Genomic DNA, 286540 nt, shown 5'->3' on the forward strand with positions numbered 1-286540 from the left:
GGCTCAGTGTACAATGGAGTGGTTTCACACTGTCACTTAATCTGATCTTAAACAATTTCTCTATTCATTAAAGCCAGACTCTTCAAGGCCATGATGTACCATCCCATGGGCTTTATCAGGGATCCCAGAAAGGTCCATTGTTTGAACACTTTTAGCTGAAACTGCGCTTTCTCACACAGACGCAGAAAGTTACAGTATTTAAATTTAATAAGCTTTAAATGAAAACCCATTATTTCTAGAAAGATTATTGATTCATTAATTATAACTCAATCAAGGTTCATTACTTTTACAAGTACCTGTTTCATGATGGGTAACTACTTATTTGTTAATACAGGATACAAAAGTTGGAACTGAATACAAAATGGCTTCTTTGGTCACGTTGGTATTAAAATGGCTTCCTCGACCTTGCTAGTCATTACAGTGGATACAGTGTAGAAATGGTCAAGTTAAACTAGAATCTAACTATTCAATCTACCTACAACATGAAATATAGGCTCTTGTGTAAGGTACTGGAGTGGTCTGTATGCCAGCAAAGAGGATGGGAGAAAACTGACTCAGAAAAAATAGTCTTCTAATGAGATCCAATGATGCAGTTTGGGTTAAAATGCTTCAATGTGTTTCAAAAAATATGATTTTACAATAACAAAGACATTCAAGATATAGCCCTCCCCATTGATCAAGATAATACTTGCTATTTCACAATTTCCAGAAAAGTAGAACCTTAGGATATGGCCTGCACTTGAAGAGAGTATATTCAAAACTAATCTGTGGATACAATATTTTAGTGAGCGGATGATAAATCTATGGAAGACTCCCTAGGGATATGGTGGAAATATTTAGTAGCAATTTATTCAAATGCAAATGAGATAGATTTAATTCAGAAAATAACATTTTGTAATACGGTATATGAGCAACTTGAAACATGACATGGTAAGCGGATCATGCTTGGGAGGAAAATAAGTGACTTTGGACCAATGATGGTTCCCAAAGCTCTCCACCACTGGGATATTTTTGTCTCATTTCTCGGTTTGTTGTAGATTAATAGATAGAGATTGATTGCTATGATTAGTCAACAATTCCCATTATCATTATATTATGTGATTAACAGGATGGTAAAAGGCAAACTAGGTGAACCTTGGTCTTTTTTTATCTAGCAATTCCTATATTTATACTTTTTTTTTAAAAAGGCCTAAATTCTCCACACTGTGGGCTGAATTTTATCAGCCCTCTAGAGATGGGCAAGAAGGCGGGGGAGTTTGGGGGGGACCATAAAATGGCGAGGGAAGGCGTGGGGTGGAGTGGGGTAGAGTCAGAGGTGGGGAAGGTCGAAGATGGCCTTCCCACTCAGAGGCCAATTTTACCAGAGGCTGGTGAGACCCCCGCCAAGTGACAAGACTGCCCAGTAAAGCCAGGCGGCCTCCCTGCAGACTATTGAGGGGGAGGATACTCCCTGCTTGGGCAATCTGTGACCCATGGAGGGCCCCCCCAATGGCAAAAGACACCCCATGCCAAAATTCCCCCACCGATACCCACATCAACCACCTCCCCACCCACTCTTCACCAGGGCCTGCCTGACTGGCACTAGCAAACCCACCCCCACTTACCGCCTTCCAAGGCCAGCCTCCGCCTCTTCTAGCTGGATGCAGTCCCAGCAGTGGCCACCACTCCCAGTGGTGCTGTAAGATTTAGGTTCGGGAGTCATAGATACCTAAAGAAGTGGGTCGAGCTCATAATGTGATTTAAATATGATGGTGCATAAGTTAAATAGACAGGAAACGTATATGACCTGTGACAGGTGAGAATGGTATACCGATCCTGGAGAACGAGCCAGCAAATGTAGCCGATCTCCGCGGCTAGAAGTGATATCCTCTCTGTAACCAATCCAGCGGCTGGAAGTGGCAGCCTCCTGTCTGTTTATTAACAGCTGTCTTTTTTTCTCTCTTAGTCTTCTGCCTCCACGTGTCGACCAAGGTGTTGGTGGTCCCTTCGGTCCTCGGGGTCCTCAGTCTTCTTGAACTAACCAAAGTGTTAGGCTGCAGCCAGCATAGATCCACCTTGAGAAGCTCTTTTCCATTTGAAGAAGACTGAGCACTTCCCTTCTGAGCACCTGTTTATATACTTTATTTCTGGTGGCGGGTGAGTGTATCAAGTCAATCATATTCAAAGTAATCCCTTCCATTTCCATCCGGGGCCCATGAAGTCATCTAGTGGCTCATCACTTGCTCGGACATACTATTTAACCTTTGCTCATGAGATCCCATCTTATCAGCTTTAGGAATGTCTTGTTTCAGGGCCTGTGCGAGGATCATGTCCTTGGCAGAGATAACAGGTCTACACTGTTCTGGCTGCCTGCTATCAAATCTTTCCTAACAAAGACAGAAGAACAGCTTCCATCCAAGCAATCACAATAGTAGGCCTACTATTTCCATAAGAATTCTATTTTATTCTGAGAAGTATCATTGATTAAAGGTCCCATTGCTTACAGCGCTGCTGAGCTGCCAGCCTCTGATTGGCCGGAAGCTCTTGGAGAAAGGACCCCCAGCCTTAAAGGCTACCCCCTGCATTTCTGGCTCGGTGTTGGCGCCCCCACTGCCTACATAAAATGTACCTCTGTGAGTTGGTGATCTTGTCTGGCCCATCAACATGGGAACTGGACAAAGGGAAGATGAAAAGGAAAGAAAGAAAATAATTGAATTTATGTAGCACCTCATCACATCCACTGGATGCTTCACACCCAATGGATTACTTGGGAAGGAAGTGATGGGGGAGTTACCCAAACTGCTCCTCTTACCAGTTGGCTGAAAATGATATATGAAGAAGCCTGGGATTGATTAACTGCCCATTCTTTTAGCCAGTAAATGACGTAGAACTTGGTAATAATAAAAAGGCATATAAACCTGTCTAGCAAACTTGGCTAGGCTGTGTGGTAAGTTTTTTCAGTCGCAAAGTACACACATAAAATTGAAGATTTGTAGCTGACGAGGCGGGGTACAAGGTGTAACCAAGTCTCGTGTTTTTATGCCATATTAAAGACATTACTGAAACCCCACAAATGTATTAAATTACCCGATAATAACTCCCTGCTCCATGTGTTACTATTTAAAGCTCACTTTATGCAATCAATTAATTGTTTTAAAAAACCACTTATCTTCACCTTGGAATTAAGGATTGAATTAAATCCACTGTGCACTATAATCTACTACTTATGGATTTAATACTCATAATTAAATCGTATGTCACCAAGATGATTTACTTCACTGCAAATTAAGTTTCATTGTCTGCACAGCTGCAGTTTTGACTCATTTTTAGAAATATTTTACAACACTTCCATTTTGAGAGCCCTTGTTTTCTCAAGCATGATTTTATGTTATGTAATCCCAAACCCCTCCCCCCCCCCACACACACACATATACACACATTCCTCCCTTACGTTTTAAACCAAATTTTCTATTTCTATCCAAACGCAACCAAGAGTAGCCAGCCATTCTTAAAAAAAAACGGTGCAATGGATTATCCTTTAATCTCTCTGTGTGGAAACATCTTCTTTTTAATGACCCAGATAGATATAAAATCATTCAACACGCATGTGACTGTGACATAATGATTTGGTAGACCAACAACCTCCTACCTCACTATGCCATATAGAAGTTTAGTAGCTTCCAACTCTCAGTGTTGTGCTACTCCGGTCGTGATTTCCAGCATAATGTTATCAGGACGAACAGGGTCCTGGAATATAAGACCTTTATCTCACTCTTTATCTCTGAGTAAAAGAAGGCCATTTAGTGTGACTCCCCTGATTAGTGTGTTTGTATATGGCCATACTGTTCTGCTCAGTGCTGGCAGGTACAAGATCTGATTAGTTCATATTGATTTCTGCTTTCAACTTGCACAAAGTAACATTTTGTGCAGGCCTTTAAATTATGTATTTCAATGCTTTCTTTTATTCCTAATATTTTAAAGTGATATTCTGTTTTGTATTCTATTTTCTAGCTAATAGCCTTGGAGGAACTCTGAACACAGGTTCTAGATCACTCCAGTATTCATTAATCATACAAATAAATACAAAAAAAAGCACTTAACTGTTCGGAGATGGAAGCAGCTTACCGACATCATCTTCTCTGTTCTCTATGTTGGGGGTCAGTTCATATTTAGGCATGACCATTCTGTGAGGTCGTCATGCCTGCAGCTGCACACTTTCACCATTAGATGGAGTTTCATAAGCTTCAGACCCATGTTCATATACAGTATTAGGTTTCCCATAGAGAAATTCCATCAGCAATGCCTCTGCCACATCTTTCGGATTCAAAGGGGGGGGGGGACCATCAAACAAACGCTAGTGTCCTACTTGAAGCCAGCTCCACAAGTTTCAGGCAAAACTCCTGAAAAATCAACTTTGATGGACTGGACACTATGTCCGGATGGCCGAAAACCATCTCCCCCACCAGATCCTGTTTTTTCAACTCTCAAATGGCCAGCGTTCTGGAGAGGACAAAGAAAACACTTCAAAGACACTCTAAAGCTCTCTTTGAAGTGCAGCAGCATTGACATTGATGACTGGGAGCAGCTTACTACCAATCCTTCAAAATGGCGACAACCTGTCCATCAAGCTGCATCATGCTTCGAGTCCAAACACCTTAATGATGCGGCAGAGAAGGAAACAAAAGGAAGCAAATCCTGCACTCCAAATCCCACTACCTCGTGGGACGTCCTGTCCCATGTGCCAAAAGATCTGTGGGTTGAAAATCGGCCTGATCAGTCACATGAAGACCCATGGCAGAAATTCGCGACCCTGAGTAGACATCAACCTCGAATGGAGGGACAGCTGCCACCAACAACACATACAGTTTTCAGATTACCATAAATATACAGTATTCAGACCCTGCACATGTTGGTACCACAGAGTGATAGGGCAGGTGGTATACCTGCCATTGTATTAACAGTTCAATTTCCAGGGACCTGACGATAAACTATAAATCGCTTTTCCACCAGTGCTGTTTTCATTCAGATTCTAGAATCCATGAGCTGACTCCTGTTGTTTACACTGTTAAATAGGTTTGCCTACTCTAGTTGGACATATTCCTCAAGGTGTCATTATAAGACCTCCAACTGCCCCGCTCCTGCACTCCTGCCATTGGTTGCCCAACCCGCCCATTCTCATTGCACATCACCCTCGCACTCCTACTATTGGTCCCAACATTCCCATCTTCTCCATTGGGGAAGTGGAAAGGCTCTTCATTATCTGATTGAATGATTTTTGCCTGGCAGTAAAACAGCCTTTTTTTATCCCCATACCCAATACTTGTTTAATAAACAAAAGTAGTCAAAGACATTTTTTAAAATTACATTTTCTCATGCCCTAATGATTTTTCTCCAGGGTTGCTCACAGCAGAATTCTGAAGACTCCAGGGCAATCCTGGAGGGTTGGCAACACTGCTGCTACCTCCACCTCCCTTTACCCCAGCTGCAGAATTGTCAGCCCACTTATTTGTTTGTAAGTCCATGAGTCTGCCACTGAAATAAAGGAGCTGAATTTAGGCATGTAAAATGTTCGGATGCAGATCTCCTGCAATTGGAATTGAAATAGGCCAAATGAAAAAGCAGTTCTATTTTCATGGCTTTCAAGAACTCTTAATGGGGGTCTCCAATTCAATCTAAAAACAAGGAGCCAGAGGCTGTACCTTTTAGCGAATTTCCCATCTTGATTGTGAGCAACAGCGAAAAGAAAGACAAAAGGGGAGTGCAAGATCTGGGCGGTTGCAGCACTGCTCCCTCAGGACAGTTTCTATAATGTAAAAATGCCATATGATGCCTCTGTTAATGCATGAGCCTGAATACTCAGAGTTACTGACTGAGGGGGAAAATGACAGGATACAGGCATATGAAACAAATCACCCAAGACTGAACACTGTGCTGACACTGAGTTGGTCCTTGCGTGAAACCTACCCTTATAAACATTAGCTGCGAATGACTGACATCTGTTGACAACTGGCAGCTGCTTATGCAAGTGGCCTTTGGGCCAACCTATCGCATCTCTTGTTGATGTTGCAGTACTTGATAATGCTGACATGTTAGCAATCTGTGAATCCTATAATGAAGCAGATAGTATTACATGCTTAAATAAAAAGAGAGAATGCTGGAAATACTCAGCAGGTCAGGCGGCATCTGTGGAGAGAGAAACAGCGCTAATTTTGCATCAGAACTGGAAGAAGTTAGAGATGTAACAGGTTTTAAGTAAATACAGAGGCAGGAAAGTGGGGGAAGAGGAGAAAGAACAAAAGGGAAGGTCTGTGATAGGGTGAAAGGCAGAAATGATTAAATGACAAAGGGATGATGGTGCAAGGTAAAAGGGAGTAGTAATGGAAGAAGTAAAGAAACAAAAAATGGTGACAACAGAATCACCAGAATCACAGAATGCGCTGTCCAAATAAATTGGAGCAGAGAAATAAATCAGGTTCTTGTCTATTATTTGCTGATGCTTATTTTTTCCATCTTGTCGGATATTATCAAAAGAATTTTGACCATCCATCCCATCGTAGTTGTACTAGATTCTCCTCCAAAGCCACTAATGGCATCTTCCAGTTGACCCCCTCTATCTAGAAATAATGAATAAAGTACTGAACAATTACCTGAAAGCACTCAAAGAGACATTAGTTCACCGGGAACACTCCTTCGTATCTTATTCCCTTAGCTGTGATGGGCCTGCTGCAATGTAGGCTCAGCTCTGCCAGGTCAGAAACCCCCATTTCACTGTCAAGGGAACAAAGACCTCTTTCACCCCTTTTTCATGACCTGCAGGTCATGTTAAGTACCAACATGAAAATAATCTGTTTCCATTAGTTTCATTATGTGATGTGCGATCTCTTCAGTATCAGCTTGAGCTGTAGAGTTTTCAGACAAGGCCTAAGGACTGAAGATAATTAGTTAAGTCTACCTCATAGAACAGCTCCAAGTCCATTACTACTCTAGAGAAGGGCAGAGTCACGTGTTGGACAAGGTGGAGTTAGCTGAAATGTAAAATCAACCCAATGACATGAATCAAAATTAGGAGACAAGAAAAATTGACTGCCTTGACAGCATAGGTATTCACACCGGAAAAGCCCGACTTGGTTCTCAGCTCCTATACTTGAACTGAAAGTAGTTGCTGTCCCCTCTAAGTGCAACAAGGCACACATACATAAGTATTTCACACTGAGATCAGCATTTGTAAGACTGTATCTGCTTGTTTGCACTAGCTGGCTGAAAGAGGCATCAGAGTGAACTTCCTGTGAGGTCAGCACGGAATGCTTTTGAAATGTCATCTGTACATCCATGAGACACATCTGTATGGGCAATCAGTGACTACCATATTGGCTCTGGCCAGGTCAGCACCTCCTTCAAGTATAATGTGATAGCTTCAGACAGCTCAAAGGAGAATTGCAAAGGTATTGACTGGAAGATATGAGGTTCATCTGATTTTTTGGCAGGGGAAAGGAATAGCATGAAAAAGAAGTAGAAGAGAGAGCTAAGGATAGATCCTTGGGAACACCAATGGGCTGCAAGAGAAGTGATTGCTGGAGATGCACTGGCTATAATCAGATAGGTAAGAGTGGAACCAAGCAAGGCCAATCCCACTGAGCTGGATAATGGAGGTGGGCTTTGGAGGAGAATGATTTGATTGGCCATGTCAAAGGCTGCAGAGAGGTCAAGCATGATGAAGAGGGATAATGCACCACAGTCACAGGGAATATCATTTGTGGCTTTGGTTAAGGCTGTCTCAGGGCTGTGGAATATGTGGAAACCTGACTACAATGTTTCAAATAGGGAGTTGTGAGAGAGATGGACATGGATTTGGGATGTGACAACATGTTCAAGAAAAGGGATTTTGTAAATTGGCCCATAGTTTGCAAGGATAGAGGGGCAGTGGTATGCGTTTTGAGGAAGGTGGCAAGCACAGTAGTTTTTGAAAGGAATGGGGACAGTATCCGAGGAGACAGAACAATTTACTGTGTCAACTAGCATGGGAGTCAGGAAGGGAAACTGGGTGATCAGCAGTTTAGTGAGAATGGGGCCAAAGGAGCAAGAAGTGATTTCCATGGACGTGATGATGTTGGAAAGGGTACAGGAAGATGAGAGAGAAATCAGAGAGAGAGATTCAGGAAAATAGTGGTTGGAAGTTTGGCTTGGTGACCAAGGGAAAGCAGGGAGAAGCAGCAGAGACAATTAAACGGATGGATGGTCCATAACTTGGTGGCAAAGAAGGCCATGAGCTCCTCACTGTTGTTAAAAAAGATAGAGGAGGCAGGTGAAGAGGCATTTAAGAACATGGTTGTTAATGGAGAAAAGAAAAGACATACTAACTGAGTCATCAGGTGAACACAAAGGTGAGTTTTGCTCGAGTTATATGCAATTGAACAATACTGATTCAGTTCCTGTTTGCTGCTGTCTGTAAGGAGCAATTTTAAGTGTTGAGCTGGGATTGCCATTAAATGTTATTGCTACTCTTGTCCACCAGAGGATGCTAATGTAAAACACACAATCCATCAAATGCTGTTTCGAATTATAGTTTATTTACTGTCATTTGTAAGTATTTAATTTTCACTTGTTTGTTCATAACCTTATTATTTCTCTGTAAAAATGTTATTTTATCCCTGTGAAAAGAAGTACTTGAGGACTTGCCATTTTAAACCCAATTGCCAAGGATATCCAGACCATTATTTCATCACTAATTATGCTGATGCGTGATTTCAGGGCAATTCCAATCCTCTTCACTTGTGCTGCAGCTATTTTATACATCAGATAGAATGTAACCAGCTCCCAGAGCTTCCAATTCTGAGATGCAGGAGGCAATTTAGACCCTCGCGACAATTATATTGGTGTGGTTTTCAGGGCAAAGGGGGTGAAAATCATCACCCATCTTAATTTCTTTGACCCCGGTCTGCTTGAGTTTGCAATAGTTATATTGCAAACCGACATGTGGGTTTCTAATGTGCTCTGATAGCTAATGTGCACTAATAGATACAAAGGCTGGATATCTACAACAGATTGATCAGCATTGATGAGCGCAGAAAGGGCATGGCGTTGGTGTGGGGTGGGGGGTGGTGGCAGTCAGCACTGGGCAGGGTGGAGATATAAGAGATTCTAGAGAAAGAAATAGGATCAGGATTTAGCCAAGACAAAGAAGTTTGTGATCTCTTTGAACTTGTTAGAAGTTAGAGGGAAGGGGCATGTGAAAGAGAGATTTAAGGAGACTGGGTAGAGAAGAAAAGAAGCCAGAGATTATCTTTGCTCTCTGGGAAGCTCCTTGGGTACATAGGAACAGGAGGAGGTCATTTAGTCCCTCGAACCTGTTCCACTATTCGATGAGATCATGGCTGACATGCGACCTAACTCCATATATCCGCAGTATTTTGTTTTTATTTATTCCATATACCCCCCCCTCCCCCCACCCCCCGGCTTTGCCCATATCCTTTACTACCTTTGGATAACAAAAATCTATCTAGAATCAAGTAGTGGGTGGTTTTGTCCGTGGAGAGTGAGGCCCAATATTGCTTGATGTGGTCAAGACAGATGTGATGATGGATTGCTAAACATGTTCTGTGTTAGATACACTTAAGTTTATGTCCTTTGGACTTGCCAGAGCAAGCATGGGTGAAATACTAGAAGGAACAACAAGGATGGGAGAGAGTAAAAGGTTTACTGGGGAAAAAGGCTTAAAAGGTGGAGAATGACTGAGCAAATCAATAGTTGCAGAAGTATTGCAGAAGATCAAAGGCAAAGGGAGAGGCAGTTGGCAGAAAGAAGCCTAATTGGCCATTTCCAAGATAGTGAAGAGATGCATGTTTGCTGCAATCTTTACTGATACTGGATTAAACAAGTGAACTTTCCATGTCAAAGTTGACAATATCCAGCCATTTGATGGTGCCGTTATATGTAGCATATGCAGCTGTAAACTTCAGTTACTGTATCTGTATTTACAATTATCTTTTAAAATTGGTATTTTGGCAAGATGAACATTTAACAACCTTGTACTCTCAGGGTAAGGGGAAAGTATCTCTGTCTAAAGGTAACATTGTATAATTTATTGCAGTGTTAAATGGAGAGAAGCTAAATTCTCAGAAGGATAATGCAGAGATTTCATGAAATAAACAGAATAACACTCTTGCTGAAAGTAAATTGAGATACTTTCCTGTCATTAGCTTATCTGTGGACATGACAGATTAAGTAATCATTTACAACTCCTTCAGCCGTGAACTTATTTCTTCCCTGTCTCCCATTAATTCTTTTTTGTCATAGAATCATAGAAGTCCCATTGTTCCTATGCTGCCTCTTAGAAAGAGTTCGCCAATTGGACCCACTCTTCTGCTCTTTCCCTTTAGCCCTGCAATGTTTTTCTGTTCAAGTATTTTTGTTATTCGTTCGTTCGTGGGATATGGGCGTCACTGGCTAGGCCAGCATTTATTGCCCACCCCTAATTGCCCATGAGAAGGTGGTGGTGAGCTGCCTTCTTGAACCGCTGCAGTCCATGTGGGGTAGGTACAGTAAGGGAGTTCCAGGATTTTGACCCAGCAACAGTGAAGGAACCGCGATATAGTTCCAAGTCAGGATGGTGAATGGCTTGGAGGGGAACTTGCAGGTGGTGGTGTTCCCATGCATCTGCTGCCCTTGTCCTTCTAGATGGCAGAGGTCGTGGGTTTGTAAGGTGCTGTCGAAGGAGCCTTGGTGTTTATCCAATTCCCTTTTGAAAGTAAATAGTGAATCTGTTTCCACCACCCTTTCAGGCAGCTGCATTCCAGATCATAACAACTCATTGTGTAAAAATAAAAGTCGCCTCATCTCCCCAATCCTCTTGGATAATATTTTACCAGTTAGCTTAAATGCAAATTGGGCCATTGGAATCCAGAATTCCTCTTCAAAACCTGCCCTGATGTCACAATTGAACTCAGGAATGGATTTTCTACATTGTGTTCTGCACTACCTGTTCTTTCATTATTAAATCATTTACCCAGCAATGTTACTCGAAGAGAACCAATGTTGTAGCAAACTATATGGCTGAATGACTGGGGAATGAGTTTCCAAAGTTTGAAATTCAAGAGTGTAGAGGATCGATATGCAAACATGTGCGTTGAGCAGATTATAACCCTTTCCCCGGACGCCAGAGAAATCCATTCCTTTTTGGACACAAACCAGCCGCTGGATAGATCAAATATAACAATGCGGACACACAGCAACACGAAATTAAACAAACAATCCGAGATAACGGCGCAAAACCAATCCGGCGCCCAGACTTCTACCCTTATACAGAATGAAGCCAACCCAGTAAAATCCAACTGCAAAATGCACAGTAGAATTATCTTAAATAAATGCCTCTGAATCTTGCAGGGTCCGATTTCAGAACTTAATTCACTTCCTTTCATGTGACCAGAGGGAAACGAATCTTTAAGTAACAGGTACACCGATTAAAAGGAGAGTAGTGTAAGTTACAACCTCCTATCCTCTGCCGAGAGTTTCAGTTCCTGCCTAACCCAAGGACAACTAATGATCATTGAATTCTGCACTGTGACCTCGACTTTGGAATTTATATTATATATAATCTAACCTCTGAACAAGTAGATTTTGGTAAGTAAAAGTGTCCTTGGTTTAAAACCACTGAAGATTTATTCAGAAGTTTATTTAGAAGTGTACAGCACAGGAGACCATTCGGTCCATTCTGCCCGTGGGGGCTCTTTAAAAGAGCTATCCAAACTAAAATCGCACTCTCCTGCGCTTTCCATTGGCCCATGTAATTGTTCATTTCCCCTTTGCAGTTAGATAACCAATTCCCTTTTTGAAAGTTACTATTGAATCTGTTTCCGCCACCCTACCAGGCAGTGCTGTAATCTACACTACCCTGGAATAAGGTATCTGCTTACAGGTTGTGAAATGGTTAATAAAGCTGTGGGGATAAGTGACACAATTTAGTGTAAGCTTCCCCCACACGTGATAAAGCGCAGCCTGTGTTGGGAGGAGAGAGCCGAGCCCAGTGTGTGAGAGAGACTGAGGCTCTATACAAACCTCTGTATGTTGTCTACCTGCTTTTAATACTATTTGCCGTCACTTTATATTGGATCTTGCGGGCAGAGCCTGTGGAATAACTTGTCCCATCATTGGGCGATAGCCGCAAATCCACTCCTGGGGAGGAGAGAGTGAGAAAGAGAGAAGGTAAAGTTCTTTGTTACCAGTATCGATTTCAGGAACCAGTTGCACTTTGCTATTGCCTTGCGCTTACATTTTGAAGCCGCCATCCTGCAGCGAGTGGAGTGAAGAGGAGAGGAACTCAGTGCTTGTGTGTGGAAGGGCTTTGGTGCAGTTTGTAGGGACACATCAGAGAAGAGGACGCAAGGTGGACTTCATCCCGTCCATGTTCTACAGGATTTCCCTTCTTTTCCGGGAGGAATGCGCTTCTTGCCTCTTGTTTTAAAAAAAATACAAACCAATTGACATCACCGTGTCATTTTGTTAAAGCAACCAACCACAAGCAGCCCGGAAATCTTAGGATTGCACGGCCGGCCAGGAAAGCCTCTTTAAAAACCGAGACTGCGATTAAGACGGAGAATTGAAACCATTTAGTGAAGTCTTTTTTTTTGCCAATTCGGATCCGTTTCCAGCCACTGGGAGAATTTTTTTGCAAAGACAGTTGGTGAGAGCTACCCCCTGGAGGGGGAAAAAAAGCCATTGGGACGGGAGATCCAAGGCAATTCCTCATGGGTCAACATGAGTTGGTCCTGCTCCAATATTAAAGCGAGAGGGGATTTGTAGGGAAGATTATTTTTAAATAGATTTGGATTTTGTTTCCTTTTTTAAAAAGAGGACATGGCTAAAAATTCCCCAGATGGATCTCGAGAAGATCTGAACAAGATCCCAGATGAGGAGTTGGTGAAATGGGGTAAAGCTGAACTGGTCAAGAGGCTCCGGAAGACCGAGAATGAGAGGATGACCCTGATGCTGGAACATGGGAACCTGATAAAGGACGTGAACCGCCGGCTCCAGCTTCACCTCCATGAGATCAGGGGCTTGAAGGACATCAACCAGCGGCTGCAGGACGACAACCACGAGCTGCGGGAACTCTGCTGCTTCCTGGACGATGACCGGCAGAAGGGCAAGAAGCTGTCCCGGGAGTGGCAGCGCTTCGGCCGCTTCACCGCCAGCGTGATGTGGAAGGAAGTCGCTAGTTACCAGCAAAAGCTGCGAGAGCTGGAGGCCAAGCAGGAGGCACTGCTCAAGGAGAACCTGGAGCTCAAGGAGATCGCCCTGATGCTGGACGAGGAGCGGAACGACGCCGGTAGCAGGAGCTCCATCGACAGCCAGACCAGCCTGTCCAATTTAAACGGGGGGTCGGGGGCCAGGGACGTGGGGGATGGCAGTAGCACCTCCAGCACTGGCAGTGCGGGCAGCCCTGACCACCACAACCACCACCACCACCACCACAAAGCTGTAGACAAGGGGGCTCCCAGCAAACGATCCACCGATGACCTTTCAGGACCCCCTCATCACAGGAGCATTGCCAACGGGCTGAATGGTGAGTACAGCGTCCTGCCTTTGCTTTAACACATTGGGATTTGTGTGCTCAGGGTGGGTCAGTATTGCTAGATATTAACACTCAGCCCTTACATTTTCTTTTTGTAAAAGGTTGAAAAGGCTCAAAAGCTGCGACCAAAAAGTTCAGTGCTTGATTCTGGAATGTAGTAATAGTACCACAGAGCGTGGATGATAAAGGCTGAATTGCCTGGTAACACTGGAAAACTGAAACTTTCCTATTTCTGAACATTCTGTCAGCATTCCACCTGTGAAATTGAAGTGTAGATATTAAAGGTGCCAGTTAGGGTTTGTGCTTCACACCGAAGTTGATGGAGTGGTTTCCTTAACGTTTATATGTTGGTGAGATGAAACACCGTACACATGATCGTTAGAATTTGCACTCAAAATGTAATTATGCAGTGGTGTGAGTTAAGCAACTCATTGTATTCCCATTCTCCCTCTTGAAGAAGCTGTTCCCAGATTCACTCTTGATTTCTGTATAAACAAGGATTTCCTTGTAACTCTCTTGATCACTTTCCAATGTCTTTTTCTCGTATGTGCTTATAAACAGACCAGGGAAAATATGACAAAGAATACAGTGGGATTTTTCTAAATAAACCCCTGGGTTCACCTTTTTAAACAATTTTGAACGTTATTAACTATCCACCAGCAAAGTTGCATTCCCCGTAATGGCATGTCTGAAATCCACATTCTGCCATTCATTAACATAGGAAAACGTAAACATTCCCCCATTTTGTGTTCAGAGTAATTTTGGGCTCAAGTTCAGTTATTTCCGAGCACTCTGCGTGTGCTGCACGTTCAGGCAGCTGCTCAAAAAAGTGCTGTCACTTCAGATTCTGGAAACACTAAACAGATATTTTGGCATCTGGAGTCAAACAGGAGTCCAAACCACCTTTTATTGGATGACTTTGCCATTTCCTCCCATATCAAAACAGCCAAATTGTCCTTGTAAAATACAGGATTCCTAATCCTTCTCTAATGCTGAATAGATCCCTTAAGTGTGCCTATGCTCATTAAATAGCACCCAATGTAAGAACTTTTTTTTTTACAAGTTGTTTCAGAAACTGCTTTTGTGACTTCAACTCTTAAGAATCAGGACAGTTCTGTATTTAAAATGAAAACACAAAATGCTGGTAAAACTCAGCAGGTCAGGCAGCATCTGTAGAGAGAGAAACAGTGTTAACATTTCAGGTCGATGTCCTCCCATCAGAACAGGAAATGTTACCTCTCTTCTTCTCTCTCTCCACAGATGCTGTCTGACCTGCTGAGTTTTCCCAGCATGTTCTGTTTTTATTTGATTTCCAGCATCCACAGCATTTTGCTTTTGTAAAAATCTATTTGCTTCTGTTAAAGGCATTTTTTAAAATCTTGAGTAACTTGTCTACAACTGGTAACTGAATCTTCTATACCATGCTATTTGCTTCAAAACTTCTCTACATGATTCAGAATCATTCACACTGCTAAAACATAATGTCCATGTAAAAGTTATTTACTCCAGAAACAACAGGATTTTAATATAATCTAGGGATTCATAACCTTACAGATTCCTAATTAGTGTATGCCTTTGGTACTGGAATGGTTGCAAAGTTGAGTGAATTACATTCAAAATGCCCACTATGCCATAACTGGCGAGTGCAGTACGCTGGTTTGGTTCCTGTTTTGGAGATAGCTGGCTGCAATACAGATACAAACTATCACAGTTTTGCAATTATAGACCACGGACTGCACAGCGCACTGATGCATGCCATGTTATTCCAACAGTACAAGAATAGTTCGCCGGATCTGCTCTTGGAGGATAGAGGAAAAAAAGAAAGACTTGCATTTTTATGGTGCCTTTCAGGACCATTGGATATCTTTACAGCCAATGAAGTACTTTTTGTAATGTAGGAAACATGGCAGTCAATTTGCACGCAGCAAACGCCCACAAACAGCAATGTGATAATGACCGGATAATCTGTTATTGTGTGATGTTGATTGAGGGATAAATATTGGCCAGGACGCCAGGAATAACTCCCCTGCTCTTCTTCAAAATAGTGCTGTGGGATCTTTTATGTTCACCGGCGAGGTCAGATGGGGCCTCTGTTTAACGTCTCATCCAAAAGATGGTACCTCTGGCAGTGCAGCGCTCCTGTAGTACTGCACTGGAGTGTTAGCCTTAGTTTTTGTGCTCAACTCCTGGAGTGGAACTTGAACCCAGAACCACCTTACTCAGAGGCAAGATTGCTATCAACTGAGCCACAGCTGACACAGAAAGGAATTAGAAGTGAATCCTAGGCCCCAGAAATATTTTCTTTTAAACTGGCGTCCTGATAGCTTAGTGAATAAATGCATTGCCTGGCGTGATACTAATTGATACAAACCAGCAATATACCAGTTTTGATCTTTGATCTGTGCCCGTGTCAGAGGCTGGGCAATAGTAAACTATATTTGACCTCTGTGACCCTGCACTGGGAAAAGGAAAAATTAGTCACGTTTCCTATTTTTGTATTTCTAAACCTTGGACGAGGACTGAATTGAAGTCTACTGTAATTTTCTGCTGTCTTTTTTTCCATCCCCACAAAGTCAAAAGTCTGGGAGGACTGACGGTTAGCATTCTTCTCATGTGCATTGTGCAAAAACTTGCATTTAACATAGTAAAATGCCCCAAGGTGCTTCACAGGAGCATTAATGAAATTTGTCACTGAGCCACATAAAAGAGATATTAGGGCAAGTGACCAAAAGCTTAGTCAAAGAGTTAAGTTATAAAGAGTGTCTTAAAGGAGGAGGGAGAGACTTGGGGAGGGAATACGGAGGCCAAGGCAGTTGAAGACACGACCACCTGTGAAGTGATTAACATGGGGGATGCGCAACAGGCCGGAACTGGAGGAGCGTAGAACTGTTGTAGGGCTGGAGGAGTTTACAGAGATAGAGAGGGACGAGACCATGGAGTGGTTTGAAAATGAGGATGAGAATTTTTTTAAATCGAGGCATTGCTGAACTGGGAGCCATTGTAGGTCAACGAGCACAGGGGTGATGGGCGAAATGGATTTGGTGCAAGTTAAGATATTGAAAATGATTTACTGCCTTGAAGAGAAATGGGGACAAAATTGTATGGATGGGGTTCTGAGTGCTGCCTCTTTCATTTCATATTATAAATATTGTTGTGGAAGAGGGAGGAAAAAATTCAATAACCATTAGTGCTGATGCCTACCTGGACAAATCAGAAGGGTTAAATATCATAATGTTCCACAATATATCTAATGTCCCTATTTTGAACAAGCAGCAAGAATACATGAGCTTGCTGTAGATTGATTGTAGTATTTGTTTTTGTAAGCATAGAATTTGTCTACTTTAATGTTGAATCAAATTTGAGTATGGTGGCCTATTTACTTAAAACTGATTCTAATGTCTATTGATTTTTTACTTACATGATAGCTGAAAGCAAGGATAAAGCAACATGATTATTTATTCATTTTCTGATGATCTGATAACTGTCAGATATGTAGTATGGGCCTTTAGCTATATTTGGCATTTTATTCTTGCAACTGTCATCCAAGCAAAAAGGCTTCCCTATGATCTTATCAGCCAGTTTCCTCTAATCTATCCTGCTTATCCCAGGATTACATTTGGCATAGTCAAGTACCAGTGTATTGGGAAAAGAAACATATCTAGTTTTTACAGCTATGATCCTCCACAGAAATGATAGGTCCTTTCCAATTTCTAATGCTTGATGTAACATCATTGATGCGTTTGCCTCATTAACCTGTTGAGTTGTAGCTACTGTTTTTTTTTTGTATCCTGGTAGATCTGTACAGCATTTTCTGGACTGCAGATTTAAAAGGGTGCTGTACTTGGGTTTACAGTGTTGCGTTGAAACCAACAAAACTGCTGGCATCACAACAAAGCTTAGTGGAGGTGGCATGTGATATATTTATGCTGTTGACTCAACATCTAGAATCCACTGGATGTTGCGATTTGCATCAATACAGAAGTTACATTTACTTATTGCGTTAGTCCCACACAGGTTGATAGGTAATTCACATTCTACAATGTCTTATTGATCTGGTGGTGGCAGCTGGATTCACAGGCGACCTCCTGAATCATTGTGCTGTTAGGTGTCATTTGAAATTGAGGAGGAGGCGGAAGTATGGCTGGTAAAATCTGACAAGCTGCGTTGACACATTAACCTGTGCAGTAAAGGCCTGCTCGGGTATGAAATTGAAACCCGACCCGGGCCCGACCCAACCACATCCACCTGACCCGGACCCGAGGCCTTGATTTTTTTTTTTACCGCACCCGACCCAACTCGACTTGACCCGACTACCATAATAAAGTTAATTATATCAAACAGGTTATTGTGCTCTACCTTGTTCAAATGTTGTGATCCTCCATTCCAGCAGCACGTTTCCTGCCTTGACGCCCAGCTGAATGTTCAAATATTGTAGATTACTTCCCTCCCTGAGCAAGGCAGCACTGTGTCCACGTTCAACCCGACCCATGTCATCGGGTCTGGTTGGGTTTGGGTCAGGTAGCCATACTTTACTGTGCAGTTGGGAATCAGGCTGTAAGTGGCTATGGGAGATGACTTGGAGGACTGGAAAAGGACTGGGATTTTGCATCAATCAGGAATTGTCCTTTACCAGTTCTACAGGCCTGAGGGAGATGAAACTTTTGCTTTTTCATTTGTTCATGGGATGTGTTCATTCTTAGGATGTGGGTGTTGCTGGCAAGGCCAGAATTTATGCCTACCTAATTGCCCATAAGAAGGTGGTGTTGAGCCGCCTTCTTGAACTGCTGCAGTCCATGTGGTGTAGGTGCACACACAGTGCTGCAAGGAAGGGACTTCCAGGATTTTGACCCAGCTACAGTCAAGGAAATGCATCGCCGTTCAAAGTCATGATGGTGTGTGATTTGGAGGGGAACTTACAGGTGGTGATGTTCCCTTGTCCTTCTAGGTGGTAGAGGTCGTGGGTTTGGAAGGTGCTGTCGAAGGAGCCTTGGCAAGTTTCAACAGATAGCCAGGGTGGAGTGGCAAGGTGGTGGTGGGAAGAGGAAGGGATAAAATGGGATGGATGGAGGAAAGATAGGAAAAATGAGAATTTTTAAATTTTTCCTTTTGGAAATGATCACATTCATGTATTATCCTAAAAAGCTTTTTTGTGAATTTAGTCAATTGCACAGGTTTTAAGAAATTGAAGTTGATTTCAATCAATCCCTTGCTTTGGAAACAAGATCCTGAAACTGGGAAAGGTAAGGGGGAACCAGTGACAAAAATCGGACTGCAATTTATTTTCACTTTCGGTAACTGGTATGTTTTACAGATGACATCATATATTAACTGGAATTGTGTAGAAGGAATGTGGTCAGTCTGGTTTGGAGCAGGAATTTAGATGATAAGCAAGTGGAATGTAAAAAAAGTTTATCTATTCCCCTGTTTTGTATCTCTTGGCACCTGGTGACCTCAATGCACCTGTAGCAGGTATGCAGAAAGTCTGCTAACCCTGTCACTGCTAAACCAGCGTTTATTGACTCATTTGCTTATCTCAGCAATGTGATATTTGATATTGCGTCTAACTATTGTATACTGAGTTATGGATGTAGAAAGTTTTGATGTGTTCTATACATTTTGAAATTTGAAGACACTGAAGTGTAAATCCCCTGCAAAACGTTATCTTCCTGAATTCCCGTTATGTGGATCTGGGGAAAACTCCATGCCAGGAGCACGAACAGAATTCACCATCTAAGGTGTCAAATAATTATTACACAATATTTCTAAATTTAAATTTGTCATAATTGGGCAAAAGACCAGGTCATGCACCACAATCAACAGGTCCCTCCCTCAGCTGGGCTATTACAATTGGCTTCAGGACCCAAGGAGTGAGAGTGAAGGAGAAAAGCAAAAATCAGCTTGGGTTTCTGTTCCTGGTATCTAGCTGGTAATGTGCCTAAAACATCATAAAACCTTCAAAGGCACTTCATGTAGGAAGAAAAAACAAAGCAATAGTAGAAGAGTTAGGAGAGTTGACCAAAAGAACAGTCAAAAAGATTGTTTATTTTTTAAGGAGGCTGCTGCAGGTCGAGAGAGAAATAACAAGACAAAGAAGTTTAGGGAGGGAGTACCAGACAGATTTTTTTAAAAAAAGAAAAACTGCATTTACCACGTGCCTTTACAATTGCAAATTACATTTTGAGGTGCAACCATTGTTAGGCTAATAATGGTAGACAATTTGCACATAGCAAGGTTCTACAAATAGCAAATGAATGGATGGCCAGGTAACCTCTTTCTGGTAGTGTTGGTTGAGGGGGGAATACTAGACAGAGGAATAATGGACAAGAGCATAGGGATTTGTAAATAAAGAATAATTTTTAATTTCATGCAGTTGGAAAACAGGGAGAAGGTGAAGACAGCAAAGACAAGGGTAATGAATGAGATGGACCTAGTGTGGGACTTTTTTCATTCATGGGATGTGAGCGTTGCTGGCTAGGCCAGAATTTATTGCCCATCCCTAATTGTCCTTGAGAAGGTGGTGGTGAGATGCCTGCTTAAACCACTGCAATCCTTGGGATGTAGGTACACCAACAGTGCTGTTAGGAAAGGAGTTCCAGGATTTTGACCCAGTAACAGTGAAGGAACGGCAATATAGTTCCAAGTCAGGATGGTGAGTGGCTTGGAGGCGAAATTGCAGGTGGTGGGGTTCCCATGCATCTGCTGCCCCTGTCCTTCTAGATGGTAGAGGTCATGGGTTTGAAAGGTGCTGTCTAAGGAGGCTTGGTGAGTTGCTACAGTCCATTTTGTAGATGGTACACACTGTTGCCGCTATGCGTCAGTGGTGGAGGGAGTGAATGTTGAAGGTGGTGTATCAGCTGTCAATCAAGCAGGTTGCTTTGTCCTGGATGGTGTCAAGCTTCTTGAGTGTTGTTGGAGCTGCATACGTCCAGGCAAGTGAAGAGTATTCCATCACATTCCTGAGTTGTGCCTTGTAGATGGTGGACAGGCATTGGGGAGACAGGAAGTGAGTTACCCGCCACAGAATTCCCAGCTTCAGACCTCCTCTTGTAATAACAGTATTTATGTGGATGGTCCAGTTCAGTTTCTGGTCAATGGTAGCCCCCAGGATGTTGATAATGGGGGATTCAGCAATTTGTAATGCCATTGAACATCAAGGAGAAATGGTTAAATTCTCTCTTGTTTGAGATGTTCGTTGCCTGGCACTTGTGTGGCGTGAATGTAACTTGCCCACTTACCAGCCTAAGCCTGGCTATTGTCCAACTCATGCTGCATCTGGACACGGGCTGCTTCAGTATCTGAGGAGTCACAAATCATGCTGAACATTGTGCGATCATCACCGAACATCCACACTTTGGACCTTATGATGGAGGGGAGGTCATTGAAGCAGCTGAAATGATTGGGCCTAGGACTGGAGGAGTACAAATGAGTTTTGGATGAGTTGAGTTTGTGTTGGGTGTAACCTGGGAGGCTAGTGAGTAAGTAATAGGAAAGTCCTGTATCAAGGTAACTAATGCTTGAATAATGTTTCACATCAGGAGGAGAGAGGCATGCAATTTAGTAGAAGTAAGTGACCTCGCCACTGGATAGTGAATGGGTTTGAAGCTCAGATCTGGAGTGAACAGGATACCAAGGTTGTGGACTAGTCTGGTTTAACCTGAGTGAGGAACCAGAAAAGGGGATTTTTTTTTCTTAATTCATGTGGGCACTGCTGGTAAGACCAGCATTTATTGCCCTTGAGAAGGTGTTAGTGAGCTGCCTTCTTAAATTCAACTGAATGTCTTGCTCTGCCATTTCAGAGGGGGTTAAGAGTCACCCACAATGGTGGGTCTGGATTACATATAGGCCAGCACTGGGGAAGGAAATCTGCTGTCCTTAGCTAAAGGACATTAGTGAACCACTTGGGTTTTTATGACCATCCAGTAGTTTCATGGTCACTATTAGTGATGCTAGCTTTTTATTCTGGATTTACTTAGTTGAATTTAAATTCCTCAGCTGCCATGGTGGGATTTGAACTCATGTCTCCAGATCATTTAGTCCAGATCTCTGGAGTCCTAGTCTACTACTATGCTACCGTACTCAATGGATGAAACTGGGAGCAAGGGTATGGACTTCAGGACTGAGATAGTCTGGCTTCAATTTTCCCAATGATAAGTTGGAGAAAGTTCTGCTTGGCCCAGGACTTGCTCTTACATAGTTAGTCTGGCAACATAGATGACCTTCTCCTCCCACTCTGGGCTTGCTGCACACTCTGCTCTGAGGTCCCTTTCAGAGCTGACCTTGTATCAGAAACTAGTACTCTGTTTATTTTTGAAGTTTCTCTCCTTCCCCGAGGTGTGGACTGTTGTTGGGTCCGTCCCATTGGTTCCAGCCATTGCTCAGTTTGTTTATTTGTGCAACTAGACAGTGAATATCAGCAAACTACTAATCACTCTGGCCACTTTTGTGTATATTTTCTTGGAAATAATGATTATAAGTCTTAATTTTATAAACTGATAGAGAATATCATAGCAGCCACAACTGAACTTCAACCTGGTGATGTTTGGTGCAGCACTATGGAAACTGTAGCTAGGGCTTTCTGAAATAACTTTTTATTATATTGTACTTTACACTTGGTGTGCAGATGATAGCACACATGTTACACTCGGCTTGGGCTGGGTTAGTAAACCATTTAATTGTATATCCTTAACCATGTAAACATACACTGTTGTGGCATGGAACATGATAACTGATATGGTCAAGAAAAGAGCTGCATTTAATGACTTGTACACATGCCTGTTCCAATTATAATTGTGAGAATGAAGACGTTCATAGGCAAATTTTCAGAATCTTTTTTTTTACATGATTGACATTGATAACATTTTGTGAAGTTTCTTAATCTAGAAGTGCTGGGATGATCCGAGGCTTATGTACTACTAGACTGGCTATTGGCAGGCTTTAAACAGACTCAAATGGAAATGTGCCAAGTTCATCCATTGCTACAGGTGTCATTTGGGAGAGCTATGTAATTGAAATTTAAAGGGATGGGGACAATTAAAGGGGAGCATCATTATAGGGGAACTCTTTACCAGCCTTTGCCAAAGCTGAAAGAGCAGAAAAGACCTAGAAGAAGCAGGCAAAATTGAATTGACAACAGCATCCAAGGTGCAGGCATGAGTGTTCAGGTCAGTGCTTGGAGATGTGTTGCAGGAAGTAATTGTAGGCAGGATGGTCCTCTATGCCACTCTACACATCAACTCAATTGATTAGCATGCCTGCAAAGAGGTAGAGCCAAGTTTGAGGTCACAGCCATCAATATCACTAGAAGCACTAGCCTATGCGGCATGATTGCTGCATGTAAATGGCACAGCACTGATTCTCCTTCCTGCTGACCCAGACACTGAGGAGATATTCCCCATGCTCATCAGGTAGGTATGCCAGGTCCTGCATAAATGGTGGCAGCTTGACAGTGGTTAGTCGGGCAATGTCATCTTTTGAGCACCCTGGCCTGGCCTCTTGCATGCGGTGCTCTGAAGGCATGATTTTTTTTTATTATTCGTTCCTGGGATGTGGACATTGCTGGCTAGGCCGGCATTTATTGCCCATCCCTAATTGCCCTTGAGAAGGTGGTGGTGATCTGCCTTCTTGAACCGCTGCAGTCCATGGTGTAACATGACTGGAGTCCTTTTGAGGAAGCGTTAAACATTAAGGCTAGTCAGGCATTCACATATCTCCGTGTCTGTTGTCTCTGCTTCCAGCACTAATCATTTATCAAAGTGAATTATGTTCACCTCTATGATATTGGTAGATTGGCAAGGAGCATCATTTGGCACCTGACCTGCCTGGCAGGAGATCCAGATTCTTGAGCAATGCCATGAATGAATCTCATAGGCATTCTTTAGAAGTATGCTCATTTCTTTGCACACCAAGAGAATAGGAATTTTAGGGAAGGTGTGGTTAACAATTTCACAAAGGAGGATTGTTGCACTCCCCTACCGACTCTGCATTTATTCAGTAATTGGCTGAGTTACACAGACCGAGTGTCCCAGGCTAGATTCTCAATCTGTTCTAAGTTAGGTTATCACATTCACAAAATGTTACATTACATTTAGCTTCCATGTTATTGAATTAAGGAGAAAGTTTCTCTGGGTTGCAGCTTCCTATCACTATTCAGTGATCTCGCCCCTTTATCCCCACGCCCCAAATTTAACAGATTGGGGAGGATCGTGAAATTTTAAACTATGCAAGGTAGGAATAGACTGGATGTGAAGCAGTTCTTTTCCAAAGAGTAGTGAGCCTCTGGAATACATTGCCAGCTGGTGTCATGGGTGCTGACTTTCTGCATGCCTAGAAGAGGGAGCTGGACCAGTTCTTGACTGGGTCAGAGATTATATCATACTGAGAGTAAATGTCTTTACAGTAACACTTGACCCATGTGATCTCCTGGACTCGTTTCAATTGCCTGAAGGGGTGAAGTGAGGCGGTGATGTGGGGGTGGTGGGAAGTATCTCATCATGATTCTTTTCAGTATGCCCCTGGGGTACAGGCTGTTCTTGTAGCTGAGGACCTCACACAGCTCCTATCCTAAGAGCTGAAATACCATTTACTGTAAGTGTGGTGTCACGCTGGAAGGATAGGACACTGCCTCTATTCTAATCCCCGCATGTCCTATTCTCCTCGGTACTCAAGTGTCAGAAGACTATTGCTTTAAGAAAAACTGAAATTATAATTATAGTAAGCAAAGGTTGATGGTTGCCGCTTCCTATTCCAAGGATTGGCTTAGGCTTAAATTCAAGGTGTGTGATTATGAAATTCAATCTAGATGTAACACACCTTGTTGATGAAAACCTGAATACAGTCTTGTGCTGTTGATCAATAGCCACTGATATACAGTACAAGTCTGTACTAGAATTTCTTTTGCCTGGAGGAGAAATCTAATAATTGAATTTGTGGAGTCGTCTATATTCCCATGTGCACAACGGCTGTTCATTTTGACCTGATTTGCTTTAAAGGGTTAGTGTAAATGTGTAGAGCAGATTTAGTTGCTGGGGATTATAGAATATAGCACTGCAATAGCAGTTAATGGGCAGTGTGCTTTAGGGCTGCTGGTAGATCAAATCCAGTCAACACAGCCAATTATGCATTAGAGAGTCTAATCAAAATTTCTGAATTACAAGTTCTGTGTTAACCTACTCAAAGGAGAAAATGAAGGATAGGGAGTCTGATTATGGTAACTGTTGGAACAACCTGTTTATGACTCTAATCGTATCAACTTGCTCTTGCCAAAGGAGGAGGAATCTGGAATAAAAACAGACAGTGTTGGAAGTACTCAGCAGGTCTGACAGCATTTGTGGAAAGAGACAGAATTAACATTTCAGGTTGATGACCTTTCATCAGAACTCTGATTCTTGTCTCATTATAGGAATGCACACAACAAGAAATTATAGTGCCTTTTAGCCTAGAAAAAAAAAAGTCCTGAGATACTTGATTTTTTCCCCCAAAAATATGCTTTATTTATAAAAATCTGTATATTAAAAAAAAAAAATGCATTACAAAACAGTTCAAAACAGCACCAAGTTGACATTCCAAAAAGTGTAAAGGAAATCAGTTTTCTTCGATACAGGAGTGAGTTGCCTCACAACCCTTCCATTCTATATGCCATGTACATTTTACAGCAAACCCATATTTGGTGTATACAGCCCGAGGGGTTTCCCATGGGTCCAACCCCTCAGTTCACTTTGGGAGGACCTTACACAGTGGTCTTTCCCCATTGACCCTGTGCAGCAGTTGCCCCAAGCTTTAGTGCGTCCCTCAGCACGTAGTCCTGGACCTTGAAATGTGCCAGCCTGCAACACTCAGTCGTGGACAACCCTTGTGCTGGAAGACCAGCAAGTTTCAGGCACACTAATGAGCGTCTTTCACTGAATTGATGGTCCTCCAGCAGCAGTTGATGTTTATCTCGGTGTGCATCCCTGGGAACAGCCTGTAGAGCACAGATCACAGAGCTGCTTGGGATGAAGCTCGACAAAAACCACTGCATCTCTTTCCACACCTGCTTTGCAAAGACACATTCCAGAAGGAGGTGGGCAACTGTCTCTTCCCCACCACAGCCACCTCAAGGGTAACATGTGGAGGGGTGAGATTCCGGGCATGCAGGAAGGATCTGACGGGGAGGGCCCTTCTCACCACCAGCCAAGCTACATCTTGGTGCTTGTTTGAAAGTTTCTGATAATGAGGCATTCTGCCAAATGACTTTGGCAGTCTGCTCGGGGAAGCTGAGATACTTGACATTGACATAATCGTAAAAATGGATGCTGAGCCTAAGAAAGAGAGATTGGGATGGGTGACCCATTGGTCAATTAGGTGCATTTTAAGGTGAAAGGGAGAGGAAGAGGGACTTTCATAGAGTGGGCTTTATATGACTGAAGGAATAGCCGCCAATGGTGTGAAAAGGAGAAGTAGAGGCTGCAGTCAGAGCAAGTCAAAAGAAGATGGGGGTTATCTTTGCAGCATGTTTCTGGAGTAGTGTGATCTTTTGGGCCAAAGGGCGGAAGCATTGAATAAGAGGCTGGAGTCAGAGCAATACAGTTTGGGGGTTGGTGTCGAGCTGGAGGAGGTTGCGGAGATTGGTGCAGGTGATGCAATGAAGGGATTTAAACACATGGATGAGAATTTTTAAAATTCCGGCACTGTGGGGACTGGTGTCAAAGTATATTAGTAAGGATAGGAGTGATGGGTCAGTGGAACTTAGTGGCAGAAAGGATATGGGCAGCAGGGTTTTGGATAAGCTGAAGTTTGCAGGGGGTTGGGGTTGGAGGGAGCAACTTGGAAAGCATTGAAAGAAAGAACTTGCATTTATATAGAGCCTTTCACAACTTCGGGACATCACAAAGCATTTTACAGCTAATGAACCACTTTCAAGTTTGTTGTAGAGTAGGAAATTGGGCAGCTAATTTGCACACAGCAAGGTCTCACAAAAGTGATGTTATTTATAATGATCTGTTTTAGTGATGTTGGTCAAGGGTTAAATATTGGCCAGGATGCCAGAGGGATCGCCGTGCTCTTCACAAATAGTGCCGTGGGATATTTTACATGCCGCTGAGAGGGCAGATGGAGCCTCAGTTTAACGTTCCAGCTGAAATGTGGCACCTCTGACAGTGCAGCGCTCCCTCAGTACTGCACTAGAGTGCCAGCTTGGATTGTCTGCTGACGTGTCTTGAAGCCACAGCCTTCGAGAGTGCCACTGAGCCATGGCTGATCCCTAAATTGGAGTAAGGAAATCTGGATGTGATTGAGGTATGGATTGGGTCTGCACTTACCATGCCAGTAAGGAATTGACTCCAATGGGTAACATTTATAAAAGGAATACGTGAAGATGAAATGCTTTCTCTTGCAGAATTTGGAAGGAATGATGGGCCCAAGTTATCCTTATCAACCTCTTCTTACAGCTCCAGGCCAATGAAAATGTTTTCCTGCACACACTTTGCACGCTGCTTCACATTTTCAAAGTGTTCTTCCTGCTAAATTACAGATTCTGGTGATTTGTCACAAACTGCTGCTAGAATACAATGTTTCTCCACTGCGAGATAATGATCTCTCTACCTGTGCAGGTAAAACTCTAATGGAATGCCTACCCATGAATCATGACATTTGTATTCCTGCATTGTGTTGTCTTTTGTCTTCTGGAACACAATAACCTTTGAGGGAGAAGGAAGGAATTGGGCCGTGCGGTGGTGCGGATTTGCGGAAAACACAATTTCTAATTGAGAAACCAATTGCAAGGAAGGGCGATGTTCAATTTTTGCTGTGACAAACTGTTCCAAGTTAAAAGTGCAGTTCCAGAAACGAGGATACCTTTCTATTGTCAGCTGCCTTTCCCCCTTTTTATGCCTCTGTAACCTCATTCATAAGGGTCGTGAATGCGTCTCCTTTTGTTCGCTCTGCATACTTTCAAAGCAATGCAAACAAAAGGCATTGAAAAGAGTGTGACAGTTGTTTTGAAATCTCGGGGGTAGGAAGGGTCAGCTCGGGGAAAGGGTCTGCTTCTCAAATCGCCCCTTTTGTCTTGGTAATTGGATTCCAGCTGATTGGGGGCCCTGGAGCCTGGTGGGTGAACGGTGTGAAGCAGAGAATCTGTGGGCAGGCACAGAGAGCGGGAATGATTGCTGCAAACGCGTCTTGTGTGTTATCTCCAGTAGTAAACGCTATCTTTATTGCCATTGGCTGTTGCATAGCAGCTGCAACGCAGTGACTTACAAAATACTCCAACCTGAGACATCCAAGTAGCAAAAGTCTACCAACAGCAACCTACCTATGTGTACACAGCAGTGAGGCATCTCCATTGAACAATACACTGGAGATTGGAGTAGGGTACAAATGGTCACCTGGCAATATCTGTGATCTACAGCACTGAAACAGGCCCTTCAGCCCACCGAGTCTGTGCAACAACTACCCATTTATATTAATCCTACATTAATCCCATATTCCCTACCACATCCCCACCTTCCCTCAGTTCTCCTACCTACCTACACTAGGGGCAATTTACAATGGCCAATTTACCTATCAACCTGCAAGTCTTTGGCTGTGGGAGGAAACTAGAGCACTCGGCGGAAACCCACGCGGTCACAGGGAGAACTTGCAAACTCTGCACAGGCAGTACCCAGAACCGAACCCGGATTGCTGGAGCTGTGAGGCTGCGGTGCTAACCGCTGTGCCATTGTGCTGCCCTGTGCCAATCATTGCGGGATTGTTTAAATGTAATCCGATATAGTGCTGCTAAAGAAGTTCTGTATAACAGATCATTTTTAAAATCCAGTTTCTCCCCGCACACTTGTTCTCTCCTCTCAAGGCGCTGCTTGATGCTGAGGAACAGTTAGTACCATAAGCAACAGCAACCCAAGTGACCCCAGACAATGTTGGCAGCTTGTTTGGCTTGTGACTGTGTTCCAGCTGAGCCTGATCTCTTTCTAATTTCACCTCCCCAAAATTCTGTATTGAATCTTGTCCAATTTACCACAAAGTGGCACATTGTCAGGAATGATGCTAGTTGTGCAAAAGGCAATGATGGGAGCATAGTTCAAACTTGAATATGGGTTTGTGTTAGTGAAAAGGCTTGAGCTTCAGATGCCTGTCTGCTTAACATATCAATTGGTTGATTTGTAAAACGATTTTAACGACTGATACTGGATAGCTGACATTAACTGCTGTCCTTTTTTGGGGGAAGTTAGGCAGAGTCCTTTGCATATTTGTTTATACTGGCTCTCATGCTTTGATATAGGTTTGAGGGTCCAGCCTTTCAGAAGTAACAATGAAAGATTGGGTCCCTGCTGGATGCTTAAGCGGGAGATTGAGCTCAACAGATCAACACATATCCATCTGGGAGCAAGATTAAGGTTGCTTTGTTGGATAATATAATCTGGGTAATGGATTTAACTGGTGCTGATATTTTTGTTCATCTTTGTGACGAGAATGAAAGCACAAGGACAGGAAAAGAAAACTATAATTAACAAATTACCTATCCCCAGATTAGGAACGGGAAAATTGGCAGAGGTTCCGACTCTTAGATGTTATTCAATGATCTTTTTCTACTGCAGATGCACAGGTATTGGGTGAGAGCAAGATTTAGATTTGCCTCTAATGGCCCTCCTGCAGTTGAACAGCATGCTGGTACTCATTGTTGAGGTTCACATATGAATAACAACCACTTGGGCGAGGCATGGGAAGTGAGTGGTGACTGTGAAACTGCACCTAGCAAAGAATCAACAGATTCAGGAGGTGGAATTGGCAAGTAGCAAGTGGGGTGGGAGGGGGAAGCGATGTTCAGTAACAGTGCAGAAACATTGCTGAGCTTTAATATAATGGTAGATGTAAATGATGTATCATTCAGTTTGCTGAGCAGGGCAGATGTAAATGGAGAAACTTTCCTGCTTGAATCTGGATAATACATTTGAGTGTTAGGCAAGGGTCAGAGAATCTGTATAATGGGAGGAGGAATGGGAAGTGATCAGGCACATTGTAATTCTATGCTTGGATTAGGCACGCATTCACTCAGTCGGCGGGACAGAATTTCAAGACCCCGACTCTGCTGTCTCATGTTAAAAGTGCTTCCATCTCAGCAGGTGCTCGGATGCTTTCATGGTTGTCAGGCTTACTGACTGACTGAATTGGAGAAGCCAGAATGCAGCCTTGCAACGGCTAAACTGGAATTGTTAAACTTCAGCTAGTTTGGTAGTAAACCTTACACACTGGAAACCTTAGCTCATAAAGCTTAATAAGACGCCACAAAAGACTCACTGACAGCCTTTCATATGATAGCAAGATGCAGGTAATAAAGACCCTCGACTGATGAATTTCCTTAGTGAAGAAGCTTTGTAAGGAACATTCAATTATAATGTGTGTGTGATTTGGGAGGGGGTGCACTTCAGAGAGTATGCTAATGCAGAAACATTTTTCAGCAGGGTATTCTAATGTGTGTGGTACCTCTCACATTCCCTTCTCTCTCTCGCTCCCCACCCCCGCCCTTTCAGGTCACTTGAGATTTCATTGTGTGGATTGATGAACCGCTTCCCATAATGAGTTTGGCAAGCTATACAGTGGATGTTTTGAGATGCAGATTCTAATAAACAGCCTGCATTAGGAGTGTCCAAGCTTTTTTCTGTCTTTATGTGGGCCATCAAAGTGGGCACTGGAGTTTTGGTATATAAAATCTAAATCAATCTTCCGTTTAGTCTGCATATATTTCAAGTTGCTGATACAAACAGAGCTATATGTTCAGATTTTGGATTTGTCCACTAAAGTTCCAAAGAAAAAAGTTCTTTCATAAGAACATTAGAAATAGGAGCAGGAGTAGGCCAGTTGGCCTCTCGAGCCTGCTCCACCACTCAGTAAGAACATGGTTGATCTGATCTTGGCCTCAACTCCACTTTCCTGCCTGTTCCCCTTTGACTCCCCTATCGTTCAAGAATCTGTCTATCTCTACCTTGATTATATTCAATGACTCTGACTCCATAGCTCTCTGGGGTACAGAATTGCAAAGATTCATGACCATCTGAGAGAAGAAATTCCTTGTCAGTGTGTGAACCAGGGCTCAGTCGGTAGCATTCTTGCCTTTTGAGTCAGAAGGTTGAGGGTTTAAGTCCCACTCCAAGAGTCGAACATAAAAATCTAGGCTGAGACTCCATTGCAGTGCTGAGAGAGTGCTGCATTGTCACAGGTGCTGTCTTTTGGATGAGCCATTAAACCAAGGCTCAGTCTGCTCTCTTAGGTGAATGTCAAAGTTCCCATGGCACCATTGTGAAGAACAGGGAAGTTATTCCTGGCGTCCTGGCCAATATATATAGCGCTCAATCAACATTACAAACCACAGATTATCTGGTCATTATCACATTGCTATTTCTGAGAGCTTGCTGTGGGCAAATTGGCTGTCACGTTTTGTGCTTTATAACAGGGACTGCATTCGAAAGTACTTCATTGGCTGTAAAGCACTTTGGGACATCCTGTGATTATGAAAGGTGCGCTATGAATGAAAGACGTGTCTTTTTTTTATGTGTTTCTCAAACTGGATTGCAATGTTCAGGGGCCATATGTGGTCAGACAACAATCTGAACATCCCTGGCTTACACACTGCAAATAATTGGGATATATTGGGATAATTGGCAAATAAATGGGAAATTGTTTGTTTTATGAGATACCCAACGACAACCGTTTTAAGACCTCTGCACTTACATTTGAACTTGTTTATGGAAGTGATAAATTAGTTGCTCATTCTTTACCATGGTCCTTTTTCATAGTTAAATCAACAAGAGGGAAAAATATACTTGACCTCGTCCTCCCCAATCTGCCTTCCACAGATGCATCAGTCCATGACAGTATTGGTAGGAGTGACCACCGCACAGCCCTTGTGGAGACGAAGTCCCGCCTTCACAATGAGGATACCCTACATCATGTTATGTGGTACTACCAGTGTGCTAAATAGGATAGATTTTGAACAGGTCTAGCAATGCAAAACTGGGCATCAATGAGGCGCTGTGGGCCATCAGCAGCAGCAGAATTGTAAGCAACCACAATCTGTAACCTCATGGCCCGGCATATCCCCCACTCGACCATTACCATCAAGCCAGGAGACCAACCCTGGATCAATGAAGAGTGCGGGAAGGCATGCCAAGAGCAGCACCAGGCAAACCTCAAAATGAGGTGTCAACCTGGTAAAGCTACAACACAGGACGATCTGCGTGCCAAACTGCATAAGCAGCATGCGATCGACAGCTAAGCGATCCCATAACCAATGGATCAGATCTAAGCTCTGCAGTCCTGCCACATCCAGCCATGAATGGTGGTGGACAATTAAACAACTAACTGGAGGACGTGATTCCACAAATATCCCCATCCTCAATGATGGGGGATCCCAATACATCAGTGCGAAAGATAAGGCTGAAACATTTGCAACAATCTTCAGCCAGAAGTGCCAATTTGATGATCCATCTCGACTTCTTCCTGAAGTCCTTAGCATCACAGATGCCAGTCTTCAGCAAATTTGATTCACTCCGTGTGATATCAAGAAATAACTGAAGGCACTGGATACTGCAAAGGCTATGGGCCCTGACAATGTTCCGGCAATAGTGCTGAAGACCTGTGCTCCAGAACTTGCTGCGCCCCTAGCCAAGCTGTTCCAGTACAGCTACAACACTGGCATTTACCCTGCAATGTGGAAAATTGCCCAGGTATGTTCTGTACACACAAAGCAGGACAAGTCCAACCCGGCCAATTACTGCCCCATCAGCCTACTCTCAATCATCAGTAAAGTGATGGAAGGTGTTATCGACAGTGCCATCAAGCGGCACTTGCTTAGTAATATCCTGCTCAGTGATGCTCAATTTGGGCTCCGCCAGGGCCACTCACTCATAATTACAGATGTTCCTTTATTGCATGTATCTTTAATTTCCTGTTTAATGCCATTCCCAGCATCACCACTACAGTTTGGGAGTCTATATACAACCCCCATTAAAGTTTTTTGCCCCTTTAGTGTTTCTCAGCTCTACCCATACAGATTCCACATTGTCAGAGCTAAAATCTTGCCTCACTATTGCGCTAATTTCCTCTTTAACCAGCAATGCAACTCCACCGCCTTTTTTGCTTTTTGTCTGTCCTTCCTAAATACTGAATATCCCTGGATGTTCATTTTTCATCCCTGGTCACCTTGCAGCCATGTCTCCGTAATCCCAATTATGTCATATCTGTTTACATAATGTTGTTTTGCCTCTAAATATTTGGTGTAGGATTTGACAATAACACTGCCCTCTCAGGATAGAACCAGAAAATGCTGGAAATACTCAGCAAATGCTCTGCACTAAAGGGACTGTTTAGCTATCAAAACTCACACATGTCAGAAGCATTGACAAGTTTGGGTTCGTTTGTGCATCTAAAATCTCTGCAGTGTACACAGTCCTATTGAGCTGTTTCTACCATCTTCCAAGCAGTAAAAACTGGATTGACATATGGGTGATGGTGATGAATTTCATTGAATAACACAAGGTGAAGAGAGCTTGAGAATTGCATCGCAACATCTTTTTTTAGAAATGGAATGACCTATAATTACATTTTATATATTAATTGCAAATTGTTGATTTTGGATGTAGATATATCTACTATGTTAAAGGTGTTTATATGCAGGTGATTAAGTGTAGTGGGCTCCTGAGACAGTTCCCCATGCAGTGAGTTAACTGGTCTTCCTGGGAGAGGGTCTGAACAAAAGCAAAGATAGAAAAATACAATGACATAATGTGCAACACTGGACTGGATCTTGCGTTGGGCGGACGAGAGCTGGCCACCGGCGCTAAATCGGTGGCGAGCCCGCTTCCGCCTAGCCTGGGGATCCGTCCCGTATTTTATGGGTCCCCAGGCTTTAATTGTTCCGAGGCGGGACTTCTACCCACTTGAGAGAGGAAGTCCCACCTCACTGAGCTGCCGGCCAATCATCAGGCTAGCAGCGCCACTGGGAGCGGTGGCCACTGCTGGGACTGCAGCCCAGCTGAGAACATGGAGCCAGAACTGCAGGTAAGTTTGGATTGCCTCGCCGGGGGTAATTGGTCGTGCCCCAGCGAGGCAAGGGGGGGGCGTCTTGGCTCCTGGGGGTGGTTGGGGAAGCGGGGGTGTCAACTTAAGGGCCTTGATTTGGCCTGGGGCGGGCGGCCTCAGTAGAATATGGGGACTCTGAGTACAAATATTCTGGACCAGCTACCCATGTTGACTTTACTGAAACTGACAACAGCACATTCATACCCCCCAGAGCTTTAACCTAACAGTTTCACAATATAGTGACACTTTGATGGGTTTACAATATTTTAAAGGTGTTGGCTTTTGCTCTGTGGTACCACACTCTGCCTCTGAGTCAGAAGGTTGTGGGTTCAAATTCCACCTCAGAGGCTTGAGCACAAAATATACGCTGTCGTTCAAATGCTGTACCATCTTTCAGAGGAGATGTTGAAATGAGCTCCTGTTTGCCCTCTCAGGTGAACATTAAGGATCCCACTATTTGGAAGAACCGGGGAGTTCTCCCTGGTGTCCTGGCCAATATTTATCCCTCAACCAATGCCACTAAAACGGATTATTTGGCCATTATCACATTGCTGTTTGTGGGACTTTGCTGTGCTCAAACAGGCTGCTGCATTTTGTTTCTACATCACAATATTGACTACAATTCAAAAGCACTGGTTGGGAGGTGAGACAAAATGCAAGTGTGTTTTTTTTTCTCTTTGTTGGTTCCCAAACATTAAGTCCTATAGTGCAGGAAGAATTGTGTGTCTGTACCATGGGCTGCATGTCTTTAGGGTCAATGTATCGTCACGTTTACCACTCTTAGTGTTGTTATACAGCAGAATGAACACAGGCTTGTGAAGTCGTTGTCTTTCCATTGGGTTGGGGAATAGTGAGGGACATTTTACTACGTTAAAGGCACTATATAAATGCGAGTTTTTGTTGATGAGATGAGGGAAAAGATTTGCTTTCCACCTGAAAGGTGATGACTGAGCCCGCATGCGATTGGTAGCTCGTTGCAGAATAATTTATTAACTGCTTCCAGTAAAGACAGTGAACACCAAGTAGAACGATCAAAGATCTTTGTGTGTGACGGACTTGGCATGCTATTTAAATACCACTCAGATTACCACACTCTAAACAAGATCCTGATTCATCCTGGGGACAAACAAAGAACCTGACCCAGAGACTGTAAGGTCAGTATTTGTACAAATAAAATGTTCAGTGGCTGGAGGTTGGGTGCAAGCATGCAGCTGTCCCAGTCTCTCTCTGGCCCAGTCTCTCTCTGGCCTGGTCTGTTTCTATATGGGAGAGGCTGAATTTAAAGGGGCACTGTTTCCATGAAGCAAAGTATTGCCAAAATGTTCTGTTTTATTCCTTCTCTCTTCTCTCCCTGCCCACAAAGGAAGTTAAAGGTTTGCCAAAGACTTTTCATGTAGTTTTCCCATTAAGGGCAAGTGAATGTCCCTGATCTGTATAATATCAGATCCCAGTACTGTGCAGATTTACAGTAATCGTCATTCTCCAATAAGACCACTACTAGTTTTATGGTTTGCGGAGAGGCAAGAGAATGACTCACCTGCAGTTGGACTTCCGGGACTCCATTTAACTGATGCAGATTGGTATGTGCATTTTTTTTGACAGTGCATATTTTGCTTTATTTTGTAATGTTTCAATAAGATACATTGGATGCTCCTAAGGTAATTAAATTATGCTATTTGTCAAATTATTCCTGTTCAGTAAAATCCATCTATACTCATTTAAATACCGTGGCAAACTTCCAGAAGAGATCAGCAAAAGTAGGCTGTGTTAAGCAACTTAACTGTGCTTTTCTAATAGTGAGGGACATTTTATTACTTTAAAGGCACCATATAAATGCAAGTTTTTTGTGGATCACACAATCCTGGAACATGCCTATGGAGTTTATTGCAGAGGGGTTAGAGATGCTGGATTGAGCAGTGAGAAATGGTATGGGCTCGTTCTAAATTAGCAGTTGAGTGGTGTAGGGGAGGGGCGGTTTGGATTTATTGTTCATTCTTGTGAAGTGGCAGCAAAATTGCAGGTACAGATGAAGTAAGTGGGGTGTCAGTAACCACTAAGTTTGGAATATCCACCATTGTTCACTTGCCATCCTCTGTCTCTCTTGCTTGCCCTGCCCTCCAAAATTAAAAATCATATCTTCTTCTTTAGCTGCAAGGTTAAAAAGTGCAGGAATTAGTGGGAATGTACAAACCCAATTTGAGGCTGTCTTTTGGATTACTTTTCAATTCACATATGTGTCTGCACACTGCATTAGGATAAAGAAAGCACAAGGAAGTCTGCTGACGCATCAGCACAGAGCCTTGGCAATGGTGACGCACTGGATTGAGACCGCGCCCTCTGCTAAACACACACTCACTTGGGAATTCCCAGTCGTTAGCCATGCTGCTGTGGAGAGCAGATTCCCTTTGGGCAGACAGTTGAGTTATCCTTGGATTGAAAGTGGCATTCATGGAAGCAACAGATAAAACCGACGTGTGGCCCAGGGAGAATGGAATGATTTCAGTCCCTTGCATATATCATAGAATCATACAGCACAGAAAGCAGCCATTCGGCCCATTGTGCCTGTGCCAGCTTTTTGAAAGAGCTATCCAATTAGCCACTCTCCCCTGGTCTTTCCCCATAGTCCAGCATTTTTTTCCCTTCAAGTATTTATCCAAATCCTTTTTGAGTAAGGCACTTGCAAATGTTCTAATTCAGTTTATAAAAAAAAAAAGTTGCTGGCAAAGTTCAGCCGCAGTGAGAAGTTAACAGTGGAGTGACAGTGAGCATGCATGCGTGGAAGTTTAATACTGCTACCCACCAGTGCGTATGGCCTAGATCTCTGAGGAGACGTAAAAGATTGGTGTGAATGAAATCCGAGTCTATAGCGAGAATGAAGTGAGAATTGTAAATTAACAGCAGCATTAGAGTGGGCTGAAGTCCAGTGGATGGCTTTCTTTTAAATTGCAATTTGCTATATGGTTTCACAAGCAGGCCACTGTCGCTATGTGCTAGATTTCCACAAGGAGATTTCATAACCTTGCAATAATCATTGCAACAAAAGAACATTCAATAATCTGTGCAGACAGTGATGTATTTACAGGATAATAGTTGGCCAGCAGGGAGTTTCCCAGCATTAAAATAGAGCAGTTATGATGGGTACAGTGGGAGCAAAGCATGAGCAACTTCTGCATGTCAGAAGCCTGAGAGAGAATTACTGTCAGATATCTGTTCCTACTTTTATGGGTTGATTACATTCACATTGAGATCTGATAGACATAGGTGAAAGGATCATGTAGGCATCATGTAGGATATATTAATACGGTTAGATGAAGTCAAATGGGAGGAGGCTCATGTCGAGCATAAACACTAGCATGGATCAGTTGGGCCACATGACATGTTTCTGTGCTGTACAGTCTATCTATTACTGTTGTAAATAACATTACTCTATTTATAATCAATTCTGCAATCCTGCACTGTTCACTTCAACCCTTCCCCTCGTGGAACCTTCTTAATCTATTTAACGTTGGCAGGCAGTGAATAGTGGGATGCCGCAAGCATCAGTGGTGGGGCCTCAACTATTTACAATCTATATTAATGACTTAGCTGAAGAGATAGAGAGTAATGTGTCTAAGTTTGCTGATAAAAAGGAGGTGCAAAAGTAAGCTGTGGGGAGGACACAGAGGCTGCAAAGAGATATAGACAGGTTAAGTGAGTGGTCAACAAGATGGCAGATGGAGTATAATATAGGGAAGTGTGAAGTTGTTCACTTTGGTCACAAGAATAGAAAAGCAGAATATTTTTTAAAAGGTGTGAAACTTGTAAGTGTCGATGTTCAGAGAAACTTGGGTGTGCTTGTACAGGGAACGGAGAAAGTTAACGTGCAGGTACAACAAGCAATTAGGAAGGCAAATGGCATGTTGGCCTTTATTGCAAGGGGATTGGATTACAGGAATAAGGAAGTATTGCTGAAATTGTACAGGGCTTTGGTGAAACCACTTCTGGAATACTGTGTGCAGTTTTGGTCTCCACATTTAAGAATGGATATACTTGCATTGGAGGCAGTACAGCAAGGGTTTGTTAAATTGGTCCCTGGGATAAGGGGGTTGTCCTATGATGAGACGCTGAGTAATATATATTCTCTGGAGTTTAGAAGAATGAGAGGCAATCTCATTGAAACATACAAGATTCTGAAAGGGCTTGATAGGGTAGAAGCTGAGAGATTGTTTCTGCTGGTCGGCGAATCTAAAACACAGAGGCACAGTCTCAGGATTTAGGACTGAGATGAGGAGAAATTACTTCACTCGAAGGATTGCAAATCTTTGGAATTCTGTGCCCCAGAGGCTCCATCATTGAATATATTTAAGGCTGGGATAGATAGATTTTTAGTCTCTCAGGGAATCGAGGGATATGGCAAGTGGGCAGGAAAGTGGAGTTGAAGCCTAAGACCAGCATTGATTGTACTGAATGGCGGAGGGGACGGTTGTGCCCAGACACGCTCCGGGTTGGCTGTGGGAGCAGTTGGACCGAACCAGATATGACAGCAGGCGTCACCAGGCAAGCTTGCACATTTTTTCTCCCAGGCTACTCTCGGGTGCCTGGGAGATAAATCCTCAATTCTGCGAGACTCACGGGGGTTGCTAACCCTAATGAATATTGTCACTGAGAGTAAAGAGGGTGATTGGGAGAAACTTTATAGTAATGCATGTAATGCTTTGGCACAAGAAATAGTTGAGGAAAAGTCAATTAGTGGAAATTTGATCAGCATTTAAAGCAAGATAAGGCTTTTGGGAAAGTGGTAAACAGTGGGATTGGTTTTGGATTGCTATATAAAAAAAAAAAGACCACAGCCAGCCCGGAGTGTGTATGGGCACAACCGGCCCCTCTGCTCACACACAATGGAGCTGTTTCAGAGGCGCTGAGCATTGTGGAAGTCTGGTGCCACCACTGCGGCCTCGCAGTTGGTTATCAGATATCACATGATCACAAGACAAGAAATAGGAGCAGGAGTAGACCATATGGCCCATCGAGCCTGCTCCGCCATTCAGTACAATCAATGCTGGTCTCAGACATGTAGCCCAAACAGTCTCCAATTCTATAGTTCTATGATTATCAATTGCTCTTTCCTGATGACTTGAGTTTGGAGTATAACCATGTATTTTGCACATTGTGTTGTGTCATGACCTCAATAAATGGGTCATTATTCTGCATTTGAACAAATGCAGATCAAATTGCCAAGAAATGTTCTGCAAGGAATCACAAGCTCGGGGAGTGCCTTTCTTAAAAAAAAATTTAAAAATTATACTCTTGGAAGCAACTCTGCAAATCGTTGAGCTGAAATAAAAACAGAACGTGCTGGAAATACAAGTATTTTCTTTATTCGTTTTAGCATTTCAAGGAAGAATGATGTTTCAGATGTCGACCAGAATAATTCTCTTTTGGTCTTTTGCAAGACATTGTTAACATGCAAAAGAAGATGGCAGTGTGCTGCCTTGGCAACGGTCAATGCACTGTCTGCTGAGAAAGGGAAATGTGACTAATTGGACACCATTTTATGCCTTGGTGAATTCTGTGTAATGGGAGTAAATAGGGATTGATTTGGTCCTTCCCAGTTTTCTCTACACTGAAATTGGGTATTGATCTGGAGTTAACCATGTTTTATGTCTGCTGTTGAGGACCTGAGCTCTCACTTCATCTATGTGGAGTATATGAATGAAGGCTAGAAGTTCAGCAAGCAAGGGCTCTTTCAGATACAGAAGCTACTATGGGGAGAAAATGACACATCTCTTTCTCTCATGAAATAATTTCCACAAACATAACGAGATCTGCAAAGAAATGTTTAATGTGCCTTTAGCCTAACCATGAGCATTCAAACTGTTTCCAAAGATGGAGTAATATCCATTGTGGTTGTAGCAGCAAAGAGATGTTGTAATTAGGCTTCTGCCATTACTCTGATATTGATATCTCTGGAATGTTTCCATTGCTGGTGTCCATTTAGTCACTTGCTTACAAACAACGAACAGAATTCATGATTCACATCCTCAATACTAGCCTCTACATCCTCATTAGTACTGAGTGCTGATATTACATTTCCTTCTCTGTATGTAGCTCAAGCATGCCCATGTGGTTGTAACTTTTTTTTTCTTGTTTAAAAAAAAAAAGAGTATTTGGAGTTGGACCACCATGTTGTATTGTTACAATCATTAGATTTCCCTCACTGGTGCTCCTTTCATATTTCAATCGCATGCTGCACAGGAACCAAAGGAAGGGGCCTGTGAATGTTTATGCCTTCACTGTATATTGGTCACCTTGAGGGATTGGTCCACTTTACAACATAAACCTGTCAAAAAGCTAGATGGTAGTGCCCACCTTGAGTTATTTGCAATTTCCCAGGGGCTGCAAAACACTACAATAACTTGCATCGATATAGTGGCAGCAAAAGGGGCAGCAAAACATCCCAAGGCACCTCACTGGATCATAATAAGGGGAAAATTGACACCGAGCCAAAAAAGGAGATATTAGGACAGGTGACCAAAGGCAGAGAGGTAGGGTTTAAGCAGCGTCATAAATGAGGTGAAGAGGTTTCGCGAGGGAATCCAGATCTTAGTGTCTAGACAGCTGAAGGTATGCTCATCAATGGCAGGGCAAAGGGAGTGGGGCATGCCCAAGATTTGGAACACAGAGTTCTTTGAGGGTTGTAGGGCTGGAGGGGTGTTAGAGATAGGAATGGGTGAGGCCATAGAGGGAATTAGTGGACTGCGAGTCAGTGTAGGTTAGCGAGCCTAGCTTGAAAAGTATCCACCTGAAAGAGGCTGGGGTTTCACTTAAGAGGCTCAAAGGTATTAGAAATGCCACACACAACCACTGAGAGCCTTCCCTATCTATCAGGGAAATCCAACATGGCTTCCAGAAACCAGGATTGCATCTTATGAGTTGGATAGAATTGTTTTGAAGCAGTCACTAGTGGTAACTTGGTAGACATTGTTTACCTTGGCTTTCTGAAAGCTTTAATATGGTACCTCACAAGGCTTCTGAGGTAATCTGCTGCAATGAATTGTGAATTGGCTGAATGGTCATGGTAGAAAATTGTCAATGAATTTGGATCTGCTTGGAGACATATTTATCAATAAAATCCTGCCGGGATTGGTGTTGTGACTTTTTTGCTGCTTACTGTTTTCCCTAATGATCTAGATACAGGGGAATTATCTGCAATTTGCTGATGATAACACGATATATGCAAGAGTTGGGGGGTGTAGAAGATGCTCAGTGTGTTGGGGGAATGGGCCTGTGTCTGGCAAATGATAACTTTGAAAAATGTGTTGTTATGCACATGGACAGTTCTCACCCTAAATATACATATGCATAAGAGCTAGGTTCTGTGCTGTAACCATTCTCTGATTCGTACCCTGTAATATAAATTGTAGTCAATGGGATCTCCAAAACTAGTTTTGATTTGCCTAAAGGGGTTGGAGAGGAAGAGTCCAGATTTTCCCCTGTAATTAATGTTGGTTTTTATTATTTGATTTTTTTTTTCTTTTTATTTATTTGCTTTTTCGCCTTTCCTGGGAGATTACATGACTCCGAGTGGGATGGGAACTGTCTTTGTCATGATGCATAGGACATCACAAGTAGATGGGACAGACTAGATGGACCAGTGTCTTTTCCCCTTTTTCAGTTTTCGTATAGTTACATTTTACTCATTAATTTCGGAGTGGAGAGACACACTTGGACATTCCGGATGGAAACAGACCAGTGGTGTTCAGCTAAGTGAATTTCAGCTACATCAAGGTGACAGTATTCAAAAATATTCAGTCTCAGAAAATGAGCCTCATTAAAATGCACATTTCACAATTTTCCCCTTCCTGTTTTTTTTGGGCTTGTCTGTTTTGCTGGCTTCTGGATTACTGTATATCATTGCATCTTGCCCATCGGGATTACTGTTTGGGAAAATTACTTTCTCTCTTTCAATAATATTAGTTAGTTTATCCAGTGAGGTTAATTTCCCACTGTGACAGCCGTCTGTGTCTTGTCTGTCATGCTTTGCCTCCCGGGGAACAGTGAAGTTAAAGAAAGGTTTCCTTTTGATATGGAAATTTAAGGCAGAGATAACGGCCATAGTGTGCACAAGCGCCTTTGCACTGGAAGAGAAAGCAGGAGAGTGACTGCTGCCTGCACAGACAGTGGAGTCTGGTTGCAATATATTCTTCATTGATAACTCAATTGGACATCTATCACACCAAATGGCCTGTAGTCAGAGTGTAGCTGCAATAAATGTCATGCCAGCTGTTTAACTCTTCTGAGAGCTCAATTAGAAGGATGAGCTATCTGCGCCTGACAGTGAGTTTTCTTGCACTTATTCCTTTGTACCTGTGTGGAATGATTATCAAGCCTAGTAACAAGTTTTTGGATGAGTTCCATTGGAATTGAACAGTTAAGGGCGTCAACTCTGATGTTTAAGGTAGCAATCTTGGTGTAGCAGCAGTTTCCCTCTCCTCCCCACGGTGATAATGATGATCCCTGTTTCCTCAATGTTGAGGGTGACATTGCATATTGTATTACACTTGAGCTAATGCAATATTATTCGATTGCAGCACCTAGCTTGTACAGGAGTTGAGCTTGGTGTGAATTTGGCAGCTAAATATCATTAAACCAGATTATGTAGTTATTATCACATTGCTGTTTGTGGGAGCTATCAACATCCTAGGGGCTACCATTGACCAGAAACTGAACTGGAGTAGCCATATAAATACCGTGGCTACAAGAGCAGGTCAGAGGCTAGGAATCCTGAGGCAAGTAACTCACCTCCTGACTCCCCAAAGCCTGTCCACCATCTACAAGGCACAAGTCAGGAGTGTGATGGAATACTCTCCACTTGCCTGGATGGGTGCAGCTCCAACAACACTCAAGAAGCTCGACACCATCCAGGACAAAGCAGCCCGCTTGATTGGCACTCCATCTACAAACATTCACTCCCTCCACCACCGATGCACAGTGGCAGCAGTGTGTACCATCTACAAGATGCACTGCAGCAATGCACCAAGGCTCCTTAGACAGCACCTTCCAAACCCGCGACCTCTACCAACTAGAAGGACAAGGTCAGCAAATGCATGGGAACACCACCACCTGCAAGTTCCCCTCCAAGTCACACACCATCCTGACTTGGAACTATATCGCCGTTCCTTCACTGTCGCTGGGTCAAAATCCTGGAACTCCCTTCCTAACAGCACGGTGAGTGTACCTATCCCACATGGACTGCAGCGGTTCAAGGCAGCTCACCACCACCTTCTCAAGGGCAATTAGGGATGGGCAATAAATGCTGGCCTGGCCAGCGTCGCCCACATCCCATGAATGAATTTTTTTTTAAAAAGCTTGCTGTGTGAAAATTGGCTGCTGTGTTTGCTACATGACAGTCAAAAGTACTTCATTGGTTGTAAAGTGCTTTGGGTCATTAAAGGCTCTGTATAAATGCAGCAATCTCCATGTTTTCTTTACAGTTGTGTCCAGGATAAATGAATTGTGTAAACCCTTGTACAGGAATGGTGTAGCTCTCACACTCATGCCTGTGCAGTCTTGCTTAGTTCTGCCTTATAATTATCAAGGTCAAACCCATTAACGTCAGTGAAGTTTTATAAGGATAATGCTGAGGCTAATTGCAAACCTATTAAAATGAATAGAGCCATGTACCTAAATTGGGCTCTGCATTCAAATCATTTTATTTGAAAGAAAGTATTTGTTGCAAAAGACAATAAAGAAGTCCTCTCAAGTGACAAATTCTCTTGTGGTAAGTTTAAGAAGTCAGGAGATGCAAGGGACCCAGTGTAAACTTTTTAACCATCTTTGACACTGAGCTGAAGTTATACTCTAGGCATTGTCAAAAATCAATTGGTCATGTAAGTCAGCTGCCTTCAGGGGATCTCTGGGGTCAGGTTGGGCCTGCTCCATGGATAGAATTGGAGTGTAAATGCAACCAGGATTCCTTCTTTGGGGCACAGAAGTCCGAATGAAAAAAGAAAAATCTTAGCAAAAGGGGGGTTTATTTCAGCTGGGCCACACTTCAAAGTCCAGAGTTGAAAGGTTGGTTTTTTTTTCAAAAATACCAGTTGAACTTCTGTGACATTACTCACAAGAGGTGTAAGTTCTGGGATACTTACGTTGAAATGCAAACGTAGCCTGTTGTCCTGTGCAGCACTGCTCAGGTACATTGTGTGGAGAAGTAGTATAAGTAGGTCTGGAGGTAAATTAGTGTTTAACTATTTGAGTGGGAAGTTTACAGGCTGCCATCATGCTTATCTTCCTCATTTTTTAAAGGTATTTTTGACTTAAGAAGTGTAATAACAAAGTTGCATTTATATAGCATCTTTCACAATCTCAGGATGCCCCAATGCATTTCACGCCTATTATGTACTTGTGTTTGAAGTGTTATAATGTGGGGAAACACTTGCGCACAGCAAGGTCCCACAAACAGCAATGAGATAATAGGCGTAAATTGGCTGCTGCGTTTCCTACATCACAACAGTGATTACACTTCAAAAAGTACTTAATTGGCTGTAAAGTGCTTTGGGACATCCTGAGATTGTGAAATGTGCTATATAAATGCAAGACTTTCTTTATCAACTGTGCCGGTTGGAACCCAGTGTGCAATCATGACCACTTTAGCTTAATATCTTGAAGTTGTTTTGTTTTTGTATCTTTTCTGATTCCTGGACATCTGTGGTTTCTCCCACCCGATGCCAATGTTGCTTTTAAATTTGGCAGTGAGGAAATTGGCAAGAGTAGCCAAAGTTGATGGAAAAGAGAATACAATGTTAAAATAGCTTGTTGGTGCAATAGATTGCAGCATGTCTTTCTGTGTAGCATGCATTATTCTACAATTTGTGGGTCCCAGTTTCATTGTGAGCCAGTGTGAGATAAAGCTTCCATATATTTACTAAAGTTAATTATCAAGGAAAGGGGGGGATGGGGGTGGAAACAGCAAGTGTATTTACTTGTATCAGTAAACTGATAGAGAATTCGGTCTGGAAATGCTTTTATAGAAACTACAAATTCTGACTGTAAAACGTTGGCTGATGCGGTTTGTTGTAGACCATTCAGTGGGGAAAACAGAGCCAGGAATGTGAAAGAAAGAATTTGCATTCATATAGCGTCTTTCATGACCTCAGGGCACCCCAAAGCGCTGTACAGCCAATTAAGTACTTTGTGAACTGTAGTCACTGTTGTACTGTAGGAAATGTGGCAGCCAGTTTGCACACAGCAAGGCAATTGTTTTTAAAGTGAAGCTCTTATGAAACATGCATACTACTTCACCAGGTGGCAGGGTGCACCTTTATCTTAATGTCTCCTTTTAAATGGTGGGAGCTTTCCTAGTGAGGGGCAATATCTGGGACTGATTCAGTGTGCATTGTTATTGCACAGTGCCTTCCAAGCAGATCAAGAGAAATATTGAGCAAGTCCTTTAGAACAGATAATTCTTTTGCATTTGTTGCATAGGCATGTGTGTCTGTGGATTGGTGTGTCTGTACATTGCCCTCTTCCCCCACCCCAGTTGGCCTGTTTGTACTTGTATACTTGCATGGTGCCCTTACAGAATGCTCCCACCTCATTGAAATTTGGTGTGTCTGTGCGGTGCCACGTAAAAGCCACAAACCTGCAGCATGTGGTTTATTTGACGCCTTGGAAATTATACCACCGCCCAACAGGGGAATTTTTTCAAGTAAACCAGGTATGAACACTCTGGTATGTTGACTCTTGTCAGTGTGAGCATGTAGGTCAGTAGAAATTCAGTCCAGTGCAGCACAAGGCTCTGCAGGGGTCCATGCACTTTTTGAGGCACAGCTGTTTAACTTTCAGTTACCTGATATCAACTCGATTTGATACATTCTCCTAGAATATTAAAATATTTAAATGACTCGAATAGTATGTTCTAGTGGAGTCTATATCATTATTAGACCTCTTGCGTGACTGCAGAAAAGATTTACAAGAATGGTTCCGGGGACGAGGGACTTCAGTTACGTGGATAGATTGGAGAAGCTGAGGATGATCTCCTTTAGAGAAGAGATTTGATAGAGGTGTTCAAAATCATGAGGGGTCTGGATGGAGTACATGTGGATTGGCAGAAGGATCGAGAGCCAGAGGACACCAATATAAGGTTGCAAAAGAAGCAATGATGACATGAGGAATAACTTTTTACATGGTGAGTGGTTCAGATCTGCAATGTACTGCCTGAGAGTGTGGTGAAGACAGATTCAATCGCGACTATCAAAAGGGAATTGGATAATTATCTGAAGAGAAGATTTGCAGGCTTCTGTGGAAAAGGCGGGAGAGGGGGACTAGCTGAGTAGCTCTTGCAGAGGGCCGGCACAGACACTGTGGGCCGAATGGCCTCCTTCTGTGCTGTAACCATTCTATGATTCTATGAAATGACGTTTACAATGATGTTGCTTTGCTTTGCGTTACTTGCACGGTTCTGGGTTTTTCCGAAAGGATGCCAGCAAAGGTATCAAAAGGCTGAGGGAGCTTTGTGCTACCTGATCCCCCAACTTGATGGACCTGGTTTTTGAATTCAGGTGCGTCCGAGAATAATTGGAAGTTCTTTCATCAGCTACTGTCGGAAAATACAAAGATCATTGCCGGAACAGACCTGTTGATCACGAAGGAGACCAACAGTAAACAAGCTGGCCGCCCCAACTTTTTAAGCAGCATTGTGTTAGAGACACCCGGGAGCTTCACAATTGTCTTTCCAAAGCTTTGCCTGCAAGCATCTCGCCATTGGGAGAATAGTGAATATTTGAGGCTGGTTGGAGCAAATGACTGTGTCTCCAGTTGAAATTTGGTTAAAATGATGATTAGCAAGTTCAGGACAGCTCAACTAATGCAAAGGTTTTTATCATGCAGCATCTGACTGCACAAGTGAATTATACTATTGTTTGTAAGAAGTTGGCTGCTGATGCTGAACAATTTAATTGCCTCTTGATCCACAAGAACATGTGGCAGGAGTACAATAGTGGCAGCTGTGTGTGGACAATGAAGTCAGAGGTCATGTCGGTCAGCCTGCAGATCACTGTTAAAGGGATGGAAGGAAAAAGTGCCCATTCATTAACCTAACCTGGTGCCAAGACCATAAAAATTGTTTGGTCCACTTGCTCATCATTTCTAGTGCACTATTCCCCCCCTCATTAGAATGGGTAGTTTTTGGTAATTTTTTAAAATGATGAATTGATGACAGTTTGTGACTGTTGGAAAGCCAAATGTAGCGTTTTATATAATGATGATGGAGGTTGAAAGTTTTTAATGCATTGTGCTCAAACATTTTGGCTCCAGTCAGAGGTAGGTTGTTTGAAACTTCAAAGTGCATTGCCTTAACAGTTTGTGGAAACAGATCTAAGCATGGATGTGCTGCAGTAGAGTTGGCAAAGCAACTACTGAAAGGTCAGCAAATAGGCTACCACTTTAGTAACGATTTTACGGCATCACTAAGAGAGGTGAATGCACGTTTGTGCATGTGTGCAAACATGTGTATGTGCAGGGGGGTGATGTATGTGTGTGGCGGGGGTGTAATGTGTGCCTGCGTGCAGGTATTTCTCCACCCCCCCCCCTTGCTTTTTAGCCCCCAGATAATGGGGGCAAATTGGAAGAGGATTCTTTAAGCTTCTTCCTGGGATATCTAATTTTTGTTGAGCCAGTCAATAGCTGTGGGAGGTCGACTGAGCACGTTTGACAGTTTGGCTTTACGGACACTAATGCATCAAAGTCTGCTGGTTCCAATTTTCTCCCGTTTTATTTGTACCTTTTTTTTTTGAACAGCTTCTCCCCTGTTATCTCTGAATCTGATCGTGCTGAGTTTGAATGAACATAATGATGTGTGTACCGTTAAAAGAATAAGCTGAAGAGTGGTAGCTAATGGATGGTGTCAGGAAGAGGAGCTCTATCTCCAAGATGAGAAGTAGAAAGGTGAAGAGGTTTAGGGGGGATCTCCAGAGCTTAGGGCCTGGACAGCTGAAGGCATGGCTGCCTATTTTAGCAATTAAAAATTGGATCTGCAAGAGGCCAGAATTGGAGGACTGCAGAGATCTCGGACGGTTGTAGGACTGGTGGAGGTTACAGAGGTAGGGAGAGGTGAGGTCACGAAGGCACTTGTGCTCAAGCATGAGACTTCTAAATTGACCAGACATGGAATTTGATTGTGAATGACCCACTCTCCAATACTAATTGACCTGAATTGCAGATTTCTGCTTCAAACTGAGATGAAATAAACCAGCCTCAAGCTACTCTGATCATTAAGTTGGTGAAGGCAGTGAGTACCTGAGCCCTGAAAACCGGGAATGTTAACAATTTAATCCTCCTGGTCATGGCTGATTTCAGCAAAGGTCATATTAGAGATACAATTGGTTACAGTGCCTGTGGGTTAGAGAGGAGATCATTGGCCAGGGTTCCCACTCCTGATCTACAACTCCAGTGCAGTACTAAGGGAGTGCTGCACAGTTGAGGTACCCGATTCAGATGAGAGATTAAACCACTGTTCCATCTGCCCTCCCGGGTGAATGTTTAGTTTAGTTTAGAGATACAGCACTGAAACAGGCCCTTCGGCCCACCGAGTCTGTGCCGACCATCAACCACCCATTTATACTAATCCTACACTAATCCCATATTCCTACCACATCCCCACCTGTCCCTATATTTCCCTACCACCTACCTAGACTAGGGGCAATTTATAACGGCCAATTTACCTATCAACCTGCAAGTCTTTGGCATGTGGGAGGAAACCGGAGCACCCGGAGGAAACCCACGCAGACACAGGGAGAACTTGCAAACTCCACACAGGCAGTACCCAGTATTGAACCCGGGTCGCTGGAGCTGTGAGGCTGCAGTGCTAACCACTGCGCCACTGTGCCGCCCCGCACAGTGTAGAATATCCCATGGCACTATTTGAACAGCAGGGGAGATCGCCCCAATGTCCTGGCTGACACTCATCCCTCAATCAACAGCACTAAAAATAGTTTAATTGGTCATTTATCTCATTGCTGCATGTGGGATCCTGCTGTGCGCAAATTGGCTGCGGTGTTTACCTACTTTATGACCGTGACAAAATTTCAAAAAGTGCTTAATTAGCTGTAGCGTACTTTAAGAACTCCTGAGATAAAGGAAGACAATCCTTTAAACATTATGTGTATTCATCAGAGGGTTGACCTATGAGGAGAAATTGAGTAGAATGGGTTTATACTTTGAGAAAAAGAGCTGGTCTCATTATAATATGTATAATTCTGAGAGGGATTGACAGGTAAATGCTGAGAAACTATTTCCCTGGCTGGACAGTCTGGAACTGGGGGCATAGTTCCAGGATAAGGGGTTGGCCATTTTGGGCTGAGATGAGAAATTTTCACTTTTGAACCTTTGGAATTCTCTACCCCAGAGGGGTATATATTCAAGGCTGCAATCAATGGATTTTTGGACTCTTAACAGAATCGTGGGATCTGGTGGGAAAGTGAAGTTTGAGGTAGATGATCAGTCATGATCTGAATGGAGGGGCAGGCTCCAGGAGCCATGTGGCCTACTCCTCCTATTTCTTGCGTTGATTCAAATGTTGTGAAAGGCACTATATGAAGCCAAATTCTCCCTTAACTTTCTTGCAACTCATGCTGGATGTGATCACGTGGAGACAGCAGGTAAGGACAAATTGGTCTAGATTGTGAGGTCAAATAGCTTGCCAGCGCACACTTTTCCATTTCTACTAGGCAGGGATAAAAGACATTAATGGTGAGTGAACGACACGCTGGCACTTGTGCTGTGGTTAGATCAGTTCAATCGTGACTCATCCGCCCTCCAACATAATAGACCTGAATTGCAAAATTCAAATTGGAAACCCATTCCTACATGACTACTACCTAATTGGGCGAGGTATTGCAGGATGTCTGAAACGTATGAGCCATTCCCCAACGAGGAATCAACATGTTCAGGAAAGGTGGAGTGAAAATTAATGAAACAAAATTATGATTTAAAACAAAACTTCCAGCACTGATTTTTTTCCGATCCACTGGCAGAAGACCAGGTGCTGAAGTTTGCCCCCTCTCAATTTTCTCTCACTCATCTCACCTGTTGACGTCAATTCTCCATTACCCATCACCCCTCTCTGTCCAACTCCTGTCTCCCCCACCAGAGCCTCCATCCCTGCCTAACATAGCCATGGGCAGAGGTGGAACCAGGGCCTGGACCACTGAGGTGTGCGGCTGTGAGTCGATGTCCCATCGTACTGCAAGCTGAAGGAGTTCTTACCACATTGCCTAATTTTATGTGTGCACGCGCATGTGTTTGTGTCCCTTTCCCCTCTACCCCAACCAAATTCCAAGATAAACACTATCCTGAGAATTTTCATTTCTTCTTGATGACAAGTTGATTGATCAGTGTGCTTCTTGATGCCATTAGTTTGTTAAGGGCCCAGACAGTACGCTGTGATGGCATTAATTAGAGACCAGATTGTTAATGATGGCTGTGTAGCATTGTGCCTGCTTTCCTCAGCAATGCAAAATGTTAAATGCCTGTGCAAATCAGAACTGTTTGTCTGGATAAGAGGAAGAGTGAGCTTTTGAAACAACACCCCCAAATTATTATTGTGAAATTTGTGTAATTAGATTTTTTAATTCTGAATTGCTCACATTTTTGAGGATTTGGGCCCTTTGAAGTGTGTGCAAAACTTTTTGGTTGACAGCCTTTTTACCTTTCATTGTACTTTTCAAAGAAAGAAAACAAAAGATGATGGTGTTTCCTGATTTTGGAAACCAGTCTTTTGTTCCAACTTTGGTACTCCATTCGCTTAGGGCCCAGTGACACTATGGGTTCCCACCTGCCTGCTGCAATTGAAAAATTCACCTTGTCGCCTTGAGCGAGGTATTTACCCAGGTTGTCCCTCACCCCACCCCCGTCCACTCTCCAGCCACCGCTACAAATTCTTCATGTAGGGCCCACATCTAACCATCTAGAGACTGATATACCTCATTCTAGCACCCTTCAGTCCTATCTGAGCCAGGGACATAGGAACTCCCCATGACTATCCTCCACGTCATTCACTTTGTAAGATTGCTCTGAAATCTACGACACGGTGCGAGGGCAGCCCTCCCATTAATGAATGGTTGGTAGCTGGAATTGTTTTTTCACCTCTGTTATTCCAGTACTATACCCACTGCACTACTCTTCCCGAATGCTGATCTTGCTCAAGTTGACTTTTACCGAAGGTGTGAAGAAATGAAGCGTTCCTGCCTCCTCACTTCAGAGGGCAAAGCTGCTTGGCTGAAACTCTGGCACCACCATTTCAAAAATCTCCTCTGCCCTTTGCTTGAAAATAGTGCTGTGGCGTCTTTTACGCCCACCTGAGCGGACAGGTGAGCTCTTGGTTTAACGTCTCATCTGAAAGACAGCACCTCCAACAGACCAGCACTCCCTCGGTACTGCACTGGAGTGTCAGCTTTGCTTTTGTGCTTGAGTCTCTGGAGTGGGACTTGAACCCATAACCTTTTTGACTTGAGGCGAGAGTGCTATCAACTGGGCAAAGGCTTGTAGACCCTGCTTGTCGATGGACTCTGAGTGCATTTTTTAATTTTAATCCCTCTGTCTCCCAGAGGGGGGTGGTTCTGTCTGTATATTGATAAACACACCACCTTGTCTGCACCAAACTATCTCCAGCTGTAAACAACACAAAGGCTGACGCTCTGACACCGTACTGAGGGCCTGCTGCATTGCAGGAACAGTGGTGATGTTTAAAGCAAGGCCCCACCGGCCTGCTTCATAGGTTTGGAGTCACATTTTTGTCATTCATCCATGGAATGAGAGCATCACTGGCAAGGTCGCCCATCCCTAAGTTGCCCTCGATAAGGTGGTGGTGAGCTGCAGCCCTGATCCGCTACAGTCCATGTGCTTGTAGGTACACTCAGAGCACTGTAAATATATGATCCCCTTTGGCACCATTCAAAGAAAGGCAGCTTGATCTCTCTGTTCTGGCCAACATTTCTTCCTCAACCAACACCACCACTAGAAGAAAATGGCTAAAGTGATCTTTCACCTCTTGGTCGTGTGTGTGATTTTTGTTTCAAACAAAATAGCCGTCTGGTTTGCAGGCACATCAAAAGGCAAAGCACATGCAGCTAAGTGCAGTGCTTGGAAATCTTAGAGAGATGTGAAAGGGTGGTATTTGTAAATGCATGTTTTCTTTTCTGCTATTGGATTAGGCCTAGTTAATCTAACAGTTATGACTGATTGATTTACCCACCCCCCCCCCCCCCTCAATCCCATGTTCACCCCTTTCCCTGCCCTAGCATGTCCTTCTCTCTTGATCAATGTGCAGTGACTTCTACTGGAAGGCATGTTTGAGAATGATGACTAGACTGAGGTTGGCTTCCATGGTTCTTTAAACCACAGAGACGCATAGTCTAGGCTCATACCCGAACAGCGCCACTTGTGCAATATACTGGAGACTGCTGTCTGTATGATATTTTTCATTGAGTTGATGCTTTCAGAAGAGAGATCATATCATAAAGACATGCAGTACAGAAGGAGGCTATTTGGCCCATCGTACCTGTGCTGGCTCTTTGAAAGAGCTATCCAATTAATCCCACTACTATGCTCTTTCCCCGTAGCTCTGCAATGTTTTCCTTTTCAAGTATTTATCTACTTCCTTTTGAAAGTTACTATTGAATTTGCTTCCACCAGTGCATTCCCGATCGTAACAACTCTGATTTTAAAAAAAATCTCATCTTCCTTCTAGTTCTTTTGCCATTTCCCTAAATCTCTGTCCTTGAGTTACCGACTCTCCCAGTGAAAAAGGTTTGTCCTTTATTTACTGTATCAGAAGCTCTTCATAATTTTGAACATCGCTATTAAACTCCCCTAATCTCCTTTGTCCTAAGGAGAACAAACTCAGCTTCTGTAGTTTCTCTAGCCCAATTTCTGGACAAATTTATCAAAAAAACCAACGGTGAACTGTTTTCAGAAGAAGCTGTCTGGGGAACTGATCAGGAAACTAGACCCGTTAAATTTAATCAACCAAATGAACATTTGCTTGCCCTCTTTTTGTGCATGCGTGCATTTTAGACAAACTGTCCCTTTGTTCCAATATGTCGTCACAGCTGGTGGCAGGCAAGTGGCTGTCATTTCATAGCTGAAGCCTTCGAGGCAAGTTTTGTTATGTGTGGAGGAGAGAGAGGAAAAGAGAATTGGCCAGCTCATTCTTTTAGAAGGGAGGAAGCGATCTAATTCCCATTGAGAGGAAGAGTTTCAAATGCTTATCTCCTTTGCCTTAGGCCTGCAAAAGGATAGTGAAGAGTCAAGAATCTATTCCCTGACTCTAAGATTTTGATGGCTTCAAGATCCATTTCGGATATTGACATGAATATTTGTCCTTTGCTGCAGAGCTTCTTTTTAAAACATACTTTCTTTGTCCTCCCTTCACCACATCCCCTCTAATTCCCAGACTTACTCATGCCTTTCAAATCTAGCTGCTATCACATTTGGAGTGACCTTAGCTGTGTTAAAAGCTCCGTGTCCTGTAATGTAAAAGAAGAATCATTGGCAAACCTTACTTGACCGCACGGGCACATTATGCCAAGCCTGCCCTAGTTATTGACATTGCATTGGTCTTGTGAATGTGCCTGTTTCAAGGCGATTTAAACTGGCAGCAGATGTCAAAGGGATGCTTGGCTGTTTCAAGCTGTTGCTTGATTATTGTGGAACATAGGAATAGGAGTAGGCTGTTCAGCCTCTCGAACCTGTGCACAGACAGTGCAGTCCAGACAGATGACATAGAGCCACGTGTGAATGAAAACAGTGAATGTAGACATATATTGAATCATGGTTATCACCATTGAATCTGGATACCCTCTCCACCCAAAGGCTAAACATGCACTTTTCAGCCAGATCGCTGGATAGTGAGCAGGACTAGAAACTTTGACTGGTTTTTCTAAGCCCCCCTCCTCCTAATTTCCTGATTAATGTCAGTTAAATTGGAATACACCAGAGATTGGACCTGGGTCAGTCCTAGTCTCAGTGCTTGGTCTGACATCAGATGGTGCACTTGCTCACTCAGCCAGAGGGAGTCTATTTAGAATTTGTACTGAGCACAGCACAACCTTCTGCTGCTGCAAGGTGCCATTCCTGGGCATCGAGATGGGACTTGATCAGCAATGCTGCCTGAACCCCTGCTTTAAAAACTGATCCAGGCTTAGAGAAGAGTTTCTGAGCAACGGTCAACAGTGTGGTGCTGGTGAATAGCTTGACCTGGCTGCCATTCACCAGATCACAGGTCTGTTCACAGCTCTGTCAAGCTGGCTACTGCTAATTGTTGAGATGATTTAGTAAAAGATCTGAGACCACAGAACGGATTGTGGCATGAGTGGGAAAGGCTTAATTTCTTGTTGATTGGATCTTGCTGCATTGCAGATAAGGATCCATTTGATCTTCCGTCACGATCATCACCCACAGTGGAATTATCAGTTTTCACCCGACGACAATTTCTTTTTGAAAAAGGAGTTCTAAAACCAAGATGAATGGTCCTGAATTGTAATTCTACAATAACTCCTTTTTTTATCCCTGGACCTGGTCTGAGCATTCTGAGTACCACCTCCTGTTCGTGAAACCACTGCATCTAACACAACTTACAATAATATCGCAACATTTAACCTAGCAAAATGTCCCAAGGCACTTTGCAGAAATGTCAACAGACACAATTTAACACTGAGCCACCTAAGGAGATATTAGGACAGGCGACCAAAAAAGAGAGGTTTTAAGGAACATCATAAAGGCGGAAAGAGAGTTGGAGAGTTTTGGGGAGGAAATGCCAGAGTTTAGGGCCTAGAAAGCTTTAATCACTGCCTTCAATAGTGAGATGAAGGTGCCTTTATATTGCCCTCAAACTCTGGCCAATAACCTTGTTGAATTGGAACATTTATCTTTTAGGTTACAGTTGGCTGCATGAGACCTGCACCACCAGGAGCCAGGATTGCTTGCACAGGATCTTGGAACTTAGAAACAGGAGCAGGCCATTCAGCCTTCCAGCCTGTTCTGTCATTCAATTAAACCATGGCTGATTTGTATCTCAACCTCATTTACTCTCCCTTGCTCCATACCCAATAGAAAGTAATGGACTAGTGACTGCACATTATTGGCATACCTGAGGTCTTGATCTTTTATCCATTCCCTTGGATAGTACAGGCACTCGCACATCAATTAAATCAGTTTTTAAATGAGATTATTACAGGAAATTCTGTGCTTGAGTTGACCACTTGGAAACATACAGGAATTCTTGCCAGATTGCGGAATGATGCGAAGCTCGGAGGGGGCCCTATGACAAGTAAGTGGCAGCAAAGTCTGACTATTGTCCTCAATGGAAAGGTTATCCCTTGATAAGTCTGATTATAGTCATCAATCCCTAACAAATATCATGCAATTTCAGTTGGATTTTAGAAATGTCATTTTTGTTGTGTGTCTATTATAGCACCGGAGTTATATTACAGGACTAGCGATCTAGGGCTTGTAAGTGCGTGAACAAAGCACCAAGGAAAAATGACCGTGAAAGCTGTCATTTTTGATATTAAAACCCAACTGGTTCCCTAATGTCTTTCAGGGAAAGAAACTTGCCACACCTTACCAGGTCCAGCCAATAACATGACTCCAGTCCTGCATTATGTGTTTGATCTTCTGAAATGGACCAGCAAACCACTCAGTTGTACAAAATAATTGCTTTGAAGATGAAGGCCCACCACTACTTGCCCAGGGTTAGTAAGAATAGGCAATAAATTCAGCATCACCATACCCTGAAAACAAATAATCTCATCTATCACCTCTGATATTGCAAGGAAATCCTCGATTTGCAAGTTGTGAAATGCAAACATTGTTGGTTGATCTTTCTCCCTATTGTCTTCAGCCTAATCAGCAAAATCCTCCTTCAGGTTGGCCTTGTTGTAGCAGTAGTGTAAATGGGGCAATTCTGATCTTCAGTCTTGGCAGTACCCAGAACGATCTCTTCTCGGAATGACCTGAGTTTTAAGTGCAGCTAAAGTTACTGACCTAAAGAACTTAAGAGCATGGAAATTCTCAAGTCAATGAATTAAAGGAACATAAAAATGGTCAGTGTGCAAACGATGGTGCTGTTTTTAGATGGTGTCTCTTGACTGTGTTCTTTATGTTCTCTTCTATTTGTGAATTATTGAATTATATTCAGTTATTTGCGGTGGATTACAGTTTGAATTAAAACTGAGGCGAGGAAGCCTTATTGTGGAGTCCATGCTGTTGGAGGGGTCACTAAGCAGCACTACCAGATGCCTCAGAGGAGGTTGTGCTATGTTTGGTGTCTGAAATGGAAGTGGGAAGGGAGCGGTAGAGGAGTGAACAAAAATACTTATCCAGTAGTAATTCTTTTTGCAGGGGTGGATGTGTGTCGATCTCTGGAGTTCCAAAACCTATTCTCATTAGATACATGGAAACCGTTAATAACATGATGTTTTTGCACTTTTTAATAATGACATCCTTTCATTTAAAGGATTCCGAAGGACACAATCTGCAACCTTGTTGGGTACTGTTATACAGTGAGAAGAGTGGGTGGGTTCAGTGCTGTGGGTTTACAGCCCATTTCAGTTCTTGCTCTTGCTGAAAACTATTGATCCTTGGAGTTAAAAGGCATTGTGACATTTGTCCCTTAGCCTAGCCCTTTTTACAATCTGGGCTTCCTGCCACATCATGGTGCTTTTCAAGTTAGCAGAAAACCTTGGCTTTGAACTTTTTCTGCCTGCAAGGTTTGAGAATTATATATTTGCTGACTAAAAAGTCAGGCTAATTCAAAACTGGCTCTAGCACAGCAGAGAGTGAGGTTTCTGAAAACACCACACAATGTTCTCAAAGTCTATTGAGAGGCTGAATCGTTAAGGTACAGTGAAGTGAATTGTTATAGTCTAGCAAAAGACTAGCAGCATAGTGCATGGAGTTTCAAAAGGTCTGAATAAATGTAGCAGTCCCTTCCAACGAGTTTCACTGCCTCAGTGAAATGCTTCAAACTGAAAAATCAAATTGAGTTTTCGCACTGTGAAGGAGCAGACTTAATTAGGACTTGAGAAAGATTGTAGAATGGAAGGTATGTTAAAACTATGGGTCCTAATTTCCCATAATAGTTGTCGTCTTTTGCTGTGGGGTTACATATGGTTGTGCCTCATGCCAAGAAACCGTCTCGGGCCACTGTACAAAGGATTACTTCTGCAGGCTGCCAGGACGAACAATTGGTTTACGCTCAGTGATTCCTGACCGCCAGCCATCTGCACGCTCCGATTGCTTCATGAACAAAAGCTTGTGGTGGGTTTTTAAGAGTTTATTTTTAAAGGAATTTGAAAGATGGCAGCCACCAGCCTCGGGAAGTGTGCAGGGATTGGGGACGGGAGTGGGACATCTGTTTTGCTGGTTAGTGGAAAAGAAGGGAGAAAAAAAGTAAAGTCGAGGATTGGGGTTGAATGTAGAGCAGGTCCAGTACCATCTGTGAAGGGAAAAGACTCAAATTGACTTGTAATTAGAGAATTAATGTTTATTGATCTTAAAATCCAAAGTCTCATTTTACTACAGCTTGTCATTTTAACTAACTGAACTGCCATGGCCGTGCTCACAAAGGGTTCCATTTCCGTCCTGAGATGGAGGCGGGAGTGCCAGCAATTTCTTGCTACCAGCTGGCGTGCTGCTCTGCCGGCAGGTTCCTGCCTCTGGCCTGTTTTCAGGGAGGCAGCTTCTGAGTGGGTGACAGCTACTTGCCCATCAACTCAAGTCCTAATTGTGGGCATTCTTCACACGTCGTTTGGATTTTCCGGACATTCCAGACAGCGGATGCCTCCTCCCCCACCACCCCCCTGATGTGGCAGGAGCCCATAGATGGCATGGTGGCGGTTTCCCATTGTGAGGTGGGGGAGGGGTGGGTAAATGGCCAGAAGCTCATCCTGCAAAGCAGCCCAGCACTGATCCACTGGTCTGCAAGGGCAACAGCTGCAGCCACAGGCCATCCTGTGGAGGGTTTCCCCCTCCTCAGTGGTGGCTTGGCAGCTGTTGCCACAGTATATTTTGTATCATTTACAAGTCTTCAGAGGGCACCCCCATCTTGATGCCTTCTCAATCACCCACTTACAGCAGCAGTGCCCATCTCTCCTGGTGCGGCTGCCGGCTGTAATTCAGTGGGCCTGATGGTGCATTGACTGTTACAAAGAATAAAACCACTATTTGTTTTAAAACATGGCATTCGCTGACCTATTGGGTCGAATTTTAGCTCCAGGGTCCCAATCCCTAGGCTGGATTGAACTTCGGGATTGGAACCTGGAGGTGTCCGTGGCGGGACCCTGGAAGAGATTTTTGAGCAGACAGCCAATTAAGCGTGTGCCTCTGGGAGACCAGTCCAATTAAGGATGGTGGGCGGACTACACAGCTGGTGGGGGGGGGAGGGTAATGGGAGTGATCCATGGACAGTCTGTGTAACATACTTTAGTCTGTGGTGCAAATTTACTGTGACAACCAATGTATTTGAAATAACTTTTTTCAGATTAGCCAGTAGTTGGTTTTTCCATTGGAGGAGGGGTTCAATCTTCTTGCAGTGTCCCAGTACAGTGCAGACACACATGTATGCACACTTACTTCCCCGATGTCAGTAACTCCATTGGGAAGGGCATTAATCGGACAGGTGATTCCTCCTGGGAGAACATTACAGATGTTGAGTGAGGTCAGGAGGATGGAGTAGAATGATGTGACTTTTTTTAACGCAATGAATTATGATCTTGTTTAATGCAGTGGTTAGCACCGCAGCCTCACAGCTCCAGCGACCCGGGTTCAGTTCTGGGTACTGCCTGTGCGGAGTTTGCAAGTTCTCCCTGTGTTTGCGTGGGTTTTCGCCGGGTGCTCCGGTTTCCTCCCACCTCCAAAAGACTTGCAGGTTGATAGGTAAATTGGCCATTATAAATTGCCCCTGGTGTAGGTGAGTGGTAGGAGAGTGATGGGGATGTGGTAGAGAATATGGGATTAATGTAGGATTAGTATAAATGGGTGGTTGTTGGTCGGCACAGACTCAGTGGGCCGAAGGGCCTGTTTCAGTGCTGTATCTCTAAATAAAATAAAAATAAAATCTGGAATGCACCCCCTGAAAGAAATGAAAGATTTGTAGTGTCATGCAGGCCCCCACCTGCCAAGAATGAGGCATATTCATTTTGTCATTTGAACATTGATTTTGAACTGTTGCTGGGAAGAAGAGAAGGTCTGTTACAAGGGCTGCCAGACACTTAACTGAAAAACATTTGCATACTAACAGTGCATGAGGAGACAAAGGACCATTTCCTGACACATTCATTCCACAATGGATTTTGATCACCAGACATTGAAGGTGTAAGGAAGAGCATTCCAGAGACTGCTAAGGTGATACAATCCACAAAAGCCAGGACTGGTTAAACCAGCTGGTCACATGACTAACTGGTCCAGGGTTTTTTGAACCAGCCACGGAGTTTTTGAACTCAAAGACTATTTGCTCCTGGAGTGAGAAGACCTCTCCTGTCTGCTCCCATCTCTTTCTCACAAGCCTGTGGACCCACTGAGGATGCATGAACTTCAAGAGAAAAGTCTCCTACATTAAACAAGGTTCAAGAAGAATACTGGGCCCCAATGAAAAGCAAGACCTACCTACAATCAAGGACTTTACAGTGAGCTCGAAGAACAGTAGCCAAAACCACCTTCAGATATTGCCTCAAACTTTTCCACTTTATTTCTTCTGCTCTTTTTCTGTCTCTATCTGCATGTGTGTATCACGTATGCATGCTAGCGTGGGCGCGTCAAATATCCATAGGTGTTAACCAAGTTGGAGTTAAAGTTTAATAAAGTTCAACATTTTTTCTTTAAACCTAAGAAAACCTGTTTGGCTACTTTCTTTGCCTTGTAATTGGAAGTTAGTGAACTAAGATTCACTAAGTTTAGAGATACAGCACTGAAACAGGCCCTTCGGCCCACCGAGTCTGTGCCGACCATCAACCACCCATTTATACTAATCCTACACTAATCCCATATTCCTACCACATCCCCACCTGTCCCTATATTTCCCTACCACCTTCCTATACTAGGGGCAATTTATAATGGCCAATTTACCTATCAACCTGCAAGTCTTTTGGCTGTGGGAGGAAACCGGAGCACCCGGAGAAAACCCACGCAGACACAGGGAGAACTTGCAAACTCCACACAGGCAGTACCCAGAATTGAACCCGGGTCACTGGAGCTGTGAGGCTGCGGTGCTAACCACTGTGCCACTGTGGGGAGCTTAAAAGAAAATGGTGTGTTTAAAATTAAACCCTCTTAAGGTAAGACCAGGTGAATGCTGAGAGGGATCCCAAGACTCCTTTCTCACTGGGTCTTAACAGTAGTAACTTTCAAAAGGGAAATTGGATAAATGGGAGTATTTTACAGGGCTATGGGTAAAGAGCAGGGGAGTGGGACTAATTGGAAAATTGCCTGGTTCTTTCAAAGAGCTGGCACAGGCACGATGGGCAGAATGGCCTCCTTCAATTCTATGAATTGGGAAATGTGTGATTGTCTCCATGGTTGAAAAGCCAACTAGTCCTCAATATGTCCAGCCTGGCATATGAAACACAATCTGTTTAGATGGGGAATTTCCTTCCAGAATTCCATGTCATTGTTCTTGTGTCTGACCTAGCTCAGTTGATATACTCTCACCTTTGACTCGGAAGGTTGTGGGTTTACAGGACTTGAGCATGACAATCTGGGCTGATACTCCAGTGCAGTACTGAGGGAGTGCTGCACTGTCAGCAGTGTTGTCTTTTGGTTGTGATGTTAAACTGAGGCCCAGTCTGCCCCCTCAGCTGGATGTAAAAGATCCCATGGCACTACTTTGAAGAAGAGCAGGGGAGTTATCCCCGATGTCCTGGTCAATATTTATCCCTCAACCAATATTACAAAAGCAGAATATCTGGTCAATATCGCATTGCTTTTGTGAGAGCTTGCTGTGTGCAAGTTAACTGCCACGTTTCCTACATTGTAACAGTGACAAACACTGCAAAAGTATTTCATTGGCTGTAAGCGCTTTGGGACATCCAGTGGTTGTGAAAGGTGCTATATAAATGCACGTCTTTCTTTCTAATACTAGCCCTATCTTCTTCCGACCACAGCATCTAGCTGTTTCTTAAAATCAGCCTAGCATTTTCAGGTCATGACCCTTCATTGCAGCCCATTACAGCGAGGTGTAAAGATATGCTTTCTGATGTCTGCCCTGAATTTGTTCTTTAAACTTTAAACCCTATTCTGCCTTCTCCTACTGATGTGGTGCGTCTGAAGGAACATTCTGCAATCACTTTCACCATCAGGGAGAGGAGCGAAGAAAATTCAGGAACAGGAAAATGTTTTTACGTTAGTGACAGCTACAAACCAGTTCAAGACTTGAGGGTGTAGAACTTCAAAAAAAAAGGTTAAAGAAAGGTTATCGGACAAAATGTTCTATTAAGGCAATTCAGTTTAACAAGGTCATAGATTATCCATGGTATTTTTAATGAGAAACGGAAGCTTCATTTGTTTCCAAATTTTAAACATCGATGGGGTGCCTCAGTGAGCAATGTGTGCTGGACCTCAATAAGCCTAACAATCTTCTAATTAATTACAGCCTATTATTGCCACTGTTTGTTTAGTAAATGTTGACCTATATATTAAAAGGAGAGATTTGTTAAGGGTGGCTAATTTGTTGGCTGCTTTTTATTTATTCAGGTCAATTGCAACGATCAGACAGCTGAATCCCATTGTAGATTTGAGAAGATTCACATTTCACTAAGTTGTCCAGTGAAGAAGAGGCTAGTCAAGCAACAGCCTGACATAGTCATACTCACGGAATCATACCTGACAGCCAATGTCCTAGACACTGCCGTCGCCATCCCCGGGTATATCCTGTCCCACCGGCAGGACAGACCCAGCAGAGGTGGTGGCACAGTGGTATACAGTCGGCAGGGAGTTTCCCTGGGAGTCCTCAACATCAACTCCGGACCCCATGAAGTCTTATGGCATCAGGTCAAACATGGGCAAGGTAACCTCCTACTGATTACCACCTACTGCCCTCCCTCAGCTGATGACTCAGTACTCCTCCATGTTGAACACCACTTGGAGGAAGCACTGAGGGTGGCAAGGGCACAAAATGTACTCTGGGTGGGGGACTTCAATGTCCATCACCAAGAGTGGCTCGGTAGCACCACAACTGACCGAGCTGGCAGAGTCCTAAAGGACATAGCTGCTAGTCTGGGTCTGCAGCAGGTGGTGGGGGAACCAACACAAGGAAGAACATACTTGACCTCGTCCTCACCAATCTGCCTGCCGCAGATGCTTCTGTCCATGACTGTATTGGTAGGAGTGACCACCGCACAGCCCTTGTGGAGACGAAGTCCCGCCTTCCCATTTGAGGATACCGTCCATCGTGTTGTGTGGCACATGCACCATGTTAAATGGGATAGATTTCGAACAGATCTAGCAATGCAAAACTGGGCATCCATGAGGCGCTGTGGGCCATCAGCAGCAGCAGAATTGTACTCAACCACAATCTGTAACCTCATGGCTCGGCATATCCCCCACTCTACCATTACCATCAAGCCAGGAGACCAACCCTGGTTCAATGAAGAGTGCGGGAGGGCATGAGGTGTCAACCTGGTGAAGCTACAACCCAAGACTACTTGCATGCCAAACTGCGTAAGCAGCATGCGATTGACAGAGCTAAGCGATCCCATAACCAACGGATCAGATCTAAGCTCTGCAGTCCTGCCACATCCAGCCGTGAATGGTGGTGGACAATGAAACAACTAACTGGAGGAGGTGGCTCCACAAATATCCTCATCCTCAATGATGGGGGAGCCCAGCACATCAGTGCGAAAGATAAGGCTGATGTATTTGCAACAATCTTCAGCCAGAAGTGCCGAGTTGATGATCCATTGCTGCCTTCTCCTGAAGTCCCCAGCATCACAGATGCCAGACTTCAGCCCATTCGATTCACCCCGCGTGATATCAAGAAACGACTGAAAGCACTGGATACTGCAAAAGCTATGGGCCCTGACAATATTCCGGCAATAGTACTGAAGACTTGTGCTCCAGAACTTGCCGCGCCTCCAGCCAAGCTGTTCCAGTACAGCTACAACACTGGCATTTACCCTGCAATGTGGAAAATTGCCCAGGTATGTCCTGCACACAAAAAGCAGGACAAGTCCAACCCGGCCAATTACCGCCCCATCAGCCTACTCTCAATCATTAGTAAAGTGATAGTGTCATCAACAGTGCCATCAAGCGGCACTTGCTTAGCAATAACCTGCTCAGTGATGCTCAGTTTGGGTTCCACCAGGGCCACTCAGCTCCTGACCTCATTACAGCCTTGGTTCAAACATGGACAAAAGGGCTGAACTCAAAAGGTGAGGTGAGAGTGACTGCCCTTGACATCAAGGCAGCATTTGACCAAGTATGGCATCAAGGAGCCCTAGCAAAACTGAGGTCAATGGGAGTCGGGGGAGAAAACCCTCGCTGGCTGGAGTCATACCTAGCACAAAGGAAGATGGTTGTGGTTGTTGGAGGTCAATCATCTGAGCTCCAGGACATCACTGCAGGAGTTCCTCAGGGTAGTGTCCTAGGCCCAACCATCTTCAGCTGCTTCATCAATGACCTTCCTTCAATCATAAGGTCAGAAGTGGGGATGTTCACTGATGATTACACAATGTTCAGCACCATTCGTGACTCCTCAGATACTGAAGCAGTCAGTGTAGAAATGCAGCAAGACTTGGACAATATCCAGGCTTGGGCTGATAAGTGGCAAGTAACATTCACCCCACACAAGTGCCAGGCAATGACCATCTCCAACAAGAGAGAATCTAACCATCTCCCCTTGACATTCAATGGCATTACCATTGCTGAATCCCCCACTATTAACATCCTAGGGGCTACCATTGACCAGAAACTGAACTGGAGTAGCCATATAAATACTGTGGCTACAAGAGCAGGTCAGAGACTAAGAATCCTGAGGCGAGTAACTCACCTCCTGACTCCCCAAAGCCTGTCCACCATCTACAAGGCACAAGTCGGGAGTGTGATGGAATACTCTCCACTTGCCTGGATGGGTGCAGCTCCAACAACACTCAAGAACCTTGACACCATCCAGGACAAGGCAGCCCGCTTGATTGGCACCCCATCTACAAACATTCACTCCCTCCACCACCGATGCACAGTGGCATCAGTGTGTTCCGTCTACAAGATGCACTGCAGCAATGCACCAAGGCTCCTTAGATAGCATCTTCCAAACCCGTGACCTCTACCAACTAGAAGGACAAGGGCAGCAAATACATGGGAACACCACCACCTGCAAGTTCCCCTCCAAGTCACACACCATCCTGACATGGAACTATATTGCCATTCCTTCACTGCCGCTGGGTCAAAATCCTGGAACTCCCTTCCGAAGAGCACTGTGGGTATACCTACCCCAAATGGACGGCAGCGGTTCAAGAAGGCAGCTCACCACCACCTTCTCAAGGGCAATTAGGGATGGGCAATAAATGCTGGCCTGGCCAGCGATGCCTACATCCCATGTATGAATAAAAAAATGTTTGCAATGCAGGTTAACCAGGTTTTTCCTTTTTTTCTTCGAACTATTTGAATAGCTTTGAAAGTGACAGAAACTACATTTTGAATAGATCTGTTTTAGTAAAATGGCACTAACATGGAAATTATGGGATATGCCTTTGTGTTCAACACTAAGTAGGAGACCATTTATGAAGCTTTGAGTATCAGGAGACTTTTTAAGCACTTCATTTTAAAAGATAAATACCCAGCAAGTAGGCATCCCCATGGAGGAAATTTTCAGGGTTTGACTCCCACTTGTGATGAATGGGATTACCTCTCAACGTGTCATTTTCCTACAAGTCACCAAATACATATGAATAAGGTGGGTGGTGAGAATTGTGTTGGGGGGCGGAGGGGGAGAGGGAAGAAAGGATAACCCCTTCAGTGTGCTATGTACCACAGAATACTCAGACTGTTGGCCTCCTATGCCTTACTCAACCATGATCGTGGAATCATAGAATGGTTACGGCACAGAAGAAGGCCATTCATTCCATCCTCGCTGCCTCCGGAGAATCCTTGCTATCAGGTGGCAGGGCCGTATCTCCAACACGAGGTCCTCGAGATGGTCAAAATCCCAGCATATACACCCTCCTGAGCCAGCGGTGCTTGAGATGGCTTGGCCATGTGACCCGCATGAAAGATGGCAGGATCCCCAAGGACATATTGTACAGCGATCTCGCCACTGGTATCAGACCCACCGGCCGTCCATGTCTCTGCTTTAAAGACGTCTGCAAACGCGACGTGAAGTCCTGTGACATTGATCACAAGTCAAAGGAGTCAAAGAACAAGAACAAAGAACAGTACAGCCCAGGAACAGGCCATTCGGCCCTCCAAGCCTGCGCCAATCCTGATGCCTGCCTAAACTAAAACCTTCTGCACTTCTGGGGACTGTATCCATCCTATTCATGTATTTGTCAAGATGCCTCTATTGGCATCTAAACATCGCTATTGCACCTGCTTCCACCACCTCCCCCGGCAGCAAGTTCCAGGCACTCACCACCCTCTGTGTAAAGATCTTGCCTCGCACATCCCCTCTAAACTTTGCCCCTCTCACCTTAAACCTATGTCCCCTAGTAACTGACTCTTCCACCCTGGGAAAAAGCTTCTGACTATCCACTCTGTCCATGCCGCTTATAACTTTGTAAACCTCTATCATGTCGCCACTCCACCTCCGTCGTTCCAGTGAAAACAATCCGAGTTTATCCAACCTCTCCTCATAGCTAATGCCCTCCAGACCAGGCAACATCCTGGTAAACCTCTTCTGTACCCTCTGCAAAGCCTCCACGTACTTCTGGTAGTGTGGTGACCAGAATTGCACGCAATATTCTAAGTGTGGCCTAACTAAAGTTCTGTACAGCTGCAGCTTGACTTGCCAATTTTTATACTCTATGCCCCGACCGATGAAGGCAAGCATGCCGTATGCCTTCTTGACTACCTTATCCACCTGCGTTGCCACTTTCAGTGACCTGTGGACCTGTACGCCCAGATCTCTCTGCCTGTCAATACTCCTAAGGGTTCTGCCATTTACTGTATACTTCCCACCTGCATTAGACCTTCCAAAATGCATTACCTCACATTTTGTCCGGATTAAACAACATCTGCCATTTCTCCACCCAAGTCTCCAACCGATCTTTATCCTGCTGAATCCTCTGACAATCCTCAACATTATCCACAACTCCACCACCCTTTGTGTCGTCCGCAAACTTACTAATCAGACCAGCTACATTTTCCTCCAAGGATCCCTGTGGAACACCACTAGTCACATCCCTCCATTCAGAAAAGCACCCTTCCACTGCTACCCTCTGTCTTCTATGACTAAGCCAGTTCTGTAGCCATCTTTCCAGCTCACCTCTGATCCCGTGTGACTTCACCTTTTGTACCAGTCTGCCATGAGGGACCTTGTCAAAGGCTTTACTGAAGTCCATTTGGACACCATCCACTGCCCTTCCTTCATCAATCATCTTTGTCACTTCCTCAAAAAACTCAATCAAATTAGTGAGACATGACCTCCCCTTCACAAAACCACGCTGCCTCTCGCTAATAAGCTCGTTTGTTTCCAAATGAGAGTAAATCCTGTCCCGAAGAATCCTCTCTAATAATTTCCCTACCACTGATGTAAGGCTCACCGGCCTATAATTTCCTGGATTATCCTTGCTACCCTTCTTAAACAAAGGAACAACATTGGCTATTCTCCAGTCCTCTGGGACCTCACCTGTAGCCAATGAGGATGCAAAGATTTCTGTCAAGGCCCCAGCAATTTCTTCCCTTGCCTCCCTCAGTATTCTGGGGTAGATCCCATCAGGCCCTGGGGACTTATCTACCTTAATGCTTTGCAAGACACCCAACACCACCTCCTTTTTGATAATGAGATGACTGAGACTATCTACACTCCCTTCCCTAGGCTCGTCATCCACCAAGTCCTTCTCTTTTGTAAATACTGATGCAAAGTACTCATTTAGTACCTCGCCCATTTCCTCTGGCTCCACACGTAGATTCACTTCTCTGTCCTTGAGTGGGCCAACCCTTTCCCTAGTTACTCTCTTGCTCTTTATATACGTATAAGAAGCCTTGGGATTTTCCTTAATCCTGTTTGCCAATGACTTTTCATGACCCCTTTTAGCCCTCCTGACTACTTGCTTAAGTTCCTTCCTACTGTCTTTATATTCCTCAAGGGATTAGTCTGTGCCTCGCCTTCCAGCCCTTACGAATGCTTCCTTTTTCTTTTTGACTAGGCTCACAATATCCCACGTTATCCAAGGTTGCCAAACTTATCCTTCTTCCTCATAGGAACATGCTGGTCCTGGATTCTAATCAACTGACGTTTGAAAGACTCTCACATGTCAGATGTTGATTTACCCTCAAACAGCCGCCCTCAATCTAAATTCTTCAGTTCCTGCCTAATATTCTTATAATTTGCCTTCCCCCAGTTTAGCACCTTCACCTGAGGACTACTCTTATCCTTATCCACAAGTACCTTAAAACTTATGGAATTATGGTCACTGTTCCCAAAATGCTCCCCTACTGAAACTTCAACCACCTGGCCGGGCTCATTCCCCAATACCAGGTCCAGTACAGCCCCATCCCTAGTTAGACTATCTACATATTGTTTCAAGAAGCCCTCCTGGATGTTCCTTACAAATTTTGCCCTATCCAAGCCCCAGCACTAAGCAAGTCCCAGTCAATATAAGGGAAGTTTAAATGACCCATCACTACAACCCTGTTGCCTTTTACATCTTTCCAAACTCTGTCTACATATCTGCTCCTCTACCTCCTGCTGGCTGTTGGGAGGCCTGTAGTAAACCCCCAACATCATGACTGCACACTTCCTATTCCTGAGCTCCACCCATATTGCCTCACTGCACGACCCCTCCGAGGTGTCCTCCCGCAGTACAGCTGTGATATTCTCCTTAACAAGTAATGCAACACCCCCACCCCTTTTACATCCCCCTCTATCCCGCCTGAAGCTTCTAAATCCTGGAATATTTAGCTGCCAATCCTGTCCTTCCCTCAACCAAGTCTCTGTAATAGCAACAACATCATCGTTCCAAGTACTAATCCAAGCTCTAAATTCATCTGCCTTACCTGTTATACTTCTCTCATTGAAACAAATGCACTTCAGACCACCAGTCCCGCTGTGCTCCGCAACATCTCCCTGCCTGCTCTTCCTCTTAGTCTTACTGGCCTTATTTACTAGTTCCCCCTCATTTATTTCACTTGCTGTCCTTCTGCTCTGGTTCCCACCCTCCTGCCACACTAGTTTAAACCCTCTCGAGTGACGCTAGTAAATCTCGCAGCCAGAATATTTGTGCCCCTCCAGTTTAGATGCAACCTGTCCTTCTTGTACAGGTCCCATCTGTCCCTGAAGAGATCCCAATGATCCAGATATCTGAAACCCTCCCTTCTACACCAGCTGCTCAGCCACGTGTTTAGCTGCACTATCCTCCTGTTTCTAGCCTCACTGGCACGTGGCACAGGGAGTAATCCCGAGATTAGAACCCTAGAGGTCCTGTCTTTTAACTTTCTACTGAACTCCCTAAACTCCCCCTGCAGGACCTCGTCACTCTTCCTGCCTATGTCATTGGTACCGATGTGTACACAACCTCTGGCTGTTCATCCTCCCCCTTCAGAATGCCCCCTGTCCGTTCAGTGACATCCTTGACCCTGGCACCAGGGAGGCAACATACCATCCTGGAGTCTCTTTCACGTCCACAGAAGCGCCTATCTGTGCCCCTGACCACAGAGTCCCCTATAACTATTCTGCGCTTTGTCCCCCGCAACAGTATCTAAAACGGTATACTTGTTAGAGAGGGGGATAGCCACAGGTGATTCCTGCACTGACTGCCTGCCCCTTCTAATGGTTACCCATCTATCTACCTGCACCTTGGGTGTAACCACTTCTCTAAAACTCCTGTCTATAACACTTTCTGCCACCTGCATACTCCTAAGTGCATCCAGTTGCCGCTCCAACCGATCCATGCGGTCTGTGAGGAGCTCAACTGGGTACACTTCCTGCTGACGTAGTCGTCCGGAACGCTGGAAGCGTCACAGATCTCCCACATCTCTCAGGTGAAGCACTTCACCCCTCTAACTGACATTTCTAGCACTAATTAATAAATTAATTTAAAATAAATAAATACTTATTAAATCTGTACTAAATTGTTGTAATCAACTATATGGTCCCTGGAGCTAGATTCCTACTATAAATATTAAATGTGAAGTAAATACAGTAATCTCCTCCCTCTGGTTTAGTTACTCTACTTTATTAGTTAGTTAATTAGGGTTTTAATCAATTTTTATCAGTTTTATTTTCAAATTCAGTAAAAAAAAAAATTCCCTACCAGCCAATCAGGTCACAGCTTTCCTGTGACGTCACTTTCAGTTTTTTTTTTACCAGAGGTAAGTTTTTTTTTTTTTTTTTTTTTAATACTTACCGGTCTGGAACGCCGCCCTCCGAGTCTTCTCCCAGTCAGCTGTGCTCTTTGGAAGCTCTCGGCTCTCCTCACTCTGAGGACAGGTAGGAAATAAAGGAGCTCCTCGCTCCCTCCTTACCGAACTTCCTCAGTTACCAAACTTCCACTCTAGCGCACTCATGCAACCCAAGTCAGCACTCTAGTGCAAACAAAGTCAGCACTGTAAAATGGCTCACTTTTATACTGACTGACTCTAGCCCCCTGAAAACTGGTTTAAGCCAGTTATCTAATTAACAAGGTGCAGCTGCAGTTGCCAGCGATCGCCAGAGCTGGCGGGCAGCCATAAAAACGGGGCTAAAGTGTGGCGAGTCGAAGAGACTTAGTAGTTGACAGGAAAAAAGACAGAGCGCAAGGGGAGAGCCAACTGTGTAACAGCCCCGACAAACAAATTTCTCTGCAGCACCTGTGGAAGAGTCTGCCACTCTAGAATCGGTCTTTATAGCCACTCCAGGCGCTGCTTCACAAACTACTGACCACCTCCAGGCGCTTACCCATTGTCTCTCAAGACAAGGAGGTCTTTGGCCTCCTTATCTCGAGAGACAATGGATAAGCACCTGGAGGTGGTCAGTGGTTTGTGAAGCAGCGCCTGGAGTGGCTGTAAAGGCCAATTCTGGAGTGACAGGCTCTTCCACATGTGCTGCAGAGAAATTTGTTTGTCGGGGCTGTTACACAGTTGGCTCTCCCCTTGCGCTCTGTCATTTTTCCTGCCAACTACTAAGTCTCTTCGACTCGCCACACTTTAGCCCCATCTTTATGGCTGCCCGCCAGCTCTGACGAATGCTGGCAACTGACTCCCACGACTTGTGATCAATGTCACAGGATTTCATGTCGCGTTTGCAGACGTCTTTATAGCGGAGACATGGATGGCCGATGGGTCTGATACCAGTGGCGAGCTCGCTGTACAATGTGGCTTTGGGGATCCTGCCATCTTCCATGCGGCTCACGTGGCCAAGCCATCTCAAGCGCCGCTGACTCAGTAGTGTGTATAAGCTGGGGATGTTGGCCGCCTCGAGGACTTCTGTGTTGGAGATACGGTCCTGCCACCTGATGCCAAGGATTTTCCGGAGGCAGCGCAGATGGAATGAATTGAGACGTCGCTCTTGGCTGACCTATGTTGTCCAGGCCTCGCTGCCATAGAGCAAGGTACTGAGGACACAGGCCTGATGCACTCGGACTTTTGTGTTCCGTGTCAGTGCGCCATTTTCCCACACTCTCTTGGCCAGTCTGGACATAACAGTGGAAGCCTTTCCCATGCGCTTGTTGATTTCTGCATCTGGAGACAGGTTACTGGTGATAGTTGAGCCTAGGTAGGTGAACTCTTGAACCACTTCCAGAGCGTGGTCGCCAATATTGATGGATGGAGCATTTCTGACGTCCTGCCCCATGATCTTCGTTTTCTTGAGGCTGATGGTTAGGCCAAATTCATTGCAGGCAGCCGCAAACCTGTCGATGAGACTCTGCAGGCACTCTTCAATGTGAGATGTTAAAACAGCATCGTCAGCAAAGAGGAGTTCCCTGATGAGGACTTTCCGTACTTTGGACTTCGCTCTTAGACGGGCAAGGTTGAACAACCTGCCTCCTGATCTTGTGTGGAGGAAAATTCCTTCTTCTGAAGGAGGTCAAAGAAGAAGATATCAAATTTCTTTTCAACTTTCTCTTCTCTAAGGAGAACAGCCCCAGCTTCTCCCTCATCCCTGGAACAATTTTCGTAAATCTTTACTGCACCATTTCTAAAGCCTTCACATCCTTCCTAAAGGGTGGTGCCTGGAATTGAACACAATACTCCAGTTGAGACCAAATCAGTGTTTTATGAAGAATCATCATACCTTCCTTGCTTTTGTACTCTTATGCCTCTATTTCTAAAGCCCAGGATCCCAGATGCCTTTTGCAATGTGCTCTGCCACCTTCAATAATTTGTGCACATGTATACCGTCGTCCCTCTGCTCCTGCACCCCCTTAAGCTTGTGCATCAGGTTTGAGGGGCTGAATGGCCTACTCCAATTCCAGATGTTTTCACCTGAGTTGGGCTGTCCTGGATGGAGAGGGAAGCAATGTTGAGCAGAAATATGGAGTTTTCTTGCAAGAGTGAAAGCCGATTTATGCCCCTTACTGGCACCTCCTGGCAGCCCCCAGCATTGCCAGATCTGTGAATGAGCTGCCTACCCTCAAGTTCATAAAAGATGGTTAAACATATGTACCCAAGGGTTACCAGAGCTATATTGGTCCTGGTCCTTACTGGCCTCTTGTACCTTAAGTAAATGGCAGTCTTCATGGAGCTGTTAGATTGCAGTGGCATCATAGCTGAACCCAATCCTTCCCTGATCTGATCTCCATATGCACACTGTGGCAAGGGTCACTCAACAGTGACCTGATTCTTTCCTTCCCTTAGCACAGGATGTTGAGGCTAATTATAGCGGTCTAAGTACTATCCTAGCTGGGACTCATTAATCCAACAGAAATCAGGGATCAGTTTGGGGCTTTTCCAATTTCAATGATTCTGTGCCGCACCGTGCAGTGTAAGTGCACATGGAACCCAGGAGTAGAGCTGAACGTGCTTTTAAAAGATTTCTTCTCTCTGAATCTTGCACAGGTCCCTGGGGCTCCCTGTGGCCTGCTGTTTATCCTATTTCCCCTCTTGCACTCGCATCTCTTCCTCTTCCTCCTGCATCTGCAGAAGCATTCAGTTGCTGCTGGTCGGCTCCACAGACTGAGGTCAAGAGCTTGTGTGTGTGTGTGTGTGCCTGTGTCTGTGTCTGTGTGCATGCCAGCCCACTGCATTACCAAGAACAGAAAATTTGGACATTTATTAGCAGCAGTTCAAAATTATGAAGGGTTTTTGATAGGTTAAATAGGGATAAGCTGTTCCCACTGGCAGAAGGGTTGCTAAGCAGAGAAGATGAGAAATATTTTTGTGTAGTGAGTTGTTAGGTCTGCACTGTATTGCCGAAAAAAGGGTGATGGAAGCAGATTCAATAGTAACTATCTAAAGGGAATTGTATATATACTTGAAAAGGAAAAAAAAATGCAGGGCTATGGGAAAAAGGCAGGGGTGGGGAATAATTGGATAGCCCTTTCAATGACACGATCAAGTGAATGGCCACCTCCTGTGCTGTATAATGCTATGATTCTTGTATGTCTGATCAGGGCTGACACTATAGTATATTTGCAGGAGTCAGAATCCATTAGATGGTTAAACGGTTACTGGTTAGCACTCGCAAATGCTTCAAATTAATTACAATGATCAATTATGGAGCAGGCACCCACTGATATGAATAGGCGATTGTGTCGGCTACTAGTTGAAGGCAGAGCTGTATGCTGACACCCGAGAATGTGATGATTTTTGAGTCCGGAACCAAGAGCACCTCCCAAAGAGCCTGCGCTAAAGGGGTTTGATTATCACTGATGTGAAATTTCAGCCTTGTGCAGCATTGTGAATGTTTAGCCTCCATTGTCAATAAACTGCTGCAAGTGGCTTCTTTCCATTGGGGTTTATCGGACTTGACGTATAGCTGTCTGTGTGAAAATGGCTCTCTGCAAAATTATTCTGAAGGGCCATTAAATAAAAAGTGCAGTCCTGTGGGATTTCAAATTTAGCTGTACTAATTAAATCTAATTGATGCTCCTGAAAAGTACTGACCTTCATTGGAAATCATTGAATGCTGTTCAGTGTATCTAATATGCACATGTGTCCCAAGGCTGCTAGTTCTGGAAACTGTTGCTGACTCAGGACCAGAAGATCTGCCTTTAAATATTGCAACATACCTCAAACACCCTGGACTGGAGGAAGACCAGAACTAGTGGATTGGAACTCCTGCAAACTTCCTGTAATGAGTTCTTTATGTTGTCTGACACAACATAAATGAAATGCGTAGAGTCCAGTTGATTGAAGATCTCAAATGCTTTTTTTTTTTACAGACAACTATTATATACAGTACAGAGGAAACGGTTTACAGAATCTTACTCTGGGTGTTACAGTTGCAGAGTGACGCTGGTAGTTGGCTCATAAACATAATATCTTAAAGGGACATCACTCTTAAAAGCAATCATACAACACCTCCAAGCCATATCTTGCAGCAACCATCGAGTGAACACAATTGTCAACAGCCCCTTAGCCATTATCAATCTAACCAACTCTTCAGTATATGGCATTACAACAAGTACACAGAAGCTTTCTGTCAGCAGTACCCCACCATTGCTAGTCAGCCAAATGAATTATTACTCATGGCTGCCGAGGCCCTGTCACTTATCCAACGTGATTTGATGCACAGTGATATGTGATCTCCTCCATGGAATATTAAACTAGCAAAAATCTGATAACATCACACTGTAAGGATGAGAATAAAATTGTAGTTCAGTGTAGTATTATAAGATTTAGATTAGCTAGTTATAGAAAAGGACAAGAAGTAATCTGGAGTAAATTCTTAATTGGAGGAGGGTCATTTTCTGTGGAGTGAGAACAGATCTGTCCTCGGTAAATTGGAATCAAAGATAGGCAGGCAAAACTGTAACGGAACAATGCGCTTCCATTAAAGAGGAGATGATTCAGGTACAATTGAGGTACATTCGCACAAGGGAGAAAGATAAAGGAAGCAAAGCCAGAGCTCCCTGGATGACGAAAAGAGAGAGGGAGAGTAAGATGAAGCAAAAAAGGGTGTGTATGACAGATGCTTATAATACAAGCTAGAACCAGGTTGAATATAGAAAGTTGAGAGTGAAAAAGGAAATATGAGGGCCAAAGGGATAGCAGAACACTTGGAAAGCATAAACGGGATTGGATAAAGTCAGCATGGGTTTACAAAAGGGAAATCATGCTTAACAAATCTACTGGAATTTTTTGAGGATGTAACTCGTAAAATAGATGAGGGAGAACCAGTGGATGTAGTGTATTTGGATTTTCAGAATGATTTTGATGAGGTCCCACATAAGAGGTTAATGTGCAAAATTAAAGCACATGGGATTGGGGGTAATATACTGGCATGGATTGAGAATTGGTTGACAGACAGGAAACAGAATTTAGGAATAAACGGGTCTTTTTCTGGGTGGCAGGCAGTGACTAGTGGGGTACCACAGGGATCAGTGCTTGGGCGCCAGCTATTCACAATATATATCAATGACTTGGGTGAGGGAACTAAATGTAACATTTCCAAATTTGCAGACAACACAAAGCTGGGGGGTTGGAGGGGGTGGGGGGGAGTTGGTGGTGGTGACTGTGAGCTGTGAGGAGGATACAAAGAGGCTCCAATGTGATTTGGACAAGTTGAGTGAATGGGCAAATGCATGGCAGATACAGTATAACATGGATATAAGTGAGGTTATCCATTTTGGTTCTAAAAACAGAAAGGCAGATTATTATCTGGTGATATGTGGGAAAGGGGGAGGTGCAACGAGACCTGGGTGTCCTTGTACACGCGTCGCTGAAAGGAAGCAATTAGGTGCAGCAAGCAATTAGGAAGGCGAATGGTTTGTTGGCCTTCATTGCAAGAAGATTTGAGTACAGGAGCAAGGATGTCTTACTGCAGTTATACAGGGCCTTGGTGAGCTCACATCTGGAGTATTGTGTGCACTTTTGGTCCCCTTATCTGAGGAAGGACATTCTTGCCATGGAGGGAGTGCAAAGAAGATTTACTAGGCTGATTCCTGGGATGGCAGGATTGACGTATGAGGAGAGAATGGGTCAACTAGGCCTATATTCACTAGAGTTTAGAAGAATGAGAGGGGATCTCATGGAAACCTATAATATTCTAACAGGAATAGATAGGCTAGATGCAGGGAGGATGTTCCCGATGGCTGGGGAGTCCAAAACCAGGGGTCACAGTCTCAGGATATGGGGTATGCCATTTAGAACTGAGATGAGGAGAAATTTCTTCACTCAGAGGTTGGTGAACCTGTGGATTTCACTACCGCAGACGGCAGTGGAGGCCAAGTCATTAATATATCTATCTCCTTCTTGAATATATTTAATGTCAAAGGGGTCAAGGAATATGGGGAGAAAGCGGGAACAGGGTACTGAATTAGGCGATCAGTCATCTTTTTTGAATGGTGGAGCAGGCCCGAAGGGCTAAATGGCTTGCTCCTGCTCCTATTTTCTATGTTTCTACATAAAAAGGAGTCCAAAAGTCTTCTATAGGCATATAAATAGTAAAAAGGTAGTAAAAGGAGGAGTGGTGTCTATTAGGGACTAAAGAAAGGGGATCTATGCATGAAGGCAGAGGGCATGGCTGAGGTACGAAATGAATATTTTGCATCTGTCTTTACCAACGAAAAAGATGTCATAGTGAAAGAAGAGGTAGTTGAGATACTGAATGTGCTTAAAAATTGATGAAGAGGAGGTGTTAAAAATGCTGGCTGTACTGAAAGTTGATAAGTCACCAGGACCAGATGGGATGCATCCTAGGATGCTGAGGAAAGTAAGGGTGGAATTTGCGGAGGTACTGACCATAATCTTCCAATCCTCCTTAGATACAGGGGTGGTGTCAGAGCACTGGAGAATTGCAAATGTTACACCCTTGTTCAGAAAAGGCTGTAAGGATAAACCCAGCAACTACAGACCAGTCAGTTTAACCTCGGTGGTGGGAAAACATTTAGAAACGATAATCCAGGGCAAAATTAACAGACCCTTAGACAAGTGTGGCTTAATTGAGGAAACCCAGCATGGATTTGTTAAAGGCAAATCGTGTTTAACTAACTTGATTGAAATTTTTAATGAGGTACCAGAGAGGATTGTTGAGAGTAATGCAGTTGATGTGGTGTATCTGAACTTCCAAAAGACATTTGATAAAGTGCCACATATTAGACTTGCCAGCAAAGTTGAAGCCCATGGAATAAAAGTTGTAGCATGGATGAGAAGTTGACAGAATGACAGAGAGTGATGAAGTTTTTCAGACTGGAGGAAGGTATACAGTGGGGTTCCCAGGGATTTGTATAAGGACCACTGCTTTTCTTGATTTTTTATATATATGTATATATCTTGCAAATGTCTTAGGCTTGGGTGTACAGGGTACAATTTCAAAATTTGCAGATGGCACAAAACTAGTAAGTATTGTAAACTGTGAGGAGGCTAGTAATAGACTTCAAGAGGATATAGACAGGCTGGTGGAATGGGTAGACATGGTAGATGAAATTTAATATAGAGAAGTGTGACATAATATATTTTAGTAGGAAGCACAAGGAGAGGCAATAAGAAATGCAGGATGCAATATTACAGGGGGTTCAGGAGTAGAGGGACCTGGGGGTATGTGCACAAATCATTGAAAGTGGCAGTTCCGAAGTGGAAAGTTCCGAAGAAGGGTCACTGACCCGAAACGTTAACTCTGCTTCTCTTTCCACAGATGCTGCCAGACCTGCTGAGTGAATCCAGCATTTCTTGTTTTTGTTTCAGATTTCCAGCATCCGCAGTATTTTGCTTTTATTGAAAGTGGCAGGGCTGATTGAGAAAGTAGTTGAAAAGGCATACAGGATCCTGGGTTTTATATATGGAGGCAAAGAGTACAAAAACAAGGAAGTTATGATGAATATTTATAAAGTACTGGACGCAGCCTCAACTGGAGTACTGCGTCCAATTCTGGGCACCATACTCTAGTTACGACGTGAAGGCATAGGAGAGGGTGCAGTAAAGATTTATGAGAATGATTCCCGGGATGAGGGATTTCAGTTACATGGCTAGATTGGAGGAGCTGGGGTTGTTCTGCTCTCAACCTTCTCTTTTTAAGGAGATTTGTTGGAGGTGTTCAAAGTTATGAGTCTAAACAGTGCAGATAAAAAGAAATCATTCCCATTGGCACAAGGGTCAAGAACCACAGGACACAGATTTAAGGTGATTGCTGAAAGAACCAATGGCAGCATGAGGAAAAACGTTTTCATGCAGTGAGTGATTAACATCTGGAACGCATGTCCTGAGTGTATGGTGGAGGCAGATTCAGTCATGGGATTCAAAAGTGTATTGCATAATTATCTGAAGAGAGAGAATTTGCAGGGCTATGGGGAAAAGGTGGGCAGTGTAACTAACTGAGTTGCTCTTGCAGAGAGCTGGCACGGACAGGATGGGCCAAATGGCAGTTTCCTGTGCTATAACCGTTCTATGATATTGTTTTCCAATAATTTTCCCACCACCAGGGTTAGGCTTGTAATTACTCGGCCTATCCTTTCCTCCCTTTTTAAACAATGGAACAGCGTTAGCAGTCTGCAAGTCCTCTGGCACCGCACCTCAGTGGCCAGGGAAGTTCAATGGCTTCAAGTGGAAGCTGAGTATATCCCTCTCTGTATAGAGCTCTGACTAATTAAACATGGGTTATGAAATAGGGTAAACATAGCAATCATTTTATATTTTAAATAAGTGAACTTTAATGAAGCAAGATTAAGGAGCCAGAGGTCCCTGGTGTGTAATAAACACTGAAAGTACATTAAAGTTAGCTCACTAAATCACAGTTAATGATGCATGTAAAATCTAACACAGCCCTAATAAACAAATCTTGACTCAGCTAATAACCACACGAGCAAACCACAATCATAAGCAAGGAAGGCCATTCAGAGACCGTGCTGCCCCGAGACTGGAGGATGTGCCCAAACAAGGTTAGTCTGGACCTGATTTTAACTGTGTAAGGTGAATGGGTTTTAAGTGAATTAAAATCCGGCCCTGTGAGTCTCGGGTCCAGAATTCTGTCCCCCAAAAAAGACTTCAGATGCCGGGTCAATTGAAATTTTCAGTAATGAGATAGATTTTTGTTCAGGGGTATCAAGGGAAATGGAGCAAAGGCAAGTAAATGGATTTGAGGTACAGATCAGCCATGATTTCAGTGAATGACTGAGCAGGCTGGAGTGGTTGAGTATTCCTATGACGGCCAAAATCTCACAGATCAAAATCCACTTGAAAGCCTCTGGATAAAGTGGTGGGTTTTTTGCCTTGGTAGGTAGGAGGGTGTTTTGCTACTGAGCCAGAGACCAGAGCATTCCAGGTTCAAACATGTCTATGCTCGGATGGCTGATTTTAACCAAGGCAGTGCTACGATTGAGCTTTGTGTGTCTCAACAAAGAAAGGGTGAAAAATAAATCTGGCAGGTTTGGAATGAGGTCATAGACATGGTTCTGTGATTGGTATAACTGCAGTAAAATAAAAGGTTGAAAGTCTACTAAGGGCATGCATGGGTGCAATACAAGTTTTAAATAGTGTAATTTTCACGAGACCATTGTGATCCCACACTGAATAATAAAATCATAGAATGGCTACCACGCAGAAGGAGGCCATTAAGTCAGCTGTGTCCGCGCTGTCTCTCTGCAAGAGCAACTCAGTTAGCCCCACTCCCCCGATTCTGTCCAGACCCCTCATGATTTTGAACATCTCTATCAAATCTCTTCTCAACCTTCTCTAAGGAGAACAACCCCAGCTTCTCCATTCTATCCTTGTAACTGAAGTCCCTTATCCTTGGAACCATTTTAGTAAATCTTTTCTGCACCCTCTCTGAAGCATTAACATCCTTCCTAAAATGTGGTGCCCAGAATTGGACACAATACTCCAGTTGAAGCTGAAAATCATCATTTAGAAAGACACTAATTAGTAAAGGACAGTTATCATTGATTTGCTAAGGGAAGGTCATGTCTGACTAACTTGATTGAATTTTTTTGAGGAGGTAACAGGGGGGTGGGGATCGACGAGACTAACATGTTTGATGTAGTCTGCACGGATTTTAGCAAGGCTTTTGACAAAGCCCCTCATGGCAGACTGTTCAGTAAGTTAAAAGCTCCCAGGATCCGAGAAAGTGGCAAGCTGGATCCAAAATTGGCTCCAGTGGTAGGAAGCAAAGGGTTATTATGATCAATGGGTGTTTTTACAACTGGAAGACTCTGTTTTCATTCGGGTTCCGCAGGGCTCAGTGCTGGGTTCCTTGCTGTTCATGCTATACATCAATAATTTAGACTTCAGTGTAGAGAACATTAAGGGGTTTGCAAATGATATGAAAATTAGCCATGTGGTTGATCGTGAGGAAGAAAGCAGGAAGATAACAAGGAACTGGTCAGGTGGGCAGAAAAGTGGCAAAATGGAATTTAATCCACAGAAATGTGAGATATTGCATTTGGGGAAGGCTTTCAAGGGAAGGGAATACACAATAAATCGTAGGATACTGAGAAGCGTAGAGGAACGGAGGGCTCTCGGATTGCATGCCCACAGATCCCAGAAGGTGGCAAGACAGGGCAGCTAAGGCAGTTAAGTAAGCATACGGGCTACTTCCCTTTATTAGCTGAATCCTAGAGTATAAGAGCAGGGAGGATATACTGGAACTGTGTAAAACACTAGTTAAACTGCAGCTAAATTACTGCATACAGCTATGGTCACAGCATTACACAAAGGATGTGATCACACTTGAGAAGGTACAGAGGAGATTTACGAGACTTTTGCCAGGACTGGAAAAGATTGAATAGGATGGAGTTGTTTTCTTTGGAACAGAGGAGGCTGAGGTGAGATTTAATTGAGGTGTATAAAATTAAGAGGCCTAAACAGAGTGGCTAGGTAGGACCTATTGCACTTAGCAGAGGGATCAATAACCAGGGAGCACAGACGCAAAGTAATTGGTAGGAGGATCAGAAGGCAGTTGAGAATTATTTTTTACCCAAAGGTTGTTGGGGGTCTGAATCTCTACCTACAGGGGTGGTAGAGGCAAGTAACCTTATCACATTTAAAAAGCACTTGGATATGCACTTGAAGTGTTGTAACCTACAAGGCTATGGACTAAGAGCTGGAAAGTGAGATTAGGCTGGATAACTCTTTTTCGACCAGCACAAAGATGATGGGTCCAATGGCCTCCTTCTATGCTGTACGTTTCTATGATTCTATGAAAATGCTGCTGTGCACCACTATGGCAACATGTAGTTTTTTGTCAATTTAGTTCCCTGTCCAAAGCTGTTCTACATTGAATGGTAGAGTGACGTAACTTAATGCATCACTTTATTATCTGCAAATTCTACTTCCCTTGGTGAAAGGGCAAGATGAGTGAAAACCTAGAATGAAAGGTTAACTGCCTGATTGTACAGTGCTAAAGTCTCAAACAGATACTTGCCAAGACCACTATCATCTCCAGCAGCTGGTGGCAGGAAAGCCATATTTATGGCCTGTGAAGGGTAGTTGTGGGAACTTCAGACACGGGCGACCTGTGAGGGCAAGAGGCTTTGGATTTGCTTTGGTGTTGGAGGAAGTGCTGGTGTCAGCGACGCATTGTCCTGGTAATGCACATGGCCTTGTTTATGTTGTTAATTGATTGCTGATTTTGGAGCTATGCCTTGGCTGCAATCCAGCAATGTACATGCATTCAATGGGCCAATGACCCTAGATTTATATACAGAAGTATTTTACTCATTGCAAGTATTGAGTTAGCAATGACCATAACTCCTTCAAAGGCATGATTCCACAGGTGGGATGAGAATGGGTTGAGATGTGAATTGCTGTCTTTTAGTCATTTTGCAGGTGTAACAAAAACCTTTTCTGATCTTTGGCATGGTGAATACTCTTGCCAATATCCTCCCATTTTCTTCCCTCCTTAAGCACCAGCACCCCCGGTCATCGTATTCCACCCTCCTTTCTTCATGTGTGAGACCAGATGCTGTGTGTTACCAGGTAATGCCTCCATTTGAAGCATCATAGCTGAACCCAGTCCTGCTCACACAGTAGGGAGGGTCCTGGATAGTGATCAGGAGCTAGTGTGTTGGCTGATTCTGTCCTCCCTAGTCCCCTGGGCCATTGATGCTAACTGTAGAATTTCCATTGAGACAAAGGAATTCATCAGGAATTGAACCTGGACTTTTTGTTCTGCATGTATCATAGAATGGTTACAGCACAGATGGAGGCCATTCTGCCTGTTGAGTCCATGCCAGCTCTCTGCAAGAGCAACTCAGCTAGTTGCCGTCCCCCGGCCTTTTCCCCATAGCTCTGCAGATTTTTTCTGTTCAGCTGCTTATCCAATTCTCTTTTGAAAGTCACAATTGAGTCTGCCCCCACCACACTCTCTCAGGCAATGCATTCCAGATCCTATTATACCAGTTGCACACTACCTTTACTAAATGAGTGTTAATGAAAGAAAGACTTGCATTTGTATAGCACCGCTCATGACCTCAAACCGTTTTATAGACAGTGAAGTACTTTTGAAGTGTAGTCACTGTTTTAATGTAGGAAATATGGCAGCCAATTTGCATACAGCAAAATCACACAAACAGCGATGTGATACTGACCCGATGATCTGTTTTAGTAATAGTTGGGAGATAATTATTCGCCAGGCAATGGGATCTTTTATGTCCATATGAGAGGGCAGACTGGGCAAGACAGTACCTCTGACAGTGCAGTGCTCTCCTCATTATGCCACAGGGGGTTTTTAAGCTCAAGTCCCTGGAGCTACACAGACAGCACTGTACATGATGGGCTATGAGCAGATAAATTGGCAAACTCTGCTTTTCCTCTGCAATTTTTCCATCTTTGTTGATGAAGCTTGTAGGCATGTGAGCTGTAAGTCTTCCATTAGCATATAAATAGTAAAAGGGTAGTAAGAGGAGGGGTGGAGCTGATTAGGGACCAAAAAGGTGATCTACACATGGAGGCAGAGGGCATGGCTGAGGTACTAAATGAGAATTTTGCATCTGTCTTTATCCAGGAAAAAGATGCTGCCAAAGTCATAGTGAAAGAAGCCGTAGTTGAGATACTGGACGGGCTGAAAATTGATAGAGGAGGTATTAGAAAAGCTGGTTGTACTTAAAATTGATAAGCCATCCAAGACTGGATGGGATACATCCGAGAATGCTGAGGGAAGTAAGGGCGGAAATTGCGGAAGCACTGGCCATAATCTGGCCAGTCCTCCTTTTAGACACAGGTGTAGTGCCAGAGGACTGGAAAATTGCAAATATATTGTTCAAAAAAGTGGGTGAGGATAAAACCAGCAACTGCATGCCAGTCAGTTTAACCTCGATGGGAAAGCTTTGAGGGACAATAATCTGGAACAAAATTAACAGTCACTCTGACAAATATGGATTAATTAGGAAACCTAAAAGACTTCAGTAATGTCAATAGATTGAAGAAGTTGGGCTGTGTTAGAGAAGAAAAGGTTGAGAAGAGATTTGATAAAGGTGCTCAAAATCATGAGGGGTCTAAACAGAATTGATGGTGAGAAAATTGGTGTCTAGAACAAGACGACACCCATTTAAAGTGATTGGCAAAAGATCCAACAGCGACATGAGGAAAAACACTTTTACACAGCAAATGGTTCGGATCTGGGATGCATTTCCTGAAAGTGTGGTGGATGGAAATTCAATCAGGGATTTCAAAAGGGAATTGGATAAGCACTGAAGAGAGAAAATTTGCAAGGCTATGGGGAAAGGGCGGGGTACTGGAACTAACTGAGTTACTCTTACAAAGAACTAGCATGCACAGGATGGGCTGAGTGGCCTCCGTCTACTGTAACCATCGTATAATGAAGTTCTGAGACAAACAGTTCAGAAGGATGTCAGTCCTGGGAATATCTGAACAACTCGATAGTTAAGTCTGAGGCACTTGTTACACTGAACTTCTAAGTTATTCCTGTCTAGGAGAATGGCCTTTGCACTCTCCTCTCCCCTTTTTTATTGCGCTTTAATTGTATGCTAATCTCTTGGTTCCACTGTGTGATAAAAATCATAGAATGATGAGCAAAGGAGGCCTTCAGTCCATTGGGCCTGTGCTGACTCTTAAAAAGAACTATCCAATTAGTCACTCCATCGCCCTGCAACTTTTTCACCTTCAAGTATTTATCCAGTTCCCCTTTTAAAAGTTGCTATTGTATCTGCTTCCGCCACCCTTTCATACAGTGCATTCCAGATCACAACAGCTCGTTGCGTTAAAAAAAAATCTCGTCATGTTGCCTCTGGTTCTTTTGCCAATCTCATTTTTAAATGTGTCTTTTGGTTACTGACCCTCCTGCCACTGGAAACAGTTTCTGCTTATTTACTCTATCCATATCCTTCATGACTTTGAACGTCTCTATTAAATCTCCCCTTAACCATTCTGTTTTAAGGAAAATGACCACAAAAACACCATTTTACTGGGTGCAAATACAAGGAACCAGATCCCGAGGTTTACTTCACATGAACAGGTGACATTAGCCTGAAAGTAAATTCATTGAGTGCACAGATACAGGTTCGATGAAGAGTGGTGGGAGGAGACTCGAATGGTGCACAGAATCACAGAATTGTTAGTGCAGAAGGAGGCCATTCGGCCCATCATGTCTGCATTGGCTGTCTGAAAGAGCAACTCCCTCAGTTCCATTCCCGTGCCTTCTCCCCATTAGAGGTGTGCAAAGGTAACCCGACCCAAGTCCGAATGCTGGACCCGGAAGCCCGACCCGACCCAAACCCAACACATGCCGTCGGGGTCAGGTCGGGTAGCTGGCCTTTACTCGTGTACTGATGTAAAGGCCTGCCACCCAACCCGACCCCGATGGGTCCCGACGACATGTGCCCGGTTCGGGTCGGGTGGGGTTGGACTTCCGGGTCCGGAATTCGGACTTGCATCGGGTTTCCTTTGCACACATCTACTCCCCATAACCCTGCACATTCATCCTTTTCATATAACTGTCGAACTCCCTTTTGAATTCGTCAATTGATCCTGCCTCCACCACGTTCTCAGGCAGTGCATTCCAGACCTTAACCACTTGCTGCGTGAAAAAGTTTTTCCTCATGTCACTTTTGCTTATCTTAGCAAATATTTTATATCTGTGCCCTCTCGTTTTCGATCCTTTCCTTTCACGAATGGGAACAGTTTCTCTCTATCTACTCTGTCCAGACCCCTCATGATTTTGAATACCTCAATCAAATCTCCTCTCAGCCTTCTCTTCTCCGAGGAAAACAGTCCTAACTTCTCCAATCTATCTTCATAACTGAAATTCCTCATCCCTGGAACCATTCTTGTGAATCTTTTCTGTACTTTCTCCAATGCCCTCACGTGTTTTCTCCAATGCGGAGCCCAAAATTGGATGCAATACTCCAGCTGAGGACGAACTAGTGTCTTATACAAGTTCAACATAACTTCCTTGCTCTTGTACTCTATGCACCTATTAATAAAGCCCAGGATACTGTATGCTTGGCAGACTGTGCAGAATGCTGGCGCAGTCTGGTTGGGCCAAATGGGCCTTTTTCTGTGCTGTGGACTCGATGGCGATAATTTTAAATCCCAAAAACAATTGGGTTTGGAATGGGCGGGAAATTTAAAAGATAAAAGATTTCAAACCTGGGCTCAACCCACCTCAAAGTCACGGCTGGTTTTAGCAGAGGTGGGAATGGGGGTGGGCAACCAGCTTTCTCTGCGGCGGATCCCTCATTTAAACATGGGTACGTGCCTAAGATTTTATCATGTGTTCCAGCTTTAATAATGGCTGGCCTGGTTTCCCAGACCCTGGGGAACTTGTCAGCTGAAGGGAGCTGAGGACTGCTGAATGAAGTAGCAAGGCATTCATTTCCATCTGTAGAGTAAGAACTATCCACTGGCAATTGCCTACATTTCCCTACGTTTCAAAAGTGATTGCAATTCAGAAGCGCTTCATTGGCTGTGAAGTGCTTCAGGACAATCTGAGATCCTGAAGGTGCTATACAAGTGCAGGTTCTTCCTATTGAAATCTGCACTTGAACTGCCAACTCATCTGTCCTTTCCAGAGGTGCAGCCAGGAACTGTTACCCTCGAATCAGGATGATTATTGTTGCTGAAATAAAGCAAAATTTAGGAGTTGTTTGTTCGGAGATTTTTTTTTCGTGTGTTTCAATATGTTGTACTATATTTATAATGACCTCTTTATTCTCTTCATTGTGATTCTTAAAGCAGGAAATGCTGACATGCATCATCTGTTCATAAGGTATTGTAGTTATTGATGAGTCAGGCTATTTGGCCCATCTTAGCCTATCCACCTTGGTAGAAGAACCTTAGGTTCTCTCATCACAGCCTCCTAAATGATTTAAGACCTTGGCTTCATTTAACCTATTATGATGACGAATGATTTCCATCCCCCACCCCACCCACCACCCACCCCCCCACCCCCCACCATCCTCCAAACAATCACTTAATAGCTGCTCTCAATAAGCAGAAAGCCCAATGGAATTTATATGAAGCAGGTGAAATTATACAGTGAATGTTTCTGCTAAGAGCTTGGTGCTGGGGCCACAGGTTTGTTTGTGTTTAAACAATCCTGTTCAAAACCTGGAGTTTTAATCATGAGTTGTTAAACTGATTAGTGGTTTCTGCATTTGTATCTTCGGAGTGAGAAGCTGAGGCAAGTTATTTGGCATCGGTCACATACTGACTTCAAAACCATAGACCTGAGTTATCCTAACTGCGATAATTACACTTGTTAAAGCTGCTTTATGCAAATTTAAGGCATACTTGAGGCATGGTTTATAAATCATTTGAATCTAAACCCAAATAACATCAGTATGATGTTTAATGCTTCACGCTTGCCTCTGTTGAGTTGAATTATCATTCCACATTGGGATCTGTACTATATCTGGGAGAGACATCATTTGAAATAACAGGACAAATTGAGAAGGCTGTTTTTTAAAAAAAAAAGCATATGGGATCCTTGACTTTAATAATCAAGGCATAGAATGCAAAAGCAAGAAAGTTATGCTAATCCATTATGAAACACTGTTAACCACCCAGCTGGAGTGTTGTGTCCAATTCTGGGCATCACACTTAAGGAAGGATTTGGAGAGGGTGCAGAGAAAATTTGCTAGAATGAGATTAGGGATGAGAGACTTCAGTTATGTGGTGAGATTACAGAAACTGGGGTTGTTCTCCTTGGAGCAGAAAATGTTATGGGAAAATTTAATAGGGATATTCGAATGTTGAGATTTCGGTGGAGTAAGTAGAGAGAAACACTGACAGGAAGGTTGGTAACCAAAGGACAGAGATTTAAGGTAATGACAGAAGAACTAGAGTTGGGATGAGGAGCAATGTTTTGTGCATTGAGTTGTGATGATCTGGGATGCCTGAAAGAGTGGTGGATGCAGATTCAATAGTAACTTGCAAAGGGGAATTGGATAAATAGTTGAAGGAATAAAGATTTGCAGGGCTATGGGGAAAGTGAAGGGGATTGGGAATAATTGAATAGCTCTTACAAAGAGCTAGCGCAGGTATGCTGGTCTGAGCGGTCACCTTTTGTGCTGTATCATTCTGAGATATTGAAGAGATTTAGAATCAGTACCATTTAACTCTGCACCTGTGCTGCTATGGCAGGTCTGCTATTATAAACTCCCTTGCACTATCTGCATTAAATGTGCATGATTGCTGCTGTCAGCACTGGACACTGCAGAACGGCAAACCTCAGTCAGCCTGCTGTCAAACCGAGCTCTCGGCTCCTCCTTTCCAGTGGCAGCAATTTACAATTCCAAATCAATGCATGCATTTGCTTAAAAAGTCACGCATTTGTTTAAAAGTCACACTTGCAGCTTTCATTTTCTGCCTTTCCATCCAATATCACTACTTTTACATGAAAACAGTGCAGAACTATAAAGAAATAACTTGTATTTATTTGGCACCTTTCACAACCTCACGACACCCCAAAGTGCTTCACAGCCAATGAAGTATGTTTTTTTTTTTGAAATGTTGTCATTGATGAAATGTAGGGAACATGGCAACCAATTTGTGCAGAACGAGCTCTCTCAAACAGCAATGAGATAATTACCAGATCATCTGTACTTTTAGTGCTGTTGGTTGAGAGGTAACCATTGGGCAACTCACTCTCCTGCTCATCTTCACAATAGTACCATGGGACCTTTTACGTTGCAACAGGCATAGGCCATTTAGCTCCTTGAGCCTGTTCTGTCATTCAATGAGATGATGACTGATCTGCGACCTAACTCAATAAGCCCACCTTTGCGCCAAATCCCTCAACGCCGTTGGTTAACAAAATCTATCAATCTTAGATTTAAAATTAATAATTGATCTAGCATCAATTGCCATTTGCAGAAGAGAGTTCCAAACTTCCAGCACCTCTTGCATGTAGAAGTGTTTCCTAACTTCACTCCTGAAAGGTCTGGTTCTAATTTTTAGGCTCTTTCCCCTTGCCCTCGACTTCCCAACTAGCAGAAATAATTTCTCTCTAACTACCCAATCTCTTCCTGTTAATATCTTGAAAATTTCGATTAAATCACCCCTTAACCTTCTAAAGTCCAGGGAATAGAACCTTAGTTTGTGCAATCAATTTTTATGCCTGCCTGAGAGGGCAGATGAGGCCTCAGTTTAACATCTTAGCAGAAAGGTAGCACCTCTGACAGAGCTGTACTCCCTCAGCACTGCGCTCCACCCATTAATAAACACAGCATCAGCATCTTCAGGCTAGCTGGAGGGGGAACAAAATCCGTCAGAGTTCCTGTTCTGCTGTGCAACGTCCAGTGCAGACATGGTGGGCCGAATGGCCTCCTGTGCTGCAACAATTCTGTGATTCTGTGACCTAGACAGCAGCAACTTGAACACTCTATTAAATCGAATGTCCTGCTGAAGTGATCCTGATGGCACACTTGGTAAAGGCAGTCTGTAGCTGAGTCGCACACTCCAGAAAGCCCCAGGTTTGAACCCTGGTTTGGCTGGAGGCTCACACATGAATATTGATCACTTGGGTTAGGTACTGGGGGTGCCAAGACACTTCCTACCCCTGGAAGAGTTGGGCACCGGCAGGAAAAGGAGAGAATTGGCAGGGACAGAAAAATCCTGGTGATGTCAAATTTCAGATCTGAAAATGGGGGGGAAAAGCAGTGTATTCAGATGGGAAATAATGCTGCCTGTGTGTGTATGAAAAAGTTAATTTTTGTGTTTTAACAGCATGATTTTTGCATTAGTACTAGATCTCTTTGCCAAATTGTTGACAAAAGGTACAATCTGGTAGGCACTGATCATCCCACCACCACCCCACTCCCCACCCCGAGCATTAACAGACTTCCTGCTTTTTTCTTTATCTTCTTCCCTACTCTCTCCAACTTTTCATTTTGCATCTTGATCCTTTACTTAAATTACTCAGTTTAAAAAAAAAAAATTAGGCCTGTTGACAGAGTACAGTCCAAATTCCGCCAACTAAAAAAGTAATATCGCCTACAATCCATTGGAAGTCATGGGACCTTATTGTTATGATGTTTTCTTTGTGTACAGGTTGTGATGCAGATTTATGCTCACAATAGCAAAATAGGAAACCAGCTTCTATTGTTTGTTTGTTTTATATGTGTTTTCATTCAGATTGTTTTCCACTCTGCTGACTCGAGGGAACATAATCTCTTTCTTGTTTTGTTAATGTGACTGGAAGATTCGGAGGCTGCTGCCCACAGTTGCACCCCTGGCACATTGTAATTGCTCTTAATTATACTGCATAGTGTCCGGCAGAAACCACCGTCTTGGATTTCCTGTGCCTCTTTGTAGGATTATACTTGCTTAATCAATAAAATGGGTGCAGATAATTCCATGACAATTGGAGTTGATTTAGTTGCTTCTACCTGAGAGCAGGCATATTTTTTATCACCTTCAACTTGTTATTAACACTTTTTATTATTGGGTTCCTTGGGAGCAAACCTTCTAGATCTGTGATAAATAGCAACAATATTGCTGTGCATTCACCTGCCTGGGGAGAAAGAGTTGAACCCATCCAACTTCAGTTGGTTAATTAACCAATAAATTTAGGATTGCAGGGTGTGTGAAGCCTTCAAACATCAGTTTATATCTGATAATGTGTGCACTTGTGCATTTCGTGCCCTGACTTTATTGCTACTAAAATGTATCTCAAATGTTTAAAAAGAGCAATGTTTGTCGAAATCCTGACTAAGTTGTGCTTTAGCAGAACCTCACTAGAGGGACTGAGTAATACACTTGGTTAGCCATTGGCCTTTTAGCTGTAGTGCTCGGTTTCAAATCCATGCTGGTGAGGTGGATAACTGAAGCCTCTGTCCCCTTTGGGTTACAGGTAAAGCCCCCCGGCACCAACACCTCTTACCTTGAGTACAAAATTTCACAAAAAGGGAAACCCGCTGTCATATCACGTCATGAATTGTGCAATTTTACTGAAAAACCAATGAGTGATCATATTCTAGACAATGCAATGAAATATGTTTGACCCGGGTTGCCAGGAGCAACATCTCCAAGCTCCACATGGACGGAAATCCTCAACTTTCACAACATAAAACAGCCCTCTGAGATAAACAATGCAACCCTGGCATCCCAGATGGTTTAGTTTAGCAAAGTCAGTGAGTAACTGAGTCATACAATGTCATGGAGATGTTGGGCTTCGCTGTGAGGACATTCTGCCTGCCCCTGGTGGAATCCACTCACTGTCAAACTCACACATGTAAAATGGCGAATTGGATGAGGTACTAGGAGGTGCCTTGTGGCTGAAGAATCAGCCGCCAACAGGAGTCCATGTCTTCTGAAGAGATGGGAGGGAATTGCTTTCGAGAAAAGGTTAATTCTGACTCTTATGAATTTAAACTCTCTGCCCTATCCCCTGAACTACTTGCGATACCATTAGTTGGCTGTATAATTCATAGGAACAGGAACAAGCCATGTAGCCTTTTTGAGCCTGTTCCAGTTAGATCATGGCTGATCTTTCTTTATCTTGGGTCCTTTTACCTGCTTTGGCACAATATTTTTGATACTGTTACCTAACAAAAATCTATTGATCTCAGTCTCGAAAGTTTCAATTAACAGCATCCACAGCCTTTTGGGGAGAGGGCTCCAGATTTCCAGTCCCCTTTGTGTGAAGACCTGAATGGGCTGTTGGTCTATGCAAAGTCTGGGTGTTCTTGAGAAACTTGATGAGGAGCAAATCCTGGCAGAATGTTGGGAGCAGTTCTTTGAATGGATGGCTGCAGCATTGCACTTGGGTTGATTGTGTAGCAGTGCTGCTTAATCCACTGCTGACAAACATGTCCAGAGGGAACCATTATCTGCAAAGTATATGTGCGTCCGAATCTAGTGATATGTTTGAAAAATGAGACAGGCTGATGAATTGTGGCATTTCCCACACAACCTCCGTTCAACCTGGCATCAATCTTTCAAAGTGAGTGGGTCAGTGGAAATTAATTGCAGAGCAGAAATGAGTGAAGATTGTCAGGGCATCTTGGAAGAAAGGTTGGGTGTGCTCCATGTAATGCAATGAAGCTGGAGCATCCTTTGTGTTGCCTGTTCCCTCCTCCCTCTTCTCCCCTCCCCCCACACCACCACCACCATCCACTGCTCACTCTCTCATTGACTTTTTTAACCAGAAAAATCACAAATGTAAACATTGGGATGTAAAATTATTAATCTCCTAGTAGCAAAATGCCAAAAACATTAGTACTGTGCTAGTTCTATGTGGAAACGTTGTGCTCATTTTCTGTGGACACTGTATTGGTTGTGTATTGCAGGAATCATCTGCCACCGGTTCAGGGCTGCACTGCTGCCAGTTCAACTTTACTGTTCCATCCTCCTCTCTCTCTTACACTGAACCTTTCCACCCAGCATGCCCTCTGGAGCCTAACCTTGCCTATCTCTTTTTCCTATCATGCTAAGCTGCCCACAACTGCCCCCCTGACTAGACAATCACTACATATCCATCTTGCATAAGCTTTCACTCACAAACAAGCCCCTGCTGTCCACAACCTTTATTGTGGATGAATGCCTTGACATCCTAGCTTCGACTGAAACTTAGATCATGGCTGTGACCCTTTCCCCTCACCCGTGGCTATTCTTTCCATACCTGGCCCTCTGTAATGATGGCTGTGTGGCCCTTATCAGCTGCAGTGCTATTTCAGTCATGAAGGCCCAGGGATGACTTCAGAGAGAAAATAAAATGGTCCTGGATGTCTCTGTGGCATATCTATGTGAGAAAGGAAGGCCTAGTGATTTTTAAAAAACTTTTGGTTGACCTTTGTTGTGATCAGGCAGCGTAATAACTGTACAATTTGAAAAAGAAATTGTCACATACACAAGTAGTGTCAACATTTGTCGGGACAGAAAAGACAAGTTTAAAGTTTGGGTTGAAATCTTCCTCCGAACAGATACTGTGAACATCTCTGAAAAGTTCTTTCCACAGGTGCTGATTCAGCTATTGTGCATTTCCAGCTTTTCCTGTTTTTGTTTCAGATTTCCAGCATTTGTACTTTTTTCCCTCTCTCTAAATTTGAAACATCATGTATAAAATAGTTTTAACGCAGTAAAGCATTGTTAACTTCCCGCCCTGTACAGGCTTTCAGTGTGAGGCAACACACTGCTTTTAGTAAATATTTTTCCCTAACTTCTTGGAGCAACAATAAATATATATATTTAAAAAATGGCACCATAAAAGAAACAAATTCTTTTTTGTCTGTTGAAACAATGGGAAGAAGGAATGATTCATCCGACATGGTGTAAGGGGAGTGGCAGCTCTTCAGGGAATCCAAGAAGGTTATTCTCCTTTTTCCAGTGATTTTTGATGAACAAATATTATCTGATGACTCTTGTATGTGAGGACAGAAGTCTAAAGTACAGGATGATACCCCAGTGCTTTCAGTCACCAGGCTGCCAAAACCCATCTCTGACACGGCAGCAGTAATAGGCAGCCTTTGTGTTTCTCCGTTTCCTGGGAACCCGTGGAATTGATTGCACCAATTCCAGAAAAACCTGAGGTGATAATTTAAAAATCTGTTCAAAAGAATTGTATTGTTGTTTTAACATGTTTTTTCCCCCTCTTCTCTTCCTCCCCTCCTCCCAACTAGTTAAAAAAAAAATAACTTGTAATACTTCCCTTTGCAGAGGAATTAACCAATTTCCCTCCCTTTATTTGGCTTCTTGGAGAGAGGGTGGGGTGCGGAGTGAAGGGGTGTGGTAGGAAGTATCTAGCCATGATGTTCCAGGCATCATGAATATGGGGTAGACGTGATGGGCCAGTTGGCCTTTTCCTGTTCAATGTTTTTGTATCGTCACCTTTTTAAATCCCATTTTCCCCCATTTGTAATTTTTTTTGGAAGAGCCTTACAATCATTCTGGGGCACGTTATTCACTATCCAGTTTCAGGGCCTGAACACCTTTTATGCGGATAGGATAGACAGCACCGTAACTCAGTGCAAACCATATAACTCAGCAGCTCCATTCAAATAGGCCAACCCTTTCTAAGAGTACAAATATCTCACATGCACATGTGCTGGGTTTTTCACTCCTGGTCCATTCCATGTGTGCTTGATGTCAGATTGTCTTTCCAATGTACAGCACAGCTATTGACCAGATCTTGTGTAGACAGCAACTGAAGGGAGTTTAGGAGCCTATCCAGCTTGTCTACCTTTCTATGGAGCTGAGCATCATATCTGCCCAATGCCATTTGTTTTTTTTTATTTTCAGTCCCTTGCAGTCTAATGGCTTCTATTCATCTGATTCCCATTCAGTCAAAGGAGGCTCCTCCGAATACATTTCTTACTCTTCCTTGGTTTGTCGGATGTGAATCATCACTACCCGATGGCACAATGGAACTTTGTATCTTCCAACTGCATTTCAAGGTGGATTGGAGTATCATTTTCAATTTTTTTTTTTGTGTTTTTGTCTGTGACATTGGATTTGGATTATTCAGGTTTTGGGATCCAAACTGACTTGACCAATGAATCTGCTGTGTGGCCAACAAAGAAAAGAAGTCATCATCCCATCAGTTTGAAAAGGACTTGAATTCAGGTTTCCAGAGGTGAAAGGACCGTGTGCTAACCCACTGCAACACCCAGTCTCCCCATTGCCCTGCCCCCAGCAATCTACATTTAGGGCAACTTTTACATTTTACTCTAAAATAAAAGCGAAATACTGCGGATGCTGGAAATCTGAAACAAAAACAAGAAATGCTGGATTCACTCAGCAGGTCTGGCAGCATCTGTGGAAAGAGAAGCAGAGTTAACGTTTCGGGTCAGTGACCCTTCTTCGGAACTGACAAATATTAGAAAAGTCACAGATTATAAACAAGTGAGGTGGGGGTTGGCCAAGAGATAACAAAGGAGAAGGTGCAGATTGGACCAGGCCACATAGCTGACCAAAAGGTCACGGAGCAAAGGCAAACAATATGTTAATGGTGTTTTGAAAGACAAAGCATTAGTACAGATTAGGTGTGAATATACTGAATATAGAACATCAGCAAGTGCAAACCTGAAGAAAAACAACCTGAAAAAAACAGTGGGTAAGCAAACTGAACAAACTAAGATGAAATGAAATAAATGCAAAAAATGTAAAAAGGAATGCAAAAAAAAAAAGGAAGAAAAAATAACTAAAAATGACTAAAAATGAAAGTAAAGTGGGGGGCTGTCATGCTCTGAAATTATTGAACTCAATGTTCAGTCTGGCAAGCTGTAGTGTGCCTAATCGGTAGATGAGATGCTGTTCCTCGAGCTTGCGTTGATGTTCACTGGAACACTGCAGCAATCCCAGGACAGAGATGTGAGCATGAGAGCAGGGGGGAGTGTTGAAATGGCAAGCAACCGGAAGCTCAGGGTCCTGCTTGCGGACTGAGCGGAGATGTTCCGCAAAGCGGTCACCCAGTCTGCGCTTGGTCTCCCCAATGTAGAGGAGACCACACTGTGAGCAGCGAATACAGTATACTACATTGACAGCCCCCCACTTTACTTTCATTTTTAGTCATTTTTAGTTATTTTTTCTTCCTTTTTTTTTGCATTCCTTTTTACATTTTTTGCATTTATTTCATTTCATAGTTTGTTCAGTTTGCTTACCCACTGTTTTTTTCAGGTTGTTTTTCTTCAGGTTTGCACTTGCTGATGTTCTATATTCAGTATATTCACACCTAATCTGTACTAATGCTTTGTCTTTCAAAACACCATTAACATATTGTTTGCCTTTGCTCCGTGACCTTTTGGTCAGCTATGTGGCCTGGTCCAATCTGCACCTTCTCCTTTGTTATCTCTTGGCCAACCCCCACCTCACTTGTTTATAATCTGTGACTTTTCTAATATTTGTCAGTTCCGAAGAAGGGTCACTGACCCGAAACGTTAACTCTGCTTCTCTTTCCACAGATGCTGCCAGACCTGCTGAGTGAATCCAGCATTTCTTGTTTTTGTTTTACATTTTACTACTTCTTTGTTGTGAGATGGCAGGGGCCAGGCTCTGTGTGCACCCCCCCCCCCCCCCCCACCTCCCCATATAACATCTCTTATTGACAACCAGTTTATCCAGGGTAATAGGTTTAGCTGTATGCACAGTGCAAACGTGGAGGATGAGCAACAACAAGCTGCATTTATATGCCACCTTTTAATGTATTAAAACATCCCAAAGTGCTTCACAGGAGCGTTATCAGATAAAAATTTAACACCAAGCCAGATAAGGAGTTATTAGAACAGATGGCCAAAATTTTGGTCAGAGGGGTAGGTTTTATAAGCGTCTTCAAGGAGGAAAGGGAGGTAGAGAGGTTTACAGAGGGAATTCCAAAGCTTGGGTCCTAGGCAACTGAAGGCATGGCCACCAATGGTGGAGTGATTGAAATCAGGGATGCGTAAGAGGCCAGGATTGGTGGAGTGGGGAGATCTGAGTTCTAGTGCTGGAGGAGGTTACAGAGCTAGGGAGGCTGTGTAGGGATTTGAAAATGAGGATGAGAATTTTAAATTTGAGGTGATGCTGGTCCTGGAGCTAAAGTAGGTCTGCGAGCACAAGGGTGATGGGTAGCTTTGGCTGTGCTCAAGTTTATGTAGGTTGGAAGAGGAGAGGCCAGCCAGGAGAGTCTTGGAATAGCCAAGTCTAGCAATGACACAGGCATGGATGAGGGTTTTAGTAGTAGATGAGCTGCGGCAGGAGTGGAGATGGGCGATGTTAAGGAGGTAGGTCATCTCCTCAGTTGTACTGATTTAGACAGTCTTGAGCTACAACAAATTCTTAGAGCCATATTATTCTGGGTCTACAGTGCCTTCTGCTCACCTGCTTTTCCCCCCCAACAACTATAGGGCGATATAGACTATCTAGTACAGCTGAGAAAGGGAGAACATAAGCTTGGGTTCCCTAGTATTAAAAAGACTTAGTCAAGCAGATGTAAACCCAACTGCTGCAGCCACATGATTGTCCTGAGTTATTGCCAGGAAAATGTAAAGGTTTCACATTGGTAAATTGGCTTGTGCTACAAGGGTAACTTGCTGATTTAATTTGAGTTTCGAAATACAGTTCAACTCGTCTGACTTGAAGAAGCAGATAGCTGAGTTGCTAGGAAACCTAACCCATGAAATCAAACCCGATTTGCATGTACAACAAACAGGAGGCCTAGCAGGTCCAATCAAGCTCACTCTAGCTCTGTAGATAAATCAGCAGCAGACAATCTACATCACCAAAGGTTTACTGAGAGTATCAGGAATCTGCAAAAGGATAATCTTTATTCCAGACTACACACTATGCAAATTAATACTACCTTAACCGTTAGGGGATTGGGCTGCTTTATCCGAGCAGAATTCAACTTTGATGAGGCCAGTTAAATATTCTGTGTGTTCAACGATTAAATATTCTGATCGTTTTTCCCTAGTTTTTGCTCTCATTTATTGTGTAGCTCTTAATAACAAATGCTGCAAATCTGAAATAAAAACAGAAAATACTGGAAACATACAGCAGGTCAGGCAGGGTCTGTTGAGATAAACAGAGGATTAATGAACTGTCCGAACTTTTTAATAGATCTGCAACACCACTGGTTGCCCCTTTTCACAGATTCTGATAGGGATGGGGACCGGTCCTGGTTTCCACCCCCCACCTTCTCCGCCATTCTATTTTCCTCCTGCTGCCTCAGTTACCGCCACATCCTGGGATTGCCATGTGGAAGGGGATGATAGGCCCAGGGTAGGAGCAATGAAGGCCCTGAGGTCTGGGATTGGAGGGAGACGGCCTAGTGGAGGTCTCTGGTCCCACCAATCCCTCCCCAACATACAGTTAACTGTTTCTAGGCCTACAATGCTCCAGAGCCATTGACTTCTATGTGTCTTTTGCCTTCTTCCTGATGGTTCCAATAAGATTTTACAGTGATGGATGGGGGGAGGAGAGACTGCCAGACTCTCTCTTTTTAAGATGGAATTCTGTTGAGATCCTGCCATGCATCTTCAGTGACCCCACACCCAGGTAAATGGATTGGTTTTATGGCAGACTCGGAAGAGTGAACATAAGTTCCTTCTAGCCACTCTGCCAGAAAGAAGACGATCCAGTCCTGAGTGCATTGTTCATGAGTGGAAGATGCCATAGAAAGAAGCAGTCAAGCCTAGTACATCCTTGCTCAATACCCATGCACTTTACTGCAGGAGTCACCAGTTAGCAACCAGGATGCGGACCCCTTGGATTATTTCCACCTACCCTTGCTCCCACACTGAGGCTGAGGGCAACTTTACAAACACAGGAAATAGGAGCAGGCTATTCGGCCCCTCGAGCCTGATCCGCCATTCAACGACCATGACTGATCTTCTACCTCAATGCCATTTTCCTGCACTCTCCCCATATCCCTTGATGCCTTTTAATATCTAGAAATCTATCAATCTCTGTCTTGAATATACTCAATGACTGAGCCTCCACAGCCCTCTGGTAGAGAATTCCAAAGATTCACCACCCTCCTGAGGGAAGAAATTCCTCCTCGTCTCCGTCCTAAATGGCCTACCTCTTATTCTGAGACTGTGTCCCTGGTTATAGACACCCCAGCCAGGGGAAACATCCTTCCTGCATCTACCCTGTCGAGCCCTGTAAGAATTTTGTATGTTTCAATGAGATCACCTCTCATTCTTCTAAACTCTAGAGAATATAGGCCCAGCCTCCTCAATCTCTCCTTTATAGGACAATCCCGCCATCCCAGGAATTAGTCTGGTGAACCTTCATTGCACTCCCTCTACGGCTGCAAATCATTGCGATTTGGACATTCTGGTGTGTATGACTTTACTGCTATATTACACAAAATCTAGGCTGACGTTCCAGTGCAATACTGAGGGAGTGATGCACCATTGGAGGTGCTACGGTGGACAGTGTTTTTACCCATTAGCCCATTGAGAGGACACTCAATATTAGTTTCCCAGTTATGTATCTCCAGTGCACTGTGCTGGACTAGGATCGCTGAATGTGAAAATTCACCCCAAGGTGTCACTATCTGAACTTCCTTCTTTTTAGAATTTGTAGTACATTTATGCGTGTTTTCTTAAACCTAGTATGTACATAAAACTAATAGGCTACTGTTACAGTTATGATTTAATTCAAGAGTTGCTCTGCTTTTTAATTCAGTGGACTCTCACGATCTGACCAAGTAAGATATTCAGGGAAAGAAATATATTGAAGTCACGCACAGAAACTGAACATTCGGGCCACAGGTTTTTTTTTATTTCTAAAATATACTTTATTCACAAAAATCTGTAAAAATTACATTCCCAAACAGTTTAAAACAGCATCAAGTCAAAGAATACAGACAGTGCAAAGGTGATCAGTTACCTTCTATACAATCATGAGTTGCCTCACAACCCTTCCATTTCATTGTCATGCCATATACATTTTTACATTTTACAGCAGACATAATTTCTCCGATACAGTTCAAGGGGTTTCCCATGGATCCAGCCCCTCAGTTCAGCTTGGTGGGGGGACCTTACACTGTGGTCTTTCCCCATTGAGCCTTTGCTGCGGCTGCCCCAAGTTTTAGTGCGTCCCTCAGCACGTAGTCCTAGACCTTGGAATGTGCCAGTCTGCAACATTCGGTGGTGGACAACACTTTGCGCTGGAAGACCAGCAGGTTTCGATCAGACCAAAGGGCGTCTTTCACCGAATTGATAGTCCTCCAGCAGCAGTTGATGTTTGTCTCGGTGTGCGTCCCTGGGAACAGCCCGTAGAGCACAGACTCCTGTGTTACAGAGCTGCTTGGGATGAACCTCGACAAAAACCACTGCATCTCTTTCCACACCTGCTTTGCGAAGACACATTCCAGGAGGAGGTGGGCGACCGTCTCTTCCACACCACAGCCACCGCGGGGGCATTGTGCGGAGGGGCCGAGACTTCGGGTGTGCATGAAGGATCTGACTGGGAGGGCCCTTTTCACCACCAGCCAAGCTACGTCTTGGTGCTTGTTTGAAAGTTCTGGTGATGAGGCATTCCGCCAAATGACTTTGACGGTCTGCTCGGGGAACCATCCGACAGGATCCACAGTCTCCTTTTCCCGTAGGGTCTTGGGGACATTCCGTGCAGACCACTGCATGATGGACCGGTGGTCAAAGGTGTTTTCCCGCAGAAACTGCTCCACGAAGGATAGGTGGTACGGCACGGCCCAACTGCATGGAGCGTTCCGCGGCAATGTGACCAGTCCCATCCTTCGCAACACCGGGGACAGATCGAACCTCAGCACGTAGTGACACTTGGAGTTTGCTTACTGGAGGTCTACACACAGCTTGATGCAGCCGCACACAAAGGTGGTCATCGGGATGAGGGCCACGTTGGGTACGTTTTTCCCGCCCTTGTCCAGAGATTTGAACATCGTGTCCCTCCGGACCCGGTCCATTTTAGATCCCCAGATGATGCGGAAAGTGGCTCGGGTGACTGCCACAGCCCAGGAGTGGGGTATGGGCCAGACCTGCGCCACGTAGAGCAACAACGTGAGCACCTCGCACCTGATGACCGGGTTCTTACCCACAATGGAGAGAGATCGCTGTCCCCACATGCCCAACTTTTGTCGTACCTTGGCTACTCGCTCCTCCCAGGTTTTGGTGCACGCCCCAGCCCTTCCAAACCATATCCCCAGCACCTTCAGATAATCTGACCTGACGGTGAAGGGGACAAAGGATCGGTCAGCCCAGTTCCCAAAGAACATGGCCTCGCTCTTTCCGTGGTCTATGCTCGACACGAGTCTCCTCCCACCTTACTTCATCTTGCCCTCTTGTCATAATCACCTATTCCTTTCCCCTACACATATTCATCTTGCTTCCCCTTAAATGCATCTATTATTTTTGCTTCAACTACTCCTTGTGGTAGTACTTTCCATATTTTTAACCACTCTGGGTAAATAAGTTTCTCCTGAATTTCCTATTGGATTTATTAGGGACTGTCTTTGTTTTGGACACCTCCTTAGCTGTGGCTCCCTTTTATGAATGAAAGTTGACCCATTGCTATCATGTGCTGATGCAGCACAGGAGGTGATAGTGCAGAGTGATAGGTTTATTAGTCTGTGTGCACTGCTCTGCTGTCCACAGGGTGAGCCCTGAGTCAGGCAAGCTGCCTGGAGGGGGATGAAATGGTATGAAAGGTGCTGCATATGGTTGAGTGCAATTGCCAGAGATAATGGGGCTAAATGACGACATAACTTTGACTTGGATCTACATTTGTAGAAGGCTGAGCAAAAGTCACCTCAGCTAGTCTGTGATGTACATTGAGAAGAAGCAAAATGGCCAGGATGAAAAGATGCAGCAGCCCGTTAATTTTATGAGTGTACATGCTAGGTTTAGTAAATGTAGTACAACTTCCCACTTTTATTCCTAATTTTATTGCTATGAATTTTTGAGAACAATGAAAATAAATGCACAGTAGGCTCCTGCATGCAACACTTAATCATATGAGGGTAATACTAATGAACAGAAACCTCTTTGCAGGGTCTTTGCCCAACTAGTACCAAGTGCCACCTGGTTGATATGTTTGCAGTCAGTACACAAACACTTTGGCTGTTCGCTTCATGTTAGTTTAAGATCAGTGGGGAGTCTTTTACATTTAAACATCCCCCTCCTCTCTACCCAATAGTTATGTTGAATTAAGGGCCAAAAATTGACGAGTCTGTCTTTGCATCGTACCAAGATGGCGACATTAAAGTGGGACTATATGGCAGTAGAGTGGAATAAGATAGCAGGTATGCATAACCTTTTGTGATGAAATGATGCAATTTATGCTGCCTTAGTGCTTGCAATGATTTTTTTTGTTGTTTGCCATACATTTTCCCTTTTAATGGTGCTGAGAGATGATAATTCCTCCACAATACTGTTAAACCTTGCCCTGACACACACTGATTCAGTTTTATTTCCTTTTGTCACTTAATGGTCCAAGCTTATGACCAAATAAATACATTGCGGGAAATAAATGTCGCCTGTACAACCTAACTGCTCCCTGCGAGAGCAAACACTTCTGTGGTTAGGGAATCAGATCCTATCGCTTGTAGCAACTTCCAAATGCACAGCAAGGGTTCCCTGGATGCGATAGCAATTGTAAGAAAAGCTGCCACAATGCTCCATGTTTCCAAACCAAGTAAGCACACTGGGGTCCGAATAAATAAATAGAAATAGCTGCAGACATGTCAGGGATTTACTGAAAGAGATGCAACAATAATTTCCTGGTTACGTTCACATAGAGTCTTGTATTGAAATGCTTTAGAAATGCAGTGCCTATTGTTATGTACACAATAGAACAATCTCTGCCAACAGTGTTTATATGGCACCGCAAGCTATTTTTGTTGTATCTTTTGTGAACAGGCAGCACGGATAACTCTAGTATTCAATTCAGTGAAGTGAATGGTTAAAAATGTTAATGTAAAATAACTAACACCTTTCCACTAATTTCAATAGCAATAGAGATCACTGGGCATAATTATTGTTCTGTAGAACCAAGCAGAAATTAAAAATTGTATAGTCTTAAATTAATCTATGGTCCTATGAGATGATTTTCGTTTACACAGTTCGAGAATTATGATCACCCAGACGTTCTCTTCACAGCAAAATAAAGATGAAAAGTATCAATTATGGTTGAATTTTTTGTAAAATGGGGTAAAATGTTTGATGATATGATCTCCTGGGGCAGTCCATACTATGGGACGCGAATATAAGACAGTTGCTCATAAATCCATTAAGGCATTCGGGATTAACGTCTTTGTCCGGTGAGTGCTGAGAATGTGGAACTGGCTACCACGTGGAGCAGCTGAGGTGAATAGAATAGATGCATTTAAGGGGAAGCTAGATAAGTACATGAGGGAGAAAGGAATATTAGGAAATGTTGTTCGGGTGGTAGGAGACTCGTGCGGAGTATAGACCAGCTGGGTCGAATGGCCTGTTTTAGTGCTGTAATTCTCTTTTGGCTCCCTGGCAGAAGCCTGACAAAGTCTACTTTGGACCACCCCTGTGTAAATCCAAGAATCAATCTTTGAGGCAGCCTTTGAAAGTAAGACTGCTGCCCCCCGCCCCCCCCCCACTCCACTCCGGTACTGATTATCTCATTGGTGCATTTGGATTGCTGGAGAGCCATGCCCATGTGCTAGATACCTGGGCCAGCGCTGCATAAATCCTCTTCCTTATATCAACCAGATCAACTGGAGACCAACAATAAAGTTAATTGTTAAAAGTTCGGGATCTTATGCATGATGTCCTAACGAGATATAATTTTTTTAATTAATGGGATGTGAGCGTTACTGGCAAGATTAGCATTTATTGTCCATCCCTAATTGTCCTTTAGAAGGTGTTCAATGTATTGAAGGCTAAATGTATATAGCTAACTATTTAAGTTTTCTTCAAATTACTCCTCAAGCATCTAATGCCTAGGATTCCAAACATACCAGTATTAATTGCTCCCAATACTGGGGTCGCTGTCAGGCTTAGTAGTAGTGCTCACTTCATCACTTCACAGTAGGCCTGTGTTTTGTCAGTTTATAGTCTTGTTTGCAAGCAGTGTCTCAGAGGCTGCTTCTCGGATTCACACAGGGGTGGTCTAGAGTGGGTTTTATGTCAGGTTTCTGTCAGCGAGCATAGAGTGTTCCAACAGAGATTATGATGTACCATCAATAAATCCTTATGTATAATTTTTAAATAATCCAGCAGCAGTTGATGCTTTTCATCTTTTATCTTACTACCTGTTCCTGAATTCTCAAGTGAAATTTGATCTCCACTGGTGCAGAGCTCCTGTTGAATAGGCAAGGATTGCCGTCCTGTGTTCGTCCTTTGGGAGCTGCACGGGTGATGAGAGGAGGATTTCGGCTCTGCCGTGATCACCATGGTCAGATACCCTGCTGTTAAATAATCCATTTAAAGAATTAATACATGGTTTACAAGAAATATACATTCCTTTGAGGCACAAAAACCCAACAGGAAAAGTGATCCAACCGTGGCTAAGAAGAGAAGTTAAAGATTGTAATAGATCAAAGGAAGAGGCTTGTAAAGTTGCCAAAAAAGTAGTAAGCCTGAGGATTGGGAGCATTTTAGAATTCAGCAAAGGAGGACCAAGAAACTGATGAAGAATGAGAAAATAGTAAAAAGTAAACTAGCGAGAAACATGAAAACTGACTGTATGTAAAAAGGAAAAGAATAGCAAAGACAAATTACAGGCAGAGTCAGGAGAACTTATAATGGGGAATAAGGAAATGCAGAGAAACTAAACAAAAGTGTCTATCTTCACAGTAGAAGATACAAAAAACCTCCCAGAAATACTGTAGAACTAAGGGACGAGTGAGAATGGAGAATATAAAGAAATTAGTATTCGTAAAAAAAGTAGTACTGGAGAAATTAATGGAACTGAAAGTTGATAAATCCCCTGGACCTGATGACATCCCAGAGTGTTGAAAGAGGTGGCTGTAGAGATAGTGGATGCATTGGTGATCATCTTTCAAAATTCTATAAATTCTGGAACGGTTCCTGAAGATTGGAAGGTAGCCCCACTATCTAAGAGAGAGAGAAAACAGGGAACTACAGACCTGTTAGCCTGGCATCAGTGGTAGGGAAAATGCTAGAATCTATTATAAAGGATGTGAGAACTGGACACTTAGAAAATCATGGTAGGATTGGGCAGAGTCAACGTGGATTTATGAAAGAGAAATCCTGTTTGGACTTTTTTGAGGATGTAACTAGCAGAATAGATAAGGGGGAAACCAATGGATGTGGTGTATTTGAATTTTCAGAAGGCTTTTGATAAGGTCCCACACAAGACGCTAGTAAAAAAAAAAGAGCACATGCGGTTGAGGGCAATATACTGGCATGGATTAAGAACTGGTTAATAGACAGAAAACAGAAAGTAGGAATAAACAGGTCATTCTCAGAATGGCAGGCTGTGATTAGTGGGGTACTGCAAGGATCAGTGCTTGGGCCCCAGCTATTCACAATCTATATCAATGATTTGGATGTGGGAAACAAATGTAATATTTCTAAATTTACTGATGACACAAAACTAGGTGGGATTGAGAGTTGTGAGGAGGATGCAACGAGGCTTCAAGGGGATTTTAGACAGGCTAATTGTGTGGGCAAGAACATGGCAGATGGAATATAATGTGGAAAAATGTGAAGTTATCCATTTTGGAAGGAAAAATAGAAATGCAGAGTATTTCTTAAATAGTGAGAGATTGAGAAGTGTTGATGTCCAAAGGGACCTGGGTGTCCTTGTTCATAAGTCACTGAAAGCCAACATAAAGGGGAAAAAAAAAATTGGGAAGGCAAATGATATGTTGTTCTTTTGCAAAAGGATTTAAGTATAGGAGTAAAGATGCCTTGCAGCAATTGTATACAGCCTTGGTGAGACTGCACCTGGAGTTTTGGTCTCCTTACCTAAGGAAGGATATACTTGCCATAGAGGGAGTGCAATGAAATTCACCAGACTAATTCCTGGGATTGTCGTTTGAGGCAAGATTGAGGAGGCTGGGCCTATATTCTCTATGGGGTTTTGAAGAATGAGAGGTGATCGCATTGAAACTTACAAAATTCCTACAGGGTGCGACTGGGTTGATGCAGGAAGCATGGTTTCCCTGGCTGAGGTGGAGGGGGGTAGGGAGGGAGGTGCAGGGTGTATAGAACCACGGGATACAGTCTCAAAATAAGGGGTAGGCCACTAAGGATTGAAATGAGGAGGAATTTCTTCACTCGGGATGGTGAATCTTTGGAATTCTCGACCCCAGAGGGCTGTGGAGGTTCAGTCATTGAGTATATTCAAGACAGAGATCAATAGATTTCCAGATATTAAAGGTATCAAGGGATATGGGGATAGGGCAGGAAAATGGCGTTGAGGTAGAAGATCAGTCATGATCGTCAAATGGCAGAGCAGACTCGAAGGGCCGAATGGCCTACTCCTGTTTCCAATGTTCCTGCACCAGGTTCACATGAAAAGTGACCAACTGGACCAGGGAAGAGAAAAGGAAAACTTGCATTTCTGTAATGCCTTTCATAAACTAAGGGTGTCTTAAAGCACTTTATGGATAATGGTATACCAGGGGACAGGTGGAAGAATGACCCAATAAGATGCCAGTGTCATTGGGAGAGATGGGGGTGGGGTGTGGAGAAGAGTGGGGGAAACTACAAAATGGAGGCTATTGTAAATGGGGGTCACTGAAGTATTGGCCTTTTGTTTTTAAAGGACAGACTGAAAAGTTCAGAAAAAAAACAAAATACTGTGTATGCTGGAAATCTGAAATAAAAACAAAGTGCTGGAAATACTCAGCAGGTCTGGCAGCATCTGCGGAGTGAGAAACAGTTAACGTTTCAGGTCGAATGATGTCGCTGAGGGTCAGAAAGTGGAGAGAGAGCCAAGGATAGGTAATGCAGGGGAGAGATGAGAAGCCATTGCTGAAAATTCACTGGCTCCATTTGGATAGAGAGGAATTAAACCATGAAAAAGCATTCCACAGAGGGGAATGATGGAAATCCCGAATTGAGACAAAATATTAACATGGACTGATCAGTACTTTCGCATCAGTGCTATACTATAAAATGGAGCTGCATTTTCATTACTACAAAACATTCAAAGGTTCACAACTTTTGTTAATTATGGTACTTTTATATTTGTGATTTTTCTCTCTCCTCCCCCATGGGGTGTTTGTTGAGTCTCTGCAGGGTGAAGCCACAGTGATGCAACAATTAGATTGCACTGATGTGGAACCAAAGGCTGTATTTATCATGGTTTTTAAACACTATGCTCAGCACATCAGCCTATCCCCAGCTAACTGCTCTCTAATCCAGTGTTGTTTTGGAGGATTAAATCATGAAAACACCTACGACAGGCATTCGAATCCTCAGCCCGAGTGCTGCAGAAAGCCTGACGGTGCATGTCTCGAGTGAGCCAGCATCATCAGGGGACAGGCTGATCCTGACACGTTTCTTTTATTTGTTTACTAAACAGGTGGCATCCCTTTAAATTTAAAGCCACAGTGCATTTAAAATTGCGTTTACATTTAAGTGGGGAACAGGGCAAAATGGAGGGAATTTTAATACCTATCCCCAGATATGCCCAGACTCCATTTTCAAATCCCAACTGAGCACAAAATCTGGGCTGACCTTCCAGTGCAGTAGCGAGGGGAGAGCTGCACTGTCCTCTTTTGGATGAGACGTTAAATCGAGGCCCAGTCTGCCCTTTCAGGCGAATGTAAGAAATCCCTTGGCACTATTTCAAAGAACAGCAGGGGAGTTCTCCCTAGTGTCCTGGTCAATATTTATTTTACTTTTTTTCTTTTTTTAAAAAAAAAAGTGTATTTGGTCATTATCTCATTGCTGTCTGTGGGAGCATGCTGTGCAAACTTTGGCTGCCCGATTTCCTACATTCCAACAATGATGAGGCTTTAAATGTACTTAATTGTTTGTAAGGAGCTGTGGGATGTCCTGAGGTTGTGAAATATGCTAAATTCATGCAAATCTGTTCTTTGCTTCCTTCTGCCTTTGTTAAATCGCCCTGTCCCCAACTCAGCCTGCCCCCCTCCCCCCCCCACCTTTGCTGAAGCCCTCGAGTGACTTTATTTCCTCCAGACTCGACTACTTGAACACTTTCCTTGATGACCTCCCATCCATAAACTAATCCAGGACTGCAGCATGTACCCTGTCCCATGTCTCATTTGCTGAACCATGCTGGCTCTCCCTCCAACCCCCTCAAATGCACTTAGCAGTCGCCCACATCTAGAAATCCTTCCATAGCTTCTCACTGCCCTATCTCCGCAATCTCTACCAGAGCTATATTCCCTCCTGAGCACTCCATTCTCTGGCTCTGCATCTCCTCCTCTCTTCATAGAATCCAGACATCACAGGAGGCCATTCAGCCCCTTATGCCCATGCCAGCTCTTTGAAAGAGTTATTCAATTAATCAGGTTCCCCAGCTCTTTAACCATAACCCTGCAAATTTTTCCTATTCAAGAATATATCTATATGTCTAATTCTTTTTCAAAGGCACTATTGAATCTACCTCCACCACTCGTTCAAGCAGTTTCTCCTCACCGTTTGGTGCCAGAGCTTTCAGTTGGCTGGGCTCTGCTTTCTGGAACTCCCCGCCCATCCCTGCTTAACCTGTTCCACCTCTAAGACCCTTCTCAAACCCAGTTTTGACTCTGCTTTCAGTCACCCTACCTAACCTGTGCTCTCAGCTTGAGGCCTGATTCCTTATTTATGATTAGAGATCCAAGGGATTAAGGGGAATGAGGAATTGAAGGATATTAGTATTAGTAAGAAGGTTGTATTGGAGAAATTAATGAGACTGAAGGTTGATAAGTCCCCAGGACCTGATGTTCCACATCCCAGAGTGTTGAAAGAGGTAGCTATGGAGATAGTGAATGCATCGGTGATCATCTTCCAAAATTCTATAGATCCTGGAGCGGTTCCTGCAGATTGGAACCCCACTATTTAAGAAGGGAGGGAGAGAGAAAACAGGGAATTACAGACCTGTTAGTCTTACATCAGTCATTAGGAAAATGCTAGAATTCTAAAGGCTGTGATAAATGGACACTTGGATAACAATGATCTGATTGGGCATAGTCAACATGGATTTATGAATGGGAAATCATGTTTGACGAACCCATTGGAGTTTTTTGAGGATGTTACTAACAGAATTGATAAAGGGGAGTCGGTGGACGTGGTACACTTGGATTTTCAGAAGGCTTTTGATAAAGTTCTCCACAGGAGATTGGTTAGCAAAATTAAAGCATGTGGTTTAGGAGGTAATATACTGGCATGGATTAAGGATTGGTTAACAGGCAGAAAATGCTAGAATCTATTCTAACTTCAGTGGTTGGGAAACTATTGGAAAAAATTCTGAGGGACAGGATTAATCTCCACTTGGAGAGGCAGTTTTGGTCCCCTTACTTTAGGAAGTATATTATTGCCATAGAGGGAGTGCAATGAAGGTTCACCAGACTTGTTCCCAGGATGGAGGGACTGTCCTATGAGGAGAGATTAGGGAAACTGGGCCTGTATTCTAGCGTTTCAAAGAATGAGACGTGATCTCATTGATGCCTACAAAATACTTAAAGGGATGGACAGGGTCGATGCAGGTAAGATGTTTCCCCTGGTTGGGGAGTCTAGAACCAGGGGACACAATTTCAAAATAAGGGGGAAGCCACTTAGGACAGAGCTGAGGAGAAATTTCTTTACTCAGAGGGTTGTGAATCTTTGGAATTCTGCACCCCAGAGGGATGTGGAAGCTCAGTCATTGAGTATGTTTAAAGCCGAGATTGACAGATTTCCAAATACAAATGACATACAAGTCTGAGGATAGTGTGGGGAAAAGGCATCGAAATGGATGATCAGCCATGATTATATTGAATGGTGGGGCAGGCTCGATGGGCTGAATGGCCTACTCCTGCTGCTATGATCCTATGTCTATATATGAAGCATCTCTGAACGTTTCTGTATGTAGAAGGTGTGCCATAAATGCTGGTGGTTGCCACAGTCTGGAATAACTGGGCTGCTTTCTTGCATTGAAGTGAATTGCTGAGATTTCTGCACAGCACCGGGAGGTCAACTGCACCACAAAGAAAGTGCAAGGCAGCGTGCTGAGAATTCACGCTCCGGGAACGATAAAGAAAAGAAAACAAAGCGATGTGAATGTTTTAAATCTGAAATGAAAACAGAAACTGCTCGTAATACGCACAACCAGCCCATCAGCATCTGCAAGAGAGAAAAAATTATCAAATGTTTTCGGAAGAGATACTGCAACAGAACTGAGTTCTCTTACCACTCTCTTTATAGATCCTCACAGGGCTGCTGTCTGTTTCCAGCATTTTCTGTTTTTATTTATGAATTCATATTCCATTGAATTCTCTCCATGAGGAGATCCCTTGCTATACCATGCATGCTGTGCATAGTGTTGACGCAGCAATGTAAATTCTGTTGATGTGGCATTGAAGTGCTGAATATTTTCACCCACGCCTAATTGTGTTTCTCGAGGCATTATCGTTTACGTTATTTCTCAATTTCCCCCCGAAAGTCGGGTAAATTCCAAATCCTGGTAATGGGTTTTTACTGAATAATATCGTGGTATAGGCTCAGCTGTTCAGGAAGCAGTGTACAGTAGTGGATGAAAGTAACTTCAGACAAGGGGGTCAGAGGTGAGTCTGAGTAAATGTCTATCTTGTAATTCCACCAGGGTGAAGTGTAATGGATTTTGGAATAGAATTATTGCTTCCATAAATCTTGGGTTCCAGGATTGCGACATTTCCCTGCAGTCTGTGGGGGAAAGTGTTGAAGGGGATTTGTTTAATGCATTGCTGAGGCTAAACCTACAGCTTGCAGTAGCCAGATGGGCAATTAGTCATAACCAAGGGGCTCGGAAAATAAAAAGTCTGTAGCTAACCTTTATAAGCAGCAAGTGCAAGTCTGTATATATTCGTCAGACCTTGCTTTGTTTTTTCCATGCATTGTGTTTAGGGCAGATATTGGAGATTCCATTTTAATGAAAGACCCCCTCTCCTCAACCTCACCCCCATCGTGGATAATAGAAATTGGTGCAAAATTGTGTGCTGCTAAACATATGGTGTAGCAATACCCAAGACATGGGAATTAATACAATTGCAATCCAGGTAACAAAAGATATATTATGTTTTATTTATCAAGAGAAGGAGATGAAATGGCAAAAGCTGTGCAATGAAGCGAAGGCTTGCACAAGGCATTATACTTGAAAACAATTGGGATGGCAGATAAGAGGAATGTAGATAATGGAAGGCTCTATGCTTTGTGCATTGAAAATAAGGGACTGTCAACTCCCGAACTGTAAATCTTTAATGCGGAAATTACCCCTCCGCTGCTGAAATGTTCCAGTTTAATATGTTGGGTTTTGCACCCCTCTCTCACCAACCTTCTCCCTCCCAATTGTGCTGACTTATGCTGGCTACACTTGGAGGCACGGCAGATCCGCCATGTTTGATTTGAACAAAAAACCCTTTATGCTGTATCGTGTTGATAATTGGCACAGTCGCTTTTTCGAATGTTTGTGGTGTCCTGGCTGGTTCTGTGCTGCATAGAGTCACCAAACCATCATGACTTCAGCAGTTTTAACATTGGTCTTTGCATCCTGATTACTGACACCTGGATCCTATGCACCAGTGACAGCCCAAATGCCTACATTATAGCAGTGGTCACACTTCGAGGTGACATTGTTTGCTGCCCCGAGGTCATGAAAGGTGCTATGTAAATGCATTTCTTTAATTTCCTTAAGACTTCAGTGAATTTTGTTCACTTAAATGGTGCCTTTGACCAGGTATGCAAGATGCATGTGTCAAGAGCCAAGGACAGCAGGACCCCTGTCTGGCCACAAGGGCTGTCAGGTCAGTGTAAAAGTAGCTTTTAGGTGGCCTGTTAGCAGGAGGGATTCTGACATACTGATGTTTGTTCTGAGAGAGGCGTGGGAATTGAGCAGATTTAGGTAATGGCTTTTCAATATGTCTGATAAGAGACCCTAGAATGAATGGCATTCATGGTTGTTTCCATTGTTCTTTGACCACAAACTTATCACCCCATCTTGATGAAGATTACTGCAACTTGAAAAGATTTCCTGGCCAAATGATCAGATACAGATCACCAGCAGGAAGGGGAGAGTCAGGTCTCCTTGATTCTAATACACCCAGTTCCTGATAAATCAATGGCTTGTTGGTTGCAACATGCTATTTGTGTATAAAAGCAAAATACTGCGGATGCTGGAAATCTGAAATAAAAACAAGAAATGCTGGAACCACTCAGCAGGTCTGGCAGCATCTGTGGATGGTAATGCCAGACCTGCTGAGTGGTTCCAGCATTTCTTGTTTTTATTATGCTATTTGTGTACATGGAGCTCCCACTCTGAATTATTAACACTCTGCACTGTTGTGTACTGGAGCAGCCACGTGGGGCACAGTGGGAATAATGGCCTGCGCCTGAGCCTAGGATGTTAAACCTATGAACTTTTGACATAATCAAACAAAATTCTGCAGCACTCGTACATAACAGGAAGCTAGTTGGAGCAAAACAAGGCAGAGGAGATGGTCACTGAGCAGAAAAAAGGGGAAAATCTTAATATGCATAACGGTGACTGCACTTCAAAGTAATTCATTGTGCACACTTTGACACCTGATCACTGTGTGAAGTGCCAGTTTTTTTTCGGGGGAGGGAGGGTGATGGCAACTTGAGCTAAAGAGTTTTAGAATCTTAAGACAAGGGCATGATCATAGTGACTGAAAGAATAGATAATGGAAGCAGGAATCTGGAGGCAGAGTAGTGTGGGATGCGTACAGTGATGTACAACTGGGGAAGGTTGTTTCGATAGAGTGAGGCAAGGCCACTGAGAGAAGTGTATTGAAGTAAATGTTCAACTATTCACAAAAGCAACAGCTGTTCAGGGTAAAAGCAGAGATCCAGTCCAAGTCAGAATGTGAGAGTATTGATGCAGGCAATTGGAAAGTTGATTCAAACAAATTGTTTGATGTGGCGAATAGTTCAGTAGAAGTATGTTAAGTTTGGAATTAGAAAGTTAGGAATGAGAAGAGAGATAGAAAACCAACCCTAAGAATCTAAACCTATATATTTGTGAAACTTGGAAAATCCAAGTAAAGCTTTCCATCACTGACTTAACTTTAGGAAATAGCATGGGTTACTCTCCTGCAGAAAACATTCTGTCTTGCTCAAACCCTGGTAAATGGGAATGCAGGAGACCTGAAATAAGTTCAGAAAATGCTGGAAAGGTACCTCAAGTCAGTCAGCAACTGAAAGAGAAAGACATGGCACACTCAAAACATTAACCAGCTATTTCTTTCAGTTACTTACCGAGCTGTTGACCATTTCAAGAATTTTCTATTATTTTCACAAACTCTCATTTATTTAACAAGTTTATTTTTCTCTGCTGTCGCAACTGAAATTAGTGAACTTGCAATCGACCAGGAACCAAACCTAGAACCTTCCTCACCTCTGTGGCTCAACTACTCACTTCTGTAAACCCACTGAGTGATCAGGAGAGCTGGTCAACATCAGCTTGTTCAATAAGTACATCACACCTTCATGTAGCACAATCCACTTCTGCCTAGATTACTACGTAGATTCACCAGGACGAGAAACTATAGTAATGAGGAAAGAATCAAGATAAGGGACACTTCTACTAAAGCAGAGAAGGTTGAAAGGAGATTAAATAGTGTTTTCTTTCAATTCTAATGGGTTTTGACAGTGTGAATAGGGGGAGACTATTTCATCTGTGGGGAGTCCGTGATGTGGATCATCAATTATAAATTATTGCCAAAAGACCAAGGAGAGAAGTTAGAGAAATCTCTTTATTAGCAGGTTGTTGGAATATGGAATGTTTTGTCACAGGGAATTCTAGAGGCTGGGACCATTGTATCTATTAAAGGAAAATTGGATAAATTGCCTGATTTATAAATAGCCCAACCATCTTCAGCTGCTTCATCAATGACCTTCCTTCAATCATAAGGTCAGAAGTGGGGATGTTCGCAGATGATTGCACAATGTTCAGCAGCATTCGTGACTCCTCAGATACTGAAGTAGTCCATGCAGAAATGCAGCAAGACCTGGACAATATCCAGGCTTGGGCTGATAAGTGGCAAGTAACATTCGCGCCACACAAGTGCCAGGCAATGACCATCTCCAACAAGAGAGAATCTAACCATCTCCCCTTGACATTCAACGGCATTACCATCGCTGAATCCCCCACTATCAACATCCTAGGGGCTACCATTGGCCAGAAACTGAACTGGAGTAGCCATATAAATACCGTGGCTACCAGAGCAGGTCAGAGGCTAGGAATCCTGAGGTGAGTAACTCACCTCCTTACTCCCCAAAGCCTGTCCACCATCTACAAGGCGCAAGTCAGGAATGTGATGGAATACTCTCCACTTGCCTGGATAGGTGCAGCTCCAACAACACACAAGAAGCTCGACACCATCCAGGACAAAGCAGCCCGCTTGATTGGCACCCCATCTACAAACATTCACTCCCTCCACCACCGACGCACAGTGGCAGCAGTGTGTACCATCTACAAAATGCACTGCAGCAGTGTGTACCATCTACAAGATGCACTGCTGCAATGCCCCAAGGCTCCTTAGATAGCACCTTCCAAACCCGCGACCTCTACCAAGTAGAAGGACAAGGGCAGCAAATGCATGGGAACACCACCACCTGCAAGTTCCCCTCCAAGACACACACCATCCTGACTTGGAACTATATCACCGTTCCTTCACTGTCGCTGGGTCAAAATCCTGGAACTCCCTTCCTAATAGCACTGTGGGTATACCTACCCCAAATGGACTGCAGTGGTTCAAGAAGGCAGCTCACCACCATCTTCTCAAGGGCAATTAGGGATGGGCAATAAATGCTGGCCTGGCCAGCGACGCACACATCCCATGAATGAATTAAAAAAAAATTATTTTAGCATTGCTATAGGGAAGAAGCAGCACAGAGATGACTAGCAAAATGGGCAATCTTGCCAGAGGCAGGGTCAGACTGACATGGCTATCTGCCTGGCAGCAGCGGGTAGCCGATTGGGATCAATTAAGTCTCCATTTGGGCACAAATTGGCGATGCTGTCGGGCTCTTTCCGACGACGGACAAGCCCCCCCCCTGCTGAGGCTGAAGCCCAGCAGATGTCTGGAGGTGGCCTCCTGGCAGCAGGTTGGGGGCTATCGACAACTCCTTTAAATCTCTATGTCCCAGAGCCGTGGGGATCAGAGAGTGACGACTGCGGCTGCTGCTGAGAGTTTTCCCCTCCACAATGAAAGCCTGGCGACCCTTAATGTTTAAAAATTCCATAGTCTGCAGTAGGCGTTTCCATCTTGAGGTGCCCTCATGTTCTCCTACCTACGCTGGCAGTGCTCACCTCTCCTGGTGGAGTTGCCAGTTGCCCACAATTGGACGACAAATGCGTGGGCGGCTTGTTAATCAGCTGCCTCCAGAAGGGTTTCATTGGAGGACGGGCCTCCGACACCATTGGATTCAGAAGCTGGAAATGGTCCTAGCCTACATTTAAAACAATGTCGGTAAGTGTCAACCTAGACTTTGTGCTTAAATCTGGAGTGGGACTTGAACCCACAACCTTCTGACACACTGGAAATAGAGCAGCCACTGAGCCAAGCCTGAAAGAAAATTGGAAACGTTGGAGATGCTCAACAGTTCAAGCAGCGTCCGTCAGGAGAACATGAGATAACAAGTCGGGTAAAATGCCGACTGGTGTGTGTCCTCTCCACAAAGACTCTCCTGAACCGATGAGTGTCTCCAATGTCCTTTTTTTTTTTTTTTGGCTTCAGATTTTTTGGTATCTGGAGTGATTTGCTTTTTAGTTCACTGAAGGAAGAGCCTTATTTCAAACCTGCCATCCTTCCATCCAAAGGGCCAGTATCACAGCATGTTATGACAGCCGGTTATTGAAGCTGAAAATGAGAAGTGGACATCTAAGGAGGGTTGGAGAAAACTAAATAAACACTCGACGAAAAATATTAAAGGGTACAGAAATGAGATAATGGTACATAGGTGCAGTGTGGAGCTAGCATCAACACAGCTAAAAGTGGCCTCCATCTGTGATGAAAGCTCTATGATTCCGTGTTCACCAGTGGAGATCATTTGTGTTGTATCTCCCTGGTGATTGCAAATATGTTGTGACAAGTGACCTCTTGTCCCAACCCGAATTTTTTCAGCGATATCCCTGGAAAGCAGCCGGATCATTCACGTGCTGTGTCGTCGGAATCAAGCGTGCATTTCTGTTGCATGACCTCATTTCCTACTAAGTGGTTTTGACAATGTCAGGCTGCCCACAGATTTGAATATTGAGAGATACTTTTGAATATGAGCTCATTGTTGACACCCATCGATTGGCCTCATTGTGGCCGTACATTTGTTATGTTTATAGTGCTGTCTTTGAGGCTATTTTTAGTATGAGGAATGTAGCCACTGGGAGCTGCATTCATTCAACGAACGTCTCTCTTAGGTAGTTTCTTTACGCAGAGAGTAGTGGGGGCGTGGAACGCCCTGCCTGCAACAGTAGTAGACTCGCCAACTTTAAGGGCATTTAAGTGGTCATTGGATAGACATATGGATGAAAATGGAATAGTGTTGGTCAGATGGTCGGCGCAACATCGAGGGCCGAAGGGCCTGTACTGCGCTGTAATGTTCTAATGTACATACATATGGATTGTGGTAACCCTGGTTGGTGTTAGCAGATGGTTTGGCATTTCATTGTGATTGGGTTCTGAAGGGGATGTTGGGTAGAGATTTGGACTGGACCACCATTAAACCAGGGGATTTGTTATGACTTGACATCCTACAATTATTCATATTCTAACGTAAAGTTCCCACTTTGCTGGTTTTCATCAAACTCTAATTTTAAATAACTGTGGGTGTGCACTTACCAACTGCAAGAGTAACGTTACGGTAACCATCTGGAAGCTCCTGTCACAGTTGCGGGAAGGTGGGGAGGTGAGAGGGGGGAAGATGCATAAACACCGATGATTAAACTTGTCGCTGAGGAGAAACTGATGGGGAACACGCCACCTGTCCGAAGCGCCCTTAAGGTTAAAATGGGCCCTTCTATCTCTCTTTTTACGTTATCATAGCCTTTCATAGTCTTGAAGACCTCCACCAAGATATCCCTTGACCTTCCCAGCCCTGGGGGGGAGGTGGGGGGCAGTTTGTCTTCATTTATCTAAACCTCTCCTTCCAACTGGAGTAGCATCTTAGTGAATCTATGCTGCACATTTTCTGTTGCTTTTATATCCTCCTTGTTTGTGTTCCCCTTTTGAACTAATCTTTATTGAGCATCACCATTTGGATTGCATAACGGTTGCCTATGAATATATATTAGTTTAGCTGATCAAGGCAAGAGAGATCGGGACATGCGTAGACTACTGACTATGGATAGCAGAAGCAACAACTCGACTTGATATGAAACAATGAGGCATTTTCCATTTGCTGTAACTTTTAAGACACCCACTTCTACTTGAGATGGGAGACACATCCTCAATTGTTCACAGAAATGGGTACAGGATTTAAACTGCTTCTGAAAATGTATCTCCATACGTGAACTCAGAGAAATAGTTTGACAAATAGACGGGACGAATAATGTTACATTCTGGGATCAAGTGTCAGTATGTAATCTGAGAGAAAGGGAAGGACTGTCAAATAAATATCCTACTGGGAATAATTAAAAGAGCCACAAGGTTCACGACTGAATAAACAGACTAATGTCCGAGATTCAACCAGAGTTGGGCTAGAGCTGTATTATAGTGTTACACACTGATCTTTGCATGAAGTCACCCACAAGAGCAGGAAGAATTCATCTAAATGTAGAGACAAAGCTGAATTAGAACGGACTACGAATGTTGGGGCAGGAAGATTGAAGAGGATTAAATCTATGAATGCCGCACTAAAAACAGAAGCAAGAGAATGGGTTAAGACCAGAGCAGAATGTGAGGCGTAATCCTTGTGTGTTGAATTTACACACTTTGAGACTGTTAACTACACAGCAACAATACTGCTGCCAGCGTCTGCCTAATGTTAACAGAGTTGGGCCGAGCAGTGATCAGTAAGGAAGGGGTTACACAGCCTAATGAACAGTTCAAAAGGTGAAACAGGGATTGAAATCATAGGCAGTTATTTATCACAGCAGATTAGGCCAGCAATCTTATCAGCTGAAGAGGACAACATTTCAATGGTGTGTTGCCAGGTCAATATAATATGGTACCTGCACCTGTTAGGAACGTACTTATCCGACTTTGTATTATATTACATGTCGGATACCAATGTGCCTATTGACCACAAAGTTTTAATTTCAGACACAATCATCCAAATAGCAAAAGGCGTGCCAGTCATACTGGAAATATATAATCGACATATTGCAACTGAGTGTCCCCGATGGCGGAGTGAGTTTATCCAGTGAGTAGCTGAATCATACGGAACAGGAAGGTGCTCAGTCTGTGTGGTTGAGGTGCTACAATTGTCAGCTCATTGTCAGAGTGAACGTGGATAATGATCATTATGCTATGTTATGCAAATCTACCCCAGCAAGGGAAGGATGCTTTTGGTACAGGAGAAGTAAAATTGGCAAGGGGAAAAAAATATTGGAGTAAATTTTAATCTGCACCCTACGGGTATTGATGTGGTGAGAGGATTGACCGAACATCATAGACACTGTCGGATTTTCATTCCATTCAAATCATGCGGTGAATTTGAAAATTACTATTAGGATGTAACTTAAATATTACTGATATTTAGAACAAAACACATAGAAACCTGGCCTGTTTCCACTCGGGCAAACTGCTTATCTTTCTTTCTCTTTCAGATTCCAATCAATCAGCTGTACATTCATACCATTTCTTTATTTGCCGTCAGAATGTAAAGGACAAGTTGGAGTTATTGTGTGGCAGCTGTTGGGCTGTGTTCTGTTTTGCCAGCCTTTTATAGGCAATGGAAATGTTGCAGTGCCGATTCCCTGGAATGTTATCAGGGGTGAGGGTCTTGCGGTTATGAAGAGAGCCTTAGAAGTTAGGTATTTTTCTGCTATAGCTGAGCAGATTAAAGGATGACCCAATCAAGGCATTTGAGGTTATTAAGGGTTATGATAAGATAAATAGTGTTGGGTTGTTTCTAACCAGACAGTGAGGTATTAATGAGTGGACATGAATTTAAGGTAATCATGAAAAGGATTAAAAGGGAGGTTAAGAAATATTTACACAAAGAATGATTAGAATGTGCATCAAACTGTTATTGAAGCTGAAAGCATAGATCCTTTTAAAAGAGAATTTGACAGTTACTTGAAAACAGGGAATATGAAACAGTATGGGAAGCAACCAAGAGAATGGGATTAAATCCATGTGGAGAAAAACACTCGAGCAGATGCTGATACAAATGGCTTGATTCTGCCCTGTATCATTCCGTGATTCTAAATGTTCATTAACACCTTAAAAAGAAAGACTTGCATTTATATAGTGCCTTTCACAACCACCAAATGTCCCAAAGCGCTTTACAGCCAATGAAATTTTTTTTGAGGTGTAAGTCACTGTTATAATGTAGGAAGCATGGCAGCCAAATTTTTGCACAACAAGCTCCTACAAACAGCAATGTGATAATGACCAGATAAGCTGTCTTTGTGTTGTTGATTGAGGGATAAAGATTGGCCAGAACACTGGGGTCAACTCCCCTGCTCTCCTTTTGAAATAGTGCCCTAATATGAACATTGAGTTCTTTAGTTAGGTAAATTCATGTGTGTTCTATAACACCTCTCTTTCTTCATAGTTTTCTTCTGACTGTATGAATGTTCTGTGTTGTCATGGAGATGCTCTAGAACTGTTGTCTTCTACTTCCCTTATGTACTTGATAGACACTTTTTGGATCTTTCCCATTATAGCAGTTGTTTTCTCTTCCAAATGGCCCTTGAATTCATTGGGGATTCTCCTGCTCTCTTGTCACAGCTCTGCTAGGACCCCCCCCCCCCCCCCCCCCCCCGCACCCCCACTCCTCTTCTCAGGAAAATAGTGTAAACAGCGGCTTTAATTGTTTTCCTGACACCCTGTGCTAGCTAGCATTGTAAATGCTACGTATATTAATGACCTAGACTTGGGTGTACAGGGCACAATTTCAAAATTTGCAGGTGACACAAAACTTGGAAGTATTGTGAACCTCAAGAGGGCATAGGCAGGCTGGTGGATTGGGTGGACAAGTGGCAGATGAAATTTAATGCAGAAAAGTGATTTGTTTTGGTAGGAGGAACAAGGAGCGGTAATATAAATTAAAGAGAACAATTCTAAAGAGGATGAAAGAGCAACTGGACCTGGGGTATATGTGCACAAATCATTGAAGGTTGCAGGGTAGGTTGAGAAAGTGATTGATAAAGTATATGGGATCCTGAGCTTTATAAATAGGGGCATAGAGTACAAAAACAAGGAAGTTCTGATAAACCTGGATAAAACTCTGGTTCGGCCTCAGCTGGAGTATTGTGTCCAGTTCTGGGCACCACACTTTAGGAAGGATGTTAAGGCATTAGAAAGGGTGCAGAAAAGATTCACGAGAATGGTTCCAGGGATGAGGAACTTTAGTTACGTGGGCAGGTTGGAGAAGTTGAATCTCTTCCCCTTGGAGAAGAGAAGATAAAGAGGAGATTTGATAGAGGTGCTGAAAATCATTTGGGGTCTGGCCAGAGTAGATAGAGAGAAATTGGTCCCATTGGCCAGAGGACACCAATTTAAATTGATTGGCAAAAAAGCAATGGCAACATAAAGTTTTTTTTTCCCTGCAGCGAGTGGTTAGGATCTGGAAGACACTGTTTGATAGTGTGGCGGAGGCAGATTCAATCGAGGCCTTCAAAATAGAACTGGATAATTATCTGAAGAGAAAATATTTGCAGGGCTACAGGGAAATGGGACTAGGTGAGTTGTTCTTGCAGAGAGCTGGCACAGACACAACAGGCTGAATGGTCTCCTTCTGTGCTGTAACCATTCTATGATTCTATAAAACGCCTGCCAGCAAAGTTGAAACCCATGGTAGCATGGATTGAAATGTTGGCCGAGTGACAAGAAACAGAGAGTAGTTGTGGATGGTGCTTTTTGGGACTGGACAAGGGTATACAGTGAGTTTCCCTGGGGGTTGGTACTTGGACCACTGCTTTTTCTTGATGTGTATTAATGACCTAAACTTGGGTGTGCAGGCCACAATTTCAAAATTTGCAGATGACAAAAAACTTGGAAGCTTTGTGATCTGTGAGGAGGATAGTGATGGACTTAAAGGAGCCCTATATCGTCGTTCCTTAACTGTCGCTGGTACAAAAATAGTACTATGGGGATACCTACAGTGGTTCAAGAAGGATAATTAGGATGGACAGCAAATGCTGACCTTGCCCACATTCCATATAAGAATAACAGATATAGACTAGTGGAATGGGCCGACACGTGGCTGATGAAATTTAATGCAGACAAGTGTGAGGTGGCACATTTTGGTAGGAAGAATGAGGAGAAGCAATATTAAATAAAGGGCACAATTCTAATGGAGGTGTAGGAACAGAGAGACCTGGGGAGTAGAGGCCTGCTACCTGACCCAAATCCGACAGGACCCGACAACATGTGTCGGGGTCGGGTCGGGTCGGGCCCGTCTTCTGGGGCCAGCTTTCGGGCTTGGGTTGGGTCAGGTCGGGCTGATTCCAGATCGAGTCAGGTTGGGTCGGACACATATGGTAAGTGCTCTGCTGGTAAGTATCAAAAATAAAAAAACTTACCTGAGTTGGGAGTCCGGGACAAAACTGAGTCTGCGCAGTGAGCGAGTGACGTCACTATGACGTCTCGCGCATGCGCTGCAGCTTCTTACAGGTTCGATGCCAGGAACGTAAGTAAAGGAATGGTCGGGTTGGGCCGACTAGTGGCAGGTTCAGGTCAGGTCGTGCTCGGGGCAAAATTAGAGGGTCCCTGGCCGGGTCAGGCCCGCTGTGGTTTGGTCAGGTTCGGGTCTGGTTCTTTTTCCCAACCTAAAGCAGGCCTGTACTGGGGAATATATGTGCACAAACTGTTGAAGGTGGCAGGGCAGGTTGAGAACGTGGTTAAAAAGGCATATTGGATCCTGAGCTTTATAAATAGAGGCATAGAATACAAAAACAAAGAAGTTATAATGAACCTTTATAAAACTCAGATTCGGCCTCAAATGGAGTATTTTGTTCAATTCTGGGCATCATGCTTTAGGAAAGATGTGAAGGCTTTAAAGAGGGTGCAGAAAAGGTTTACAAGAATGGTTCCAGGGTTGAGGGACTTTAGTTACAGGGATATATTGGAGACGCTCAGATTGTTCTCTTTGGAGAAGAGAAGATTTAGAGGAGATTTGATAAAGGTGTTCAAAACCATGAGGGGTCTGGACAGAGTAAATAAATGCCTTGGGTGAAAGGTTCGAGAACTAGAGGCTTCCAATTTAAGGTGAATGACAAAAGAATCAATGACAACACGAGGAAAAACCTTTTTACACAGGGAGTGGGTAGAATCTGGAATGCACTGCCTGCGAGTGTGGTGAAAGCAGATACAATAAGGACCTCCAAAAGGGAATTGGATATAGACCTTAATAGAAAACAAATGCAGGGCCAGAGGGAAAAGGCAGGGATGTGGGACTTGCTGAGTTGCTCTTGCAAAGAGCTGGTGTGGACGTGGCGGGCTGAATGGCCTCCTTCTGTGCTGTAACCATTCTATGGTTCCCTTTGCTCAGGTATTGTCCCCCTCCCTTTCCAAACTGTAATCACCCCTCTCCTCACAAAAAAACCCACCCTACAACCCCTCTGTCCTTGCAAACTACTGCCCTATCTCCAGCCTACCTTCCCTCTCCTTGAACGCATTGTCTCCTCCCAAATCAGTGAATTAATTCCCATTAGCTCACCATCCTTGTCCTTGCTGATCTACACTGACTTCCATCGTTGGATGCATCAAATTCAAAGTCCTTGTCCTTTTAATCCCTTTGGGGCCTTGCCTAGCTTCCCCTTCAACCTCGTCCAGCTCTCAGTTCACCCACCAGCACCCCATTCCTCTGACTGCAATCTTCCATACATCTCCTACCCTTACTCCAACACTGGCAACAAAGGATTTCGGATCCCCTACTTTAATTTTTTGTTATCTCTTATTAGCTGCCCAGTGCTCCTCTTTCCCTGATATGAGACTCATTTTTCCGGAACATACTCTTAAAGGGACAAGTACATCAAAGATTTTTCTGTCTGCATATCAGAAATTGCGCACACAATCTGTTTGGAGTGCCTTTTACAAGTTGTACCTTTTAATCTTCCCTTGGAATTTACAGCAATCTTGAGAGGTCCTTTGACAGTTTTCAGTGACACCTCCTTCCCTCCCACATGCAAAATCCATCCTGTGGGCAGACTGCTGTCTGGTTGATTCCTCTAAGCACACAATATGTGCTGCATTGCACAATTGGAGTTAAGCCTCTTTGGAAAAACTGCTGAACTTTCAGCGCATGCATATTTAGCATAAATCACAACTTTGTTACTTTTTTATATGAATATACTCAGGCTTTTGTTCTGTTGCGGTGACAGGCTAATTATGCTGGCTTCAGGTCTCTGTGGAGAAGGCAATAAACTGTTAGTAAAAGATCATTAAAAACTTGCAAACTTTTTTTTATTCCTTTCCACCCCCCCCCCCCCCCCCCCCACTCATGATGCCCTCTCCTGCTGTGGTCTAGTCCTCCAGTTGTGTTCCAGGTACACAATTTTCACATGCTATCCGAGATGGTGAATGTCAGTGGGCTGTTCATCCATGGAGGGCCTCGCACAGCCAAATCCAAGCTTGGTTTCATCTACGTGCACTTTTAAGGCAGGAGTTCATTGGATAGTAATCAGGTGCAGGAGCCCGAGGTCCTCCTTTCCTCCCCTCTACCATTGCCTCCGTGCAAGCCCAGAGTACTGAGACCAATTGCAGCAGCTGAGATTTGCTAACTCAATAGGAACCAGGAATTGAGCTTCAGACCGTCTGGATTTTTTTTTTAGAGAAGTGTTATTACCTATGAGGACTAGGCCACAGGGGAAAACTCGCAACTGCTCACATGCTGCAGATGTTTAATGCACTAGAAATGAAGGCTGAAGCAACTTTTCAGTGGAGCAGCCTCTACATGGCTTTGGATTTCTGTGCCTCATGATCTCTGAAGAGAGCCTTGTTTGATAGATGTGTACCTTTATAACCTGTGCTGCATAGCTAGGCATTAGAGACTTTCCTTTATCTAACTGGGCATCTTAATGCCTGCAGTTAAAAAATATTTGTGTATAAATTATATGGAAAGATTTGCGTTACTGACTTTGCTTTCATTTAATGTGAAATTCAAGACTTTTTTTAATCCTTTACCCTGATTTGTAGTGTATGGATACATTGACAAAGATGAAATAAGCACATTGGCTTTGAACCATTTTGGGACATCCTGAGGTTATGAAAGGTGCTATATAAATGCAAGTTCTTTCTTCTGTTAAGTATTCTAACAATGAAACAAGTCTTAAGCAAGGATGATGTTCAGTGTGTACAAAGTCCAGCTGACAATAGATGGTGTCTAATCTAATTATTAATGAATAGGAAAGAGCAAACATCCAGCAGTTACGTTGCCCAAATTGCCTTGTTTGGTATCCTTGAACTTGCTCTGTATGGGGCATAAATGCATAAAAGATTGCATTCTTTCTCTCGAGGTGAGGACAGCTAAGTTATTCATTGGGAGTTGCACAGCATGTTTTATATGGTTACTGTTCTCCTAGCTGAAAAGAATAACATGCAATTGTAACTCTGTTAGGTGGACAAAAATGAGCTTGTGCAGACTCACAGTGAGGGGGAGCAATAGATAGTGATCAGTGACCTTGGATGAAATCCCCCTCTCTTCCCAGCTCAAAAATAGGCAGACTAACAAAAGCATCCCTAACATTGCTCTGGCTGGGATCCAGCAACTCCTTACAGACATCAAATGTTCACTTAATGAAAGCCATGAGGTGACTGGTTCCATATAAGGGCCACCTGAGCAGCTTTGTCCTTGAAAATATCAAGAAGCCTTCAAATGACATTGCCTTTGGCTTCCAACCAAAGGGAAACTGCTTTAATCTAATCTCCCTTTCTACCAGTGGTATTTTTCTGCTATGGGTGTGTCATACAATCATTTTTTTTTTACACTGACTCTCTTTGGGAACGAGCAGGCCTGTTACCAGAAAATAAGTCCTTGACAAACGGGTCCCGTGCACAGCACAAAGCCAAATAAAGACAAACATTGTTAAAATCCCGTCAGCTCATATGTCTGGTAAACTGGCTGAAGTGGCTCACCTACCTGCAGCAAGAAAGACATGCATTTAAAAAGCGACTTTCACGACCTCAGGCCATTTTAAAGTGTTTTGCAGCCAATGAAGTACTTTTCTTTTGAAGTATAATGTTATAATCCAGGAAACACAGCAGCCAATTTGCACACAACAAGATCCTACAAACAGCAGTGAGGTAATGAGCACATAATCTGTTTCAATGATGTTGGTTGAGAGATGAATATTAACAAGGCCACCAGAGTGAACTGCCCTGCTCTTCTTCGAAATCGTGCTCTGAGGCTCTTTTGTCCTTTTCTGTCTGAAGGGTATTGAAAACACTACATTTTGAATTGACAAAACCTAAGTGTCGGCAGTGCAGGATCAAGATCTCAACGATGTCGGGAATCTCTTTCCCAATTCCCTTCATGCCAAGTCCCTGTTACATTTTGGTCTCAAATTGGTGACACACAGGTGGTAATAAAGCTGTTGCACCCATTAATTCAAGGTTTACTGTTTGCTTCTTTCAGTTTTATTCAAAATCTCAGCTGAGAAATAAGATTGGTGCCTGCTTTGGGGATTGAAGGCTTTCTGTATGTTGAATACCAACACAATGACAAATACACAGAGTAAGTAAAATTTGACAGTAATGGGCTGAGAGTTTTAAATTTCTTTTTAAACCACCAATAAATCCAATTTCACACAACTGAAAATGTATTTTTTGAACATGCCAATGATTGAACATGAAGCACTCCTGTTGCTCATTTGGTAAATGAAGATGGGACTGCGCCATACACACCAATAAGGTCCCAGATGCACCTCCTGGCCAGTGTTGGCCGAACAGGTCTTCAATCAGATGATGGTAGGGGAACAATACAACTGGCTTCAGGGTCTCTGGGCAGGGAAGGGAGATATTAGGTAAGAATGGGCATTTTCTTCCCCTCCCCCACCATCCAAAAATAGTTCAGCCTTGTATATGAAGGACAACTCCTTGGAGTGAGGTACAGGTGGGTAGCTGCAAAATGGAACCAGTCTCTAGGAGAGAGGGTGGGAGAAAAGGATGCAGAAAGTTAGGCAGGAAAAAATAATGTTTCAAAGAGCCACTGATATTTCATTGCAAAGCGTTCGAATACTTCAATGTCTAAAATAGCCATTATGAAAACTCCACCCACTGCTGCTGTGCCAGCCTCGAGTAATAAAACATCCACCACTGAGGAACTATAGCAGTGCAGTCTTCACTTCCCATTAATGTCAAGAATTAAAACCGTGTTGGTTACTGTGCTTTCATCTACTTACCAATCCAGTAACCTGTTGTAACAGAAATCTTCCTTGAGTTTTCACAAGTTTATAGAATCCATATGCTTATTAAAAAAATATCTACAAGCTCGACGCCACTGCTTCCTGACAACGTCTTTTCTCTTTGTGCTCTGTGGTGTCCCATACCACAATGTCACTTCACCTTGGCTTCTCAAACTTGAGTCTATGGCACAGCACAGTTCCCTGCAATGTTGCTGCATTTGTTTAGAAGCTTTGTGGAGACAGAAATGAGAAGCATGCTACCTTTTAAAATTCATTCTCAGGATGTGTATGTCGCTGGCAAGGCCAGCATTTATTGCCCATCCCTATTTGATACAACTGAGTGACTTGCTAGGCCACTTCAGAGGGCGGTTAAGTCAATCAGGTTGGTGTGTGGTGGGAGTCACATATAGGCCATATTTTATATTTAGAGATACAGCACTGAAACAGGCCCTTCGGCCCACCGAGTCTGTGCCGACTATCAACCACCCATTTATACTAATCCTACATTCCTACCACATTCCCACATGTCCCTATATTCCCCTACCACCTACCTATACTAGGGGCAATTTATAATGGCCAATTTACCTATCAACCTGCAAGTCTTTGGCTGTGGGAGGAAACCGGAGTACCCAGCGAAAACCCACGCAGACACAGGGATAACTTGCAAACTCCGCACAGGCAGTACTCAAAATTGAACCTGGGTCGCTGGAGCTGTGAGGCTGCGGTGCTAACCACTGTGCTCATTTTGCTGAGGGATGAGGTGCTTGCCTTCCAGGGGGCATCAAACACTTTGGTATAACCCAAATTTACCTCTATCCTGTCCTAAAAATGGGGCTCATTGCCCCCTTCCCCTGGGACATGCATTTTACTCCATTTCTTACTTCAATTAATGGCACATTAGAGACAGTTTGTGCTCTGTAGGGGCTGGGTTAAATCTGCCCAAACTCGTATGATCCTTGCAGCCCAACAGTCAGTGGTTTTCATTACTTCACCAGGGGTTGAATTTGTACCCAGATGCCAGAGGTGAAAGGTCAGCATCTAACAACACCACACTTTCTTTCTTTTGGGCCTCCTTATCTCGAGAGACAATGGATACGCGCCTGGAGGTGGTCAGTGGTTTGTGAAGCAGCGCCTGGAGTGGCTATAAAGGCCAATTCTGGAGTGACAGGCTCTTCCACAGGTGCTGCAGAGAAATTTGTTTGTTGGGGCTGTTGCACAGTTGGCTAACCACACTAACCAGTCCTTTATTTTATGTTCACATATATTTATATGTGAACATCTTAGGCTTTGGAAAAGAAACACAGCCTTGAAGTAATGGAATAAATTAAGGTCTTTGGCATGGGAGCTCTTTCCCTTATGTGAGGGAAGTGTACTTGTACAGAGGGAAAAAGGAGTATCCCCGCCAGTTAAACAGCCAGTTCTTTAAATAACTGGTTTGTGTAGAGATGTCTATGTTAAATCTCGGGGGTGAGTGCAATGTTTTGACAGCGCTCAATTTATCTTTCAATTTCCAGCAGTGACTTTGAAATTTTTCCGTGTAGAGGACCGGCTGGGAATATTGACACTCAACAAATACAGAACTGATTTAGCATGCAGAATTCCCGTCGTAGCTTAAGCAAGAGTGAATGTCGGACAAGCCGTCTGACAACACCCGAGGAAGTGGAGGGTTTGAGAGAGATAGAGTTAGATGCCATCAGTGTACATGTGGAAAGTTGACTTCACGTCTACAGATGCTGCCACCAAGGGGCAGCAAGTAGATGTGGGGAGGGACAAAGGAAAGGTACTTGGGGGACTCTAAAAGTAACGATGCAGGGCCAGAAAGCGAGGACATTACTTGGGGCAGGTAAGAGTGACACCAAGTGAGGACAGTTCCAGCATTATAGCGGCAGAAAATATTTTCCGGTGGAACACAACCAAAAGATAAAGAAAGACTTACTTTTATAAAGCACCTTTCACAATCACTGGAGGATTCAAAGCACTTTACAGCCAATGAAGTACTTTTTGAAGTGTAGTCACCGTTGTTAATACATGAAACACAGTAACTGGTACACACACAGCAAACCCCCACAAACAGCTATGTGATAAAGACCAGATAATCTGTTTTTTGGGATGTTGATAGAGGGATGAATATTGGCCAGGTCTCCAGGGATAACTCTGCTGCTGTTTTTCAAAATAGCACCATGGAATCTTATATATCCACCCAAGCAAGCAGATGGGGCCTCAGTTTAATGTCTCATCTGAATGACGGCACCTATAGTTTAGCGCTCCCTCAGTACTGCACTAAAAGACAGCACCTCCTACAGTGCAGCACTCCCTCAGTACTGCACTGGAGTGTCAGTCTTGATGTTTGTACTCAAAACCTGGAGTGGGACTTGAACTCAGTAACTCAGAGGTGAGAGTGCTACCAACTGAGCCATCACTGACACCAGAAAGAAAGTCAAAAATACCAAACAAATCTGGAATACACCTTTCTCAAGAAACAGTGATCATGGTGAATGGTATCCCCAACCACAGATAGACAGAAATCTAACAACCTCATGGATTCCCTCAGATCCCCTCACAGTCCCTGTACGCTCCAGGAGTGCTAGTTTGAAAAGCTACAAATTGTCTCTATTTCAGTGCAAAGTGACACAATAATTGGTATTTAATCATGGAATGGTGGAATATGTCAGTGATGCTGGTTATAGAGTTATCTAAAGGTATAGCTTTGCAGCAACTTTATTTATTGTAATTCTCTCCTCGTTTAACTTTCAAGTAAAGTTTGCACTATAGCAAAGCTACATTACTGCAGTATTCAAGTAGATATATAAAGTAAAACTTTGTGAATTCACAGTCCAGATGCAGAGTTTAGGCCGCTGGGTGTCCATATAGGCACTTGGGCCACGTGCCTGTATTCCCAATATTCACTCCTGTCCATTGATGCTACCCCGAAGGAACTGAAACTTGTAGCATTAGCCCATAGACTCTCAAGCTGCTTTATTTACATCCTTTTGAAAATTCTTTTATGAAACAGCTGAGTTTCTGATGCAGACAGGAACTCGTCACCATGTTTAAAAGATGCCAAGCCAAGCTCCTGAGAAATCTGCACCTGTAGAATTTATGTTTGCTCTCTCTCTCTCTCTTTAAAGAGGCCCTCACTTGCCAACATCTAGGGAGTTCAGGTACATGTTGGGTAAGCCAAGGCTTAGGGACCTCAAGTCGTGTGTGGCAGTAATGTTGAATTTTTAACCACCAACAATGATAACAACTTGTATCTAGGTCACGTTTTTATCGTAATAAAATGTCTCAAGGCACTTTCAGGAGCGTAATAAAACAAAACTTGATACTGAACCACATAAGGTGATATTAGGGAAGATGACCAAAAGCTTGGTTAAAGAGGCAGGTTTTAAGGAACATCTGAAAGGAGGAGAGCAAGAGATGTGGAGAGGGTGAGGGAAGGAATTCCAGAGCTTAGGGCCCAGGCAGCTGAAGGCACAGCCATCAGTGGTAGAGCGATTAAAATCAGGTATGCTTAAGAGGCCAGCTAAAACAGCATAGCTTACCAGTATCTTCCTGTTGCTTGTCAAACTAGGACATCCACCCCTACTACTGTTTGGGGCAAATATTTGGAGGAAGAATCCAAGTAACTACAAGTTCTATTAATAAGGTTGATTGACCAGTCAGTGATGCACAGTGACGTTAAGTATTGTAGACCTGTCTGGTTCTGGTACCAGATTTCTGAGCGTGCACAGAGGGTTGACTTGGTTCCAAAGAGACCTCACTTTACCTCCCCTTACCCTCTAAAGGAGAGTGGTAACTAACTGGTTAAGATCCAAGGTTGAAATGGTTATGTAATGATAGTACCATAAATATAGCAACATTCAGTAATTTTATCTCTATGTTTACTTTATCTGTCTTATTTGAATTTGTAAAAATTTTATTTGAAACCAGAGTAAACATGCTTTGTAACTTAATGAAGTGCTGAGAAGCAAGAGTGAGACATTCAGGCATAGTTTATAGTCCCATAGGAAGCTAACTTGTGGTTTGTGATACTGTCTGAGCACTTGATTAATTTTATCTGTTCTCTCACTCTCAGCTGCATTCCATACCATGTCGATGCTGGTGCCTCCAAAATCTACTTTATTCTCTCTCTGGCTTAATACTTCTGTTACTTGTATATAAGCAAAATACTGCGGATGCTGGAAATCTGAAATAAAAACAGAAAATGCTGGAAATACTCAGCAGGTCTGGCAGCATCTGTTGAGAGAGAAACAGAGTTAACGTTTCAGGTCTTTCATCTTTGTTTCTCTCTCGACAGATGCTGCCAGATCTGCTGAGTATTTCCAGCACTTTCTGTTTTTACTTTTTATTTGTTCATGGGATGTGGGTGTCGCTAGCTAGGCCAGCATTTATTGCTCATCTGAACTGCCCTTAACTGAGTTGCTTGCTAGGCTATTTCAGAGGGCACTTAAGAGTGAACCACATTGCTCAGGGTCAGAAGTCACATGTAGACCAGACCAGTAAAAACAGCAGATTTCCTTCGCTAAAGGTCGTTAGTGAACCAGATGGGTTTTTGCAACAATCGATAATGGTTACCATTAGACTAGCTTTTTTAAAAAAAAAAATTCAGATTTTTATTAATTGGCTTCAAATTTCACCATCTGCTGCGGTGGGATTCAAAGCCATGTCTCCAGATCATTAGCCTAGGCCTCTGGATTACTAGTCCAGTGACATTACCACTACACCACTGCCTCCCCTGTTGCGTTGCCTGTGTTTTTTAAAAATGCTGTACCTGCACTTGATCTGCTCTGTAATAAATGTCAGATACGGAATGGGTAGATGTCATGACTCCCTCGTTTCAACTTTGACTCGCAGCTTGGCTTTGCGGCCCTGAGCGAGATTTTTTTTCATGTGTTGTAAATTGGCTTGAGGTGGAACAGTTTAGAGGTCTAACATTCCTTCAGTGGAGGGGGCAGGGAAAGGAAGGAGCTAACAGCCTATTGTTAAAGGGGCAAAATAAAGCTTGACCAATGCAATCTTGTCTGCTATGAGGTAATTGTTTTGGCAATGAACAGTGTTGTATAGAGGAAAGCAGATGAAGAAGAGGGGAGGGGCATTTTGATTTTTCCTTTTCATTCTTTCTCAGTACGGCTGGTCACCTTTGCTTCAGTTCTGCTGCAAATTGAATTATGTGGTGAAACCTCTCTGATTCTGGACCGAGAAGTAAATTGCTCTATGTCAAACTTGCCCAAATACCTATCTGCCCCTTCATATAATATTTGCATGCTACTTGTGATTTAATTTTCCTCCCCTTTTACACACCCCCATACCATTTATTCATTTGGTGATACCAAAATCTAGATCTATTTATAGAATTCCCTAAAAGCATCCATGATGTTAGCTGTAGCTCAATTGATAGCTCGGTTCTTCTGCGTGCGAAGGTTGTGGGTTCAAGTTCCACTCTGGAGATTTGGGTGCAGAATCTTGACTGGCATACTGAGGGAGTGCTGCACTGTCTGAGGTGCCATCTTTCAGCTGAGATTTTAAGCGGAAGCCCTGTCTGCCCTCGCAGGTGAATGTGAAAGTCCTTATGACGCTATATTTAAAAAGAGCTGGGGAGTTCTCCCTGGTCTCCTGGCTAATATTTACCCTCAACCAACATCACTAAAACAGATTATCTGATCATTACTACATTGCTGAGTGCAAATTGGCTGCCTTGTTTTCTACATTACAACAGTGTGACCGCACTCAAAGTGCTTCATTGGCTGTAAAGTACTTTGGGACATCCTGAGGTCCCAAAAGGCACCAAATAACACAAGTGCATTTTTCTTTTTACCCTCATTTACTGGCCCTGCATTCTATACCCTATCAATCTGATAGTGAAATGCAGACATCACCAGTATGATGTTCCTCAGAAACTCCAAGAAACAGAGATTGCCAGATTTCTAAATTCAAATGACAGGAGATTTGAGGATAGTGTGGGAAAAAGGCATTGAGGTGGAAGATCAGCGAAATGGCGGGGCAGGCTCAATGAATTGAATGGCCTACTCCTGCTCCTATGTTCCTATGAAGCAATCAATACAGTTTTTTTTTGTAAATAGCTTGTTATTTTGGTGTAGGGTAACTAATTTTTTGTGCTCTTTTGTTCCTCTGAATTAGATATGTTGGCAGAAGTGCCTGCAGCAGACATTTGAAACCACGGTAGAGTTATTGAAATGATGCTTGTTACAGTTAGTGCGCACTGCGCTTTCTTGATTCATTGCGGTTGGAAGGTGTTGATTTCATTTTTCAATCAAACCTTCTTCCATCTGTCAATCAAATGAATTATAAGCAAAGAAACTCAGTGACATCATCTGTTAGTACCCTGGCCTTCAATACAATTGGAAGGAAACAATACACATGAAGGACTGGATTTTATGCAGGAGGCGGGGCTTCCGGTGCCAGGCCAAAAAGTCAGGGGAAACCCTGCCGATCCATTTTTTTCAGACCCTTGCAGCAATCCTCTGGTTTTTTGGGGTCAAAGTTTAAGAAAGCAGGATCCCCGTCCCTTTAAAGACTTCAATAGAGACGAGGAACCCACCATCAAAAGCTGCCGCCCAATCACAGGGCAGTATCGGCAGTGCCACTGGGAGCAGTGGCCGCTGCTGGTACTGCAGAGGCCTCAGATCCAGGCCCAGCGGTGGAACCCCGGAGAAGGGGTCGGTGGAGTCACTGAGGCCAGACTGGAAGGCTCCGGCGAGGGTGGGTGGGTCGAGGGTGGGGGGGGGGGGATTTGCATTTGGTACAAGGGGAGGGGTGGTCCTAGGAAGTACATTTGTTCCCAGTGGGGGTTCCTCCGTGGACCACAAATTGCCCAAGAAGGAGGGAACACCCCCCCGCTACTTCCGCAAGCTCATAGGGAGGGCACCTCATTTTCCAAGGCATCCTTCCCATGTGGCAGAGACCCCCCCACCCAGTGCTGGTAAGATCCCAGCGGTGGTGGAAGAGGCCCTTACTTGGCCTCTGGGCGAGAAGGTTGTTGTCAGCCTATCCCACCCCCGGGAGAATCGGAACTGGGATTCCTGGCGTCAGGTTCCTTGGCAGGCGGTTCTGCTCTGGAGCTGATGTAGAAGATCAGCCATGATCTTATTGAATGGCGGAGCAGGCTTGAAGGGCCATATGGCCTACTCCTGCTCCTATTTCTTATGCTCTTAATAGTATAGAACAAGTCTGTAGAGGTTAAACTAAGGCTTCATAATCCACTCGCCTAAGTCGATGGACAATCTTGTTAAAATTTTTCAGATGGGGTGGTTTCAAGGCCACCCTTGGAGTCTCTGCCTTGGTGGTTTAAAGATGTACTGGAATTTTGGTCTTGGCTGGACTGAATGGTTCAGCTTCCTCACTGGCTGGCTTTCTCTGTCTCCAAGAAATCTCTTTTTAAGTAAAACCTTTTTTAAAAAAAAAAGCTTTATCGGGCTACGTTTTGGTCGGGTGATGCTCTCCCCTGGTGTTTCCATTCTATGTCTTTGAACATGGGGCTATTGTTACACAACAGGGTTGAAATGTGGCTTTTCTTGATAATGTGGTGTTATTTCCCACCTATTACCTTGGCTTTGCATCTGGAGTCACTCTGCGAAGGTCTTTGTCAGCCTAATTCTTGAAGATAGGAGACATTTTGCATTGAATGGTCTGTTTAACATTTTAATGTACCTTTCCCAGCACTGGTCCAGACATGATGCTGGGTTTAGTCTCCAACAGTCGTGATGTATATTTGCAGTACAGGAGATGTCACCTGACTTCTTAATCCATCTTGTCTGCAGCAAAATGTGTCTATTTTTTAGAGTTTAATTCACCAGTTCATTTTTACAGTTTATAATTGCTGCAGTTAGCCAGCATTGATTTGTGAAAGGCAGATCATGCTTGACTAATCTGATTGAATTTTTTGATGAAGTAACAGAGAAGGTTGATGAGGAATGCGGTGGATGTTGTTTATGTGGATTTTAAGAAAACATTTGGTAAGGTACCACATAAAAGGCTGGTTAACAAAATTGAGGCTCATGGAATAGGAGGGTCAGTGCTCAAATGGATAAAATATTGGCTTAAGGACAGAAAACAGTGAGTCGTAGTAAATGGTTGCTTTTCAGACTGGAGGATGATAGTGGTGTTCCCCAAGGGTCAGTGCTGGGACCACTGCTTTTTTTATATATATGACTTGGATCTTGGAATACAGAGTAGAATTTCAAAATTTGCTGATGTCACCAAACTTGAAGGTGCGGCAAACAGTGAGGATGATATGAACCGCCTGCAACAGGCCATAGATAGGCTAGCAGAGTGGGCAGACAGGTGGCAGATGGAATTTAATACTGACAAGTGGGAGGTGATACATTTTGGCAAAGGAATAGCAAGCAGCAATTATACTTAATGGCACAGTTCTAAAGTGTGTGCAGGAACAGAGGGACCTGGGGCTGCATAGGCATCAATCTTTGAAGGTGGCAGGACATATTGAGAGAGTGGATGTGGGGACCAAATGTAATATTTCCAAATTTACTGTTGAAACAAAACAGGTGGGAATGTAAGTTGTGAGGAGCATGCAAGGAGGCTTCAAGGGGATTTGGAAAGGCTAAGTGAATGGTCAAGAACATGGCAGATGTGAATAAGTGTGAAGTGATCCACTTTGGTAGAAAAAATAGAAAGGCAGAGTATTTCTTAAGTGGTGAGAATTGGGAAGTGTTGATGTCCAAAGGGGCCTGGGTGTCCTTGTTCATGAGTCACTAAAAGTTAGTATGCAGGTGCAGGAAGCAATTAGGAAGGCAGATGGTATGTTGGCCTTCATTGCAAGGGGATTTGAGTACAGGAGTAAAGATGTCTTTCTGCAATTGTACAGAGCCTTGGTGAGACCGCACCTGGAGTATTGTGTACAGTTTTGGTCTCCTTAGCTAAGGAAGGATATACTTTCCATAGAGGGATTGAAATGGAGGTTCACCAGACTAATCCCTGGGATGGCGGGATTGTTTAATGAGGAAAGATTGCAGAAACTGGGCCTGTATTCTCTAGAGTTTTGAAGAATGAAAGGTGATGTCATTGAAACTTACAAAATTCTTACAGGCATGACAGGGTAGATGTGGATAGAATGTTTCCTCTGGCTGGTGAGTCTAGAACCAGGGGACACAGTCTCAGAATAAGGGGAAAGCCATTTAAGATTGAGATGAGGAGGAATATTTTTACTCAGAGGGTGGCGAATCTGTGGAATTCTCTACCCCAGAGGGCTGTGGAAGCTCAATCATTGAGCATGTTCAAGACAGAAATCGATAGAATGACATCAGGGATATGGGGATAGTAGGGATAAATGGCATGGAGGTAGATGATCAGCCATGATCTGTTTGAATAGCAGGGCAGGCTCAACAGGCCGAATGGCCTGCTTCTGCTCCTATTTCCTATGTTTCCATGAGTGATGAGTAAAGCATCTGGCATCTTGGGTTTCATAAATTGAGTGCAAAAGCAGGGAAGTTATGCTGAACCTTTATAAAGCTCTGGTTAGGCCCCAACTGGATTATTGCATGTAGTTCTGGTCACCACATTTCAGGAAGGTTGTGAGGGTCCTTGAGAGGGTGCAGAGGAGATTTACCAGAATGGTTCCAGGGATGGAGGATTTTAGTTACAAGGTTAGTTTGGAAAAGCTGGGTTTGTTCTCCTTAGAACAAAGGAGATTGAGGGGAGATTTAATAGAAGTGCACAAGATTGTGACAGGCTTAGATAAGTTAGACAAGGAAAAACTGTTCCCATTAACATATGGTACAAGGACTAGGGGACACAGATTGAAAGTTTTGTGCAAGAGATGCAGAGGGAATATGAGGAAGCACATTTTGACGCAGTGAGTGGTAATGACCTGGAATGTGCTGTCCACAAGGGTGGTGGAAGCGGAGACAATCAATGACTTCAAGAGGAAGTTGGATGGCCACCTGAGAGAAATAGATTTGCAGGGCTACTGGACCGAGCCGGGGAGTGGGACTGACTGCATAGCTCCATGGAGAGCCGGCATAGACTAGATGGGCCAAATGGCCTCTTTCGGTGCCATAAATGACTCTATGACTCTAATTCACTTTAGTTTATCACTCTTCCATTCGTGAGCATGACAGTAACAACATACAACTGCATAGGAGAGGATACAGAGAAGAATAACAAACCTATTGGCAGGTATAAAGAGGATTGGCCTCGAGGAAAGATTAGAGAAAAGCAAGCTCTAATGTCTAGAAGGAAGGAAATTCAGTGGACTCTTTGAGGTATGTGTAAAGTATTCAGTAGTCATGATGAATAATCTGCCAGACAGACTAGCAGAAGCCAACATATTAGTAGAGTGAAAAAGAAAAGCAGGAAATATACAGCAGGTCAATCAGAATTTGTAAAGAGAAAAGATAGGGCATGACATTTTGGGTGTGCACCCACTATCAGCTAAAATATTAGCCTTATTTTCTGCTCTGTGGTTGTGATAGTATGTTTTGTCTTCCTTTTTTGCTTCGGTAACAAATTTGAACTGATCTGACAATCTTAAAGCCTGAAAATAAACTTATTGGCGTGCAGCATCAGACAACACAAAGTAATGACTCCACTGTGTACAGCAGCAGAGAGAGGTCACTCTGTGTAAGATCCAAATGTCTTCTGGTTCACTTTACAGGCAAACTTTCTTTTATATATGAGACAATTTACACGCACATGATTTTGAAGATTGACCTGACATGCAATGTGGCTGTTTGCACCCAGTGGTGTTTTTTGTCGTCTGATTATTACCTTAATTATAATCCCTTTCAGAGCAGGTTTGGGTGTGTGTGGGGAGCATGTGAGAGATATGAGTGGAAAGCTGTGTGTGGGTGAAATTTAAAGAGATCCATAAAGTTAAAAGCGCAATTCAGAAATAGAAACAGGAAATGCTCAGCAGGTCTGGCTGCATCTGTGTAGAGAGAAACAGAGTTGACATTTCAGGTCTGTGCCCTTTCATCAGAACTGAGAAAAGTTAGAAATTTCATAGGTTTTGAGCAAGTGAAAAGGGGTGAGGGTGGGAAGAAGAACAGAAGGGAAGGTCTGTGATAGGGTGGAGGGCAGGGAAGATTAAATGACAATATGGTGCAAAGCCAAAGCCAATTGTAATAGGACAAGTAAAGAAACAAAAGATGACTGAATTTTACCCTCGGTGGTGGGGAGGGGAGGGGGAGGTGGGGTTGTAAAGCAAGTGGGAGGCAGGGGGTGCCGTTCTGGTTGCCTACCAGCCCCCACTGCCATTTTGCCATTTGAGACCGTTGAGTGGCCAATTACTGGCCAGTTAAGGGCCTCCTCCCTCCGCCGCTGGTATTTTACCAGTGGCGGCCGGGAAGTTCAACAACTACCTGGCGGCCTCCTTGCGGGCCTGGGGATGGGATGTGGTGGGGGCGGGGCTAGGGGGAGGGAGGAGTGAGCCCCACCCTATACTCAAAAAAGGGCCCTCCCATCCTCCTGAATGACCCCCATTGCCTGGGGCCCAAACGATTGTCCGCGGTGAGTCTCAAAACCCCACTCACCTTTATGGAGGCTGACGTTCACGGCCCTCTTCTGGCTGGGTGCAGTCCCAGTAGTGGCCACTACTCCCATTAGTGCTGCTGGGACTGAAGAGCTCGAAGGTGGGACTTTCTGCCTCAGAGGGGCAGAAGCCCCGCCTGAGGCGAATTAAGTTCTTGGCCTGCATAAAATTGTTGTGCGGCTTCCATGCCCAGCGGAGGTGGGCGCTCCCTCGGCTTTTAAGCTGGTGGGTGGGGCTTCTGCTGCCACATGAAATTCCGATCAATGTGTCTAGAGAGGTGTGAATGGCAGGATAGCTGCAGTCCAAACACAAAGTAAAGGAGATAAGAGAGAAACAAGAGGTAAAAAAAAACAAACCAACAAAGAAACACAAAACAAAATGGAGGCAGAGATTGTGATCTAAAATTGTTGAACTCAATGTTGAAAGCTGTAAAGTACCCAGTTGAAAGATGAGGTGCTGTTCTTCGCTTGCATTGAGCTTCACTAGAACATCGTAGCAGGCCAAGGACGGAAAGGTCAGAGTGGGAGCAAGGTGGAGAATTAAAATGACAGGCGACTGGAAGCACGGAGTCACGCAGTCTTTGTTTGGTCTCCCAATGTAGAGGTGACCACATCGTGAGCAGGGAATACAAATAAATTGAAGGAAGTACAAGTAAATCGCTGTTTGACTTGGAAGGAGTGTTTGGGGCCTTGGACGGTAAGAAGCGAGGAGATAAAAGGGCCGAAAAGATCAGATGAAGGAATTCCAACTGGGAAACCAGTTGCTATCAGCAACAGATACTAGTGGCATTAATAGAATGGATGCAACATAGCAATTGGCCCAAAGATTCTTTGAGAGAAAGAAAATGAAGCAAGGTAGATGAAATAATCTCAGTTTAACACTGTGGCTTGATTAAGTGGATTTCTGCGTATTTACCATTTGCAACGCTGGGCACCCAGTTCACATGAGAGTTTTGTGACCATCCTGCACGTATGAACACCAGGAGTTGGCGCACAGGATGTCCACACCCCTGCTTTTATACTCAAATGAATTTCCCACCTGTCTCAGGCAGGTTCCTCCTGTAGTTTTCTTCACTGGTGTAAGTGAGGCAGAAGTGATGTTTCGGTGTAAAATTTGTTAGATGTGAATTTCCGCAGATTAAAAAAAATCCTCCTGTGCCACTCTTGCAAAATAGATCAGCCAAAAAGCCTCAGGAGATTCTGTGCAGATGTTTGAACCTGCAGGTTTTTGTTTTAATAGCAGAGGTGGAGTTCACTGAGAATAGGTTAGTGGCAAGTTCATGGATTTGAAACCAATGAGAAATCAGAGCCCTTTCCTGCGTCAGCACCTGTCTTCCTTTACAAAGTGCTCTGTTGGTGCAGCAGTAGTTGTTTGGCAGCAGGTTTTATTATTCAATCACTGCACAGCGACTGTCTAGTTAGTCCTGATGACTTTAGAATGATTTTGCGCACTGTCCCATCTGGTGCATAATGAAGATTTTTTTTTTTAAATCAACAAACAGCCTTTCTGCTTCTCCCCATGTGACAATTGGACTCTCCCAAATCCTCTCTTTATTTATAGAATCTGCAATAAAATAGACATCACCCATATATAAACCTCTCCAACAACTCTGTATACTTTGGTTTGAATGGACCATCCATGCAGAAGTGTATTTGAAATGCACACTAGTCTTTGAAGTGGCAGCTCTTTCAGAGAGACTATGTGTGAAACTATTAAGAGGGGTCATGCATATTTGACGCTGTGAGGTAAATGGGCAAGCTGTTTGGCTGCACATTTTGTGTAATGCTGAGTGAATCCTGTGACCCGTTGCTAGCCGAAGGAGTTCAAGTTGTGCGTATAGTTTGTCGTTCTAGTCACAGCTTCATTGCCGGCCAAGGCCTGATCAGGGAGTGAGTGTCTGAACAAGCGGCTTCACAGTGTGACCCAAGGCTTAGATGACCAGGTGCAGACATGATTACAGGGTCACGAGGAATAGAAAGAGGCTTAAGGACTGGTGGCTTCTTAGTAATTCACTTTAACTCACTGTGGAGTGGTTTCCTTTCACAGTCCAGGCCTCATTTGACCAAGGTGCCTCTAGTAAGTCTAAAAAGAAAGTGGAGGAGTGAATTGAAAATCATCTTTGGAATTCAAACCTGCTTAGTTGATGAGCTGGTGGTCAAATCATTAGACTTGATTATGAAACCCTTTCAATAGTGTGATTGCTCTTTGCAAAGGGAAATAATTGCATTTATATAACGGCTTTCATGACCTCAGGATATCCCAAAGCCAAGTAATTCTGAAATATAAAATAAATACAGAAAGTGCTGGAAATTCTCAGCAGGTCAGGCAGAATCTGTGGAGAGAGAAGTCAACATTTCAGGTCTGTGACCTTTCATCAGAACACTGAAGTGTGTTCACCTGTCTGTATGTCTTTCTTTGAGCAACTATTTTAAATTGTAGTTGAACTGAAATGGATGAAAGCTTTCTCTACATTCCCTGGCTCTAAAACACAGCATGTATTGCTGGTGAATGAGGAGATGGGCAGGAGACCTGACACCAGCTTCAGCCTGTCACAAGGAGCTGCACGAGAGCTGCTTGTTTTTCTATTCTCCCCCTCCACTGCGTCCTCCGGCAGACTCAGTGTTCAGTCAGGAGAAGGAATTCTGCACACTGCTGATCAGGTGGTTGGGAGCAGAGCTGGATTTTGTATTTGACCTGATCTACAAGCTGTTTAGATTAATGCATGTCTCTTTCAAGTGTTGAATTTCAATTCACTCATATAATCAGAAATCATGTACAATGCTGAAATACAGAAAGTGTTAGCTAATTTTTTGATTTGCTGTCATTCAACTGGCTTGTATAATTGATTAGTGCAGACTTATGACTGCTATGGCCTCATCAGTGATTTTATTAATGAGGTCAGATCAACATTACTATCCTTTACAAGGTGTGTTGTACAAACATTCAACATTGGTGGGCAGAAAAAAGCAGCTGGTCCAATAAGCCTGCCCCACACTCACATTGGCTGGTCGCCATGACTAAACACTCCCTCACCCCACCCCCATTCCCAAAGTCATGCAAACTCCCAAGAGGCAAAAAAAAAAGAGAAAATAAATGAAAATTCCTGGAAAATTCCTCTCTGACCCCTTGAGGCACAAGGATATCAAGTATTATCGATAAAGGCATTTATTTTTATTAGATAAGACTTTTAAACATTATGGAACCAAGGTGGGTAGATGGAGTTAAGATCAGCCATGGTCTAATTGAATGGCGGAACAGGATCAAGGGGCTGAATGGCCTACTCCTGTTCATCTGTTCCTTACCTTTGATATGACTGATCTCTGCCCCAGTCAAGAGCTGCCTCTTGAAGATACAATTCTCAGACACCATGTCCTCACCCTTTGGAATGCCCTGCAACAAGATCTCCAATTTGTCATCTCCTTCACTGCCTTCAAAAGCTTCCATTGAATATAAGCTTCCCTCAGTTGGTAGCACATGGGATTGGGGGTCGTGTATTGTGATGGATAGAAATTTGATTGGCGGACAGGAAACAAAGAGTAGGGATAAATGGGTCTTTTTTTGAATGGCAGGCAGTGACCAGTGGGGTACCGCAGGGATCAGTGCTAGGACCCCAGCTATTCACAATATATATTAATGATTTAGATGAGGGAACTAAATGTAATATCACTAAATGTAATATCTCCAAATTTGCAGATGACACAAAACTGGGTGGGAGGATGAGTTGTGAGGAGGATGCAGAGAGGCTTCAGGGTGATTTGGACAAGTTGAGTGAGTGGGCAAATGCATGGCAGATGCAGTATAATGTGGATAAATGTGAGGTTATCCACTTTGGTAGCAAAATCAGGAAGGCAGATTATTATCTGAACGACTATAAACTGAGAAAGGGGAATATGCAGCGAGACCTGGGTGTTCTCGTGCACCAGTCGCTGAAGGTAAGCAAGCAGGTGCAACAGGCGGTAAAAAAGGCAAATGGTATGTTGGCCTTCATAGCGAGAGAATTCGAGTACAGGAGCAGGGGATGTCTTTCTGCAATTATACAGGGCCTTGGTGAGGCCACACCTGGAATATTGTGTGCAGTTTTGGTCTCCTTATCTGAGGAAGGATGTTCTTGCTATAGAGGGAATGCAGCGAAGGTTTACCAGACTGATTCCTGGGATGGTGGAATGACATATGAGGAGAGATTGAGTCGGTTAGGATTATATTCGCTGGAGTTCAGAAGAGTGAGGGGGGATCTCATAGAAACCTATAAAATTCTAACGGGACTTGACAGGGTAGATGCAGGAAGGATGTTCCCGATGGTGGGGGAGTCCAGAACCAGGGGTCATAGTCTAAGGATATGGGGTAAACCTTTCAGGACTGAGATGAGAAATTTCTTCACCCAGAGAGTGGTGAGCCTGTGGAATTCACTACCACGGAAAGCAGTTTAGGCCAAAACATTGTATGTTTTCCAGAAGGAGTTAGATATAGCTCTTGGGTCTAAAGGGATCAAAGGGTATGGCGTGAAAGCAGGAACAGGCTACTGAGTTGGATGATCAGCCATGATCATAATGAATGGCAGAGCAGGCTCGAAGGGCCAAATGGCCTACTCTTGCTCCTATTTTCTATGTTTCTATGTAAGCACTCTTGGTTCAGCCTGACCCCCAAAAACACCCTAGGTTGGAGTAGAAACATTTTAAGGCAATGGAGCACGAAGTCCTGAGTACAAAGGAAAAGGCATTTTAAACCCCTTCACCCAAAGCTGTACAGCAAATACTGAGTCGGTGTTTTATGTTACATCCACACATACGCCCATACCCCTCTTTAAGCAATATTTAAATACCATAATAAAACAAGCCTGTCTAGCCTCTTATAGATGTAACTTCTTGACATTCAGGTACACAATACAGTCAATAAGTACCTGGGGCCAGCTTGCTCCCATGGCCAACTGAGGAAATCCACCTATCACAGACGAAAAAAAGAACCAATCAAAATATAAACCTGCTGCTGGTACCAAGCTGTTCCAACCAATCATAGCCCACTAACAAAAACCTTATTGTTTTCGAGTGGGTGGTGGGGTGCAGTTTGTTTTTTTCTATCTCATTGGTTGTGGCTGACATTTTTTCCTCATCAGACACCACCAATAATTGGTCTTTCATTTCACTTGTGGGTGTGGAACCTTGCTCTGCACAAAGTGGCTATTTTATTTGTCCACATAACAGTGGAGAATGCACCGTGGAAATAATTCATTGGTTGTGAAGCATTTTGGGATGCTCTGAGGACATGATAAGGTGCCGTTTAAATATGGGTTTTTACCTTTCCCGTTTTGTAAGGTCCTTCTTTTCAACCGTGCACTGTTCCCTTTCACCCTGTTTGTGTTGTGTCCATTTCACTCTCCGCTGCCCTGTAAAAGCTCACAGAGATGTCTACTATGTACATAATGCGCTACAGTAATACAAGTTGTTATTCAATTAATTTAATGGCTGCATATGATGGCACCAGGCCAGAATTGAGATGATCAGGTAATCTCCTGGTCACTCATGCCTGGAGACCACGCTGCAGTGAGTGACTGGGATTTGTTTTATGCACAACTTGTATTCTGTAACTATCCTCCACTCACTGCATTTGGCGGAAGCAGTAATCCTGCTGTACTCGGGAGACTCTGCAGTATTTTTGGTTATGAGTTCAGGATTTTTAGGACCCGGTGTGGAGGGGGGCAGGTGTGAAAATTTGTGGCGCTGACAGGCGTTCTGGTTTGCCAGCACCATCCTGCCCCAGGGCCATTTTCCCGGAGGTGGGATCGGGGACAGGTCAGGTGCCTAGAGATGGGCTCCCGGCAGCAGTCCAGGGGGACCAGCGTTCCAGGCAGGCTTTGAGACCCTCCCCACCTACCTGGAGCGCTGGTTACAGCTGCAGCAGCAGGCTGCCTTCAGGAGGGGTTTCCCCTCCACAATGGTGGCCTGGCTCCTGAAGATGCTTTTAAATTTAAAAGTTTAAAATATTGGAGAGTGCGTGCCTCAAAAATGGAGGAGCCCTCTCTCTCACTTACTTGAACTGCAAGCTGTTGCTGCTTCAGTGCTGGAGGGTCTCCTGTTGGCCACTAAATGGCCATTTTGGGGGAAAATAACTGCCGGGTGATCCTCACACAGTGCGGGGTTATGATAGGCATTTGACCCTGGCGCCGGGGTCCTGACCCATTGTGAAAAATCCTGCCCCAGAGCTCTCAAGTCCCACCCTGCTTCCAATACTTTGGAAGAAGTGCTTGCACTGTGTCATTTTTCTTAAAGGAATAGGCCATTCAAATCTAACCAAACTGGGTACAATTTGTTTTCTGAATCAGTTTAATTGGCTTCAATGTGATCGATTTTTAAAAACAAATATTGATTTGTTAAAATTATGACCTCAGCAGTGACTGGCAACAATATTTGGGGTTATTGTGAGTTCTTCCCTCCTGTTCCCAGTTGAAGAAAGCAGGACAAACCTCACTACAAGTTAGCATTGTCCAGGGAGTAGTTCCACCCTTTACATCACTTCCTAACTGAGAGTAAACTCGAAGCTGACAGTCCAAGCATCTCCTGTTACATTTTTAATAAGTTGTTATGAAACATTGTGAAATTTAGAAAGCAGGTGTGACTCATTAGAAGGAGCTGTCGGGTTGATAAGATCCATCTATACTTTTCAAAGCATTAACGGCGACACAAGGAATGATGGGAATGTTGGCAGTGTTTCGACAAGCCGGTAAAGCTGGTTTCCAATACCAAACCCTTTCAAGTCTTTACTGTTTCAAGGTAAATTGAGTTTCTAGTCATGATGAAAGAATATTTTCCAAGAGCAGACTGCTGAAAACAGAAATGTTTATCTCCCTGAGAGAATTATGCTCCTCTCCATCCCCAACACACGCCCCCCACACGCACCCCCACCCCCACCCCCACCCCCAACTCACCACTGAAACCCTACCAAAAGTCCAATAGGGAGATAAGGAGAGGAGTGGTTAGAATGTGGAACTTGCTACCACAGGAAATGATTGAGGCAAACAGCTTAGACGGTGCATGAGAGAAAAAGGGAATAGAAAGGTTTGTGAAAGGCTGAGATGAACTAGATGCAATGGGAGGCGAATCCTGTGGAGTCTAATCACCAGCACAGACCAGCTGGGATGAATGGCCTGTTTCTATGCTGTACAGTCTATGTGACTAGGTTAAATATTGTGATTCACAGTGAAAATGAAATGAGGTCTGGTAGAAGTAGCATGTTTGGCCCAACAGGCCTATGCTGCATACAAGTTCCCTCCTACTTCAGCTAACCCTATGTGCAAATCCTTCTAATATTTGTCAACATTTGAGAACTGGTGCAACAGGGCATATTTGAGATTTAGGTTCATAATCAGCTTGGCATTGCAACATGGTGAGTTAGGGAGGTCCTTCATTCAGGATTGTAGTTTTCTTTATTCCTTATCACAAGCCCACTGATGAGGAAGGCCATTTGGCCCACCATAGCTGATCTATCCCAAAAGACAATATTGTTCCCTTCCCTACCTCATCACAGCATCCAGTTGTTTCTTGAAATTATTCCACAGTTTTGCCTCTATTATGCAGGCCCAGAAATCAATTTCATAGATTGACCACAGAACTTTGTGGAAACAAACTTCCTGATGTCCGTTTTCAATTTTCCTTTTTATTAGTTGAACCTAAGTGACCTTGTCCTTCTGTCACAGTTTACTTTGTCGTCGGGAGTTTGGATCTACATTCATGTACATTTATCATCTTACATATATTCAAAACCACAAAGTAAGACCCCTCCTTTCAAATCTGATCTAGTCATTCCTCATGCCTTAGTCCTTTAACACACTGAGTCACTTTCGGGATGCGAACTGTCCCCAAGGGGCATCTTCGACTCCCTTCGCCCCATCATCAGTGGCAGCACTAAGCTCTGGAATTCCCTCCCTAACCCTTTCCATCTTTCGGTCCTCCTTTTAAGATACTCCTTTTAAAATACTCCTTAAACCTATTTTATAGTGCTGTATTGATGTCAGAAATATGTGCCCCTGACTCAAATAACACACTGTTGATTTAAAAAGGTGTCAATGTTATGCAAGGAATAGTAAAGTTATGTAACCGGAGATGGGCATGTTATGAAGGTGTGGTTTTATATCTGTTTCTTCAAAAACCCAACTCTGTGCACAAATAGGAACTCTCCTCCTGCACTCACCCTACCCTGCTCATCTAAGGTGAAAATGTATCACCACTAAAGACACAGTACACCAGAGGTTTCCAAACTTTTCTGTAAATATTAGTGCATTCTGAAGTTTTCCCTGTAAATGTTGAAGCATTCTCGGTGACCACCCGCCCCCCCCCCCCCCCTCCACCCCAAGTAAAGATTGGTGCATTTGAGAGGATTTTCCTGTAAATTTTGGTGCATTCTAGAGGACGCCCCCCCACTGCCTCCCCCTCATCCCGCCATAGATGTTGGTGCATTCTGGAGGCTCCCCCTGTAAATATTGGTGCATTGTAGAAGCTCCCCCCCCCCCCCCCCCCCCGTAGATGTTGGTGCAGTCTAGAGATGCCCCCTATGTAAATATTGGTGCATTCTAGAGGCTTCCCCCTATACCCACCCTCCCATAGATGTTGGTACATTGTAGTGGCTTCCCTCATGTAGGTATTGGTGTATTCCAGGGTTGGCAGACTCCTAGGGGGCTACCCTAAATTTTGGCACAATCTTTTCTTTTGTGACGGGGTAATGGGGCTGCAAATGTTGAGATGCCCTGATCTAACTTCTGAAAGGCTATGTCAACTGCTGATAGGAATACTGTGCTCTCATTTCAGAAAGCAGACTTTCATCAACAAAAATAATGTTCTGGAGAGTCAACAGATACTAAAATTTGATCAGCTTGTGCAGTGCTATCATTGCAAATAGAATCTCCATATAGGAACATATTGTGATAGTATCCAGCACAGTTCGAAAACCAGCAGCTGCTGTGAGATTTATACGGGTCTACTATCTATTATCACGATCAGAGTATTTTTTAACATAAATTTGGTTTATATTTAAAAAGTAGCGATTGCACTTCATTTGTTGTTTCTTACACATTCAGTGAGAGATGATATTAGTGTTAGAGTCAGAGCCAGATTTGGAACTTTTTTTAAGCAATATTTTGCTTCTGGGTCAGAAGGTTTTCCGTTCAGCTCCCACTTGATGAGATAATCTCGGTTGAAATTTCAGTGCAGTGCTGAGGGAGTGCAGTGATTGTCGGAGGTGCTGCCTTTCGGATGAGATGTTAATCCGTGGCCCCACCTGTCCTCTCGGTTGGATGTAAAGGATTCCACGGCACTATTGAAAGAAGAACATGAGAATTCTCCTGACCAACACTGATGCCTCAGTTGGCACCACTAAAATTATCTGGTCATTATCACATTGCTGTTTGTGGGAGCTTGCTGTGTGCAAATCAGTCATTACACTTTCTACATTACAACAGTGACTGCACTTCAAAAGTACGTCATTGGCTTAAAGTATTTTGGACATGCTGAGATTGTGGAAGATGCTATATAACTCTATCTTCCTTATTTGTCCTATTCTGCAAATAGTCTACAATTGATGACTCAAAGTCATTTTTGTACTAAATAAAGAATTACCCAATAATTTGAATTAAGCAATGTAAACAACACAGCAAATCAGGAATTTAGTGCTGAGGAATTTGAATTATCAGAGATAATTTGAATTATGGGACTGGATTAAGAAAAGCAGAATGCAATTCAGCCCTTTACTGTGATGGAGGAATAGTGGTTGATTTTGAAAGGGAATCTGCAAGAACCCAATCTGTCGGTGCCAATTTTTGTTGTTTACATTTTACACTGTTCATAACCACTCAAGCTATGCATCATTTCCAAATTCCAATGTCTTTAAGCTTCTGACAACTTTCTCTGCTTCAGAACATCCCTTATTCTTTCATGTTTTAATAAAATGCTGTGTTGTCTTTCCTGCTTAGTTATTGTTGGGATAGATGTTTGCTGTGAAGGGATGTGACTTTTGGAATACAGTCGTGTTCTGCTAAGCTAGGTTTATTTTACTGACTGTTCATATTATCAGTCTTGCATCGTGCAGTCAGTTTGGGTCAGGATGACCTGAGCAGATAACAATCTTTCAACGTGGATAGAGCAGACTGCTCCTCATTTACTTCATGCACTGGGAGGCATTAGGTTACTTGCCCAACCCTTGCACTGAAAGCTCACATTATATCACATGGTTGGAAATTGGCATCAAGATGTTTATGCCAACCCTCATGCAGATCTCTGACCCAGACCCTCTATTTATACCATCAAAATGCCAGACTGAGAAAATCCTACTCAGGCCATGGTCAAGCAATGCCGCCTTTTAAAATTCTCATCATTGTTTTCAAAGCCCTCCATGGCCTGGCCCCTCCTTATCTCTGTAAACTTCTCCAGCCCCTCCGAGATATCTGCCCTCCTCTAATTCTGGCTTCTTGAACATCCCCGATTTTAATCTCTCCAACATTAATGGCCGCGCCTTCAGCTGCCTCGGCCCTAAGTTCTGGAATTCTCTCCCTAAACCTCTCTGCCTCTCTATCTCTCTTACCTCTTTTAAGAAGGTCCTTAACATCTACCTCTTTGACCAAGCTTTTGGCCATCTGTCTTAATGTTGCCTCCTGTGGCATGATGCCAAATTTTGCTTTATTATGCTCCTTGGGCCATTTTATTACATTAAAGGCACTATAGAAATACAAGTTGTTGCATAAATGGGACCTTATAGTCCATATCTGACATCATTAATTTGCATCTATACCTCAGTGGGTCTTTAAAATGTGTCTCATACAAGGTTTACAAAAAATGTTGGGTATATATTTGTCGTGGCCTGTAATGTAAAGCGAGCGGTATGACATTGCTCGCTTGTTATACTCACTGCCCGATATTCAGTCCCATTAATGTCAATTGAACTGAATGTTGGGCTGGCTGTATAACGGACAGCCAATGCCATTCCACTGCTTCCCAAGACCTCATTGTGTGCTTTAATGGATTTTAGGGAATGAAAATATTTCAGATTTTGAAAAAGATTCAACAGTTGTTGAGAAACTCGGTTCTTTTTCTCCCAGTTTCTGCTTCATTGCAAATACTTGATTGTAAATCCAGCACCATATTCCTAAATTTAAAGGATTTCAGGAAGGATTAGTCAATCCAGGGCGGCGCAGTGGTTAGCACCGCAGCCTCACAGCTCCAGGGACCCGGGTTCGATTCCGGGTACTGCCTGTGTGGAGTTTGCAAGTTCTCCCTGTGTCTGTGTGGGTTTTCTCCGGGTGCTCCGGTTTCCTCCCACAAGCCAAAAGACTTGCAGGTAAATTGGTAAATTGGCCATTATAAATTGTCACTAGTATAGGTAGGTGGTAGGGAAATATAGGGACAGGTGGGGATGTTTGGTAGGAATATGGGATTAGTGTAGGATTAGTATAAATGGGTGGTTGATGTTCGGCACAGACTCGGTGGGCCGAAGGGCCTGTTTCAGTGCTGTATCTCTAATCAATGTCTACAAAGAGACAAAACTTGTCCAGTCTTAGTGACAATAGCCAGATCTCTGTCTCTCACCTATTCCTAACTACAATATTGTATTTCTTTTACAGATTCCGCTTCCGCCTACATCAGGCAGCTAGAAAGCAAAGTCAAGTTACTGGAAGAAGATAACAAGATGTTATCACAGGTATGTCCTCCCAGACTCTTGCTTACATTAAAGTCCAAATTGAACTTTGGGATCGTGTACAGAATTCTCCAGCATCAGTCACTGCTCATAATGATTAGTGTAAGGTCTTCCCCCAGAGATGAAGCAGGGCAGAGATGCTGCATCATGATACTCAGCATTGTTGCTTCCTGGAATTTGCCCAAGTTCAGACTGTTAGCTTGAAGTACTTTTGCATATGAATGAGTTCAAGTTGGCTAATATCCAAACAGTTCTCGATGCACTTGGAAACATGACAACAGGTCAATGTCATATCCATTGGTACTTGTCAGAAGTATGGGTGTAATATGACCTAAGAAAACATAACTGCCATTTCTGACTCTTTCTAGGTCTGGTGTAATTATTCTGAGCAGATACGTATCTGCATCACTTGGGGAAATTATTTTATCAGCATTGTGAATCTCGGTGATGGGACCTGTTCACACATATGTGCTGCAATAATGAAACACCACTGAAAATTGGTTATAATCTTTCAAGACCCAATGATCTTCCTTATCCAGGAACAGAAACAAATACGGTTCATCTGTCAGAGCCAACTAGAACAGTTCCAGACAAGATCCCTTTCAGAGGCTGGTCTGAGCCCAGCAGTTTTACAGTAATAGTTAAATTTAGTTACCAGAAATAAATATTTGTGAATGTCCTTTCCCTGCAGGTATCCTACATAGTCACGAATGTTCTCAAACTCAGACTCAAAAATGTCTTGCTGCTTGGCTGCCAAGCAATCAGCTGCTTGTTATAGACACTGACCGCTTTGCATTTACTTTGATTTCAGTGACAGTGAAAACTTAGTAGTTTCTATAATCCACAATGCCAGCTTTAGATCAATGCACCAACTTGAAAATCTACCCCTTAGTCTCCACCCAGAAATGTTGCCAGCATTGCAGTTTTTATTAATTACTCAGCGTGCAAGCTCTGGATGAAAGGCAGTGTCGTGTGGCTGTGAGATGCATGCTTGAGAATCCTGAGTTTAAAGCACAGCATTGAGGAATGCCACGCACGGGGCTGTTTATAAAAACTCCCCAGTGACGGTGGCGGAGTTAGGCTGAGCTGCACAACACTCAAAGTAAATTGGTAAATTCTTTACTTACTTAGAACCTTGGTCTTTCTTGTCTCACCAGATACTAACTGTGCAATGTTTCACTGCCAGAAAAGGACAACCCTTCATCCTGTAGTGTTTAAAGACTCCTTAACATTAATGATTTAGTTTATGTATGTATCATTACAATTTTATGAGCAGGACTGTATTGAATGAACTATGGATATTGTACCTTTGTTTAGAGGGGGTGGAGTTTAACATCACCTTCAACTTATTTATTATTTTTATTTATTTAGAGACACAGCACTGAAACAGGCCCTTTGGCCCACCGAGTCTGTGCCGACCAAGAACCACCCATTTATACTAACCCTACAGTAATCCCATATTCCCTACCACCTACCTACACTAGGGGCAATTTACAATGGCCAATTTACCTATCAACCTGCAAGTCTTTGGCATGTGGGAGGAAACCTGAGCACCCGGCGAAAACCCACGCGGTCACAGGGAGAACTTGCAAACTCCGCACAGGCAGTACCCAGAATTGAACCCGGGTCCCTGGAGCTGTGAGGCTGCAGTGCTAACCACTGCGTCACTGTGCCACCCCTTCTAGTGATGCTTTGTGGCAACAGTGGATGTTCCTTCTTATAAAAATCAGGCATTTTCCACCTTATTCCTGCTAAAAAAGATAAAACTTAATTTTGGAAGGGTAACAAAAACTGAGGAGGTGTATTTTCATAAAGAGTGTGCACCACCTTCAAAATGGGGTTGACCTGGTCCATGACCTCACAGTTCAACTTATGGTCAAGTCTTGCGGACTAAACCAAACAACAGAAAGTCATCCTGATTCTAAACTCGGAAAGCAGGATTCTTTTTTCTGGATATATTTGATTCAGAATAAAGGATTATTAATGCCCATGTTCCTGAATTTTTCTTCATGAAGCTGATCACCTTGTAAGCTGAAGCAGGTGTAGGCTAATCAGCCTTGTTCTTAGAGAGATGAGCGTGCCTAAGTGTGAGATGTTAAGGATGGTGTCTCAGACAGAATTACCTAGTTTATCTCTTAATGAAGGCAGTGAGCCAAGCTGGTATATACCTCAGTGTGCACTGATACCCCTCAGCAACCTCACCCAGAAGGCTATTCTTCTGTGTGAGCCTTCACAGTAACTGCTGCCCAGAGGGAGTATCACAACCAAATGTACAATGACCTCATCCAATGCCATATGCCAATGTACATGGGGAAAGAGAGAATTCCCTTAACAGAGTGTAACTAAGATGTAAAGGCATTTATAAAGAATGCACAGGTAATAATCCGCAGCAACAACATTGTCCCATTTTTTCCCCCTCCCACTTCCCGCCCTGCCCTGCAGCCCAGGAACCACAGTGCGCAGCCTCAGACTACCTTGCCATTTAACAACAACTTAGATTTATACAGCACTTTTAACATAATAAAACATCCCAAGATGATCACGGGAACAATGTAAAACAAAATGTGACACCGAGCCATGTAAGGAGATTTAGGCTAGATGACCAAAAGCTTGGTCAAAGGTTTTAAGGAGTGTCTTAAAGGAGGAAAGCGAGGTAGAGATGTGGAGAGGTTTAGGGAGGGAATTCTAGAGCTTCGGGCCTTAGCAGCTGAAGACATGGCCACCAATGGTGGAATGATTAGAATTGGCGATGCTTAAAAGGCCAGATATCTTGGAGGGTTGTGGGACTGGAGGAGATGACAGAGATAGGGAGGGGTGAGGCCATGGAGGGATTCGAAAGCAAGGTGAGAATTTTAAAGTCAAGACATTGCTTGATGAGGAGCCAATGTAGGTCAGTGAGCACAAATTCAGCAGTGACACTTAGATGTAAAGCTGCTCACATCCGTTCTGAATACCTTTCAATGCATTTCTGCCTCAATTGGTCAAGTCAACTTACTATATATATGGGCTTTGCCCTTTTTGTGCAGTTTGGGGCAGCGAGCACATTACGCAACTCAGAACAGGTAGGCAGTGGCTTCCCAGTCTCATTTGGGATCTTAAGCAGTTTGAGTGGTTATGTTGCTACCAGCCATCTGCACATCACCATTTGGACCTCCTTGATCCTGTCCATAGGAACTGAGATGAAACATTACGGACAGCTATAGCTCATCGAACGTATAGCTTTTTATCCAACTGTTGTCAGTCAACTCGATTAAATTTCCATCTGCTGCTTCCACTCCCTTCCTAATTTCTGCTGCAATCTCTCAGCTTCCACTGTATGCTTATTATCTCTTTTTTGTTTCTCTCTGCCTCTCCAAGTATGTTTATCTCTGTCTGTCAGTCTCCCTCTTGAAATTGAATGCAACGAATCTGGTAATTTATGGGATAGCAGCACAAAAATAGCCATGATAGCTTCTGGCATTGAAAGATCTACATGTCCCACACTAATTGGCTGATTTTGAATGCTTACTGAAGTGGCTAACCGGTTGTCAGCCATTACTGCAAATTTTTATAAGAAAAATATTGGACAGATCCATCGACAACATCCCAGGCGTGGTGCCAGGGATAAGACTAAGGCAATCACAGCCCACTCAAATTCAGATTGTCCAAATTCAAAGCCTGAACACTGAGCAAAGACCATACAATAAATATAACTGATTGAATGTGTCAACTGGTGAAAACTGAACTGTACACAGAAGCAGTATGGATAATTTAGGAATGATGCATACTCATCCTCACTGAACCCGTTAGCTCTGAAACCAGAATTGAAGATGCTTTTATCATTACCCCACGCCCTCTCTTGCCTTTTTATGTAACAACCTCCTGACAGCAGTATATGTGTGCTGCTATATATTTATATTTGTCATTATGTACAAGTCTCTTTAGGCCTGCTTTGCTCCAATGCGAAATCAGGAGAGTCGATTGATGGAGGAGCACAGACGGGTTTATATTGCTGCTCTGTATCCAACAGCAGATTCATAGATATAAAAACAAAATACTGCAGATGCACAGTCTCTCACTCTTCACTACTGGTAATGCCTTTTCTTTACAACCTGTAAGGAGGCATTGGGTTGCTCCAGTCACCAACACAAATAAACAAGCAAGCCTAAATCAAAGAAAAAGGAAACTTATCGCATTAAATAATGTTATTTGCATTACTCAATAACAACAAAATGTCCCAAGGCACTTCATGGGGGCATTATCAATGGAAATTTGACACTGAGCCACATAAGGAGATACTAGGACAGGTGATGGATCTTAAAGGAGAAGAGAGGGGTAGAGAGGCGGAGAGATTTTGGGATTACCACCAATCCCTGGGGTGCCCAACAGTGACCGAAGGCCTCAAGCCGCAAGCTCCTTCTCCAGGGCCACCTGAATGCAGACAAGGCCGCAGATGAGAGGCAGTCAGAGTGACTGTCTCACGGGCCACATCCAACCTGGACCTGTGGATGGCCACCTTAGCCAGACCTAGGCGCAGACCCACGAGGAGGTCCTCCGACTTGCCCGGCCCCTCTAAACCAAATGTGCCCTGAACAGGGCACACATTATTGTAGCCTGACAATCTCATCGGTTTCACTGCCCACACCACATCCTCCAACCCCTCCTTCACCCTCCTGCTCCCTCAGGGTGGTATGAGTTTACTGTATTGAACCATGTGACGAGCACCCTGCTCAGTCAAACATTAACCACTACCATCACAAGAACAATCCAAAGTGTGAATTTGGATAAATACTGCAGGCTGCTGCTGACCACTGCTTTGTGCTTTCCATATATGTGAATAATAAGTCCTGTAGGCAGTGAAATTACGAGTCCTGCCCCTAGGATAATGATTTGTATAGGAACAGTGCACCCGAGGCATAAGCGTTCAATCATTAATCAGCCACAAAAAGCTGCCTGTATATTTTACATAACAAACCAGCTGTATAAATTTATTTAAATAACAGGACACTGCTGCTGCTCCTGCACTGCTATTTCTGGCTGCCCAGTTACAGCCTGACCTCAATTCCCTGTTAGCTGGTTCTTTAGTGAATTGATGAAAGAGATGTGCTGCTACATCTAGTCCTATACCTCAGCTTTGAGCGTTGTGAAGACCAGCTGAATTGAAGGGTGTATAATCTTTGTAATCACTGTCCCCCTTTGTGCTTATCAACATGCAGGGAACTTAGAACTGCGATATAGGCTGTTTTGTTTTGGATTGACGGTGTTTTGTAGGATCCAACTCTGGGATCCTACAAGCAGATGCCGAATAAAGCTCCTCTTCCCTATCCACTCCAGATTTATGCCTCAGGAAAGTAGGCACTTAGTGTACATTTTCCCAGTATGACATTTTCCATTGCTCATCAGTTCTTCAGCCTTATGCTATAAAGCTCAAAATAATCTCCGCAGACTTTTTGCAAGTTTGGAAGGACAGCAATCTATTCCTGCAGAGAGAGAAAAAGAGAGTTAACGTTTCAGGTCCATGACCTTTCACCGGAACAATGCTGATGAAAGGTCATCGACCCGAAATATTAACTGTGTCTCTCTCTCTCTCCACAGATTCTGCCTGACCTGCTGAGTGTTTCCAGCATTTTCCGTTTATTTTTCAGATTTCCAGCCTCTTTGGTACTTTTCTTTTGACTAATTTATACTGACTACTTTACCATCTGGCATCTCTAAGTGAGATTAGCAGTTTAGTGGTGAATTGGAAGGATAGCTTAGCTCATGCCTGATAGGAAGTGGTTGCGACTACATGGAATCTGTTTCATGTCGGACCCTTGCGTGTATATTAGGTTGCTTTAAATCTGAAACTAATCCCTTTTGTGCAAGGCCAGTTGCTAACTTGCTATTCCTGTGAAACTATATCCAAATAAATGAAAATAATCATTAAGAAGAGCGGTCAGCAATGGGAAGGTAATTGTAACCGAGTAAAAATGGAATGCTTCTCCTATAATCCTTAGAAATAATATCACTCTTTCACACTTCCTGGAGCAATAAATGTTTACATTTTCTTTCTGTGGCTCTGAAAGAATGTAGCTCCAGGCTTTCCAAATCTTGCTCCTCATGGGGGCCTTTGCAGCCTCCAGTTATACTGGCTACACACTTGTGCTTTTGTGTTGAAATACAGGTGACTAAAAGTGCCTAAAGAAACTGTGAGGAAAATGATGACATGCGCACTACAGAGGGGGGGGGGGGGGGGAAACCATTTTATGAGTTTGCGTTCTGATGGGGACCCATGCCCTCTGACCTATACCTTCCATGTATGCTGGAAAATGTGGGCTCTGGCTGCCTGCGATTTTCCAATATGCACTGTGGGAGGGCGAGGCTTCACCATGGCAACACTTACTCCAAAACTGACCCCTTCAGTATACTGAAATCCTGGGCCCCATTCTTGAGGAATGAGTTTTATTATTTTATTCCTGATGTCACACAGAGGAAATCTCCCTCCTCTGCCTTACAATACATGCAAGAAAATAAACCTCTCCTTACTTAAAAGGATCCTTTAGGATAGATTTGCTACTTGTGATTGATGGGTTCTGTTTTTTTGGCAAGTTATTTCCGATTTACTATTGCCCCAAGTTACCTGTCGTGCTCTGACGCCTTTCAATCAGGCCATTATACCAACACTTGGCCAAAATATATTGCTGCCATTAAAGTAAACAGGTGTATCTATTTGGACAGAATAAGTTTTGGATTTAGCCTGAAGCAGTAACTCATCAATTTCCCCCACACTCATCGGTCAAAACCTCATTAATACTGTGGAGCCCCTCCATTGTGTGAAAGTGTCAGGCCGAGGAAGAAAGTCTCCATTAGTTGCTGTCATCAATCTTTTAAAGGCCTCCTGGTTAGGTGTCAGTGGCCGTGCTGTCACTAGTTCACTAGCCGTGGGGAGCCAAGCTAACCCCACAGCCAGTATGACCTTGATAAGGCACAAAACTCTTGGTTTTACCAATAGTGACAGATTGCTCTTCTATCTCATCGCTGGCATTATGAAGGGGCAAAATATTATCTGTACCACAGAGAGGTGGAAAACATGCTTACTTTTGTGAAGGAAAAAAGCCCCGATTTAACTTCACATATTTAATCGTGAATCTGATTATTAAAATTTTGGTTTTATTTTAATTTAATGGTGTGCTGTTTTGTTGTGTTATAGTCAGCATGAAAGTAATGATTTTCTTGAATTAAACACTGGGATTTTATGGTGGTGCACACTCTCTCATTCCTGTTTATTTAGAATTGGTTGCACACCAATTTATCCTCATTTGTTTTCAAGTTATAGCTTGTACTTTGCATTAGTCATCACCACCCACTGCTATTGGGTTTTGAGCTAAGTGTAGTGGTGGGCTTTCTGAAATTTGCAGACAACGTCCACTTAAACTGTGAACGATACCCAGCCGTATAATGGCGGATTTTCCCCTTCCAGGTTTGAGTTGTGCATAGGGGGAGGATTTTTGTTGTATAAAACTATGGTCACAGATCTAGTTGCCAGTGATTGGGTTAATATTATAGAATCATACGCCGGAATTTAATGCCCTCCCGATTGGGCACCCTGTGCCCCATGGAGTAGCATGGGCTGCCTCCGCTAAAACAACCCTCACCCACTGCCCCCGCCCTTCTCTCTGACCCACCCCTCCCAATTACCGGGGCCTAGCCATTTGGCCCCAGCGAGCCCCAACCTGTTCTGCGGCCGGCGTCTATCTGATTAGTCAACAGCTGATGGAAGTAGGACCTCCTGCCTCAGAGGGGCATAAGCCCCAATGAAGCTAATTAAGGGCCTGGGCCATGCAAAGCAGCAGCATGGCTTCCAGGCCTGGCGGAAGCGGGCTCTCACCCAACTTTTCTGCCAGTGGGCGGGGCCATCACCTCAACGTTAAATTCTGGCCATAGAATGACATAGCACAGAGAAAGACTTTTTTTTATTCGTTCATCGGATGTGAGCATTGCTGGCAAGGCCAGCATTTATTGCCCTATTCCTAATTCACAAAGTGATGGTGAGCTGCCACCTTGAACCGCTGCAGTCCACGTACTGTAGGTACACCAACAGTGCTGTTGGGGAGGGAGTTGCAGGATTTTAACCCAGCAACAGTGAAGGAGCGGCAATTTAGTTCCAAGTCAGGACGGTGTGTGATTTGGAGTGGAACATGCAAGTGATGATGTTCCCAAGCATCTGCTGCCCTTGTTCTTCTAAGTGGTGGTGGTCATGGGTTTAGGAGGTGCCGTTGAAGGAGGCTTGCTGAGTTGCTGAAGTATATTTTGTAGATGGTACACACTGCTGCCACTGTGGGCCACTGGGAGGTGATGGTGTAGTGGTAATGTCACTGGACTAATAATCCAGAGGCAAATGCTCTGGGGACATGGGTTTGAATTCTGCCACAGCAGATGGTAAAATTTGAATTCAATGAATAAATCTGGAATTAAAAAGTTATTCTAATGGTGACCATGAAGTAAGGGTATGGTGAGTGGGCGGGAACGTGGAGTTGAATCCTAACAATCCATGATTGTTTTGAATGGCTCGATAGGCCATATGGTCTACTCCTGCTCCTATTTTTTTGTGTTCTTGTGCCAGTGGTGGAAGGAGTGAATGTTTAAGTGGCGGATGGGGTGCTGATCAAGCGGGCTGCTTTGTCCTGGATGCTGTCGAGCTTCTTGAGTGTTGTTGGAGCTGCACCCATCCAGGCAAATGGAGAGTATTCCATCACACTCCTGACTTGTCGATGGTGGACAGGCTTTGGGGAGTCAGGAGGTGAGTTACTCGCCGCAGAATTCTCAGCCTCTTGTAGCTACAGTATTTATATTTCTGGTGCAGTTCAGTTTCTGGTCCCCAGGATGTTGATGGGGGAATTCAGTGATGGTAATGCAGTTGAATGTCAAGGGGAGAGTGTCAGATTCTCTGTTGTTGCAGATGAAGATTGCCTGGCACTTGTATGGCACGAATGTTGCTTGCCACTTATCAGTCCAAACCTGAATGTTGTCCAGGTCTTGCTGCGTGGAGGCACGGATTGTTTCAGGATCTGAGGAGTCTTGACTAAACCAAGGATTGAATCCAAATTCTCAATATGGAATACCTTTTGAAAGGAGTTGCAAAATTTTCCAAGACAAATTAAACTGAGCCAAATGGGACGGGTAAGCCAAATGTCAGGTGACATTCCATCACAGTTATTTTATTTTTAATTATTATGGTCTTTGTACAGTTTCAGAGCTGCGGCCTTGATAGGTTCTTTGGCACCTGTCAAATACAATAATTATCACTGGGATGTTGAGTCCACAGAATTTACTTTGCAAGATTAAGCCACTGCTTGAAGGATTCCTCATTAACAGTACCCCTTACAAATCTCCGTCAGCTGTCTCACCTGTAAAACGCTGTCTGCTGTCAGCCTTGGGCATCCTGCTCCTAACACACACTGGAACTCCATTTATTCAACTGTTAAAAAATGTTTATCGTTTAAAGGAAATCTGTGAAGGTTCAGCAATTTTTCCCCATTACTTTTGTAATCATCCACTTATCCTGTTTCTTTCTGTTTGTGCACATATATGCTGTGCTTTGTGGTTTCAATGTTTTATTCTCAAAGGCAGTGGGGTCTCAAGCTATATTATGATCACCATTATTTACAGCATTAGATTCTGGCCTGACTGGTCTCTCTTGATGTGCAAGTCTAGACAATGAAGATTCGCAGGATTTGCAACCAAAAGATTATCTCAGAGCTGCCTAATCCTGCCCTTACCTGATGATTACAAAGCCTGAGATCTAGCCTGAGATCCCAATAATCACACCACTTCAAATTGGAGTTATATTGCCCACTCTTCCAACGCCTGTCCTGGCCTCCTGAATTTTCCAAAGCGCTGCAGTGTATCGAATAGCCACAGTGACGTTCGGATCACTAAATACTCACCAGATGGCCCACGAAGAGTAGGATTAGTCTCTTCTCAACCCCAGGAACATGGAGCCATTTGTACTGATCCCACTATAACTCTGGATAAGAGCAGCAGAGTGAGCACAGATCAGATAGTGAACATTAGAACATGGGAGATAAGAGCAGGAGTAGGCCATTTGGGCCTTCAAGTCTGCTGTGTCATTCAACAAGATCATGGCTGATCTACCTTAGCTACAGTTTCCTGCGCTATCCTCATATGCCTTAATATCCTTAGTATCCAAAACTCTGATCTGAATATACTCAACGACTGAAAGGAACTTGAAAGAAAAGAACACCTTTCACAACCCCAGGACATCCCAAAGCACTTTACAGCCAATGTAGTGTAGGAAACACGGCAGTCAATTTGCACACAGCAAGCTCCCTAGGACCCTCTGGTCTGTCGGAGTCCATGAGTGGTTACTGGTGGCTATGTTTGACGTTTATTACACAGGTTCTCTGGCTATGCTACGCTGTGTGAATTTCTGGTGCTAATTTAATTATCATTTAAAAAAATTATTTGCACATTTTAACTTCTCTTCTTCAGGACTCTTCTTGCCACAAACTATTGAATGTGGCATGTGTTACAACCTCAGTGAGATTGTTAATGTGAAAAATATGAGATATGAAGCCCCCAGACCAATTTAAAGAATTAACACAAGATTTCACATTTCAGACTTTTATTATAACAACTTAATTAAAATAAATCCTCATTTAACTAAACAGTACTTTGTAAGTAAATGATACCCCAGATTACAAAGAAAGCTTACTTATTCGAATACTGGAAAACTTCACACCATAGTTATACATTGCACAGTCCATTTTGATGGCAAATTCCTTTCAGAATCACAGAATAATACAGCCAATTTTGAATCCACCTTATCAAGTTACCTTGTATCCCATGTGCATTTGCTTTCTTGATAAGTCTCCCATGTAGGACCTTGTCAAAGGCTTTGCTGAAATCCATGTAAACTACATCAACTGCACTACCCTCATCTACACACCTGGTCACATGCTCAAAAAATTCAATCAAATTTGTTCGGCATGACCTCCCTCTGACAAAGCCATGCTGACTATTCCTAATCAAATTTTGCTTCTCCAAGTGGAGATAGATTCTCTCCCTCTGAATTTTCTCCAATAGTTTCCCTGCCACTGAAGTGAGACTCACAGGTCTGTAGTTCCCTGGCTTGTCTCTACAACCTTTCTTAAATAGTGGGACCACATTAGCTGTTCTCCAGTCCTCTGGCACCTCCCCCGTGGCCAGAGAGGAATTAAAAATTAGGGTCAGAGCCCCTGCAATCTCCACCCTTGCCTCCCACAGCATCCTGGGACACAAATTGTCCGGACCTGGAGATTTGTCCACTTTTAAGCCTGCCAAAACCTCCAATACCTTGTCACTCCCTAAGACAATTTGCTCAAGAACCTCACAGTCTCTCTCTCTCAGTTCCATACCTACATCCTCATTCTCTTGGGTGAAGACAGATGTGAAGTATTCGTTCAACACCCTACCAATGTCCTCTAACTCCACCCACAGATTTCCCCCTTGGTCCCTAATGGGTCCTACTCTTTGCGGTTAAAAGTCCCAAACTCTCAGTCGCAATAGGTTGGATCTCCCAGACGTTTTTATAAATCAGTGTCCTCTTCCCTCACTTCTCCAAGCATTTCCAACCTCGACGTGCTTCAATAAGGCATTTCCTGGTGATCCTGTTGGTTTTCTTTTCCCTGCAGGGTTCAACTTTCATACCTCCAAGTCTTTGCAGCCTTTCGCTGTCTCAGGTTTCCGAGAGCAAGTGTTCCCTCTTTTTCTCTCTCGCTCTCACTCTCGCACTCGCACTCGCTCTCTCTCTCTCTCTCTTTTGGCTGCCACCACTGGTTTCTTCTCTTATAGCCTGATTGCCTTCAGAAAATCTTACATTTATCTAGAACCACAAGTTTATTGTCCTGTTCCAATATGCAAAGCCCAGAAGTCTGGTTTCACAGAGCCACTTGGGCCTTCCATAGTTCCCAGGTATTAAGAACTGCTTGGGTACGTTTGCATCTTCAGAATCACTGACCCCATATTTTACGAACCGAAAGTCTGCGGAGGGCAATATCCATTGTTCTTTAGGTGTTATCCCTGCAGTTTCTATTTTTTCAAAAAAAATTGTTTGATCTGTGCTCTTTGTTGTCCCGATAACAAAGACCTTTGTTTTGTCCTTTCACAGGGTGGATGTGAGGTAACCTGACCTTCCGAATGCCATCTTAAACTTCTAAAAATTACAATTAAAAAAAAAATTATGTTGCAAAGTCTAGCGTTCATAGCACATGTCTCTTATTTCCTGATCCCAGTCCTGTTCTTGGACTAACTGCTAGTGGGTACAAGAAGGAGCCCCAGGGCACTGTTTGAATTTTCCTCTCTCGCTGATGTTCTGTTCTGGTTTCTTCAGAGCGTAATTGGTTCCCTGTCCATCACCTACAAGGCACAAGCCAGGCATGTGACAGAAACATAGGAGCAGGAGTAGGCCATTCAGCCCATCGAGCCTGCTCTGCCTGGAATACTCCCCGATGGAATACCCTGGACTTGCCTGGATGGGTGCGGCTTCAACAACACTGAAGAAGTTCAACATCATCCAGCACAAAGTAGCCTGCATGATCGGCACCCTGTTCACCACCTTAAACATTCACTCTCTCCACCACAGTGGCATCTACAAGATACACTGCAGCATCTGCCAAGCCCACTACCTCTACCACTTAGAAGGACAAGGGCAGCGGAGGCATGACAGTAACACAATCTGCAATTACCCCTCCAAGTCACATACCATCCTGACTTGGAATTATATCGCCATTCCTTCACTGTCGCTGGATCAAAATCCCAAGACTCCCTCCCGAAATGCACTGTGGGTGTACCTACACCACATGGACTGCAGCAATTCAAGAAGGCAGTTCATCACCACCTTCTCAAGGGAAATTAAGGATGGGCAATAAATGCCGGCCTTACCAGCGACGCTCACATCCTGCGAACCCACTTTACTGGGCTATTAGGCAATAGGGTGAGGAGCGAAAGATAGGCATGAGTGAATTTAATCCTCAGATGAGACGAGCCCTCCTTTCCTCTCCTTACAACAACGATCAGCTCCAGCTAGAAATGCAACCCATCCAGAGGCCTTTTTTTTTCTCTCAGGATCTACAATCTGCAAAATTGTCACAATACATGGTAGCAGAAGCCTGAAGTGAGGCCAGAAACCAACTAGTGCTCTCCTCAAGCAGACAACCTCCCGAAAAGCATTGTACAATTGAGTCATGCACCAAATCATTGAGAGAAACTACAGCCGTGCAATCTTCTCATTAGTCCAGGACAGTAAAGCTCCTTTGTAACCTCTGCTTGCCGCCTTCACTCCAATCCCAACTTAATCAGTTTGTGAACAGTGTTCTGTGACCTCTCTAACCCTTTCCCAGAATGCCACGATGTCTGCCGCCTTCAGACAGCTGCTGCAATCCATTAATTTCAGAAGTAAGACCTGGTGAAGCGGCTTTTCAAATCCGTCTGAGCTTTGCTCCTCGTTTCAAATAATAACAAGTTTGCCACATGCGGTGAAACAGTTCCTGTAACGATCACTTCTGGCCATGACCATGGGCGGTCACTTTAGTCACCGGCTTCGTGCCTGGTCAAGTTGGATTGATTCATTTATTTTCAGGCCAGATGCTGTCATTGCTCATTACAGCTGCGCCAGCCGCTATTTCAATAGTTACTGATCCAGATGTCATTGTGACAAATTGGTACATTGTGGAGTACTGGGGGATGTTGGGGAGGGAGGAGGGGTGATGGTGGGGAGAAAAATCTATTGCCCAGGACGATTGTTGAACATTAGGCAATGTGATTCAGATTTAAAGCAGTAATATTATTTGGATCGCAATCCTGAAATTTTTGAAGATACTAGTGAACTAGCCATTTCCAAATTTGAGAGTAGGGAGAAAGTACACCTAATTTTGAGCCTAGGACCCTGTTGTGGGAGGGGATATATGTATATTTTTAACCATGACTTTTCTGTTCACTTTCCCTACACCCCTTCAACAAGGGCATCAGTTCACCCGGGTGGGATTTCAATTTCCAGTACTCCCACGCCAGGACTGTGCCAGTAATATCCAGTACTGAGCTGGATACCCTGCTGCTGATTTTCTAAATCCCATTCACCCCTCTCACTGACCTACATTAGCTCCCAGTCTGGCAATGCTACAATTTTATGATTTTCACCCTTGTTTTTAAGTCCCGCCATGCCCTTGCCTCTCCCAATCTCTGTCACCTCCTCCAGCCCTAAAACCCTCCAAGATCTATGCGCTCTTATAATTCTGGTTTCTTATGCATTCCCGATTTTCATCGCCCTATCATTAGCGGTTTTGCCTTGAGCTGCCTAGACCTTAAACATGGAATTCCCTCGCTAAACCTGTCCACCTCTCTATCTCTCTCTCCTCCTTTAAGATGCTTCTCAAAACCTACCTCTTTGACTGAGCTTTTGGCCATCTGCCCAATATCTCCTTAAGTGGTTTGGTTTCAAATTTTGTTTGATCTTACTCCTGTGAAGCACCCATGGATGTTTACGATGTTAAAGGTGCTATATAAGTGGAAGTTGATGCTGATGTTGTACTTGTGTGATAGCAAGCAAAAGCTATAAAATTGGGACTATCGCAGTAGCGGGACATAGTAGTTTTGAAATGAAGGTTTCTGCTACTTCTACAGATGGCAGCATAGGCCTGGCCTGCAAGCTACAAGAGAAAGTACTTACAAATTCCAGATTTAGGTTGGAGATGCAGAGAGCATAAGAAAACAAGGCAGACAGACCAAAGAGGGTGAGAAAGAAGATTACACATTAATGCCTCGTGTAACTTGCCTTTTATTTTTAACTGTGCTTCTGTTTGTGGTGCAAAGCAATGCCTGTCGCACGTAACTTATGACTGAGTATCTTGCAAGTAAATCTCACAAGTTGGATGTTTACAGTTCTACATTCTCTTTTGGACTGCTCTAAGCTGTTGCCATGACGGCGCTGTAGTGCTCTCCGAAACTGCTCAGCATTCAAGCCTTCTGGATCAGATTCCAGCCAATTCTGCTTTGACTCTTTGTCCTTAAACTAACAAAGCAGGCATTTTGAAAGTGCTCTTTGCCAGGGGGTTAAGTACAGAGCCTACCTGGGCAACCTCTCTTTCACAGAAGGACAGTTGCCCTTTTTTGAAAACAATGTTAGTGGGTTTATCTCGAAGACGTGTTTCCCAGCAGGCTCATCCTAAGCATCAAAAAAAAAACTTTTCAACGAATGGTTAACTGATGAAAGTCCCCATTGTATGGGAGCCATTGTCTGACTGTATTCGTCTGGTCTTTAATTATCGTAGTGCCTGACTACAATGTCACCAGGGATTGAACAATACTCTTTTTAACCAAGTTCAGTGCTGCAGTCTAATCAGTGCCACCATAAACAATTCTTTCATTGTATATTTAATAATATTCAGGACATGAGCTGTCACTTCCCATCAGGAGCAGAGAACTTGCTCTCTGGAAGGAGGAGGTTTTTCTTTCATTCATAGTCTCAGGCAGTTTAGTTTCTAATTTAAGAATACATCAATCCTTCATTTTGATTTTGGAAAGGCTGACGTTAATTGCAGGCAAATATTTAGACACCACAACGCTGAGATGGCTATGAATGTGCCAATATTGTAACATTGCCATGGACAATGGATGTCTTCTTTTAAACTTTATGATAAAGAAAAAGTTTCCAATTAAATGAATGGCTTTTTGTTTGTGAAAGGGTAACCAGATACAGCAGAGTGTTCCTATTGGTAACTGTCCAAATTGCGATGTCACTTCCCATGTAGGAGTGTTACACTGTGGAGTGAGGAGGAGTCTTCATCAATAAAAACAAGAGCCAGTAAGAAAAATGTTAATGCTTTTACTCCCTCATGATTGAAAAAGTAGATCTGACAAAAGAACCAGAGGCAAGATGAGGAGAATTTTTTTTTTAGCACAGCGATTTGTCACGATCTGGAATGCAGTGTCTGAAAGGGTGGTGCAAGCAGATTCAATAATAACTTTCAAAAACTTCGAAAGGGAAAGAGTTCCAGGGCAATAAGGGCAGGGGAGTGGGACTAATTGGACAGGTCTTTCAAAGAGCCGGCCCAGGAATGATGGGCCAAACGGACTCCTGTGCTGTTTAATTCTATGAATGTCACTGGATACTAAATGTTAAATATTTAAAGGAATTTAGATTTAATTCTTGACACATGATGAACTACAAGGATCGTCAGTAAGTAAATGATCTTGCAAAACCTTTTTGAACAATTGCTAATCACCTATGCTAAAAATTCTGTCTACCATTTTTCTATAATATAGTAGAATCCTCGCAGTCGTGTTCTCATGCTCCCCCAGTACACTGAAATCGATGGGTGACACCGTAATGGTCATGTCTTTTATTTTTACTCCAGAATCAGCACTGTAACCTCTTTCAGTCTTTTATAGCGCACACAGCAACCAATGTGCTGGCTGAGACTTTCCACCTAGTGCTTCACAGCACACAGTTGTATGTATATTAAAATGAAGGGCAGCAATATCATGTGCTTGCCAGTGCACAAGTGTAAAAGGCATTTTCTTTGAATAATTGTGGGAGTTTCACTCATGGGGGGGATTTTATGTGTGCGACACGGGTCTCGGCCACCGGCTGAAGTGCTGCGAGAGCCCCGCGTCTCCTATTCTGTGGGAGGCCCGTCGCATTACGTGCCAGTTAGGCACCTAAGTGGACAGCAGTGGGCTTTCCCTGGGTTTAATGACCCCGGCAATGGATGTCCCACCTGCTGAAAGCTGCCAGCCAAACAGAGGCCGACAGCGTAATGGACGCACTGGAGGCCAGGGATCATCGAGGGACCCAGGCCACAGGTGAGTCCTGGTGGGAGGAGTTTCCCGCAGTGGGGGGTTGTGAGGGAGGAGGGTATAGGGGAGTTGGCAGCAAGGGCAAGGAGCTAACTTTCAGTGGGTCTGACTTGCCTTTAATGAGGCACCCGCCCCCCCCCCCCCCCCCACCCTCACCACTACCCTCCCCTCCCCGGAACCGTCAGGCAACCCGCATGGGTTTGCTTTGTCAGGCAAACCCCACCTGCCAAAACTGAGGCACACATTATTTCGCCACATGAACATTAAACGTTAAAAATTGCAATCTCTGACTGGAAGGAGATTTGCCTCGTACCAGACAATGTGGGAACAAAGGGAACCAATCCCTGTTCCTCCAATACACAGAAGTGCTCAGACCAGTTTTAGTTACATGACTGACTGGCTGTTGCAGAGTTTTTGAACTCCCATCAAGGGAATTTGAACTGAGACAAAAGCCGTGTGCTCATGGAGTAAAGACCGCTCCTGGAACTAAGAACATCTCTCCTGCCTGCCTGCCTTCATCTCTTCCCACGGAACTGAATCTGGTGAAAACATGTGAAACGCAGAGAGAAAGGTTTGCCACGTGAACAACGTTTTAAGAAGATTACTGGGCCCCAACGAATCGCAAGACCATATCTTCAATTAAGGACTACAGCGAGCTCGAGAAACAGTAACAAGATATTGCCTCAAACTGTTCTACTTATCTTTCCTTCTGCTCTTTTCTATTCCTATCTGCATGTTGATATCGCGTGTGCATGTTAGCGTGAGCGCATCGTATATCCGTGGGCGTGAACCAGATTAGAGTTTAAGGTTGAGGGTTTAATAAATTTCCTCATTCTGCTTTAAACCAAAGAAAGCCTGTGTGTGATCAGTTCTTTGTCTTATAATTGGAAACTGTGAACAAGGATTCACAAAAAGGGGAGTTCAAAACACAGTGTGTTTAAAAATAAAACCCTGCGACAGTAAGACCAGGTAAAGACAGCAAAAGACCCCTCGACATTGCTCACCTGGTCGTAACAGCTTGGTGCACTCCCAGTGTGGCGACAGTCTCATCCGCTGCTGAGCTAATACTAGTGGCAGTGGGGTGAAGCCCTTAAGTCTCTTAATTGGTGGTGGGTTGGGAAGGCTGTCCATGGGCTTTCCCACCACGGACTTAATTGGGGTAGAGACCAATTAACTGCTCTCCCTGCCTTCAAACTCGCCACTGGGGGAAGCATAAAATTCCCCTGTAGTTTCTCATAGATTCAATAACAGTGAGGCAAGCTGTATCTCAAGAGTTCTGGGTAAAGCGTGTCATGGGTCTGCCACTGTTAACATTCCCCAGTCATCAAAGGTGCAGTCTGGAGCCTTCAGAGTTGAACGAAGGCTTCCTCAGAAATCACAGTGCAGTGACATCCCTCCTTTAAGTTTTGTACATCGACATGAGTCGAACCTGTGTGGCATTACACACAGGATGATGGGAGTTGTGAGGGGAGACATTTTAGCTTTAATCACCAGATAAAGAATGTGTGATAGTGTGAGTGTAATAGAAATTCAGGCAAAGTGTAGCTGACTTACTGGCATGTTTTGCACCCAATGATACAGGTTAAAATTACCCCCAGGGAGTTGAGACTAAGTGGAGGCAACCAGTGGAAGGGGTTTAGAAGCCAGGAATGATATGCCCAGGGCCCGCCAACATGATTCAGTCCCCATCTTAAAGCCAAGCATTCTGAGCTGAGTTTTCTCTAATACATTGGGCTGGATTTTGTGTAGGAGGCAGGGTTCCCGGCACAGGCTGAAAAGGCAGGGCGATCCCTGCCTTTGCCTGCTCCCCTCCCTGCCGGAGCGATCCTCTGGTCTTTTTACATCAAAGTTTCACGAGCCGCGATCTTGGTCCCGTTAAAGTTAGGGTCGCGCCTCCATTAGCTGCCGGCCAATCAGAGGGCCGGCAGCTCAGCAGTATCAGCAGCACCACCGGGAGCGGTGGCCACTGTCAGTACTGCAGAGGCCTCGGACCCAGGCCCAGCGGTGGAACCCCGGAGAAGAGTTAGGTGAGCCAGGGTTGCCAGGGCCAATCAGGAAGGCCCCAGTGAGGGGGACGGGGGTGGGCAAGGGGTGGTCATGCAGTCCAGGGGGTGGGGGGTCCTCAGAGGTGGTGGTTCACAGCTCACAGAGGAGGGAACCCACCCCTCCCACAAGCCCACAGGGAGGGTACCTCGTTTTACACGGCACCCTCCCCGCGTAACGGAGATACCCCTGATCACTGGTAAGATTCCAGCGGCAGCGGGAAGAGGCCTTTGATAGGCCACTTAAGGGCCTCAATTGGCCTCTGGGTGGGAAGGCCGTCAAGGTCTATCCCGCCTCTGTAAGATCGCTTGGAGACGGGGAGGCGACAAGGCCCTCTGCCCCCCCCCCCCAACCCTGCCTCCGGCCCCACCTCAGGGGGGCCCATAGAATCCAGCCCATTGGTTTGATAATATTTATAGTGAAATAGCAAAATCTACAATAGCAGTGATGTAGAAAGCGTGCGGACTTAGGAGTTTCTCTGCAGTTTCATCTGAGGAGCTGGGAGGTGCAAAACTGAGGAGCTACGTTGCTGCTAGTGGTAGGAGGATGGAATTAGAGTATCATTGGTAGTTCCCATTATCAGAATATATAATGGGAAGAAGTTAACACAAAAGTGTGACAAAACATGACAACCAAAGTAAGGTTTTGTAGATAGAAAGAGTGCACAGATATAAGCTTTTTAATGGAATATAAAATGTTAATTTGTCCAAGTTTGGGTTGCCCTCATCATCACCCGGCTATTCCTACTTCCCAGCAAGTCCTCTTCTTCCCTGTTCCTATTTACAGTAGACATCTTTGTAGGGGGCCAAGTACTACCTACATCACTACCATTGTTTAAACTAGATTCTATGGCTAACTGTGGATGAATACTTGGTGAGTACCCTTACTCGTCCAAGGTGACTGGCAATTTGTCCTTAAGCATCATGATTCTGTCCTCGATGCGTCACGCATTTTGCTGTTGCACCTTCTGAGCCATTGACTTTGAGTAGTGAGTTCTTCTGCCTCAGCTGCAGGTCCAGGCTTTGTACACTTGAAAAGGGGTGACGAATCTTGTACAGCATCTTGTGAAGTTGCTGTTCCCCTTCACTTTGCCTAGCATGCCAGCTGAGGCAAGGTCCCAGGGTGTTCCCGCCAGTGTGCACTACCAGCTCCTTGGAAGCATAGCGAACAGTTGCACAGTAGTGGGAGACTGGTGCTCCTTGTCCACACCCAGGCTGTCATGGGTGTGCAGCTGACAAGGATACTAAAGGACTACTGCTCACATATTACACCATACACCAAAAGAGGGAATTAGTGCATGACATCAAAGAGAGAAAGATACAGTACTTCGATCACATCATTAGAGCAGAAGTTAGACAGAGACAATTATTGGAAGGAAACATTGATGGAAAACGTAAAAGAGAGAAGCAGAGAAGAAAATGGATGACAGATATAATGGACTGGATGCAGTTGACATATGCAGAATGTGTAAGGACAGCAAAGGACAGACAGAGGTGGAGATCCGGACAGCCAACCTTCTGGGAAGAAGATGACATCAACGAATGACCAAAAGATTATTATGAGTATGTGTTATTCATTCCCTCCCCATAATAACTCCAAAGCTGAGCTTCCACCAAAGCTGTTGTTTTCTGGCCGCTTTTGGCTGGAAGAAGTCACAGAAGCACAGCCCAGTGAAGAAATAGTGACTTGCACTTACCTTTGGGAAGTGTGGCCACTTTTGCAACGTAGGAAACATGGCAGCCATTTTGAGCACAGCAAGCTCCAGCAAACAGCAATTTGATAAGGACCACATAATCTGTTTTAGTGCTGTTGATTGAGGGATAAATATTGGCCAGGGCACTGGGGAAAACCCTTCTGTTCTTCGAAATAGTGCCGTGGGATTATTCACATCCACCTAAGAGGGCAGATGGAGCCTCAGTTTACCATCATCCAAAAGCCGGCACCTCCAACAATACGGCATTCCCTCGGTACTGCGTTGAGCGTGCCAGCCTAGATTTTTTTTGTCCTCAGAAGACTCCTTTATCTCCTCATCACCACCCATCCCCAAAGTAGCTAAAGTAATGAAATCCAATTTAAATTCAACTTTCTATCGCTCACTTAGAGAGGAAGATCCATGTCAAATAGTAAAAGAAGACTCTCTGAAATTTCCTCATACTCCATGGTATTGATCCTTCTAACATTAAAAAAAAATTGGCAATTCTTATCATTACAGAAATATCAACGGCAGAAGTCTGTTTAACAGCTGGTTTGTTGCTGATTTGAATCCATGCAGTTAAATGAGCTTCAGCACTCTCTATTGGTCCCCACAATTGTATTGCCTTCATTTTGTTTTCAGGATTGACTTACTGTGGTAGAAATTTAATAATTTTATTTCCAATATACTAGCAACTTGCACTTTTATGGCACGTTTAATGTAAGAAACATCGTCTGACACTTTACAGAGGAGAGCAGGGATGGCGGGTGGTAGTAGAATGTCAGGAGAGGTGATTGAAAGTACAACTGAAGGAGAGAGGAGCAAGGAAAGAGGTTTGAGGAGTGTGGGGCCAAGAAAGATAATCACAGAATCATACAGCACAGAAGGAGGCCATTCAGCCCTGTGCCAGCTCTTTGAGTGAGCTATCCGATTAGTGCCACTGCCCCTGCTCTATCCCCATAGCCCTATTAGTTTTTCCTTTTCAAGTATTTATCCAATTCCCTTTTGTAAGTTACCATTGAATCTGCTTCCATCGCCCGTTCAGGCGGTACATTCCAGATCATAACTTGCTGCGTAAAAGAAAATCTCCTCTTTCCTCTAGTTCCTTTACCAATTATTTTAAAAGGACCTGGAAAATTCTAGGTTTTAGAAGGAATACAACTTTTGAAGGAAATGGGCAGAGTCCCAACCATCAGCCATCCCCTTTAGAGAGAAAGAAGAATGCATGTATGTCGTGCATGTGTTTTCGAGTGTATCTATATGGCCTGATGGTGACTGCTACTTAAATACTGTTAGGTTCACTGGAAATTTTGACAAGAATACAAAAAATGTTGAACCTGAAAATGTGCCTGGTGATATAGCTGGACGTAAGGCCAAGGTGTACTCTCCAGGAACCCCTGTCGTAGATCCTGGTGGACATTCTAGAGTCAAGGGGAGATTCCCCACTTTATGTTGCAGTGTCAGGAGCCCGAGCCACTAGTGGGTGTATCTAGGCACTCCGCTACAGTGACACGGGCAGACAGCCTGACAGAAGTTTTTGGGCCAAAGGCTACTGATTCCCTTTCCGGCCCGTAAACACCCAGCAATCCACCTTTGTAAGGAGGAGCCACATTTAAGTTTACTTTTACAAAATAATGGTGTTCCTCTTTGAGGGTGCAAGGCTTCATGTTGGCATGGTGTGCCTGATCACATCTGGTGTACCTCTGTGGACCCTACGATGAGTTTCAGTGAAAGTTGGGAGAAGCAACAACTCCCAAAGTTCAGAGTCCCAACCCCTCCTCCCCTCAAGGGAAGAGGCTCCGTCCTCACAAGCCCATCCCAGAAGTTGCAGCTGAGCACTGGAATCTGATGTATCCAGGTTCCGGCTTAGATTTCAACCCTTCTGGTTCATTGTACCAGAGGGCAGCAGGTTTTTGGACCATTGATTTCCATGCTTGCATTCTCTCATCTGAAGGTAAGGATGATTTTTTCCCTATAACAGGACCAAACAATTTCTCTTCATTTCCTCCTTCTTAGCTCGCAGGACGAAATAATTCGCCAAGAAATTTCAGACAGGTACATACATACCCCAGAGCATTCTGGGAGGCATGCTTTGTAGTGGTGGTTGTGGTTAGGTAATGGTGTTTGATGTGGTGACACTTCCTGCTCTTGACTTTTTTTTTTAACACAATTCAGTGCGAGGGATTTGTCACCCCAGAGAAATCTCGAGAAGGGAAACAAAAGCAAAATACCGCAAACGCTGGAAATCTGAAAGAAAATGCTGGAAACACTCAGCAGTTGCATCTCAGTTAAACGTCTTCCAGTTCTAACAAAAAACCATCAACCTGAAATGTTAGCTTTTGATTAGATCAGAGATACAGCACTGAAACAGGCCCTTCGGCCCACCGAGTCTGTGCCGAACATCAACCACCCATTTATACTAATCCTACACTAATCCCATATTCCTACCAAACATCCCCACCTGTCCCTATATTTCCCTACCACCTACCTATACTAGTGACAATTTATAATGGCCAATTTACCTACCAACCTGCAAGTCTTTTGGCTTGTGGGAGGAAACCGGAGCACCCGGAGAAAACCCACGCAGACACAGGGAGAACTTGCAAACTCCACACAGGCAGTACCCGGAATCGAACCCGGGTCCCTGGAGCTGTGAGGCTGCGGTGCTAACCACTGCGCCACTGTGCCGTCCCCTTTCTGCACAGCCACTGCCAGACCTGCTGAGCATTTCCAGCATTTTCTGTTTTTACTCCAGAATGGAATGTTGCTTTTCTCTTTCTGTATGTCTCTTCCCATTCGCACCCCCATCCCCCACCCCCCAAAAAGGTATAATATTATTTAATGGCATTTGATTTATTATTTCATACTATTTACTGTCATCTACACAACTCTAATTGTCATGGGCTGAAATGCTAAAAGCCTCTTGATTGTAAGCTCACAAGTAATATTGATCACAGATTGGATAAAGGGGGCATTCCAGGATTTCTGCTTTAGCAGTATCATATCTGCTTGTTCCTTAGTGTCTGTGCGTATTTTCTTTATTTCATTTCCGTGTAGACTGCCGAGAGTAAATAATTAGTAAGTTATCCGCATGAAGCAGGGGTCAAGGATCACTTAGTTAAGTGGCATGACTGCTTGGCGCTTGCCTGCTTACTGATGGTTTTCTTTTAATGAATACTGATTTTTATTAACTGTGCATGACGGTTACAAAAATGCTTAATTTTTTGCAGCCAAAGAAATTTGTTGCGGTAAAAATGGATGGTAATCCAAGGGTTGCCAATGGAACAATCCACTTACGTTCCAGTTATGTTTGTGTAGCGTCAGGAAAACGTGTGGTCCTTTGTTGAATACCCTGAGAATATAGTGATGTTTGGTTCACATGTGACTCATAGAAGTCTGGGCGCGTGCTCAAGGAACCAGCACTTGCTGCCTGTGTTGTAACACTGAGCCGTTTAAACCAGGAAAGGTCTAGGTTTGATCCTTTATCTGATGCTGGGCTAACTAAGCTCAATGAGGTTGGCAAAGGCAGCAGTTAGACTTGGTGCCCTCAGAATAGGGAAGGAGGGCCCAGCAGACGTTGCCTCTGTGTGTTAACCAAGGCCCCTACTGGAAAGTGCATGAGTGTATACACTGGGGCGGAGGGAGGTGGTGCAGAGGGGGAAAGTCAGAATTGGGTGTGATGCTCCACATGAAGATCAGCCTGCCGTCAGGTGATTTGAAAAATGGTGATTTGCATGAAGTACTGGAGCACATCTAGTAACCGTGAAGTCTATACCACTGTGTTGGCTATAAGTCCGGTGTTCAACTCAACAGTCCAATTTCTGGGTAGACTGTCTAGCAATTGGCTTGTTTTGAAACTGAGCTGTGGAAGTCCTGTTTTTGTGGGCGAGGTACAAGATTTGGTAGCAAGCACTTCCAAAGCTCTTTATTACCATACTCAACTAGTTCAATATGACCAGAATCAAATTCTGTTGTTTGTGTTTTAGTCCAAGGACATTATACTCGAGCAAGTTATTATGATCTGGCATGTACTGCCTGAAGGGGTGGCGGAAGCAGGTTACATAGCGACTTTCAAAAGGGAATATGATATAGACCTGGAAAGGGAAGTCTCCACGGCTCTGAGGAAGGAGCAGAGGAGTGGGACTAATTAGGCAGCTCTTTCAAAAAGCTAGCACAGGTGGTATGATGGGCTGAATGACCTCATTCTGTACTGTTTGATTCTATGATTTTCTATAGTGTGGAGAAATGTTCAAGGTATAGCCTTGCAAAAGAACTTTAAAAAGTAATTTTCCGATAGAATTACATAGAATTTACAGAACAGAAACAGGCCATTTGGCCGAACTGGCGTAGAGCCTCACTCTATCCCTCTGCACCAAACCCTAGTTCCTTTCTCCCTCATGTGCTTATCTAACTTCCCCTTAAATGCATCTATGCTACTTGCCTCAACCACTCCTTGTCGTAGTGAGTTCCACATTCTTACTACTTTTTGGGTAAAGAGGTTCCTCCTTAATTCCCTAATTGGATTTATTGGTGACTATCTGATACGTATGACCTCTCGTTTTGTTTTCCCTCACAAGTGGAAGCATTTTCTCTGTATCCACTCTATTAAACTCTTACATTATCTTAAAGACCTCTGCCAGGTCACCCCTCAGCCTTCTCTTTTCAATTGTAAAGAGCCCCAACCTACTCAGTCCCTGATCGATCTGGGAGGCTGCCAGATGTCGAACAGAAGGAGCAAAAACGTAATCTTTCACTGGGAAGCACAGCTTCAAACATCACTGTTTGGTAAGAAGCAACAATCTGTGTGCTGTCAATCAAATGATCACTTGTTTCCTAACTAACAACAGTTACTGTCAATCAATCTAAGCCCCACATCTGTGTGGACTGGGCCAAAGGTAACAACACCATGTACCACAGCACCTTCACGAAAGGAGAGAGTTTGCTGAAACAGTGTACAACAAAAAATAGGCCAACAATGGATCAGGGTCCTTTTTAGTTTATTTTCATCTGGTTAATTCTGAGGCTGGATGTGTTAACAGTTCTCATGTACCTCCCTTTCTTCCCCCTTCCCCTCAAAACTAATTTATTAAGTTGGTACAGGTGTAAAGTGTGAGGTTGTTTTATCTGACAGCTCAGTAAGGGGCAGGATGTGGTACCTGGAGCGAGGGGGAAATTCTGAGTTATGAAATTCAAACAAACTTGAGACTCTTACAAAGAATTATCGGGGTTTTAGCCAGTTTGTTGTTTGCTCTTATCTTTTCCAGTCTCTCAAAAGTCTTAGTATATTTTTAATTTCCCTTTTACTTTTAGATGATCATTTTGTCTGTTGCATTTCTTCACAAGTTCTCTTGCTTTCAGCTTTAACTTTTCCCCATTTCTTTCAAGGACTGTTCTCCAGAGCACAGCTCGTACCTTTCCAGTTTAAGCTTGCAGAGATCTGTTAGACCTTCGTATGCAATCAAGGTGAGGCATGTTAGTGTTGGGTGATTGACACTGTTAATGAATGACCAGCCAGCCTGACCCACTTGTGGAAGCTGTTTGTTGGGGGTTGGGGGTGGGGGGGGGGGGGGTGGGATTAGACCTGTCATTGGAAAATGGGATGTCTACTCCAGAGAACCCTAAAAGCCAAAGCGCCAATGGGTAAGGTTGTTCTGGCTGGAGAGGCAGCAAGAAATTGCCAGTACACTGTGTGCTGTTCTGTTCTGGTTGATTAAACTTGGCTGAAAGTCTCTGTGCACATTTGCTGGGGGTTGTGGTAATGGTGGGTATGGTGAGTGCTATTCACTGGTTCTGCAGCTATGTGCTCTCAGTTGAAATACATTGGGTGTAATGCTACTGGAAGAGAATGTGAACTCCAAGCAAGTCAATTTGAATTTTTCAATAGCTTGGTTTGGAGACCCTTAAGCATGTTGATGAGTTTCTACATACGCCAGACCAAAAAGACATTTTGGGCTGTGGAACTAATTTCAGTTTGCCGCTAAGTGTCCAGATTCAAATTCAAACCCCTGCTGCAAATCGACTTTGGGCATTAATGCTGGATAATGAGTCCCATTAACCCTTCTGAAAGGTTCTTCCTTCATCGTTGTTTCCTTAACCATGGGCTCCAATTGTCCAAGAATGAGTTACTCTCAATCCTAAAGGTTTGCACTTGCAAGTCTTTGTTCTTTTAAAGCATTTTTGACACAACTTGCATCTTAAATAGTATCTTTGATGTAAGAAAACATCCCAAGACACTTTACAAATATGCGCAAGGGGAAACCACAACTGCAGCTGTGCAGATCTTCTTCCCTTAGTTATACTTCGTTGGCTTAAACAAGGTCAATTCCAGTAACCAGTGTGGTCATAGACACATGAAAATCTGAATCTGTGATTCAGATATTGGGATAAGAAAGACAGTTCCAGTTACATTAACATGTGTCTGTACAAAAGTGGAGCCCAGCATACATACAGACAAGATCCCACATGGGAGACTTATCAAGAAAGCAAATGCACATGGGATACAAGGTAACTTGATAAGGTGGATTCAAAATTGGCTTAGCTGTAGGAGACAGAGAGTGATGACAGACTGCTGTTTTAGTGACTGGAAGCCAGTGTCCAGTGGCGTACCACTGGGATCTGTGCTGGGTCCCCTATTGTTTGTCACTTATATAAACGACATAGATGACTATGTGGGGGGTAGGATCAGTAAGTTTGCGGATGACACAAAGATTGGCCGAGTGGTTAACACTGAGGTGGAGTGTCTTAGGTTACAGGAAGATATAGACGGGATGGTCAAATGGGCAGAAAAGTGGCAGATGGAATTTAACGCTGAAAAGTGTGAGGTGATGCACTTTGGAAGGAGTAATGTGACACAGAGGTATTCAATGAATGGCCTGACACTGGGAAGTTCCGAGGAACAAAGGGACCTTGGCGTGTTTGTCCATAGATCTCTGAAGGCAGAAGGGCAAGTTAATAGGGTGGTGAAAAAGGCATATGGGACACTTGCCTTTATCAATCGAGGCATAGAATACAAAAGCAGGGAGGTCATGTTGGAGTTGTACAGAACTTTGGTAAGGCCACAGCTGGAGTACTGTGTGCAATTCTGGTCACCACATTATAGGAAGGATGTGATTGCATTGGAGGGGGTGCAGAGACGATTCACCAGGATGTTGCCTGGGATGGAACATTTAAGCTCTGAAGAGAGGTTGGATAGGCTTGGGTTGTTTTCACTGGAGCAGAGAAGACTGAGGGGTGACTTGGTCGAGGTGTACAAGATTATGAGGGGCATGGACAGGGTGGATAGGGAGCAGCTGTTCCCCTAAGTTGAAGGGTTAGTTATGAGGGGTGACAAGTTTAAGGTGAGGGGCGGGAGGTTTAAGGGGGACTTGAGGAAGAACATTTTTACCCAGAGGGTGGTGACGGTCTGGAATGCCCTGCCTGGGAGGGTGGTCGATGCATTTTGCCTCACATCCTTTAAAAAGTACCTGGATGAGCACTTGGCACGTCATAACATTCAAGGCTATGGGCCAAGTGCTGGCAAATGGGATTAGATAGACAGGTCAGGTGTTTTAATGCATCAGTGCAGACTCAATAGGCCGAAGGGCCTCTTCTGCACTATATTATTCTGTGATTCTGTGATACATCCAGAGACAGGCTCTTGAGTCTGAGGGTAGAGGAGCAGGGACACTCCTCTGCTGAAATAGGATGTAGGGAGCAGAAGCATAAAAGTACTCTTAGGGCGAGTTCCACTCGAGACCTTGAACTGCCATTGCTGAGGGTATTGTGGTTTTGTGGGGCTGCACACTTCCTACCCTTTTGAAAAAATGATCAGATGACAAGTGATAAGTGAAGAGTGGCTTTGTGAGGCATTTTATTGAAAATAAGTCACAGTGGCGGCACAGTGGTGCAATGGTTAGCACCGCAGCCTCACAGCTCCAGGGACCCGGGTTCAATTCTGGGTACTGCCTGTGTGGAGTTTGCAAGTTCTCCCTGTGACCGTGTGGGTTTTCGCCGGGTGCTCCGGTTTCCTCCCACCGCCAAAGACTTGCAGGTGATGGGTAAATTGGCCATTGTAAATTGCCCCTAGTGTAGGTAGGTGGTAGGGAATATGGGATCACTGTAGGGTTAGTATAAATGGTTCTTGGTTGGCACAGACTCGGTGGGCCGAAGGGCCTGTTTCAGTGTTGTATCTCTAAATAAATAAATAAGCCAGAATTGCCAATTTTCAAGCAGTGTGATGTTTCATTGTATACAGAGTTTCATGGCAGCACTCGGCAGTCTGGAGCCTGTTGTATCCAGAACACACAGGATTACATTCCATGTAGTAACGTGCTGGAAAAACAGTACAAAATGCAACAGCAATCAGGAAGCTAGGATCAGAAGGAACGGCAGAACGCTATCAATGTAAAGGAATTCACAGTGCGATCTGCCAAGAGGAGCACCCTGGGAGCTTTAGTGGTTGTGAATTTTCGGCAGGCTGGGCACTAACTTTTTGTTCTGTTCTGTTGCTGTTTTTTTGATGTCGCCTTTCTGAGTACAAGATGATGCATTTTATTACATGTCACTACTCCACTGTGTTAACTGAAAGCACCAAACCTACAGCATTTCCTTCCCTGTATCTCCTGCATTATTTGTAGAGACACGGTCTGATCTCGTACTGAGCAGCCACTTCCTTCTATTGAAGTACGGGTTCCGATGAAGGGTCACTGACCCGAAACGTTAACTCTGCTTCTCTTTCCACAGATGCTGCCAGACCTGCTGAGTGGTTCCAGCATTTCTTGTTTTTATTTCAGATTTCCAGCATCCGCAGTATTTTGCTTTCACTTCCTTCTATTCACTCCTTTACTCTCCCCTACTCCACTCCCTCGTATGAACACAACCATCTGACTGTAAGGCTGGGCATGTGACCTGCTCCCATTAAACTGGCTGCAAAGAAACACATGATAGGTTGACTCACCTACTGATTCTTATTTTAAGCAAATTTCACTCTCTCCCTCCCACTCCCCACCCCCAACATAAGGGTCCAGTCACTGCTCAGTGCTTCCCCCTGATGGTCAATGTGAAATGAGACAGTTGTCAACATCTTGTCAACAGTGGCAGAATGAGGAGATCCTCTCACATATGCGGTCATGCGAATAGGAACAGGAATAAGCCATTCAGTCCCTCAAGCCTGTTTCCGTCATTCAACTGGATCATGGCTGATCTGTCCCTCTGCACCATTTACCCACCTTTGTTCTAGATCTCTCAATAACATTAGCCTAATAAAATTCTCCCAATCTCCTTGAAAATTTCAATTGACGCAGCATCCATAGCCATGTAGTGGTTGTGATATATGAAGATGAGAGTTTGCGCATAGTTACTGATATGTTGCTGGTACACCTAACACTTGATCACTTATTATAGGGGGAAAATACTAAAGTATATACAAGTGCAGAGGATAATGCTGTAGGTACAAGATTTATTTTCAAGAGGTATTGAAGGAAGTTTTGATTATTGGCCATTTATTTTGTGTATTTCTTTTGCATTTTGATACGAACAGGTACAGGCCATTTCGCTCCTCGAGTCTGTTCCAGACCTCAATGCAAATATCATTTCTCCCGAGAAGGGTTAGAGATACTGGTCCCAAACATCCTCGGCCTAGCGATACATTATGGTGCAAGTCAGCTGAGGAGGAAAAAAGAGGAAAGACTTGCATTTATATAGTGCCTTAGTCGGCCTTAGGATGTCCCAAAGTGTGTTCCAGCCATAAAATAGTTTTGAAGTGTAGTCATTGGTTGGAGCGTCACAACTGAGGCCCCAATGTCCAGCTGAATACTGATCTGGACCAGGCATTCTAAATGTGTTAGTTGCCCCTAATCCAGGATGTTAAAGGCAATTACCAATGTGCAGCTGAAATCTGTAATTCAGCAAAATACCAGAGACTCAACCTGGGACCTGCCTGGTCTGTGTGGGTCATATATTCAAGTCTTAAATCAGTTGGGGGAGAGCCACACACTTGGCTTTTTTTCAATGCTTTTGTCTTACCATCCCTGAAGGCAGTGTCTCATGTTGGGGTATAGTTCCCATGGCTATTTGTCTCACCGTTGCCTGGCCAAAGAGTCTAGATGGTGAGTGTGATGTAGCTGTTCTGTTGTGGGGACTTCCCAAGTGCATCCCAATCCTGCCCTCACCTCGTGCACACACACACACAGCCAGCAGGAATCACTGAGAATCCTAGCCAATTGATCTTGGGAATGCTGAAGCTAATTGGAGCCTATTGTCTAACCATTAGTGATGGCTACTCAGGGATTGAACCTGACGGCACCTTGTATGTAAGTGCATCTAGCCACTCAGACCCCCCAGGGAATGCATACTGTTGTTTCTTTTAAAGTGATGGCATACCTAAATCCAAACTGATTTATGTTGAACTGAACTTCCAATACTTCCGTTGATATAGCAATCACTCCCTTTATTAGCCAGCAGCCTTTTATTTCCTTCCCTCATTCCTGCCCTGCATTATAATAATCACATCCCTAGGCAGTAGCTTGCCAAACCTGTCAGAGCTCCAAGTTATTATTAATGTAGGGTCGTGATTGAAAGCTAGATGGAAGAACTCATAGGCACTAGCATTTCATCATGATAGCTGTCTCTTCAATCTTATTTGAACTCAAATTGTCCAAGAAATGGACTGACAGCAAATTAGGATTATTCATGCACGTTATTGTTTAAAGATGCTGTGTATCTAGCTGGCCTTTGAAAGATTGATGGTGAGTTTGGTTAATGTGTAATGTGTCAGCCAGCACAAGCAGCACAGAGGTACCCTGTCAGATCCCAATAATAGGAGGAGGGGAAAAGTGCAAGCTGACCTGAATGATGTGCACTGGGAAGAAAAGCTGAGCTAAAGCTCTAGGCAGACTTCATTCTTTGCTTCTCAGAGGGTTGAATATCATGGGGTAAACAGCAGCGAACTGCTTTCTTGGACTGTTTGCTTCCTTCGCTTTTGTATCTGATTAAATAAACATCAAGTGTGCTGTTTGAGATTGGCTGAGACACTGGTGAGGTAAGATATGCAGCCTCCAAGCAAGCAGTTTACAACTTTCTTCCATGCCTTTTTTATCTCCTAGACTTGACTTTTCCAACAGCCTCCTGGCCAGCCTTTCATCTTTCACCCTTTGTAAACTTTAGTTCTTCCAAAGCTCTGCTGTCTACATCCTAACTCATGCTCAGACCCATCCACCCATCATCCCTCACTGACCTACAATGGCTCCCAGTTAAGCAACGCCTCAATTTTAAAATTCTCATCCTTGTTGTCAAATCCCTCCATGGTCTCACCTCTCCCTATCTCTGTAACATCCTCCAGCCCTACAACCCTCCTAAGATATCTGCCTCTTCTATTTCTATTTGTGGGTCTCTGATTTTAATTGCTCCATCATCTGTGGCTGTGCCTTCAGTTGTCTGGGCACTAAGCTCTGAAATTCCCTTCCTAAACCTCTCTGCCTCGCCACCTCTCTTTCCTCCTCTAAGACATTCCTTAAAACCTAACTCCTTGACCAAGCATTTGGTCACCTGTTATAATATCTCCCAGTGTAGCCTGGTGACAGATATTGTATGATACTGCTCCTGTGAAGCAATTTGGGACATTTGACTACATTAAAGATGCTTTGTAAATGTCAGTTGTTATTGTTGAATCCCCAGGGATATGCTCAAGTAGGTTAAATAACTGAGACAATGGTGTAATTCTAGCCCCAAAAATAAGTGAGTTGGGGTTGAGTGAGATGTAAAAATTCTAAAAAATCTCAAACCTGACCTGCACCCACCTCCAATCCGCCCATACAGAGTTTAATGGAGGCAGGACAGGGGACAGGCAGCCAACCAGCTCACAGGAGGCGGGTTGCCATTTAAATATTATAATGAGGTTTAACTGGTTTAACCCTGGTCGAGCGGGATTTGTGCGTCTCAGGAATCCCGGCAGCTCAAGAGAGGCGAGGACAGCACTGGGGAAAAGGTAAGACCATTTACACCACTGCTTGTGGGTCAGGAAAGGCAGGAGTGTTTCCCCCAGATCCCCAAGCTCCCTAGCTACATTCTCCCTGCCATTGGACATTGGGGAATCCAGCCAATGGATCACCCTGCCCTGCACCGCCCTCCTTTCGCCACCCACCCCCCCCAACTCCCCCAGAATCAGACTACCCCCTTCTTGGGGATCATGACCGCTCCTCCCAAGATCCAGACATCCCCTCCCACCCCCAACGCTCCTACTAGTGCAGCAGTGGATTCCTTACCTGGTCCTATGGCCTCATCTTGAGGGATCCCCGCTGAACTGTCAATCAGGCTGGCTTCCTGGCAGTGAATGCAGACAAAAAGACTCACGCTTTAGTGTTTAAAACTGTACAGATTGTGGGGAAAGCCAAAGCCCCAGGTTTCCTGAGCAAAACACCTCCCTCCTGCCTGTGCAATCCGTCCCTGTCAGTATTGGGCTCAATGCATTTATGGTGCTATGTGTGGTGATGATGTGTGATGGTGATGATCCCTGAGTTTGGATCACATTACAGCCCATTGCTCATTGCTCATCATTCTTCAGGCAAGAAATCATATTGCAAGTTTGATAATAGCAGAGAATTCAGATATAGTCTATCTGCTGAAATATTCTATTCCTGAATAATTTTTTTTGTATGAACCTTTTGCGCATTAAGTACTGGAAATAGGACACTTTCCATTATCAGGCTCAGTGGGATTAGATTGTCTGCTCATTCCCCTACCAATTTCTCTGTGGATTTAGGGTGGGCGCAGATGGAGGACTGTTGAGCACACAGTCTAATGCAGGCATGCCTTCTCTTCCCCCCTCAATAGTAACAACCAGTTTCCCTGTTGATGGACCAAGTGGCTTTAAGTCAGGTGGGTGCAAATTAAGTTGAGGTGAGGAATTTGGTCTCCACCTTATTTCCTGTTGTTTTCCCTGACTGAGCACGAGATACAGGACCATCAGTTCGTTCCTGAGGTCCTGAGTTTAAGCTCAGCACAGGGGGATTTCAATGGAAAAAGGCATGTCAAAGCACTGGGCATAGCCATGAGCATCTGGAAGAATGAATAAAATCTATACTGTATTTATTTTGCAGGCTGCTCTGTGGCTGCACTTCTTTTGCTACAGCCTTTTGCAACAAGTCTCCTCTTCACCTCTAGTCTGTTGCATTCCCTGGCAGGAGTCACAGAGCCCACATCCTGCATTCAAACAATCCTGCGGCCAGAACTATGGCCAGGGCCAGGGGTGCCATCTCTGTGTTGGGCAGGGGTTTTGTCCCTCGGAATTACACTCCACTTGAAAATCTAGGCCCTCATGTCAGCATCGAGAATGGCCGAGGACAGGTGTAGCACCCCTCTTTCTGGGTCACCCAGATCACCTGAGTGCAGGGAAGACAGCAAAAACCACACCCATAAGAGCACCTGCCCGAATTTTCATTTCCAGGTCTCCAAGATCACAAGATATTTACTACTGATGAAGGTAATTTGGCCCATCCTTAACTAGTCCAGCCAGAACAACACTACACTTTACACTCCATCCCACTCTCATTGCTGCATCCAAATGCTTATTAAATGATCCCAGGGATGTTGACTTCACCAGCTCTGCCTACAAGTCCAGCCCAGTCGAGTTTAGTTTAAATAAAGCTGTGTGGATCTCGTTCTCTACACTGCTGAATAACAACACACTCTGGTTTTGACACCATTCCGATTCGTAACTGTGAATGAGATGTAAGAGAAACAAACCTGAGCTAAAGCAATATTGAATCTGAATTTACCTCAGTTACTCCCTACCACATTCCTGAGATAACTTCCTCCCATCGTATTGAGTTCCTCTCAAAAATACATCTGCAAAAATTAAATGCATTTATTCCAGAGGGCTGCAGATGCACAGTCATTGAGTATATTTAAGGCGGAGATCAATAGACTTTTGGACACTAAAGGCATCCAGGAATATGGGGATAGGACAGGAAAGTGGATTTGAAGTTGAAGGTCTGCTGTGACCTTTCTGAATAGCAGAGTAGGCTCACAGAGCCATATAGCCTACTCCTGTTCCTATTTTTTATGTTCTCATCTCCAGTCACTGAAATCACAGTTCAGATTGTGTCTACCCTGAGCTCTTTCATGTGCTGCTAGTTAATGTTATTCCTTTGCATGCATGTGCACTTTTTTTCATCTTTGTTCAACAATTCTGCCCTTTTCTTCACTAATACGTTTTGTCAGTGACAAAAAGGTCACTGGAAGCTTCCAGTCTGGGAGCGAGGCTGCTCTATTGACGTTGGTAGACCCCGACTGCTTTATTCAGTTCCTCATAGCAACTGGTTTTTAAACCAGTGTATTATAGCTGCAATATTTTCATAAGCTGTTTGTTTATGTACATCATCAAACCACCTAAGTGTCACTATTCAGAAGTGGAGATCACTGATGGATGTTTGAAAATGCACACGCTTCCTGCCCAATTCACTGTTGTCGCAACTTTTCATCACATTTTTATGTTTTTTTAAAATTCATTTGTGGGATGTGGGCGTCGCTGGCTAGGCCAACATTTATTGCCCATCCCTAATTGCCTTTGAATTGAGTGGCGTGCTAGGTCATTTCAGAGGACATTTTAAGAAGAAAACCACATTGCTGTGGGTCTGGAGTCACATGTAGGCCAGACCAGGTAAGGACAGCAGATTGCCTTTCTTAAAGGGCATTAGTGAACCAGATGGGTTATTTACAACAATTGACAATGGTTTCATGGTCATCATTAGACGAGCTTTTTAATTCCAGATTTATTAATTGAATTTAATTGAAATTGGATTCGAACCCATTTCCCCAGAGCATTAGCCTGGGCTCTGGATTACTGGTCAGCATTTCACAGTGAAACTGCCTTTGCAAACAGGTAATTGTAACAATGGCATTGCAGGTTCTAGCCTTTAGGGGACAGTGTAGAGAGAGCATCTGAAGTCTCTCTTCAAACTATGCCACCATTTTATGTTTGTGTGTTTTAAAATAAACACACACACACTGGGCTGGATTTTACCAACGGCAGTGAGCTTCAAAAAAGACGTGGCACACACACAAGGTGTGTGTCATGGAGCCGCCACTATACTACACGGAGGGGCTGGACTGCCTGCCCCGATGACATAGAGGGGGATGGCGCTCCGTCCCCGGCAACAGCGTCCAGTACCACTGCGCAGGTGCCGGTGTAATTTTTAAAAGGGCTTCAAGGCCTTCAGTGAGATTTAAATTTTTAAAGGTCCTGCTGTCCAAAAAAATAAAATTAAACTTTTCATTGCACATTGAGTCCCCTCTCCCCAAAACCAACAGGGGGAGTTTTCCCCACTCCCATCTCCCCCACACCCCCCAACCCACTGCCCTGAGAACTTCACGCTTCCCCCTCCCCACCAGTCTTCTTCCTCGGATATCCAGATCCGAAGGCGTAGGAGTTCCGGCAACTGGCTAGAATATTGGCACGGTTGGCACAGGATGGCCGTTGCTACAAGGTAAGTCATTAGTCATTAATTAACATTTAGTTTAATATTTTAAGTTAAGTCTCCGTTGCCGTGCGGTGGTGGGGCCGCCATGAGGCCTTGCTACTGTGGGTAAAATAAAGCAGGGCCTTCCCGGTATCGAGGCCCGTAGTGGGCCTCTTCCGGAGGTATTTTCCAGGCCCACCCCCTCTTGCCATGACCCCCAATGTTGGTAAAATCCAGCCCACTATTTTTATTTTATGCATACGTATGTCTGTATATATAATGTATTTTAATTTTGTAGATACATATTTTTATATATAGATCATTTGACTGTTGGCAATACCACGAGCAGCTGAATAGATTTGTTATAAAAATCTAAATTCTGAAATCAAACCTGTATGATTTAACCACCAAGATACCATTGGCAATTAAAACTTTTCACAGAAGATAAAAGCATTAATAAACAAAAGAACTTGCATTTATGTAGCAGCCTCAAAGTGCTTCATAACCACTGAATTAATTTTAAAGTGCAGTCACTGTATAATGCGCAGTTCACAGCTGCTGGGATCAGAAAGCTGGGTTTAGCAACAAAAGCACCAGATAGGGGGGTGAGGGTTGTTAATTATATATTAATTTTATGCAGGTGATGGGATTTACTGGGGGTTCAGTTGTGTTGTGAGAAATAGGAAGAAACTGAAACTGTGTGGGTTGGGTCAGGAGGTGCATGTTTGTAATGTGTATCTTTGTAAATAAATGCTTATAAGTGTGTGTAAAGATTGGCTCCAGTTCTGTTCTTCACCACCTGGCTTTCTGGAACCTAACAAAGTAGTAGAGAATGGTTGCCTAACGGTGAAGGTTGGAAAGTAAGAATTTTTAGGATAGAAAGCTAAAATTGTGGAAAATGACAGAAAGCAACTGTAAAATGTCAGGGTATGATTAATCGCTGATGTTCTCAGAGTCTTAGAGAGATACAGCACTGAAACAGGCCCTTCGGCCCACCGAGTCTGTGCCGACCATCAACCACCCATTTATACTAATCCTACATTAATCCCATATTCCCTACCACATCCCCACCTTCGCTCAATTCTCCTACCACCTACCTACACTAGGGGCAATTTAAAATGGCCAATTTACCTATCAACCTGCAAGTCTTTGGCTGTGGGAGGAAACCGGAGCACCCGGCGGAAACCCACGCGGTCACAGGGAGAACTTGCAAACTCCGCACAGGCAGTACCCAGAACCGAACCCGGGTTGCTGGAGCTGTGAGGCTGCGGTGCTAACCACTGCGCCACTGTGTCTGAACTGTACGACCAGTGGAAGAATAAAGTGGATATGTGGATTCGGGTTACGTCCCTACCATAGACAAGACAAGGTTATAGCCTTGGCATTGTCGTTTCCTACAAGAAGTAAAAGCAGAAATGAAGAATTTTGTGAGATGGATGTCTGTCAGTTGGATAGTGATGTAGGTTTGGACCTTCTTGGATGAAATCTACAAGAAAGACGATCTGCTAAATGCCTATGAGGCATGGTCAGAATTTGATAGATTTCGGAAAACTGATATATTATGGACATGAACAAACTGCATAACAGATAGATGAAATTTAATTTGGGGATCCCTGAATATGTACTAGTGTTTAAATTACTGGATTATGCTAAGGTGTTTCATATGGACAGGCAACTGGTTCTAACTAGTGTTCGGTTCTTGGAGAAGGAGACTCTGTTGGATTAGATGTCTGCTGCCTTAAAGAAGTTCCTGGGTCAATAGTCACTTCCTTCAGCATTCATGGAACAAATGAGACATTCTGCAGTGACACAAAGAATAGAGACTGAATGATTGCCAGAATAGTCCGGAAACCTGACTGAGGGGTCAATACAATGGAAGGATTAAAGACGGGCAGAATAAGATGACACCTTTAGCAGATCTGGCTATTACAGTAGAAGATAAAATTGGAACAAAAATAATTGGGTCCATGAATCCCGAGAATGTCCAAGGACAGTTAATAAGTGTTTCAGGTGTGATTCGAAGTATCATTATGCAGTGAACTTCCCAAAGTGGAGAGGCAGGGTCCTCGGAGTGACACATGATGAAAAGAATTCTGAGGAAGGGGATGAAAATAATGATGAATCAAAACAAAGTGTACTGGTCATAAGGAGTTTTAGTCCTGTGATGAATGTGTTAGTTGTGGATGCCTTTAACTGTACAGTACTAGATAGTGCTTGTACTTCAACAGTATGTGAGACAGATTGGTTGAAATGTTATCTTGAAGTACTAAGTAGTGAGGATCAACACAAGGTTAAGGAATATAAAAGTATTTCTTGCTTTAGGGTTTAGCGATGACAACGCATTGAGGTCACTAAAGAGAGTTGTAATTCCATGTAAAAAAAATTGGAGTAAGTCATTTTATAAATACTGATATAGTCTCTATACTTTTGCTGTTGAATAAACGTTCTATGAAAAAGGCACAAATGAAACATTACAGGGAGCATGTTAAGACAATTATTTTTGGAAAGTCAGTTTATCTGCAGTTTACCCAGTAAGGAGATTATCATATTCCCATAACAAAACCTAGTGTTTCTCATCAGAGTGTTCGACAAGTGTTAATGGCATCAGGTGATAAGAATCAGAAGAAAAATAACAAATTGTCTTAAAGTTCTATAGACAATTTTCTCACCCTACTTTTCAAACAGTAAAAACCCTAATAAACAATGCAAGAGTGGTTGATAAAGAATATACAAGCCTAATAGAAGAAATTAGTGAGAAGGGTGAAATCTGTAAAAAAGTATTGGAGGACATTGCCACATCCTATTGTAAGCCTTCCATTGGCACGTGACTTTAACAAGGTAGTTGCCATGGACCTGAAGGTATGGGTTGAATGCTCAGGATGATGGCCAAGAAGCAAGGTTCACGGACTGGCAAAGTGGGGTGAAAAGTAAAAAAGCGCAGGGCAAGTACTGGTAGTCACTTCTGGACGCGCTTTTTTGCCAAAAACACTCACCAACTGCAGAAAGATGGTCTGATAGTGCAGAGGGAGATCTCACAGAAGTAATCCTGGTAGACAGACATAAACACAAGAACACAAGAAATAGGAGAAGAAGTAGACCATATGGCCCATCGAGCCTGCTCCGCCATTCAAAACGATTATGGCAGATCTTGGGCTTCAATTCCACTTTCCTGCCTGCTCCTCACATCTCTTGATTTGCTGTGAGACCAAAAATATATCTATCCCAGCCTTAAATGTATTCAATGATGTAGCATCCACAACCCTCTGGGGTAGAGCATTCCAAAGATTCACAACCCTTCGAGTGTAGTAATTTCTGCTCAACTCAGTCCTGAATGATTGACCCCTTATCCTGAGACCAGGCCCCCACATTCTAGATTCCCTGACCAGCAGAAACAATCTCTCAGCTTCTACCCTATCAAGCCCTTTCAGAATCTTGTATGTCTCAATTAGATCGCCTCTCATTCTTCTAAACTCCAGAGAATATAGGCTTAATTTACTCAGCCTCTCATCATAGGACAACCCCCTCATCCCAGGGACCAATTTAGTAAATCTTTGCTGCACCGCCTCCGGTGCAAGTATATCCTTTCTTAAATGTGGAGACCAAAATTGCACACATTATTCCAGGTGCGATCTCACCAAAGCCCTGTACAATTTTAGTAAGACTTCTCTATTCCTGTACTCCAGGCCCCTTGCAATAAAGGCCAACATGCCATTTGCCTTTCTACTAGCCTGCTGCACCTGCATGTTAACTTTGTGCATTCCTTGTACGAATGCCCCCAAGTCTCTCTGAACATCAACACTTACCAGTTTCATAACTTTTAAAAAATATTCTGCTTTTCTATTTTTGCGATCAAAGTGAACACCTTCACACTTCCCTACATTATACTCCATTTGCCATCTTGTTGCCCACTCACTTAACCTGTCTATATCCCTTTGCAGCCTTTCTGTGTCCTCCCCGCAGCTTACCTTTCCACCGAGCTTTGTATCGTCAGCAAACTTAGATACAGTACTCTCTATCTCTTCATCCAAGTCAATAATATAGTGTAAATAGCTGAGGCCCCAGCACTGATCCTTGCGGCACCCCACTCTTCACTGCCTGCCAACTTAAAAATGTCCCATTTATTCCCACTCTCTGCTTCCTGCCTGTTAACCAATCCTCTATTCACACTAATGTATTATCCCCAACACAATGAGCCCTTATCTTGCCAATTAATCTTTTATGTGGGACCTTATCGAATGCCTTTTGGAAATCCATGTATACTACATTTACTACTACTTTATCTACTCTACTAGTTACATCCTCAAGAAACTCTAATAAATTTGTCAAACAGGATCTCCCTTTAGTAAAACCATGCTGACTTCTTTGAATCATACTATGCTTTTCCAAGTGCAATGTTAAAACTTCTTTAACAATAGTTTCCAGCATCTTCCCAACAACTGATGTTAGGCTAACTGGTCTGTAGTTCCCTGTTTTCTCTCTACCTCCTTTCTTGAAAAGCAGTGTAACATTTGCCAACTTCCAATCTGACAGGACCATTCCTGAATCTAAGGAATTCTGGAAAATAATAGCCAGCACATCCACTATCTCTTCAATTGTCTCTTTTAGAACCCTAGAATGTAGGCCATCTGGTCCAGGGGACTTGTCAGATCTTAATCCCTCAAGTTTCTCCAATTCTTTTCTCAGCTGATATCAGTTTTTAGCCCCTAGGTTACTGCCAATTTCTGGTATGGAACGAGTGTCTTCTGCTGTGAAGACAGACACAAAATAAAAGTGGAAGTAGAGGCTGTATCTTGAATAGAAAAGGACACAGAACGGTCTCGGAACAGAACTAGAAGCAGAATTCCTCATGATCATGAAGTCTTAGTGGCTGCCGATTAAACTTGAGGATAAACTAATAAAAGAGGCGAAACAAAGGGAGTAAGATAGTTGGCAAAAGTTTGAATTTTATTCTTAGTTTCCAGATAAGGGTCAACCAGCGTTGTACTGAAAAAGTCTTACAGATGGGAATTGTAAGGCTAAAATGAGGCTAGTTGATGGGGGTTTTGAAGAACTACTGGGTGATACAGATGTTAGAGCAGAGTCTCCTACAGCTGGAAAAGTAAACTTGAAAATCTTTTGCACTCTTTTGGCCACATGTTCATGGGAGTGTAGGTCAAGTGACATAAAAGCTGTATTTCTACAAGGTGATACTTTTCAGAGAGAAGTGTTTCTGAAACCGCTCAAAGGGATACACAAGGAAAACACTAGAAACTAAACAAATTCACCTATGACGTGAATGTTGTATCCAAGATTTGGTATTTTGCATTGAAGTATGTTTTTGCTGAAAATAGGTTGTGTTCAACTAAAAGCAGATCCTGCCATGTTTTATTGGTTACATAAGGTAAAACTTTCAGGCATCTTCATGATGCATGTTGATTTCTTCTGGGGTGATACTGCAGAATTTGAGAAATGTTTTATTAATCAGATTGGATTAGAATTTAAAATTGGGAATCAGGCTTGTAGGGCTTTTAAATATTTTGGTTTAGATATCAAGTAAAGTGAGTTTGGAATAACTTTTAATCAACAATCATTTTTAGAAAGTGTTACTCCCATGCCAGTTAATTGTGCTAGGTTATCACAGAAAGATGATGTTGTGTCTAAAGCAGAGACAGAGTAATTACGGAGCTTGATGGTCAGTTGAACTAGTTGTGCACCCAGACTAGACCAGATGCTAGTTTTGATGTGTTGGCGTTAAGTACTACAATAAAACATTCTCGACGTTTAGGATGTTTCAAGGGTAAATAAAAATTAAGAAGGTTAAATGTGGATAAATGCGTTCTTAAATGCCCATCTATAGGTAACTCAAAGCACATGAAGCTAGTCATTTTTAGTGAATTTATACTAATCTTCCTAATGGGTATTCTATTGCAGCTGGTTTCATAATATTTCTAATGGGTGAGAATGGGAAATATTGTCTTTTAGCTTGGGAAGCTAAGAAAAGAATAAAGGGTTGTTAAATGTTCTCTGGCTACTGAAACATTGGCCGGAATTTTACGCTGGGTGGATGGGAGCTGGACTCCGACGTAAATGTCAGTGCTGAACCTGCTTCCGCCCAGCCTGGGGATCCGTCCCGTATTTTACGGATCCCCGGGCTTTAATTGGCCCGAGGCGGGACTTCCACCCACTTGAGGGAGGAGGTCCCGCCTCAGTGGGCTGCCAGCCAATCAGCAGGCCAGCAGCTGTTAGTCTCAGCAGCGCCACTGGGTGCGGTGGCCACTCCTGGGACTGCAGCCCAGCCGACCGAGGAGGAGATCAAGGAGCTGGGACTGAAGGTAAGTTTGGGTTGCCTCACCAGGGGAATCAGTCGTGCACTGGTGAGGCTAGGGTGGTTGTTTGGGGGGAGGGGGGGCATCTTGGATCCCGGGGTTGGGTTGGGAGGCAGGGGCGGCCCTCAATCGGGCACCCTGTTCCCGATTACCAGCCCCCCCACCCGGGGTGCAGAAAGGCTGGCAGCTATATCTGGGCGGCCTTTTACGTCCCCGGCACACCCGCTTGCCACAGGTAAAATACCCATGGAGGCAGGCGAGGGCCCTTAAGTGGCCGTTAAGCGACCACTTAAGGGTCTTGATTGGCCTCGGGAGAGCGGGACGCTTCTGTTTGTCAAATATTTTAAGGGAGATACTGTACAATGGAAGTATTGAAGATAGCATACCCATTGAATGTTATGTAGATAATCGTTCTTTGTGGGATAATGTACATTTTACGAAAAATGTGAGTGAGAAATGGTTACGCATTGACCTTGCTGGCTTGAAACAAATGCTGAAAAGAAAGGAAATCACTAAAATTAAATGGGTGGATGCAAGTCATCAACTGTCAGATAAATGCATGTACAAAGAATTTATTCGGTGTCCTGAGGATGGGCATCATGCAGTGTAATGCTCTGAGCAGAATATGGAGGTCTTTGATTCAGTTTGTTTTGAAATTTTGGTTGTACATATAAACTCTTAATTTTTATTTTAAAGAGAAGGGAATCTGTTAATTGTATATTCACTGGGTTTAATTTTATGCAGATTCACTTGTGCTGCAATAAATAAGAATAGACAAACTGTGGGGGATTACGTTAGGAACTACATGTTTGTAATGTGTATCTCTGTAAATATAAGCTAAGAGAAGTGTGTAAAGATTGGCTCAAGATTTATCCTTCACCATCTGGCTTTCTGGAGTTTAACCAAGCATCTGTTCACAGATGCTGGATTCCCAGAATTAATCCAGAGCTAATAGAAAAACTACAGTCCAGTGTTAGCTGCAATTGTAACTTGATTGTGTATTAAAATAACTGAGATGGTCCTACTATACCTAGAGGCACCAAGACTGTCGTAATAAGTTTGTGTTCTGCAGTGTCTGTGAGGAGCCATGGCACAGCAGCATTGTAAATACTATCTTCCAGTTATTTGTTTAGCCCTCAGTGCTAGGAATATACTGACCTATAGCAGCAAGGACTGCACTTGCCCCATGCCAGCAAGGACTGCGGTTTTGTTTAGATGCAAGGACTGCCTGATTCCGGGAGGGGTGTGTAACAAGTAGACGATCCTTCACTGGCCGATTTCCCTTCCACACCAAAATCACCACCTAAATGTACAAATGATATCAGGTTTGGCTACATTTGTGAATTTATATGAACTAGGTGGCGCAGTGGTTAGCACCGCAGCCTCACAGCAGCAGCAACTCGGGTTCGGTTCTGGGTACTGCCTGTACGGAGTTTGCAAGTTCTCCCTGTGACCGCGTGGGTTTCCTCCAGGTGCTCCAGTTTCCTCCCACATGCCAAAGACTTGTGGATTGATAGGTAAATTGGCCATTGTAAATTGCCCCCAGTGTAGGTAGGAGAATTGAGGGAAGGTGGGGATGTGAGAGGGAAATGAGATTAATGTAGGGTTAGTATAAGTGGGTGGTTGATGGTCGGCACAGACTCGGTGGGCCGAAAGGCCTTTTTCAGTGCTGTATGACTCTATGACTCGGCTAATTCAGATCAATCCTGCAAAGATATTCAGTTGCAGGCTATCCACAGGTTATAGCAATAAGTGCCAAAACAAAGGTTGGATGCAGAGACTTGCATAGAACAGGGTTGAATGTACTGATACTCTAACCCAGAAGTGAAAGTGCAACAAGTTGCTAATCCCAGCTTTAGCAAAACTTTCACTCCACAGATCCCTGATTATTTCTTTGATTTTCAACAGATTTCAGTTCCATTCTTGGCAGACTGATCAAAACCAACTGAATGAAAGGCTTACGTGACTGCTTTAGGCTGATAGCAGATCAATCTGATACTGTTGATATCTGAGCACAAACATTTCAGTGATACTGCGTATCCAGTCACTCTGCTTGGTATGCCTTTTATTTTTATGGCCAATTAGGGAGCTGAATTATGGGTACTTTTGTGGCTCTAAGCCCAACAGGACCTGAATTGATACACAAAAGGCCTTAACGGTTGTCTGAGAGAGAGAGAGACAGAGAGAGAGAAAGATATTTAAATGCCAGATGCCCAATGAAAACCATTCAAATTTAGTTCCCAGAAGTGAAACTTTTATGTTTCTGAATAAACTGCCGGGACATAAATGTTTGGATTTTTTTTTTACATACTACACCCACATAACATTATTGAGTCAATAAAATTATTCTTAACTCTATATCTATTTTATAAAAAATAAAGTTCCTCTGTGAGATTACATTGCTTTACTTTATTCTAAAACAAAAATAGGCTCAGGCCAGCAGGAACTGGGCAATTCCAGTGCCAGAAAGTATGGCCCAAGGCCCACCCAACATTGGGCCTCAGGCCTCATTTACGTGAGACCTGTGAGCTGCAAATGCCTGCTGGACGTCCCCGGGCAGCTCTTGGACGTAATCAATTTGAATTTTGAGCTGCTGCATCAAGGGCAGCAGCCCTCTGGTAGGTCTTGGAAGAGGGAGGGAAGTGATGAGGAGGGATGGGGACGATTGGTAGAGGCAGGGGCAGGAGGCAGCGACCAGGTGAGGTAGCGTGGCAATCATTAGGGCTAGGGACAAGCAGCGGCAAAGTAGGTGATCGTAGTTTTAATGTGGGCTCAGGAGGAACATTCATTTTTGGTGGCGGCCTGCACCAGCTCCTTTAAAGATCGCTGATTGGCCATATATATAGACCAGGTTTACCTAAATGCAGCTAGCCCAGTGCAGGCTCTGATCAGGCCAGGTGAATTTTACAAAGAAGGCGTCAAACAGGCATTGTACCTCACTCTTGCATATGTAAAGGGTCTAGTGCTTGTTTCAGGCACGGTCCTTGAACATCTTGATGTCTCTAACCAATTTTACCATCATATTGGATGCTTTTGCATCCATTTTATGCCTGTAAAGCAGACGGAGCATTGTTGAATTCTAGGCTGTTGACTGTAACCAAGCAGCTGGCTGGAAGACTGTCAGAACACCGTTTGGGGCTGATGAAATCGCACGTTGGGTAGTTAGAGAGTTCCATCAATAATTGCAGCTGTGTGAAACTGGTGTCAGAAGCCCAGTGCTACTTACTTGGCCCGTTGCCATCATTCTCCCCAATATACTTGTGGCAAATGGATCTGTTAATGTTTCTTGAGATTGTAGGGAGGGCCATTACTTAGTGCTGACTATGTTGTGAAGGTGGAGAGAATTTGGAGGGCTAGAAGAGGATGGGATCGCACCAGCACGTTTCGACATTGTATTGTGGTAGGCTCTCTGTTGTTTCCAGGAAGTGCAGTGTCAGGAAACACTGCTTTGTTCTGCCTCTTCATAGACTTTCATTTCTGTGGTAGTGCACCGTTTGATGTCCCTGGAAAATTCACGCACTAGTGTTCTAGCATTGGTGGAAGCCTTTCCTGATAGTCACGTTTCAATCGCATTCCTCTGTAACAGGTTTGGCCCATTGACACTGAGATATCACGACTCTCCACCACACCCCCAACCCCCACCCCTGCCCCCAACCACAAGCCTGGGGATTCTGGACTTCACTGTAGCCTGTTCAGCATGGATTGCGAGAGATCAAATTTCCTGTGTCCACTCCTCGCCATCGCACTGCTGAAGCCAGATCAGGCAGTGGAATCAGAGCTCAGTTCCGTTGTTGGGGGGTTGGGGGGGGGGGGGTCTATGATTCACGTGTATCTATTGCCCTACATGCCAAGTATAATCATTTAGCACCAAAGGAGGCCATTCGGCTGAGCATGTGTCTTGCACTTTGAAAAAGCTATCCAATTAACTCCCCTGCTCTTTCTCTTGAGACCTGCAAATAATCGAGCTGAGAGAGACTTAAGCCCATTTTTATTCATCAGCTTTAAACCGTGGCTTACCAGCTCAGGAAAAAGTCCTATTTAAAAAAACACTTGGATGATACTTCTGAATTACAGTGTAATTGGACCATTGAAAAAGGAAGGAGATAATGCGAACTTAATGAGGCAACGTTATAATAAGGTGTCAAGTCTGCAATGATTTTGAACTGCATGATACCAATTCCTACAGATCTAGGGAAAGGATCCAACTCTGAACCGCCTGGGGATTGCTAAGTTTATTAGCTGTGCAGTATTTAGACTGCAGCAGGCGTGTGGGAGGTCAGTGAGTGGAGCTCTCTGGGGAGGAATGCCTGCTCCAGATCTGAGAGCGGCTGACAGCTGCACAGATGAATGGTCCCACTGGGCCACTTCAGGGGCCTTGGGCTGGAAAGGTCCCAACCCTGAGGCACGGAATACACTGATCTCAACTGTTGGGATTAAGAGGAGCTGGAGAGATGGATTGTGTGTCACTATGATGAAAAACAGCTGTAGTTCTGTTATTGCAGAAAGTGGGGATGATAGTTTAAAGGCAGCCAATCGGCTTTAGACCCCACACTTAGGAGAACTAACTATCATTTACTTACATTCTTTATAAAGAAAATCATCGGGAGAGTAAGCGTAGAGTGTGTCAGTGGGTATTTTCACATTTTAATCCTTCAGTTATTTCTTTCTCTTCAGTTGAGTGTGCGAGTTCATTAAAAAAAATTATTTCATAAGATGTGGGCGTTGCTGGCTAGGCCAGCATTTGTTGCCCATCCCTAATTACCCTTGAGAAGGTGGTGGTGAGCTGCCTTCTTGGACCATGGCAGTCCATGTGGGGTAGGTACACAAACAGTGCTGTTAGGAAAGGAGTTCCAGGAACTTCACCCAGCAACAGTGAAGGAACGGTGATATAGTTCCAAGTCAGGATGGTGTGTGACTTGGAGGGGATCCTGCAGGTGGCGGTGTTCCCATGCATCTGCTGCCCTTGTCCTTCTAGGTGGTAGAGGGTGTGGGTTTGGAAGGTCCTGTCGAAGGAGGCATGGTGAGTTACTACAGTTGCATCTTGAAAATGGTACACACTGCTGCCACTGTGCGTCAGTGGTGGAGGGAGTGAATGTTTAAGGTGGTGAATAGGATGGCAGTCAAGTGGGCTGTTTTCTCCTGGATGCTGTCGAGCTTCTTGAGTGTTGTTGGAGCTGCACCCATCCAGGCAAGTGGAGAGTATTCCATCGCACTCCTGACTTGCCGGGTAGATGCTAGTGTTGTAGCTGTGCTGCAACAGCTTGGCTAGAGGTGTGGCTAGTTCTGTAGCACAAGTCTTCAGTACTATTGCTGGGATGTTGTCAGGACCCATAGCCTTTGCAGGATCCCGTGCCTTGAGCTGTTTCTTGATATCACATGGAGTGAATTGGATTGTCTAAAGGCTGGCATCTGTGTTGCTGGGAACCTCAGGAGGAGGCCGAGATGTATCATCCGCTCAGCACTTCTGGCTGAAGATGGTTGCGAATGCTTCAGTCTTTTCGTTTTAAGCACAATTCCATGGGTGGAAGTCATGAAGGTTGTGCAGCTGTGTAGAGGTGAAAGTTTATACATTGGAAGAATGGGTCTTCTGCGATGACAGTATCATATTATAATGTGAAATGCAACTTGAGGAAGTGGGGAGCCAAGGCCCAGTTGCTTATTTTTTTATTCGTTCTTGGGATATGGCTGTCACTGGCTAGGTCAGCATTTATTGCCCATCCCTAACTGCCCTTGATAAGGTGGTGGTGAGCTGCCTTCTTAGTCCATGTGGGGTAGGTACACCAACAGTGCTGTTAAGAAGGAAGTTCCAGGATTTTGACCCAGCGACAGTGAAGGAACGGCGGTATAGTTCCAAGTCAGGATGGTGTGTGACTTGGAGGGGAATTTGCAGGTGGTGATGTTCCCATGCAACTGCTGTCTCTGTCCTTCTAGATGGTAGAAGGTGCGGGTTGAGAAGGTGCTGTCTAAGGAGCGTTGGCGCGTTGCTGCAGTGCATCTTGTAGATGGTACACACTGCTGCCACTGTGCGTGGGTGGTGGAGGGAGTGAATGTTTGCGGATGGGGTGAAAATCAAGCAGGCTGGTTTGTCCTGGATGGTGTCGAGCTTCTTCAGTGTTGTTAGAGCTGCACCCATCCAGGCAAGTGGAGAGTATTCTATCACTCCTGACTTGTGCCTTGTAGATAGTGGACAGGCTTTGAGGAGTCGGGAGGTGAGTTACTTGCCACAGGATTCCTACCCTCTGACCTGCTTTTGTAGCCACGGTATTTATATGGCTACTCCAGTTCAGTTTTTGGTTAGTGGTAACCCCTAGGATGTTGATAGTGGGGGATTCAGTGATCGTAATGCCATTAAATGTCAAGGGGAGATGGTTAGATTCTCTCTTGTTGGAGATGGTCATTGCCTGGCCCCTGTGTGGTGTGAATGTTACTTGCCACTTATCAGCCCAAGCCTGGATATTGTCCAGGTCTTGTTGCGTAACCAAACTCCTGCTATAAGGAGGGTGAGGCATTCTCCGTTCGGTAGTTCAGTGAATTGTTAAATAAGTGGATCTGAGCAATAACAAATCATTAGTTTTAAATGGGGCTTGTAAGAAACTACAGATTAGTGCCTGTTTGTGCAACAGGCAGGAATTAAACTTTGGTTAATCTTTTATTTATTTATTTTATTTAGAGATACAGCACTGAAACAGGCCCTTCGAGTCTGTGCCGACCAAGAACCACCCATTTATACTAACCCTACAGTAATCCCATATTCCCTACCACCTACCTACACTAGGGGCAATTTACAATGGCCAATTTACCTTTCACCTGCAAGTCTTTGGCAGTGGGAAGAATCCGGAGCACCTGGCGAAAACCCACACGGTCACAGGGAGAACTTGCAAACTCCGCACAGGCAGTACCCAGAATTGAACCCGGGTCCCTGGAGCTGTGAGGTTGCGGTGCTAACCACTGCGCCACTGTGCCGCCCTTCCTAGGGGTTACCATTGACCAAAAACTGAACTGGAGTAGCCATATAAATACCGTAGCTACAAAAGCAGGTCAGAGGGTAGGAATCCTACGGCAAGTAATCTTCAGATACCTATCAATGTACATTCAGCTGTATCCAACCCACGGGAGCAATTCATAAATGAAATTATTTCCTTATACTTTGCCTATTCAGAATGTTTCATAGTACAGCAGAATTATTTTTCTCGCCTGAGTTTTTAAGTGCTATTTAACATTTATTGTCTGTCTGTGTGTAGGTGTCTGTAAAAGTGCTGACGGATGTTAATTGAGAATGTCAACTTCGTCTTAAAATTATATTTTATAGTTTAAGGAAAGCAACTTGATCCTGCAGACATTACTGGTGTATAAAAAAACACTGAGGGTGTCTGGTAAACATCATCTGTGATTTCCCCGGCCCCCACCATCTCACTCACCACACCCCACTCCCCTAATAATGCAGTGACACACAGCATCGCTGCATTGCAAAGCCAGTTCAGGTAGATGTAGCAGTTCTAAAAAACTTGACCTTTCCCCTTAGATAACTCATCTGCATTTAACTCCTGTGAATGTTTCTCAGCTGATTTATTCCTCTGGTCACTCATGTAGGCCACCAGGTAGTCACGCCAACTTTGTGAAGAATAGTGGGCAAATTTTATAATTAAAGACCACTGCTTCCTGCTTAAATCTCTCCTCTCCAATTTCCATTTCAGCAGTTGGATGGAATTTTACTGGGATAGGAGTGAACAAGCAGGTCTTTCAGGCTTGGACATTTGGTCTGATATTGTTCTGTTTTCCTCTTGAACCTGCTGCTCTGCATGAGTCAATCTGACACCAGTTGATGCCCTTAACCATTAGGCCACAGCTGAGAAGCTCTGACCTTTCCAAGTTTTAAAAATACTTAAGTGTAACTGCAGCCTTTGTGTATATTGACCACGGCATGAATGTGATTTGTTTTGAAGGGTCCATGGTGATTCAGATCCCTCACAGTGGTCAAGCTTGGTGATTCCTCCAGGCCAGCACTCTGAAAGATCTCATAATCCTTTTAAACAGAAATATTCAACAATGACTGGAAACAAAGAGAGGGACAGCAATTAAGCCATGTCAGTGTTGGCCATAGTTCAGAGGGTAGCACTCTTGCTTTTGAGTTGGAGGTTGTGGGTTCAAATCCCACTGCAGAGACTTGAGCGCAAAATATACACTGTCACTTTAGTGCAGTACAGAGGGAGTGCTACACTGACGGAGGTGCTGTCTTTCAGATGAGACATTAAACCGAGGCTCCATCTGCCCTCTCAGATGGACATAAAAGATCCCATGGCACTATTTGAAGAAGAGCAGGGGAGTTCTCTCTGGTAAACTGATCAACGTTTATCCCTCAATCTATATCACTGAAACTCATTGTCATTTTATTATTTAAATGTATTAAAAATATTGTATAAATAGAGAGAGACTACAGAATGCTACGGTACAGAGGGATCTGGGTATCCTCGGACTTGAAACACAAAAAGTTAACATGCAGGCACAGCAAGGAATTAAGAAGGCAAATGATATGTTGGCATTTATTGCAAGGGAGGTGGAGTATAAAAGTAGGGAAGTCTTGCTAAAGCTGTACAGGGCATTGGTGAGACTGCACCTAGAGTACTGTGTACAGTTTTGGTCTCCTTATTTAAGAAGGGATATACTTGAATTGGAGGCAATTCAGAGAGGGTTCACTGGGTTGATTGCAGGGATGAAGGTGTTGTCTTAAAAGGAAAGGTTGAGTAGTTGGACCTATATTCTTCAGAGTTTAGAAGAATGAAAGGTGATCTTAAACATATAAGATTCTGAGGGGTCTTGACATGGTAGATGCTGAGAGGATGTTGCCCGTCGTGGGGGAATCTAGATCTAGGGGGCATTGTTTCACAATAAGGGGTCCCCCTTTTAAGACAGAGATGAGGAGGAATTTCTTTTCTCAGAGGGTTGTTAATCTTTGGAATTCTCTACCTCAGAGAGTGGTGGCTGGGTCCTTGAATATATTCAAGGCTGAGATAGATAGATTCTTGAATTATAGGGGAGTCAAGGGTTATGGGGAACAGGCAGGAAAGTAGAATTGAGTCTTAGATCAAATCAGCCATGATTTTACTGAATGGCGGCACAGGCTCGAGGGGCCTTATGGCCTACTCCTGTTGCTATTTCTTATGTTCTTATTGCTGTTTGTGGGATCTTGCTGTGCACAAATTGGCTGCCACATTTCCTACAATTCAAGTGATTATGCTTCAAAAGTGCTTAATTGGCTGTAAAGCGCTTTGGGATGTCCCGAGTTCGTGAAACGTGCGAGATAAATGCAAGGCTTGGCTTCGTTTTCTTTTTTCGAACTTTGATCGTTGAAAGAGCGACTGGTGCTGAGCCGTGCTAAAAAAGCATCACTTTTATGCAAAAGTATTTGATGAGCATTTCTTGGCGGGAGGGAGGATCAGGGATTGGAAGCATCAGTGGCTGATAAATCAGAGTGGGGGAAGAGTGGACCTGATTAGAGGCAGCGGTGGCTGATAAATCAGAGTGGGGGAAGAGTGGACCTGATTGGAGGCAGCAGTGGCTGATAAATCAGAGTGGGGGAAGAGTGGATCTGATTAGAGGCAGCAGTGGCTGATAAATCAGAGTGGGGGAAGAGTGAACCTGATTGGAGGCAGCAGTGGCTGATAAATCAGAGTGGGGGAAGAGTGGATCTGATTGGAGGCAGCGGTGGCTGATAAATCAGAGTGGGGGAAGAGTGGACCTGATTGGAGGCAGCAATGGCTGATAAATCAGAGTGGGGGAAGAGTGGACCTGATTGGAGGCAGCGGCGGCTGATAAATCAGAGTGGGGGAAGAGTGGACCTGATTGGAGGCAGCAATGGCTGATAAATCAGAGTGGGGGAAGAGTGGACCTGATTGGAGGCAGCAATGGCTGATAAATCAGAGTGGGGGAAGAGTGGACCTGATTGGAGGCAGCAATGGCTGATAAATCAGAGTGGGGGAAGAGTGGACCTGATTGGAGGCAGCAATGGCTGATAAATCAGAGTGGGGGAAGAGTGGACCTGATTGGAGGCAGCAATGGCTGATAAATCAGAGTGGGGGAAGAGTGGACCTGATTGGAGGCAGTGGCGGCTGATAAATCAGAGTGGGGGAAGAGTGGACCTGATTGGAGGCAGCAATGGCTGATAAATCAGAGTGGGGGAAGAGTGGACCTGATTGGAGGCAGCGGCGGCTGATAAATCAGAGTGGGGGAAGAGTGGACCTGATTGGAGGCAGCAATGGCTGATAAATCAGAGTGGGGGAAGAGTGGACCTGATTGGAGGCAGCGGCGGCTGATAAATCAGAGTGGGGGAAGAGTGGACCTGATTGGAGGCAGCAATGGCTGATAAATCAGAGTGGGGGAAGAGTGGACCTGATTAGAGGCAGCGGTGGCTGATAAATCAGAGTGGGGGAAGAGTGGACCTGATTAGAGGCAGCGGTGGCTGATAAATCAGAGTGGGGGAAGAGTGGACCTGATTAGAGGCAGCGGTGGCTGATAAATCAGAGTGGGGTAGGAATCCTGGTGTATTCCAAAACCGCAAGGAGTGATGATGTCACAGGACAGTAGGAAAGTGATTGGTTGGTTAGTTTTAAGGTTTTTTTTCTCTAAACTAGGGAGTGGTTTAAGTTAGGACCAAGAAACTATAAAACACTATTAAATTTGCAGTTTAGCTACTTAAGCTAATGAATAACATTTCTAATGGGGTAAGTATAACAGTAACTGAATTAATACTAGTATTAGCACCGAGCAGATCCAGAGGCATGAATTAAAATTAATATTTTAAACAAGGTATCACTAGATTCTAAAAGAGGGAGTGAAGATTTTTTCGCTCATGGATGGGCAGCTGAGACTTGTTGCTTGCAATTCTTGCACTATGTGGGAACTTTAGGACACTTATATGTCTTGGGGGCTACGTGTGTAGGAAGCGTCTCCAACTGCGTGAGCTTGAGCTCAGGATTTCCGAGCTTGAGGGGCAGCCGCAGTCACTGCAGAGATCAAGAAGGATGAGAGTTTCCTACATCATATGTTGCAAGAGGTGGTCGCCCCCAAAGGTAGGATAGTAGATGGTGGCCATCTGGAAGAGGCAGTAAGTGCAGGAGTCTTTGGGGGGTGTGCCACTTTCAAACTGGTACTCAGCATTGGAGACTGCTGGGAGTGACGACACCTTGAAGGAGTGCAGTCCAGCCCATGGCACCAGTGGGCAAGGGACTGCAGAGGAGGGAACAGCAAAGAGGAGAAATGCAGTCATTACAGGATATTCCATAGTTGGGGGATAGACTGGTGTTTGTGTAACCATCATGAGTCTCATATGATGTGCTGCCTCCCTGGTGCCAGGGTTAAGAACACCACAGAGAAGGTGCAGAATATTCTGCAGGGGGAAGGGAGTGAGCCAGAAGTTGTGGTACATGTTGGTGCCAATGATACAGGGCAGATATTGAGGTTCGACAGTCAAATTTTCAGGAGCTGGAGAGGAAGTTATAAAGTAGGGCCTTGAAGATACTTCCAGTGCCATGCACTAGCAAGAGTAGAAATAGGAAAATAGGGAGGATCAGGTTGTGGTTTGAGGCAAGGTGCAGGAAGGAGGGAAGTTATGTTGAACCACAGACTGATCAGAGAAACTGTAACAGAACAATGGATGATCTTTAAGGAGGAGATGTATCAGTTACAGGCTAAGTACACTCCAACAAGGATAGGGAACCAAAGCCAGGGCTCCTTGGTTGACAAAGGAGATAGGGATTATGAGGAAACAAATAAAGATGGTGTATGATGCATATCAGGGGAATTCTTCAAACGAGAACCAGGCTAAATCCAGTAAGTTGAGTGGGGAGGTAAAGAGGGAAATAAGACTGGCAAAGGGAGAATATGAGAATCATTGTTGTTGGTTGTCCCTCGATTCAAGTATAATGTTTATTCAAGATTGTGAGTTTCTGCTGTGGATCTTCAGGTGATTGAACAGGCTGATCAGGCAGATTCTCAATCCGCAGATCGATGGAATCATGGGGCAGGACGTCCCACAAGGTAGTGGGATCCGGAGTGCAGGATTTTCTTTCCTTCTCTGCCGCCACTCTGCCTCCAAGGCGTTTGGACTCAAAGCATGATGCAGCTTGATGGACAAGTTGTTGCTATTTTGAACTATTGGTAGCAAGCTCCACCCAGTCATCAATGTCAATGCTGCTGCGCTTCAAAGAGAGCTTCAGAATGTCTTTGGAGTGTTTTCTTTTTCCTCCCCTGGAACCCTGGCCATTTGAGAGTTGAGAAAACATGAAGCAGGGGAGACGGTTTTCAGCCATCCGGACACAATATCCAGTCCATCGAAGTTGGTTTTGTGGGAGTTTTGCCCGAATGCTTGTGGAGCTGGCTTCAAGAAGGACACTAGTGTTTGTTCAATGGTCCTCACATTGAATCCGGAGGGTGCCACGGAGGCATTGCTGATGGAATTTCTCTAGCACTCTTTTATGTGTTGCTGATACAGAGTTCAGGTCTCACTGCAGTACGGGAGTGGTGACAACAACTGCTCTGTACACTAGGACAACAAAGATGAGAATAGAATGGCAGTTAACATAAAAGGGAACCCAAAAATCTTCTACCGGCATGTAAATAGTAAGCAGATAGTAAGAGGAAGGGTGGGTCCTATTAGAGACAAAGAGGGTGGTATATGATTAAAGGCAGGGGGCAAGACTAGAATACTTCATGAGTATTTGTATCAGTGTTTTCTAAGGAGGAGGATGCTGACAAAATATAAGTAGAAGCGGAGATGGTAGAGTTAATGGATGGTGTGAAAATTGATAGGAAGGCTGCGCTGGAAAGGCTGGCTATGCTTCGAGTGGATAAGTCATCTGGTCTGGATGGCTTAAGTCCCAGGTTGCTAAAGGAAGTGGGAGTGGAGATAGCGGAAGGGTTTGCAATAATCTTCCAATCATCCCTAGATATGGGAGAAGAGCCAGAGGATTGGAGATTTTTTTGATTATTCGTTCATGGGACATGGGCATCGTTGGCTAGGCGTTCCCTAATTGCCCTTGAAAAGATAGTGGTGAGCTGCTTTCTTGAACCACTGCAGTCCTTGGGGTGCAGGTACACCAACAGTGCTGTTAGGAAGGGAGTTTCAGGATCTTGACCCAGTGACAGTGAAAGAACATTGATATAGTTCCAAGTGAGGATGGTGTGTGGCTTGGAGGGGAATTTGCAGGTGGTGATGTTCCCATGCATCTGCAGCCCTTGTCCTTCTAGGTGGTAGAGAGTGTGGGTTTGGAAGGTGCTGTCGAAGGAGCCTTGGTGAGTTGCTGCAGTGCATCTTGTAGATGGTACATACTGCTGTCACTGTGCATTGGTCGTGGAGGAAGTGAATGTTGAAGGTGGTGGATAGGGTGCCAATCAAGCAGGTTGCTTTATCCTGGATGGAGCTTCTTGAGTGTTGTTGGAACTGCATCCATCCAGGGGAGTGGGGAGTATTCCATCACACTCCTGACTTGTGCTTTGTAGATGGTGAACAGGCACTGGGGAGACAGAAGGTAAGTTAGTCACCGCAGAATTCCCAGTCTTTGACCTGCTCTTGTAGCCACAGTATTTATGTGCCTGGTCCAGTTCAGTTTCTAATCAATGGAACTCCCAGGATGTTGATAGTGGGGATTCAGTGATGGTTATGCTGTTGAATGTCAAGAGGAGATGGTTAGATTCTCTCTTACTTGAGATGGTCACTGCCTGGCACTTGTGTGGCGTGAATGTTACTTGCCACTTATCAGGCCAAGCCTGAAGGTTGTCCAGGCCTTGCTGCATATGGACGTGGGCTGCTTCAGTACCTGAGGAGTCGCAAATGGTGCTGAACATTATGCAATCATCAGCGAACATCCACACCTCTGACCTTATGATGGAGTGAAGGCCATTGATGAAGTAGCTGAAGAAGGTTGTGCCGAGGACACTACTCTGAGGAACTCCTGCAGTGAAGTTCTGGGGCTGAGATGACTGACCTCCAACAACCATAACCATCTTCCTTTGTGCTAGCTATGACTCCAACTGGCTAAGACCAGAGAGTCCACAAGCAGACGTGGTCAGACCAGCTGGTCATGTGACTAGCCTGCTTGGTAAACTGGGTTTTTCTGAATTGTCCAAACAGTTTGAACTCAGAGTGACTGTTTGCTCCTGGACTGAAAAGACCTCTCCTGGCTGTCTCGCCACAGCTTCCTGTCTGTCTGCTCCCACCTCTTTCTCATGGAACTCCAAATTCACTGAAGACACATGAACCCCAAGAGAGAAAGATCTCTTAAAGTGAACAAGGTTTAAGAAGAATACTGGGTCCCAACGAAAAGCAAGATTTACCCACAATCAAGGACTCTACAGTGAGCTCGAAGAACCATAACAAAAACCTTCTTCAGAGATTGCCTCAAACTTTTCCACTTTATTTTTTTTCTGCTCTTTTCTGTCTCTATCTGCATGTGTATATCGCGTATGCATGCTAGCGTGGGCACGTTGTGTATTCGTAGGCATTAACTGGATTAGAGTTTAAGTTTTAAAATTTAATAAATTTCAACATTTTTTCTTTAAACCTAAGAAAACCTGTTTGTTCTTCGCCTTATAATTGGAAAGCGGTGAACAAGGATTCACCAAGAGTGAGCTGAAAACAGTGTTTTAAAAGTTAAACCCTGTTTATGGTAAGACCAGGTGAAGGCTGAGAGGGAACCCTAGACACCTTTCTCACCTGGTCTTAATATATATGTATATAACTGACTTGGATTCTAGAATACAGAGTAAAATTTCAAAATTTGCTGATGATACCAAACTTGGAGGAGTGGCAAACAGTGAGGATGATACAAATTGATTGCTACAGGACATAGATAGGCTAAATGGGCAGACAAGTGGCAGATGGAATTTAATAGAAAGAAGTGTGAGGTGATGCACTTTGGCAGAACGGATAGAGAGAGGCAATATACACTTGATAGCACAGTTCCAAGAAATGTGCAGGGACAGAGGGACCTGGGGTTTCATGTGCATCAGTCTTTGAAGCTGGCAGGACATATTGAGAGAGTAGTTCAGAAAGCATATGGGGTCATGGGATTCATTAGTAGAGGGATTCAGTACAAAAGCAGCAAAGTTATGCTGAACCTTTATAAAGCTCTGATTAGGCCACAACTGGAATATTGCGTCCAGTTCTGGTCGCCACATTTTAGGAAGGATGTGAGCATCCTTGAGAGGGTGCAGAGGAGATTTACCAGAATGGTTCCAGGGATGAGGGATTTTGCTAAAAGGTTAGGTTGGAGAAGCTTGGTTGTTCCCTGAGAGTAAAGGAGATTGAGGGGAGATTTGATAGAGGTGTACATGACTAAGACCAGTTTAGATAAGGTGGACAAAGAAAAGTTGTTCCCATTAGCTGATGGTACAAGGACTAGGGGACACAGATTTAAGGTTTTGGGCAAAAGGTGCAGGGGGAATGTGAGGAAGAACTTTTTTTACGCAGCGATTGACAATGACCTGAAACTCTCTGTCTACAAGGATGGTGGAAGCAGAAACAATCAATGATTTCAAAAGGAAATTGGATGGGCTCTTGAGGGAAATAAAGTTGCAGAGCTATGGGGATAGAGAGGGGGAATTGGACTGATTGGATTGCTGTATAGAGAGCTGGCATGGACTCCTTGGGCAGAATGGTCTCCTTCTGTGCTGTGACTGTATGACCTGTTATGACGTCCTAAATATGGTCAAAATGCGCCACTGTATTGCCTGTGTGATTGTTGCAATGAAAATATTGCACAGCACAAATCAGCCTGATCCAGTTGAATAATGGAATAGGCTCAAGGAGCTGAATGGCCGACTCCTGTTCTTGTGTTACTCTCACAACATTTCTGTCTCTTGCTACCAAAAACTGTCACCCATTTAAAATGTCCCACCCTTTTGCCTGTTTTCCTGCTCGTTACGCTTATCTTCACTCTCAACCCATTATATATATGCATGTTTGGATATTGTGCTGTGGATAATTAGTGCCTAGAACTAAAGGCTATAAGTTGTTCAAGTCTCCTGTCCATGGTACCCTGCTGGATGATCCTTCAAAGTACAGTACATCCATCAGAACAGAATGACCAATGTGGAAGCCTGTCTAGGAGCTCTGCTTCCCTGCATCACATTTTCAGTAAATACCAGTAGCAGCATGTTGAGTTTTTATTATGTTGAGCTAAAATTATAGATCTCTTACCCTGCCTCAAACGTTACTTATGTCTGGAGAGACCATTTTGTATTCCAAAATGAGGTAGTGCTGGGACCAGTTTGCCATGTATGTCACTCAATATTAAAGCACATTGGCACAGTGCTTTGTTCGTATGGCATACATAACAGAGGCCTAGTTTCTGAAATTCTAACAATAACCGCACTTCAAAAGTAATTTCTTGGCTCTCAAGCTCTTTGGTGTCATATTTTGTTTTATAATGCTCCTGTGAAATATCTTGGAACGTAAATCAGTGTCAGAGCAGTGGGAGGCATTCAAAGGGGAGATTCAAGGGGTTGAGAGCAAACATGTTCCCGCAAAGAAAAAGGGTGCAATGGCTAAATCTAGAGCCCCTGGATGTCAAGCAGCTTACTGGGTAAGATGAGGCAGAAAAGGAAAGCTTATGTCCGGCACTGAGAACTCAATACTACAGAAAGCCAAGAGGAGTATAGAAAGTGAAGGGGTGAAATCAAAAAGGAAATTAGGAAAGTAAAGAGAGGGCATTAAAGATTATTGGCAAGCAAAATCATGGTGAACCCAAAGATGTTTTATCAACACATTAAGAGTAAGAGGATAACTAAGGAGAGAGTAGGCCCATAAAAGGCCAAAAAGGTAACTTATGTGTAAGGGCGGAAGATGTTGGTATGGTTCTTAATGAATACTTTGCGTCTGTATTCACAAAAGAGGGGGACGATGCAGATATTGTAGTTAAAGAGGAGTGTGAAGTATTGGATGTGATAAACATTGGGAGAGAGGAAGTATTAATGGGATTAGCATCCTTGAAAGTTGATAAATCACCAGGGCCAGATGAAATGTATCCGAGGCTGTTAAAAGAAGCAAGAGTGGACATAGCAGAAGGTCTGACCATCATTTTCCAGTCCTCATTGGATACAATTGTGGTGCCGGAGGATTGGAGAACTACCTAAAGTAGCAAGGCTTTTGACAAGGTCCCACAGGGCAGACTAGTTAAAAAACAATCCCACACGATCCAGGAAACGCAGCAAGGTGGATACAAAATTGACTCAGTGGCAGGAAACAAAGGGTAATTGTTGACGGGTACTTTTGCGACTGGAGGTCTGTTTCCAGTGGCATTCCGCAGGGCTCAGTACTGGGAGCCCTGCTTTTTGTGGTATATATTAACGATTTGGACATAAATGTAGAGGGCATGATCAAGAAGTTTGCAGACGACACAAAGATTAGCCGTGTGGTAGATAACGAGGAGGATAGCTGTAGGCTGCAGGAAGATATTGATGGTCTGGTCAGATGGGCAGAAGAGTGGCAAATGGAATTCAACTTGGAAAAGTGTGAGGTGCTGCATTTGGGGAGGTCAAACATGGAAAAGAATACATGATTAATGGGAAAATACTGAGGAATGTAGAGGAAGTGAGGGACCTTGGAGTGAATGTCCACAGATCCTGAAGGTAGCAGGACAGGTCGATAAGGTGGTTAAGAAGGCATATGGAATCCTTTCCTTTATTAGCTGAGGTATAGAATATAAGAGCAGGGAGGTTATGCTGGAACTGTATAACTCATTAGTTAGCCCACAACTTGAGTACTGTGTGCAGTTCTGGTCACCTCATTACAGAAAGGATGTAATTGAACGAGGGAGGGTACAGAGGAGATTTACGTGGATGTTGCAAGGACTGGAAAAATGCAGCTATGAGGAAAGATTGGATAGGCTGGGGTTGTTCTCCTTGGACTGAGGGAGATCTGATTGAAATGTACAAAAGTTTGAGGGGTCTTGATAGAGTGAAGTTGAGGGGTCTATTTACCTTAGCAGAGAGGTCAGTGACTAGGGAGCATAGATTTAAAGTGATTGGTAGAAAAATTAGAGGGGAGATGAGAAAAATCTTTTTCACCCAGAGGGTGGTGATGGTCTGGAACTCACTGCCTGAAAGGGTAGTTGAGGCAGAAACCCTGAACTCATTCAAAATAAATCTGGATATGCACCTCAAGTGCCGTAATCTGCAGGGCTACAGAACAAATGCTGGAAGGTGGGACTAGAATAGTGGATTGTTTTTCAGCCGGCACAGACACGTTGGGCTAAGCCTCTTTCTGTGCATTAACTTTCAATGATTTCTATGAAAGGCGCTATATAAATATATGTTGTTGGATGTCCTGAGTTCATGAATGGCGCTATGAAATGTAAGCTCTCAATTACTTTTTTGTGGCAACAGAAAATACTGAAAATACACACCAAGTTCATCAGCATCTGTAAAGGGGAAAGGAAAGGCTCATTTTTTGGCTTTAATAGGTAAGAACTGGGCTCTAGATTTGAGATACTGATGAACTGTCTACACTCAAAATGTTAAGCTGTCTTTTCTGTTTCACATACTGATGGCCCTGCTGTGCCATTTCAAGCCATTTATCTTTTTGTTTTAGAGTCCCAAAGTTTACAGTTGTCCTCTTGTATCTTTCGTGACAATACTACTTTCTGACCAGCCGGAAGCCTGGTTGGATTGGGTGTAAAGGTGTTGTAGGCAGTGTAGGGTTGCTGTAAACAATATGGTAAGTCTGTCCTTCTCTTTAATAAAAACCCATCCACTTCTCTTAAAGCATTCAAGCACCAGTGACCTGAAGGTTGTCCGCAAGACTTACCCTGTGCCGCACAAGTCAGATTCTCTGCATTCTTCACCACTGCCGCCACCATTTCAGGAACCTACACAAAATGTGAGTACTGTTCAGGACACGGATTGCCATTGAATAACCTAAGCTCGTTGCTGCAGTCTCAATTCCAATATGAAACATCCCTCCTTGCTTTGCACCAATCTTACACCTCAGGCAAGGCATCAGGGACTAACTGTACGAAAGGAGCTGTGTGTATAATCGACATTACACTCTGGGACAGTGTATGTGTAATCGACATTACACTCTGGGACAGTGTGTGTATCATCAACATTACCCTCTGGGACAGTGTGTGTGATCGACATTACCCTCTGGGACAGTGTGTGTGTAATTGACATTACACTCTGGGACAGTGTGTGTATAATGGACATTACCCTCTGGGACAGTGTGTGTGATCGACATTACCCTCTGGGACAGTGTGTGTGATCGACATTACCCTCTGGGACAGTGTGTGTGTAATCGACATTACACTCTGGGACAGTGTGTGTGTAATGGACATTACACTCTGGGACAGTGTGTCTGCAATCGACATTACACTCTGGGACAGTGTGTGTGTAATGGACATTGCACTCTGGGACAGTGTGTGTGTAATGGACATTGCACTCTGGGACAGTGTGTGTGTAATGAACATTGCACTCTGGGACAGTGTGTGTGTAATGGACATTGCACTCTGGGACAGTGTGTGTGTAATGGACATTGCACTCTGGGACAGTGTGTGTGTAATCGACATTACACTCTGGGACAGTGTGTGTGTAATGGACATTACACTTTGGGACAGTGTGTGTGTGATGGACATTACACTCTGGGACAGTGTGTCTGCAATCGACATTACACTCTGGGACAGTGTGTGTGTAATGGACATTGCACTCTGGGACAGTGTGTGTGTAATCGACATTACACTCTGGGACAGTGTGTGTGTAATGGACATTACACTTTGGGACAGTGTGTGTGTGATGGACATTACACTCTGGGACAGTGTGTCTGCAATCGACATTACACTCTGGGACAGTGTGTGTGTAATGGACATTGCACTCTGGGACAGTGTGTGTGTGTAATGGACATTGCACTCTGGGACAGTGTGTGTGTGTAATGGACATTACACTCTGGGACAGTGTGTGTGTGTAATGGACATTACACTCTGGGACAGTGTGTGTGTGTAATGGACATTACACTCTGGGACAGTGTGTGTGTGTTCACCATTACACTTTGGGACAGTGTGTGCCATTGCCATTATATTCTGGGACAGTGTGTGTGTGTTCACCATTACACTTTGGGACAGTGTGTGCCATTGCCATTATACTCTGGGACAGTGTGTGCCATTGCCATTATACTCTGGGAGAGTGTGTGTGTGTGATCACCATTACACTCTGCAACAGTGTGTTTTTGATCACCGTTACACCCTGCAACAGTGTGTTTTTGATCACCGTTACACCCTGCAACAGTGTGTTTTTGATCACCGTTACACCCTGCAACAGTGTGTTTTTGATCACCGTTACACCCTGCAACAGTGTGTTTTTGATCACCGTTACACCCTGCAACAGTGTGTTTTTGATCACCGTTACACCCTGCAACAGTGTGTTTTTGATCACCGTTACACCCTGCAACAGTGTGTTTTTGATCACCGTTACACCCTGCAACAGTGTGTTTTTGATCACCGTTACACCCTGCAACAGTGTGTTTTTGATCACCGTTACACCCTGCAACAGTGTGTTTTTGATCACCGTTACACCCTGCAACAGTGTGTTTTTGATCACCGTTACACCCTGCAACAGTGTGTTTTTGATCACCGTTACACCCTGCAACAGTGTGTTTTTGATCACCGTTACACCCTGCAACAGTGTGTTTTTGATCACCGTTACACCCTGCAACAGTGTGTTTTTGATCACCGTTACACCCTGCAACAGTGTGTTTTTGATCACCGTTACACCCTGCAACAGTGTGTTTTTGATCACCGTTACACCCTGCAACAGTGTGTTTTTGATCACCATTACACTCTGGGATAGACGTAGAGGTCTTTAAGATTATGAAAATGTTCAATAGGGTTGGTGTAGAGGAGCTATTTCCACTTGTGGGGAAGACCAAACTTAGGGGCCATAAATGTACGATAGACACCAATAAATTCCATAGGGAATTCAGGAGAAACTTGTTTTTACCTGGTGGGTGGTTGGAGCTCGCTACAAGGAGCAGTTGCGGTGAATTGCACAGGTGCAGCTTGATAAACACAGGAGAAAGGAATAGAGTGATATGCTGATAGGGTGATTGGAGAGATGGGTGGAGGCTCCTGTGGATCATGGACCAGTTGAGCTGAATGGCCTATTTCTTGGCTGTAAATTCTATGTAACACATTTGAAAAGGGCACAAAGCATCTACTGGTGAAACAGTAATGGAAACGGGGACCCGCAAAAAGAGCATTGGATTAACTAAAACTGTCTCCGGTTTCTGCTGGCAGAAACAATCTAAAAGGTTGTGTATGTATTAAAAGATTATTGCGGCTGACGAAACACGAAAGGGGCAAAATCAGAAAGAGCGCGCAGTGAATCTCCTACAAAGTCTTCAGCCAAGTGGATAATTTGCGGAGTAGAGCTCTCAAGGCAAGGTTTTCAATTGTTTTTCTGCTGGTCTGGCTCATTAAGCTGTGTCCTTTACGCACGATTGCAATGAGAAATACATAATCCTATCAAGCAGAGTATTATTCTGCACCTAATTGCACTCGTACAGACACAGTTTCATCACTAATGACCAATGTGGCTCAACAGTGGCATGAATAATGACACATAGGTCTGTGAATCCATGATAACCGCAAGGTTATTTGTCTAAATTAGACCATTCATATTCATTCAAGGCTGGTATACGTGGAGGTAAATGCATTGCTTTTTGTATAATTGGCAGCAGAATCTAGTGTGATAGATGCCAGCTGGGATTGGGACAGGAGCAGCAGCAAACTGGATGTGGCTCGGGGGGATTGCATTGAAGTATATTGGAATTTAGTGTGAGCATGTCATTTGCCTTTGCACAGTAAACTCTGAACACAAACTGTGTAAAAAAAATATTTTGCTTTCAGTCTGCTCTGTTTTCATGAATTGTCCCATTGTGCTGTTAGGTCAAGGATTGTTAACTCACCCTCACTGTACATAGAACATAGAACAGAACAGCACAGTACAGGCAATTCGGCCCACGATGTTGTGCCGAACCTTTAACCTACTCTAAGATCAAACTAACTACCTACCCTTCATTCTACTATCATCCATGTACCTATCCAAGAGTCGCTTAAATGCCCCTAATGTATCTGCTTCTACTACCACCGCTGGCAGCGCATTCCACGCACCCACCACTCTTTGTGTAAAGAACCTACCCTTGACATCTCCCCGAAACCTTCCTCCAATCACCTTAAAATTATGCCCCCTGGTGATAGCCCTTTCCGCCCTGGGAAAAAGTCTCTGACTATCCACTCTATCTATGCCTCTCATCATCTTGTACACCTCTATCAAGTCACCTCTCATCCTTCTTCGCTCCAATGAGAAAAGCCCTAGCTCCCTCAATCTTTCTTCGTAGGACATGCCCTCCAGTCCAGGCAGCATCCTGGTAAATCTCCTCTGCACCCTCTCTAAAGCTTCCACATCCTTCCTATAATGAGGCGACCAGAACTGAACACAATATTCCAAGTGTGGTCGTACCAGGGCCTTATAGAGCTGCAGCATAACCTCGCGGCTCTTAAACTCAATCCCCCTGTTAATGAAAGCCAACACACCATACGCCTTCTTAACAACCCTATCAACTTGGGTGGCAACTTTGAGGGATCTATGGACGTGGACCCCAAGATCCCTCTGTTCCTCCACACTACCAAGAATCCTGTCTTTAAGCCTGTATTCCGCATTCAAATTCGACCTTCCAAAAGGAATCACTTCACACTTTTCCAGGTTGAACTCCATCTGCCACTTCTCAGCCCAGCTCTGCATCCTGTCAATGTCCCGTTGCAACCTACAACAGCCTTCCACACTATCCACAACTCCAGCAACCTTCGTGTCATCGACAAACTTGCTAACCCAGCCTTCCACTTCCTCATCCAAGTCATTTATAAAAATCACAAAGAGCAGAGGTTCCAGAACAGATCCCACTGGTCACTGAGCTCCAGGCTGAATACTTTCCATCTACTACCACCCTCTGACTTCTATGGGCTAGCCAATTTTGTATCCAGACAGCCAACTTTCCCTGAATCCCATGCCTCCTTACTTTCTGAATGAGCCTACCATGGGGAACCTTATCAAACGCCTTGCTAAAATCCATATACACCACATCCACTGCTCTTCAAAGAACAAAGAAAATTACAGCACAGGAACAGGCCCTTCGGCCCTCCAAGCCTGCGCCGATCCAGATCCTCTATCTTCCTTCATCAATGTGTTTTGTCACATCCTCAAAGAATTCAATAAGGCTTGTGAGCATGACCTGCCCCTCACAAAGCCATGCTGACTGTCTTTAATCAAACCATGCTTTTCCAAATAATCATAAATCCTGTCTCTCAGAATCCTCTCCAATAATTTGCCCACTACCGACGTAAGACTGACTGGTCTGTAATTCCCAGGGTTATCCCTATTCCATTTCTTGAACAAGGGAACAACCTTTGCCACCCTCCAATCATCCGGTACTACTCCAGTGGACAGTGAAGACGCAAAGATCATCGCCAAAGGCGCAGCAATCTCTTCCCTTGCTTCCCGTAAAATCCTTGGGTATATCCCGTCTGGCCCCGGGGACTTATCTGTCCAAATATCATTCAAAATTTCCAGCACATCCTCCCTCTTAACCTCAACCTGTTCGAGCATATCAGCCTGTTCCACGCTGTCCTCAAACGACAAGGTCCCTCTCACTAGTGAATACTGAAGCAAAGTATTCATTTAGGACCTCCCCTACCTCCTCTGACTCCAGGCACAAGTTCCTTCCACTATCCCTGATCGGCCCTACCCTCACTCTGGCCATCCTCTTGTTCCTCACATAAGTGTAGAACGTCTTGGGATTTTCCTTAATCCTACCCGCCAAGACTTTTTTATGTCCCCTTCTAGCTCTCCTAAGTCCATTCTTCAGTTCCTTCCTGGCTACCTTGTAACCCTCTAGAGCCCTGTCTGATCCTTGCTTCCTCAACCTTAAGTAAGTTTCCTTCTTCCTCTTGACTAGCTGTTCCACATCTCTTGTCATCCAAGGTTCCTTCACCCTACCATCCCTTCCTTGCCTCATCAGGACAAACCTATCCAGCAGTCGCAGCAAGTGCTCCCTAAACAACCTCCACATTTCTGTCGTGCATTTCCCTGAGAACATCTGTTCCCAATTTATGCTCCCCAGTTCCTGCCTAATAGCATTATAATTCCCCCCTCCCCCAATTAAATATTTTCCCATCCCGTCAGCTTCTGTCCCTCTCCATGACTATAGTAAAGGTCAGGGAGTTGTGATCACTATCACCGAAATGCTCTCCCACCGAGAGATCTGCCACCTGGCCTGGTTCGTTGCCAAGCACCAAGTCCAACATAGTCTCCCCTCTAGTCGGCCTATCTACATATCTACAGGAAAACTTCCTGGACACACCTGACAAAAACTGCTCCATCCAAATTATTTGCACTAAGGAGGTTCCAATCAATATTAGGGAAGTTGAAGTCACCCATGACAACAACCCTGTTACTTCTGCACCTTTCCAAAATCTGCCTCCCAATCTGTTCCTCCATGTCTCTGTTGCTATTGGGGGGCCTATAGAAAACTCCCAACAAAGTGACTGCTCCTTTCCTGTTTCTGACTTCCACCCACATTGACTCAGTAGACAAACCCTCCTCGACGACCTCCCTTTCTGCAGCTGTGATACTATCTCTGATTAACAATGCCACCCCCCCACCTCTTTAGGGGGATTGGATTGAAAAACATCTCCCCGGGATTTAAATGTGCAACTCCCTTGGTTGAAGAGCTGGTGTTCGGTCCTGAAATTGAATCCATTATGAAAGCCTTTGAATATTGTGATTGCATTTTGTAAAAGGCAGACTTGCATTCATATCGCGCCTTTCACAACCTCAGGAAATCCCAAAGCGCTTTATGGCTAATGAATTATTTTTTGAAGTGTAGTCACATCTAATGTAGGAAATGCAACAGCCAATTGGCGCGCAGCAAGCTCCCATGAACAGCAGTGTAATAATGACCAGGCAGCCTGTTTTAGTGACGTTGATTGAGGGATAAATATTGGCCCCTACGCTTCATTGTAATAGTGTTGCATCCACTGAGGAGGCAGACAGGGCCTCAGTTTAAGGTCTCATCCAAAACACGGCATCTCTGACATACTGGAACATCAGCCAGACTTTGTGCTCAAGTCACTGGAGTGTGCCTTGAATCCACAACCTTCTGACTCAGAAGTGAGAATGCTACCAACTGAGCCACGGTTGGCACAAAAGTGAAAACCGACGCTATCTTGCCTGGCATCGTTATCATGGACAATCTTCAGTCTTGGGCTGCATTTCTTGATTCTATGCATAGACATGCTCTGAGTGTCTTCAGATTAGTTTGGGGACCTTTGCTCCAAGAATAATGATTAAGTATATTTCTCTCTGATTGCCAACAGCTCTACAATGTAAGAATAGGAAGCGAAAATACAGCGGTGATCAGATTAGCAAATCTAACCATTCTTCTCGCTCCCTGTTACAAGCGATCTCTTCAGTAAGATATCTCCTCCTGTCATTTAAATCCACCCACACAGCACTAACCTTCCCTAGATAAAAGGAAGGGTCAAAGACCAGTTCCCAAACCTATCCCTATCAAAGAGGTGCACAAGACTGCCCTGGTAGGCATATTGCACTGTAGTTTTTGCTTCCTCATTTTGAACAAGCATATGACCTTGACTTGGAGTCTTCCTGTTATGCCATGCTTAGGATTGTTGACCAACATGAAAACCATGCAGCTTCGATGTGTATCATAGTTGTAACTTCCTTGATCCTCCCTGAGACAAGATATTTTAATAAAATGGGACGTAAGCCTCTAATTACAGAAATTTGAAATAAGTATCTGATCTACTTTCCTGTTTTCAGCCCCTCCCTTTAAGAACTATACAAAACCAAGTTTTGGAGATGCAGGCTTCAGAATTCCTGGGTTGGGAGAGAGTGTAAGTCCCATCATGTCCAGGATGATGGAGTGGAGTGAGTGAGAAATATGGGTTGGAATCTGGCTCTGCGGGGCCTCTGCCTTGTCCTTTATAGTGCAGTTGGGAGTCTATAGGTGTGCCTTCCATCTTCTACCCATCCTCTCCCTCCCAACATGGAAAGGCATGTCTGGGGGAGTTCCCTGCTTCCCCAGGAAATTCCTCCTTTTACAACTTTGAAAGGCCACTGTGGCAACTCGTGCCGCTGGAGTCCACGCGCGAGTCCCTGTTGAGCTCTTCTGAAGGTCCAAATCTTTTGCAGTGGACTGGTTCCCACGGGAGATGAAGACTTTAAAAAAAACATTGGTTTAGCCCATTTGGTCCTTCTGGGATTGGGAGGGAGCCCTTCAGATGAACATAAGAAATAGGAGCAGGAGTGGGTCATCCTGCCCCTCGATCCTGCTCTGCTATTCAATGAGATCATGGCTGATTTTCTACCTCAACTCCACTTTCCCGCCATATCCATTGATTTCGCAATATCCAAAAATCTATCGATCTCAGTCTTGAATATGCTCAACATCTAACATCCTCAGTTCTCTGGGGTAGAGAATTCCAAAGATTGACGACCCTCTGAGTGAAGAGCTTTCTCCTCATCTCAGTCTTAAATGCCCCTTATCCTGAGACTATGACCCTTAGTTCTAGACTCTCCAGCCAGGGGAAACAGGCTGTCAGCATCGACCCTCTTAAGCCCTGTTAACATTTTATACATTTCAATGAGATCACCTCCCATTTTTCTAAACTCCAGCTGGAATGGCAAAGTACAACTCTGTCTCAGGCAGGCTTCGGTGGAGCACCTTTATGCAAATGATCCTGACACCAGGATTTGGGCAAGGGCAAGTGCGGGTTCTGTTCTGCCACACTTAAGCCGGTCCAACGGAGTCCCAGGAATTTCCGGCACATTTTATTAATAAACAACCACAACTTGCATTTAACCATAACCTTTAATGTTGTAAAACATCCCAAGGTGCTTCACAGGGGCATTATCAAACAAAATATGACACTGAGCCACATAAAGTGATATGAGAAAAGCAAAATATTGTGAAAACAGTAAATGCGGGAAATACTCAGTGGGTCTGGCAGCATCAGTGGAGAGAAAAATAGAGTTAACGTTTCAATGACCCTTCATCAGAACTGACCCAAAAACTCAGTTTTGCTCTCTATAGATGCTTCCAGACCTGCTGAGTATTTCCTGCATTTACTGTTTTTATTTAAAGAAATATTAGGACTGGTGACCAAAATCTTGTACAAAGAGGTAGGTTTTTAGGAGTGACTTAAGGGAAGAGAGAGGGGTAAAAAGGCAGCAAGGGAGGGAGGGAATTCCAGAGCTTCGGGCCTTGGCTGCTGAAGGCACAACTGCCAGTGGTGGAGTGATTTGAATTAGAGATGCACAAGAGGCCAGAATTGGAGGAACACAGAGATCTCAAAAGGTTATCGGGCTGGAGGAGATTACAGAGATGGGGAGGGGAGAGGCTATGAAGGGATTTGAAAACAAGGATGTGAATTTTTAAATTGAGACATTGCTGGACTGTGAGCACAAGGGTGATGAATGCATGGGACTTGGTGTGAATTAGGATACAGGCAGCAGAGTTTTGGATGAGCTTAAGTTTATGTAGGGTGGAAAATTGGAGGCAGCCAGGAAAGCATTACAATAGTGAAGTCTGGAGGTTACAATGAACCTTACATCGCAGACAGATCAGCAGATATCTGACGTGGTTCAAAAAACTTTTTATTCCTACCCAAAACACAAACTAAAATCAAAGTGAGTTTCAAAACAACCAGAATGTAATAACATGAGAACAGAGTAACCAGACTAAACTATATGACCGTTTGAGCCGAATCTGCCAACAGGTATTTAGTAACTATAACTGGGAGATGCAATGACCAATATATTGGGTGTTGGGTTGAATGAAGTGAGCAATCTAATGTGTGAGAACATTGGATTGGAATGGTAGAAGTCCATACTGCTAAAATGATTGTGCTGCACAGTGATGAATATCCCTTGTTTTAATCCACTCTCTGTCCACTATTTCAGTATAAAATGTGCCAGAACTATACCATAGTGAAAAATTCTGTTTGGCTAGAGAGTTGAAAATGTGGCTTTTAATTAGAGCTTTGTATAGGATTGCTTGTGTATGACAAATGTGACCTAAATGACCTCGGTGCTTAATCGCACAGGCACTGCACAGAGTTACTGATGGCAAGTAGCCATATGGGCAGACTAATGGCAGCTGGTAGAGGCAGTGGGTGTGTTCACGAATTGGCACAGGTACATGGTAGCAAGCTAAGTCCTGATTTAATAAAAATGTATCAATTTTAACCCTAAATTATGTCAACAACAGCAATAACAACATGCATTTATATAGCACTTCCAATGTCGAGAAACACGCTTCACAGAGGTTCAATCAAAAATATGCTAACTGAGGCACAGAAGGAGATATTAGAATGAATGACCAAAAGCTTGGTCCTGTCTTCATGTGATGTCCACACAGGCACTTTGAATGGGGTCATTGTATAGAAGTTAGGAATGGAGTGTTGAGGTTAATTATAGCACCCTTTCTGTTGGCCCACTTAGCACAGATTTATGTTCCAATATTGTATTTGGTTTTTTTTTAATGCTTCATGACATTGTCTTAAAAGTGATGGGTCCACTCTTAATTGCAGGCCTCTTTCCTTCTATTCTATTCCGTAGACTTATGTTGTACATTTCACTTTTTGTCCAGTGTGACATTCATTTTTCAATATTAACTTTAGTTTACCAATGTGTCTCCAAAGTTGCATAATTGATCTAAATCCCTTTGCAAGTCATTAACCACATCATCCTGCTCTACTATTCTGGTACAACATCACAACAAATACTCATGTCGAGACCTGATTTTAATATGAGGTTGACCGAGCAGTAAAGTTAGATCATGAAGGCGTGGCACAAGTTTGGAAATGCTTCTTACCGACATTGAAGTAACTTTGTGCCCACCTCATTCCACATTTCAATATGTTGTCAAGTGTCAGTCAAGCCATTGAGAACTTATTGGCTGTTAACTAATATTATTAGTTAATGGGGTACAAAAAGGAACTTGACCGGTTCTTGTCAACCAGTGGGATGCAGGGTTATTAGAAATGCACCAAGGTAATACTGAAGATCAGTGGGCGAGATGGACCAAAGGTCTCCTCCTGTCTGAAACTGTTACTATTTAGGTGCTGAGAGGGCTGTCCGAAGTGTTTTTTCTTAATGTTGTTGCACTGTGGGAAGATTGAGATAAAGATTGTGAGGCTGGAGCCAAATAATGTAGGACAAAGTGCCTAGTGCCAAACTGAGGATTCTGCATCCATTGCTACATTGTGACCAGGCCCACCTAATGGCTGTTTGTGGAGTGCAACAAGCAGAGGTCACTGCCAACTCAGGGTGGGAAACATTGCAGGGAGGAAGGTTGACAGACTTTCATTTATAAAACACCTTTCATTATCTCTGGGTGTCACAAAGCACTTTACAGACAATTAAGTACTTTTTGAAGTGTAGTCACTGTTGCAACGTAGGAAACATACAGCCAATTTGTGCACAGCAAACTGTCACAAACAGTAATGAGAGAATGACCAGAATAATCTGTTCTTATTTACTTTGGTTGAGGGATAAATGTTAGCCAGGACGTCGGGAAAAACTCCCCTGCTCTTCAAAATAGTGCGTAGCACCTTTTACACCCAGCTGAGAGAGCAGACGGGATCTCAGTTTACATCGCATCTGAAGGATGGTGAAGAATGGGGAAAAAATTAACATCTTTTTCATTCCCACAATAGGATTTAAGTCACTGGCCCAGTGGAGCTGGCCATTTTTCAAAAAGTAATTCTTCAGCCTAGTCTCAAGTCTGCCTGCATGTGACTAACGGGAAATTTGAAGGGTAATTCCACAATTCAGCGTTTCCAGCAGGGGTAGAATCACAGTAGCATGAGTCAGAGAACTGAGACTACAATATTGTAGCTGTATCCCTGATCCATGTTGGGGAGTTTGGGATTGCAGATTTATTTCTTCTATAATCCTGAATATATTGTGCAATACATGTAAATGCAGTATGAGTGTTTACCAATCTTCTTCCATCCCCCTTTTCCATAATTTCTTTCTTTAAGTATATTCCGGAAGTTAATGTTTGAGCTGTCAAAAGCTAGAAGTTAATTCTATTTTTGCTTAGAGCTCTTAATGAATAGGAATTTCAATCGCAGCCACTGTTGATTATGACAGGGCTGGGGACAGAACCAGTCAGCGCAGTTTGAAAGTGCGATGAGGCTCTCTCTCCTTTTCATCTACAATGGTCAGAAGCAGCTGTGAATTGCAATGGAAATTCCCAGAATATCTGGGTGGGTAAGGGTGTTGAGGGTAACCACGTGAGGCACTGACTCACATCTCTAATGATGACCATTCACCCAGTTTCCAGCACAGGCTCATTAGCTAGCTGTTTATGGGCAGTATTAATATGATTTGTGGAGTGGCCAGGATTGGTGTGATACCTGTCCATGGTAAACATTTGGACTGGGAGGGTGCAGAATTGTAAGGAATGATGTCAGGGCTGCTCACTCGGGCTGACGGTTTGAGGAGTAGTGGCACTGAATAGGGGTCATTTAATGATTTTGTATTGAGGAGGTGCAGGGAGGAATGGTAGAGGGAAAGCCTGAGTCCGTCTCACTGATGACCAGTAGCAGAGTCATATAATCCCAGGCCTCTGGGTTCAAAAAAGGCAATCAATCTGTATGAGACCATGTTCGACTTCAACTATAAAAAAGGGAGAATGATGTAGGGATCTCATGGAATCCCTGTCACAATGATGAAAGTCCCTTTAAGAGCTTCACTTTGATGAGACAGAAGACGCCTCTGATTGACGTGAAATTAATCTCCATCCATTTATCAATTTGTCAATGGTACAAAAAAAAAGGTCTGGAGGACCTTTCCTTAAATTCTCCTTCCTCCTACAGGAGTAGACCATGTGGCCCCTCGAGCCTGCTGTGCCATTCAGTACCATAATGGCTGATCATCTGCCTCAATTCCATTTTCTCCCCTTCTCCCCATATCCCTTGATTACCTGCGAGATCAAAAATCTATCTCAGCCTTAAATATACTTAATGACGGAGCACCTATAACCCTCTCGGGTAGAGAATCCAAAGATTCACAACTCTCTGAGTGAAGAAATTTCTCCTCATCTCAGTCCTAAATGATCAGCCCCATATCCTGAGGCTGTACCTCCCGTGTTCTTGATTCCCCAGCCAGGGGAAAGAACCTCCGTGTCACCCTGTCAAGCCACTTCAGAATCTTGTATGTTTCAATGAGATCACCTCTCATTCTTCCAAACTCCAGAGCGTATAGACCCAGTTCACTCAGCCTTTCATCAGATGACAACTCGCTCATTTCAGAAAGCAATCTAGTGAACCTTCACTATAACACCTCCAATGCAAGTATATCCTTCCTTGGATATGGAGACCAAAACTGCACACAGTACTCCAGGTGTGGTCTCACTAAAACTCCATACATTTGTAGCAAGACTTCCTTATTTTTTTAGTACTTCAATTCCCTTGCAATAAAGGCCAACATGCTATTTGCTTTCCTAATTGCTTGCAGTACCTGCATGCTAATTCTTATCCTAAAATGGTAAGGTACCATGGAAATCACAACCTCCTGAGGCTCAGCAGGCTGTTCCATGGTTTGGGGAGACATGGTGGGGGGAGAAGTTCTTAGAATCAAGCCTAATCCTCAAAACATATACTTCCTTGCAGGATAAAACATTTTCACAGAATTGATATCCATTATTCCCACTCCCCTGCTCTTTCCTCATAGCCCTACAATTGTTTCTCCTTACTGTAAAATCTGCTTCTACCACCCATTCAGGCAGTGCGTTCCAGATTGTAACAAGAATTTTTGCTGATTTTTATTGACTATCCTGACCCCCAACAGTTTAGGGACACGGAGGCCAATTATGGCACTCCTATCATCACCTTGGTTAAAAGAAGCCAGTTTGTTACAGTTAGAAGCCTTTCCAATCTGTATGATGTAGCACCTCACCAGCTGGTGCATTTATCCAGTGGATTGTTACATGAGCTCAAAGCCCTTCATATGCTGTTCCTGGCCCACTGGAGAGTTTCCTCTGAAAGTGTAAAGAGATGCAGCCTGAGAATAACTATGAAGGTGGTGTTTGAAGTTGAAATGTGAACTGCAGCCTCTTCAACGTTGTCTCCTGTTCACTGGCCTGGGTTTTGAGTGTGTACATGTTTCACAGAAGAAGCACATGTCACTTGACTGACAGAAACTGACAGCTGGTTCCATCTAAGTGCACATCTTTGAACTGTCTTGTGCTTGTTACATTCTGTGCAACTGTTCAGAAAATTGTAGAAACTCCATTCCCCGACCTTCATTATAGGGCAAAGATGGTTGGGTGTGGAGACTCACTAGATTTGAGCATGAGACAGGGCTACTGCAATGCAATCCAGGTTCCATATCGTGTGCTCACATTATCAGCAGAGGTTTGCATTTTCTGTGTTTATATAGGAACATTATTACATTTGTGAATAGTAATTTTTCCCTGGCCATGAGTATAAATAGGAGACTGCCTTCTTGACCTGCGTTAGTGGTGATTCTAAGCCAGTTACTACGAGGTGTCCATTTGCAGTCAAAGGTACTGTCTCCCAATTGGTTGCTTCCAGAGCAAAATCATCCATCCTAATGACCAGGGATGGGATTGTGGCTTTAGTTCTGTCTGTAATGAAAACTGATTTTAAAAAAAACCTTTTTAATAACTAATGCCTCCACATCACAAGAACAGGAGTAAATGAATAAAATTGACAGTACATTTTAAAACATATGGTGCCAGCTGCGGCTCACTTGTAAGCACTCTTGCCTCTGAGTCAGAAGGTTGTGGGTTCAAGTCCCACTCCAGGACTCGAGCACAAAAATCTAGGTCGATACTGTCAGATACTGATACTGTCTTTTGGTTAAGATGTTAAACCGAAGCCCTGTCTGTCCTCTCAAGTGGACATAAAAGATCCCATGGCACTATTTCAATGAAGAGCAGGGGAGTTAGTCCCCGTGTCCTGACCAATATTTATTCCTCAATCAACGTAACGAAAACAGATTGTCTGATCATAATCACGTTGCTATTTGTGGGCATTTGCTGTGCACAGATTGGCTGCCTACATTGCAACAGTGACTACACTTTAGAGGCAGAGGTACATCAATGGCTGAAAAGCAGCTCGAGACATCCAATGGTTGTGAAAGGTGCTTCACAAATGCAAGTCTTTTTTTTTTAATCTGCCTGCTCCCAAACTGCAAGGGTACAAACCATAATTTGATGACATGGCCAAAATCTCGAACTCGTGTTGCATGGGATTTTCCAACCACCTAAATCAATTCTCAGAAAAGCATACAGAGCACACGCGCATGAGTTTTCATTACACACTCCTGAGGATTTCCACCAGCAGTGTGAAGTTGGAAAATGATATATTGTATGGGGAATCCAAGCTGTAAACCTGCATCCTAATCCACACCCCACCATGCACCACATTGTCAATCCATAGTACTAAATTTTCTTTCTGAAGAATATTTAAGCCTGACAACTCGTCACTAAGAGGTTCGATGTCAGTCTATTGGTCAATAAGATGTTCCTTTAACAAAACATAATGTGATATCAGAAGTGGACTTGCTCAGGGCTGAGAAATTCCATTCCAATTAAGACCACCAGACATGAATGATGGGCAAAAATATTAGTAGATGTGTGGTCCACTGAAGTACTCAGTAGGTCTCAATGTGACAGACGGAGATGATTGTACATTAAACAAGTGTGTATTGTCAGCCCTTGTTACCCTGCTTTGTGGCTTTGACCTGCTGGGTACATTCAACCTGGAAAGAATGAACTTTTGCATTTATATTTGCACCTTCCATGACCCCAGGACGCCTAAAGCTCTTTAGAACCACTGAAGGATAGTCACTTTTGTAATGTAAGAACCTCGGCAGCCAACTTGCCCACAGCAAGATCCCACACCAGCAAAGTAGCAATGACCGGATAATCTGTTTTAGGTGTTGGTCAAAGGAAAAATGTTTGCCAGGATTCTTCTTTAAAGCAGTGTGGTGGGAACTTTTACATGTACCCAAGAGGGCGAACAGGGCCTCGGTTTACTGTCTCATGTGAAGGTTGCACCTCCAACAGTGCAGCACCCTTTCACTACTGCATTGGAGTGACCGTGTGGATTTGGTGCTCAAGTTTCTGGAGTGGGTCTGACTCCGACGCAAAAGTGAGCCAAGGATGACACCATTCTCTCTACAATGCAGGCCCCTACCTACATGACCTGCAATTTGACTCTAAGACCACCCACAGTGGTTCAGTGAGTTTGTCCAGTGAGTAGTTGGCCTCAGCCAGAGATGTATTGAAACTATTTTTTAAGAATTGTCTTATTACCCACCCTCCACTCATTCAAAATGCCATTTGTGCACAATTTTGAGAGTTTGGTAAGAAAAAAATGCTACTAGGTTGTGTGTAAGCTTTAAAACTAATGCGGAGTAGCACAAATTGACTGATGCTGATGCTATTCAGTAGAATGCTTTTTTTAAATGTTCAAATTAGAAAAGTTGGGAAGGAGCAGTGTGATTGTAGAAATCTAGGGTATGGAGTGATATTTCTAGGCAATATAGAAACAGGAGATGGATGTATCCTATCAATTTCTGTACACGACTGAGTAGGTTGTCAAGCCTGGTGCTAACGACAGGGGTTTGTTGTTTTAACATTGATGAGGAGGAGAGGATAGCTGGCATTGGATACGTGAAAGGCGTGAACAGATACACCCTGGGTCACCTGCTCTTACTGACCCATTTTATTACATGAGGAATAATGTTTTCATTTGTTTAAATGGAACTGGTGCTGAGATTGAGCAGTGGCCGATGTACACAGTGAACAGATGCAGATTATTTCGGCAGGAAGCAATCACTCTCCTGATAGGAGGATAGTTGACCCTTCCTTCTTTGCGATTCTACGTTGACAGTTAATGGGGTCGTGTCTGTGTGCAGCCATGCACGAAAGGGGAATATATTCAGAAATGAAGCCAGTGTGGGACGAGCATTGAAAATTGCTGAAAGCTATAAGATGTGCAGGTGGGAGGTGGTAAAGGAGAAGAAAGAGAAACCTTTGAACAGAATGGAATAAAATTGGGGAACAGAAAGCTGAAAGTGAGTTGATAGAACGGTATGAAAGTGTGCTCCCAAGATGAGGATTTACCTGCATTTAGCCAAAACTTAAAAGAGTGATTTGAGGCCAACTTGATGCAATATAAGAAAGAACTTGCCTTTATACAGAACGTTTAAAATTCAGAACTTCTGGATGCACAAATGCTTCATAGCCACTGAATTACTTTTTGAAGTGTAGTCACTGTTTTATAAGCAATTTGTGGATGGCAAGGTCCTACAATGAAGAATGAGGTAAATAGCCAATTAGTAAAAACAGAAAATGCAGAACATGCTCAGCAGGTCAGGCAGCATCTGTGGAGAAAGAAACAGAGTTAATGTTTCAGGTCAATGACCTTTCATCAGAACTGTGAAAAGTTAGAGATGTAATAGGTTTTAAGCAAGTGGAAGGTGTTGGGCGATTGCCTTTAAGAGTGATGTCCCTTTAATATCTTAGTACACTTATGAGCCAAGTACCAGGATGCAGTCATGTGACTCTGAGCCAGTGTCACTCTGTTACTGTAACACCAAGAGGCAAGTTTTACAAATAGTCAGATCTGCGCTGTATATACTTGTTAGCTGTTAGTAAACCTGTTTTGAGATGTTCTGTCAACTGAACTCCGCGCATCCCATTTATGTTGCACTGGACAACAAAAAAGCTTCTCACTACGGAAGGGGTTGGGGAAATTGGAACAGAGCAAAAAGGAAGATCAGAGATAGGGTGGAGGGCAAGAGAGATTGAAATGGCAAAAGGTTTCATTGTGCCAGGTCAAAGGGAGTGGAACAAAGAAACAAAGGATGTGTCTAGAGGAAGTGTGAATGGCAGAATCCTGACTGGCAGCCGTATCAAAGCAATGTTAAGGAAATAAGAGAGAAATGAGAGAGAAAAACAAACCAGCAAAGAAAAATGGAAAATAATTGGCACAGAGATTACGATCTAAAATTGTTGAACAATTGTTGACTCCTGAAGGCTCTAAAGTGCTCAGTCAAAAGTTGAAGTGCTGTTCGTCAAACCTGCATTGAGCTTTGTTGAAACACTGCAGGAGGCTGAGGACAGAGAGGTCAACGTGAGAGGAAGGTGGAAAATTAAAATGACAGGTGACTGGAAGCTCAGGGTCTTATTTGCGGGTTGATCTTATGTTCCACAAAGTGGTCACCCAATCTGTGATTGATCACCCCACTGTAGACTGCATTGTGAGCAGCGAATACTAAATTGAACGAAGTATAAGAGAGGAGGTAAAAGGGCAGATGTTGTATCTCCTGTGCTTGCATGGAAAGGTGCTGTGGGAAGGACAGGGGCTTTTGAGGGTGATTGAGGTGTGGACCAGAGTATCACGGAGGGAAAGGTCCCTTTGGAATGCTGAAAGGGGAGGGGAGGGAAAGATGTGCTTGGTGGTGGCATTGCACTGTAAGTGGTGGAAATGGTGGAGGGTGATCCATTGTATCTGTGGATGGTGAGGTGGAATGTGAGAACAAGGGGAACCCTATCATGGTTCTGGGAGTGAGGGGAAGGGGTGAGAGCAGAAGTGTGTGAAATAACCAGTTAATATGTTTTGGGTGGTGTGGATTGAGGGATAAATGTTGGCCAGGACACTAGGAGAATTCCCTTCTCTTCTTTGAATGGTGCCACAGGATCATTTACACCCATCTGAGAGGCCAGATAGGCTCTTAGTTTAACATCTCATCCAAAAGACAGCACCCCCAACAGTGCAGTGCTCTTTCAGAATTGCACCGGTGTCAGGCTAGATTATGTGTTCAAATCCTGGAGGGGGTCATGTAACATTCAACTTTCTGACTGACGAGCAAGAGTGCTACCACTGAGCCAAGGCTGCCACTTATATTATTATCTTTGTACAGTTTTGAGCTTTAACATCCTGAACAGCCGCAGGCTAAATTTAAACTACTAATTATTTTGAAAGACATGTAACAGTGTACATCATAGGTTGCCCTCTTCTCAGTTCACTGGTCTGTCAAAATGTTCTGCCAGCACATTTTACCAATTGCAACCCCCCCTTTAAAGGTCCTTTTACATTTAGCATTTCTCTAGTGCAGATCACAGGGAAACAATGTCCTAGTGTTGGTTTATTGGATATGTGTTGCTGAAACAACAAACTCTGCATTTATATAGTGTCTTTCATGTGGAAAAACATTTCACAGCACTTCACAGAAACACAGTAAAATAAATATATTCACCAGGGCAAAGGTGTAGACATTAGGAGGGATTTTAAGGAGGGTCTTAAAGGATGGTGGACAGGCAGAGGAGTTCAAAGGTCATATTCTGTGGCTGCAGGCATAGCTGACAATGGTGTGTGAAAGAAGGGAGGGATGTCGGGATGTACAAGAGACCACAGTCAGAGGAATGCTGAATCCTGGGGTGAGGTTGTAGAGCTGGAGGGGTTTAAGGAAGGGTGAGACCATGAAGGGTTTTCAACACAAAGATAATTTTTTAAATTGGAGATATTGGGAGGCTGTGAGCCAATATAAGTCAGCAAGGACAGGGGTGTTGGATGAGCACGACTTTGTGCGAGCAGCGGAAGTTTACAGAGAATGGAGGGTGGGAGGGATACAGAGTTTATGCAGTGGGGTGGGGTGGCGGTTTGCTATAAACGCTGTCTTTAGTCATTCCAATGTTTAACGGCGGAGGAAATTGTTGCTCAGCCATATTGAGATATTGAGGGGTGAGAGGCGGTGGAGAGTTAGAGCCAAATGTCATCAGTATAAATATGATTGCTGACCACACAGCCTCGATTTTAGCCCTGGGCATGAGTATGGCATTCGGAAGTGTGGGGGGGATGTGTAGGGTAGGCGTGAGTGGGAGGCTCAGAGGGCGTTAACAGTCGGAGGCTCAGAAAATTTTACACAGGCAGCTGAACAGATGGTCTGAATCTTAGAAACAAAGAAGACTGAGTTCCTTACACTTGGAGGATCTGGGGGAATGGGACCAACTGGAGTGCTCTACAGAGAGCTGGCATGGACTCGATGGGCCAAATGACCTCCTTCTCTTGCAAAATGACTATATGGCCGGAGTTTGATGCTCTGCGGGAGAGGGCTGGAGGCGGGGTGGTTGGGGGGGGGGGGCATAAAATTGAGTGGGAGGCAAGGGGTGCTGTTCCTGTCACCTTCCTGCCCAGCATTTTTACGAGAGACAGGGGAGATGACACACGGCCCACCCCAGTCCAGTTAAGGCCCTTATATCAGTGGTAGGTGGACCCTCCGCCATGTGGGGAGACTGCCTCCCTACAGGATCGGAGCAGGGGGCTCCTGATCAGGCACCCTGTGCCCCACAGAGGGCCCCCCAATGGCACAAGCCGCCCCTGCTGGAGCACCTCCCCCGACTGACCCGCCCAACTCCCTGCCTCACCTGGGCCCAGCTGATTGTCGCCAGTGAGGCCTCATACACTTAGATTTTCCCAGGGCCTCCTTCTTTGTTGCTGCTCCTCTCGCTGGGTGCAGTTCCAGCAGGGACCACCACTCCCAGTGGCGCAGCTGAGACTGAACAGCTGATGGCCCGATGAGTGGTCGGCAGCTCTTGGAGGCAGGACTTCCTGCCTCAGAGGGGTGGAAGTCCCACCCAAGGCCAATTAAGGGCCTGGCCCCCGTAAAGTCATGGCGTGGCTTCCAGGCCCGGTGGAGGCGGGCTCGCCCCTGACTTTCTGGCCGGTGGGTGGGGTCTCGGCCCTGACGTAAAATTCCGGCCTATGTCTCTATTAAGTGAGGGTGCAGGGCAGAGGAGCTTAAATAGATAGTCATTAGTGCCGATGTCCTGTCCAACATTTATTCACGATCATCATTACTTAAAAAGAATATTATCTGGTCATTATCATATTGCTGTTTGTGGGAGCTTGCTGTATGCAAATTGGCTGCTGTATTTCCTACATTAAAACAATGACTACACTTCTGAAGTACTTCGTTGGCTGTTGTTGCTTTGGGACGTCCTGAGGTTATGAAAGGTGCTATATAAATGCAAGTCTGTCTTTACTGGAGAAAAAAAAGTCATGTATCTGATCTGACCCTGGAAAATTGGGTAGTTTTGGCAGAGGAGAGTGAGGCTTAATAGTACTTGGTGCAGTGATAATGGATGGCTAAGCCAGTGTGCGCCAGATACGCTGAAGTCTGTGCCACTTATATTTGAGGGAGCGAATATGAGGGCCATGCCAAGAGAATGTCCAGGATGGAAGAGAGTAAAGAGTTTAGGGGACAAGGTAGTGGTGCAGATCAACAGCTGTAGAAGTATTGTGGTAAATGGAACTCCAAAGGCTAGGACGTTGGCAGCTTGAAAATGCAGTTGTTCCTCCAATTGTGACATCATTTAATTTTAATCTCTCCAACATTGGCCGCTGTACCTTCAGCTGCCTCGGCCCTAAGCTCTGGAATTCCCTTCCTAAACATCGCCACTCTCTACCTCTATCTCCTCATTTAAGATACTCCTTAAAACCTATCTCTTTGGGCTTTCGGGCTTTAAGCTTTTGGGCACTTGTCCTGACGTCTCCCTAAATGGATTGATGACAAAATTCATCTGATAACGCTCCTGTGAAGCACCTTGGGAAGTTTTGCTCTGTTAAAGGTGCTATAGAAATATAAGTTGTTGTCGTAAGTGTCTTGCGGAGAGTTGTTTCTGGAGACAGACAAAGAAGGAAGTGGGATTGGAAGTGGGTAGGAGGATATGGGTGAGAGAGGTTCAAGGAAGTGGTTGAAGATATTCTTGTTGCTGGTTGAGACCATTGGATTTGAGAGGCTGCATGAGATGGCAAGTTTGAGTGGGTGGCCATGGATATGGGTAGGCGAGTTGATTTGGAGGGAGAAGTTTCAGGAGGCCAAGGATGAATTGAGATGGAGATTAAAATCACAATATCTCGGAGAAATCTGGGATGGGATTTGGAGGACAGTGGAGATTGTGGATTTTAAGAGGAAATGGGTGGAAGAAGGTGAGGTGCTTGAAGGAGGAGAAGATACCAGTGGAGCAGTGGGGAGAAACCAGTTCCCATACCAATAGAAGAATCATAAGCGCACCTTTTGTATAGGTCTCTCAGACAGCGAGGTATGGAAGTGGATTTAGCAGTGTTAAATATAGGCAGACAGCATGGATAGTGTGATCCTGTGTTCTACAGAATTTTGAAATGTACAAAGGTCCTGAGTATAGTGCATAGAACAAGTGCCATTTCTAACCACAGGCTCCAAAGATTGTGTGGAGGGTAAATGACAGCACAGGCTGCTTGGCCTGTTTCCATGTTGTAGCTTCTATATGGGATCGATTTTTAACTCTGTGCAACTAAATGGGTTTTAAATGAGTTAAAATCTCACTCTATGTTTCTAATACTGGCCTGAATGGAGTCTCTTAATGACGAAAAGAATTCCGCTGTGTGTGTAATTCCAGCTGCAGCTTCAAGACTTTTCAGCTATACTTCAACTCATGACAGGCTTTTTAAAAATTATCCTTAAACCCTTTGGTTTGAACCTGTTCAGTTGGCCTGAGGGAAGCTAAGAACATGATTTAATTCCTCGAAGCTATTTTAACATACTTGAAAGTTTATTCCACATTTTTTTGCTAGAAAGTGGCGTGTACGTTAAACCTAAAATAAATGATGCCTGGCGGCAGGTGTAGTATTACTGGGTTTGTTGGGGAAGTTTGTAGTTAAATTAGTAAACAGTTTCATTGTTGCTTGTTGAAAGCTCTCTGGGTGTTGAATAATGGAGTCATGAACAGGGCTTTTATACCTGGTGTGTGGTTTTTTTTGTGGTCTTGTCCACAGTTTAAATCCTGCAACCACTCAAACATAACTATTGCAGCCGTCCGTTCCTTTTATCTTCAGTGCAAAGGATGTTGAAGTGTTTATAGAGGTTTAAATTGCACCATTTATTTTGAGATCATCAATTCCCAGAAGCTACATAATAAATTAGATAACCTTATGTTGTCATCTTGTTCTACAAATTATGTTCTCACTACAGGATCTTATTTGTAAATTGCTGTATGTTGCTAGAAACTAGCTGAAACAAGTAATAGATATATTTCTGAAAATCCCATAGCTTTGCTTACTGAACTGCACCCATTTTTACCTTTCTCAGTTTCAACACCTCTCACACTGCCCTTTCATCTCCCTCATTTTCTTTCTTCCTTCTCTCCTCTACTTACCCCTTTTGTATTCTTCCTTCTCCTCTTCCCCAACTCCTTACTCACCACCTCTCATCCCTCTCCCTACCCTTTTTGTTCTCTCTCCCATTCCCTGCACATGCTCCATTCCCTACCAGTCCCTCCCCCTCCTTTGTTTCCATTGTCCCTACTTGCCCTTTTCTCCTGCCTTCTTTCTCCTGGTTTACTCTTCTCTTTTCCCTCCCCTTCCTTTCTTGTGTCTTCCATCCTTTCCATTCCTCCCCACTGCTCCATTTACTACCCATCCATCCCCGCTCCCTTCCTCTCCTTTCTTCCTGTTCCCCTACCTTCCCTACTCTACACTCTTCCCCTCTCACCACCTTCCCATTCCCTTTCTCTCTCTCTCCTGTTTTCCCTTTTCCTGTTCTCTCCCCTGTACTCACAGCTTTTGTGTTCTTTAAACAGGGTCCTCCTTGGCTGGTGACTGGGGACCCCAATGTTCCAGTGATGCCACCTGGATTCATCCCCACTCCCCAAAAACCAGAAGCTGTAGTGCATGCAATGAAGGTAAAATGCTGCAGCCATTTTTTCCCTCCAAAAAATGCTTTTATTCACTGAATGAAACAACACAAGTCTTCCCCAAAGGTGCAGACTTAATTGGTGTTGGAACTGATCATCAAAACAATACTGAAGCGATCTTCGTGGACTGAAAAATGTTATTTCTTGTACCTGGAGAGAGGGCAGAGGTGCTGCATAGCCTAAACCTTGAATGATTGTGTCTGATGACAGAGGTAATCAGTGACTGCACAACAAAACTACCCAGCCAGTCCTGTTCCAATCACCCATGTCCAAACAGACCTTCAAATAACACTAATGGATGGCTGTTTTTCAAAATTTATTCTCGTTTTGTTCACAGGACTATCTTTTTTCACTTTGGTGTCCAGTTCTCTCTTGCTCTCTTCCTCGCCCCCTGCCTGGCCCCTCCTCCCCCAGACACATTGCTTCTCACTCATAGTTCCAGTTGGGAGCGTAGACTAGCCTAAACTGGGGCCTGTGTTATTCTATGGATTAGCTGATAGAAGAACCATACTTAATCAATAGGTCTTTTGACACCTGTACACTCTCATTCTTAAACCAGTCCCGACCAATAAAGTAAATAACTGGAAGCACTGGGTCATCTAAAACCTATGTGTGACAGATAGATTCCCCACTTGCACTAATAATGCAGCTGCTGCTCATCAGTTATTCTCATCCATTGTGTGGGAAAGTTATAACTTTGTTAGATCTTTAATGAGGTTCAAGCTCCATCCTGTTACCTCCATTCCCCCTCCCCCACTCTGTTCACCCATCGTACTAAATCTATAGCGTCTGTTTCCCATGCACTAAAGTCCTTAAATAGGACTTAATAGGGCTACCATTTTATGGTGACTGAATAAATCAAATTCTATTTTTATTGCATGTTTATTTTTATGTGATTCTGGGATTTTTAACCAATGTTTTGATGATTATATTTCTTTCCTCTATAATTGAATCAATTCCTTTATGGATTGGGGTCATTTTATCAATCTGCCCAGAGCTTTAGGGGGGGGAGGGGCAACACAGCAGGGATTCAGGTACAGAGTTCAGCAAGCCCCACCCAGCAGTACTAACCACTAATAATTCCTATTAAATAGCCCCTTGCAGGTCACACAACTCCATCTCTGGAGCAGCAATTCATAAAATTTACCATAAAAATTCCAATTCTGTTTCCTCCTTACATAGGATTAAGAGATTTGCCAGTGTTTTGCAGATCGAATTCCACAATTGTAGGATTTTTTCCAGGAAAACTACTTATCAGTGACCTTGATGCCACAGCATTCACAGGCACCTGGTATTTTCACAATACCACAAACAGAAATGCATCATTTAAAAAAAAAAACACCTATATCTTGGAAGCCAAGCAGATTGCTAACTAATCAACATGTACACTAACAGTTTATAATTAATCATACCTCACATTTGGTAGCTTTTCGGGTATTTTGTAGCTCTGAAGAGTGAAGTACATATTTTGTTGTCAAAGGAAGATCTGCACTGCTAAAGTACCTGGAATGCTGCTGTGAAAGGGATAATGGAAATCTGGAACTCTCTTCCCCAAAAAAGCTATTGAGGCTCGAGGGAGTTGAAATACAGATTAGCCATGATCTAATTGAATGGTGGAACAGGCCAGAGGGGCTGAAGGACCTACTCCTGTTCCTGATTTCTTGTGTGTCTTTTGGCTGTTGAATACGTCCTTTATTCTGTTCCATTGACTTTAATAGAATGCAATATGGGCCAGGCTGTATAGCAGGCAGAAAATGCCCTTTATGCACTTATTGCCCAAGACAACTTTCTACCCCACCAATATTTATTGCTGCTGCATTTAAGTTTAAAACATAATTTACTTTTCAATATTTGTTTTAAAAGCCCGCCTTCCTGCTCTGCCAAAGGCACGGACTCTTTTCGAGGTACCAACTATGCTAGTGCCCCTCTGATACTTTGCTCAAGTGGCCGTGTGGGAGATTGGACAGCGATTGTCAGCAGGCTGATTAACACTGGAAGGCATCGCGGCCACATCTGATGTTCAAACATAAGTCAGGAACCACTTGATAGAAATCAGTCTCCTTGTTTGATTTTATTTATTTTCCCTATAAATCAGTTAACTCAGCACAGAGTGGGGGTTTCGAACCTGGCCACCTGCTATGTGGCTCAGTTCTACATTGGGTACTACGTTAATCAACTGATGAAACGTGAACCCTTCATGAGAATGAATAGAAAGCTGGGCTTTTGTATTTAAGGTATGAGAATGCTAGCTACATACCACTAAACATTTTTGTGTAACTGCAAAGGGTTGAGTGTTCAAGTTGTGATTCAGAGTTTCTTCATTGTTAACTTGATGTGCATTTTGGGTTTTCAGGTCCTGGAAGTACATGACAATCTGGATAAGCAGTTGCCAGAAGACTGCGAACATGATGACTTGAGTGAGAAGGAGAAGGCCATTGTTCGCGAGATGTGTAATGTAAGGGTTCTGTTGTCTTAGTAATGTGATACAATACCATAACAGTACAATATCAGATAGCAGTGCCTCACACACACTGTTTACAACACCAGCCCACATGACAAAGTTACATTTAAGAAATAAGGAACAAAGATTGGTGAAGTGTTTGACTTTGCGTGATAGTGCAAGATGAGCGTTAGTGAATCAGCAGCTTGAAACGTATCTTGGTATTTGAGTCTGGTGTTGAGAATAGACTTTGGGTTAAAACCAACAGAAAGAATAACTGCTGAGTTAGCTATATGATTGTGCAGTTACATTTATACAGTATTTCCAGTTTCTGTACATTTCATGATGAATTAAAAACAGGAACTGCAGGAAACACTCAGCAGGTCAGGCAGAATCTGTACAGAGAGAAACGGAGTTAACATTTCAGGTCGATGACCTTACATGGTTGCTGACGTGATCTTTAGCTTGATCCAGTTAGTGCTGAAGTAGATGACTTCGGATAGAATAGCAGCAAATGCACACCAATTGGTTTCAGCATCCCCAGAGGAGGGAGGATTGTCCAGATTCCCCTCGCCTGATCGCTATTCACCAGTTGGTGCTGGAAGCACACGTAAGGATAGGATCAAGGTTAGCTGTGATAGCCCAAGCAATCGGATAACCAGGCAACCCTCACCATCCAGACTTTCACCGTGAGGTAGCAGAGGGAGCTGGATCCACTGGAATCCTGTTCCAGCAAGGAGTCAATGCTTCAGAAAGACAGGGGTGAGAAAGAATGAATGTGTAACAACTTAATCATCCTTGATTTCCACTTGGGAATGATACAGGAAAGAGAAAGAGTGTGTACGATGAGGTCATGATCTAACTGAATGGCAGAACAGGCTCAAGGGGCTGAATGGCCTCCTCCTGTTCCTGTGTTCCTTTCTATGTGTGGAGCTCCAGATTTAAAAAAAAGAGTGTGTCTGTCTGCAGATTTTGTTGAACTGTACCATGTCTACCCTTCAGGTGGTTTGGCGTAAGCTTGGAGATGCGGCTGGTTCGAACCCTTCCATCAGGCAACATCTCTCGGGCAATCAGTTCAAAGGACCTTTGTAGTTCTGTTGCCTGCAAGGTCTGAACTCTGCAGACTTGCGGCAAGGATAGAAACACATTCTCATTGAATCAGTACACAAGTGGAAAGACTAGAACTTCTGAGAAGTGTAATTTTGGCCAATGTCTCAACTTGGCCCTACCTACTGTCTGGATGTGAAGAAGGACACTGACGTGTGCCTACAGTGGTGGAGAGTTCTACAATGTGCTGACCACAAAGTAAATGTAAATTACTTGTTATATATAGCTGACTGTACATGCAGCTCAGGTAAGGTGTACTGCACAGCATACAGCAGTTACATGCATTGATTTAATGGAGTCTGTGTAGAGAGGTTAATTAAAATATTTTGATCTCTGTATAATGTTGAATAATCTTCCCCTCCACCCCTCTCCCTGATTATCCCATCCACATTAATGATTGATACGACTACGTTATGAGCAGGCTGCTTTGAGTGCAGTGTTTCCTCATTACATTACTTGGAATGGACAATATTGCTGGAAGGTATTATAAGCAAATCCTAGTTCACTCCAGAATTGGCCTTTATAGCCACTCCAGGCGCTGCTTCACAAACCACTGACCACCTCCAGGCACGTATCCATTGTCTCTCGAGATAAGGAGGCCCAAAAGAAAGTTCCAGTATATGTAGCACCAGTTCCATGGAGGCTGTTCAGCAGGATCAATGTGAAAAGGAGGTCACATTTCCATTCACAGGAGTACTTGACCCTCAAATACACCTGTCCCTTAGTGTATAGGTGTACAGCTTCTGCTGAACAGGCCTGTAACCAGCTTTTGTTTACAAACCTGTTCAGCCCTAAGCCAACAGAACAGAGTATCTGAAAGTGTTCAAATGATGAGACTTCCGCTGGTAAAAGATGCAGCCAATTAAGGATGAAATATAATTTTCTTCAAAGGGAAAGTATTCTTTTCTCTGACAGAATTTCTTGTCGGCGTTTGCTCTATGTTAGACTATTTTAAGAAATCTGATGGATCTGCCCCCACTGTAAAAATATATTTGCAGTTTTCCAGCGAAATAGTGTCCCAGCTCCCTTTTTTGGTGCTGGTGGTGGAAAGCTGTGTGCTGTTTTTGGGACTGAAGTACACATGAAATTGATGTAGTAAAGATCATCAATGACTGAGCAATTCGGAAGTAAATGAGTGAAGCACAGTTTTTGGTTCGGTGGAATAAGTTTTATCCAATCAAAATCACTAATGCCGTTTCACTGAGCATTGCACCTTTGCCTGAACTGTTGCCCGCTTTAACTTTTGAAGCCCGCCTATGCAATCAAATGGAATACTGTCTCTTTAAGAGATGATGGCGAGACTTCAGGATTGAAATGGTAACAGAGGGAATAACTAGATGTCAGGCAGTACTGTTGTAAGCTGTGGGATAGAGAATGGCCCAGTACCAATTACTTCATGTTAAGTGAGTCACTGTAAGAGGCGCTTAAGATCAGCACTGGTTTTGAATTGAACAAAACAGTGTGAAGTGAAATTTCAGGGATTTTCTATTTCCAATTGATTTAAGAGTGCACATGGAAAGTATTCTATAAACTCATTAATGAGAATGTTTTCATTGCACTGGGAGGGCGAATTTGTTAACCTTGTAACACCTTTAGACCCCAGATATACAAGCATACCAGTGTCAACATGAAGAAAGTTCTTTTGACCCAGTAGCTAACCTCTACAATTTAGTTCCTGCATTGACCATTTTTCACTTCACTCCTGCCTCAACCCCATTGGCTTCTCCGGTCTGTTCAATTCCATATTGGGTGCATCTTTCTCTGGTTACTAATGTGAGTGACCTGCGTGATTTTCCCACATACATTAGTGATAGAAGGAAGACGCAAAAGATATGTATAAAGAACCGAATCACATTTCTCAGAATTTCACATAGGGAATTATTTCCAAGTTTAATGATGTATGTATATATATATATATATATATATATATATATATATGAAAGCACTACAGCCATTTTGTGCACAGCAAAATTCCACGAACGGTAGTGAAATAAATGACCCATTAGGCAGTGGTTGAAGGAGAATTGGTCAGAATAGCTCCCTGCTCTTCGAATAGTGCCAATGCCATGTTTAACGTTCACCTAAAATAGTAATGGATACTGTGTTTTAACATCTCATCTGAAGAACAACACTCATGCAGTGCAGGATTAGAGTGTTGGTCTAGCTTGTGTATGCAAGTAAGGGCTTCCAAAAACAACAACTATTTACATTTATATAGTGTCTTCAATGTAGTTAAACATCGCAAGGTCCTTCACAAGAGCGTCATCAGTAAAAACTGGCATTAAGTCGAAGAAGGAGACATTAGAACAGGTGAAAAAAAAGCTTGGTCAAAGTAGTAGGTTTTAAGGAGCATCTTAACAGAGGAGAGAGAGAAGCCACTTGGAGTACTTGAAGAAAAAGACAACTAACATAACATTTGACTGAACAATCTGGCCCTCCCCAGGACAACACCAGCCAAACAAACATTTTAATTTGTTTTAACATAGAGTGACTTTATACGTCAGTGTTCAACACAGGCAATGCAAGGCGCAATGGATTGAATCTGTTTCTGCCTGTGCCTGATTTGATTGTATGGTGGTTTGACTGCTATTCCCTGGTGATTTGTGGTTGGGAGTGTGTTTATTTTGCTAGTTTCAACTTGCCTTCCTTAAACTGGTAGCTGATGCATCTCCAATGTAATCTGATCCTGGTACCTCTGAGATGAGAATCTGAAGCAAATTGGCAGAAAGTATGCACCAGTTACATGGAGAAACTTCACTGTACTTTATCTTAGATTAAAATTATTCCACAAAGAGCCACTGCCCACTACCAAAAGAACAGTAGGACAATAATATTTATATAGTGCTGTTCATATGAAGCAGGAGTACAGTTGACCTAAAGCATACTGAGAGTATATGTAACATCTGGTGTGACACTGACCATATAGAACAAGAGCCTATAGATTTGCTCTGTGGCCTATTCTCAGTCGATTATCGAGTGAGGTAGAAGTTGAGGGCATTATAATTAGTCTCCTTATATCTGGGCTAGGATGAGTTAAACAACTTTTGTGTGTGTGTGTGTGTAAGTGGAATGCCAGTCGAGGATAGGATCAGGCCTGACCCCCATTGTTGATTAGATGACTGCTACCCACTGTCCAGGTCACAAGTGAAGAAAGGGGAGGTACAGGAGAGCTAAAGCTCAAGAATCCCAGCACCTTCCAGGTTGGAGGGACAACAAGAGACGAATAGAGGAGGAATGAAAATTGTAGCTCAAGATTCACAAGCATTGTCACACTGGACTGATGCCAACAGGACACTCACAGTTCTTCACACAGCGAGCTTGCAGACTCAGCTGGACATCTGGGAAGGTGATCAGTATCCTGAGGGAAGAAAAGTGAAAAGAAGTCAAGACACCATCATTGTTGTCTAATCACTAGTTGGTTCAGGGTGGCAGAGGTCTGTAATCAGATAGTATAAAGTGGGAGACTTCATATTGGAAAATTTAATATCAACTGGGAGATATTAAATCCAAGCTTTATTTTTAAATGGCAGACATTTCCATGTTGCCGTATTCACTGTATGGAAACCATAAGGATTGCTGGGAATTATACCAGGTTCAGGCTTCCTTTATCTTGCTGTGGACCTGCTACTAAATCTATCACAACAAAAACAAGAAATGCTGGATTCACTCAGCAGGTCTGGCAGCATCTGTGGAAAGAGAAGCAGAGTTAACGTTTCGGGTCAGTGACCCTTCTTCGGAAGTTCCGAAGTTCCGAAGAAGGGTCACTGACCCGAAACGTTAACTCTGCTTCTCTTTCCACAGATGCTGCCAGACCTGCTGAGTGAATCCAGCATTTCTTGTTTTTGTTTCAGATTTCCAGCATCCGCAGTATTTTGCTTTTATTAACTAAATCTATCACTCCTGGGTGAGCCTTTTGTGCTTACAATAGGCTGAATTAAACTTTGGCAGGGTTACACTGAGGAGTTTTAAATGGGTATGAGATTCACAATCTGAAACATCTTGGGGCATTTGGAGCTCTTAAAGGTGAAGGGACCTTTTCAATATTTTGTTACAGGCCCTGTTCTAGCCAATGTGTTCTGAAAAGAACTTCATTCATCAGTTTGTCCTAAGAAAAGAATGGTAACATTTAATTTTCAATCTGATCCTTGGTCAAACTAGAATTCTGAAAGTCAAATTCTAAAGGCAGCTGTGTATTTTCTGAGCACTAACCTCCTTGTAAATATACCATCCGGAACAATCTTTCCTTTTACCTCAGAATATTGTAATGTAATAGCTATACACTGGAATATGGGGATTTCCCAATACCATTTTGTTTTCTGACAGTATACTATTTTAATAAGATAACAGTATAAATTTATCATATATAAATATATATATATTAAAAAGTCATTTTTAAGAGTCATTTTGCTGAGATATTTCTGCCTCTGTTGAGGAAGGAAAGATTCAATCCTATTCCTTTGATGATTGTGATTTGATTGTTGCAGTGGGTTTAAAAATAAACCATGGATTTTTTTAAGGGTATTACATGCATGTATCACATCACTACCATCAGAAAAAAATTGGTGGAAATAAATATAGTCCACGTATTTTAAAAGGATAAATTCTAAAAGGTTTGTCCACCTATTGCTGACATCCCTTCGATTAATGGCTTCTTGCCCCATTTGTTTTATTGATGACAGATTACAGACATTGTATTATGGTTTATAGATGGATTCTACTTGGAGACGCTGATCCCCTCTTTAAACAAACACACGCAGTACGCATTTACAGTCCAGGAATAATCAATGAAAAGCATCAAGACTTTCTATTTGGTTTTAACATATTTTCGTTTTATCCTAAACTCCTTTAAATGCAGTACTGTCCAATCTTTAAAAAAAAAAATCCATTTTATTTCGCAATAATGATTTTGTTTATGCCTCCTTTGTTTTTATGGCTGAAGGAAGCATGTTGACAAAACTTAAAAGAATAAAGACTCTTAAAACTTCCAACAGAATTAATTATGATGCATTACCATTGCCCTAACATGGGTACAAGTTTTCAAAAAAATGCTTTCAATAATCAATAGCTCTTAAATAAAAACAGGAATTCATAGTAGGCCCTTCAGCACCTGGAGAGAATAAAAGACTAACGGTTAAAATTTTAGCTCAAGAACATCAGTCAGAACTCTGATCATTCGGTTTCCTGAATTTCTTTTCAATTGTTTAGTGTGAGAGGACTGGTGAGATTGGGTAAGCGTCTCTGAAGACAAATTGAGCTTGACTACATTGAATATAAGCAGTGATCTGGTAATTAACCCAGAGGGTTTGAGTGATTTATACTAATTAATCCCTCTTCTTCAAGCTGGTGCACTCAGTACTATCAGCACTTAATAACCAAAAGGAAAATACAACACTTACATTTATAAACATAGCATCTTATTGAAGTCTACCAATAATATATTGAGGGGATTTGTGAGAAAAACAAAGTTTAAAAAAAAGAGTTAAAACTTTTTTTTTAAGCGCTGGAATCTGTATTTAGACGAAATGGATAGATGTAGGAAAAACTAAGTTGATCCAGTTCAGTTCTGGAATCGAATTCAGAACTTGTCCCTAGTTATTGGATTGGTAAGTTTTAGGATGGTTGATAAATTACTGACGTGATGACCCATTGCTTGTTAATAGTGACTGAGTACAGGAATGTTAGGATGTTTATAGAGTTTAAGGTGTCCATTGTGGTAATGGTATCTGGACAAGTGTTGGCAGTTTAAGGCTATGTTCCCATTTCTGAATCCTCCAAAGGTTGGAGCTTGATTGCTACAATGCTGAAGCCGTCACACCAAGACTATTGATGAAATAACTGAGTCTAAATGGACACCTTAAACTGTCCCTTAAACTTTTCAGATCATCCCAATTGTTCTGCGCCTTGATGTAGCTGATACATCATACTGTGGACATAACTGGACTAGGAGTCTGTATGCTTTGATGATATTACATGATACAATATTAGGATCAATGGATATCATTCAGGAACTTGTTCCATCTCTGGGTCCAGGTATTAATCTTTGTACTTGGTACGGTAGGTGTTTAGTTAGAGGATGATTTACACTGCTTGGCTGAAACAGCATATAATTGAAAGGCTGCTGTTTAATTGGCTGCGACTGTTGATCTCCACAACCCCTTTATAATTCCAATTCCCACTTTTCTTGGCCAGTCAATAAATCATATTGATTAGGTTTTCTTTCACCGTTTTACAAGTAATGATAAAAATGAATTATCCTTACTCAACCTGTTATTAATCATTTCTCTTAGTAGCATATCTAATCGTTATCTAACAGCAATGATTGTACCACTGTAGAAATCTGCGGTCTTTGGATTTTTTTTTGTTGCAATGTCTGTAGTAAATCTTTGAACTGCATGTTCTTTAAAGAAGTACTGATTCCCCGATGACCTACTGAGGAAAGGTACTGATCTCTATTATTAAACCATACAGACCAGAATGTTCCGGGTTCAATCTCTGGAATTCTCTCCCCCAAAAGACTGTGGAAGCTGGAGCTTTCAAGATGGATAGATTTTTGTTGGGTAAGGGTATGAAGATATGGAGCAAAGGCAGTTAAAGCAGGTCAGCCATGATCAAATTGAATGGCCCTCGGGCCCAAATGACTTGCATCTATTATCTTCCTATGTTCCTCTGGTCTGTGTTAAGATTGGGGCACTACCAGTGGCTGAGCACCCTCGGTTTACTGAGAGAAACAGCAGTGGTATTCCTGCTTGCTAACCAGTGATTAGCACTGGAAAATGCACTTGTATGTGCACCACAGGGAGAACCAGATCAGGTTAGGTTTAAATAACCCAGAGACACTCACAGTATAGCCTCACAGATGAGGAATGGCAGCTTAGGCCAGCCAGTGCCCTGTGAAGTGTAACCCCACATGGGTCTGTGCCTTCAGGAGCAATTTTGAGGGAAAAAAATCTTCAGCTTGTTTTTGTCATGCTTTATTTACTGGCCACTGATTCTACATTGGAGTTAAGCAGGCTTGTGTCCTGACTGCTTGGACAGCACACCAGAAGGTACCAGTGTCTCCACAGGAACTTCCTCACCACGTACACATTGCCCATTCTCTGAGTTTCACAGTATTAGTTACTCTTCGCAGCTTTTGTTCTCCTGCTGCCTGAGTCGCACCAACTTGGGTCAATCCTGATGACACCCGGTGCTGTATTGGCCGTCTGAAAACCAGAAGATGACCAATAAACAACACATTGTTACTTCAGTAGGAACAGCTAATACACCCAGAGAATTTCCCAGCTGATGTAAGTGGAATGTTCTTTTTGGATCACTCTAGATCTGCCAGGGCTGTGGGTCTCAGCTCAAATCCAGCAAGTGGCCAATGGTATCAGCTGCTCACTGGCCCAGGTATCTTCCCAACTCTGAAGATAAATTCATGCAGTCAATAGCTTTTCGGCCAAGGTGGGCAAATGGGAGGGAAACTCTCTGTTCTGTCATAGGAGCAAGATACGAAAAGGTATGTGTAATACCCTTGCAGATAATTTCCTTAATGTGAATGTATGACAAGAAAGGCACAGAGGAGACAATCAGGCCCTTTGTTGCTCACCCAATCTGTTCAATGATGCAGCCATCCTTGTCAGTAATGCTAGCTAGTGGCAGAAGCAAAAACTGAGAGAGAGAAACGAAACCATCAACACTTTCAAGAAAAAAAATCTGGGGAATTCATCCCAAACTTCCGGAGACAACCAAACAAACTTGATAGTTAGACACGGTATGTAACTAGATATACTTTATTAATCTCCACAACCCCTCCAATGATCCGAAAGCCACGAGGAACATAAAGACGGTAAAGCCATCTCTAACCATCTGGCCAGACTCAAAAGTCACAACATTCATCTCGCACTTGATTTCATGCTCCTCAGCCCCCTTATCCATCAAAAATGTATCCATTACCCTCTTGAAATTTCTATGTGCATGCACATGCATGTTGGCCTGCAGATTCTGAGCCTTTATCTTAATATTGAGCCCTGAACAAAAAATTGAACAGAATGTGAATCGTGCTTTATACCAGAACTTGCAAAGCCAGAGGTAGCAAGTTGCCATGGTATCCTTCACTTCCTATGTGCAATGCTAGTAGCCTTGTAGCAATTGTCTGTATTTGAATAAGTGCAGGTGCATGCATGGTGCAGTTAATCATTTGTTTGTGATATTCTGCAGACAGGGCTGTTGTGTTGGTAAGCTGTGTATTAAAGGTTGCTTTTGATGAGGATTGTACAGAAAAAGCCAGGGTTCTTGTTTCAAGATAAACCTCTCTTTTAGTTTTAAAAAAATGGCTGCATCATACTAGTTTTTTCTCTCCAATACAATAGTTCAATTTTTGAGAAGTTTCGAAGTCCATGTTTTGCTATTACATTTGTTTGCCAGTTTGCAGATTCTAGCGGTTGTGTCTAAAGTCTCAGGGAAACTATTATTCCCTCCTCCAAATCTTTCCTTTCTTCATGAATAAGCCACACACACCATAATGGCCAAATAGGTTTGGGAGGTCATGCTTTCAGGAGAGGGCGCAAGAAGAAAAGATTGGCTGGAAATTAAACATTATTTTCTTTGTTACCACTACAGTTGAGCTAAAGGTTGCTAAAAACCTAGAGTGCATGTTTCCAAACATTTGTACATACCACTATCAAAACTGCGGCCGTTCCAGCAAAATAGCACCATTGCCACCTGATAAATGATAATTACTGAGGTGGAACTTAGTTATCTGTAGAATTCCAGTTTAACCTACAAAAAACACAACAGATTAATTCTAACTCAACCTGCCTCCTGAAGAAGCTGCATTGAGAGAATCAGAATGGCGGTGGGGGCAAGGGAGTAAAAGGGGAGTTTTTTCCTGCGGGAATTATCAATAGATGTGTATGTTTTAAAAAGAAAACTAGAAAAAATGCAGAATGAGAGTAGATCAACTGTGAATATAAAAGATGAATATTTTGATACGGTTGTGAAGCGACCATGTTAACTACATGAGTAGAATTGCAACTGATGTTTCACTGTGGAACTTGTGATGAGGAAATTCCAGCTGTCATTTTTCCTGCTGTATATGTACGTGTTGATTCTGTAAAACAATGAACCGTGTTGCTCTTTGAACTGCTCTTTCTGTACATATTGAACGCTCTGTGGGCCTGGCGTGGATTTGTATTTTTCCCCACCCCACCCCGAAGTATTTTTTTTAAAACAACAATTTTAGCTTTCGATATTTTAGTTAATGAAAGGAAATATGTCTCATAGGAACTGTTAACTGGCTTCAAAACAAAATAAAGCATACAGATTCTTTTGTGCAATTGTGTGCCTTTGTTTTTGAATTATGCAAAGATAAAGCACAGATAAGGGTGGGCTAACTCGGCCTTCGATTGCTAACGGCCAGTTCTTGCCATCCCAGCATATTTTAACTGCATCTTGATTGATTTCAGTGTTTCTTTGCTTCCACTTCTGCACCTAAAAGACTGTCCAAGGTACAGTGCGAAAGAGCGATTCCTGATACCAGTCCCCAGCGTTACCAGTTAGTATTGAAGTCCTGATTTGTGTTCTACACGACCTGCAGTTTACAACTAAAGATTGTTTGTTGTTTTTGTAAACCATCATACTTCTTTACATATATATATATTTTATGACCGGGTGAGGAAGGGGTCTCGGGCTCCCCTCTTGCCCCTTTCCTGGTTTGGCCATAACAGGGTTTATCTTTTAAAACACAGAGATTTTAGCTTACCACCTCAGTGAGTCTTTGCTCACTTCCCTCTAATTGTAATTGCAAATGAACCAGACAGACAGGTTTTCTTAGGTTTAAACAAGAAAGATGTAAGTTTATTAGCCTTACCACTCTAACTCGGTTAGAATTACTAAAATATGTGACAGAACCACATTAGCATGCACATGAGAGAAACACACACACAAATAGATACGGAGGGTGTTGAAGTAGAGTTCACAATAAATGGAATACAGGTACTGTCTTCTGTCTTCTTTGTAATGTCTTTGATTGAAGTTGAGGTCTTGTAGTTCTCTCTGGGGCCCAGTGCACAAATTCAGACTTGCTTCTCTGGTACCAAAAGGCCAAAGATATGCTTTGCCTATAATCTTGAAGCGTAGAAACTGCCACCGTGGTTTGCCTGGGACTTTGCTGAAGAGAGAAAGAGAGAGAGAGAGACCTTCCTTCTCTTTGGCTTCGAATTGCAGTCTGTTCCTTTCTGTGGCACAATTCAAAAAGACCCCAGTCTGGCCAGTAAGTAGGTCATGTGAAACATGACATTGTTTGAAACAGCAGCTTTCTGTGGGTGGGGTGGGGGGGGGAGTTGCTGGACTTCAAAGCTCTCCAGACACACTTGGTGGGGGCTGGAGTTCTGGCTGTTAGACAGTCAAAGGATGTGGATTACCACTATTGCCCAGACCAATCTAGTTAATTGAATCAGTGAGCACTCCCATTGTCTCTCTATTCAACTGTCTCTCAGAATGACGTATGAGGAGAGATTGAGTCAGTTAGGATTATATTCACTGGAGTTCAGAAGAGTAAAGGGGGATGTCATAGAAACCTATAAAATTCTAACAGGACTTGACAGGGTAGATGCAGGAAGGATGTTCCCGATGGTGGGGGAGTCCAGAACCAGGGGTCATAGTCTAAGGATATGGGGCAAACCTTTCAGGACTGAGATGAGGAGAAATTTCTTCACCCAGAGACTGGTGAGCCTGTGGAATTTGCTACCACAGAAAGCAGTTGAGGCCAAAACATTGTATGTTTTCAAGAAGGAGTTAGATATAGCTCTCGGGTCTCAAGGGATCAAAGGGTATGGCGTGAAAGCCGGAACAGGCTGCTGAGTTGGATGATCAGCCATGATAATAATGAATGGCGGAGCAGGCTCGAAGGGCTGAGTGGCCTACTCCTGCTCCTATGTTTCTATGTAGAATGCAAATGTGCAACCATGTTTTCAGCTGCTCAGCTCTGTTGTTTGTGCAATTTCCAGTAAATAAAAAGGTTCGCGTAGTGTCCAATATGACAACATTAATACTTTTCCATTTGGCAGGTGTGATTTCTGTCTCCATTTTTAAAAAACATTGCTGTTTTCTCCCCTTGCCTTTGCTGACTCAGACTGAGGTTTCATGGTGAACCTCAGCCCTCTAATACCTCACAGGTAGACGTCCTTCATACCTTGGTCTGGATGCTGCTGGATTACTGAACAGTCAAGCTCATTCAGGAGCAGGAAACTTGGGCAACTTTACACTCAGCCTTTGATTAATTGTAGCATTTTGATTGTCTTCTTGTCAACTCAACATATGTGTTAAGCATTTGGCCACTAAAGAATCTGCACTTATATAGCATCTTTCACATCCTCAGGATTTTTCTGATTGCTTCATTGCTAATTAATTACTTTTTAGTCGTTTGATAGTACAGTACTTGAGTATTGCTGAAAATAGAAACATTTTGTCGAAGCTTTTTGTCTTGCACTCATCAGGACTATTTGTAAGAATACCAATGTAAGGGGAAGCAACAAAATAAGTGACAGCCATTCGCTAGTTCATTCCTCAGGGCAATGCCTTGACCAATCAGTCACGCTGCCTGGTTTAAATTTCAAGCAAAGCTTGGCAGTTAACAGCTGGTGCATTCTCCATGGCAACGCCTCTATCAATCTCAGTCCCCGTGCCATCCAATCAGCACTCTCTCTCATACAGTATAAATTTGTTGCGTCCCTTACATCGGTATTCTTGTGAAGTGTCCTGATGAGTGCAAGACGATATGCTTCTACAAAATGTCTCTATTTGCAGCAATACTTAATTACTTTTTGCTGTCCAGTCACAAGAAAGGTCCCTAAAACAGCAAATGAGGAAAATGACTGGATATTCTGTTTTAGGTGCATTGGTTGGGCGGAGAAATGTGAGCCAGGATGTCAGGAAAACCAATTAAAATATTGTCACAAGATCCCTTGCTATCCACCTGTTGCTAAGAACAGGCTTCAATAATGAAAAGCAATCAGGCATAATCCAACAATAGGAACAATTGGGAGTCGTATAACTTTTAGAAACCATTCTTGCAGGTTATGTTAGGTTATAACCATTTTCTGATCTCGAGGAACAGGATAATCATAAGTCAACGGACGGTATGGTTGAAACACTCACCCCTCCCCCCCCCCCCCCCCCACCCCCCACCCCCCACCCCCACCCCCACGCTCGAAGAGACAGTTATGGGGAATGAATAAATACAACATTGTGCCCTATATTTTAGATGCCACACCAGTGACCTATTGCTTCAAACAGACGAGAAAAGTCTCTAGTGCACTCGCAGGTCTCTGCTGAATTTAAACTCAGCTGTCTCACCTGTGGGTGCTCTTATATTTGGCGTCAGCATCCTGTGCTAGAGGAGCAAGTCAGGGATCCTGCTTCTGATTGCTCTCCAGTGCCTCTCAGCATATGTACGGATGCCAGATGAGGACACTGCCTGATTCAGCTGTCATGCCGCCATGGTTGAATAGCTTGCTGACACTACCAGATGATTAATGGTTCCAGAAGACTGTCATCTATGAAACTATGCTCCAGCTGTGTTAGTAACATAGGAGTCAAAGGTGAGATAAACAGAAGAACTTCTAGAAACAGATTTGAGTGTAATGATCTTCGAGTACAACAGTGTGGTGAATGCCTTTACATTTAAGCTTTGGGTTATCTATTTAACTCACATAAAAATGTCTGGTCAGCAGATAGCTAACATCTGCCATAAAGAAACAAAGTACCAAATCAATTTTTATTTAGCCTAAAGAAATATGAATAAATAGTGCCATGGGTTACTGAATACTGTATCAGAAGTATTAATAGAAAGAACGATGTTTAAATTAAATAGCCAGGGGTTGTCACCCAATGGTCATCAATCCTCTGCTCCCTCACCCAATGGTCATCAATCCTCTGCTCCCTCACCCAATGGCCATCAGTCCTCTGAATTTCCACCCAGTAGCTAGCAGTCACAGATCATAGAACAGTACAGCACAGTACAGGCCCTTCGGCCCACGATGTTGTGCCGACCCTTTAACCTACTCAAAGATCAAACTACCTACATACCCTTCATTCTGCTATCATCCATGTACCTATCCAAGAGTCGCTTAAATGTCCCTAATGTATCTGCTTCTACTACCACCGCTGGCAGTGCATTCCACGCACCCACCACTCTCTGTGTAAAGAACCTACCTCTGACATGTCCCCTAAACCTTCCTCCAATCACCTTAAAATTATGCCCCCTGGTGATAGCCCTTTCCGCCCTGGGAAAAAGTCTCTGGCTATCCACTCTATCTATGCCTTTCATCATCTTGTACACCTCTATCAAGTCACCTCTCATCCTTCTTCGCTCCAATGAGAAAATCCCTAGCTCCCTCAACCTTTCTTCATAAGACATGCCCTCCAGTCCAGGCAGCATCCTGGTAAATCTCCTCTGCACCCTCTCTAAAGCTTCCACATCCTTCCTATAATGAGGCGACCAGAACTGAACACAATATTCCGTGTGGTCGAACCAGGGCCTCATAGAGCTGCAGCATAACCTCGCGGCTCTTAAACTCAATCCCCGTTAATGAAAGCCAACACACCATACGCCTTAACAACCCTATCAACTTGGGTGGCAACTTTGAGGGATCTATGGACGTGGACCCCAAGATCCCTCTGTTCCTCCACACTACCAAGAATCCTGTCTTTAAGCCTGTATTCCGCATTCAAATTTGACCTTCCAAAATGAATCACTTCACACTTTTCCAGGTTGAACTCCATCTGCCACTTCTCAGTCCAGCTCTGCATCCTGTCAATGTCCCGTTGCAACCTACAACAGCCCTCCACATTATCCACAACTCCAGCAACCTTTGTCATCGGCAAACTTACTAACCCAGCCTTCCACTTCCTCATCCAAGTCATTTATAAAAATCACAAAGAGCAGAGGTCCCAGAACAGATCCCTGCAGAACACCGCTGGTCACCGAGCTCAATGCTGAATACTTTCCATCTACTACCACCTTCTGTCTTCTATGGGCCAGCCAATTCTGTATCCAGACAGCCAAATTTCCCTGTATCCCATGCCTCCTTACTTTCTGAATGAGCCTACCATGGGGAACCTTATCAAACGCCTTGCTAAAATCCATATACACCACATCCACTGCTCTTCCTTCATCAATGTGTTTTGTCACATCCTCAAAGAATTCAATAAGGCTTGTGAGGCATGACCTGCCCCTCACAAAGCTATGCTGACTATCTCTAATCAAACTATGCTTTTCCAAATAATCATAAATCCTGTCTCTCAGAATCCTCTCCAATAATTTGCTCACCACCGATGTAAGACTGACTGGTCTGTAATTCCCAGGGTTATCCCTATTCCCTTTCTTGAACAAGGGAATAACGTTTGCCACCCTCCAATCATCTGGTACTACTCCAGTGGACAGTGAGGACGCAAATATCATCGCCAAAGGCGCGGCAATCTCTTCCCTCGCTTCCCACAATAACCTTGGGTACATCCTGTCTGGCCCCGGGGACTTATCTATCCTCATGTCTTTCAAAATTTCCAGCACATCCTCCTTCTTAACATCAACCTGTTCAAACATATCAGCCTGTTTCACGCTGTCCTCACAAACGACAAGGTCCCTCTCACTAGTGAATACCGAAGCAAAGTATTCATTAAGGACCTCCCCTACCTCCTCCGACTCCAGGCACAAGTTCCCTCCACTATCCCTGATCGGCCCTACCCTCACTCTGGCCATCCTCTTGTTCCTCACATAAGTGTAGAACGTCTTGGGATTTTCCTTAATCCTACCCGCCAAGACTTTTTCATGTCCCCTTCTAGCTCTCCTAAGTCCATTCTTCAGTTCCTTCCTGGCTACCTTGTAACCCTCTAGAGCCCTGTCTGATCCTTGCTTCCTCAACCTTAAGTAAGCTTCCTTCTTCCTCTTGACTAGCTGTTCCACATCTCTTGTCATCCAAGGTTCCTTCACCCTACCATCCCTTCCTTGCCTCATCGGGACAAACCTGTCCAGCAGTCGCAGCAAGTGCTCCCTAAACAACCTCCACATTTCTGTCGTGCATTTCCCTGAGAACATCTGTTCCCAATTTAAGCTCCCCAGTTCCTGCCTAATAGCATTGTAATTCCCCCTCCCCCAATTAAATATTTTCCCATCCCGTCTGCTCCTATCCCTCTCCATGACTATAGTAAAGGTCAGGGAGTTGTGATCACTATCACCGAAATGCTCTCCCACCGTGAGATCTGCCACCTGGCCTGGTTCGTTGCCAAGCACCAAATCCAACATAGCCTCCCCTCTAGTCGGCCTATCTACATATTGAGTCTGGAAACCTTCCTGGACACACCTGACAAAATCTGCTCCATCCAAACTATTTGCACTAAGGAGGTTCCAATCAATATTAGGGAAGTTGAAGTCACCCATGACAACAACCCTGTTACTTCTGCACCTTTCCAAAATCTGCCTCCCACTCTGTTCCTCCGTGTCTCTGTTGCTATTGGGGGGTCTATAGAAAACTCCCAATAAAGTGACTGCTCCTTTCCTGTTTCTGACTTCCACCCACATTGACTCAGTCGATAAACCCTCCTCGACGACCTCCCTTTCTGCAGCTGTGATACTATCCCTGATTAGCAATGCCACTCCCCCACCTCTTTTACCTCCCTCCCTATTCCTTTTGAAACATCTAAACCCCGGAACATCCAACATCCATTCCTGCCCCTGTGATATTCAAGTCTCCGTAATGGCCACAACATCGTAGCTCCAAGTATTGATCCATGCTCCAAGTTCATCACCCTTATTCCTGACACTTCTTGCGTTAAAATAGACACACTTCAACCCATCATACTGGCTGTAACTTTGCCCTGTCAACTGTCTAATCTTCCTCACAGACTCTCTGCACTCTGTATCTGCCTGTTCAACAGCTACCCCATCCACTGATCCGTGGCTCCGGTTCCCATCCCCCTGCCAAACTAGTTTAAACCCTCCCGAAGAGCTCTAGCAAACCACCCGCCCAGAATATTGGTGCCCCTCCAGTTCAGATGCAACCCGTCCTTCTTGTACAGGTCCCACCTTCCCCAGAAGGTATCCCAACGATCCACATATCTGAAGCCCTCCCTCCTACACCGGCTCTGTAGCCACGTGTTCAGTTGCACTCGCTCCCTGTTTCTAGCCTCACTAGCACGTGGCACCGGTATCAATCCTGAGATTACTACTCTGCTCATCCTGCCTTTCAGCTTCCAACCTAACTCCCTATATTCGCTTTTCAGGTCCTCATCCCTTTTCCTAGCTATGTCATTGGTACCGATGTGTACCACGACTTCTGGCTGCTCCCCCTCCCCCTTAAGAATCCTGTAGACTCGATCCGAGACATCCCTGACCCTGGCACCCGGGAGGCAACATACCATCTGGGAGTCTCATTTGCGACCACAGGATCTCCTGTCTGTTCCTCTAACCATTGAATCTCCTATCACTATTGCTCTCCTATTCTCCCCCTTCCCTTCTGAGCCACAGAGCCAGGCTCAGTGCCAGATACCTGGCCGCTGTGGCTTTCCCCTGGTAGGTCGTCCCCCCCAGCAGTATCCAAAACGGTATACTTATTATTGAGGGGAACGGCCACAGGGGATCCCTGCACTGTGCGCCTATTCCCTTTCCCTCCCCTGACGGTCACCCAGCTACCTTTATCCTGTAACTTAGATGTCACTACTTCCCTATAACTGCTCTCTAGCACCCCCTCAGCCTCCTGAATGATCCGAAGTTCATCCAGCTCCAGTTCCCTAACGCAGTCTATGAGGAGCTGGAGTTGGGTGCACTTCTCGCAGGTGAAATCAGCAGGGACACAAGTGGTGACCCTTACCTCCCACATCCTGCAAGAGTAGCATACAACTGCCCTAGCTTCCATCCCTCACTTAATTATCATTCTTTGTGTGAGCACAGTGAGGGTGCCAGGGCAGCACAGTGGTTAGCACCGCAGCCTCACAGTCCAGCGACCCCGGTTCAATTCTGGGTACTGCCTGTGTGGAGTTTGCAAGTTCTCCCTGTGTCTGCGTGGGTTTCCACCGGCTGCTCCGGTTTCCTCGCACAAGCCAAAAGACTTGCAGGTTGGTAGGTAAATTGGCCATTATAAATTGCCCCTAGTATAGGTAGGTGGTAGGGAAATATGGGGATGTGGTAGGGATATGGGATTAGTGTCGGATTAGTATAAATGGGTGGTTGATGGTCGGCACAGACTCGGTGGGCCGAAGGGCCTGTTTCAGTGCTGTATCTCTAAACTAAACTAAATCTATGGACATTAAAAGAAATCTTAGATTTATAAATTGACTGTGGACAACACTCAGGTCACTTTACAAATGGTTTAAAAGTAGAAGTCCTATTTCTGGACTTATGAGCAATAAGCCCCTTCCAATTTAGAAATAAACTGAATAATATGAAAGTTGGTCAGCATAGAGTCATTTATGGCACAGGAGGCCGCCATTCAGCCCATCGAGCCTATGCCGGTTCTCCATGGTGCTAGCCTGTCAGTCCCTTTCCTCCGCTTGAACCCCATAGCCCTACAAGTCTAAAGTAAGCCCTGCAGTAGTTGGTGAACTCATCAGAACCTCTTTAGCATGTCTTTAAATTATGTGAGGGAATCAGGGGAAAGGTGAGGAGTCAGGGGACATTGAGGTAAATGTCACCATTCTATGGGCAGTAGGAGTTCCTGTCTTGGCTTACTGGCTACAGCAGCACCTCATTTGTCACTAAACTACAAAGAGAAATTAAAATAAAATACAGGAAGAGTAAGGCACTTGTTCCACAGCTGAAAAATAGACAGCAGTGAGCATGAGTGGGCTGATGGTTTCTGATAGTAGAATCATCGAATGGTTACCGCAGAGCCGACCATTTGGCCCATCATATCTGTGCTAGTTCTCTGTAAAAGTTACTCAGTTGGTCACACTCCCCTGCCTTTTCCCTGTAGCCCTGATTTTTTTCCTCTTCAGATAATTATCCAATTCCCTATTGAAAGCCACAATTGAATCTGCCTCCACCACACACTCAGTGTATTCCAGATCCCACCCACTCTCGTAAAAAACGTTTTTCCACACGTCACCTCTGGTTCTTTTGCCAATCACTTTAAATCAGTGTCCTCTGTTTCTTGACCCTGCTGCCAATCGGAATTGTTTTTCCCTATCTATTCTATCAAATCTCCTCTCAATCTTCTCTAGGGAGAACAGTCCCAGCTTCTCCAATCCATCCATGTAACTGAAGCCTCTCATCCCTGGAACCTGCACCTTCTCCAATGCCTTCTCATCCTGCCTAAAGTGTGCTGCTAACAATTGGAGACAATACTTCAGTTGAGGCTGAACCAGTGTTTTACAAAGGTTCACAACTTTTTTGCTTTTGTACTTTATGCCTCTATTTATAAAGCTCCGCATCCCATATGCCTTATTAACTACTTTCTGAACCTGCCCTGAACCCTTTAATGATTTGTGCACATATACCCCCAGGTCTGTCGGTTCCTGTGCCACCTTTAGAATTGTATTTATTTTACATTGCTTTTCCTCATTCTTCGTACCAAAATGCATCATTTCACCCTTCTCTGCATCATATTCCATCTGCCTCTCAAAGTCACACTATCCTCTTCACAGTTCATGATATTTCCAAGTTTTGTCTCATCTGCAGATTTTGAAATTGTACCCTGCACACCCAAGTAGATCATTGATGCTCAGCAGCAACACAGTGGACATGAATGCAGGTTCAAGTTCCTTTTCCTTCTGCCTTGTGTCAAGGTGGGAGCTGAATGGAAATGGGAGGAACCAAATGCACAAGTGAATAAACTTAAAAATCCCTCCCAGTTACACCTGCTGAGTCCTATTGTTAATAAACCAAAGATGATTTGAATGAAGCAATCCTATTTCATCATTACTACCTTCATGGTATCAATGTGCCCCCTGCTGTACAAATATACACATTACATGTACTGTAACAGCAAATAAATCACCTCCCACTTTACAGATCACTATTTGAAAACTGGTTTGAAACCGATATTACAAAAGCAAAGGATTGATGAGTGAGGGTGTGAGGTAACTTGCATTACCTCACTCTTCTTTCAGATCATTGGTTGTTTATTTGCACAAGTGTCTTTTTGTTTTGGGGGGGGGGGGGGGGTGGTGGTGGTGGCGGGGGGCAGGGATGGAATCTGCAATTCTTTTAATAAATTGAATGAATCTGGCCAGTTCTCTCAGAAATAAGCAAAATACTGGAGATCAGAAATAAATAGAAAATGCTGGAACTACATCAGCATCTGAAAACAGAATCATGGAATCAGACAGGACAGGAGGAAGCCATTCGGTCCCACATGCCTGTGCCAGCTCTTTGAAAGAGCTGCCTAAACTTAGTCCCACACCCTAGTCTTTTCCCCATAACCCTGCATTTAGTCCTCTTCAAGTAAAGAGACTATTTATATCTGTGAATGAGGTATTTCTGATGCACAACAGTGCAACAAGGAGTAACTGACACACCTTCAGCCTGCAAGTTTCCATTCCTCAGTTTTAATAGGAAGAAAATCGAGGGTTGGAGTTTGCTGAAGATTGTTACAACTCAGTGGTCACATTGGAAGCATACTTTGGGAAGTTGTGCATCTCAGACAGTGATTTACCATCCATTCATTTCCCCCCATTGTGTGCTCCCAACGTGTGCCAGAATGAAAAATCTCCAGTACTACCCTTCCCTTTCAGATGCTGTTTTGCAAAGGGTTATCTGTATCATCAACTGAAAATTATGTTGCATAAAAGGGACACAACTAATAAAAGAACTTAACCATAAAAAGGCTTATGAGACTAAATGATTGTGTTTCCCCCAGTGTCCGCTAACCACTAGCCCTTGCAGTGCCCACAGCTCACGAGAGGGGGGGGGGTTGTGCTATCCACTCCTGTAACTGAGTTGTTGAAAACTATTGTATTCACTTCAGAGGCTCAAAAGATGGGCTTCCCGGTTTAGGATTAAACCTGATGACGCCACACCAAAAGATTGATTCTAAAATTAGGATTAAATCCAAAAGCACCAACATCCAACACTGCCCTTCTGGTGTGATGCATGCATTCATCTACACTGATAACTTAAATTATCTTTGTGCTGATGGGCAACTTCAATGTTGAATGTAGACCCAGTGCCTCAGTCATAAATGGTTGAACAAGCAATAATGCTCTGAGGTGCAGTTTTGTGTTGTAGACCCATGCCTATTAGGTATTGAAATGAGAGTGTTAGTGACCAAAATTATTTTATAGAGGATTGTAAGCAGATCAGTAGTCTGGACTGAATCTGAACTCCCAGAGGCCAGTGTCCAACTCACCGGGTCATCCAGTTACCGCTTCTAAATATTAAATGCTGATCTGCATCATATTATGGCAGCACATGGTTTTCCCGGTCACACCTCAATATCAATGCATACACAAAGGATTTACAGCTCAGGATTCCTACTCGACTGTTATGCAACAACAGTTTCTGAAGACAGTTATACATAGATGCATTGAAAAGGTGGTCCAAGAATCTACCAATTGTTTGGAATCACAAGAATGACCTTTTAGCTAAGATAATGGGGTGATGCTGGCACTCATGAGAGGAAGGCAGCAAATTGGAAGAGAATCCAAAATGAACCAGATCTTGGAAAAATAAATGAGTTCTTGAGGAAAAACCCTCCATTTGCAGTTTCATTTAGGAAGGAGATGCAGTCAGTTTGGGTCTCCTCCCCAGCAGCTTCTAATTCTCGGTTTATGGATGGGTTATGCCCAGCCTATGTGCAGATCAATAATTCATTCTCACTAAGATCTAATTGCCAGATATTCCAAATTTCTGCAAAACCCAAAACAGCTCCGATGAAACAATCAAAAGGACTTTCATACTAATAAAATGAACACATTGGCTCCAATATCAAATTTATTAGGCTATATTAGCCACTGAATGTACAATACTATGGTCAATGCCCAGCTCACAGTACAATCTCATATGTTACATTCAGGCTTTGACACCATTTGGAAAAATAAACTTAATTCTACCTATAGACAAAAATAGTCTATAGAGAAAGAGTAAATCACATGGAATCTTATTTCAAGTTATAAACAGACAACTGGAGAACTAGAAGATCAAAACTATTGGAAAAAAAAAGACTAGTTTAAAATTTCCACTTGTCTGAGTGGAGTGTTCCAACTGAAGATCTAAAACCAGGGATCACACTGGTGTAAATCTGTCATATTGATTGGAACAAATGATCACTTGACCAGTGTAAACCTTTTGTTGTAGGTTTAAGAAATTAGTAAAGGTTTAAGTACAATTAAGTTAATTTGTTTAAAAACACAAGTAGACATTTCCAAGGAAATATAAATGTCTTTCTGACTACAGCAGCAGTGGTGCGGGACTGCCTTCTCAAACAAGGGGCCAGAGTTCATATCCCAGACTTCATGATATGCAGAACTTAAATGGTCTCCAAATGTTGTTGTTCAACAAGTTTCCACTCAAGCTGGACAGAATGGTATACAGTAATAGAGGGTATTCATTCTGTCATACCCCTGCCAAACCAGCAAAGCAAGACTATGAAGCTGACAAAAAACAAAAGAACTGGGCACCCTACAGAATACATACTCCTGTCCAGAGTGCTGATCCACCTGTTCAACACACGGCAAATGGAGTGGCTTATACCCTGCAATATGCACCTCTTGCTGGTTAATATAGAAATCTGCAGCCTAGACTTTCTTGGCCTTCCCACTGAAGGATAATATGAAGTTTGGAACAGAAGCAGTGCTAAGGATATAAATGATTTAACAAAATAACCAAAGATCAATTCCACTTTTTCAGGGTAACAAACCTATCCATTTAAAAGAAACTCTTCAACTACTTGTTTTACAAACATATTACAGTAATACATGTGAAAATGTAATCTGATGGACTATCAGGTAGAACCAGCACTCTTGCAGACCAGAAGGTCCCAGGTGTGATTCTTGGTTTGTACCAATGATTGCAGCTCTTGCAATAACAAGATATTACAATCGGTCTCAGCTTCCTTGCACTGGGGACAGGCAGGGAAAAAATAGAAATTTAACCACCGGGGCTCCTGTTCCCTTATACAGCCACTCCTGATGTGTGGACACCAAGATCCGGCATGGGTGTGATGACCCTCAAGGTTGAATAGCCACCATTATCTAGGGTAATGCATAGGCAGGATACTCGAGGAGCAAACCATTAAATTGTATCCCTGAATGGGATTGGGGGGGGTGGGGGTTGGAAGCAAGGATTAGCATGGCTCACTGTACCTTACCTACCTTTTCAACCCCACAACCCTCCCCCACCAATCCAAAAAAAAACAAACAGTGGCTGCTTAATTTAAACATGAATTTAGTGACAAGGGAGTTAATTTTGCAGCAGGGGTTGGGGTAAAAGAGAAGCCAGACAAAGTCCAAACTAGTCAATGAATGATTGCGAAGGAACCAAATCATGCAGACCAAGTTATATCCTTGAATTAAAGTTTGCAGTTCTAAGACAGGACAGAACACACAAACAGGTTTCAGAATTACTACACCAGACTGAAGAGGGAAATTTATAACAGTGTCCAGCGTGTCTACTCCTGGTCACTGCTCAACAAGCCTTGATGAAAATCCCACTTGAGAGCACATCGGGTTGAGGGATAACTCTCCATGGTTTAAGTCTTCTGGCAGCGACTGTCTGAGCTGATGGACAAAGAATGCCCACTTACAGGAGGCAACAGGGTGCTTGCTATTGCTGCCTTTGGAAAACTGGCACAAACATAACCATTAGAAAAACTTTCTTACTTGCTCTCAAGTAAAATAACCTTTATTGGAGACCAGCAACGTATACTGGAGGTCAGCACAATCAGATTCAATTCGCATACCCTTCACAGCCGAAATCAGTATCCAGGCCAAAGACAGATCCGGTACAGAGCACAGTACAAAACTGGGGTCTTTACTCTCTCCTCTTCCATTGACCTAGATACCTCTGACTTACCAACCTTAAGCAAATGTAAAGTTTCACTGAGGATATAACTGGGCCAAAAACTGCTTGGCAAGAGGTAAAACAGAATAGAACTTCTGTCACATATTAAGAAACATCAGATCACTGATTCGCCAGACAATTTCATTTGGCTACTCCAAGACAGAGTGCATTTTAACTGGCGGCAACACCAGTAGATGGAATAAGTTGCAGGAGCGCTTTTGGGTAGGAGGGAGAGGGGGAAAGAAAGCTGGCTGAACACAGAAGGAGATGAGCCATCTATGCTAAAGTGAGGCTGCTTCTCATTCACCTGAACCTAGGAACGTACATGGCAAATAAAACTGAAGTATATACATCTGTTGAGTGATATGCATCTGCATTACTGTAACCCAGGTGTGACAAGACAGACAACCAGACGATAAGTGTTTGATTTCCAGGCCACCCCAAACCCTGCGAGAAGCCAAATCTCACTTGTCAATTGCCGAAGTCCAAACAACCATTACCTCAACCAACCTCCTCGAGTCAGTCCAGCCACAGGCGGCATGCCTGGTGGTGGTGGCGGTGGTGGTCCAGGAGGTTGGCCCCCAGGTGGTACTGTGGGGGGAGGGTAGCTGGTTGGTGGAAGACCTAGTGCTGGCGGAGGTGGCACAGTGTGAGCGGGGGGAATCCGAGGAGGGGGTAGGTAAGTAGGATTGTACCCTGGCGGTGGATATCCTGGAGTAGGAGGGGGGATGTTAGGTGGATAATTTGTGGGAGGAGGCACAGATGGATTGGGGTAAACATGTGGGTGGTAAGGGACATGTGTTGGCGGTCCATAAGATGGAATGCTTCCATAAGAGGGTCCGTCAGTCTTCATCATAGATTGCAAACTCTGGAAACCTTCCCCAGACATGTAGGAGCTGGTTGTTGACATTCCCATTATGTAGGCAGCAGAGGGTGGAGGTCTCTGGGGCATCTGTGGCTGGTGTACAGTAGGAGGATGAAGAGGTGGTGGGATAGAGGCTTTTGCCACTTCAGAGGAGTTTGCTGTTGAAGGTGGTTCACTTTCTATAACGTTGGTCCCTGTATTTACAGCTGGTTTGCGTTCTGCAAATTAAAAAAAATCAAATTTTATCTTCAAAATATTGAACAAAATGCACTGACTTTGTACGTGAACACTGAACAGCATCCTGCACTTAGGAAGGGGTGGAGGGAAGAGTAAAAAAAAGAGTGAAAGAGAGGACATGGCAGACACACAGTAAAAAGGATAGGGAACACAGTGTGATGATTAACCTGCAGATTTGCTCAAACATGAAGGAGTTTTCAAAGTGTAGTCAGTGACTGTGGAACCATACCTCAGTAAGGAATCAACACCTTCAAGAGTTAGGGCTGGGGGAAGAGCGGAGCCTGGTCTTTTACAGATACATACATTACATATCCTGCACCTCTAATCCCCAGTTAATACCCACCACCTGAATCTAATTAAATACCCAATTAATGTACAATTAACAAATGGGACAGATTTGGCACAAAAGGGGGAAAAAATGATGTGATCACAAAATCGATTAGAGACAAATTCAATGCAGAATTCCATCCCTCCATGCACCTGGAAATGGAAAGCACACAGCAGAAAATAAAACTGAAGCATAACCACCAAAGGATATGCGTCCATATCTTCCAGATTAATCTGCACAACTCCTGAAGGGGTGTAATTTCACATGTACCAATTGTTTTGATACCTTTTTCAAGTTTGATATATATTAATGACCTGGACGTGGATATGGAGGGTTTAATTTCAAAAAGTTTGCACACGAGGATAGTAACAAAGTTCAGGAAGATACAAACAGACTGGTGAAATGAGAAGAGACATGGCAGATTAAAATTTTACAATGAAGTATGAAGTGATGCATTTTGGTCAGAAGAATGAGAAAAAGACAATATCAATTTAAATGGTAATTAAGAAAGTAGGAAATAGGACCAGGAGTAAACTATACGGCCCCTCAAGCCTGCTCCGCCAATTCAGTACGATCATGGTTGATCATCTGCCTCAACTCGACTTTCCCGCCCACTCCCCATATCCCTTGATTCCCTGACACACCAAAAATCTGTCTACCTCAGCCTTAAATACTCAACAACGCAGAAACCACAACCCTCTCGGGGAGAGAATTCCAAAGATTCACAACCCTCTGAGGGACACCTTATCTCAGTCCTAAATGATCGACCCCTTATCCTAACGCTGTGCCCGTGTTCTGGATTCCCCAGCTAGGGAAACATCGTCTCAGTGTCTACACGGTCAAGCCCCTTCTGAATCTCGTACATTTCAATAAATCACCTCTCACCTTTCTAAACTCCAGAGTTTAGGCCCAATTTACTCAGCCTCTCATCATAGGGCAACCCGCTCATCCCAGGAACCAATCTAGTGAACCTTCACTCACTGCCTCCAATGCAAGTATATCCTTCCTTAAATATGGAGGCCAAAACTGCACACACTACTCCAGGTGTGTGGTCTCATCAAAACCCTATACAACAGTAGCAAGACTTCCTTATTCTTGTACTCCAAGCCCCTTGCAACAATGGCCAGCATGCAATTTGCCTTCCTAATTCCTTGCTGTACTGCATGCTAACTTTGTGTTCCTTGTACGAGTACATCCCAAGTCACTCTGAAACTTTAGAAGTTTCATGCCTTTTACAATAATTCTGCTTTTCTATTTTTACTACCCAAGTGAATAACCTCACATTTCCCAACATTACACTCCATCTGCCACCTTTTTGCTCATTCACTTAACCTGTCTATTTCTTTGCAGCCTCTGTCCTCCTCACAGCTTACATTCCCACCGAGCTTCGTAACAGCAGCAAACTTGGATACATTACTCTCAGTTTCTTCGTCCAAGTCATTAATATAATTGTAAACAGATGAGGCCCCAGGACTGATCCTTGTGGCACTCCACTAGTTACAGCCCGCCAACCTGAAAACACCCCGTTTATCCTACTCTGTGCTTCCTGTCCGTTCACTCTCATTCTATTTTTCACCATCAACTTTACAATTTTGATGGGGATGTAGGATAGAAAGGCTTGTGCAGATACATACATAAATCTTCGAAGGTGATAGGACAAGTCGAGAACGCCGTTTAAAAAAAGCCTGCCATCTTTGACTTTATTAATAAAGAAATAGAGCACAAAAGCAAGGAAGTCGTGTTAAACCTTCATAAAACACTTAGGCCTCAACTAGAGTACTGTGGTTTTGTTCTCTTTAGAGCAGAGACCATCACATTGAGTAATTCAAAAACTACAATATAGGTAATATATGGTTGATAAAACAAATCATAGGCTGGAACAAAAATACAACTCTGTCAGAGCATCAGTGTTTACAATTTACTGAGAAATTAAAAAGCTCACCTGGAGGAGGATGGCTAGTTGGTGGTAGTGCTGGATGAGGGGTTTCCAATTTGGGAATTTTAGGAGGCTGTAGTTCTGTGGGGCGTCGAAAAACACACAGATAATACACATGAACTTCAGGTACTTAGAATTATGAATACCAAAGTACTGAAATCAATAAATCTAGTATTTTGAGGGCTAGCACCAGAAAATAAAATCATGAAAACTGCCCAATTAAAACCCAACTGTTCACTAATGTCCTTCAGAGAAGGAAACCTGCTCCCCTACCCAGCCTCGCCAAATGTGACTTTACTCCACACTCATGCCCTCTGAAGAAGCTTGGCAATCCACTCACACACAAACAATAGCTACATTCAAGAAGCCTATCACCAGCTCCAGGTAACAAAGGATGGACAGTATATACACATACTTTATGGTACAATCAGTGCTAAGAGTGTGGCTATGAAGAACATTGAAGTCTAAAAATACACCACCTATTGTCTTGCCATCTTCCTTTGGAGAAGCAACCTAACAAAGGAAGAACAAATGCAAAAGATTAGATTCAATGTGTTACTCTGACAGCAGAAACAACTTGCAGAGGCAGTAGAATGGAGTTCTGCAGCATGTTTCATTCTGTTCTCAGACTGCACACACAATCTCCAAGAATATACGAGCAGAATATAATGGTACCTTTACTTATATTGCTTCACTTACCGCAGCTCGTTTGATCTGCCGAGGTGGTGTTGACTGAGGTGAAAGTTTCTTTGTTTGCTGCACCTGCAGCGGTGGTATCGGTTGCTCCAAGCTTGGGATTGTTGGCAATTGCTGTTGGGGTGCCTGGGGCATCTGTTGTTGGCCCTGAGAATAAAGGTCCAGTATCTGATGGCAGATGTCTGCGCAAGACCAATAGACACACATCAGTTACATTAATGGTACGGAGCCTTTTAAAAGAAAGTCATGAAGTTGCGCAGACAGATTTTATACAATGGATTAAAGTCAAACTCGGTTAAAGGCTCTATAAAGCTAAAGTGGCAAAGAAGAATGATTGCATTAGGTTACAAAACAGAAACACCTTAACTTGATTTACTCAGTTGCTTCATTCCAGTAGAAAGGGACATTAGTTACAATTAAAAAAAGATTCTTTAAATTCTCATTGAAGCACTGGGCTAGTTTATTGGGACTAGGAATTACTACCAGCTCTCCATCAATTATACTATCAAGAAGTTTTAGGAAGTCACATTTTTGTCTCCACTTTCCTTTAAGTTTAGTTCTATGTCTCAACCTTTACACTGTACTGAGCCAAAGGCATGGTTGTAAAGCAAATACAAGGTCAGCAAAACATTAGCTCATACCACAGCAGAAACAAAGATCTACTTTGATCTCTTCAGCTTAAATTCAATATGGAAATCAAATATTTAAAAATAAAACAAAGATCTCAAAAGTAAAAAGGTGAGAAATATACATACACAAAAACACACATTTACATCGTTGAGTGGAGTCCCACTTTCTTGAAACCATATTGCCAACACTGCTTTAGTGATCTTGACTGTTTACTGTACCTTCCAGTAATTCCACAGGCACATCCTGTACAAACTGCTCCCACCATCTCCTGTAAATGGGCTTGGCTGACCACTCCTGGATCTCAAATTTGCACAGCCTACCGGCTAGGTACATCACAGCCACAGCAATGATCTCTGGTTCCCACTGCAGACACAGCATGGTGCACAGGCTGCAAGACAAACAGTATGTTAATACAGGAGCCAAAGTACAAAATAAAAAGAAAAATAAAGTCCAAACACATGCAGTAAAGAACTTTATGCTGTTAATGTATAAATAGCTTTGGAAAGAGTAGATTTTAAAAGATAGTTTACCTATCATTTACAAAGGTCCAAGCCATTTGCACCAGCTTTTGAAGTTTGTTTTTGTCACCTACAGAAAGAGAAAATTGGACTAACATTATGTGTAACCTCTAAGTTCAAAACCTATGAAATAAGAAGAAAAGGAGGGTTAGGATTAAGGCCTAGAGTTTATTACATTTTAAACCTGTACCTATTAGCGCTGAAATACAATTAACTCACGTTATTTTCACATCACATTTGAAAAGTCTATATCATTTTAGTAAGCTTTCCAACTTTAAGCCATTAACAGATTTCATGCTTCATTTTGCTACAGCTTCCAGTTCAGCCCAATCACTTCACTTGGGGATGTCCAAGTTTTTTGTCACAAGAGATCACATGGAGCCCCCCAGGCTACATATAAAGTTCACACGTGCTCAATTTGCATATACACCAAGGTGATATGATCTTGGTGTTCAGATTTATAGAGTCATAGAGTTGTACAGCATAGAAACAGGCCCCTTCGGCCCACCGCGTCCATGCCGACCGTAATGACTATCTATACTAATCCCATCTGCCTGCATTAATTCAATATCCCTCTATGCCTTGCTCATTCAAGTACCTGTCCAGATGCCTCTTAAATGTCGCTACTGTTCCTGCCTCCACCAGCTCCTGCGGCAGCTCATTCCAGACACCCACTATTCTTTGTGTGAAAAATTTACCCCTTTGATCCCCTTTAAACCTCCTCCCTCTCACCTTAAATCTATGCCCTCTAGTTTTAGTCACCCCTACCATGGGAAACAGACTCTGGCTATCTACCCTATCTATGCCTCTCAATTTTATATACCTCTATCATGTCCCCTCTCAGCCTCCTTCGCTCCAGGGAAAAAAGACCCAGCCTATCCAATCTCTCTTTATAACTCAAGTCCTCCAAACTAGGCAACATCCTTGTGGATCTTTTCTGCACCCTCTCTAGCTTAATCACATCTTTCTTGTAGTGTGGTGACCAGAACTGCACAGTGTACTCCAAATGCGGCCTAACCAACGTTATGTACAACTGTAACATGACGTCCCAACTCTTGTACTCAATGCCTCAGCCGATGAAGGCAAGCATGCTATACATCTTCTTCACCACCCTGTCTACCTGTGTTGTCACTTTCAGGGAACTATGTACTTGCACCCCAAGGTCTCTCTGCTCAACAACACTCCCCAGGGCCCTGCCATTCACTGTATATGTCCTGCCCTGGTTTAACTTCCCAAAATGCATCACTTCGCACTTGTCTGCATTAAATTCCATTTGTCAAACCCTTGCTCACTTTCCCAGTTTATCTATATCCTGTTGTAACCTTTGACAACCTTCTTCACTGTCCAATTTTGGTGTCATCTGCAAACTTACTAATCATGCCCCCTACATTCACATCCAAGTCATTAATATATATGACAAACAACAGAGGGCCCAGCACCGATCCCTGCGGCACACCACTAGTCACCGGCCTCCAATCTGAAAAACAACCCTCCACTACCACCCTCTGCTTCCTATCACCAAGCCAACTTTGTATCCACTTGGCTAGCTCACCCTGGATCCCATGTGTTCGAATCTTCTGGACCAGCCTATCATGCAGGACCTTGTCAAAGGCCTTGCTAAAGTCCATGTAGACAACGTCCACCATCCTGCCCTCGTCAATCCTCTTGGTCACCTCCTCAAAAAACTCAAATTCGTGAGACATGATTTCCCACGCACAAAGCTATGCTGACTATCCCTAATCAGACCATGCCTTTCCAAATGCATATAAATCCTGTCTCAGAATCCCTTCCAATAACCTTCTCACCATTGATGAAAGGCTCTCTAACCTGTAGTTCCCTGGCTTATCCCTGCTGCCCTTCTTGAATAAAGGCACATTAGCTATCCTCCAGTCTTCCTGTACCTCACCTGTGGCTAATGAGGATACAAAAATCTCTGCCAGGGCTCCAGCAATCTCCTCCCTTGCTTCGCACAGCATCCTAGGATACACCTGGTCAGGCCCTGGGGATTTATCCACCTTAATACGCTTCAAAACCTCCAACACCTCCTCCTTTGTAATGTTGATATGCTCCAGGATATCACTGTTCCCTCCCTTGAACTCATTTAGAATGTGCCTTGGCCACTAAAAATAGCCCTTTTCAAATTTCTAGGCTGCACAATTCACACACGACAAATTAAAGAGTAAGATATACAAGTACAAATAGAATGAAGCTTTCTAGACTTCAAAGCCAGATTTTCGTGGCTATGTAGTCACATGTAGCTTGAGTCTGCATTTTGGACACCCCACGTTAACTTTGAATATATGTATTATGAGGTATGGTTGAGACTATCTGCACAACATGCATATCATAGAAAGCAACAGTTCACGCTTCAAGTTCATGTCTGAAGATCTGCCCCCCCAATATGCACTGCAAAAATGTAAAAGCACCACATGGCATAGTACTTAGCCAGGAAAATCCCAGGGCTGGAGCACGGTCTGTCTGCTTATTTCAAGAAGACGACCAAACAAACAAAAAAAAAAAAAAGAGGGAAGGCAACACAAATTGATAAATGCAGCTTCAGCTTCAATTGTTTTTTATGGAAAGAATGGGGGTTGGGGGTGGGCGGTGCAGGCAGCGGGATTGGGTAGTTGGTGACGGTGGTAGAAACACAGGGATACAATGGGTCACGGTGTCTTGCTCACGTCCTCTACCAGAGAGGTGTGTACATAAAAACATAACAAATAGGAGGTGGGAGGCAATATGGCCCCTCAAGCCTGCTCTGCCACTCTAAGCTTGTGGCTGATCTTCAACCTCACTCCATTCACCTACCTTATCCCCACATCTCTGAGCATCAATCTCAGTCTTGAATATACTTAACAATGGAGCATTCACAATCCTCTGGAGTAAAGAATTCCAATGATCCACAACCTCCTGAGTGAAGAAATTTCCCCTCGCCTCATCTTAAATGGCTGATCCTTTATCCTGAGACAGAGTTTTAGTCTCTAGCCTGGGAAAACAGCATCTGCACATCTACCCTGTCAAGCTCGCTAAGAATTTTAAACATGTCAATAAAATTTAATAAGCGGATAAGCGGATAGTATGGAGTTTGGCTCCAATGTCCCTCCAAGCTGAAAAAACACTTTTGAGGTCTACAGATTAAAAAATGAACAATTGGCCAACAAACAAAAGGGTTGCAAGTGCCCAGGGAGCCGTACCCCACAAGAATTAAAACTGAAGGTTCAGGTGGATGGGAGGGGCATTGGAGGAGCAAAGGAGAAATAATTATACTGTGAACCATAGACAGATACAAGCAAGACAGCCAAGTGCATGTTCAGGGTCTACATCTACAATCAGTCTATCCCCAATAAAAGGAAAAGAAAAGAATTAAAATACTAAAAAGTAGTGGCTCTGAAACTATAGGGATGATATAGGGCATTTTTATAGCAGTTTGCAAGGGCTGGGGGCCAAATCTGACTTGGCAAGTCTTTAGCACTTGTAAATGGTACTATAAAAGGCCTCTAATCCACCAAAACATAAAGAGTAAGTAATATAATTCTGGAATGCAATTGTAGAGCAAACAATTGTATTGGTGAAACTGGAAAAAGGGCACCACCAGGAAGTTTTAAAATTTGAGGCACCCCCACCAAGGCCCTGCAGCAAGCATCAAAATAAGCTAACTCAGCATAGTCTAGGGATCAAACAAGACCCATTTTATTTTCTATGGCTTGGTACATTAGACAGTGCATTTACGAAGTGAGTTATACAGTGGGTGGGTGAGTGGGAGGGGAATATGCCCACACCACTCACAGGTTATGTGCTGGACATCGCATTACTTCTGGTAACCACACTTGTGTGTACACAGACACACACTCCCATATCCACATTTTCAGATAAATATGCAGCACTGACTGCCAAAGTCATTAATCCTTCAGCGTGAACATCCGACAGATTACACAGAGCAAGCTAGCTGTCAGCATTGACATGCACAGATCAAACAAAACCACAATATAAAAGATTTATCATATAACAGATGCACAAGTGAATTTAAGGCTATAATCAAATTGTGGAATTTATTTCTCAAGTTTTGAAAGAGAATGTTTGTTTCATTAGTTTACAAAGTCATCTCCGTCCAAGCAGATTATCTTGTAGTCACTTAGTTATCATTGGTTACTAGAGTGAACTGAGTCTACTTTATTGTGCAGAGATCACCTCTTGAAAACTTCCAAGGATCTAGAACCCAGATTTTTATCCCATATAGTATTGCAATTACTGATCTTTCAGAAATCAGTAGCTGTAGTTTAAGTTTTGTTTGAAATATGTGCTTTCCATGCTAAACAAGCAGTGTTTAAAAAAAGCAATCTGAAGTGCAATAAATGAGAGATTGCAGATACTCTGCATAAACACCTAATTCCAGTACCTTTAAGTTGTTTAGCATACTTAAGCAAGAACTGATAAGGATGTTCGACCTGCAAGTCAAATTTAATTGTCTGTAACAGTATCCTCTCCAGTACCATGACTTCTTCCTAATTTAGAAACAAGACAAAGAAACAGAATAAGTGAAGGCATGCTACCCCATTTCAAAACCATAGTACAGTAGTGCTGTAGCAACACACATGCATAGAACTACATAATTCCATTATATAGTATTTTCTTTCGAGTGCTGTGGCACAGTGGCCTCACAGCTCCAGCGAACCAGCCAAAGACTTGGAGGTTGATAGGTAAATTGGCCATTGTAAATTGCCCCTAGTGTAGGTAGGTGGTAGGAGAATGGTGGGGATGTGGTAGGGAATATGGGATTAACGTAGGATTAGTCTAAATAGGTGGTTGTTGGTCGGCACAGACTCGGTGGGCCGAAGGGCCTGTTTCAGTGCTGTATCTCTCCATGACTCTAGATACAAACCCCCATTCATAAAGAAAACATTTGGAGTCCCTATTCTCCAAAGCCTGTCTCTAACTCTCATCTCATTCTTTTCACCTCTACTCTTTTCCTCCTCCCTCCTTCCCCTTCAAGCAAAAAAGGATCTTATGGGCTAGATCAAAGAAGTACATGGACTGAATTTGGACCAGGGACTATACGTCGAACATCAATGATCCTTATAAATGGAAATCACAGTGCATAGGGATTTCACTCTGCAACAATTTCAGTTCAGCATGGATTACAAAAACAAGTCTGCAAGGTTCGGTCAAGGGATACTCAATATTAGCCAATCACACTTATTAGATTAAAAGCAAAATACTGCGAATGCTGGAAATCTGAAACAAAAACAAGAAATGCTGGATTCACTGACCCGAAACGTTAACTCTGCTTCTCTTTCCACAGATGCTGCCAGACCTGCTGAGTGAATCCAGCATTTCTTGTTTTTGTTTCACACTTATTAGATTATATCTGCTTGCATCTACACCTCCTTACTCCATCAAATATTATTTCACCTTGGGGGAGGGGGGTGCAGTATGTAATACTTGTGTCAGATTTTACAGTATTCAATGAGAAACCCTGAGATAAGTACCAGTTAAAAATAAAATTTGACCATAGAGGATTGCAGATACAAAAACTATTTACCACACTGTTAATGTGTATATTTAAAATATACAAAACTATACAAAATTAACACTAACCTTGGGATCATCTCCAAATTGTGAAAACTGTACATCATTCAGCAAACTTCGTGCAGTTTTAATGATGTCTTTACACTTTTTGGGAGTTTCTTCTACTTTCCCAGCCAGAAAGAGACAGCAGGCTCCTGTAACCTACAAAGTAAATTAATATAAAAGAAGAAATGGTTAAGTTAGGAAAACACGAGTATGACATCTGCTGCAGCGAACAAAATGTATTAAGACAGTGCAACTTTGTGATGCCCACTGTTCAGATTTTGTAAAGAATATTTCAACAGAACAATATGGAATCAGCAGGGATTGGCATCCAACCAGAACACCATGAAATCATGCATTAAAGTTCTTTTTAAAGTGTCAATGTCATTTAATAGCAGTCACTGCAAGCCCCAGACATTGTTTAAAAAGTAAACTAAATGTATTTTACTGTTTATTTTCCTGTGCCATGCTCTTTCCTCAGCTGAACCGCCAGCTATCCAATCTGCTTCAAGCCTGTGCCAAGCTCTGTAATTAGTTTCTCAGAGCTACACATTACTGATGGCGCCTGAGTTTTTTTTCTCATCGTGCTTGGCTTGTCAGATGGCACAGCCAATAGGGGAACCTGCTTCTACCATTCAATGCAATGGCGAAATGCTGCACTGTTACACAAGAAAACCACCATGCATGGCTTAGCTCTGCAAAACTAACATGGATAATATTTCAACCGTCTTCATTTCTGTGCTATATTACAATGCAAGTATACTCTAAAGTTGGTTTCAAGTTTTTCATCAAGATGCAGACTTTTGTTTGGGGTGAGAGACAAAAACAAATTCACCAAACACAAACTCTTGGAAATGCATGTATAACCAGTTTGGCACCAGGGACAATGTATTCTGGAATACAGATGTCAGAAGTTCAGACTAAAGTCGATTTTAAGGTACCATACCAACACTTACTTTTAACCAAATATTTATCATAAATACAGCATTAATATTGTTAAAATTCCAGAAAGCTTGTTCTTAGCTTGAGAAGCTAAGAAAATAAAACAATTTGTTAAAAGCACTTTAGCTTTAATTACATTGAGACACCCCTCATCTAGCACCCCTAACAATTGCTTTGTACTAGCATTTCTTTTGGTGAAACAATCAGATAGCTGATGACTTGCATCTACCCATTTAAGTTTGGAGTTTTCCTTTCCCTCCAGCATTTGTTTCAATCCAGCAAGGTCAATGCATAGTCTTTTCTGTGTAGAGTGTACATTATCACATAAGGAACGATTATCCACATAACATTCAATGGGTAGCCTACCTTCAGTAAGTCCCTTGCTCAGAATGTCACCAAAAATATTTGGCAAATAGAACTCCATATCCACTGCCGCCACAAGACCCAGTGTTTCAGCAGTTAAAGTGCTTTTAATGAACAATTTTATTTTTAGTTTCCCAAGCCAAAGGACATTTCCCATTTTCACCCATCAGAAATATTCTGAAACCAGCTGCACTTGAATATCCATCAGGAAGATTAGCATGTGAAGCATCACTAAACATTACTAGCTTCATGTTCTTTGGGTCACTTAAGGATGGGAACTTCAGTACACATTTCTCCAGATTTAAATTTTTAATGTTTTATTTGCTCTTAAAACATTCTCAACTTTGAGGCTTCATCATCATGCTCAACTCCAGCACATTGGAACTAGTATCAAGTCTAGTCTGATTGACAAATCAAGCTTCACAATTGCTCAGTCTCTGCTTTAGATATATCGTCTTTCTGTGATGACCTAGCATGATTAACCAGGATGGGAGTAACAATGTCTAAATAGGATTATTGTTTTAAAGTTATTCCAGACTTAGTCTGCTTAATATCTAAACCAATATATTTAAAGGCCTCACAAGCCTGACTCCCAATCTTAAATTTTGCCCTAATCTTAACATATTTCTCAAAATCCGCAATACCACCCCATAAGAGATCAACGCACATCATGAAGATGCCTGAAAGTTTCTCTTTATACCAATAAAACATGGCAGGATCTGCTTTTAGTTGAACACAACCAATTTTCAATAAAACAGAACTCACTGAGAAATACCAGACGCTGGAAGCTTCATTCAGGCCATAGACGCATGTGCTCAGTTTCCATAGTTTTCCTTCTGCATCTGCTGCCTCTTTAGGTGGTATCACCCTGCAGCAATGCAGCTTTTATGTCAATGGATCTACACTCCCATGAATATGTGGACAAAACAGCTAAAAAAGATTTACAAGATTACTTTTCCAGCTGTGGGAGAGTCCACTCTAACATTGATATCATCCAATCACTCTTCAAAACCCCTCGCAACTAACCTCGCCTTATAAGTTCCATCAGGAAGGACTTTTTCAGTAAAAATCCATCTACGTGACAAGGCTGGCTATCCCCTATCCAGTAGGGAGTCATAGGGAGATACAGCACTGAAACAGGCTTTTCGGCCCACTGGGTCTGTGCCAACCATCAACCACCCATTTATACTAAAGCTACATTAATCCCATATTCCCTACCATATCCCCACCTTCCCTCAATTCTCCTACCTACCTACACTAGGGGCAATTTACTCAGATTAACCTCCAAACTCTCTCCAATTCTTTATGTTTTGCTTCTCTTATGAGTTTATCCTCACGTTTATTGGCAGCCACTGAAACGTCACAGTCTCGAGGACTTCGGCTTCTAGTTCTATTCAGAGACTGCTCACTAGCCTTCGTTTCGTTGTGGAATCTGCTCAAACTACAGCCTCTATTAGCACATTGATGTCCTACTGGACTACTGCTACAAGATCTCCCTCTGGACTACTCGTGCACTATCGGAGGCGCTTTCTCCAGTATGTGATCGCTTCCTTATGCGAGAGTCACTTCCAGACCCACTATTAGAACTTGCACTGCGCTTTCTTCAACCAGAGAGTGGTGAGCCTGTGGAATTCGCTACCACAGAAAGCAGCTGAGGCCAAAACATTGCATGTTTTCAAGAAGGAGTTAGATATAAATCTTGGGTCTAAAGGGATCAAAGGGTATGGGGCGCAAGCAGGAACAGGTTACTGAGTTGGATGATCAGCCATGATCATAATGATTGGCGGAGCAGGCTCGAAGGGCCGAATGGCCTACTCCTGCACCTATTTTCTACGTTTCCATGTTTCCTACTCTCCACTCTTTCACCCCATTCTGCCAGTCCTTGGACCTTGCTTCTTGACCATCTTACCAATATTTAAACTTGCCAGTAAATGTTCCTGCATGTCCCAAAATTGTTACATCCCTCCATTTCTTAGACCCCTTTGGAACAAATGTCATCGGAGTACCTACTTGGGACAATTGGCCTTTGGATGCGATAGCTGTTTCCAAAGCATCATGATTGCTCACATTACAATAGATCAAGGGTTGGATAGTATTCTGTTCCTCAGGGCCTTCATCACAAAACACAAGCATTTGAGATACAAGATGCCTCGTTTCTCCTCTATCAGCTGCGCAGATTCTGAGATTTTGTAATCAACCCTAATCAATCACGAGGAATGAACCTCAACAGATTAATTTCCAAGCTTGATAACTACTGTCTTACCATCATGACCTATTACCTTACCAGGACCCTTCCATTCCCTATGACCCTCTCTTTTATAATACACCAGATCTCTGGAATTAAATTCCACTTCAGATGGCCTTATACGATTCCTCAGACACCTCAGTCTTGACGAAAGCCAGTCTCCCTGCATGTAAAGCATTCAAATGTGCAGAAAAAATGGTACTAATTGTAGTACCTTCTAGAGCAGGAGGACTGTCACACAGTACAGAAGGCAATTTGGGATTTTGCCCATAGACCAATTGACAGGGACTATATCCTCCAACCATCTGCAAATTCTTTGCATGAACTGCCTATGCCAGGGCAGTTGTCAACTTGCAGTTTGGTTGGTCAGCTAAGATTTAATGCAGCATTTCATTAATCATTGAGATTCATTTCACAGAGCCCATTGCTGAAAAGGACTTTCAGCTGCAGTATTCACAACCATAATGTTCATGTTTTCACATGTGCCCCTGAGCTAGTCATTGGCAAACTCCCCTCCATTATCAGTCAGAAACTTAGTTGGTGCCCCAAGTCCAGTCCCTATCCATTTCTCCAAGATTTTACCAATAATCACCTTTTTGTCCTGGCTATTTACTATTGTAGAAAGACTAAATCTAGTTGCTAGGTCTATAAAACGTAGAATGGAAATATTCTTGTCTTTGTCCCATACCTTTAAATCCAAGGCAACTAGCTCTTTAAAGTCACATGCCAATGGAAGGCTTACAATAGGATGTGCGGTCCTCGGATACTATTTTTTTTTAAAAGCAGATTTCACACTTTTCACTAATCTCTATTATCCTTGTATACTCTTCACCAATCACACCTGTATCCTTTAGCAGTGTTTTTAATCTCCGATAAGGGTGAGCAAATTGTCTTGTAAATTTATCTGATTATCACCTGATGCCATTAATACTTCTCAAACAGTCGGACTAGAAATATCGGGTTTTGTTAGGGGATATAATAATGTTTTGACTGGGTAAACTGCAAATTAACTGACTTCCAAAACAATTGCCTCTTCATGCTCCATATCAAGTTTCATTTGTGCCTTTTTCATTGAAGGTTTACTCAACAGTAAAGGTATTTCATGAGATACCATCAGTACTGATAAAGTGGCTTACTCCAGCTATTTTACATGGAATTACTACACTCTTCAGTGACTTCAATGTGTTGTCATCACTAAACCTAAAGCTGATAGTACTTTTATATTCCTTAATCTCATGTCGATCCTCACTACTAAGTAAATCTAGATAACATTGTAACTAATCAGTTCCACGTACTGTTGATGTGCAAGCACCATCTAATACAGCACAGATTAACAAATATGCAACTATCACATTCATCACAGGTTTAAAACTCCTGGTGACTAGTACAATTTGTTCATATTCATTATCTTCTTCTGCCTCAGAATTCTGTGACAGGAGTTATTTCAAGGACTCTGCCTCTCCGCTTTGGGCAGTTCATTGCATAATGATACTTTGAATTACATCTGAAGCACCTATTAACTGTTCCTTGGGCATTCCTGAGATTCATTCGCCTATGATTGCTGTTTCAATTCTGTCTCCCGCTGTAATATTTAGTCCTGCTAAAGGTACTTTCATCCTCATTGCTCCTGTCTTTAACTATTACATTTTACTTATGTCTGCATCCAGTATCAGAACCATCTCAATATCTAGCAAACAGAGGCCTCCATTCTTTGCGTCACCACAGAATACCCATCTGTTCTACCAGGGCTGCAGGAAATAACTGTCTCCAAATTTTTTTTTTTTTAAGGCAGCAGACATCTGATCTAACAGGGAAGATTCGAACCCCAGTGTGAACCAGGGGCCTGTCCATATGCAACACCCTAGCACAATCGAGCAATTTAAATGCAAGCACCGAATCAGGGATCTCCAAATTGAGTTTCCACGATCTTCTATACAGTCTGTTGAAGCCCATGATATATTCCTCCATTGAATACCCATCTGTTTTCCGAAATCTATCAAAGTCTGACCATGTCTCATACGCATTCAATAGGTCATCTTTTGTATAAATTTCATCCAAGAATTCTAACAGAAGATCCAAACCTTTATCGGTACCCAACTGACGAGCACCCAGTTCACAGAACACTTTACTTCTGATTTTACTTTTGGTAGGAAGTGACAACGCCAAGGCCATATCTTGTTTCCTCTTTGGTAGGGATGTAACCCCTGTCCACATATCCACTTCATTCTTCCACTAGTCATATGGTTCAGACACAGAACAATCAGAGGGTAATCATACCGACAATTTACATTTGCTTTCTGCCATACTTTCCACCATAACCAGCAAGATTTTAGTTTTCTAAGTAAAAAGAATTCCTGGTTTCCAACCTTCAGCTTTAAGCAATTATCCTCTGCTATCATGTTAAATACCCAAAAGCTTGTTGTGGAAGGATGATGCTGGAGCGTATCCTGACTCAGTTTCACGTTTATTGTACAGAGTAAAAGAATTACAAATATGTAGCTCCTCACTCAAAAACCTTCACCAGTCTCAGCAATTGTCTGCTTATAAGTGCTCAAGTAAGACCCCCAATTAAAACCCTCCACCTGCATATAATTAAACAATTGATACACAATTAGCAGATTAACAATCGCTACTAGGTATCAATTAGGCAGCTGGTAAAAGGTTTTTAGATGGACCTTCAACTCCTCAATAGCTTGATTTTTATATCAATTAAAAATCTGTTCGCAGTTTGAATGTTGCATAGTAATACCCATTGACAGACACAAACCGTTATTCCAGGCAGTCCTAGGACATTTTATCACAAGCAGCTAGAGTCTCGCATGGGGACAATACAATACATGACAAACATCTAGCTGCAAACCTACTGTTGGGGCCGAGCATAAATCTAATCTAATTTACAGGATATACAATGGAGAGGAATCGCGAATACTAGTGGATAACATTATGTACAATTGCAGTAACAAAGGAAACAAGATCAAAAAAAGAGATACAGCACACCCCAGAAGCAATAATAACCATGTACAAATTGTGGTTCTCAAACAGTACTAGAGTGGGAACATCCTGGCATTTAAAAGTGAAACATCTCAAGGCAGGAAGAGATCACAAGTCCACTTCGTTTGCTCCTTGTTGCCTGACCAGTTCTATCAGAGAATGGGGTTCTCTTCAAGGTACCTCCTTGATTTTGCCTTATAAATCTAAGCTACTTGTCTATACAACCACACAATAATTTGTTGTCTTCGAAGCTATACTGTTGAACATTAACCAATTTCTCAGGAAGGTAATGCTTCTTTATATCTTAGTCAATTCTACTTCCTCAGCCTAAATATACCCCTTTATTTTTGTTGTCACTGTACCAATACATATAGTTCCAACTCAGCCTTATTAATTTGAATATCTTGCACATAAACCTGCCCTCATACCCAACCCGCAATCCCCCAGTCTTCCTGTTGGAAGAAAGAGTCCCAATTTTCCTATCCTCAAGTTTTATTCTCCAGCTTCCATTTCTTTTAATGGATCTTTTCTGAGCTCAGGGACATGGTGCACGTGACCCATAACACTCCAGATCAGGTCCGACCAACACTCGTGTAATGGCAGGATTACTTCACTTGATATACATTCCAGTCCTCAATCTATGCAACCCAGCATACCACTGCAGTACTTTGCTCTTATCAAAGGCAAAGTACTACAGAAACTTTCTGGCCTTTTATAAGAAAGCAAGTATTCAGAACAGTGCCAATTTCACAGTCTAGGCTTAATTACTTGCAATACCGTACAGATTATATCCTAATAAAAACTAATCTAAATGTAGAGACAAAAAATTGTCAGCTTAACATTTCTATAGAAAGGGCCATTTGCCCAATTTCTGAGAAGACTAATAAGCTATATTCAGGGGTGCTTTTCTTATCCACAAAGACATTTTGAAATGCTTGTAAATCTTAAAACCCACTTAACATTATTCCATTTTCTCCATTTGAGAGAGAACCAGCAGTTCAGGTATCAAGGAGGCACTGTACTGACTGAAACAGTCAGCAGTTTCACAGCCTGTAGCCCTCACTGGCAAGGTTGCATTTATTGCTCTTTTCTTGTTGCCCCAAGATGGTGGCAACTGCTGGTGTACAACTGAACTTTCTGCTAGGCCACTACAGTCAACCTTATACTGTGGATTACAGTCAAGAGTAGGCCAGTTCTGTATCATCAAAAGAACAATTGCAATGCTAGAATTGGTTATTATATATACACTCAGAACATTTACAATCTTCATTGACCTGGATCCATTTCTGTTCATAATTTTCTGTAATAAGTCAGGTTGAAGAAACCAAATGAAATACCAGTAAACACAGAACACACCAAGTTTTATAGTGCACTGTGTGACCCAGTTTGCTATGTAAATAAAATGCACACTTGGAGAGCAAATGCCCCTACTTCAAGAGAATGCCATACGTCCAAGAGACGACGACATGAATGGATAGGATGTTCAACTGTTTAGTCATTCACCACCAGATCTGGCTGGATAACAAACTACCAATGTGTCCTGCTCTCATTTGCTAAAACTGCACATTATTCCAAGATCATCCTAGAATGCAAAGATAACTCTCGCCTTCTTTTCTGTACTGTAAACTATCTTCACATACCCCTCACCCGTGACTCCTCCAGCAATATGTACGAGGACTCCTTTGTTACTAATTTTTTTTTATTCGTTTGGGGAATGTGGGCGTCGCTGGCTAGGCTAGCATTTATTGCCCATTCCTAATTGCCCTCGAGAAGGTGGTGAGCTGTGGAGACTAGGAATCCTGCGGCAAGTAATTCACTTCATGACTCCCCAAAGCCTGTCCACTGTCTACAAGGCACAAGTCAGGAGTGTGATGGAATACTCTCCACTTGCCTGGATGGATGCAGCTCCAACACTCAAGCAGCTCGACACCATCCAGGACAAAGCAGCCCGCTTGATTGGCGCCCCATCCACAAACATTCACTCCCTCCACCACTGACGCACAGTGACAGCAGTGTGTACCATCTACAAGATGCACTTCAGCAACGCACCAAGGCTCCTTAGACAGCACCTTCCAAACACGCACCCTCTACCAACCAGAAGGACAAGGCAGCAAATGTATGGGAACACCACCAACTGCAAGTTCCCTACCAAGTCACACACCATCCTAACTTGGAACTATATCGCCGTACGTTCACTGTTGCTGGGTCAAAATCCTGGAGCTCCCTTCCTAACGGGACTGTGGGTGTATCTACTTCACATGGACTGCAGTGGTTCAAGAAGGCAGCTCACCACCTTCTCAAGGGCAGTTAGGGATGGGCAACATATGCTGGCCTAGCCAGCATCACCCACATCCCATGAATGAATAATTAAAAAAACTCACTAAGTCCCATTCCCCTTCCGCCCTTCGAGTCATACAGCATAGAAACAGGCCCCTTCGGCCCACCGCGTCCATGCCGACCGTAATGACTATCTATACTAATCCCATCTGCCTGTATTAATTCCATATCCCTCTATGCCTTGCTCATTCAAGTACCTGTCCAGATGCCTCTTAAATGTCGCTACTGTTCCTGCCTCCACCACCTCCTCAGGCAGCTCATTCCAGATACCCACTATTCCTTGTGAGAAAAATTTAGCCCTTTGATCCTCCTCCCTCTCACCTTAAATCTATGCCCTCTAGTTATAGTCACCCCTACCATGGGAAACAGACTCTGGCTATCTACCCTATCTATGCCTCTCATAATTTTATATACCTCTATCATGTCCCCTCTCAGCCCCCTTCGCTCCAGGGAAAACAGACCCAGCCTATCCAATCTCTCTCTATAACGCAAGCCCTCCAAACCAGGCAACATCCTTGTGGATCTTTTCTGCACCCTCTCTAGCTTAACCACATCTTTCCTGTAGTGCGGTGAACAGAAATGCACACAGTACTCCAAATGCAGCCTAACCAACGTTATGTACAACTGTAACATGACGTCCCAACTCTTGTACTTAATGCCTCGGCCGATGAAGGCAAGCATGCTATACACCTTCTTCACCACCCTGTCTACCTGTGTTGTCACTTTCAGGGAACTATGTACTTGCACCCCAAGGTATCTCTGCTCAACAACACTGCCCAGGGCCCTGCCATTCATTGTATATGTCCTGCCCTGGTTTAACTTCCCAAAATGCATCACTTCACAACGACCTTCTGCTCAATGACCTACTCTGACTCCAGGTGAAGTAACTCCTCCATTTTAAAATTCTCATTCTGGTTTTCAAATCCCTCCAGCCCCACAATCCTCAGAGATAGCTGTGCTCATCCAGTTCCGGTGTACCAGATTTCAATTGTTCGGTCATTGGTGGCCGTGCCTTCAGATGCTGACGTCCCATCTCTTGTATTCCCTCCCTAAACCTCTCCACCTCGCTTTCCTCCTTTAAGATATTCCTCAAACCCTACCTCTTTGACCAAGTTTTTGTCCCTCTGCACTAATATCGCCTTATGTGGCTTGGTGTCAAATTTTGCTTTTTAACACTCCTGTGTAGCTCTTATTACAGTAATACAAGGTATTATTGTTGAATGCACTGAAAAAGTGATTTTGCTGATTTACAATATGTTGGAAAGACAGGCTATACCAGAGCAATGCACACATGCCATAATCACAACATGAGAGCGCCATTAACCATTCTATACGAAACCAATCAGTACTTACATATCTCGGAAATTGTTTGAAGGAATGAAACATATAAAAACGATGAAAATAGATGATTCCTGTGGCCAGTGTGTCATAATGTCTTGTAGTTTTGGTTAAAGAAAGTTTTAGCTTGCAATAATTTCCCTCAGCAGCTATAAACTAAACCAAAATACAGGAGTGGAACAGGGATGCAATGAGGATGCATGAAACACTGCTGCTATCACAGGTACTACTACAAGAAATGGCTAGATGTTGATTTTATCATCAACATTGGAGATATTTTCCACAGAACCCCTCCACACACATTTCCAAAATTCCCCAATAACCCAGTTGATTGCTCAGTGTGGAATTCAGCCTGAATTGTGCTGAGTTATCAATCTTCAGCTGAGGTGATACTACAATTGGCATATTGCTCCAAGCTGTTAGGTCAAGACAATGCTGCTCATGGGAAGCTAAAGTTGATTCAGGCAACTGTTGACAAATAAAGCAAATTTCCACCTCGATCTCCAGAGGCTCTAAGGTTCAGATTAGTAATGGAGAAGAGCAAGGAAGAATCTAAAGTAGAACTTCTAAATTGGAAGAGGTCTAATTTCAATGGGATGAGAGAGGATCTAGCCAGGCCAAAAGGGGACCAAAGACTGACAGGAAGAACTGTAACGGAACAATGGGTGATCTTTAAGGAGATGTTTCAGGTACAGGCTAGGCGTATTCCAAGAGGGAAAGGTAGGGGAACCAAAGCCAGGGCTCCTTAGATTATGAGGGAGATAGAGGTTATGACAAATCAAAAAAAGAGAGAGAGAGTGGATGAAGCATGTCAGGTAAATTCTTCAAGCGAGAACCAGGCCAAATAGAATAAGTTGAGAGGGGGAGGTGAAGAGGAAAATAAGACTGGCAAAGAGAGAATCTGAGAATGGAATGGCAGTCAACATAAAAGGGAACCTAAAAATCTTCTACCGGCATGTAAATAGTAAGCAAGTAGTAAGAGGTGGGGTCGAGCCTATTAAGGAGAAATAGGGTGATAAATGCTTAAAGGCACAGGGCAAGGATGGAATACTTGAGTACTTTGTATTGGTGTTTACTAAGGAAGAGGATGCTGGCAAAATAAGCGAAGATGGTAGGGGTAATGGATGGGGTGAAAATTGATGGGATGTACTGGAAGGGCTGGTTATGCTTAGAGTGGATAAGTTGGTTGGTCTCGATGGCTTGCATCCCAGGTTGCTAAGGAAAATGGGAGTGGAGATAATGGAAGGGCTTGCCCTAATCTGCCAATCTTCCCTAAATATGGGAGAGGTGCCAAAGGACTGGAAAGTGGCAAATGTGACACCCTTATTCAAGAAAGGGTGTAAGGACATTCCTGGTAACTACAGGCTGGTCAGTTTAACATTAGTGGTGGGTAAGGTTTTAGAAACAATAATCAGGGGAAAAAGTTAACAGGCACTTGGAGAGGTTTGAGTGAATTAAGGAGAGTTAACATGGATTTTCACAAAGCAAATATTTGAGTAACTTGTTCATTCATTACCATAACCCTATATTCTTAATACGAAGGCCCTCCAAACGAAGGACCCTTATCAGTTGTTATTTAAAACTCCTTTATTGTGGGCTAGAGCTTTTTTTTTCCAGGATTAAGCTTGCTCAGAAATTCAAGAAATTTGAACAAATCCAAGTAGTCCAAAATGGAGTTTCAGCTAGGGCTCGAGCTCTCTGGCATATAAAATCCAAGAGGAGACACTAATCCAGAATCAGTCAAAAATTAGATCAAGGGTGTTGGGGCGATTGTTCCAATGGAAACATTGGTGCCAATTTAAGACCAACATATACTTTAGTATTTACTTAGAATTCATTGGGACTAAACTGCCTGCAGAGATGATACTAATCTTTGTGACTAGAAATTAAGCTAATCTTTTATGATTCCAACCTTGTGAGCCAACCCTGCCCATTGCTCAACTGATGAGATATTTTAGAACTTTTTCTATAGACGCACGGCATTCAGTACTGATCTTGCAGCTAGGAAGTGGAATCAACTGATGCTGAAGGGATACGAGGTAACATTTAAAGGCAGAGCTTGGTGCAGCAATATGTGAATATGCCGAAATGTGCACACATCAAGGCAAAATTGCTGATGACAACTAAGATTCACTGAAAACTGTGGGGGAGGGGGGAGCGGAGTGGTGAAAAATCCTTCCTTTTGGAAGTCGGTAAAGTTTTGCCCAAATGGGAAAAAAATTGTAGATCAGAAGCACTTTTTAAAAAAAAAATAGTTAGAAATTAGATAGGGTAAGATGAAATGCAATAAGGCCTAAATTGGATTTAATGTACTTGCAGATGAACGCATGGAGTGCGGTAAATAAAGTTGTGAGATGCAGGTGCAGGTAGCCACATGGGAATATGATGTTGCGGCAATAACAGAGCCTGATTCAAAGGAGGACAGGACTGGGGATTAAATATTCCTGGATACAAAGTGATAAGAAAAAAGATAGAGGGGAAAGAAAGACGACTGGTGGCAATTTATTTTAAATTCATTTCATGGGATGTGGGCATCATTGGCAAGGCCAGAATTTGTTGTCCATCCTGAATTACCCTTGAGAAGGTGCTGAGCTGCCTTCTTGAACTGCTACAGTCCATCTGGTACGGGTACGAGTGCTGTTAGGAAGGGAGTTCCAGGATTTTGATCCAGTGACAGTGAGGGAACAATAATAAATTTTCAAGTCAGGATGGTGTGTGGCTTGGAGGGGAACTTGTAGATGGTGGTGCTCCCACGTGTCTGCTGCCCTTGTTCTTCTAGGTGGAAGGGGTGTCAGGTTTGGAAGGTGCTGTCAAAGGCGCCGTGGTGAGTTGCTGCAGTGCATCTTGTATATGGTACACACTGCTGCAACTGTGCATAAGTGCTGGAGGTAGTGAATGTTTAAGTTGATGGATGGGATGGCAACCAAGCTTGCTGCTTTGTCCTGGAAGGTGTCAACCTTACGGAGTACTGTCACAGCCGCACGCATCCAGGCAAGTGGAGAGTATTCCATCACACTCCTGACATATGCCTTGTAGATGGTGGACAGACTTTGGGTTGTCAGAACAGGAGTTACTCACTGCAGAATTCCTAGCCTCTCAGCTGCTCTTGTAGCCACGGTATTTATGTCACTGGTCCAGTTCAGTTTCTGGTCAATAATACCCCCAGGATGTTGATAGTTGGGGATTCAATGATGGTAATGCCGTTGAACGTCATGGGGAGATGGTTACATTCTCTCTTGTTGGAGATAGTCATTGCCTGGCACTTGTGTGGCACAAATGTTACTTGCCATTTATCAGCCCAAGCCTGAATGTTGTCCAGGTGTTGCTGTATATGGACGTGGACTGCTTCAGTAGCTGAGGAGTTACAAATGGCACTGAACATTATACAATTATCAGCAAACATCCTCACTTCTGATCTTATGATGGAAGGAAGGTCATTAATGAAGCAGTTGAATATGGTTGGGCCTAGAACACCATTCGGAGGAACTCTTGCAGCAATGTCCTGAGGCGGAGACGATTGGTCTCCAACAACCACAACCATCTTCCTTTGTGCTTGGTATGACTCCAACCAACGGAAAATTTTCGTCCTGATGAAAGGTCACAGACCTGAAACATTAACTCTCTTTCGCTCTCCACAGATACTGCCAGACCTACTGAGTATTTTCAGCACCTTCTGTTTTCATCCCATTGAATTCAATTTGGCTAGGGGTCCTTGATGCCATATTTGGTCAAACTTTGCCTTGATATCCAGGGTGATCACTCTCAGTATTAAGGATATTGCAGTGCTGGAGAGGGTGGATGTCCTAGAGGGGTCAAGGACAGAATCGATTTGGCTAGAGCTAAGGAACAACTGAGGTACCGTTACACTATTGGGGATATTCTACAAGCCATCAACTAGTGGGAAAGAGATAGAGGAACAAATTTGCAAGGAAATTACAGAGAGGTGCAAAAGGTAGTTATATTGGGGGACTTTAAGTATCCTAATATAGACTGGGATAGTAATAGTGTAAAGGGCAGAGAGGGGGAAGAATGTTTCTGAAGCGGGTTCAGGAGAATTTTCTACATCAGTATGTTCCTGTTCCAAAGAGGAAAGAGACATTGCTGGATCTGGGAAGAAAAATAGAACAAAAAGTCTCCGGATGACAAAACAGAATATGAAGAAAAGGGTGCTTAAGACAGCTATCAGATTGACAACACAAGTGAGAACCAGGTTAAATATAGAAAGCTCAGAAGGGAAGTGAAAAAAGAGCAAAGAGAGAGTATGAGAAAAGATTGGCAGCAAACATAATAGGGATTCCAAAAGTCTTCTAGAACAAAGAACAAAATACAGCACAGAAGGAGGCCATTCAGTCCATCGTGTCCGTGCCAGCTGAATAAGCTAGCCACCCAAACTAATCCCAGCTTCCAGCACCTGGTCCATAGCCCTGCAGTTTACAGCACCTTAGGTGCATGTCCAGGTACCTTTTAAAAGAAAAGAGGGTCTCTGCCTCCGCCATCAATCCTGGCCATGAATTCCAGAGACCCATCACACTCTGGGTGAAAAAGTTTCTCATGGCCCCTCTAATCCTTCTATCAATCATCTTAAATCCGTGTTCCCTGGTAACCGACCTCCCTGCCAGGGGAAACGGGTTATTTCCGTCTACTCTATTTAGGCCCCTCATAATTTTGTACACCTCAATCAAGTCACCCCTCAATCTCAATTCCAGGGAAAACAACCCCAACCTATCCAATCTTTCTTCATAGCTGCAACCCTAGAGGCACATAAATCGTAAATTGGTGGTAAAATGAGACGTCGTGCTGATTAGGGACCAAAAAGGGGATTTATTCATGGAAGCAGAGTGCATGGCTGAGGTCTGACATGAGTACTTTGCTTATGCCTTCACCAAGGAAGAAAATGCTGCCAAAATCATAGTGAAAGAGGAGATAGTGGAGATACTGTATGGACTAAAAATTGATAAGGAGGAGTTATTAGAAAGGCTGGCTGTACTTAAAGTTGATAGGTCACCAGGACCAGATCAGATGCAGACCAGGAGTCTGAGGGAAATAAGGTTAGAAATTGCAGAGGCATGAGGCATAATCTTCCAAGCCTCCTTAGATGCAGTGGTGGTGCCAGAGGACTGCAGAATTGGAAATATTACACCCTTGTTCAAAAAAGGGCATAAAGATAAGCCAGCAGCTACAGGCCAGTCAGTTTAATTTTGGTGGTGGGAAAGCTTTTTGAAAAAATAATTCCGGGCAAAATTAACAGTCATTTGGACAGATATGGATTAATCAGGGAAAGCCATAACAGGACAAATTGTGATTGATTAATTTATTTGAGCTTTTTGAAGACGTAACAGAGAGGGCTCATGAGGGCAATATGGTTGATGTGGTGTACACGGACTTCCAAAATGCGTTTGATAAAGTGCCACATAACAGGCTTGTCAGCAAACTTGAAGCCCTTGGAATATATGGGACAGGGTCAGCATGGATAGAAAGTTGGCTGAGTGGCAAGAAGCGGAGAGTAGTAAACAGTTGGTTTTCGGGGACAAACTAGAGGATAGCAAAGTTCCTCAGGCATTGATACTAGGACCACTGTTTTTCTTGATATATATTGTCTTAGACTTGGTAGGAAGAATGAGGAAAGGCAATATAAAATAAAGGATACAATTCTAAAAGGAGTGCAGGAGCAGACGAAACTGGGGGTATATGTACACAAATCATTGAAGGTGGCAAAGCAGGCTGAGAAAACAGATAAGGTGGCAAACGGGATCCTGGGCTTCATAAACAGAGGCATAGAGTACAAAAACAAGAATGTTATGGCGAACCCTTATAAAACACAGGCTCGGCCTCAAATGGAGCAGTGTGTCCAATTATGGACACCACACCTTTGGAAGGATGTGAAGGCATAGAAGAGGTTGCAGAAAAGATTTCAGAGAATAGTTCCAGGGATGAGTAACTTGAGTTATAAAGATAGCTTGAAAAAGCTGGGGTTTTTCTCCTTGGAAGAGAAGAGAGAAGGTTAAGGGGAGATTTGATAGAGATGTTCAAAATCATGAGGGGTCTGGACACAGTAGATAGGTAGAAATTGTTCCCATTGGTGAAAGGGTCGAGAACCAGAGGGCACAGATTTAAAGTGGTTGGCAAAAGAACCAAAGACATGAGGAAAAACTTATTTTATGCGGTGAATGGTTAGGATCTGGCATGCACTGCCTGAGAGAGCTGGAGGCAGATTCAATCATAGCTTTCAAAATGGAACTGGGTGATTATCTGAAGAGAAAAGATTTGCAGGGCTACAGGAAAAGGCAGGGGAGTAGGACTCGCTGAGTTGCTCTCGCAGAGAGCTGATTTGGACACGATGGGCTGTATGGTCTCCTTCTGCGTTGTAACCATTCTATAATTCTATGTAGCCATATACTGTTGTCTTTGCACAAAGACAGCAGAAAAAGAATCAAGGATGCAGCTCACAATAAGGCTCTGTGGGGTTGGAAGAGTGAGAAGCACCTGCTTCAATCACAGAAAAACTCTTGAATAGATGCAGCGCTCATAGCCATTTTGCCACACGCAAGGAGACTGTGATTCCCTGTTTGTATCTGATATTGGATAAATGAGAAATGATTGTTCAATTTCTAAAGAAATGATCTCTGATGAACTCATTATACCCAACCAATTTTTCTAACTTCTTAATAAGAATATCAATTCTCAGAAGGGGAAGTCAGAAGCAATGAATGCTCCAGTCAGACTAGCGACACAAGGAATAACTGACAAATATCAACCATGATGTGCAAGCTGCAACATTAGTGTTTTTTCCTACTTATCAAGTAGATAAGTAATATCAATTTACAGCAAGATACATATTCAGACAGCAAGGTACAAATTTGACAGAATACATATTCTGAACGATCTTTAGAATAGATATTACAAATAGTGCAGCATTACTAACTTTAAAACACACCAGCCACTGACTAAATACCAGTGATTTATAACACATGCAGAGAGCTATGGACAAAAGCAAAATGGTGGAAATAGTCCAGGGAGCGAGGCAGAGCGAGCGCGCGCGAGACAGAGCGAGCGAGCGAGCGCGCGCGAGACAGAGCGAGCGAGCGAGCGCGCGCGCGAGACAGAGCGAGCGAGCGAGCGAGCGCGCGAGACAGAGCGAGCGAAGCGAGCGAGCGAGACAGAGCGAGCGAGCGAGCGCGCGAGACAGAGCGAGCGAGCGAGCGAGCGCGCGAGACAGAGCGAGCGAGCGAGCGCGCGCGAGACAGAGCGAGCGAGCGAGCGCGCGCGAGACAGAGCGAGCGAGCGAGCGCGCGCGAGACAGAGCGAGCGAGCGAGCGCGCGCGAGACAGAGCGAGCGAGCGAGCGCGCGCGAGACAGAGCGAGCGAGCGAGCGCGCGCGAGACAGAGCGAGCGAGCGAGCGCGCGCGAGACAGAGCGAGCGCGCGC

The 286540-nt window shown here is 43.6% G+C and overlaps 2 protein-coding genes across 9 annotated transcripts in view; one reads left to right on the forward strand and one right to left on the reverse strand.

Annotated features, from left to right (window-relative positions):
- The first annotated feature begins 11985 nt into the window (after positions 1–11985).
- ccdc85ca (coiled-coil domain containing 85C, a) lies at positions 11986–238811 on the forward strand. Of its 7 annotated transcripts, XM_068038695.1 has the most exons (7): positions 11986–13534; positions 147409–147485; positions 173416–173493; positions 208527–208640; positions 231489–231590; positions 233956–234057; positions 235045–238811. In XM_068038695.1, exons 1-7 carry the CDS (start codon positions 12829–12831, stop codon positions 235132–235134), a joined length of 1269 nt encoding a protein of 422 aa, XP_067894796.1. In that variant the 5' UTR covers positions 11986–12828; the 3' UTR covers positions 235135–238811. The 7 variants fall into 7 exon arrangements, with proteins under 7 accessions (XP_067894796.1, XP_067894798.1, XP_067894799.1 ...); XM_068038697.1 differs by lacking the exon at positions 231489–231590; XM_068038698.1 differs by lacking the exon at positions 208527–208640.
- Positions 238812–256041: 17230 nt separating this feature from the next.
- Positions 256042–286540, reverse strand: part of ccnk (cyclin K) — a 42232-nt gene continuing 11733 nt past the window's right edge. Inside the window, exons 3-11 of one of the 2 annotated variants that reach the window (XM_068038704.1) lie at positions 279131–279212; positions 268927–269058; positions 267728–267833; positions 263344–263401; positions 263032–263201; positions 262187–262365; positions 261967–262000; positions 261494–261568; positions 256042–259204 (exon numbers count right to left, since the gene is read on the reverse strand). In XM_068038704.1, the coding sequence (XP_067894805.1) occupies positions 258618–259204; positions 261494–261568; positions 261967–262000; positions 262187–262365; positions 263032–263201; positions 263344–263401; positions 267728–267833; positions 268927–269058; positions 279131–279212 (1423 nt within the window). In that variant the 3' untranslated portion in view covers positions 256042–258617. Of the gene's footprint in view, positions 259205–261493; positions 261569–261966; positions 262001–262186; positions 262366–263031; positions 263202–263343; positions 263423–267727; positions 267834–268926; positions 269059–279130; positions 279213–286540 lie in introns of both variants that reach the window. The other variant, XM_068038703.1, reaches the window with a different exon arrangement.

This window comes from Heterodontus francisci, chromosome 9 (genome assembly GCF_036365525.1).
Source record: "Heterodontus francisci isolate sHetFra1 chromosome 9, sHetFra1.hap1, whole genome shotgun sequence".
Taxonomy (NCBI): domain Eukaryota; kingdom Metazoa; phylum Chordata; class Chondrichthyes; order Heterodontiformes; family Heterodontidae; genus Heterodontus; species Heterodontus francisci.

Coding starts and splice junctions, on each gene's coding strand:
- ccdc85ca (XM_068038695.1), top strand. CDS start 12,829: ATGGCTAAAAATTCCCCAGATGGATCTCGAGAAGATCTGAACAAGATC. Junction 13,535..147,408: donor CATTGCCAACGGGCTGAATG/GTGAGTACAGCG, acceptor TTTCTTTTACAG/ATTCCGCTTCCGCCTACATC. Junction 173,494..208,526: donor GACCTTCGTATGCAATCAAG/GTGAGGCATGTT, acceptor CTTCTCTTAAAG/CATTCAAGCACCAGTGACCT.